Here is a 278,641-nt window from a genome sequence, read left to right as displayed (position 1 = left end):
TTCTAGCATAACAAAATGTCCCAGGTTCATTTTGCATTGATTCTACCCCAGCCCTGGAATCAACTGGTTGTCTCAGGAGCCCTGGCTCCTTTTAGGGGGGAATGGTATTAGAGACCAATATCTGGGCACTGGTGTGCTCAATGTAATTGAGGTATTATTGCTTCTTAGCCCTTTCAGAAAAGTTAGGTAATATATACATTATATACATTTATACTTACAAATATACACTCACAGGATACCTAGGTGGCTCAGTTGGTTAAGTGTCTGACTCTTGATTTTCGCTCAGGTCATGATCTCAGTGTTGTGGGACTGGGCCCCGCATCCAGCTTCATATTCAGCCCAGAGTCTGAATATGGCCCTCTCCCTTTCCTCCTCCCCTTCACTTGTGACCTCTCTCTCTCTCTCAAATAAGTAAATAAAATCTTTAAAAATGAAACAAATATATATATACACATACATATACATATACACACACACAGATACATATACATGTTCATACATACATATACATAAACACATACGTATACATGTTCATACATACATATGCATACATAAACACATACATATATATGTTTTAGAAATATGGATCACACTAATAGATTTAATTTCAATCCATTGCAATATGGCTCTTTTTCCTTCCCCTTTTCCATAGTGTGTCCCTTCTTTCCTAGTAAGAGCCCTGGCTCTCAACAACAATACATTTACTCATCGGCTCAATCCCATTACACATATATAACTGTTTCAGAATTGCTTTTCCCTACTACAAAAAAAAAAAAAAGCCTACGAAAAAGAATTCAGGATTTGTGTGCAATCTCCCTACCTCCTTCTACCTAAGACAAGGTATATAGTGAAATATTGTATTTATAAGTAATTCAGATTAGTCATTTCTTTTTTCTCTCTCTCTCTTCAATATGATTACAGTATTCATCTGAAATACAATTGGGTGATTTGTTTCAGTTTGCTTTCAGTTTTAGGGATTTTTCCCCTGCCTGTCCTTATTAGTTTTATTTTTGAATAGAGAACATTAACATATTTCTGAAGGTCGAAACTATACAAAAAGATAACACTCAGAGAAGTATTACTCCCTCCATCTCTCTTCTGCACTATTCCCCTTACCTCCTGCAGGTAAACAACTTTAATATTTTCTGATTTACCTTTCCTGGGTTTCTTTTGTAAAGATGAGCAAATGTATATGTCTTCTGATTTTCCTTCTTTTTTTTAATTTTTTAATTTTTTTATAAACATATTATTAGCCCCAGGGGTACAGGTCTGTGAATCGCCAGGTTTACACACTTCACAGCACTCTCATAGCACATACCCTCCCCAATGTCCATAACCCCACCACCCTCTCCTGACCCCCCGCCCCCTTCCTTCTTTTTTACGCAGAAGGTAGCATACCATATATATTATGTGTATATGTTATGTTATATGTATACACACTGTGTATGTGTTCCTTTGTACATTGCTCTTTTAAATGAATAAAATCTCCTAGAAATCACTCCACATCAGTTCATAAAGATTTTTTTCATTCTTGCTTATTGCTACATGACACTCCTCTGTGGGTGAGTACCAAAGATTTTTCAATTTTCTATGTTTGGACATTGAGGGGGGTCCAATGTCTTTGTGATTACAAATACTATTTATCAATATTTGTATTTTGTATAGTATTTGTAAAACAGAAATATAATAATATTACAAATATAATTATGTGTATTTATAAGTGAATAAACTTATATATTTGTATTTTCATATTGATGGAAGTATATTAGGATAAATTACTAGAAGTTGGATTGCTGGAGCAAAGGATAAATGCACATAAAGTTTTGATACATATCACTAAATTACAGCCCCCATAGGAATTGTACCATCTTTCATTCCTACCAATAATATATGAAAATACCTATTTCCTCATAGCCTTGCCAACAAGTGTATTTTTAAGCTCTCGGGTTTTTGCAAATCTGATGGGGCAAGGTTGGATTTTAAAGAAATGAACACAGTTATACACATTAAAGATTTATAATGAAATAATAGAAAGAGCATACACAAAGATCATTGGAGTGAATGGGGCAGCAGGGATGACCTAATGTGTTCTGCATTATAAATACATAAATGAGGGATTAAGAAGTACAATGAGATGAAAGAAGGAAGAGACTGAACTAATAAAAATCCAATTACTTCTCAATCTCTGAAATTAAAAAGATTGTTAAATTAACATTATATGCAGGCAAGGAGAGTCAGTTTTACTGAGTGATGAATGAGTTCTGGGGTTGTGTATTTAGATGGGGATAATGCCAAAATGCATTTTCTTCCTATTAAAATGCCAAGATGCATTTGCTTCTTCCTGATGAAATGCTACCTCTGTACACCATATATATGTATTTAATGGCATTTGTCTCACCATATTACAATTATTTATTTTCAAGTGTGTATCCCTCCTAGGTGGTGAGCTTACTGAGGATGAAACTACATCTTATTCCTCTGTATTTTTAGAATAGAATAATTACAGATGAGTGTGACCCCTTGCAATTAGATCTTAGTTGCAGGCAAAGAAGGAAATGTGGACTAGAAGATGGAAGTATTCAGTAACAACCTAAAATGGAGGCAACATATATCAAAACTTCGAGGGTCATTCCAGTGTGAAATTTTGTTGAAAGAAACATTTTTTCCACAGCCGACCTACTGCAGCTTTTCCACAAGATATTTTCTAAACATATATTTAAATACAAATTCCCATCAGAATAAGAGAAGGAAGTCACATCCCAGGGATGATGGCAAATGCCCAATGAACAGGAAAAAAATTGGAAACTTCATGAATTCTGTCAAGATTAATCTTTTGGTACCTAAGTAAATCTCCAGGCTTTGATTACAGGTGTCAGTGCCGAACAACACTTCGGTGAGAAATGGAAGTCAGTGGGATTCAATGAAGCATGAAATTTAAGCACAGAATCATTTACTAGCAGGCATTAATGACTAATAAGGCATCGTTATCACTAACGTAATAAATAAACTTGAGATCTTGCCAACATTTTCACGTATTAATTCTGTGGATCCTGATAGTCTCAGGGAATAAGTGACTTGTGATAATATTTTTGCAGAAGGGGAAACCAGGTCTTACTTACTTATTTTATCCAAGATCAGTGGGCCCTGATTTTCTGAACTCTATGACTGCACGCTACAGGCCAAAGGAGTCAAATTAAAGTCTAGGAAGTGATTAGAGTTGACAGGAGAAATAGAAACCCAACTCTAATTAAGGAATTTGCTAATTGCCCTTCTCTCTACAGACATTACTCCATTCTTGGTCTATGGCCCCGGCACAGACTTGACCTCAATCATGCTTTCTGCAAAGCAGCAATGGGAGACAGAGAATATCATATCCAAGTTATATTTGGCCACAAAACAAATCCCTTCTGTCCTTTCTAGAGCTATATCCCCCAATCCCTTGGGACACAGAGTTCTCCACTGCCCCCCAGACACCATTCTAAAGGCTTCCTGTTTTGAATCTGTTCAAAGCCCACCTTCCTGAATTGGCATCCAGGTTTTCCCAGGCATGAGCTACCCAAGGCTCTGGGCCACACCAGCTTCCTGCTTGGCTTTCCCTTTCCCTTTTGGCCCATTTCAACCTGGTAACATAGGCTCTGGGCAGTCTACTTCCTGATAGACTGGGAAATCTACGAGGATGCGGCCCCCAGAACCACCCCCAGGCCCCACAAGACATGACCAGTGCTCAGTGCCCACCCCTGGCCAAGGCTTGAAATTATCTGTGACCAAAACAAGGCTTGAAATTGTCAATGACTAGAACAAGGGACAGGCTGTCAGCATTTCTAGTGCTCTTCCAAGGCTACAGGTGAAATTAATTCAACACATTTTCTTTACCATCTACCACTGAACACCACAGAAGTTAAATATACTTAAGGGAAAAGGGAAACAATGTGGGGAAAAGACATGCTATAAGCATATGAATCTAGGCATTCCTGTGTCTCCTCTCTCTATTCTTAACCACCACAAGCATAGTGGTTAAGGGCACAAGTTCTGCAAACAGCTGCCTGGGTTCCAATCCTGGTTCTGCTACAAACGGTATCACTTTGGGCAAGCAACTTTACCTTCCCTGGGCCCCATTTTCTTCATCTGCCAAATAGAGATAATACTAGGACCTATCTCATCGGGTTGTTATGAGGAATCAATGTAAAATCCATGTGAAAGCACTTAGAACAGTGCCTGGCAGGTTTTAACTCTCATTTCCATCACTTCTCTTTACTTAGGCTCCAAATGTCTTTTATTTTCCTGCCATTTCTAATCAGTTGTCAAGTCCAATCATTATGTCACCAAGTGTCTCACACATTCTCCAGTTCCTCTCCATTCCCTCTGTCACTACTTAAATCCAGGCTCTGATGTAAGTCTACCAGTGGCCTTCCCCACCCTCCTTCCCCCCTTTCTCCTTCATAACAGAACCTTCAGTGTTAGCCAGACTTACGGCCACCTAGCTAGAGATTCTGCTTCCCAGACTCCTCTCTGATTAGGCGTGGCCATGTGACAAGTTCTAACCAATGAAAAATGAGCAAAAGTGTTATGTGGAACTTCTGGGAAGTTTCCATTAAAAGGCATGTTTTTGTATACCCTTCCTCTGTTTTGCTGCTAGATTGGTGTTGGTGACAATAGCAGCTCTCTGGGGATGACAAACAGCTACAGAACACTGGATCCCTGATAACTAGGGAGCCTACACATCAGTTCTTGACTTTTTACCACCACTTCTTTATATGAGAGAGAAATAAGCTTTTAACTTGTGAAAGCTACTAAAATAAGCAGAGGAAATCAACCCTGACTGATACAGACCCCATTATCTCAGTTTCTCCTAGATCACAGCAACAGCTTCCTGATTTCTCTCCCCATCAGCCTCTCTTTTCATAAGGTGGCCAGATCAATCTCCCTAAAACACAGTTCTACACCCTCCCAGAGCCTTCAGTGACCCTCCTCTATTGCCCAATCTCTTTAGCTACTGATATCTGGCCCCTACCTATCTTTCCATCCTTATTTCCACTCCTTTCCTTCTTGCCCAACCAAACCCAATGATTTCCTATTTCACATCCTCCACACATTCTTCCCTGCCCTTTGTCTTTTACTCATTCTCTTCCTTAAAATTTCTGTGCCTGACTTAGATTTTCTTTTGGGGCTCAAGTGACATTCAACTTTCTCCATGAGGCCAACCTGCCTTGATCCCTTAAACCAGGAGTAATTCTCTGACCCCACAACCTCCCTATCACTCACTCCTGCTTGTGTTGGGGACCCCAGAAACCTGCCTATGCTAAGACTGGGTCACATTCCTGTCCACCTGGTGCCAGGCCTGGCCTGCTCACCTTCTTTCTTGGTCCTCTTTCTACCCACCAGACTCCCACACTTCTCCCTTTCCTGGTCAAGCTTCCTCAGGCTTTCTTTCCTCCCCACTCCTAGAGACAAGGACACTAGTGAGCCCACTCACTAAAGGGCTTTACCATCAATCCCTAAATCCCAAGAAGGAAACCTTGGTGGGGAGGAGATAACAAACATAATAAATGTGAGATGAGTCATAGGCTTATGGATGCTCACCAGCCTCTCTGATTGGCCCTCCCCACTCACTGGTTCTTCCATCTTCTTGAGCTTGATGCCATAAGCACCACTGGACTCCTGCCTTTCCATTTCACTTCTATGGGTAAGGTTCACAAAAATCCCCCACCCCACTTTAAACATGTTGCCAACATATGCTTTAAAGGCCCTCTTCCCATCAACTGGGAAATAGAAATCCAAATAGAAATCCAAATAGAAGTCCAAAGCAGACTTCTCCTGGCTCAAATGAACATAATGTATCTCAAGGAACCCTCAGATAGGAGAGAATGCTTTCAGGAGAGAGGGAGTCCTTTGGGGGAATTTCCCATAACCTCCTTCCTTGCACTGTATCACTTTCTACTTTAGTGCACCATATAAATCTGCCTATTTATTTGTGTCCCTGCTCATCCCCTGCTAAACTGACTTCTCTCTTGGTAGACTATAAACTCTTCAGGAAAGAATCGAAATTTGATTCATCTTTGCAGCCCCACAGAACATATCAAGACCAATATTTTGCATGAATAGCTACTCATTCCAATACTAAATTAAAATGTATGACATTAACTAATTAACAGAATCAATGAAGACTGGGTTTGGCAGAAAGAATCTATGGAGAAGATATGGCTCCAAACCATCATATAAAGAATGGATAGAATTTGGACTTGCTGAGAACAGAGAGAAATTCTATGAGCAGGGGTTGCTAGAACCTTAGGTTAAAGTTCTAAAAGAATCCCTTGTCTGCCTCTCTCACGAGCACGTATCGTGCCCTATGCCTCATGCAGAGGGGCCTTCAGCTCTAAGCAGCCTTACTCAGAAACTCAGAAATTTCTGAAGTAAGCTATTTTAGGACCTTTAACATTCTAGATCCATTTGGAATAACTGGACTTCTGGAAAACCAGTGACAGTTTCAAGAGAAACCTCAGACCCAGGTCCAGGTCCTATACCTTGCACAGTTTTCCCACCCCCAAATGGCCCCCATCCAGTTTTGGAATTTAGTAATAATAATAATAAACTCTGTGTGTGTGTGTGTGTGTGTGTGTGTGTGTGTGTGTGTGTGTGTGTGTCAAGGAGATGGAGGGGAAGGTTGATATGACACTTATTGAATACATGTGGTGTTCCATATTCTCTAATTTGAAAAATTCATCTTAAATGAGAAGAGCAGTTAGAATCATATCAGGTTCATCTCTGTCAGAGCCTTTTAAGTGAAATTATATGGACTTGCAACCAAGGCAAGAAATTCTACCTCTGGAAGGCAAACATTTATTTTATAAGATAGGCTGTCAATCCCAAAATGATTACTGATGGTTAAGGAAGGATTCAAACCAATTAGATTCTGTGTTCAAGTTGATTCCATCCCATTTTTCAATGCCGCTGTGAAGTCTTTATATAACACAGGGCCAGTCCCTCCTAACCACAAGAGGTCACAGATGAGAGGGACAGTCTGACCCAGGCTTCATGCAGAGCAGATGTCCTTGCTTCATGCCAATTAGGAGGCAGAAACTGTGCTCTCCGGCTCTTGCCTCTGATTATCTGTTTATGTGAAGTTATATGTAACTAGAACCGCTCTTTGAAAGCTGAGCAGTGTGGAAGCCATTTAAAATTATTTCACTTCTAATTATAAGCCAGATAAAGCTCTTTTCATGCAAGGGGAGGACACCAGAGAGACTGTCAAGGTTCAGAATATTCCGTGGGTGACAGGTGGTCTGAATATTTGAAGAACTTTCTGTGTCCAAGATAACCTTCACTGGAGAGTGAGCAGGGGAATTTTAAAGGAAATATGAACTTTGCATACAAAGTTGGAGCACATGAAACACTTACCCAGATCTCATTTTAGAAAATGCATTGGCCAAATGGGACCGTTGGGTTTCTTTGGGAGGTCATATGGTAACAAGGATGGACTATGGGCTTTGGTGCCAGACAGAGCTAGGCTAAGTAAACTAGCTCAAGTTAGTAAATCTCTCAGAGCCTTGGGCTATTTATCTATAAGAGGTGAGAAATAATTCCTACTCACAGGGTTGTTGTTCTAAAAATTAGATGAAATAATGTATGTGAAACCATTAGCCCTGGGGTTGGCACACAGCCACTGCTCTGGTATGACAGCTTTTATCCTCCTTATTATTATGAACCAAAGTCATAATTACAAGTTTGGAATAGTAGGTCAGGACAGGTCGACAACATATGACTGACTTCACTTAAGCAAGAAGAATTTACACTGGCCCGAGAAAATTGGACCAGAGAAGTGCAATCTCCACCTTCACCACTGTTACATGAATCCCAAAGCTTTTTACCCTTCCCCATCTTCTTCCCTATTCTTGGCCCTTCGGGACAGAGTCATATGTCTCAGAAATTCAGCACAGGGTGCAACGTTCAGAACTAAGAACGCCAGGCAAATCGAGAGATCAACTTTCGTGGTCTTACATGAAGGCACGTGCCCAGCTCCACAAGAGCTGACCCATTACAGCGTCATGGAGGAGCAGGAGGGTCTAGTTGGACCAGCTAAGCATGGGTACAACACTGGACCTCAGGGAGAAACAGTCACATGTCAGGGATGATATTGACCCATGATCCCAGGTATTACCAAGCCCAGTTTGGAAAGTTTGCCCGTTAGAAATTTAATGGACTGTAAAGAAAACAATTATTTCAACAGTATTCAGTTGCCTCATCAGACGAAGCCAGGAGGTAGCTTCTTATAAATCCATTGCACTCCATCAGTTGCCCATAAATTTTAGACATGTCATCTGATACTTAATTTCAAGGCTGGACAAAATATCTTGGCTCACATCTTGGTAATCCAAACTGTATGCAAAAAAAAAAAAAAAAGGTAAGGATATAAGTCAGAGGCAATATTTGAAATATTTTATCAGCCGGTATAACATGACTACAAACCAATCAGGCATTTTAACCATTTTAACCATTCCTTTCTGAAACAGAAAGGACACCGTCCTTTTCCACAACCCTAGTCTAACACCACCAGTGCATGCTGGCTGAGTACCCTGAATGGAATTAATTTTTCTTCACACTGGTGGGCAGAATGCGCATTAACCAGCAAGCACCAGCTTTATACAAAAACTTGAATGCCAAGTTTAATCCTGTGTGATTGAAAAAAGCTGAGCTCCACATCCCCCCAAACTGGGCTTAAATGCAGAACTCAACAGGCTTGTAATTACATGCAACACCACAATCGAGCATGACCATAATACCATTTTACTACACAAAGGAGAATTATTGAGTTCTATTCACAAGAGAAAGTACTACAAAGATTCCTCTCTCAGTAGGATAAAAAGAGCACATCACAGCATATATTTTTCCATAATTAATTTTTATGAAACCAAGCATAAAGGATAAGGCACCTGATTTCCGTATTTTTTAATGTGCCCTGGGGGAGTTCTAGCAAACCACAAGAAGTAGGAACAATGATGGGACCCATCCAGATTCCAGTAAATAAGTAAGCAGTAATCCCAGTGAGAGGTAAATTTATTTTGGTATCCTTAACTGCTTCTCCTCCCTCATCTCCTGTCCCCTATACCCCACCCAAAATGGGACCACCCAAAATCCGCCCCCAAATAGATGAGTCTTTCCTATGTCGAAGGCCCCTAGGGAAGTCTACTGGTCTTTATCTTAATGGCTAACACCAAGCATTGTCAGAAAACCCTGTGCCACAAGGAAGCATTACATTAAAGAGATGGCCACCCTTTCTGACTCAGCCACATTTCCAAGTGTCACTCTCATGCGTCATCTTCCCTTCAAAGTATGGTGGTCACTTCAGCTCCCCTCTCCAACCGAGTTAGTGGGTATCACTGCCTGCAAGGACTCCTGAGAGCTCAGGGAGCAGGGCCCTAACCTGTGGGAGGGACAAGCCAAGAACACGGTTCCAGATGGCAGGCTGCCCATCATCACAGCTCTCCCTCTCCTCTTCCACCCTCCCCCACTTCCTGGTCTGAAAACCAGCCCTAGAATTCAAACCAGACGGTCTCAGCTTTCACTGCCTCATAGACCCAGAGCCCCAGGCACCTTCTCTTCTTCAAGCCTCCTCCCAGACCCTGGCCTCAAAATGTCTGGTCAAACTTCTTTCCTGGAAAATGGAACTACCCATCACCTTTCTCAACGTCTACAGTTGTCCCAGATCTCATAGGGGTAGGGTGGGGGGAGGTTACTTTTAGTGAGTCTCCTTGAGACAAGACTTATTCTCCTTGAGACAGCTAAGGTATCTTTCTGACCCTGTCTTGCTGGAACAGAGAGAAAATACAGATTTAATCTCCAGTACGCATACTGCTATAGTATTTTTTTTTAATTCTGTGTATAGTGGAGGTAGAGCAAAAGTGATGAGTCTTCTCCATGTAATCCTTGAAAATTATTGTAGAAAACCTCCCCATTATTCCTTTTTCTCAACTTAGAACTTAGTTCCTTTCCTTCACATGCCAGATAATTCAAATAAAACCCCATTAGAGCAAGTACAATTAAGTAAACATTCTGCATAAAGCAATTTGTTTTTCATTATAAAATGCCAACTTGAAAACAGTAAATTTTTATTTCAGCAACTTTATATTCATGCCAGCTATGGATGCATGTCTCATTTAGAATTGGTAGCAATGTACTAATTAATTAATCGCATTAAAGAGTTTACAAGGTTGTTCACTGTTACTCCTGATCATTGTTGGTCTTTTATGCGGGGTATTTAGAAGCACAGATATACTGGTACTTAAAGAATATGGGTTTGCACCAAGTAGATTTACTCTAATCCAAGAAGAGGGGTTCTTTTTAGTGCAGAGAATTATCAAATTTAGTGCAAAACCCTATAATCTAGACATCACTTTTTTCTCCCCAAATCGCACTATCTCCCTTTTCATCCCAAGTGAAAACTTTTTCACAGGCTGTCGACTTTAAGATTGAGATTCCAAATGGGAAATATAATACCCAAATGGTAGCAGTAAACACAAGATCTGCCTGCAGTTCCCCAGATCTAGATGCAAACACTGCACTCTTACTTCCAATTTGCAATTGTTCTTCACCCCTGACCTTGGCCCCTACATTTCTCCTTGGAGGCTGAATCCTGTGCACAGTTGAACCCTTCCTGCTAAACAGCAGCACAGAGCCAGACACACCTGCTTAGAGAAACCAAATTGTGGGTTTAAGCTGCATTAGGCTCATCACTGGAGCATATCAGACCTACTGAATCAGAATTTCTGGAGCCAACACCCAGCAATCCACGTTTAACAGGCAGCGCAGGCTGAAGTTTGAGTACCATGAGGGACAGGACAGGAGATCGGGATGCTGTGGCTAAAGGGCCTCCTGCAAATGTCTCTGCAGGAGGGCCCTGGGTGATCCTATTCTGATTAGATTCCCTTGTCAGACCACAGTGTGAGGCCATGCTGCTGGGGCCTTTAAAGGACAAGCCCTTCACAAGGGCACTGGTCCTAGAACAGGACCGTCAGTAAACAGGCTTGAAATAAGAGGCAGGGGCTTCCTTCCTATGTGGCTCACTTAGGCTAGATTCTAAAGCGTGCAGAGATTCTGAAGGCTCCTGGTTACGAGATGAGGAAGTTGTCTTTGACAAGAGCTACCAGCTTGGTACTACAAAAAGAAGCACCAGAGACAGAGCTGCTCCAGCTGCAGCCATAGCTGGCCACCCACAATAGCAGCTCTCAGTGTGCAACCCAACAATGCAGGAGAGTGCCCAAGCCACATACCAATCTGGTCTCCGCTGTGCTTTTCTTGGTAATCAGGGGACAGAGCCCAGAGGCTAGTGGGTGATGACACAGTGACTGCCCTCCAAGAGGGAGACAGACCTCCAGAGACAAGAGTTGGAATTGGGAAGTCCAGCAGACATTCAGAGGGAGTGTCCTTTTCTGATAAGCTTGGCATGTGAATGTATTAAGAGACAAGCTAGAAAAAGAAAAGAAAGAAAGACAAGAAAGGACAGCAGGGGCTAGGGTCTTGAAATAGAACATTTGTGTGGCCATGGGAAATACTTTCTCCTCAAGAAGGGATCATCTAAAAGCACTGAGAATAAGCGAGATCTCAGCTTCCACAAAGAACTTCCAGAAGGAAAGGAAGGAGAAAGATTGAGAGTTAGCGAAGTACATGGAAGAGAACTACAGTGAGAACGAAGATCAGAGCAAGGCATGAAACACCAGCTTCCCACCAGGGAGGAACCACGAAAGAGCATGTGCTTTAACTGGGCCTGCTCCCACAGCATGAGCTACAGGCATGATTTTCTTCCCCCCAACACTGGGGGTATAATTAACAGCAGCTGAATAGTTGATCTTAAAATGATCACACCAACTAGTTTAGCTGGTGCCAGGGGAAGAGAAGGGAGAACAGAGTTATCAGGGTCCTGACCAGTCCTAGGAGGGGCTGTCCAGAAAGGTGCTCCTAGGTGTGGTGTCCTGGGCCGAAAGGAAAGGGAGGAGGCCCTAGGGGGTAGCTGAAGTTACAGATGGAGAAGGTGACACAGGTGCTGCTTTTCACCCATCACCTTAACCATATGACTGCAGTATCTTCCTAACTGATCGCTCTGCTTCCCTCTCTTCCCTGCAACCTTCCTCCCCAGGCAATTCATCCCGCCTGCTAGCGCTGTTTTCCTCCTTCATAAATCCACCATATTTCTCTCCATGCTGAAAACTATTCAGTGGCTCCCTACTGCCTTCAGGATAATGTCTGACCTCCTCAGCACAGCTCTCAAGGCCCTCTCCAATCCTGTTCCAACACCACAGCCCTCTCCCAGTCCCTGGCTCTCACAGGCAGAATGACTCGGGTCCTTCTCAGAGAACTAACATGGCACCTTCAATGACAGGAAGGTACGGAGGACCCAGGGCAACAGCAACAGCAGGCCCGATGCAACAAATGGCCTTGCGGGCAATAAGGTCTAGCAGTGAACTACAGATGAACCACGAAGAGTATCCCCGAGACAGGAAGCATCCACAGCCCAACAGAAGGCAGACCCAGAGAAAGATATCGGTCAGTGGCATTTGACTTAGTTCTGCCCATTGGCTCTGTGGCAGCCATGGGAAGGACCCTCACAGACCTCCAGCCCAAGCTGTGTAATTCGTCAAGGGCTCCAGCTGCTGTGCTCAGAAATATAGTGCCACACTTCCCACAGGCTGCTCCCTGCCAATGCCTGAATGCAACCAGGATGCCACGGAGGTCCTTCCTAGCATGGTAGCTGACTTGGCTCTAAGACTCCCCAGCATCCTTGGGGAAACTTCTTTGTCTGCTCAGCAGTCTCAGATGTTACCACCCACCTCTCTCCCTCCCACTCCCTTTACTCAGGAGAGACTTGCATCACTGCCTTCCCAGACAGCCCAGCTCTCTCTCCATTTCTTCCCACCCAGGCGTTTCCCTTCATGAAATCCTCACATGTTTAATCCTGTCTCAGCGCCTGCTTCCTGCAGGACCCAGAGGAGCACACCTCTCAAGACAGGAGAGACAACTGTGGTGTATTTGGAACCTGGGACGCTCAGCCCCTCATTCTTTCATGCTTACTATGCACCCGGCATTGTTTGGGTTTGGGGACACAATGGCAGAGCTCCCAGCAGCGGGGAGTTGGTAAACCATTCTCCAATCAGGTCTGAATCTACCGGCCTGACCAGAAAATCCTGACTACTGCAAAGAACTCAGTAAGGCACTACCACAGACCCTGACAGAAGGGAAGACAGAAAATCATTCTTTTTTTTTTTTTTAAAGATTTTATTTATTTATTTGACAGACAGAGAGATCACAAGTAGGCAGAGAGGCAGGCAGAGAGAGAGGAGGAAGCAGGCTCCCTGCTGAGCAGAGAGCCCGCAAGGAGATGGAGGGGAAGGTTGATATGACACTTATTGAATACATGTGGTGTTCCATATTCTCTAATTTGAAAAATTCATCTTAAATGAGAAGAGCAGTTAGAATCATATCAGGTTCATCTCTGTCAGAGCCTTTTAAGTGAAATTATATGGACTTGCAACCAAGGCAAGAAATTCTACCTCTGGAAGGCAAACATTTATTTTATAAGATAGGCTGTCAATCCCAAAATGATTACTGATGGTTAAGGAAGGATTCAAACCAATTAGATTCTGTGTTCAAGTTGATTCCATCCCATTTTTCAATGCCGCTGTGAAGTCTTTATATAACACAGGGCCAGTCCCTCCTAACCACAAGAGGTCACAGATGAGAGGGACAGTCTGACCCAGGCTTCATGCAGAGCAGATGTCCTTGCTTCATGCCAATTAGGAGGCAGAAACTGTGCTCTCCGGCTCTTGCCTCTGATTATCTGTTTATGTGAAGTTATATGTAACTAGAACCGCTCTTTGAAAGCTGAGCAGTGTGGAAGCCATTTAAAATTATTTCACTTCTAATTATAAGCCAGATAAAGCTCTTTTCATGCAAGGGGAGGACACCAGAGAGACTGTCAAGGTTCAGAATATTCCGTGGGTGACAGGTGGTCTGAATATTTGAAGAACTTTCTGTGTCCAAGATAACCTTCACTGGAGAGTGAGCAGGGGAATTTTAAAGGAAATATGAACTTTGCATACAAAGTTGGAGCACATGAAACACTTACCCAGATCTCATTTTAGAAAATGCATTGGCCAAATGGGACCGTTGGGTTTCTTTGGGAGGTCATATGGTAACAAGGATGGACTATGGGCTTTGGTGCCAGACAGAGCTAGGCTAAGTAAACTAGCTCAAGTTAGTAAATCTCTCAGAGCCTTGGGCTATTTATCTATAAGAGGTGAGAAATAATTCCTACTCACAGGGTTGTTGTTCTAAAAATTAGATGAAATAATGTATGTGAAACCATTAGCCCTGGGGTTGGCACACAGCCACTGCTCTGGTATGACAGCTTTTATCCTCCTTATTATTATGAACCAAAGTCATAATTACAAGTTTGGAATAGTAGGTCAGGACAGGTCGACAACATATGACTGACTTCACTTAAGCAAGAAGAATTTACACTGGCCCGAGAAAATTGGACCAGAGAAGTGCAATCTCCACCTTCACCACTGTTACATGAATCCCAAAGCTTTTTACCCTTCCCCATCTTCTTCCCTATTCTTGGCCCTTCGGGACAGAGTCATATGTCTCAGAAATTCAGCACAGGGTGCAACGTTCAGAACTAAGAACGCCAGGCAAATCGAGAGATCAACTTTCGTGGTCTTACATGAAGGCACGTGCCCAGCTCCACAAGAGCTGACCCATTACAGCGTCATGGAGGAGCAGGAGGGTCTAGTTGGACCAGCTAAGCATGGGTACAACACTGGACCTCAGGGAGAAACAGTCACATGTCAGGGATGATATTGACCCATGATCCCAGGTATTACCAAGCCCAGTTTGGAAAGTTTGCCCGTTAGAAATTTAATGGACTGTAAAGAAAACAATTATTTCAACAGTATTCAGTTGCCTCATCAGACGAAGCCAGGAGGTAGCTTCTTATAAATCCATTGCACTCCATCAGTTGCCCATAAATTTTAGACATGTCATCTGATACTTAATTTCAAGGCTGGACAAAATATCTTGGCTCACATCTTGGTAATCCAAACTGTATGCAAAAAAAAAAAAAAAAGGTAAGGATATAAGTCAGAGGCAATATTTGAAATATTTTATCAGCCGGTATAACATGACTACAAACCAATCAGGCATTTTAACCATTTTAACCATTCCTTTCTGAAACAGAAAGGACACCGTCCTTTTCCACAACCCTAGTCTAACACCACCAGTGCATGCTGGCTGAGTACCCTGAATGGAATTAATTTTTCTTCACACTGGTGGGCAGAATGCGCATTAACCAGCAAGCACCAGCTTTATACAAAAACTTGAATGCCAAGTTTAATCCTGTGTGATTGAAAAAAGCTGAGCTCCACATCCCCCCAAACTGGGCTTAAATGCAGAACTCAACAGGCTTGTAATTACATGCAACACCACAATCGAGCATGACCATAATACCATTTTACTACACAAAGGAGAATTATTGAGTTCTATTCACAAGAGAAAGTACTACAAAGATTCCTCTCTCAGTAGGATAAAAAGAGCACATCACAGCATATATTTTTCCATAATTAATTTTTATGAAACCAAGCATAAAGGATAAGGCACCTGATTTCCGTATTTTTTAATGTGCCCTGGGGGAGTTCTAGCAAACCACAAGAAGTAGGAACAATGATGGGACCCATCCAGATTCCAGTAAATAAGTAAGCAGTAATCCCAGTGAGAGGTAAATTTATTTTGGTATCCTTAACTGCTTCTCCTCCCTCATCTCCTGTCCCCTATACCCCACCCAAAATGGGACCACCCAAAATCCGCCCCCAAATAGATGAGTCTTTCCTATGTCGAAGGCCCCTAGGGAAGTCTACTGGTCTTTATCTTAATGGCTAACACCAAGCATTGTCAGAAAACCCTGTGCCACAAGGAAGCATTACATTAAAGAGATGGCCACCCTTTCTGACTCAGCCACATTTCCAAGTGTCACTCTCATGCGTCATCTTCCCTTCAAAGTATGGTGGTCACTTCAGCTCCCCTCTCCAACCGAGTTAGTGGGTATCACTGCCTGCAAGGACTCCTGAGAGCTCAGGGAGCAGGGCCCTAACCTGTGGGAGGGACAAGCCAAGAACACGGTTCCAGATGGCAGGCTGCCCATCATCACAGCTCTCCCTCTCCTCTTCCACCCTCCCCCACTTCCTGGTCTGAAAACCAGCCCTAGAATTCAAACCAGACGGTCTCAGCTTTCACTGCCTCATAGACCCAGAGCCCCAGGCACCTTCTCTTCTTCAAGCCTCCTCCCAGACCCTGGCCTCAAAATGTCTGGTCAAACTTCTTTCCTGGAAAATGGAACTACCCATCACCTTTCTCAACGTCTACAGTTGTCCCAGATCTCATAGGGGTAGGGTGGGGGGAGGTTACTTTTAGTGAGTCTCCTTGAGACAAGACTTATTCTCCTTGAGACAGCTAAGGTATCTTTCTGACCCTGTCTTGCTGGAACAGAGAGAAAATACAGATTTAATCTCCAGTACGCATACTGCTATAGTATTTTTTTTTAATTCTGTGTATAGTGGAGGTAGAGCAAAAGTGATGAGTCTTCTCCATGTAATCCTTGAAAATTATTGTAGAAAACCTCCCCATTATTCCTTTTTCTCAACTTAGAACTTAGTTCCTTTCCTTCACATGCCAGATAATTCAAATAAAACCCCATTAGAGCAAGTACAATTAAGTAAACATTCTGCATAAAGCAATTTGTTTTTCATTATAAAATGCCAACTTGAAAACAGTAAATTTTTATTTCAGCAACTTTATATTCATGCCAGCTATGGATGCATGTCTCATTTAGAATTGGTAGCAATGTACTAATTAATTAATCGCATTAAAGAGTTTACAAGGTTGTTCACTGTTACTCCTGATCATTGTTGGTCTTTTATGCGGGGTATTTAGAAGCACAGATATACTGGTACTTAAAGAATATGGGTTTGCACCAAGTAGATTTACTCTAATCCAAGAAGAGGGGTTCTTTTTAGTGCAGAGAATTATCAAATTTAGTGCAAAACCCTATAATCTAGACATCACTTTTTTCTCCCCAAATCGCACTATCTCCCTTTTCATCCCAAGTGAAAACTTTTTCACAGGCTGTCGACTTTAAGATTGAGATTCCAAATGGGAAATATAATACCCAAATGGTAGCAGTAAACACAAGATCTGCCTGCAGTTCCCCAGATCTAGATGCAAACACTGCACTCTTACTTCCAATTTGCAATTGTTCTTCACCCCTGACCTTGGCCCCTACATTTCTCCTTGGAGGCTGAATCCTGTGCACAGTTGAACCCTTCCTGCTAAACAGCAGCACAGAGCCAGACACACCTGCTTAGAGAAACCAAATTGTGGGTTTAAGCTGCATTAGGCTCATCACTGGAGCATATCAGACCTACTGAATCAGAATTTCTGGAGCCAACACCCAGCAATCCACGTTTAACAGGCAGCGCAGGCTGAAGTTTGAGTACCATGAGGGACAGGACAGGAGATCGGGATGCTGTGGCTAAAGGGCCTCCTGCAAATGTCTCTGCAGGAGGGCCCTGGGTGATCCTATTCTGATTAGATTCCCTTGTCAGACCACAGTGTGAGGCCATGCTGCTGGGGCCTTTAAAGGACAAGCCCTTCACAAGGGCACTGGTCCTAGAACAGGACCGTCAGTAAACAGGCTTGAAATAAGAGGCAGGGGCTTCCTTCCTATGTGGCTCACTTAGGCTAGATTCTAAAGCGTGCAGAGATTCTGAAGGCTCCTGGTTACGAGATGAGGAAGTTGTCTTTGACAAGAGCTACCAGCTTGGTACTACAAAAAGAAGCACCAGAGACAGAGCTGCTCCAGCTGCAGCCATAGCTGGCCACCCACAATAGCAGCTCTCAGTGTGCAACCCAACAATGCAGGAGAGTGCCCAAGCCACATACCAATCTGGTCTCCGCTGTGCTTTTCTTGGTAATCAGGGGACAGAGCCCAGAGGCTAGTGGGTGATGACACAGTGACTGCCCTCCAAGAGGGAGACAGACCTCCAGAGACAAGAGTTGGAATTGGGAAGTCCAGCAGACATTCAGAGGGAGTGTCCTTTTCTGATAAGCTTGGCATGTGAATGTATTAAGAGACAAGCTAGAAAAAGAAAAGAAAGAAAGACAAGAAAGGACAGCAGGGGCTAGGGTCTTGAAATAGAACATTTGTGTGGCCATGGGAAATACTTTCTCCTCAAGAAGGGATCATCTAAAAGCACTGAGAATAAGCGAGATCTCAGCTTCCACAAAGAACTTCCAGAAGGAAAGGAAGGAGAAAGATTGAGAGTTAGCGAAGTACATGGAAGAGAACTACAGTGAGAACGAAGATCAGAGCAAGGCATGAAACACCAGCTTCCCACCAGGGAGGAACCACGAAAGAGCATGTGCTTTAACTGGGCCTGCTCCCACAGCATGAGCTACAGGCATGATTTTCTTCCCCCCAACACTGGGGGTATAATTAACAGCAGCTGAATAGTTGATCTTAAAATGATCACACCAACTAGTTTAGCTGGTGCCAGGGGAAGAGAAGGGAGAACAGAGTTATCAGGGTCCTGACCAGTCCTAGGAGGGGCTGTCCAGAAAGGTGCTCCTAGGTGTGGTGTCCTGGGCCGAAAGGAAAGGGAGGAGGCCCTAGGGGGTAGCTGAAGTTACAGATGGAGAAGGTGACACAGGTGCTGCTTTTCACCCATCACCTTAACCATATGACTGCAGTATCTTCCTAACTGATCGCTCTGCTTCCCTCTCTTCCCTGCAACCTTCCTCCCCAGGCAATTCATCCCGCCTGCTAGCGCTGTTTTCCTCCTTCATAAATCCACCATATTTCTCTCCATGCTGAAAACTATTCAGTGGCTCCCTACTGCCTTCAGGATAATGTCTGACCTCCTCAGCACAGCTCTCAAGGCCCTCTCCAATCCTGTTCCAACACCACAGCCCTCTCCCAGTCCCTGGCTCTCACAGGCAGAATGACTCGGGTCCTTCTCAGAGAACTAACATGGCACCTTCAATGACAGGAAGGTACGGAGGACCCAGGGCAACAGCAACAGCAGGCCCGATGCAACAAATGGCCTTGCGGGCAATAAGGTCTAGCAGTGAACTACAGATGAACCACGAAGAGTATCCCCGAGACAGGAAGCATCCACAGCCCAACAGAAGGCAGACCCAGAGAAAGATATCGGTCAGTGGCATTTGACTTAGTTCTGCCCATTGGCTCTGTGGCAGCCATGGGAAGGACCCTCACAGACCTCCAGCCCAAGCTGTGTAATTCGTCAAGGGCTCCAGCTGCTGTGCTCAGAAATATAGTGCCACACTTCCCACAGGCTGCTCCCTGCCAATGCCTGAATGCAACCAGGATGCCACGGAGGTCCTTCCTAGCATGGTAGCTGACTTGGCTCTAAGACTCCCCAGCATCCTTGGGGAAACTTCTTTGTCTGCTCAGCAGTCTCAGATGTTACCACCCACCTCTCTCCCTCCCACTCCCTTTACTCAGGAGAGACTTGCATCACTGCCTTCCCAGACAGCCCAGCTCTCTCTCCATTTCTTCCCACCCAGGCGTTTCCCTTCATGAAATCCTCACATGTTTAATCCTGTCTCAGCGCCTGCTTCCTGCAGGACCCAGAGGAGCACACCTCTCAAGACAGGAGAGACAACTGTGGTGTATTTGGAACCTGGGACGCTCAGCCCCTCATTCTTTCATGCTTACTATGCACCCGGCATTGTTTGGGTTTGGGGACACAATGGCAGAGCTCCCAGCAGCGGGGAGTTGGTAAACCATTCTCCAATCAGGTCTGAATCTACCGGCCTGACCAGAAAATCCTGACTACTGCAAAGAACTCAGTAAGGCACTACCACAGACCCTGACAGAAGGGAAGACAGAAAATCATTCTTTTTTTTTTTTTTAAAGATTTTATTTATTTATTTGACAGACAGAGAGATCACAAGTAGGCAGAGAGGCAGGCAGAGAGAGAGGAGGAAGCAGGCTCCCTGCTGAGCAGAGAGCCCGATGCGGGGCTCGATCCCAGGACCCTGAGATCATGACCTGAGCCGAAGGCAGAGGCTTAACCCACTGAGCCACCCAGGCGCCCCAGAAAATCATTCTTGATACCACCCCTTTTGGGGAATATTCTCCACCATTAGTAGAATGGCACACATGCGGAGAACACCTAGCCAAGTTTAATGGACAGGACCCAAGCACAAGTATGGCAGAAGAAGAAGCAGAAAGGTTGGAAACCATACAGGAAAGAGATCCCAGCATAAACCCAAAAGTAGAATCAAGGCAGAACAATGGAAACAGTGCTTATAACAGGTCTTCATTATGGAAACCCATAAAGCCACCATCCATCGGGTGCTCTTGCCGGAATCTTTTTTTTTTTTTAAATCAATTTCGACTTTTAATGAAAATGAATCCTGTGGAATGAGAAAATGTTGTTAACCATCAATGTCGTCTAATCATGGCTAACGAGGATTCTCATGCTTATACTTGACTGAGGATTAAGATGCTGACGGAAGTTTATTAAATGAAATCATTGTAATAACACACTCAGCTAACCCTGCAAAGCTCTGTTTTGTGGTTCGTGGAGGGTATCGTTTAACTAAGAGCCTGGAGCCAATGGGCATTGATAATCAGGCTAATCGGCCTCTGCATTATGATCTGGGGTGGGGGGGGTGACAAAAAGGAATTTCTATATGATCTGAAGACACGCTAGATCAGACGAGCGACAGCAGAAGAGGCTCTTTACGCCATTAAGGAAACCACAGGGACTCGAAGTTGCTACATCTCCACATCTGTCACTAGGTGGTTCAACACCCCAAAGAGCTTTCACAAACACAAACTGGGAAGAGAACAAGCAGGGGGAAATGGGGGGCTCAGGCCAAGCTCATCAAGCAGACTTCGTGCTGCAGTGCAGTTGGCTTAACCAGATGTTGGAAGCCAAAGGAATTTTTAAAGGTCTTCTTCTAGTTGGGGGATTATTGCTAACAGAGCCAGCTCCAGGCAAACCATGAATAAGGCAATCTGCTCTCTGCCGCTCCCTCCCTTCCCTTTTCATGTCCTGAAATGCCCTCCTCGTCTCTGTTCTAACTTCCCAGGACCTCACAAGGGGAAGCGGAAGAAAGGGTAGCTGTTCCGCGGAGCCGTCCTCCTCCCCATTACCACATACCCACCACAGGGTGTAAATGTATTAGTGATAAATTTCTAAGAACAGTGATGTCTAAACTGAACTTGTCCCCTGACCTGCACCATAATCACCCCTGATACCTGCATCGTGCTCCTCTGGCCTCTCTCGCCAATGCATTGACGGGATGAAGGAAGAGGACGGTTTTCAGCAGAGGGTGCAGCCAGTACATGAGAGGTGGTGGTCGAGGAGCTAGCATGAAGGTGAAGAGAGAGCAAGGGAGATAAAAGGAGGTGTCAAGGTAGGCAACCTCTATTTTATATCTAAGATACTTCTACTACATGCAGAAGAAGAAGGAAGACACTTGTGTAACACGTATACACTTGATTTTGTATCTTTTTTTTTTTTAGTTTAATGCTATAGCATACATAATTGAAATGAGGGCTGGTATTTTTCTTACATTTTGGTTTATGCACTCCAAAAATGTCTGTCCTTCCCAGATATCCCCAATATCTAAATTCCATAGTGTTTTCTAAAAATCCAAAACTTAAATTCAGATAACCTGATGGTAGAGCAAAGTTTTCAAAAGGAACTTCTTAATCTGAAAAAAATAGAAAGCTTGGGGCATCTGGGTGGCTCTGTTGGTTAAGCATCTGCCTTCAGCTCAGGTCATGATCCCAGAGGCCTGGAATCAAGTCCCACATTAGACTCCCTGCTCAGCGGGAATCTGCCTCTCCCTCTGCCTCTGCTCCTCCCCTTCTCATGCTCTCTCTCTCTCCAGCTCTCGAATAAATAAAATCTTTAAAAAAAAAAAAAAAAAAAAAAAAGAAGAAGGTAGAAAGCTTTACCATGGGGGGAAAAAGGTAGGGTTGAAAAAAAATCCTCAATAAAGGGACCAAGGCTCAGAGAGGTTAAGAGTCTTGTCGAAGTCCACACAGTGGAGAAGAGAGGTTCTAGGATCCAGGTCTCCACCCATCAAGTGCTGGATTCTCTCCACTATAATCTGGCCTGACGGTGTGTCCTTGCTTGTCCTCTGGGAAAAAAAAAAAAGAAAGAAAGAAAAGAAAAAAGAAGTTCTCAATATTTAGACAGAAGTTCTATAGGACAGTAAAGCCTTATTGGATGTTGTTTTTTTTTTAACAAAATTGTTTTCCCTCAGGAGTCAGTTCTAGTCTTCTCCCTTGCCCCTCTCACCTCCATACTTGATGCAAGCCTCTGGATTTATTTAGTCGTGGTCGAGGTGGAGAGAGAGGGGAGGAGACCGTGTAAGAGCGTCGCTAATAAGCTTAAGCTGGCTGGCTGCCGGATCCTCTTCAAGAATTGGAGCTTTTGCTGTCTCGCTGCTTTTCAGTCAAATTACAGGGAATAATGTTTGGGATGATTAGGTCTGTGATGAAACTGGTTATAGAAGCTGTTTCAGAACCCACAGCGGTTCCCACTTAAATCAGAACACGGAGACCTGCCAAAGATATTCTATCTAAAACTATTTCAACTCGTTACGGTTTTCTGCACATGTCAATACTCTCTCCTCCACAAAGGTGATCAATAGCTAAGGAGAAAAAAGCAAACCTGGTGAAGAACTATATTTGGCAATCTTCAGCTGTATAACATACTCACCTTCGTTCTACGACCTTCCATTGCATTTGTTGGCCCTAATTAGCTGGGCTTTGTTCTATGGATAAGCTGTCCTCCGGACTATTTTTGCTCTCTAACTGTGTTTACTTTTGAAATTGAACTTTTTTTTCCTTCCCAAGCGTGCCAAGGAGGTTACCATAGACCAGCCAAGCTCACGCAGTATAGAGCGGAATTAAGATCTGATAACCATCTTATTTACTTTGATCATCAGAGAACATTACATCAGTTCTTTTAGTCCCCAATGCCCATTTTCAGGTCTGAGAGGTCCCACGTAGCCCTGAAAGTCAGTCATGCTCACTGGATAGTAGCCACACTCCCAGTGCTCCACAGCCCTCACCTCATTGTCACTAGCAGGCATGAACTATTACAAATGAGTCGCCCTGTGCTTTTGGATTCATTCTTATCTTACTCTATGCAGAATTTTCCAGAGCAAACCCTACAAGCTGTGATGTTGATTGCATCAACAAAAGAAAATAATTGGGTCGGATGGTGTTTACCTCCATCGTAAGGAAAGCGACAACAGGTACAGTATTAGCACATGGTCGGGGAACTCTCTCCATGCTCCTTGAGGCAGCTGCTTGTTGCCTCTGTACTCCCCTCCTATTCCCGATGCGGTTCTCCACCCTCCACCCTCCACCCTCCACCCCAGGGACAGAAACAGATTCAAAGATAATCACATCATACTTCGGCAAGTGGGATTGCTCTTTCCACTCAAACCGTGAATAACCCCTTAAGGGGTTTTGTTTCCTGCCCTGAATTCAGTGCAGATTGAGCGTAATAAAGAGCATAGGAAGCAGCAAGTAAACACCTTTAATGCCGTGTCTGAGAGGCAGCAACATCCAGGAGAGGAATGAACTCATTAGCATCTGAAGCTGTGGTAGCCATTCCCCCTCTCCGGGCCCGCACAAGAATTGCTCGAAACAGAATTGTTCAGAAGGAGGAAATAAGCTAATAAATGCGGAAGTACTTTGTAAATGAGAAAGCATGTGTATGCTTGTTGTTATGGTTACTTTGATAAATGTACAGATAAAAACTTTAAAATCCTCCTATGTGAGAGACGAGACATTCCACGTGCAGGAGACCCAAGAACGCTAACTCTGTTCTCTTGCCATTTAGAGTTCTTCCTAGCAAAGGCCTCAGATTTTAGGAAAGTTGGTTTGGTTTGGTTTGGTTTGGTTTAGTTTGGTTTGTTTGTTTTTTTGCCTTTCGCACTTCCTCTGCTGGCTGAATTTGATGATTTCCAGGGCTTCCTGTGAGTGAGCACGCCAAAGATAAGAGGAAAGTTGGGATTCTCAAGCGTTCAGGCTGAAGAGGAAAATCCCCCAGCTTCTTATCTATAACAGGTAAGAGAGTGGTGAGACTATGCCTATGGCATGCTGTAAGTATTCAACTACTTCTCTCATAGTGCGTGCCTACATAATTATACCACATATACGAGTTTAATATAAGTTCTATGGATACACAGGATATATAGCACTCAGTGATAAATAATAAAAATTATACAATAGTCTTTTTTTTTTTAGATTTTATTTATTTATTTGACAGAGAGAGAGAGGTCACAGGTAGGCAGAGAGGGAGGCAGAGAGAGAGGGGGAAGCAGGCTCCCTGAGCAGAGAGCCCTATGTGGCGCTCGATTCCAGGACCCTGAGATCATGACCTGAGCCGAAGGCAGAAGCTTAACCCACTGAGGCACCCAGGCACCCCTACAATAGTCTTTATTATAAATTCTGTATAGCCAATGGACTCACACAATGTTTTTTTTCTTTTTCTTTTTCTTTTTTTTTTTTATTTTTAGAGCGAGAGAGAGAGAGAGAGTATGGGAGAGGATCAGAGGGAAAGGGAGAGAGAGAACCCCAAGCAGGCTCCACACCCAGTGCAGAGCCCAACGCAGGGCTCAATCTCATGATTCTGAGATCATGACCCAAGCCCAAGTCAAGAGTTGGACGCTTAACCGACAAAGCCTCCCAGACTTGTGTACCAAATTCTTGTATCCATAATCAATGTATCATCACAGAATACTACCCAGACCCTTATTTAGGGTTTCACAGAATCTACCTACCACCACTTCACTTTCATGGTTTAGGAGAAACATGAATATCAGAATTAATATAAGTCAGAAGCAGTCTTATTTGTCGGGCTTGGGAGATGACATGACTCTTTTGTAAGACCCAAGTCACCCTGGGGTAAGGAGGTTCAGTCTTACACACAGTATAGGAAATCCTCCTAGGCATGTGTCCTATAATTTCAAAGAACTATCAATGTCTAAACTCTCAACAAAAGGCAAGTAATAATTATCATTAAATTTTGCTAAGCTTAAGGCCCTAGAGCCAGAGAGATGAGGGTTAAAATCTCTGCTCTCTCACCTACTAGCTGCGTGACCTTGAGTGAGTGGCTTGATATCTCTGAGCCTCTGTTTCCTCATCAGTAACAAGGGAAATAATAATTTTACCCACCTTTTAGGGTTGTCTGAAGATTAAATGTTTTAATCTAAAACAATTAGCACATAGTAAGTATCCAATATATTAGCTTTTTTTTTTTTTTTTTAATGTAATAAGGGGCAGTTGGGTGGCTCAGTTAGTAGAACGTCTGCCTTCTGCTCTGGTCATGATCTCAGAGTCGTGGGATCAAGCCCTGCATTGGGTTCCTTGCTCAGCGGAAAGTCTGCTTGTCCCTCTACTTCTGCCCTTCACTCCTAGATTCCTGCTCTTTCTTTCAAATAAATAAATAAAAACTTTTTAAAAAACGTAACAAGAGGGGTACCTGGGTGGCTTAGTCAGTTGGGTGGCTGCCTTTGGCTCAGGTCATGATCCCAGGGTCCTGGGATCAAGTCCCACATCAGGCTCCCTCCTCGGTAGGGGACCTACTTCTCCTTCTCCCTCGCTCTCTCTCTCAATCTCCCCCAGTCAAATAAATAAATAATCTTTTTTTTTTAATGTAACAGAGGAAGCATCTATAGTTAAGGGGAAAACACATAAAATACAATTGTATTTATATTTCTGCAATATATTGAAAAAATGACCACAATATTTTGTAGCTCCTCTCATCAAAGTATAGAGATCATTTCTTCACCTCTCAATACAGACTCAGCATGTAACTGGCTTTGGTCAAGTCACCATTAGCAAATGGTACACAACAAAGGCTGATAAGAATTACCTCCCCTCCGGCTGACGGGAATTCTACTGCTATCGTGTGAATTGCCTACTGGATAATGAGAGACAGGAGACCATCATCCCAGGGTCATATCAACTGCCAGACATGTGAGTGAAGCCATCCTAGATGGGCCAGTCCCAGCTAAAAACGGAATACTCACCTATCTGACCCCAGAATCAAGAGCAGATAAAATGTTGGGGTTTTTAAGCTATAACATTCCAAGGTTATTTGTTATAAACAAAAGCTAACTGATAAAGTTCTAATTAAAGCTATCTTAAAACATTCATGCATTTATTTTTTTAATTTAAAATCAATTAATTAACATATAGTGTATGATTAGTTTCAGAAGTACAGTTTAGGGATTCATCAGTTACATATAATACCCAGTGCTCATTTTATCAATGTTCTTCTAATGCCCATACATTCATGCATTTAAACAAGATGTAGGAATACTAAGATTAAAAGACTCTTGCCCTCAATGGCTCATCATTTTCTTTGAAGATTTTACTTATTTATTTGAGAGAGAGAGCATGAGCTGGACAGAGAGGGAGAGAGAATCAGAAGAAGACTCCATGCAGAGTACGGAGCCTGACAAGGGACTCGATCCCACAACCACAAGATTGTGACCTGAGCAGAAACCAAGAGTCAGCTGCTCAACCAACTGAGCCACCCAGGCGCCCCTGCTCGTTTTTCAAGTGAGAGAGACAAGTCACAGAAATAGACACTACGATGCAGTATGATAATAGTCAATATGTTCATGTGGTGTTAACGACGAGTAATTTTTTTAGATGTCCTCTTATATTATGATCAGTTTGTTACTATAATTTTTTAATTAAACTTAAAAGGAGTGACTTAAAATTGTTGATTCATCATCTGCCCAGACTAGAAGCTCAAGGAGACAGGAACAGGTAAAGTCTTCCCTCTTAGACCCCTGAATCTGAAGGAGAAAGCCAGCCTCGCCAAACTGTTTTCATTACCTGAACAACCCCATATCAAAGTCAGGATTTGTGGATTTACCCCCGGTTATCTGCATTATCATTTCAATTAAACATATGGCTCACGAATCTAACGAAGAAGGCCTGAGTGATGGCGATGGAATCAATAAAGTCTTTCTGGACTTATCGATTTAGAGTTCTTCGTGCAGTAGAATTGATTTATGTCCTCACATTTATTTTGATAACTCAATGATAACTCCACTATTCCTAAATTCATGTCCTATTTTCTTCAGGCCAGAATTTTTTCTAGGCAAGGAAAATATCTTACATCAAGCCCAGCTGATTTTGCTAAGTAATTCCACGGTTAACACGATGCCATGAATCAAAGAGAACCATGTATTACTATAATTGCAAATCGCATGGAAAAGGACAAAGAGAACCATATATTACTATAATTGCAAATCGCATGGAAAAGGACAATGGCATTTATTTGTCAGAACTGTGATTGTATCAAGCAGGGTCTCTCCCCTGTCAAAAATTAATATCTTCCAATATAAACCCTATTGTCTAATGTACCATTTCCTAAGTGCAATAGATTGCTTTAAAACTACATTAAATTCTGTCTCCCACATCTTAAGTTTCCAGAATGTGCGAGACAGGTAAGTCCCAATTCCTAATTAGCCTGATCTTATTGAATGAGATAAACCATCATCTTTGTGCAAAGGATATTCATCTCAGGCATACAAAAGCAAGACAATTAGTCAATGCCACATAAGGGGGAATATCTGCAAATGCTTTTTGAAAAGAAAAAAAGAAACAGCACTTCCCAACTGATCTATAAACCAAAAGGAAAAACAGAGAAATTTTTCAACAAAGGGATATCCAAATGAGACAGTCCAATCGACCTCCACGTCCTGCTAAGTTCCCCTCCCACACATATCCAATATCCACCCAGTTGTCTCCACCGGGTCCAGGAAGACATCGCTGCTCACCAGACGACTGCAAAGCCTCCTAGCTTCCCACCCCACTGTCGCCTCTGCTTTTTCCAACTCATTTTTACACTGCAGTTAGTAGGATTTTTTGTTTTATAAAAATGCAAAGCTCATCATGGCATCATTGCCTACTCCCTTCCTGCAACTCTCAGAAAAAAGGAAAATAAGTTATCAAAGTGGTCTACAAGACCCTGCCTGCCTCTCCCACCTCCTCTGCCCCTGCCCCTGCCCCTGCCCCTGCTCCATCCAGGCTGGGCTTCTCTCAACACCTGCGACACACCTCTCCAGGCCCCCAGACATGTGCTGGCCCCTCTGTCACCCTCTCTTTGCCAAGCTAATCCCCACCATCCTATAGCTATGGGCTCAAATACCACTTCCCCAGGAAGGCTTCCCTGAGCCTCTGAATGGGTTAGACCCTATGTCACGCATCCTTCGGCAACCTACACATCCCTGTGACGGCTTGTTGTGATTCTCTGTTTGGTTTCTGTCTTCCCTGTTAGACTGTAGCTTTTTAAGGATGGGGACACGTCTGCTTACTCTCCACTCCCCTGTCCCGGCCAGCACCTGGCACATACTGGAGCTCAGCCCATGTCTGATGATTCTTAGCTGAGATGAGGTAGACCAGAGGGACAGTGAGCAGAAGAGCAGGAGCAGGCACAGGGCCAAGGTGAACACCCCAAGGAGCACTGGTGGGAAGGCAGGGCCAGGCCGGCAGTCTACAGATGTCTCAGGTGCTCGGATTATCATTTATCCATCATCTTAATTAATTCAACAATTCACAAAGAACTTCAGACCAACGTAAAAGTTGCGATAATATTACAAATGAACTCCCATATGCTCTTTACCTAGGTTCCCCCTTCATCATTTTCCATTTACCTAACTCATCATTAACATTTCTGCTTAAAGCCATTTCTGCTTTATCTTCCTACATGTAAGTGTGTCCTTATGCAGACTCTATTATTTATAGATAGATAGATATGCCCAAATGTAAGATATATATACATATTTTCTGAACCATTTGAAATAAGGTGCCAACATCATGACCCTTCACCCCGAGATCCCCCCAGCATGCAACTTCCAAGTACAAGGACATCCCCTTCCATAATCACAGTGGCAATTATCAAATTCAGGAAATGTATCCTGATGGAATATTATTATCTAATTACCACATTATCAAATTAATCCATATTCAAATTTTACCAATTTCATTTGCGTAGGTAAGCATCTGGAACAATGACCAAATGAGAGCAGCTAAATCATTTGTCTAGTCCATGGAGCAGAACCTCATCTCCGAAGTTCTGCATAGCAGCAAATTAGGAAAACCCAAGAAGACCCCAAAGCTTGGAAAGTTTTAGGTAAAGTAACATCCCTGGGTTTTCTCTGAACGGAAGCAAACCGACTCTGAGCACAATGCCGGGATCAGTGTCACCTCTCAAAAATCCTCGAGATGACTTCCTCGGGCTTGAAATCCTGACAATCCTATCAAATCCGTCATTAGTGCATTGCTAGGAAAGTGAGTGGCAGAGCACCAGCTCATTCCCAAATATAAGCTCTGCCTGTCCTAACTGGACCAAGGTAAGATGTGGAGAGTAAGTTGAAAAGGACAGGAACGGTGTCTGGTCATGGGACAAGCACAGCCAGGGGACACCTGATAAATTAAGTGGCCCATGGGAGGCAGTTCACACTCGAGAAAGAGCGATTTAAACTATTTATGATCGCTGATGGGTCCTGAATTAGTTATCACTTCCTAAGGAAAAGATCTTGAAATTATCACAAAGAGCGTCCTGAAGACGGCTGCTCGGTGTTCACTAGAGGTCAGGAAGGAGAATGAGCTATTAGTCTGTATTAAGGAGGAGCGAACACCATGGTAATGATGTGCTAGTATGTGATACAAATGTGGGCAGCTTGACCTTGACTGCCATTCAGTTCTGGGCACTTCATCTCGAAAGGAAATAGAAGAGGCCACGGGATGGCCACACAATGATTAGATATCAGTGAGGGCTCCCAACCTCTAAATGAGGAAACATTTAATTAGATAGTCAGTTAATTAGGAAGAAGAAAGAAGGAGATGAAGGGAAGCGCGGACGTGGAAAGAGAAGGATCCGGAGGTAACAGAGTGAGAGACCCCAAGGTCTTAAATTAGACTTTTATAAAACATCCGTGAGGTTGCTTTTCAAACAGAACTTTTGGGGGACCAACCTGTTCTTTGAAGGAAATCAAAAGCCGACATGTTCAAGCAGTTCAAAACACCTACATAAATATGTGCCTATTCGGAATTGACCAAAAACTTGGAACCACTTTAACTATGAATTGGATTTTATGCAGACAACCAGAGAGAACAGAGTCCTGAATGCAGTCGTTTATGGTTGTCAGAAAAATTGCCATCAGCCCCCAAAGGGGTGGATTACTCACCCTAAAGCATGGGTCAGAAAACTATGGCCCACGGGCCAATTCCAACTTGTTTCCTGTTTTCATGCCATCCGCTAAGAATGATTTTCACATTCTAAAATGGTTGGGGAAAAATCAAAACAGAAATAATGTTTCATGACACATGGAAATCATATGAAATTCAATTTTTGTGTGCAGGAAGTTTCACGAGCACACGGCCACACCTACCCCTTTCTGTATCGCCGGAGGCCCCTCTCACCATTGCAGCAGAACTGAGGGGTCCTGACAGAGGCCATCTGGCCCACGAGTCTAAAATATTTACTTTGTGGCTGTTTTCAGAAAAAATCTGCCACCCCCGCTCTCGTGCATTGTGCTACGTATTTTCAGTGTGGTCAAGGCTCTGGACAGTCGTCAGGGAGCAGCAATGTCTGGCCTGCAGCCGGAGAATCATTGTGTCTATGGCCAGGGGCCAGGGCCTGCACCCCTGGGGTTGGGGAAGTGGTGGCGGGGTGGGGGGGGACAGGGCAGGGGCGGGGACGGAGGCATCAGGTGGAGACGACTGAAGCAATGAAGGTAAAGGGGCAGAAGGAAGCTCAAGCGGCAGCCAAGACAACCGCACACCGCAGCCGACCCCAATCGGGGCTGCCCAACCACCTGCCGGACTCCTGTAGACGTCCCCTAACAATCTGGAACCGGATGCTCGGAATCCTTGACTTCAGGGCAGCGTTTGGCGAGAGCTGTCTGTGCACTGCAGCCAGTGAAATACCTTATTGGTCAACATTGGGAGAAGCCCCAGCGTGTAAGACACATCTCGATTTTACACAAAGTTTTTTGAAAAAAAAATACAGAAATTGTAGGGGCTTAATATTTCCTTCGTGTATCCGTAACATACGGTATTGTGACTCCAAAAACCAAATAGTTGACAGTCTATTAGCCCTTAAAAGAAGACAAAAATCACAGAGCTCAAGAGAAATATCTTGGTATCTGTGGATACAAGTTGCAGTGAAAATACACGTGACTCTATAATATCAGGGAAATAACCCCAATTCTCGTTTTTTTGTTTTTGGTTGAAGGATCAAACTTTCCTGTGCTGAGATGTGTTGCCACGCTCTGCCACCAGGGGGTAGCACGACCCACTATTTTTCCTCTTTTTTTTTTTTTTTTTTTTTCAGCGTTCCAAGCATCCTTAAAACCAATGTGTTAGATTCACAGGAAAGCTTGTACATACAACATCCTGTATTCTATATATTATATATAATACATGATATAACATTATACATTGCGTAAAATATAATCAGCGATATATTGCACATATAATATGCAATTTGGGAGAAAGTGAGGGATGTATCCTATACGCAGGTAAAGAAGTCTCCTTGGAGCAGAGAATTCAGCTGGAATTCACAGGTTTAAATTAAAAGAAGGAGAGCGGTCCTGCTTAATGTTAAGGGAAGAATAGCTCTATGAGAGACTTCCCACCAGGAAGTTCCAGAAAGGGCTTGGACCGTCTAAAAGGCAGAGCAGCCACAGACAGGCTTGTGAAAGGACACACAGGACAAGACTCGGGGGATGTATAAACAGTAGCCAAGGAATCTGAGAAATGTCAAATCCAAATCAGAAACCAAGAAACCACAGGGGGTGGGGGGCTGGGGGGCTGGGGGATGGACATTGGGGAGGGTATGTGTTGCAATGAACACTGGTTATAAGGTTGGTGAATCACAGACCTGTGCCCCTTAAAAAAGAAAAAGAAAGAAAGAAAGAAAAAGTTATATATTCATTTAAAAAAAAAAAAAAAGAGGAATGAAAGAAAGAAACCAAGAAACCATGACATACAAAACCAGAGGCCAGAAAACCCAGAGACCTAAGAGAGCCTTAGGTCTTCCAATGAGTTCCAAGCGGCAGGGGAAGCCAAGTCCAGAGCGCAGGGTTACAAACAGCACCAGATGGATGCTCCAAATAGCTCGGGTGGGGGTGGGGGGAGGTGTCACACATTCAGAATTTCAAAAATGTGACTTTAAATCCATTTCCAAAATGAGGCTGGGAGCGGCAGGAGAGAGATTGAAGTTCCAGCCTGTTTAGACACTTGGCAACACAAAACGCTGAATGTTTGGGGCAATTAATTCAGAAAACATCCCAGGCAGCTTCTAACATCTGCCTCTGGGGCAAGAGCGGGAAGCGCTGGAAATGAAGGGCCTTCCCAGTTCTTGAGATCTGGGCTTGAAGGACAGATCCCCAGGGGCTGGTGAACATCCTTCTGCCGCAGTCAGCACAAAAGCGGCCTTCTGCAGAGCACAAGAACGAGAAACACCTGCATCATGCTTTTTAAAGTCATTTCATTTAATTCCCATGAAAGACTTATGAGAGAGGTGTTAATATCATACCCATTGTACCGATGAAAAAACAGGCTCAGAGAACTTAAGGAACTTGCCCACGGTCATGACAGTGAGTGATGGCTCCAGGACTTGGATCTGAACCTCTTCTCACTCCAGAATTGCCTATTCTTTCTGCTACCAAATACAAGTATTCCTCCATGAGCCAAGAGCAACCTACACCGAGAGTAAAAGATCTATATATATTAAAGAGAAAAAGAAACAAACATAAGCGATAAAATTTTTTCCAAAGGCTAATGGGGAGCCAGAGGTCCTGGAGAGGAAAAGAACAGGAAGAAGGGAGAAGGAACAGATTGGATTCAGAGGCAGGAGGAAGGGACAAGATGGGCAGTAAACTCAAAAGTGTCACTCCAAAGCAGGGAAAATGGGTGCACTTGGTGGCCAAAAGTTCTGGGGGGGTCTCTGCTTGGCCAAGGAATGGAATCAGGAAAAGTGGCTGCTACACAATGAGAGCTTGGTAAATAGTTGTAGAACGAATGTGTTTGTTATGTGAGAACAAATAGCTCCCTGTTTATGGAAACTGCTGTAAGTCAGGTTTTCTGCTCCCCGAAGCCGAATGTCATCCTGATGGACACAGAAAAGTTCGGATGACAGGTCAGGAGGCTGTCAAGGTGGAAGAGGTGGGTCGGCAAAGACGGGGGACAGAAAAGGCTTCACAGAGGAGGTGGTGATAGCCTTTGAGTTGGGACCTAGAAACCTCTAGGTTTCAATAGGTAGAGATGGGGGCAAGGGGTGGCGAGCAGAAGCGGGAAAAAATAGCTGGGAAGAATAGTGCTTTCTGTTGTTCTCACAAGTTGCAGAAACCTCACCCAGACCAGATTAAACAACAGAGGATGAGATTTTTTTACATCCGTGATTGGGAAGCCCAAGAGTAGACACCCTCCAGGTGTGTCTGGCTCCAGGAACAGAAATTACGTCATTAGATATTTGTCTCTTGTCTTTTATGCTCCTTTTCTGCCTTTGTTCTTGGAGAGGTGTCTTTGAGTAGTAGACAAGATGACCAGCAGCAAGGTCAGACTCACCTTCTCCCAGCTTAGAAAGCTCTGGAGAAAGGGAGGGAGTGGTGGACCTTACCACGTGTACATCAGGTCTGGGTAAGCACACCATGGGCCTCTCTTGGGTTGTTCCTGATCAAAGCAGCACAGACCAGGGAATCTGAAAGGCAGGATCTCTCTGAAAGGTCGGCCTGAGCAGGACCCCACCTACGCTGTCCCACCATGTACAAGAAGAAGGCAGATTTTTCGACCAGTTTAAAGGCAAAGGACTGCAATGGGAGTAGGGGGTTCCAGGAACTGAGCAGAGACAAAGAAATCTAAAGTATCCAAATCAAGTTTCTGTCACAAAGTTCCATCCTCTGCCTAATGACCTTGGCCGAGGAGTCTGTCCTGCAAGATTTCCAGCTGCTCACAGAGGATGCAGTTTGGTTCTGCTGGTGATGCCTTAGTCCAGGGAGGGGCTACAGGCAATTCTAGAGGCCAGGTCCCCCGAGAGGGGCTCCTCAAGGCCCCTAGGGAGACAAGGAATGACAGGGGCCTCCGCCCTGCACACTGGGCTGCGCAGAATGCTGGATGCCACACTTCCCGAGCCACGTTTGGTTTCAGCTCAACCCAGAGATAATGACACCAGCCTGGGATTTGCTGCTTTGTCGAGCTCTCCTGCTGCTTTCTTTGCCTCAATGAGGCAGAGAGAGAGAGAGAGAGAGAGAGAGAGAAACCTGTGTTGGAAAATGGTCATGCATCCAACTGGAAGGCAGATGAAGGAAGGAAAAAAGATAAATGTGAGAGAACATTCTGGTACAGGCTGGCCTCTGAGGTGTCCCCTAAAGGGGCTGCTGGCCGCACAACATGGCAAGCTGAGCCTTAGTCCATGTTCTTCACAATTTCAGTCGAGCAAAGAAGGTGCCTCAGATCAGATGGCCCTGAGACACATGTTCAGCTCAAAGAGATCTGTGCCCTGCTGCTCCCAAGTCTACTTATACCCGAACAACCCGCTTATTGAGGCTATGGTCACTGTGCCTTTTGTCTATCCGCCATCTTCTGGTTCCTTGGGAACTCGTCCCTCACGCCCTGTGGTCCCTTGGGGCTGTCACACATGGTCCAACATTCCAGCTGGGGCCCTGCTCAGCTGCTGCTCACTCAGAGATCCCTCCTTTTAGATTCTCTTCTGGGATGCAACAATCAGGAAAGGCCCAAGCAAAGGGCAATAGTGTTCTTGCTGAGGCTGGACATATGCATGTGGAGAGTCTCAAGGAAGGCAACTCCAGACTTAGATCTGCAGGCCTCACAACATCAGGGATAGCATCTCTACAGGGCCTTTGTCTTGGGCTTGTTGCTTCATGTTTACAAGATGGCTGCTGAACCTCCAGACATCACATTTGCTTCCAGGGAAATCATTAATTGCTTTCCAGGTGTTTCACCTCTTTTCTAAAGCCAACAAAAGTTTCCCTGAAACCCACCAGCAGACTTCTGTGGACAATTCATGTCCCCAGACTGTATCACCAACTTCTTCTAGCTGCAGTAGAGGATAGGAAATCAGAATAGAACTCCCCCAGTCTCTAGAGTAGAGGAGGGAATGGAGAAGGGTGTTAATTCTGCTCTGCTGCATTGGAGGGCCCTACTCACAGTAGTATCTTGTATTATACTTTGTCACATGCTAAACCCTGAATTCCTCTGAGAAGAGGATGAGTTCTCAGTCTCTGTACCACTCATGGGCCCCAGCACACAACGAGTTGGCAAATACATGCTCAGTGGATGCTTCCTGCTCTCGGGGCCTCCTGGCAGGTGGAGCAGATGTGTAGCTGCCTTGGGATAATTAGCCTTGCGTCCTTCTTTGATCTCTGAGCAATCCTGTTTGAGATTCAGAATGGAAAGATACCAGGTATATGTGTCCCTGTGCCTTGCCTAATCATCAGAATGGGCAAAATCATTTCTATTTCAGGTTCCCCATGATCAAGAAAGGTTCCCTGGCAGGACTGTCTAGGTGGTGCCTTCAAGGCAAGCCATCGTGGGAATTAAGAATTAGTGCTCTCTCTGACTCTCCCCTTGATACAGTTAGAATAAAACAGCACTGACATTGTCAATGACCCAGATGTTGAAGAGTCCTTGGATTAAGCCAGAGAGACCCTCGCCTCCAAATCTTATAATATTGCATTAACACGGGCTCACCCTGAAGAATTGAATTTAAATCCAGCCCTTGAATGCTCACCCTGCCTCTCCCCTGCCCCACACCTAATCTCATTCTGTCCTCAGAGGGTTGAAAATAATGGTAACACAGCTGCCGCGGAAAGTGACTGTGTGAGCATTTTTTACATTAGAGAGACTCTTAATAAAATAAAAGTGCTTTAAGTACAGCATTCTCCTCCCTCCCATTCCTCCTGCCTGGATAATAAATGACACATTGCAGTTCCCAACTTCAGTGTCCCCTCTGTGATAGAGGGGCTGGGATCACCAATCTGCCCTTCCCCGAGCACGGCATGGCACAAGAGTATCTGTGTGGGCATGCCGGGTGGTTGGAGCCAAGTCTACACAGAAATACAGCCAGGAGGGAGTCAAGATGGGGATGTTTTTATGGCCCAAACCCTCTCCTCCACCTTCACTCATACATGTCATTAAAATAATTAATAATAATAATAATGGCAGTTACCCTTGACTTAAGATACACTAAGAGCATCATATACATGGTCTCATTCAATCTTCTTGAACTCCCTAGAAGCTAGGGACTAGCATTCCCCACATTTTATGGAGGAAGGAATGGAGGCTCAAAAAGGTGAAGCCACTGGGTGGGAGAGCCTGCACCCAGCCACATGAATGCCCCTATGCTGCTGGGCTCCCTCCATGTTAGCGTTGGACCATAGTTCTCAGCCAGGGCTGGTGAATTTTAGGGACCCCAGCCCAGGCTAATTAGATCTGAATGTCTGGGTTTGAGGCTAATGCATCAGGTCCATTGCATTTTAGCTCCCAGCTGCACCACAGGTCAAGTGGGAAAGGAACCTTCTTTATGGTCAGACCTCCAGAGTCAGGCGTTCTGGTACAGCACCTGACGAGCTATTTAACTTTAGGATGGGATCAACCCGCCTGCCAACCTCATGGGCAGAGGAGCTCTGTGTAATACACAGCACACGCAGACCTGGGCTTCGGGCAGCAAGGTCCAAGGCTGAGAAGTGCACCAAAAGCTGTGATCCCATGGCTGGTCGCTCCACCCACTCATTCGCCAAACATTCAGTAAGTACGTGCATATTATGTGCAATGCTGTCATCCGGAGAGGGAGGAAGATAAACGTTTCCTTCCATCCGGAGGAATTCTCTCGCAGTTCCCTGCCCTTAATCACTTATGATCTAACTGAGGAGAGCAGCCAGCATGAGAAAAATGACAGCAGCATATATATCCATTGCCAGATAAGTGGCCCGGACCAGGAAGGCTTTAAAAGTTCTAACAAGGGAGTGATCCCCAAGGTCAAGAGCTTCGTGTAAGAGGAAGGACCCGAGTGGAGCTTCACTGGGCTGCAGAAGCTATGTGTGCCAGCTGGCAGAGGAGAATCCACCCCATCCCATACCGCTTCCAGCCCGAACAGGGCTGGTAGCTCATCCCAGAGTCCATGACCTAGGACCTACCATGGGCAGGAGAGTGCTGATAGTGGGGAAGGACAACCCAATCAGAAAGGCTGGCAGTCCTGGGCAAATGGGTGATCACAAGGCAGCAGACATCTCCTGCCCCATCAGAACCCCATCAGCAGAAGTAAAGACCTGATTTTTTGCCTGATAAACCAGGGTAACAGCACCTTTCTCTCAGGGCCATTAGGAAAATCAACCATTACAATGACCACCAACTCCACTCCCACGGACGGAGCTCCCTCCACAAACCAGGCACTCCATTCACCACTTCACCCACTTCCTGATTTCAGTGAATCCACCCAGCGATGTTTGGAAAGGGCCTGTTATCATACCCCATTCTCCAGAGAAGGACGCTGATATTCAGAAAGTCTAAGCAGAGGCCCCTGGATGGCTCAGTCAGTTGAACACCCTACTCTTGGCTTCAGGGTCCTGAGATTGAGCCCTGCGTTGGGCTCCCCGCTCAGCAGGGAGTTGGCTTCCCCTCTCTGCCCCTACCCCAGCTTGTACCCTCTCTCTATAGCTCAAAAATAAACAAATAAATCTTTAAAAAAAGAGAGAGAGAGTCTAAGCAATTCTATCAAGGTCACATAGCTAATCAGCAGCACAGCGGACTCAAGCCAAGCCCCATCGGATTCCAAAACCCATACCCTGAACGAGGACACATCACACAGCAGGAGTAACATGGAGTCAGAGACTGCCAAGGGATCCGTAGATAGCATTCAGAACTCTGTGAACCTGGCTGAGGGAAAAATTATACCTTTATTCAGTGGCATGCTGGAGTTGAAGGACAGTGGGAATCTTTGGCCCCTGGAGTGATGTACTTTATCACGGATACTGTTTAAAATGGATGATTCATGGTGATAGTAAAGACAAGACCAACTTCAATTTTGTTATTGTTTTTAAATTTGTTTCAGACCATATACCTTTTTTTTGCCTGCAACTAAGTTCTAACTAAAATTTAGTAATTCCCTCAACAACAAATGTAGGTACCCCCCCACCCCGGAAACGTTAACAGTACCTGGGAATTCTGTCACCAACAGAAATCACAGATGTTTTATACTATATTACAGTTGTGTATCTCCTGGGCCCCAGGAGATAGTTTTACTTATTACTTCTTCAAAATTATGGTGGTTATAAGACTAACATCAGATCTTGTCACTTACCGGGTTAATGTCGAAGATTAGCTGTAACTACATTCACACATTGGTTTTGGCTTTTAGTGTTTGCATGGCCATTTCAGTGTGTTTGGTTTGCTTTGTAATCCTATGTACTATGAAAGGGGACCCTGGGGGCCCCTGGGTGGCTCAGTCAGTTAAGTATCTGACTCTAGATTTCCACTCAGGTCATGATCTCAGAGACATGGGATCAAGCCTTACATCAGACTCTGCACTCAGCGTGGAGTCTGTTTGTCCCTTTCCCCTCTGTTCCTCTCCCTACCCTGATCATGCTCTCTCTCTCTCTCTCTCTCTCTCTCTTTCTAAAATAAACAAACTGAATGGGGCATCATCAGAGAGGGAGAAAAACCATGACAGACTCTTAGATATAGGAAACAAACAGGGCTGCTGGAGGGAGGGTGGATGGGGGATGGGATAATTGGGTGATGACCATTAAGGAGGACACTTGAAGCAATGAGCACTGAGTAATGAGTTACATGCAACTGATGAATCACTGAACACTACATCTGAAACTGTATGTTGGCTAATTGAATTTAAATGAATAATAAAATAAATAAAATCTTTTTTAAAAGCAGTGGGGGGTAACTTGGGCACCACAGACACAAAGAAGAGTGCCTGCTACCCCCTCTCACAGGTGAACATGCTACTTAAATGCTGGAGATTAATATCTGGGCTATTTTACTTTCCATGTTTGTCTTATCTCCTCAAATACATTACTAGCTCTTGAGAGTCATAATGGTCTTAATTTTTTCCACGGGCCCCTATGAAGAGTGATTATTCTACCAGCTTGTTCATTGACTGGCTGATAGAATTCCTTCAAGCTCAAAACCTGGTGCCATATGCGCTGATTAGAAGATGAACAACGTGACAGGAGGAGGAAAGGTATTGAGATCAAATCTTCGACATAATTGGCAAACCCTGGGGATAGGGTGCCAGCGCTTGCTTCTTAGGAACTAAATATAACTGTAGGAGGAAAAGGTCCACTGGAATTTTCCATCAAGGCCGAAAGAGGAAGGCAGAGTGCCCAAATGTCATGGGAACCAAAGCAGACTCCAAGTTGGGAAAATACTCCTGGGTGCAAGATGACATCCTCTTGGTACCTACTGGAGAGCTTATAAAATAATGTCGGACAGCCCAGGATCCTAGTTTTTGCAAAGAACTCTGTTCTGCCCATAACAACACACAGCCACTAACTCTCTGCTACTCAGGAGCTGAAGAGGGGCCTCGGTTGTGGTTGATACAAAGAGTCTCTGGCTGTTCCAGTTAGCTTTGTTTTGTAATAAACACCCAAGACGACTTGGCATAAACCAACCACCATTTTCTTTTGCTCAACGATTCTATGGGTCAGGGATTCAGGCACTGTGGGGGTGGCTCTTCACTTCTTCATGATGTCTGGGGCTTCCAAGTTGGTTTCTGCACACGCATCTGGTGCCTGAGCCGGGATGGCTGAAGGACAGGCCATAGTTCCTACATGTGGTCTCTCTCTGTGGGTTGAGTTTCTCACAATGTGGTGGCGTCCCCAGAGGGAGTTTCTGGAAGGTTGGAAGGTGAGCAGCGTAGAGAGGACCAAGTGGAAGCCATATGATTCCATGGGTCAAGGCTGTCACAGCCTGTCCAGAATCAACAGAAAGGGACACGGACCCCACGCCTTGATAGGATGAGTGCCAAAGGACTTTGGAGTCACATTTTACACGCACCACACTGAACAAGCTAACATTACTGCTCTTGAGCTTAGAGAAAATACCTAGAGCCACAAGTGGACCAGACACAGGGTGGTCACTCATCCGGGTGGGAGAAGAGGGGAGAGTGGGTGGCCCCAGCAAAACCCCTAGGGTTGTCTCCCTTAAGAGTGAGTCCACCCTGCCCCAAGATGGGCACCCCAGAGGAGTGTCAGCTGCCAGCAACACTTGACAAATGAAAAGAATCCTCTCATCTCTGTAACCCACCACCCCACCTTGATTGCCATTCGTCCTACTCAGCCTTAAACCTCCAAATCACCCTCTGGCAAGAAATCTGCTCCCACAAAGGCAGTTCTGCATACCGGTGTGTCTCATTGTTCTTCTATTAAGACACATCATTCACAAATACTACATTTCTTAAAAGATACCATCAGCTGTCACTTACGTAACAGAACTTGGCAAAACAGATGGAGCGCTCCAATGGTGTCTTTGCCTGGGGCAGTATATGCTAATATCTTGGCACAGACACCTTGAACTACTTTGCTTCCCAGCAAAGTTAAATCAGCTGGAAAGTTCGAAGGGGTGAACAAGATCATAGAAGACTGAGTGGAAGAAGCTTTTCCGTTCCCCTGATAAGAACAGCTTTCTCATCAGTCAAATGATTGGAGAAGTGTGTAGAGCTACTGCCCAAAATCAGCAGGAAGGGAGGAAGTTGATGCCATCTAAAGAAAGGTACTACACAGAGAAGGGGCCTGTTGGGGCTCCTGGGTGACTCAGTCGGTCTGCATTCGTTTCAGGTCGTCATCCCAGGGTCCTGGGACGCCTGGAGGGGCCCCCACAATGATCTCGCTGCTCAGCGGGGAGTCTCCTTCTCCTTCTCCTTCTGCCCCTCCCCCTGCTCGCGCTAGATCTCTTGCGTGCTGTCAAATAAAATCCTTTGAAAAATAAAAAAGAAGGGGCCTTCTACTCAAAACTTAGGAGAAAAGGACATTTCAGAGTGAGAGAATGGCATGCAGAGATGGGAGGCAGCAATGTGCCGTACTTGTTCCCAGAGCACCAAGACTGCTGGCTTTACCTGGAGTGGAGGGCTTGTGTTTGGGAGCTGTAGGGGACGCTTACCATCTCTTCTGCCCAAAACACCCCCCACCCCCCGCCACCTTCGTGGGAAAACCCCACCTTCCTCCCCCGTTAGGTTCTCTATAGCCCCGGAATAGGCCTGTGACCAAGCCTGGGCTAATCCTGGTCACGGGGCCCTTTGACATCAGTGACTGGTCCAGGGTTAGGGAAAAGACCAAGGCCAGGCCAATGAGAGCCCGCGCTCAGGAATATTCCTCCCCTGGACTTCCCAGGACCACTCAGAGCTCCATAAGAGCTCGAGTACTTCAATCAGAATAACTCTGAATCCCAGTCCCGCCTCTTAGTGGCTTTGTGAGCTTGGGCCGGTTCTCCAAGAGGGGCCTGTGCCTCAAGACCACACCCGCCTCATAGGGTCGCGGGGAGGGTTACATGAGAAGGCATGCTTGTCGCTTATAGTAGTGCCTGACACTCACTGAGAGCTCAGTAGGCCAGTAGGCTCAGCACCTCCAGAGCTGTCTCCACCAGGGTACCTGTTTCCGTGGTAACTCAGCCCTCAAAGGAGGCAGGCATGAGCAACCCAGCCTTCCTGCAGTGCAGTTCTAGGAATCAAGAAATCCTTCTGTATTTCAGAGTCCATAGTCTCTCATGGTTCACCTCCCCTTCCAATTTCCCTCAACTCCCTTCTCCTCTCCATCTCCCCATGTCCTCCATGTTATTTGTTATGCTCCACAAATAAGTGAAACCATATGTTCATTGCCTCTCTCTGTTTGTGGGGGGGGGGGGGGGGGGGGAGGTTGAGGGACAAGGTGGTGGGTATTAGGGAGGACACATACTTCATGGAGCCCTGCGTGTGGTACAAAAACAATGAATACTGTTAAGCTGAAAAGAAATTTTAAAAATTAATTAATTAATTAATTAAAAAAAAAGAAATCCTTCTGTAATGTAAGCTGGTTAGATTTTGATTTCTGTCCCTGGAAACTGAAAAGTGCTACAAGGATCAGAAAAAAATTTAAAAAGTACAAAATATACTTAGAAATACATCCGTAGGGACACCTGCGGGACTCAGTCAGTTAAGCATCTGCCTTCGGCTCAGGTCATGATCCCAGGGTCCTGAGATCAGTCCCACATTGGGCTCCTTGCTCAGCGGGGAATCTGCTTCTCTCTCTCTGCCTGCCACTCCCTCTGCTTGTTTGATCTCTCTCTCTCTCTCTCTCTCTCTCTCTCTGACGAATACATAAAATATTAAAAAAGAAAGAAAGAAATACATCCATAATATGGTTGCCTAATGACACAATCAGTCCACTGAAATAATGTTAGTTTATTATGACTATTTTTTTTTTTTTTGGTCATTCTTTTCCCCTATAATTACTTGCTGAGCCCCAGAGAACACAAGTCAAGCTGGATGAGTTTCCAAGAAGAAGCTGGGATGTGAGCAGGGATCTGCATTGTAGAAGGTTAAGTGTTCCATCCACCTTGTGAGTTCCAAGCCCTGAGAAGCCCCTGACCCCTAACACCTCTGATTCCCACTCCCCAAAGCAATGAGAGTCCAGGGTGCTAGGTCAGAACTCGGGTTCAGTATCTGGGACCCTAAGCAGACTCTGAAAGGCAGAATCCTCGTGAGAAACCAAACCAAAAAGCTGAGCAAACAGAAAAATGCCCACTCTCACGTTGCTATAAGAGAATAAAGTCATAAACATATGTGAGAAAAAACTAGTGTCATCGCTGTGCCTGGAAACCAAAGAGAATCAAGTGGGAGAAAACAAGAGAGAGAGAACTGTTCAAATCGATAGGAGAATTCAATAAGATGACTAGCTATAAAAATTTATATATGAAAATCAATAGCCTGCTACATACTCACAACTAATTTGAAAATATAATGAAAGAGAAAAATCCCATTTAAAAGGCAGCAACTAAAAAGAAGTCAGAAAGTCATAACAAAACAAACAAAAAGCAAAGGTGAAACCTAATAAGGAAGGAACAGAACCTGTATGAAGACAAACTTTAAAATTCTAATGAGGGCCTTCCATGAATGTTTACAAGCTGGGCAGATGATCAGGCAGATTGAGAGAATACACAAGTGGAGCTGGGGAATAGAGACCAGATGAAAGAGAAGATGGAAGACAGGTAGAAAAGGTAGAGCCTGGAATTCTTCACGGGCCAGTGGGGGTGTGGAGGCAGGTGTCTTCCTGGGGAAAATGTGGCTCTGGGCATAGCCAGGGAGGAGCTGACCGGCGTGCCCACCACTCATCTCTCAGTTACCACTCCTTCCCTGGGGACAGGTTGCCCTCGAGGCCTCCAAGATTTAGGGGCAGACCTGGGGATGGAGTAGGTCAGCGAAGGTGGACACTGGACGGCAGAGACATTGCTGTGTGCAGAGGGGGCATCCTGTCCCAGCTAAATGAAAATCAGACCCCCTCTTTCCAAATACGGATTTTATTATTATTCAGATGGGGGGAGGCCAACAGATCAGGAGGTGCTACTGTTGAAAAGAGAGTTTGTGTCTTTTCAAAAAAAAAAAAAAAAAGTGTAGGAACAATTAGACATCCACACACAAAAGAATGAATCTGAATGCAGATGTTATGCTCTTCACAAAAATTAACTCAAATTGTATCACAGACCTAAGTGTAAAAGACAAAACTTGAAAACTTCCAGAAGAGAACACAGGAGAAAACTTAGATGACCTTGGGTAGGCCTGCAACTTTTTAGATATGACAGTAAAAGCACGATCCATGAAAGAAATAATTGATAAGCTGGACTTCATTAAAATTAAAGACTTCTGCCCTGGGAAAGACAATATCAAACAAATGAGGAGACAAGCCACAGACTGGGAGAAATTATTTGCAAAGGGCACATTGGACTGTTACCCAAAATGTGCAAAGAGCTCTTAAAACTCAACAGTAAGAAAAGAAGCAACCTGATTTTAAAATGGGCCAAAACCCTTGACAGCCCCCTAAAGAAAATATACAGATGGCAAATAAGCCATCAGGGAAGTGCAGATTAAAACTACAATGAGATACCACTCCACACCTATGAGAATGGCCAAAATCCAGAACCCTGACGGCACCAAATGCTGGCGAGGGTGTGGATAGAGCAACAGAAACACTCCTTCGTTGCTGGTGGGAATGCAAAATAGAACAGCCGCTTTGGAAGACAGTTCGGAATTTTCTTACAAAATGAAGCATCCTCCTACCATTCGATCCAGCAATCGATCCCCTCGGTACTCCCAACAAGGCTGAAAATTTACAGCCATGCAAACACCTGCACACACATTTTTATAGCAGCTTTATTCATAACTGCCAAAACTTGAAACCAACAGGCTATCTTTCCATAGGTGAATGGATAATACACTGTGATCCACCCAGAGCATGGAATATTACTCAATGCTAAAAAAGAAATGAGCTCTCAAACCATGAAAAGACGTGGAGAAATAGGGGCGCCTGGGTGGCTCAGTGGGTTAAAGCCTCTGCCTTCGGCTCTGGTCATGATCTCAGGGTCCTGGGATCAAGCCCCGCATCGGGCTCTCTGCTCAGCAGGGAACCTGCTTCCTCCTCTCTCTCTCTCTGTCTCTGCCTGCCTCTCTGCCTACTTGTGATCTCTGTCTGTCAAATAAATAAATAAAATATTTAAAAATTAAAAAAAGACGTGGAGGAAATTTACGTTCACGTCACTAAGTGAAAGAAACCCGTCTGAGAAGGCTCCATGCTGCCCAATTTCAGCCACGTGACACTCTGGAAACAGCAAGACTACAGAGACAATGAAAAGGTCCGCAGTTACCAGGGCTTGGGGTGGGTGAATGGATGGAGGGCAAAGGAGTTTTAGGGCAGTGAAAATACTCTTTACGATGCTGTAATAGTGGATACGTGTCATTATACACTTGTCCAGAAACACAGAACGTACAGCACTCCAAGAGTGAACCTAGTACAAACTGCGGACTTGGGTGATTATGACGGTTCATTGGTTGGAAAAATGTACCACTGTGGCTGGGGTTAGCGGGGAGGCTATGAATGTGTGGAGCGTGGCGCCTGTGTACCTTCCCTTCTATTTTGCTCTGGATTCTGAGCTGTTCTAAAAAAATAAAATCTTAATTTAAAAAATAATTAATTTTTGAAAGACGGCTTGTGATATTCACAGATTCCAAGAGAAGAGGGCGTGCCTTGCCATGGAATGCCACACAGCAAAGGCCTGGGACCCACAGGGAGGCAGAGGGACGGAGGAGGAAACAGGGGCAGAGCCCTTCTTGTGGTCCGTGCGCGAATAAACAGGTGAGATAGGGTGAGCGGTTGGTTTGAATAATTTCAGAGTTCTCTAAGACAAGGGCTGTCCCTGGTTGTCTGGTACCAGGCCCTGGCGCGATGAGGACAGGAGAACAGTGGCCCAGGGCTAAGAGGTTGCTAAAGGGGTTGGGATAGGGGGGATGGGCTCTGTTGGTTAGTTTGCGGGTGAGTTGTTGGCTATCTCTAGGAATTCGCTAACCCTGGCAGGGGTAGGGTCTCGTGTCAGTAAGGCCTGAAGATAACAAAGCACTAAAAATATAGAATGTGGGGCGCCTGGGTGGCTCAGTGGGTTAAGGCTCTGCCTTCGGCTCAGGTCATGATCTCGGGGTCCTGGGATCAAGTCCTGCATTGGCTCTCTGCTTGACAGGGAGCCTGCTTCCTCCTCTCTCTCTGCCTGCCTCTCTGCCTACTTGTGATCTCTCTCTGTCAAATAAATTAAAAATTAGAAAAAAAAATACAGAATGAAAAGACATGATTTAGACACCCATCTAACACGTCCTCCCAGTTCACAGAGCACTTTCACTTTCATGAGCCTGTATCTTCGTCACCACTTCACTGAGAGCAAAGAAGCCCAGGCGAAATGCCGATGCGGGCAGTTTCCTAAGCTCAGCCTGCATAAGCCAGGGACCCTGGGTTATACGTGCTTCTGTGACGGCAGATGTAGGATGAGAATCTGTATCTTCCAAATACCGGACCGAGGCAGTTAGTTTTTCCTCTCCAACACTCAATAGACAACTTCATAAATATCTGTCTACTTGTTTGATACAAAGGATGGGGCGGGGCCGAGTGTGAGGGATCCCCTGACCCAATCCAGTTGCCTGAAAATCACTGCGAGCCAAGGGTTAAACGTATCAAAGGTCTCCTTGAAAAGGCAAATATCATCCAGGTAAATTGACACATAAATCACCGTCTTTCATTAGTCCCACAGGCCAGAATAGCTTATCTATCCCTGACTGTTCTTCATGCCACTGGGAGAGTGCTAAGTTGGGACAAGTCTGGACCCAGACTTGTGTCTGGGTCTCGGGTGTAGGTTCCCAGTAGGGCGGGGACTGGGTCTGGCAGGACCCCTGGGTTCTGGCCTCAGTGTTTTCATCTGTAAATCAGGGAGGGCTGGATTCGATTATCTGTAAAATCCTGTGGTCAATGCCCCCTCCCATCCCAGGGTAGACTCTAAACTCCATGTCTTGGGAACCCCGGAATAGAGTCCTGCCCAGCCCCATCTCTACCTGGCATTTTATTCCAAATCCCTTTGTTCTGGTAGGCAGATGTTTGGGGCTTTTTACTCATTTAACAAGTGGATCTTTTTGAAGTTCTCATTTAAAATAATTTGATAGTCAAGCAGTATGTGTGTGGTTCAAAGTGATAAAATTATTCATTTGAAAGACTTCTTTTTCCTCAGATACCAATTGAAGTGTATAACAGTTCCCCGGAGCAAAACTCGCGGCCTGGAAAGTCCTTTTTCAGCAATGCTTTGCCACCATCACTAAATTGAGTTATTCCAATAGCCTTTGATGCTCTGGGTTTGTTTTTTTTTTTTTTTCCTAAGTGTGCATATGAACGCTGAGCAGCAACATAATTTAATTCTTCAAGATTTACTTTTTAATCACCAAGGTGGCTCTTCTGGAGTCCAGAGAATTGACCCCATTTTCTCAAGTTGAAATTGATTTAGGTCAAATAATTCTTAGAATTTGAATTAGGTATTTTTCTCCTTATCAGGTTGAACTTCCAGCTTCATTTCCCAGCAGCTGGGAACATCTGTGCTATGTGTGAGTCACAGATGATTTGAGGAAAACCAAATGTGGGCAAAGAAGGTATTCACAACTCACTGAATTCTATCAGTAAAATTCTTCATGACAACGTGAATTGGCGTCAAGGTGCGATCGTGTTAGGCGTCTGAATTCCTTTTACAAAGGGAAAATGAGACAATTACCAGAGACTAAGAATGTAATCAAAATAGCACAACCATGTTGCTGCTGAATAAGAAATCTTTCTGTAAACACTATGGCATATTATTCTGGAATAAAAAACATTTGCCACAAGGGAATTCTATTGAAATAATGTGTAATGGAAAGTTAAGGGCTGTCTTTCTCTTAACTCCGGTATGCCTCCCCTGCCTTAAAGTCTGATTATTTATTCACTGAGCAAGAGACAAATCTATCTATAATAAAACATCCTGCGTACATCAACAAGATGTTTTTCCACAAGGGGACTGAGTTGGAGTACATAAATATTTCCATATGGTTTGTCGGTTACTTTTAGTAATAAAAATGCTAACTTGGGCTTCCCCCCACTCCTTCCCTCGCCCCTTCCAGAAAAGTATTCTCTGATTAAGAAGTGAAAGCAAGAGTTGGGTTAATATAAAGATCAAGGACCTAAGGCAGAGCATCTCTGGTGACAGTCACCTGCAGCTCCACCCCCAGTAGATTTCATGTTCATACCTTCATTTATATGACCATCTGAGCAACCCAGGGAATTAAAATCTCCTGGCTGTTCAGCTGTCCTTTCATACTCCCAGGTTGGGATTTTTTAGGAGGACAGAGAAGGGCTGAACTAGATTCCCCAGACCTGACCCACCTTCCTCAGGAGGATGTCAGTTTCAGGAAAGTTCCATGGATTCAAATGGAACCAAGGTCTCAGGAGAGATTTGTTTCCCCACCAGGCCACAAAAACTTCTCCAGCAGGAGAGAGAAGATCGAGACACCTTTACATCAATTCAATAAATAACTTCTGAGCACCAGTCATGGACGGGACACTGCGATCAAGGACTCAGGCAGAAGAGACATAGACCCTGTTCCAGCACACATTAAGCACTTGGTGTTTACTGCATGAAGAATTGGCTGAACAGACAACGGTGGACACAAAGACATACAGCTTGTAGTGATCACACAGAAAACATTTGAGGAGTTGATGATTGGTTGGGTGAAGAAATGAAAGAGAAGGGAAATGAAACTGTGGCTCCTGGGGCCTATAGAACAGGAATATCACGGTTCCAAATAGGGGATTTGGAGGGAAGAAGTTAAGGATAATTTCCTTTACCATAATAGGAGGATGTTCTAGTGGAAGTAAATAGCACGGAACTAGTCCAGGGCGGGCACAAACTGCCCTAGCATGGATCCCCAAGGCAGCCCCAAGGTGGGATTCTGGAAGTTCAGGGTATGGGGTTCTAGAAACAGAAATTGGGTTCTAGAAACTAGAAACAGTTGTGTTTCATTAAAAAAAAAAAAAAAAGTGTGTTTCATAAAAGCCCTTTATTTTAACCACACCTCTGATCCGTTCATGTATGGCTTATGTTACCCACATTTTCCTTAGCTGGCCCCCAAAGCTGTCTCCCTCCAATAACTCAGTTAAATCATGTCATTTTCAGAATGGCACAGTTCCAGCTTCTTAAATCTACGTGTCCACGGTATCTAAAAACATGTGTTCTTCAGATCTTTCTGCCTCCATCCAATGGTGCCTGGTTTTCTCCCTCTCTGGACTTCACCATGTTCATTCGCTTTGTTCTCCTAAGACTTGGCAGATCTGCTTTCTCTGATTTAGGAGGAGTGAGGAATCCGGTGTCAGGAAATCCAGAGTCGGAAGCCATGAATTCAGGCTTCATCAAACCATATCAGTTATTCTCAATTAATCAAAATGATCAGTTTTTCACAATTCCATTGTCCAGTGCACTGTGACCTCCCCCCTGTCCCTGGTGGCCTACATGGATGGTCACAGTCTGCCTGCTTTCCCTGGAAGCCTCCATCCCAGCAGTCAGAAGGGCAGGGTCATGGAGAGGGGGCAGACATAGGATGGAGCAGTGCCTCTCCCAACCCAGTGACTCACTTCTGTGGCCACTCACAAATGGAAAGGCAGAAGGAAGCCATGAGGAAGGAGCTGAAGCTGAAGCTCCTTCACCTCAATTTAAAATGCCCACAGAGTGTCACCAGTCTCAGGATTTTTGTGCTAGAAAACTCTTTTAGACCAAGAATGCCTGCCCTCCTGCTCTGTCAGTCATGCCCCACATTTATAATTTTGCCTTGATCATTTTCCTCTTATATCTGCCATTTTCTTGATATTTTCTGTTTAAGCACCTCACATTTTATTTAAATAAAGCTACCTTTAAAAATTTTTATGTCACTGTTGGGGCACCTGGGTGGCTCAGTCAGTTAAGCGTCTGACTCTTGATTTTAGCTCAGGTCCTGATCTCAGGGCCGTGGGATCGAGCCCCGCATCCAACTCTGAGCTCAGTGTGAAGTCCAGTTGAGAGTCTCTCTCCATCTCCCTCTGTCCCTCCCCCCGCATTCACTCTCTCTCTTTCTTTCTCACTCTCTCTCTTTCTCTCTCAGCACAAGCAGGGAGAGTAGCGGGCAGAGGGAGAGGGAGAGGGGGAAGAAAGCTCCCCACTGAGCAGGGAACCCGACATGGGGCTCAATCCCAGGACCCTGGGATCATGACCTGAGCCGAAGGCAGATGCCTAACCAACTGAGCCACCCAGGGGCCCCAGTAAATAAGTCTTCTAAAAAAAACTTTTTTATGTGACTATTACAAAGAGAAAACCAGTTTCACTTGCCATGTAAATGTGAGATAACCATAAAAGCAAATATCCTGAAAAACAGTATGACTACATTCTAGCTAAATTTGAAACTGAGGCCCATTCTCTCTTAAAAGATTAGCAAGATCAGCTCAAAGCTGAGACCTTCTCTTTAACTAGTCATAATTATTGAAAACGAATCTATCATCATAACAATAAACATTTATGTAGCACTACCTGCCAGGAATGGTTCTCACAGAAATCCCACAAAGCAGGCATCTATTCTATGCCCTAAGAAATGGGGAAACGGGCATGGAGAGATTGTGGAGCTTGCCCAAGGTCGTTTACCTTCTAAGTGGTGAAGCCAGGATTCCAGCCCAGCCAGTGTGACTCCGAACAGAACCCTGTTCTCATGATGTTACTTAATGTTAATGCATTCATCAGCGAAAATCCCCACCCCTTAGCAACCACTGATCAAAAGCAGCCTGAGTCAGAAGGGAGACATGCCAGCCCCCGTTCACGCATTAAGAGTCAGGGTGAGTATTCACTGCACGGCGGTGACCTTGATAAAAACAAATCCTGCTCTCAAGGTCGGTCTGCCTTATTAACTTGTTGCCTTCAACAAGTGTTTCTTTTACAACTCGCTGGTCATTTCGGCTTCTGGGTGAACTCTGCCTGTGCTTCCGCTTCCTGCTGAAGGACATAATCCTTCTTAAAAGGAATGGGCACGTTTCCAGACATTTGAACATTTTGCACTTAATTTTAGCTTTCCTATCTTCAGGCTTTGAAACTTATCACATGAATCCTGAAGGGATGAGAGAGGGGGGACAAAAAAAAAGAAAGAAAGAAAAAGAAAATGACCTCCCTCTCCATTCTTTCAGGGAAAACATGAGGGAGGCAGAAAAAAGGAGACTCTGGCCTCCCCAAGCTTGAGACCTGATTAAAGAGGCAACAGCAGTTCCAACCATTTTAGAATGACTGACGAAGGCGAGGTGTCTTGGTAATTGCTGGAGGCCAGGGTTGGTGACTTAATATACTAGTGTTTGGATTAGTTAATAGTTCAATTCCAAGAGGTTATGATTGTAAATCCCAGGACTGCTGGGTTGGCTTTAACATGCAGCTCCGTGCTGTCTATGAACCTGCCGTTTCCAGTCAATTTCCTCAGAGAGAGGGGAAAGAGAGGGAAGTAAATGAAAAGAGGGAATATTTGAATATCAAGTGAACGCTTTCGATGGCCTCCATTAGTCCCGGGAGAACCACAGCGAAGTTGACAGCGGGCTCTGAGAGCACACGTCAGGTGGAGCATCGGCTCATTAGAATTAATGGATTGTGATGGTGGGAAATGTATGAACTTGACCTCCATCCCCACGCGACTCCCAGCTTCAGCACTCACCCCTCAGGTCCCTCCCCCACCCCTGGCTCCTCTCTGCCTCTCTGGCCAGAATCCTGCCCAGACCTCTCAGTCATGCCTCCAAAGCCAGCTTGATCATGTTGTCCCTGTTTTAAGGACAGACCAGAACCAGTTTCCGGCATAGCCGTCAGCCCAAATGGGCCCTGGGAAAAGACTCATCTACAGAAACTACCTCCCCTGCTTGGCTACCTGCTACCTCACTTTTTTTATTTTTTTTTTTTTTGCATTTTTATTTATTTTTTATTTTTTATTTTTTCAGTGTAACAGTATTCATTATTTTTGCACCACACCCAGTGCTCCATGCAATCCGTGCCCTCTCCAATACCCACCACCTGGATCCCCCAACCTCCCACCCCCCGCCCCTTCAAAACCCTCAGATTGTTTTTCAGAGTCCATAGTCTCTCATGGTTCACCTCCCCTTCCAATTTCCCTCAACTCCCTTCTCCTCTCCATCTCCCCTTGTCCTCCCTGCTATTAGGTATGCTCCACAAATAAGTGAAACCATATGATAATTGACTTTCTCTGCTTGACTTATTTCACTCAGCATAATCTCTTCCAGTCCCGTCCATGTTGCTACAAAAGTTGGGTATTCATCCTTTCTGATGGAGGCATAATACTCCATAGTGTATATGGACCACATCTTCCTTATCCATCCGTCCGTTGAAGGGCATCTTGGTTCTTTCCACAGTTTGGCGACCGTGGCCATTGCTGCTATAAACATTGGGGTACAGATGGCCCTTCTTTTCACTACATCTGTATCTTTGGGGTAAATACCCAGGAGTGCAATGGCAGGGTCATAGGGAAGCTCTGTTTTTAATTTCTTGAGGAATCTCCACAGTGTTCTCCAAAGTGGCTGCACCAACTTGCATTCCCACCAACAGTGTAAGAGGGCTCCCCTTTCTCCACATCCTCTCCAACACATGTTGTTTCCTGTCTTGCTAATTTTGGCCATTCTAACTGGTGTAAGGTGGTATCTCAATGTGGTTTTAATTTGAATCTCCCTGATGGCTAGTGATGATGAACGTTTTTTCATGTGTCTGATAGCCATTTGTATGTCTTCATTGGAGAAGTGTCTGTTCATATCTTCTGCCCATCTTTTGATATGATTGTCTGTTTTGTGTGTGTTGAGTTTGAGGAGTTCTTTCTAGATCCTGGATATCAACCTTTTGTCTGTACTGTCGTTTGCAAATATCTTCTCCCATTCCATGGGTTGCCTCTTTGTTTTTTTGACTGTTTCCTTTGCTGTGCAGAAGCTTTTGATCTTGATGAAGTCCCAAAAGTTCATCTTTGCTTTTGTTTCCTTTGCCTTTGGAGACATATCTTGAAAGAAGTTGCTGTAGCTGATATCGAAGAGGTTATTGCCTATGTTCTCCTCTAGGATTCTGATGGATTCCTGTTTCACATTGAGATCTTTTATCCATTTTGAGTTTATCCTTGTGTAGGTATCCAAATTGGCAATGGAGAAGTCAAACTCTCTCTCTTCGCAGATGACATGATTCTTTATATGGAAAACCCAAAAGACTCCACCCCCAAACTACTAGAACTCATACAGCAATTCAGTAACGTGGCAGGATACAAAGTCAACGTACAGAAATCAGTGGTTTTCTTATACACTAACAATGAAAATACAGAAAGGGAAATAGAGAATCGATTCCATTTACTATAGCACCAAGAACCATAAGATACCTGGGAATAAACCTAACCAAAGAGGTAAAGGAACTGCACTCAAGGAACTACAGAACACTCATGAAAGAAATTAAAGAAGACACAAAAAGATGGAAGACCATGCCATGCTCTTGGATCGGAAGAATAAACATTGTTAAAATGTCTATACTGCCTAGAGCCATCTATACTTTTAATGCCATTCTGATCAAAATTCCACCAGTATTTTTCAAAGAGCTGGAGCAAATAATCCTAAAATTTGTATGGAATCAGAAGAGACCCCAAATCGCTAAGGAAATGTTGAAAAACAAAAATAAAACTGGGGGCATCACGTTACCTGATTTCAAGCTTTACTACAAAGCCGTGATCACCAAGACAGTATGGTACTGGCATAAAAACAGACTCATAGACCCGTGGAACAGAGTAGAGAGCCCAGATATGGACCCTCAACTCTATGGTCAATTAATCTTCGACAAAAGAGGAAAAAATACCCAGTGGAAAAAAGACAGTCTCTTCAATAAATGGTGCTGGGAAAACTGGACAGCTATATGCAGAAGAATGAAACTCGACCATTCTCTTACCTGCTACCTCGCTTACAGATAAACCGGGTCCTTGCTGAGGCTAGAGCCAGGCCACACCCTGACCGGACCCTGTATTCAGGAGATATGCAGAAACGGCTGAAGCAGGCGGGAAGCCAGCGAAGGGGAAGGACTGGGGTCATTTACTGCAGCCTATGGCAGCCTGTGCCTGAGACTCCAGCCTAGAGAAAGCCGGCTCCTTTCTGCGAGGCCAGCCAACTATGTGTCCCAGCGGACATCAGTGGGGTCCCCCACCTACTGCCTTACCCTTTAGTAGGCCACCGTTCTCCGAAATGAGTCAGGATAGCATTTTCTTGCTCTCTCCCAAGCTAGAAGGATAAAAAGGCCACCCCAAGCCTTGCTGAGATGAGAAGAAGAAATTCCAGAAGCATAATGTGTTTGACTTTTACTCTAATAGGAGATGGATATTAGCAAGAGGAAGATGTTCGTCTTGTAGACCCATCACTCTGCTGTGGCCAAAGAAAGCCGGCCCAGACCCAGAGGCGGGTTTTCTGAGAAGCTGATGAGGCCCCTTCCAAGCCCCAGGTGTGGGGAGGGGCCTTATCTGAACTCACGATGTCAGTGGTTTTATAAAGTTTGCAAAAACAAGGCATTTGTGTCTTCTTTTTCTTAAAGAAACCTCCCAAGATAGTGTAAACTTGGCACCCCATAAAGTCCCATTCTCCCTTACGCAGACCTGGGGCGAGGTCCACAGCCCCTCCTTCTACTTGCACCATCCCTCCCACCCGCCCATGCACACTGGCCAACACACTGAACAAAAGACAGAGGATAGAGAACAGAGTCGGAAGGATCAAGAAAAGAGGGACATTCTAAAACACTGACCATCACCTCACCCAAGAGGGCCTCCAAAGGGACTGTTGGGCAGAAGACAGTGAACTATTTCCCAAGGTTCTTTGCGCTCAGAGTGAAGTAGAGACAGACAGACTGTGGGCTCAAAACAGGCTCAAACACTTAGTAGCTGGGTGATCTTAGGCAACTTACTTGACCTCTCTGTGCCACAGTCCCTCATCGGTTAAATAAGAGAGTAGCTACCTCATTGGATTGTAAGGATTAAATGACCACATGCGTATAAAATGCTTAGGACAGTGTGTGGCATATAGAAAATGCTAGATGGTGATGGTACCATACTGCTCTTTTTTTTTTCACCCTGCTCCTTTATAAACACTAAATGCGTAGCTAAAGTGTTCTATAAGTAATGCCAAAACCACTCTACATAGTCACTCTAATCACATCGCAAATGCAACACCTCCTTCCTAAAACCGCCTGGAGACCAGCTCCCCATACCTACTGTGCAATTTCTTTTTTTTTAAAGACTTTATTTATTTATTTGATGGGGCACCTGGGTGGCTCAGTGAGTTAAGCCTCTGCCTTTGGCTCAGGTCATGATCCCAGGGTCCTGGGATCAAGCCCCACATTGGGCTCTCTGCTTAGCAGGGAGCCTGCTTCCCCCCCTTCCCTGCCTGCTTCTCTGCCTCCCTGTGATCTCTCTCTCTCTCTCTCTGTCAAATAAATAACTAAAGTCTTTTTTTTTAAAGATTTAATTTATTTATTTGACAGAGAAAGAGCACAAACAGGGGGCGCTGCAGGCAGAGGAAGAAGCAGGCTTCTTGCTTCCTGAGAGCCCAATATGGGACTCGATCCCAGGACCCCGGGATCGTGACCTGAGCCGAAGGCAGACACTTCACCAACTGAGCCACCCAGGCGCCCTACTGCATAATTTCGACAGCAACGATAGAGACCTGTCCATTCCCCAGCACCATCCTCTCCTCCCATACACACTGCCCTTTCCAGCCCGTGGCCTCCTACTCTCCCCCAGGACCACGCCCTGCTCCCCTCAGGCTCAAGCCTATGCTTTCCCCACAGGAATGTCTTCCACCATCCTCTCTAAATCCACCTCCCTGAATTCCTGTGACAACTGGGTCTTCCCTTCTCTTTTATTCTCCCTCTTAATGATTGCCAGTCTGGCTCAAGAAAGAAAGAAAGAAAGCATCACTTTGTATTCTGAGCTACCTATCACCAGAGCTTTTGCCAAGGACCAGGCACCGCTCACACAAGCACTACACGGATCCCCCCACTTACTCATTTGTTCATTCAAGCATTGGTCATTGGGTGCCCACCAGTGCCAGATTCTCGTGAGGGAGCCGTGTTACAGAATATCAGGAATCACCTGGCAGTCTATCACAACACAGACTCCCAAGGCTGGGGGTGGTCCCGGGAATTTGCATTTCTAACACGATTCCAGATGATTCGGATGTTGCTGGGGCAAGACCACACATGGAGACATGGAGTAGCTCTGCCCAGGAAGGCTGCCCCGCTCCACACCCGAGCTGCGATGACTGATAATTTGGGCATCTCCCCTGCACTGTTGAGTCGTCCTTCCGTGCATCAGGGCCTCTGCTCTGCCATTTTCCTCAGGGACACTCTTCAGTGCCTCCCTGCAACTGCCTGCCTCCACCCTTCTTTACAAAGCTGGCTTGTCCTCACCAAAAAGTCTCCCCATCCTGATACACACACACACAATATTCTCTATTTCTGCTATTTCTCTCTTTCATAGAACTCCTCAGGATTTGTGTTAGGGGGACATCTAGATGGCTCAGTAGGTGAAGCATCTGTCTTCAGCTCAGGTCATGATCCTGGGGTCCTGGGATTGAGCCCCACATCGGGCTCAGCAGGGAGCTTTCTTCTCCCTCTCCCTCTGCCCCTGCTTGGGTGTTCTCTCTCTCTCTCTCTTTCTCTCTAATAAGTAAGTAAAATCTTGTTTAAAAAAAGAATTCGTGGGGTGCCTGGGTGGCTCAGTGGGTTAAAGCCTCTGTCTTCGGCTCAGGTCATGGTCTCAGGGTCCTGGGATCAAGCCCCGCATTGAGCTCTCTGCTCAGCGGGGAACCTGCTTCCTCCTCTCTCACTCTCCCTGCCTCTCTGCCTACTTGTCTGTCAAATAAATAAATAAAATCTTTTAAAAAAAAGAATTAATATTAGGTATTTGCTTATTTACTTGTCTCTATGATAGCAAGAATAATGTCTATTTTATTCTTCTGCGTATCCCCAGGGGCTACCACAGAGCCTGGAACATGGCAGGTGCTCAGTAAATGTGTTGATCCATTAACTAATTCCTTCAACCACTATACAATGAGTATCTACTCTGTGCTGTGCTAGGTCCTGTACTAGATGCCAAGGACACAGCAGCAGCAAAAACCCTATTCATTTTCACGGGGGATACCGCCAATAATCAATGAGTATAAAAAATAACTGAATTCTTCAAAATGCAAGAAGGAGTTAGGTGCTATAGAAAAAACAGAGTGAGGGGAGCAGGAATGATTGATTGGTGGGGAACAGGTTGTGGGTTGAGATTTTAAGCGGGGTGGCCAGAGTGGGCCTCTTGGAGAAGGTGACATGTGAGCAAAGGCTCAGGAGTTGAGGCTGTTTGCCACGCAGACATCTTTGGAAATAGCTTTCCAGCCAGTGTAAAGTCCCTAAGGCAGCACGGTCCCAGCAGAACCTTCTGTGATGCTGGAAATGTTCTATCTGTGCACGTCCAATACTATCGCCACTGATCACATGTGGCTAGTGGGAAAGGCACTATGCAGTGCACCCTGAAAGTGTGAAGATATGAGGGACGTTGTGTGTAGGTGCAGGAGAGGGACTGGGGGAAAGGAGGAGCAGATGAGCTCAGGAAGGTAAGACTCAATCCAGTACACGACTGGTCATCTCAAGGACTCTGATTTCATTGATTTCTTCCGAGTAAGATGGGAGCCATTAGAGAGTTTGGAGAAGGGCAGTGATGTGATATGATTTACGTTTTAAAAGATTCCTCTGGCTGCTTTGTTGAGAATTAACGGTAGGGGCTGAGGGTAGACACAGGGGGGACCAGTGGGGAGACTGGGCAAGGGGGGCAGGTCAGACATGATGGGAGATCAGAGCAGGATGGTAACTGTTAAGGATGTGCTAAGTGGGGCAGGGTCTAGATATATTTTGAAGATTGAGCCCAAAGGATTTCCTGACAGGTGCTGATTAAAACATATATTAAGCTTTGAATATACGCCAGGCGCTAGCTCTGAACTCCTTCTAAGCCAGATTTGCCAAAGAAATGTCACCCGCGTTTTGACGGGTACCAGCTTTTCCTAAGACAGATTGCGCTTGGGGGCATTTCTCACTTTCAGTGTCCTACAATTCAGTCTTCAAACATTGTCTCTGCAGATCAGAACCAATGGAGCCTGCTGGCACCATGAAATTTGTTGTTATTATTCCACTCAGCTCACTCCATGGTATGAACATTAAGGAAACAGATGACTCGAGTCCTACATAAATCCTTCATTCTCCTGTTTTATTCCCTTGTCCATCACCTCCTCATTTATTCTTAATATTCGGGTTTTGCATTCAAGGCCGGGTCAGTTCTCCAGAGGACTTCCATCTTCTTCCTCTCGCATCTGCCGGGTCCTCTCTGGGGACTCGCGCAGCCCGAGGATGGGAAATTGAGTCATCTGTCTTCTGTAACCATATGGAAAAGATGTAGTCATTACCGTTGTCGGCATTGTTGTGCTTTGAAAGCTAATTAAGACAATTAGCTATTAAATACCAAAAACAATTAAGCTAATTGAAATAAACCATATGCAGTTTACGCCCTTGCGTAGACAAAACCCTACCATGTGGCTAGATGGTGGCACTACAGATGATCCGGGAACAAAATAAATCAGGGAATATGGGAGCCGAAGACGGAGGTATCTCAGCACCCAATCAGTTTACCGCCACAAAATGCTTCTCAAAAACATTTGGCTTGATTTGGGGAGGCTTCTTCTATATTGGGGTAGGGGAAGGAAAGCGTGTATTCCTGCCCAAATGTTTCTTTCAGTCTATAAAACAGCAGAATTGTGCTGTTATCCTGTCTCTGACTCAACATGCCGGCTGCGGCATCCAGACGTTGAAGGGATCTCTGGAGATCGCAAGTTAACCAGATGTTTAGGTGGAAAGGGGTTTCCCAGGGTTTTAGGTTGTGGCCGGCAGCCTTGGACAACGTACCTATTTTCCAAATAGAGGGGAGAGGGATCGAGAGCCAGAGGAAGAAAGAGAAGCCATGGAGAGCAGGGGAAGCTCTAGAAGGAGTGTGTGTTTATCTGAGTTTTTTTTTTGGCTGCACGTGCCAAAAAACTCAACTAGATTTTGCTTCAGCCAAAAAAGGAAATTCAGCTAGGAAGAAGAACAAACTTCAGGGAACAGGACCTCAGGAGCTCCCAGGAACTCAGGAGCTCCCAGGAACTCAGCCAGAATCAGACTCCATCAGTTTGACTTGTCTGTCTGTCTCTCATCTCTGCCTAGCTCTGTCTTGGCCACACTCTGGCTTCAGAGAAGCCGTCTCTGGGTGGCAAGGAGCACGGAGGCTGCCAGGGCCAATTTAGCAAGCCCAAGGATGAAGAGAACTCCTTATACCCAAAGTCCACGTATCCCCTTGACTGGGCATGTCCCCTTTCGGACCGGTCGCCACAGCCTTCCCACCACATGGGATAGAATGGTTCATCAGATCTCTATCACAGGCCCATCACCACCCCCAATCCCATGCTACCCATGACCCAATGGAGAAACATGAAAAGGAAACATTTGCTGAAGAACAAAACCAATAGCTAAGGGGTCCCTAGACCACGGTGTTAAAGAAAGGATCAGAATCTGGTGGAGAGAGAAACCATAGAGAAATATTGCCTGGAGAAAACTGTTAAGATAGCTGAGCATTCATAATGCTCCATTTTTTTCTTGTTCTACCCTCCTGCCAATTCTCTGCTGAATATTCAAAAAACAAGATTATCGACAGCAAGGATTCCATTCCCCTCTAGCATCTGTGTCATCCACAGTCCACAACTGCCTCATGGAAAATGAGCAATGAAACGGAGAGGGAATAGCCTTAACAAGAGCCCAGTTTCAGGGCACCTGGCGGCTCAGTTGGTGGAGTATTTGACTCTTGATCTCGGGATTGTGAGTGAATGTGAACCCCACACTGGGTGTGCAAATTACTTAAAAATAAAATCTTAAAAAAAAAAGAGTGCCCAGCTTATTCCTCTCATAACTGATCCAAATCATTATCCATTTTTTTCTGATGGACATATGTTATTACAGAGGTGGTGTTTCCTGATTATCAACATCCACTTCCTATGTTTTGGAAATCCCTTACCCTATAAGCAGTGGTGCCCTGACAAAAGTTTAACAATATGGTTTTAAGGAAAGAGAGACCTAGTCTGCAGTGTCTGCTCATTTCTGCAGTGTAGACACTCCCACTAAGGCTGATCAAGCTATTATAGTGAATCCACTGAATGCAGAATTGGGGAGAAAGGCATAGCAGCCCATCGTTACATAATATTTCCACCACATGGGTACAACAGGCATAAATAACTTCAAGGACACAGACAATAGTGAAAGTAATAAAATAATTAGGGAGTAACAAATTTCAAGTATTTAATACCTTTGCTTTTTTAATGTATTCCATTGGGTTTACATAATTTATTTTTTCAAATTCAGCTTTTTATTCTGAGATCAATATCACAACTCAGATATTGACATTGATGCAGCCAAGATATAGGACACAGCATCGCAATAATGACCACTCAGGCTGTCCTTTCCTAGCCACCTCCTTCCCTCCTACCCGTATCCCCTCCTCAACCCCAGAAAGCACTAATCTGTTATCTGTTCTCTAGTTCTATGATTTTGCCACTTTAAGAACATTACATAAATAGATTCGTACAGGGTATAACCTTTGGAGATTGTCTTTTTTCACTCAACATTATTCTCTAGAGATACAGACCTGTTGTTGTGTGTACCAAAAGATCATTCTTTTCATGGCTGACTAATATTCCCATTTGTTTAACCATTCAGTCATTGAAAGACATTTGGGTTGGCTATTGCAAATAAAGCTGCTGTACATATTTGTGTACAAGTTTTTGTATGAACATAAGTCTTCATTTCTCCAAGGCAAATGCCCAGGAGTGCAATTCCTAGGTCATGAAGTACTTGCATGTTTAGGTTTTTAAGAAACCGCCAAACTGTTTTCCAGAGTGGCTATCCCATTTTACCCTCCCACCAGCAATGTAATAAAATTTCTTTTATTGAGGCAGTTTCTCTACATCTTCACTGGATTTAGGGATTATCACTCTTTTTATATTTTAGCCATTCTGATAGGTGTGTAGTGATATCTCACTGCAGCTTTAATTTGCATTTCCCTGGTAAGGCTAACAAATAAGCACATCTTTCTTGTGTCTATTTGCCATCTATATATCCTCTTCAGTGAAGTGGTTCTTCATGTGCTTTGCCTATTTTTCAAACTGGATTATTTGTTTTTTGCTATTGTTTTTAGAAATTCTTCATATATTTTAGATATTAGTCCTTCATCAGATATATGGTTTGCAAATATTCTCTCCTACTCTGCAATTAATGTTTTCATCTTCTTGAGGTCTTTTGAAGAGGAAAACTTATAGTTTTTGATAAAGTCCAATTTATCAATTTTTCCTATTATGGATCATGCTTTCATCGCCAAGTCTTAGAATTTCTTAAGTATTAATGTAAAGTTTTTCTCCTAGCAGAGTGATGCAGCGGAAGCATGCTGCGCCCATAAAGATTTTCTCCTATCTTGGGTGCCTGGGTGGCTCAGTGGGTTAAGCCGCTGTCTTCGGCTCAGGTCATGATCCCAGGGTCCTGGAATTGAGTCCCGCATCGGGCTCTCTGCTCAGCAGGGAGCCTGCTTCCCTTCCTCTCTCTCTGCCTGCCTCTCTGCCTACTTGTGATCTCTGTCTGTCAAATAAATAAATAAAATCTTTAAAAAAAAAAAAAAAGATTTTCTCCTATCTTTTTTTCTTAAAATTTTTAGTTTTAAGTTTTACATATAAGACTGTGATTTATTTTGAGTTAATTTTTACACAAGGTCTGAGACTTAGGCCAGGGCTCATATTTTCTTCTATAAATGTCCAATTATTCCATCACCATTTGATGAAAAGGCTATCTTTCCTCCATTGACTTGCTCTTGACTTTTGGTCAAAAACCAGTTGCACATATTTGTGTGGGTCTATATCTGAGGTCTCCATTCTGTCTATGTATCTATGTAATCTATGTATCTATGTAATCTATGTATCTATCCCTCCATCAGTATCACAGTCTTGATTACTGTAGCAATGTATTAAGTCTTGAAATCAGGTAGACCATATTATCCCATTTTATTCTCCTTTTTCAAACTTGTTTTAGCTATTGGTTTTTACACCTTTCCATATAAATTTTAGATAATCTTGTACATACCTACCAAAAAATCTTGCTTAGATTTTAATAAAAATTGCATTAAAACTGTATAGCAATTTAGGGACAGTTGACATCTTTGTAATGCTGAGTCTTCCAATCCATGAACATAGTATGTCCCCCCATTTATTTGGGTCATCTTTGCCTTCTTTCTTAAGCATGTTGTTTGGATTCCAGGTGTTTGTTAATTTTCCTGTTATTTTTCTTTTATTGATTCTCTAGTTTGATTCCACCACGGTCAGAGAACAAACTCTGATGATTTCAATTTTTTTAAACATGCTGAAATTTGTTTTAGCCCAGGATATGGCCTATCTTGGTACCTGCTCCATGAGCACTTGAAAAGAGTAAATAGTCTAATATCATTGGGTCACTGTTCTACGAATGTCAATCTGATCCTGTTGGTCGATGATGTCATTGAGCTCTTCTATCTCCTTGCTGATTTTCTATTAACTGTCCTATTGATCATTGAGAGGACTGTTGATGTCTCCAGCTATAATTATGATTTGTCTGTGTCTCCTTTCAGTTGAATCGACTTTTACTTTGCATATTTCATAATTCTGTTGTTGAAGTTTTCTTAGAGGGTTGTTTTAATCATTATATAATATTCTAATCTGTCTCCTTCTGCTGGGCAATGGTTCTGACTCTCCACCAGGCCTCCTCTGACACCACCCCCTGGGGTGTGGGAGAATGTGCCTCCTTACTAGTAAATGGAGGTAGAAGTGTAGGCCCCCTACTTGGCCTTCTGTGACACTATCCCAGCAGGATGTGAGGGTCTCTCAAGGTTGGAAGTCTAGGCTCCCCACTTAGCCCTTGTTGGCATGAGTGCAGATGGGGCCACAGTTTTCTCTGGTGTTTGCCAGTTACTGTTGAGAAGATTTCTACTTGTTACCTTGCTCCTTTCCTGGCCATTGGCTAGAGAGAGCAGACCTTTGTAGGAGCTTTTTTTGTCTGTACTCATTGGCAATTTCTGGGTTGCCAGATTCTTTATAGCTCCTTATTTGGGAAATATGAGGGGGGAAAAAAATCCCAAGGAAATCACTGATGTGTTCAGGTCTCAAGGTCCCTAGCTGATCTGCCTACTTATCTCCTTTCAGAATCTTCTTGTGTTTCTTTTATATATAATGACCAGGGGTTCTAGTCATAGTCTGCAGGAAAAATAGGGGAAAGTACAGCTACCATAATTTATATATTAGTAATGACTATGTTTAACAACCAGCTCACAAGTCCCTGAAATTTGAACAACTAACTGCTATAAACTGGCTTCAGCACACCAGTGTCATGAGTGTTGGAGGAAATCAGAGCACATCGCTGACCACAGAAGCTAGAAATGACATCCATTCTCATTCCCAGCCTTCCCTGCAGTGTGGACATAGGCACGTGAGGTCAGGTTGTAGAGTCAGATGTGCCCCCCCAAGACTGTGGGCCAGGCACTGGCCATGCAGAGAAGTGGGATAGTGAGGGATCCTTCTGGTGGGCATTCCAGGCCAGCTGGGGCATCCATACAAGGTAAGGCATCCACCACAAGGTCACACTCAGTTGTGGCAGCAGCATTCTCACCCCACCTTTTTTTTTTAAGTTTGTTTGTTTGTTTGTTTGTTTTTAAATAATCTCTACACCCCAGTGTGGGGCTTGAACTCAAACCTAGGGGAGTCACAAGCTCTTCCAACCAAGCCAGCTAGGTGCCCCTCACCCAACTTTTCCTAGGATGTGTCTTTGACAGTGACTCTGGCCAATAACGTGTTCAAGTTGGATTCTCCTATCTTCCCTATGGCTTTATGAGTGACGTTTCAACAGCTCTGTTTCTGCTTAAATTGGCTGGAACTGGCTTCTGTGAGGTGCAAATAAGCATTTTGATTGATGTACATTCATGGGCCCTGGGCTGCAAACCCTTCTGGAAGACAAAAACCTGGGCCTCTCCCATGAACATCTCCTGCCCAAGAGAAATGACTTGAGGAATAGCTTACAGCTAAGAGAGCAGTGGGCTTGCACCTAGAAGGTCTTGCTGAGAGGGGCGGTGAAGCTCCCAGAGCTGCCTTGACCTCCCCCGTTAGTTGCTACACACCCTGGTCAGCAATTCTGACCTCGCACACCATCCTTACTCAGTGTCTTACTGAGTATCTCCCTGCAGCCTGAGCAATTTGGCATTGGGTGGAATAAACCAGCTAGCTTGACCCTGGGAAAGAAACAATCCTGAAATCTTATTTCCTTTCCTCCACTTCCACTCACCCTGTTCCCGCCAGCACCACTGAAGGCTCACTCGCTGCTTAGAGGAGTCTTTTATTCCTGGTGTGGTTCTGGCGCACAGAAAAGACCAAGTGTAGCTCTACTTGGGGCCTGAAAATTAGTATTTGATTTATTAAAAATAGAGATTCCGAAATGCATTGCCCTTCCTTCAGCTTTTAAAATCAGCTTAGGAAGCTTCTTATCCTATTTATAAGTCTAGCAAATATTAACAATCACTCTGAGAGGGCTTTTGATTAATGTTTGGTCCCATTTATACACTTAGTTAATTAAAGCTCTTTAACATTTTAAGCAGTGTTTATAAATTTAATATATTCCATTCCTCTTTAAGTACTTCATCTGACTGACAAAGCTTCCCAAGTACTAAAGTGAGTCTCATAAGATTTAATAAATTAAACATGCAAAAAATAGTCGAGCTTATATTCTCCTAAATTTTCAAACTATACATAAATTTAGAAAGATTTCGACTTAAGAGTGCCTGGGTGGCTCAGTCCGTGGGGCATCTGATTCTGGATTTTGGCTCAGGTCCTGATCTCGGGGTCCTGGGATAGGGCCTGCCTTGAGCTCCCTGCTCAGCAGAGAGTCAGTCTGCTTAAGATTCTCTCTTTACAGGGCACCTGGGTGGCTCAGTGGGTTAAAGCCTCTGCCTTCGGCTTGGGTCATGATCCCAGGGTCCTGGGATGGAGCCCTGAATTGGACTTCCTTCCTGGGGAGCCTTCTTCCTCCTCTCTCTCTCTACCTGCCTACTTGTGATCTCTGTCTGTCAAATAAATGAATAAAAATCTTTTAAAAAAAAATTCTCTCTTTCTCTCTCCCTAAAATAAATAAATAAATCTTTATAAAATAAAATCACCCATACATGAAGTATCCTTGCCACAGGCTGAATATTAGTGTCCCCCAAAATTTGTATATTGAAATCCTAGCCCCCAGTGGGAAGGTATTTAGGAGATGGAGTCTTTGGAACATGATCAGGTCATGAGGGTGGACTCCCTAGAAATGGTATTAGTGCCCTTCTAAGGGACCCCAGAGAGCTTGCCCACCCCCTCTGCTCTATGAGGACACAGTGCGAGGACAGACAGCCATCTAGGAACCAGGACGTGGGCTCTCACAGATGCCAAATCTGTAGCAACTTGATCTTGGACTTCCCAGCCTCCAGAACCATGAGTAATCCATTTCTGTTGTTCATAAGACAACCGATCTATGGTATTCTGTTATACCCACCAGAACAGGCCAGGACAATAATATATACACAAATTCCTTTAACTTGAAGATACTAAAACTACAATTGTCATTCCCTTATTTGTGTGCTGAATATTCCCTACATTTGTGCACTGAATTTTGTGTTTTCACTGGACTACTAAAATGTCTATCCATAACAGAGATAATTTCCTTCTTTTAACTAAGGTTGTTCATCAGTAAGAACTTTTGAGTAGATGCTGACTGGATCCTCACTGGTGACCCTATGGACCAGTCAAGCCCTATTTCCAGCCTCTATGTTCCTAACTTAGAGATGGGGACAGCCAAGGAGACCACCTCCTTAGAGATTAGTGATCGATTACTAGTTTTCAACCCAGAGTCCTGTCCATAATCCCTATCCAGGGCCTACACTGATTTTGCATTTATTTGACCCTTAAGGGATGTCACTATAAATTTTCCCATCAGACTCTAAAGAACTTGCATTCTAGGAGTGCCTGGCTGCTTCAGTCAGTGGAGCCTGCGACTCTTGATCTCAGGGTTGTAAGTTCAAGCCCCATGTTGGGTGTAGAGACTACTTAAAAAATAAAATGAAAGAAGAAGAAGAAAGAAAGAAAGAAAGAAAGAAAGAAAGAAAGAAAGAAAGAAAGAAAGAAAGAAAGAAAGAAAGGAAGGAAGGAAGGAAGGAAGGAAGGAAGAAAGGGTGGGAAGGAGGAAGAGGGAGGGCGGGTGGGATGGAGGAAGGAAGGAAGGAAGGAAGGAAGGAAGGAAGGAAGGAAAGGATGAGCGCCTGGGTGGCTCAGTGGGTTAAGCCTCTGCCTTCAGTTCAGGTCATGATCCCAGGACTCTGGGATGGAGCCCTGCATCTGGCCCTCTGCTCAGCGGGGAGCCTGCTTCCTCCTCTCTCTCTCTGTCTCTCTCTCTCTGCCTGCCTCTCTGCCTACTAGTGATCTCTGTCTGTTAAATAAATAAATACATAAATAAAATCTTTTAAAAAAGAAGAAAGGGGAAAAGAAGGAAAGAAAGAACCCTGCATTATTTTCATATGCTTTTTATGCCTTGGGAACCACACAATCCTCATGGATATTAAACTTCCATCTAACTGAATTCTGCTTATCTCTCAGAGCTTTGTCTGATTATTCAGTCGTGACTCCCGAAGTCATGCTCCAAGATCATGGCTCATCCCCACTCCTCACCCTACCTCACACCCTGTGCTCCTTGAGTTTCTAATTCTCCTGGGAGTGGAAAAGCAGACTCCCCCAGGATCTACTTTCCTGGCAAGGCTAAGGAAAGGTTCTTAAGCTTAGTAACTTTGCCCAGAGGTGGTTGTGGGGACGGCAGGGGGGGATGGTTACCATGGCCCTAGAGCCTCCTGCTTCCCACCCTTCCTGAGGCAGCCCCTACAGTAGTCTAGGTTGGTTAGAAGAACAGCAGGTGCATGCAAGCAGCATTGGAGCCACATCGCGAATCTGCCAGGAGGATGAGGAGACATAACTGAAGTCATCACCTAATGCCTGAGCCGAGCTAGAACCCAGGACTCCCATCTCCCAGCCTCATGCTCTGGCCATGGAAACCCAATGTCCCCCAACAACAGCAAGGCCAACAGAGCCAGGAAGGGCCTCACAGATCATAGATCCCAACCGATCACCCCAAACATTGGAATATGCTACATACTGACTTCCAGGTTGCTTGGTAAACAGAAGAGAAATAGACATGGTCCTGCCCTTTCTAAAATAAATAAACACACCACGTATTTGTCTTTCCACACTAAGGAGAAGCAAGAATGAGAAGAGACTTTCAGCTATAGTGGGAATTGGGTGAGTGCTGGGCACCTACTTACTTTGGGGTGAGCTCTCACAAAGAAGCCCTGTATAAATGGGCCCTCCACAACCAGCATGAAGAAGTGCTCTGGTCCCTCTGTCATTAGCATTTTGAAGAACCACTGGGGGAGCAGGATGCTAAGCAGGACCACAATGCTTCCTGCTGACTTGAGCCCCAGGGCCATCTCTCCGGCTCCCTGTCCAACCCCCATTTGGCTCCTACAGCTCCTGGGGCCTCTAATGGCACCCCACCCACCATGGTCAGCTCATCAGCCTGGTATGCAGGATCCCCAACATCTTTCCCTCCACCTGGCTCAGAAAGAAACCCATGATGCCTCTTTGGACTTTGAGGAGATTATGACGACTGGACACCAAGAAAGTGACAGCTATACGTGAAACTAACAAACATGAAAACCAAAATATTTTCAGAATCTCTTTTAAGGTTCTCCTGGTGTCATTCTTGGTCTTCACTGGATCCTCAATGGGGCAGCATCCTTGACCTCTTGGCCCTTCCTTCTCTGCCACCTGCTTGCCCCAAAGCCCTCCATGCACCCCTGGGACCGGGCACTGTCTGCTGTTTTTGGGAGGGCCGTAAAAAAGACTCAAGCTGGGTCTCTGCCCATCTTAGGGCCCAAAGGGAAGACAGACAAACATGAGCCCCAGAGGTGCGGCAGGAAAGGGGCCATGGCCAGTGCGTCAAGGGAGCCTCAAATTGGATGCGTTCCTCATTGCCTTCTCCTCCTCAACACTATCGTCCAGCAGCTTCCAGGCCCCCTTCTCTCTCTGGCTGGACCACCTCCTCTCTGTCCTGCACCTCCCATGGTCCAGGGAGCCCTGTCCCAAGGGCTCCCTGCTGCTCCTCCAGGCCCCCCCCCAGATCCAGGCAGGACGCCCCACCCTCAAAAAATTTCCCAAAGGCTGTCTCCTTGGTCAGCACCTGACAAAGGATTGTTCAACAAAAAGCAACTTTTCCAACTAGATTAAAATAAATCCCAGCAGAGGTCTCAAATACAAAATCTTCCTCCGAAACATACAAATATTGGAGTTTGTTTCTTGCACAAGGGGGGAGGCACAGGACCAATCAAGTCCTCGCTCTCAGACACTTATGTAATTTATTTTTCTGGAAACCAAATGCCTCACTTTGGGTTTCCCGTTTGCCAGGCGGGATTCAATCCACCCGTTCAGGGCTTTACTGTTGTTCTCAGCAATGGCCTCGTCACCCGCTGTATAGGCAGCACTTGGCACGAGTGTCCTTGAGTTCTGCTTTGCCTTTCCACTGCTACTCAGAATTCCCTTTAGAAGCTCTAAGTGTCAACAGGCATGATCGTTATTTGAGTCACCTGATAGAAGAAGAGATGTCACACAGACTGCCAAATGGGACCCATTATTGCCAGGTTCTGTGCCCTGAAGGAGGGGCTCGGGGCAGTCCAAGCAGATGGTCTATGAGCTCTCACAGCCAGAAGCTTTCACGAGAGCATAGACATCCTGAGTGAGCTGAATCCTCAGCACGGAAATAGGACGTGCCAGGCACCCTCTCTGCTCAAAGTAAAAGAATGAGTTAGCACTTCTCTGGTCCCTGACATGGGCTTGAGCTTGTCCGAGAATGAAAGCTTTGGGCAGCTACCCAGGATGGGACCATAATCCCACGCAGAAAGCCGCAAGGGAAGGGTCACATGGCGATGAGTCCACAGTTCTCCTTATTAGAAGGGTCCTGCCCCACCTTGCTCGTGCCCACTCGCCACACTGCTTCCCATCCAAAGCAGGTAACAGTGGGGCCTGTCATTCAGAATACCTCTAACCCCATCCAAGTCCCCCAGAGCTGTGCCACTAAATGGGTCCAGAGAGGGGTCCTGTCTGTTGGTTCCCTCTCCTTCCCCTGTCCTCAGTCAAGCTGCCCAGTGCCCCAGAAGGATTAGGTTAGAGGGTAAGTAAAGAGAAAGTCAGAGGAAACACAGAGGCTGTGAAGGATTCAGGACCAACTCCAATTGTCCCTCATTCTCTGGTTTCTCATTTTCCACTGGAGGAACAACCCCCAAATCTCAGCTACTTGCCCAACAGAGATGACAGACACATCCTTTGTCCAGTGAGGAGCTGAGCTGTCCTGGCTCAGTTCCCCACGTCCCCACCCCCTCCCAGGCTCAGAAGGAGCTGGTTCTGTCTTGTGGGCTCCCAGCATCCCCCAGACCAAACAGGGAGACCCGCCCACACCAAGGCCCAATATGGAGCCAAGATACCTGATCAGGGCTCAGGAAAGGAACAGAGTCCTGCATACAAAGCCTCTCTCCCACAGGCATCGGAGCGCAGGGCCCCTGCCGTCTCCTTTATCATCTGCTCTGCACTGGTCTATGTTCTAGGTCTTTGCTCTTTCACCTTGACTCTCTGCTCCTGGCACAGTTCCTCTGAAATTCCACCTGGACTTGGCCAATGTAAAGGAAAAGGGATTTTGCCTTCACACAGCCCCAGGGGGCCAAAGTCCCAATGAAGTTAGAGGCTGTCGTGTTGCCAGAGACCAAAGGGGCCAACGGGAATGAAATGCTCACACATAAATGACAATCCAGGACATCTCAAAGGGTGCATCTCTTCCCTATAAACACAACAAACAGCCTCACGGTGGTCTGTCCCCTCTCTGCTGACCAGCTTCAGAGCTCTAGCCGTTGGCCTGAACACTGGGAGGAAACTGGGAAAAGGGTAAGAAGCAGGGCCCCCTAAGGTGGAACTGGGGATCCTGGCTCTGGATGCTCAGAGCCGCCCAGGGCTGTGCCACTCCGCGGAACCTCTCTGGAACCACGCCCCACCCCGTGTCTCCCAGGGAAGTATGGAATTTTTCCTATCGGGGTCTCTGACCTAGAGATCCAGAGGATCCACCAGATGGCAGTGCGACTCCTGCCCGGAGGGCACAGAGCCGGCAGTGTGCGAGAGTGGCCACCAGGGGGCCACACAGGGACAACCGGCTTCACATCCCTACTGGTTGCCTAGCAACTGTGATGCAATGGGCTCCCAGTTTGCACCCTCTTCAAGGCCTCCCAGGTTATTTCTGGCAGAACAGACTGTTGCACAAGGAGTGGCCTCAGGAATCCCCAAACTGCTACTCTTAAACCGTGAGAATCTAAAATGGTCCAGAGACCCCAAATCCAGCGCCACCCTGGCGTCTAGGGGATTGGACTACTGTCCCTGCTCGGAATGCCAGGGATCAAGGAAAGAAAACATTTTCCATTTCCTTCTATAGCCCCACAGCCACTGGGGACACTCTGATTTCTCTAATGGCTAGAGCAAAGTGACCTCCTCCCTCACACCTCCCCCACGCTCTCCCTTCCAAGCAGGGGCTAAATTAGCAGTATGTGACCTTGAACCAGACCCTGAGCCTCCCGCTCCCCAGCTGTACTTGCGACGACTCAAGGGGGTCATGATAACATCCAGCTCTGACCTTCTGTGGTCTTGATTCTCTCCCTTTCCCCCAAGAATACTGTCCTTGCCTCAAACCTCTCCCTGGTTTTGATGACCCTGAAAACAGAATTCTTCCAATTCCAGTTGGATAAGCATGACCGGGCAGACCACGGTGGAACCAAGAAAGTGAGGCAGACACAAGACAAGGAGTGTGGTTATAATGAGCTCAAAGTCTGTGCCGGTCTGGTCTCTGAACGGGCCTGGGTGAGCCAAGGTCAGTGCCCGGGGCAGAGTCAGCGGGCCACCCTGGCCTTGGTGTAAGGGGCTCCAGGCACATCTCTAGGTTGGGAGGAGCCCGCTGGCCCTGGGGCTGGGCTTTGCCTGGGGCCCAGGTATGGATCACTAAGGTGTCACAGTCTCTGAGGGGCCCGACGGCGAAGGGTCACACAGGCATGTGCAGCTCGTTGTACTCATCCTGGCCGTCCTCGTCAAAGTTAGGCTCGGCATCTTCCGAGTCCAGCTGCAGAAAGGAGAAGGTCGGCAGGGGCAGGGAGGCGGCACTCACCCTCCTGTTACCCCAGCAACTCTTCCGGGGGGCAGCCTAGACCTTCTCAGGCCTCGCTGTCTGCAGGCTGTCTGCAGGGACTGGGAGGGACTGCCCCCCAAAACACTCCCCTCCAGCAAAAACCTTCAGGTCACTGCCCCAGGGACACTCCTGATGATGATAAGAATGACAACAAGTACCTCTTCCCAGCCATCGGGAGCAGTCCTACGCTATACTATACCCCAAGCCCTCCCGCTCTGTGCCTTACCCAGACAGGTCTCAATCCTCACCACATGTCTCTAAGGTAGAATCCATGACCCGCCCATTTACACAGCTGGAATGGAAACTTCAGGAGGTCGGACAACTTGCCTCCCGTCTCACAACCAGCAGAGGGCACAGGGGGGATTGGAACCCAGGCCTCCCTGAGTCCAGGGTCCTGAGCAGCATCCCTTACCGCCTGAAGCTCCCTGTCCTGGAAGAGCCGGGGCAGAAGACAACGCCTCAGAGGCACTGTGAGCAGCAGCAGGAAGGGGAAGGCGAGGGAGGCGGCCGTGGACTTGACCACCCACAGCAGGGCGATGCAGCTCAGCTGGATGCAGGTGAACAGGTGCATTCGCCACGTCTTCACCTGGGGAGCAGGCCTCTGGTCTCACGGAAGAGCGCCCAGCCGGCTCCCACCCACAGTTCCCCGGGTCCCCAAACCTCCATTGTCACGCTGTCCCTCTCCAGCCCCGGCATCCTTGCACCCCCTCCCCAACGCCCCAGCTCCCCACCTCCATGCTGCCCGGCCCTACCTTGGTCACATAGGGCTGCTCGGGATGGTGTTTCGCCGGCATGAGGATGAGCAAAAGACGCTGGGACAGCTGGATACCCGACAGCGACGTGACCCCCATGTACAGGAAAATCCCAAAGAGCACGGCCAGCGGGATCCGGCGCAGCACAGCCCCCATGACGATGGACAGGCCTGGAGGAGGTGACACAGACTTCCTGACCCCTCGGACAGCCCCCATGAGGATTGACGGGCCTGGTGGAGGGGGACCGGCTGGGCCTCGTCGCTACGCCCGAGAGAAGACAGAGCCGGATGGAGAACCTGGAAAGTGCTCAGGGTAAAATGGCTCAGAATGCTACAAGGCAGGTTGGGGTGAGAGCGGGTACAGCTGGAGACCCAGAAGGGACCTGAGGCCAGCCAGGGAGAGAGAGCCGACTGACGGGCACCGGGTCCAAGGCAGCAGGTCTGCGGAGCGGGGACTGGGGCCTTGCGAGGTGGGTGCTCTCACCCACGAGGCTGGCGATGAGCACTCCGGTGACCCGCTGCTCCCGCACCTCCTGGATCTGGGGCTTGTCCCCGGGCGCGATGGCAGTGCGCATCACCGTCAGGGCATTCACGTGAGTGACCGAGCGGACAGTGGCGGCCGTGAGCCAGGGCAGCCCGAACAGCCCGCAGAGCCCACCCAGGGAGCCGATCAGCAGCAAGTCCAGGTGGAAGCCGGAGCCCTTAAGCAGCCTCCGGGCCTTCTGGCTGACGATGAGCCTGCAGGACAGGAAGCGGGGCTGGGTGGTGGGGAGGGCAGGCCGGCCGCAGGGCCAGGCATGCGCAGCAGGTCCCGCGTTGTAGCGGTGGGGGGGGGGGGGAGACCGGCATGGCCTGAAGGGCCCTCCCCAGGATCTGCCAGCTTCCTCTTCCAAGTTCCCAAAGTGGTGTTCTCATATCGAAGCAAATTGGAGCTAAAACCTCATACTGTGGATATTTAAAATGCCACAAAAGCCAGACGCCAGATCTCACCACACTGTGGTTTAACCCAAATGAGACACATGTGAGCATCACTGGGTGAGAGAGAACAGTGCCAGACTGTTTTGAGGACTGCCAGCGGCCACCCTGCACATGGTAGTGGGGACAGATGGCTCTCCTGTCACAACCCCAGAGGGAAACTGTGCCCGAGGCCATGTGCCCCACCCTTGCCACCAATCCTATTGCCTTCCACTCCTCCCCGGCCTCCCCCACAGAGTCACCCAGCCCTCTCACGCAGTGATCTGTGTCTCCATGAAGATCAGGATGAGGACAAGCAGGGCAGGGACAGCAGCTGCCACCATCATCCAGGGTGGGAAAGGACGGGCACTGCCCAAGGGTGGGATGAACCACGTGCGCTTATGGGGGGACGTCACTGAGAGCCCAGTGGGCACCGTCAGCTTCTGCACAGTGGGAAGGAAGATGGGGTTCAGGGACACGGCCTCCCCATGTTAAGAACCCCATGTAGCAGCTGCTCCCACCAAGCTCTGTGTTCACAGTACCAAGCCTCCAGGAAACCTGGATGTGAACAGGTTTGGGGGAAATTAGTTTTCCATCTCCCAGAGTCCCTCCAAGGATTTGGTAGCAGACAGAGAATGACATCCTTTCTCCCTGAGCCCCAAGTACAACTGTCCTTTGGCCCCCCAGCCCCATACCCGTGCCAGGAATCTAGGCTAAGGCTCACACATAGCCTCAGACTCCGACTGACCTCATCCGCTGAACCACTCAGCTGTCCCCAGCCCACCCACCCCAGCATGATCCCAGCAGGTCAGCCCTCCACTAAAAAGGCTGAATTCTGCCTGTGATCGTGACCACTATGGCAATGGGGACGTGTTGTGTCCTCCCTCCCAAGACTCTGGGGTGAGAAGCCCCCATTGGAGGGAGGCAGGCCCTGCTCACCTGTGTGTAGGTGTCTGTAATCGAGTAATCCACTAGGACCATCACCAGAATGGAAATGGGGATGCCAAAATCCCCAATGATGCGGCGAGCCTTGGGAGTGGCCAGTGGGGGAAAGGAGCAAAAGGCGGAAGTAAGGGTCAGGAGACAAACATGGGGACTTATTACTCCCCATTCTCTCATGTCTGGAATCAGAAATCCCCTGACCTGTCCTTCTAAATCCCACAGGTGCCACCCAGATCAAGACGGCATTCCTGGCCTGATTAAACTTCGCTGAAGCTTCTGACCGGGAAGGGACCGCACAGATGTGGTTTAGGTTCATGGGTTGACCGGGAGAAGGGGAAAGCGCCCCTCTGGAGCACGAAGACTGGCTGTGATGACAGGAACTCCCAGGGGAACCCATGGAGACCCCCCCCCGCCTCTTCTCAGCCACGCACCTTGCCTCCCAGGAAGCGGCTGTTCCTGAACTTTCGAAGGAAGAAGGCAATGAGAAAGGTTCCAAGCATGAGGATGAGCGACAGCAGAGCCGTGTTGGGCTGGTTCCTAGGGCCAGGCAGCCCCTCGGTGGGGGGCACAGCACTCCCATTCAGCTCTAGCCCAGCTTCCAATGCCCCCTCAGGGGGGTAGAATGGCAGCAGTGGGTGCTCCGTGAACACCTGCGTGGGTTACAAGGTTGCCCTAGCACTCCCCTGAGCAGGTGACCACAATTTTATCAACTTAATTTCATACCACTGTGAGGGGGAGCGCTGACCCCTCCCACACCTGACCAGGCAACAGGGTCACAGGACATCGAGCTGCATCACACACACACACACACACACGTACACATACTCCTCTACAAAAGGAGCCCCACAGCACTGAGAGTGCCCCCCACAAGCACATACTGGCTGAATCCTGCTGGGGTTCTAATCTGTACCTTCTGGCTCCAACTCCTTGCCTGGCAGCTCTGACCTAGCTCAGGGTGTCCAGCCCCCCCGCAATGCCCACACCCAAAAGGAGCCCTCCTCCCTGTCCCCTCTGCTCCCAGTGCTCCATGCCTCCCCACTCCCGTGCACCACTCCCCAGGGTGCTACCCAGCCCCCACCCATGTCCACCCCGAAGACCTCTCTGGACCTCCACCTTATAGAGCTTGTGGAAGGTCTCATAGATGAAAATAAGCGAGATGAGGAAGGCGAAGATCTCCTGGGTGAAAGGTGAGATATAGCGGACCAGGAAGCTGCCTTCAGCGGCCACCAGGGCAAGGACAAAGACCACCAGCCAGAGGCCAACCCACACCCGGCCGGTGAGGTACTCCAGGTCCTGAGCTCGGCAGAACTGGAGGCCAGGAGGGAGGTGCGGTTAACCACCGTGGTCTGCCCTGGACATCAGGCCCCATGGGATGGGCTGGAGTGGGGGCGGGCAGGGTGAACTCTAAAGGGGGAGGAGGAGAGAGACTGCAGGGACCCCATCATCTGGGCCGAGAGATGGGATATGAGATCCCTGGGGAGGGGCGGGGAGGGCTGTCACCTTGAAGAAAGCTTCTTCGAAGACCAGCAACGGCCCTGAGAAGCCAACTACAAGCAGCGGCTGGGCCCCCAGCAGAGAGAAGAGGACGCCGAGCACCGCGGTGGACACAATCAGCTCCGACACACCCATCAGCCCCTCGGTCTTCTCCCCTGGTGCAGGCAAGGGTCAGTGGGAGGGCCCTGGCCTGGCTCCTTCTACCAAGCCCCTCCTCTTCATCTAGCCTACCCTGACCTGGGGACCCAACTACGATAGAGTAGCCCCGTAGGGCAATAGGTCCCACTCCCCAGCCCCACCCTCCCACCTTCTCCCCCCCACCCCCACCTCCAGTCACAGGCTCCCCAACCCCTTGCACCCTTCCTGCCCCCTCTCACTGTATAGTCCCCCCTGCAAAAGTGATGCCTGAGACCCCCTGACCACAGACCTTGCAGGTGACACTGGGTCCCCTGACCTGGCCTCCCCTGCCCCTCACCTAGCAGCCCCCCAAAGGTGATGGCAGGGCTAAGGGCGGCGAAGTAGATGAAGAGCACAGCTGCCACGCACTGGGAGTGCAGGGCGTCTCGCAGGTCACTGGGGTAGTGTGGGTACCGACGTTTCACATCTCGCACAAGCCCCCCAAACACCGAGCCAGTCCGCAGCAAGGGGTCATCTTCAGGGGTTGCCTCGGAGCCCCCCAGCTCCACTGACAGCTCTGGGGGGTGCAAGGAGCTGTTGGAGCACAGACCACCCCCTCCTGCTGGGGGGCTCTGGGCTCAATCCTTCCCATTAGGGACTGGAAGCTGGCATACAGGAGTTAGGGCTCATGACCTTAGGAGCTACAGTGGGCGGGAGGGCAGGGTACGGGCCCCAAAGGGTCTGACCTTTCCCAGGGGCCACATAGCTTCCCTGGGTGGTCATCTCCACTTTGGTCTGTTCACGCTCCCGCCGCTTCCTCAGCAGCTCCCGCTGGAAGGCAGCCACGGAGCGCAGCAGGTCACGGCCCTCCACCTCGGATGGAGGGATCACGATGCTGCCATCCAGGAACTCACTGATGGCGCTCAGGAGGTCCTGCCGGTCGTCCGCCTGGTAGGCAGCCTCGTGAAACAGCTGGGGCAGGAGAGGCAAGGACTAAGCGGCCAGAGAGCCCCTGGGAGGGCTTCAAGGAGGAGGTGTTGGGCCATCACTGACCCAGAGGCAAGGTGGGTGTCTGGCCACATATACAGGCTCAGTCCAACTGTCAAAATATTGACTCACGTGGTGCCTGGGTGGCTCAGTGGGTTAAAGCCTCTGCCTTTGGCTCAGGTCATGATCTCAGGGTCCTGGGATTGAGCCCTACATTGGGCTCTCTGCTCAGCGCGGAGCCTGCTTCCCCCTCTCTCTGCCTGTCTCTCTACCTACTTGTGATCTCTCTGTCAAATAAATAAATCTTTTTAAAAAAATAAAAAATAAAATAAAATATTGATTCATGTCCTCACTTGCCCGCAATTGGCCACAGCCCTGAAACTCTGAGTGCCTTCTATTCCCCTAGGAGCTTCCAGACTTTTCCACAATGCAACAACTAAATGGGCAACACCAGGCATAGTAGGGGCCCCCAGAATCATTTTGTCCAGAGAGCTCCCACCCGCTCCGGGTTGGTCAGTTAGCGTTTCCAACATCGCCCCTGGCTAAAGGACCTTCCTGTCCCAGCTGAGAGAAGCCACAGCAAAAATCAACATATCCAGCCCTCCCTTTCCAGTCTTAGGTCACATCCAAAATTTGGGGATCTGGGCTTTTTTCTCCCCCTTCAACCACCTCCCCTTCTCACAGCCCCAACCCAGGCTCCCTTTTCTGCCTTTGGCCAACAGCTCCCTCCCTCACCACTCCGGAGTGCTGCCTCTACCCAGAAAGGCCTCCAGGGCCAGGAATGTAGGCAGTGAGCGAAGGGGAAGAGGAGGACCCCGGGGGAACAGGCCTAGAGCACCCAGCCCAGAGTCTGCAGGACCCACCTTGTCAGACATGAGGGTGGCAATGGAGCGCCCAAGCTCGTGATAGTCAGTGCTGGTGTGGCTGGGACCCAGCATCACAAAGAGGAAGCGAACAGGCACAGGGACCTCGAGCACAGACTCCAAGAGCACGGCCTCATTCAGGCGCACAAAAGCTGCTGCCGGCTGCTCCAGGAAAGGCACACACCCTGGGGGGAAAGTAAGGCACAGGGCACTGAGCAAAGAGGAGCCGTCCAGGCTGGACCCAGAGAAAAACATCTGGGGCCACCCTGTACAGTTGAGCAGGTGGTGTGCTGCACAAATAAAGCCCAATCTAAAGAAACCCTATTCGTGTATACATTTGTAAATTGATTATAATTTACGAGTAGAGGAAAAGTTAACAACCTCCGAGAAGGAGTCCTTCTCTTTAATTCTCACAAAAGTGCTCTGTGGACTACCGGCAGTCTAAGATAGCAGAAAACCGAACAGGAAGCAGAGAACTGAGAAAGAGCGAGCTAGGGGCGAGACAGGCTATGAGGAAAGGCAGGGATGCACTGAGGGCCTGAACAGGGTTGGAAGGAGCCTGCTGGCCGGAGCTGAGGACAAGCAGAGCGCAGGGGAAGCCCACACACCCAGGACCCCCTTCCTCCTCACCCACAAGCACAACAGTAGCCTCAGCATCTTCGGGGATCTTCTCCAGCAGCTTCAGGCTTTTTCCCCGGTGACCTTCTCCCCCAGGCATGTGGAGAGGCTTCTGAGGACGCAGAACTGGAATAGGGCTGGGACCCTGACCGGAGGCCGTGGCAGGCCTTCCCATCCCTTGCTCCAGCCCTGGACTCTGCCCTCCGACCCCCAGAGGGGGGCCTCTTTTCTCCCTCCCCAGCCAGGAAAGGGATTGTCTGTGATGCACCCCACACCGGGAGGAGACTGCTCAGGCTGTCGACTCCCACCCCAAGCTGCCCGCCCCCACCTCTACCTTGTCTTGTTGAAATGGGTCCCCTGGGTCTGCCATATCACCCCATTTAACCTCCTGGTTCTTTAGGGCAGGGGCCCTCATGCTTGTCTCCTACAGATCCCCCCACATTCCCCACAGGGTACCAGGCATCCAACCTCCCCGACCCACTCACGGAAGCCAGCGGCGGCCTCCAGAGAAACCAGAAGCCCCCACAGTCCCCCAGCCCAGGTCCGAGCAAGGCGACTGACCTCCTTGGCATCAGGGTCATGAGGCCAGAGTGGGGCTGGCTCCCCCACATCATCGGCCATGGTGGGCACTGCACCATCAGGGCCGTGGCTGGGGGTGGGGTGATGATTCCCTAGGACTGAGTTCACGCTGGAGCTGGATGGGTTTCGGGGAAAGAAGCCAGTGTCCTTGTCATCATTGGGATGGCTGTGAAGAGGGCAGAGGGGCAAGGCCGGTTAGGAAGAGAGGCAGAGAAATGGGAGGGTCAGGGCCTCCACCCCTTCTGCCTCCATGGAAGGAAGAACTTTCTAATGGCTTGTCCTGTCCCAGAGTGAATGAGTAATAAGCTCCCCATCACTGGGGTTATTCAAGCAGAGGCTAGAAAACCGCACAGGAGAGTCCATGATCCTGGAAGAGCACAGGCACAAGAATGTGCCCACCGAGGCCCCCCACACTGGCACCTGTGTTTCAGTAGGAGGGTACGCAGGACGCTGGCCCTGTCCTCCGGACGGATCTGGTCAGACACGATCATGGTCTCCACCACGAGATGGGCAATCCCCGGCAGAGTGGTCTGTTCCAGGTCCAGGAGGGCAGCTCCTGGGGGCACAGTTTGGGGAGGGTCCCATCAGAGAGAAAAAGCCATCCCTGTCGCCTTGCTCCCCAAGGCCAGGCAGACATGCCGGGTGACCCAGCCCTCAGTGCACACGGCAGGTACTCAGTGACACCTGGCACCAAAGAGCCAGACACAGGGATGTGCAGAGGGAACCTGGAGCGAACCAGGGAGAGGAGTCGCTGGTTAGCGTTGGGCGCAGAGACGGGAGCCTACAGCGGCACAGCCTGGCCCCTCCAGCTCACAGCTACGCAGGTGGTCGCACTCCACATCTCCAAGGTGGCAGCCAGACCTCGCCTGGACACAGGCCCCTGGGGAGCAGCATCCCCAAGCTGGACAGCCTGCTGCTAGCCGAACTCCACGGCCAGCGAAGAGGGCACACAGCCCAGGGCCAGGCCTGCAGGGTCCCTACCATGGGCGATGGTCCTCCGGAGTTCCAGAAGGCTGCGGAAGGAGAGCGAGGCCACGTGGGGCTTCCCCCAGCGCTCTGTCTCTTCTTCCACATCCTCCTCAAACTTGATCCAACGCGCCGTCTCCCGCCAGTGGGGCTCCTGGCTGCGGTCCAGCGTCAGTTCGTTCAGCTCCACGAACACCTGAGGCAGGAGCCCAGGGTGAGGGTCTGCGGCCCACGGTGGGGGGGGGGGGGGGGGGAAGGGGGGGAAGGAGGGAAAGGGAGGCCCAGCCCTCGGGCCCCTGTACCTCATGAGGCCTCCGATCCAGCTTCTTCTTCTTCTTCTTCCTGCGCAGGATTGGGGCCAAGCCCCCCGGGCTGCCCCTCCCGGTCTGCGTCCGAGAGGGCTTCTTCACCAGGTGCCGCCGCACACCAGGGTTGTCCTCCAGCCGGTGACCTACAGGCCAGGCAGGCTTGGTGGTCCTGGGGGTCCAGCTCAGGGCCTCACGGTCAGAGCCAGCCCTCCAGCCCCCTCCCCTGGCCAGCCAGGGGCCATGGCCACACAACCGCATAAGCCAGCACAGACATGTCACAGACAAAGACATGCAGGCCCAGAGAAGGGGAAGGACTATTTCATAGGAACACAGGGGACCACCGGCTAAGCCACTGTCAGAAGGCAAATCCCAACTCGGTCCAAGCCCCGGCTGCCCAACCTCCCCCATGGCCACTGCCTCTCATTCCAGAGCACCATGACCCACATGAAGTCACCAGGCCCCCAGACCTTTCCCTATGCCCTCTCTTGGCACCCAGATCTCCCCCACAGGTACACATCTGGCTGACTCAAGCTGAGCCCTTGCCCTTCCTCCGTGCTTGCCCCTTCCAGGCCAGCAGCCACAGAGAGCCCAGTGGCCCGCTTACTCACAGGCTGGTTCCCCGGCCATGGGGCTCAGCTGGCCCTGGGGGGATTCACACAGATCACCATCCTCAAGGTCCAGCACCAACATTTCTAAGTCCTCTGAGGCCAGCGAGTCTCGCGGGCTGGGGGCCGGGGCCATCCAAGGGCCCTGGCCCTCCGTGTCCCCAGGCCCAGGGCTCAGTGCCCTCTTGGGCTCTGTGGCCTCCTCCAGCAGGCTCATCGTTCTCCCGGTGGCTGAGCCCTTGGCCACTGCTCCCCCCCCTAAGCCCTGGCTCTCCTAAAAGATGGGAGCCTGGATCAGTGGTCTTTGTTCAACCCAAGCCTCCAGACTCCCCACGGCCCTGGGCTGGCTCCCTGCTGCTTCCAGCCCCTACCCTGAGTCTGTAAACACGCCCTCCCCTGCCTCCCCCCCCCCCCCTGCTGCCATCGGATTGTTCCTGTCCCTGTCCTCAGGCCCTGGCAACTTTCCATGACGTACTGAGCTCAGAGCCCTCCCCAGCAACCCCCGCCCACACACTGTGCTTCCAAGAGGGAGGGAGGTGGGGTCAGTGATGCCCCCGGCCTGGGCACAGAGCCCCGTGAGTGATGACAGGTGGCACAGAAACCAGGGCACTGATAAGATGGAAGGAATGTGCCACAATCACGGCCAGGCCCCGCCGAGGGTGGTGCGACAAGTCAGGGGACCCCGCTGTAGGAAGAAGCGGGACCTAGAAGAGTGGCTCACCCTCAAGGGGCCTGGCGTGAAGACGACAAAAAGAGTTTGCCCTGAGAAGAGGAGCCCTGCGGGGAGGGGGACATAATGTCTCCAAATGTCACGTGGAAGGGGGGGTTGCCTTATTCAGGGGGTGACTCAGAGGACAAAATCAGGACAGAAGGGCAGAGGTGTCACGAAGGGAAATCTCAGCTCTGGCAACCAGAGAGGTGGCTTGGTGAGGTAGTGAGCTCCCCGTCCCTAGCCACATTCCAGCAGACAGGGATACTGCAGAGGGGACTCAGCACCGGGTTGGGGAGAACACAGAGCTTCTCCTAGGTTCCCCACCTGTGGAGCGCCCATGGGGGTGGGCCAGGGGGGCTGCCACAGTGTGTCACTCACTCTTCATGTCATCCAGGTCCGCGGAGCCCAGCATCTGGGCCTCTGCCTCGTCAGTGGGCACCTGCTGCTCCGGGCCACCTGGGGTGCCCAGGGCACTGCCTGGGCACAGCCGCTCCCGCAGGTCATAGCTGGCCGACGGGCTCCATGGCCGGCTCTTCTCCCCAGCGACTCGAGAGACCCGGGCCCGGGGGCTTGAGGAGCTGAGGAGGCACCATGGCAGCCTTGGACTTGACAGGGAACCACGGTGGAGATGGGCCAGGTTAGGAGGTTCCTTTGTCCTCCCCCAGCTTGGGGTGGGGCCTGGAATAGCCCCCTGGGCGCTAGACACAGACTCCTTCTGGACAGAGAAGGAAGCTGACCTCTACCTCCCTGTCCCCATCTCACCGCCCCCCCCCCACCTCCTGTCTGTCTTCCACTTTTTATTCCTGTCCTCCTCTCTAATGACACCTTGTCTCTTCTCCTTGTCAATCCTATGGACAGAGACAGGATGCATCCCTCCCCCCTTCTCTGTTCCCTCTCCTCTCCTCCCCTCTTCTTCTCCAGGGTCAGAGCTGCGGACAGTTGCCAGAGTCAGAAGGGAGCCTGGGACATGCTCTGGGCTGGGCTGGAGGCCAGTACCTGACTGACTGCTGGGGGCTCTTGTCAGAGCAAGGGCCCACCGAGGGCAGGGGCTTGGTGAAGGCAGCCCTCCCAGAGAGCCCAGGACTGTCATCCTCATCACTTCCAATGGAGAACTGTGGACAAAGCAGCGTGCCCTGGGTTCCTGCACCGGAGCTCAGCCCCCAACCGCCCCCCCCCCCCTCTGCCTCCCCAGGCAGCTCCGGCCCCCTCTGCGGCATCCTCTTCTCCCCCCCTGCACCCCTCCCTGAGGACTCAGCCCTCCTTCAGGAACAGACCCCTACCTTCGCTTTCTGTGGGGACCCTGAGGGCGGGGGTTCCACAGGTTCTGCCTCAGATTCCCCTTCCTCTTCCTCTTCCTCTTCCTCTTCCTCCTCCTCCGCTCCAGCCCCCCCCTCCTCCTGGATGGGAGGGGTCCCCTCCGAGGGGGGAGCCGAAGTTTTCTCCTTCTTCCTCTTCCTCCTGCTCTGCCGGGCAGAGGTGGGGGGCAGTCGCCGCAGCTTGTGGGGTGGAGGCAGGCGCGCCGAGAGCGGGTGGTGGGTGTGGTGGGATGTGTGCCGGTGAACTGGGGGTGCAGGAGAGCCGGTTGGGGGTCCCCACGGCAGAAGCGGGCCCCCTCACCACCCTAGGGGCACACACCTTATTCTAGCTCAGGGCCTCAAACAAGGGCACCCTAGAACTTCCTCGAGAGCCAGCTCCCCCCAACACCTGTGTCCTTGTCCTGCCATTGGTAAGGCCTGGTAGAGTGGGGGAACGGGAGTCAAGGAGAGGGCAGGCTGTGAAAGTGGGGCTGGGGGACATGGTTAGACACGATAGAGCAAGGGGGGTAGGCAGAGTCAGAAGAGCGGAGGGAGGTGAGGAGGCAGAGAGAAGAGAGCAGGGCTGGAGGTACAGCAGAGCCTTGGTGAAGATGAAGGTCACCGAGGGAGGCCTTGGGCCCATCTCCCTACGTCTCCCTCTGCGTCTGGGGCCCGGCTCCCCTGGAGGGTGGACAGGCGATGGGTGAGTGAGGCAGGATGACTTAACATGGCATGGTGGCCCAGCACAGCGTCCCGCACAGCGTCCAGCACAAGATGGCACTGGGTGACCAAGCCAGTGGTGAACACGGTGATGGTGGCAATGAAGGTGATGGTGGTGAGGGCGGCCACACTAGGGGGCCCCGGGCTACCCACACTCAAAGTCCCGCTCGCTGTAGCTGCGGCTGGGCTTCTCAGGGTCCCAGGCCGGGGGCTTGCTGATGAGGTCCCCAAACCTGCTCACAGCCAAGGTCTTGCCCAAGTCATCGTCCTCCTCCTCCAGGTCTGGACTCAGAGGGGGCTCCTCCAAGGGCACACGGACCTGCAGGCTCAGACAGCCTCTTCTAAGAAGGACCCTTGACCCAAGAACGCCCCACATCCACCCCAACTCCAAACCCTGGCTGGGGGTGGAGAAGACCAGCGGCCTCCATCTTCAAAAATCCCCTCTCCCTGCGCCCCAGCCTTGGGTCAGCCTCCCAGGACCCTAGGGCTTGGGGGAAGAGGGAGCAAGAGAACTGAAAAAATACCAAAAGGCCCTCCCTTTCCCCATCCCCTCTAGCCCAGCTCCATCCCCGGATGTGGGGGTCCCAAGGTCGGCCAGAGGACTCCCCTCTCCTCCCTGGGGTCCCTCCTTCCTCTTCTCCCACCTCCGCGCGCGCGGCAGTCACCTGGGGTAGGGGGGAGGCGCCCCCGGGCGGCGGGATCACTCCGTTGGCCATGGCCGGGGAGGCAGCTCGGGAGCCTCTCGCTCACTGAGGGACCCGCGACCGGGTAGAGAAGAAGGGGGCGCTGCGGGGGCCTAGTGGGGAGCCCTGGGGGAGGAGGGCGGGGTCAGGAGCCTCGCGCCGCCGCCCTCTCCCCCTCGCCAAGCCCGATCATCCGACCGCCCAGGCGAGGCCCCGCCACGCCCGCGACACCCGGGGGCCCCGGCCCTGGCCCGCCGCGCCCCGCCGCGCCCCGCCCTGCGGTACCTCGGGGCTCCGGAGCGTGCGGGGCCTGCGCCGGCCGCCGCGCCCCATCTCCCTCGCGCGCGCGCTCGGGGGCCTGGCGCCGCGCAGGGCCGCACGGCCGGGGGGTCGCCCAGGGCGGCGGCAAGCCGGGCCAGCCCGGCGGACGCAGGCGCCGGAGCCCGCAGCCCGGGGCTCCACCTCCTCGCGCTCGGCTCCGCAGCTCCGCCGCCGCCGCCGCCGCCAGGCCGCACAATGGGAGCGGGCGGGCCGTGACTCACCCCGCCCCGGCCGGCCCGGCCCCCACGAGCGGGCCCCCGCAGGACCCCCACCCCTGCCCACCAGCCCCTTCCCCGGGGCGCCCCACGCAGGGCCGGGGTCGGGTGCACGGCCCCACATTCCCACAATCCCCAGGTCGCTCTCCCACTTTGCTTTTAGTCTCCCCTCCCAACCCTCAGGAGTCCTGGAGGCGACCCCTACCCCACACAAGCCCCTCCAACCTTGGGAACGGAGCTAACAGACACCGGAAAGCACCCACCACCTGCCCCTTTGGTCCCAATATGGGCTCAGATGCCTGGTTTCTGCCACCGGCCACCACCCAACATTTGACCTTGGCACATTACCTCCCCTCCGGGTTTCCCCTCCGTGGCCCAAGGAACCTGGAGTAGGAGTGTTCCAGGGTTCCATCCGGCTCTAAGATTCTGTAGCTCAGTTTCCACGTCTCCTCTCCCCTCCTCCACTCCCTGGGATCACATCTCCTTTTCCAAGGGCAAAGGTCTCTGGAAGGACTTGCTGGATCCCAATTTGATCTTCTGGTGTCTGGCTGAAAATTGGGCACCTAGCACAAGGCTACATCCATTGCAGCCCCCAATCTGTGTGCTGAAGCCAGGTCCCTGAATCCTTGGGAAGACGGGAGAGGATGTGGGGGTAGAACTGTGGAGGGAGCTAATGGGCAGAAGAAGGTAAGCCAGCCAGCTCCAGAGAGGGAAACCCACACCTGCAGAGAGGGGTGTGGGGGACAGACAGGGTGCTGGACATGATGGACCCCTCTGCGTGGGAAGGAGGTTTAGCCCTGTGACCTTTGACGTGTAATAGACCCTCTCCCACCCCTGCCCTCATCTGAGTCTCAGCTCAGCCCAAAAGATTTCTACATTCAAAGCCACATACGAGGAGAGGGGAGAGCAGGCGGCGGGTCTGTGAACACTCACTGCCTTGGCTGGACCCTCCCCACATTCATCTCAGCCTTCCCCCAACAGACACGCAGAGAGACTTACCACCCCACCACAGTCACAGCTGGGAAGCAGGCTGTGTGTGTATGTACAGGTGACTGTCAGAGCCACAGCCATCTAACTGCCCCCCCAGCCTCTTCCATCAGAAGAAATGTGCTTGGCCTCCTCCCCACCAGGCGTTGAGAGAACGAGATGAGAGAAGATGCTGGTGAGAGTCAGCTGTGTAAGTGGAGGTGTGAACTGTGCTCCAGAACTCAGGGGGGCGAGACCCACCTGGGATGGCTGGAATTGGGTCCCCACCAAATGTATATGCTGAAGTTCTGATCCCATGACCTTATATGGAAATAGCACCATTCAGGGGGGCCGTTCAGGGGAGGTCGTCCTGGGGTAGGATGGGCTCCTTTTCCAATATGGCTGGTGCAGTCATAAAAAGGGGAAACGTGGACACAGACGCCTACTCAGGGAGGACTCCATGGGAAGATGGAGTCAGCACGCCACAAACCAAGGAACTACCAGAAGCTGGGAGAGAGACCTGGAACAGATCCTTCTCTGGCATTTTCAGAGGGAACACAGCCCCGCGGACACCTTGATCTCAGCCTTCCAGCCTCCAGATCCCTGAGATAATGAATCTCTGTTGTTTAAGCCCCTTAGTTTGTGGTATTTTGACAGCAGCCCTAACATGCCAATACACAAGCCCAAACCCTTACACTCCAAGTCAGGCGGCTGGGTGCCGAGTCTCTAGAGGATTGTTTACAGAGGGCCCTCACCTACCAACAAAAACTCAAGAGCCTTGGAGCCTTCCCCAGTCAGGAACATTGCAGAGGACTCTCCCCGGTCTACCTCTGACACCTCGGTCCTCCTCATGGCCCCTCAAGCCAGTCCCTGGCTTCTAGGCGAGGAACTTGGACAGCAGCTACTTGAATACCAAAACAGCCTGAGGAAGGTCCTGCCAACCTGGGACCCCAAGTGTACTGGGCCTTGGACACCGTTGCCTTAAAGAGACTCATGCCTCTGAGGCCCCTGCCTTTCCCAGGGAGCCCGCTGAGCACAGTCTTCCTGGACCATCTCAGGCTCCCACCCTCTTCCCAGGTGGGGACTCCTGACCCCGCCTGGGAGTCTGCAGCTTTGGTCTCTAGCCTGGAAGTCCCTCCCCTTCTCCCCGAGTTGCTGGGATGATGGGGTGACAGCCCCCTCAAAGAACCCTTGAGATGCTCATGTTCATCTCTCCCTCCAGGGTTGGACTAGAGGAGAAGCTGACCGCCACTCCCGACTCGTGCCAGCTCATGCAGTTGGTCATCCTCGAATGCTTGCGTTATTCCCACTCAGGTGTCCCGCCCTCCTGCTTTTCCAGTTGTGTTCTCCGGCACCTGTCATGTCAGTCCCCAGGACAGCGTTCCCAGACAGTCTTTATTCCTGTGACAAGAGTGTCCCTGCATACACAAAGAATGGTCACTGTGTGTGAGAGACAAAGCGGACGGCAAAGGGGACCACAAAGGTAGAAGCTCCTACTGCAAAGGTAGAAGCCTCCTCCTCCGCCCAGGCTGACCTGAACGTCCCCACCCTGCATGCTGAGGCCCGGAACACTCATGGGACACAGGCAGCACCACTGAGGTCTGTCCCCAGTGTCCGAGAGCCCAGGAGCCATCCCACCACACCACCCAGATACCAATACCAGGGAGCTGGGAGCAAGCACATGAGAGAAGGGCGTCTTTTTTTTTTTTTTTTTTTCATTTGATGGGCACCTGGGTGGCTCAGTGGGTTAAGCCTCTGCCTTCAGCTCAGGTCATGGTCTCGGGGTCCTGGGATTGAGCATGTCGGGCTTTCTGCTCAGCAGGGAGCTTGCTTCCCCCTCTCTGCCTGCCTCTCTGCCTACTTGTGATCTCTCTCTCTGTCAAATAAATAAATAAAATATTTTTTAAAAAGATTTTATTTATTTGAGAGAGAGAGCAAGCAAGAGAAGACAAGCAGGGGGAGGGGCAGAGGGTGAGTGAGAAGCAGACTCCCCACTGAGCAGGGAACCAGCCATGGGCTCGATCCCAGAACCCTGGCATCATGACCTGAGCTGAAGGCAGACACTTAACCCACTGAGTCACACAGGCACCGGGAGAATGGCCATCTTATTAGCAGGCCTGGGTACTCCTTGCGTCTCTTGTTACTGTGGCACTCCTTACCAACTCCATCCCTTAATCTTTTCAAGTTTATTTATTTGGGGTACCTGGCTGGTTCCATCAGAAGAGCATATGACTGGGGGTCCTGAGTTCAAGCCCCACCCATGCTGAGTGCAGAGATTACTTAAATAAACTTTAAAAAAAAAAAAAAAGTCCCTTGGGGCACCTGGGTGGCTCGGTGGGTTGAAGCCTCTGCCTTCGGCTTGGGTCATAATCCTGGGGTCCTGGGATCGAGTCCCACATTGGGCTCTCTGCTCAGCTGGGAGCCTGCTTCTCCGTCTCTCTCTGCCTGCCTCTCTGCCTACTTGTGATCTCTGTCAAATAAATAAATAAAAATCTTTAAAAAAAAAAAAAAAAAGTCCCTCTATTCCTGAATCTTAATTCTAACACAATGATAACCTCATTACCTTAAATGTAGGTAGTGCTGTCCGGGTATAAACCACGTTGATATCCATAATCTCATTAGTTCGCAACAACCCTCTGAGGTAGAGTGTCTTAATCGCATTTGACATGCTAGAGAGAAATAAAGGCTCAGAAAGTTGAAGTGATTTGCCCATGGTTCAAGGCTCTGTAGGGAGCCTGGCCAAGAACTGAACCCAGGGGCGCCTGGCTGGCTCAGTTAGTGGAGCATACTTCTCTTGATCTTGGGTTTGTAAGTTTGAGCCCCATACTGGGTGTAGAAATTACTTAAAATTTTTTTTAATTGTTTTTAAATTAAACCCAGTGGCTTCTGGTTTCATGTGCAATATGTACCCCCATACATTACAGGGCTCCTGGCCCCCACCACCCTGTCCTGACGCCTTTTCCCGCAACTGTTCAACCTCCCAGACCATCAGCACAAACTGAAATATACTAACTTTCCAGATGAATTTTTTAAGATTGCATCTTTGCTACTAGAAGCTGTACAGGGGAGTAGTTAGGCATGAGGTGTCAGAGCTAAGGGTTCTGAGTTCCTAGCCCAGCCCCCGCCGCCGCACAGTCACATGACCTTGAGCAAATTATTTACCTCTCTGGGCTTCAGAGTCCCCATCTGTAAAATGGTAATAATAAAGGGGTTGTTGAGACAATGAAATGAGTTCGTCCATGTGAAGTACTTAAAACAGTGCCTGGTACAGGGTAAGGGCTTGATAAATGTTCGCTAGCTTCACTACTGTTACAAATCTGAGAGACACAAGCGTGCCTGGGTGGCTCAGTCGGTTAAGCATCTGCCTTCAGCTCAGGTCATGATCCCAGGGTTTGGGATCCAGCCCCTCATCAGGCTCTCTGCTCAGCAGGGAGCCTGCTTCTCCCTCTCCCTCTGCCTGCTGCTCCCCTTGCTTGTACTCTCTCTCTCTGTGTCAAATAAATAATAAAAACTTAAAAAAAAAATCTAAGAGAGACAGCACTGAAAAGACCTCGGGTAACTTAGAATGTGAAAAATGATAAAATGTACGCACATGAAATACGTGGAAATTGCCTTACATTTACAAGGACAGCTTAGTCTTTCTGCCAAACTGAAGATGCTAGTCATGCAAATTCCAAGAAGACAGAGAGATCCAGAACAGCCTTTACCTCCACCGGGGTAGATCCTGACCCTCCTTGGCCAGTGGACCCGTCTTTGCATTTATAATCCTCACTCAGAAGACTAAGGAGTTTCTGGAAGGTGGGAGGGCGTGGGCTTAGCCCCCAGCTGCCATTCCGACTGGCTGGGAATCCCCTCTGGCCAAGAGTATCCCCTCACTGCTCCTCAGAGCTGAGCACCCAGTGCCATTTGCTGTTGACTGGCCTCATGGTGAGTAAGACCTTATTTTTACAAGAGACAAAACAGGGCTGGAGAAAAAGCCCCAACTCTGGAGTTAGAAAGACTAAAATAAAAATAAAATGAAATACCAGTTCAATGCTTGGCGCAGAACACTCAACAAAGGTCATTCTTATTTACTCTTGCTGTTGGCCTGCGGTGGCTATCCCATCCTCACCAATGTCCCTCAGTAAACCTGGACTCACATCTGAAACAAATCCAATCTCGGGAGGGCACTGCGTATCCCAGGAGATTCTCTCACTCCTGCAGAGCCCACCTTTCAGCGCGGATGCACGGATTCTTTGTGGCTGGACTGACATTTTGACATACAAATCTGTGTCATTTCTCTCTGCTCCCCAACCACCCGATCGGGAAGCCTGCTTTGAATTGTGTTGTTTTTTGAGAATGGATAGAACAGAAACCCTTAAGTCTTTTTGTCTTTTGTTCACCCAGAGCCAAAGCCTCAGGAAAACTAGGGAGGTTTGCAGAGGAGGAAAAAGATAGTTAGCAAGACATGCAGTGTCTTGGCCAGAAGTGGGGGAGAGGCCAGAAGCTGTCCCAGACCCCTTGTCTTGCCTCATCAGCAAAGCAGGAGATGCCCCTAAGATGTGGGGGATGGGGAGAGTGAGGTCAGGGTGTCCTGCCAACCTCAGGGGATGGGGGCTTGAAATAAAAGGTTTCGAGAATGTCCTAACTCAGTATTTCATGCATACCCAAGGGTGTAAACTGAAACCAACACACTCGGTACTCTACACCAGCTCTGGGGTGTTTGTCAGTGAAGAAACCTGACATGGTTCCTGCCCTTGGGCACGTTACAGTCAACAAACGAGCAACATGTCAACTTGTAATTACAAACTACAGCAAGTGCTAGTTATAGAGAGCATCCCAGTGCACAGTTAAGGATGGGCTCTGTAAAGAGAGGACAACGGAGCAAAGACCTGAAGGATACAAAAGAATCAGCCATGGGATGAAGGGTGTGGGGACACACAGGGCAAGGGAGGGCCTTCCAGGCAAAAGGAAGAGCTTGGGACCGGCCGGGTGGCAGGAAAGAACCAGAATGGAGATTTGGGCACTGAGGATCTGGATGGTGTTCTTCTGGTAGCTTGTGGTATCCCTAGAACCTGGGGCCACAAGGGACAGATTGAGGGTCTGAGGGTGAGGGTGCCTGGCTGCCTCAGACGGTAGAGTGTACAACTCGATCTCAGGGTTGTGGGTTCAAACCTCACGTTGGGTGCTGAGACTACTTTAAAAAAAATAAAATGTTTAGGGGCGCCTGGGTGGCTCGGTTGGTTGAGCGTCTGCCTTTGCCTCCGGTCATGATCCCAGGGTCCTGAGATCGAGCCCCACATTGGGCTCCCCGTTTGGCACGGAGCCTGCTTCTCCCTCTCCTCCTTCCCACTGCTCATGCTCTTTCTCAAAGAAAGAAATAAAATCTTTTTTTTTCTTAGTGAGACAAAGTAAAGTGACTGAAGGTAAACCAGAGTGGCCAGTCTAGAAGGTCTAAGAGGCAATAAATACCATTTAGGAAAGAGAGAGAGGTCCTGAATGTGAGATCCTGTACCCCCCTTGGTGAAACTCTTAACCTGAGCCTCAGCTCCCTCCCCTATAAAAGAGAGATCAGGCTTTTCCCTCAGGGTTGTACTGAGCACAAGAGTGTCCATAAAACGATCAGTACAGAGAGCTGCACAAAGAAGGGGCTCCAAAATTGCAGCTGTGACCATGTTCTTCTCCCAGAGTCTCACCCATCCTGCACTAGCCAACCCCAAGGCACCGCGGTCCGCTCCCTCCCTGGACGATAAGCTCCTTGAAAACAGGAGCAGGTCTGATTCCCCCTTCTAGTCCACCCTTCCACCTGCTCACAGCAGAGCCTGGCCCATGCAGGGAGCTCAGTAAACGTCGTAGAATTGAAGACAAGTGCGTGAGTAATTATAGTAACTAATAAACTGAGGGATGTTTTTGCAGAGGACAGAGAAGTCACCGAGTCCAAAATGATCAAATGACAAGGGACGGGCCAAGAGAAAGCACGCCGCGGCTTGCTCAGCTCCCCGGCCATGTCCGGAGTTCCCTCTGAGCCACACCGGGGAAATAGCCACTCATAAGGGGATGGGCAGTAAGAGGCAGGCTTCTTTCCTCTGCTTACAAAGGGCATTTTGAGGCAACCAAGTGGGCTGCAGTAACTCACGGGCAGTTTCTGAAACCAGCTTGGATTTGAGGCTTGATGGCTCACAGACCACCCCGTGCATTGCTACGCAGCATAGTTTAGTTATGGATTGGTCCCATCTGTGCTGGAGACAACGGGGCCACCGATTGGCAAGGGCGACTTGCCCGTGGTTAAATAGCAAGCCTCAAAACTAAGGCATAAACATGGACCTTCTGCGCTCAAAACCACTGTCCTCTTCCCATACGACTGCCACACCACGCTGACTGGTGAGCACACAGGTGCACAGTTCTGCGGGCACCAAGAGACGGGCAACACGTAACACAGCCCTGGGGCAGGATTGCCAACCACGGCTAACCAGTCTGGGGAGGGTCTGCTCAGAAGCCACCAGGCATCCTGGCAAAGGAGGAAGGATGTCACCCCTCATTCCATGTGAAAGGACTCACTGACTATCTCTCCCATTGAGAAAAAAAGAGCCTTCAAGCTGACCTACACCCCACCTTCCAAAGTCTCGGGAGTCAAGATTTATATCACTCAGTTTAGGGGGCGCCTGGCTGGTTCAGTGGTTGGAGTGCAGGACTCTTGATCTCGGGGTCATGAGTTCAAGCCCCACGTTGGGGGTAAAGTTTACTTTAAAAAATAAAATTTAAGAAAGAATAAGAACAAAAAGTAAAAATAGATCATTCAGTTTTGGCCACCGAACACCCTAGGGCCTCATCTGAATTTTTAAATGTTACTTTTTTTTAAAGATTTTATTTATTTATTTATTTGACAGACCACAAGAGAGGGAACACAAGCAGGGGGAGTGACAGAGGGAGAAGCAGGCTTCCTGCTGAGCAGGTAGCGGGATGTGGGGCTTGATCCCAGAACCCTGGGATCATGACCTGAGCCGAAGGTAGACACTTAACCAACTGAGCCACCCTGGTGCCCCTTAAATATTACTTTTGAACCAAAATACATTCTGGGAGTTTAAAAATATTTTTAAAATAAAAAGTAACAGAACCTCGATACCATCCCTGACCCCTTCTGCCCGTTCTCATCTTTATTCCCACCACCAATTTGTTTGTCTCTCTGAAATTCATTTATATGAATAGAAGCTAACAAGAATATATCCCAACCTACCTTATTTCTACAGAAAAAGTGGCAGAGTGCCATTATGGACAGTTTTAGGGAGTGAATCTTTCTCTCCACTGCCTCAGGCCACCACTGCCAGCAAGCCCAAGGCTGGAGAGCCAATCAATAAGCACTTGTTAGGGGAGGGAAAAGCCAGACTGAATGGACAAGCTGCTCTCTGGGGCCAGTCCAGGGTGCGAGAAGCAAGTGCTTGCGGACAGACATCTGTGCACAGGCATCAGTAGCGAGGCGGTCCCATCCACCCGGTGTGGCAGGTGTCGGAAACAGGTGCATCCTGGCGCCTGAGGAGACGCCAGACACTTCCAGGGGCGGCAATGGCCTCACCCTTGGCAGCTTCCTTGGTGGCCAATACCAGCACCTGTCTCCTGGGTCACCAAAGACACAGCACCCCCAGGATGAAGGGGGCAGAGGACTTTGCTGCTCTGTTAAAACAAAGTCACGTGCAGAGAATTTAAGAACAAAAAAACGGGAGGATACTCCTCTTCGGCTGCTCCGGCCTCACACCACTTGGCGGATCATTCTAGAAACTCTGCAGGTGACTCTGCCCCATCCAGCCCATGACCTGCCAGGACTTCTGGGGAAGCGCTTATAAATGGGCCGGACCCGTCTGAAAGGGAGCTCTGGGCCAGGGGCTGGAGAAGAGCTCTCTCAGGGCTCTGGCTAGCCTCCAGACAGCGCAAACATGCTGTTGGGGAAGGGGGTGTGTGCACTGCCAAGAAAGTGAACTCATATTCTTGGGAAGTATTAATTTGCTTCAATTAGAAATTCAGGCCAGCTCTGAGCAAACAGAAGTAGGTGAACTTGTTTTCCGAACCTCTGCACTGTCCTTTCTGGGCCCCTCCACCTTTGTGCAGGCCTGTCACTGAGGGCCGTCTACCCTAGCCAGCATTCCCCAACTGGCCGGTTCCAAGACGCGCACTGCTTCAACCAGACCAGGGTCCTGCTGTGGGAGGGGAAGAGAGAAGGAGAGACCATCTGGTTCCACGACGTGGGAGAAGCTTTGTCTCTGGGGCCTCAGCACCAGCCTTCTCGGTCCGGGTCATTTCCATACACAGGGCTCTTTCCTTAAACTCTTTCCTTAAGCTCTAGGTCTTGTGACCAAAACACTGTAAGAAACACCTGGGAAGGGACGCCTGGGTGGCTCAGTTGGTTAAGCGGCTGCCTTCGGCTCGGGTCATGATCCCAGCATCCTGGGATCGAGTCCCGCATCGGGCTCCTTGCTCAGCAGGGAACCTGCTTCTCCCTCTGCCTCTGCCTGCCTCTTGGCCTACTTGTGATCTCTCTCTCTCTGACAAATAAATAAATAAAATCTTAAAAAAAAAATTTTAAAAAAATTTAAAAAAAAAAGAAACACCTGGGAAAATGAGATGCTTTAAACAATGCATGGGCCCTAAGAAGGGCTCACTGAGCCATAACTATTGCGTCATTACTGTCCTCGTTACCTAGAGGTGTGCCTCTATAAATATTCCAGGGAGCTTTCAGGGCTGCCCTCACCGTCCCCTCTCATCAGTCCTGGCCCAGAGAAGGTAGTTGCTCTCCTGGGAGTAGTTTATGAGCCTCCTGCCCTGACATATGCTCTAATGGGCTCTGCAGTAGGACCTGTGTCCTATTAATCTCTGTCAACTGAGGGAATAAATAAACTCACCCATTCAGTGTACTTATGAATATGTAACGAACATGTTTCAAGACAGGAACAATGCTGACCCACACAAGGGTCAGAGAAGGCAGCACTGGGGGCTCCTAGACGGTCCAGTCGGTTAAGCGTCTGACTTCTTGCTCAGGTCATGTTCAGGGTCCTGGGATTGAGCCCCACAGCGGGCTCCCCACTTAGCATGGAGTCTGCATGTCCCTCTCCTTCTGCCCCTCCCCCAAGTCATGCACTCATTCTTTCTCTCAAATAAAATCAAAAGGAAGGACTGAAAGGAGGGAGGGAGGGAGGGAAGTAGAAAGGGAGGAAGGGGAGGCAGAACTAAGGAGTGAGCTCTAACCAATATCGAAGGCTTCTACCTCCTAGGGTCCCACATTTCCTTCCCCTTCTCAGGACCCAGGGGCTTCTCCACTGTACTTTTGCTCTTGCAGGGAAGGAGGCTGAATGACTGTCCTGGGGTGCACTGATTAGTTCCCCAACAATTTCGTCTTCTGGGGCCCCAGGGTTTGCAGAGGGCTGGCTGGGTCAAGGGTGGAATTGGGCCCCAGGAGCCCAACCCAGTCTTCTCTAGCCTACAAAACACCCCAACCCCAGGCTCTACCTTGGACTTCTCCAAAACAGCTTTCAGTGAGGCCTGACCAAGTTTTCAGAGCACATCCCTCCCCATGAACCCTAAGTCAAAGGCCTTCTAGTGGGGGAGAAAGGAGCAACCCCCAGTCCACCATAAAGAAACCATACCCTCTCCTGCTCTCTAGGTCCACACCTTCCAGACCCTCCTATGTTGACCTTGCAATGGTAATAGACAGAAATCTCAGAGAGAGGGCAGTCCTCTAAACTCAGGTATGCAAAAATGACCTTTTTCTTGGTAACTTTATCTTTGTAACGAGCCCTCATTTCCAAGCAACAGAGAAGTTGATCCAATATCATTCAAGTCAACTCAGCCTCATCGGTGATTTCAATTCCATCCATTCCAGTCTAACTTGCTCACATCCCCATTTGGGGGCTGGGCTTACACCATCCTCCTGCTGCGTTCCTGCAACAACTGGCTGCCTGCTCTCCCCTGACGTCCTTGCTCCCCAGTCACCCACAGGATCCTCTGGACCCCCTCCCTTCTCCATTCAAGACAAATCTGGGCAATTAACCTGCCAAGTGCTTCCAAAACGCCGCCTCCATGTGCTCTGGTGGCGTAGGGAGCACCTGACAGGTCACTGTCCTCTGTAATTCTAAACACGGAGCTAGGCCCAGGGCCCCTCCACCCTGAGAGCCCCAGTGTAAAGGGGAATTGTTCCTACACTGCTCCTAATGCCCTTCTCTAAAAACTCTCCCCTCTCTCCCATTGCAGAGCTCTTGATATCCTTCTATGGTCCCTTTCAAACCTCTTCCTACTGCTTAGCTCTCCGACTTAACGCCTGAAGATTAGCATCTTTTTCTCTACAGTTCAGCAGGAAGGGGTGAAAATCACCCATGAATGAATACGTCACCTAACATCTCACTGCTTCAGATACATACAGTCTATCCGGCTTGCCCATCCTGGACAAGTGGAGGATTGTGCAGGGCTGAGTGGGCTGGGCTCCCTCTCTGTGAGTGGGGCTGGGCGCAGAGGCCCAACAGAGGGGAGGCAGGGAGGCTCCGTGGTTTGTAGACTGCCCTGGCTGTGAAGTCACATGAGCCTGGACACAGCAGGGCTCCTCCCTTCACTGATGTGACCTTGAACGCATTGTTTAACTCCTCTAAGCCTATTTCCTGTAACAAGATGTCATCCCTTTCCCAGGAACCCCCATGAGTAGCAGAGATCATCACTAGGCACCCAGCTCAGTGGCCTCCGTATTAAGTGCTCAGTAGAGAAGAGCCACTCCAAAACCACCCAGCAGACTCGAACAGAGCCCACCCTCCGCATACAAGGGCGGCCTGACGAGGCTCCAAGGCTCCTTGCCCAAGCCTTCCTCCCAGGGCCTCTCTACACAAACATGTAGGCACCACTCCTGCCACATTCATTTTCAGGAGCAAAAATCAAACCCCAAGTCAGGCCAGCTCACGTCAGAGTGGGGATTTAGGCAGTTAGGACCCTTTCTGTGGCGCATTATTTGATTCAATTAGCCTAGGCCAACAAAAGAGAGAGGGAGAAGGAAAAGAAACAGGAGGGGGTCTCCTTTAGTTCACATGACCTGAAGTCCCAGGGGCGCCTGCCTGCAGGCACAGCTGGATCCAAGATCTCCAAAGACACCTCCAGGACCTGGCCTGTGTGCCCCTGATCTCTCGGCTCTGCCTCTCTCTGCACAGCTCCGCTCTCAGGAAAAGCTCTCCCCGCCCCAACCCCTCCCAAGGCCGGCAGCTCAGGGCTCACCCTCTCAGCACCCCTCACAGGGAAAGTATACCTCTCTCAGGTGCTCCAGCAACCAAACTGAGTCATGTGAGCACCCCTGAATGGATCACTGTGGCAGCAGGGACAGAGGTGACAGCATGCGGTCCACCCGACCAGGCCTCTGGGATGCAAGAGGCAGGGCTAAGAGGAGGCGACTACTCCCTCCACGGCCCAAAGTCCACACACCTACTCCCCAGACACCCCCCCATACTGAGCGCCCACTGCCAGTGGCGGAGATCCTCATTAGGGCCCCGCTGGAATGAGAAAGCGAGAACCCAGCTGGCCCAGCCATTTATTCCACAGTGATTCCCACGTCAGGTCCCCTTAACAGGCATGGCTGGCTGAGGCCTGGCGCCCATGGTTCAGGGATCCCACTTGCTCCCATCGCCTGGGGTAGAGGGGGTCTGGAGATGCGGGCTCACGGGACTGACAAGGCTTGGCCTATCCACTGAGGGAGAGCTGTGGGCGGGGCGGTTTCTGTGAGAAGCTGAGAAGAGCAGACCGCCTGAGTGACACACAGAAACACCCCCGTGGCATCTGGAAGGGAAACCATTTTATTGATACCTGAGAAAAAGTGCAGGAGAAACATTCCTACTGCCCATGTAGCCTGTCCCCTTGGGCTAGACCAGGCCAGGCGACTTCTCTCACCGCGTCTTGCGCCGTGGGCCGTCTGGGATCTCGCTGATAAACGCCCACGGCTGCAGAAGTTGGCAGCCAGACTCGGGACAGAGAGCTTCGGCAGCCATGGCTCCAAGGCCGAGGCAGGCTCAGCAGGGAAGCCTCACCGATCGAGATCCAGAGTCTCTTGGGTCACTGTCCGGAGTCCGATGGAAAACAGCTCCTCCCAGGGCTCCCGGATCCAGGCCAGCAGGGCTGTCAGCTGCTCTGGACACACAACACGAAGGGCCCAAAAACTCTCCAGCCGGGACACCTGGAGAGCAAGTGGTAGTGAGGGGAGACTCGTGGAGGATCTGCCACCCCTCCCTGCCTCAAGGCCTGCTTCCTGCCCCAGGCCTGTGTCTTCCACAGAAGACCCAGACTTCGAGCTTTTAAAGCAAAACACTTACTGAAGACCCCCACACAGAGGCTTCCATGTGTACTGTCTTGTTTCTTTAATTCACCCTGTTTTCCAGAACGTAAGGTCTAGACTCAACTCCAAGAAACTGGTTGGAGTTTGATTCCTGCATCGACCACTTGTGACCCAGGCAAACTGGTTAATGCCCCCAAGCCTCAGTTTCCCCATCTGTAACAGGCCTAACGACAGAACCTCGTCCCATGGAGTCTGGGAAGAGTAAAGGGCTGGCACCTGGGGCTCCTTCACAAGCGAACGCCAAGCAGCAGCTGGTGTGTTACTGAAGGCCTCCCGCTGACACAAGCTGGGCTCCAGGTCCTCGGGCTTCCACTGCCCACAGCAGCTGCCCTCTCTGCCTGCTGCTCCTCCAAACCCAGCGAGCCCCCCAGCTCCTCACCCCACTTCTTCGTGTGCCCTCCACCACAACTGCCCATTGCAATTCCACCCCAGCCCCCACCTCTCCCTCTCCCTCTCTCATGTGCACGCACACACCTCATCGTAGAAGACCAGCCGCAGGTCCCCTGGGGCGCTGCGATAGAGCAGCACGGAGCTCAAGCTGCTGAGGGGCCACTGCTCCCTGACATGCACAGAGGGGCCCGGCCCTGAGGGCAGGGACGTCTCAGAGGCTTCACCAGATGCTGCTGGAAGAGCGGGCTCTGCCGAAGAGCCTGCAAGGTCTTCCTCTAACAGGTACAGGGTGGACAGAGTCATCAACAGGGACACAGGGCAGGTGGCAGGGCCTGGAGGGAAAGAGACAGGGTGAGACCCAGAGTGGAAAGCCACAGAGGAGCCCAGATCCCCGGGGCGGCCTCCTGGTTCCACTCAAGAGGGATGAACCACATCATGCCAAGGTGGTCACAGAGCAGCCCCTGGAGGCCAGCTCTCCTTTTTTTCCAACTCCTGGCATCTCTAGACTCCAAAACCCCTGAGGCCAAAGGCAGAAGGAACCTGCCCCACACCCAGCCCGCTGAGAAAATCCGTGCTCTCCTCTGACAGGATGAGCAGATCCAGCCCATCTGCTCCACCTCACAGAAAGCCTAACCTCAAAGCAAAGGTCTCTGAGGGCTCAGGAAACCTGTCACCCCACTCAGAGAGGCCAGAAGACCGAGGCTGTCATTCGGATGTGCCTGTGAAAGAAGTCCCGATTCCAGAAACTGAAAATGCTACAAGGGCACAGAGGCACAATGCGGGCGCCTATCCAGGGGCCTGAGGCAAGACAGAAGACAGAAGCCTCACCTTCCACCAGGAACACCCGAAGGTAGAAGAACAGGGGAGGCTCCGAGGAAGGGTCTCTCTCCAGCAACGGCCTGAGGGGAAGGAGTGGTCAGCCCAGGGGTAGGAAATACTGAGAGAAGCAGGGAGGACGAACCCAGGCGGGGTCAGGAGGCGTGAGCATGACCACAGGCTGGCCCAGAGGCTCAGGGCCCAACCCCAGTGGGTACTTGTGGAGGGGGCCCCGGCTCCTGGAGCGGCTGTCTGGGCACCAACCGCGGCCTCAATCTCCTATCCACTCACCAGAGGCGGTGCTTTGGGGTCACCTCCTCCTCCGTGGCACGGACACTGCTCCTCCAGCTAGGGGGCAGAGCCTGTAAGACATCTGGACGGAGCCAGCCAGGGACAGGGAACCTCAGAGACTCCAGCTCTTCCATCCCAACCTCTCCACCTCTCAAGACCTTCCTGATTTCAAATTCTAGATTCCAGATACCTCTATAGGGGATGAGTCCCGCTACCTGTCCATCTCCACCGTGGCCTTGAAACGTGGGCAGCTGTGACCCCTCGGCCCCCACTCGCCCTCCCCACCACTCCCTTCCCTCTCTCCTCCCTCTCTCACCGGTGAGTTCATCTAGAAAGGCCCGGCAACGCTTGGCATCTCGGGGCAGCAGGACACAGCTGCCCGCCCCAGCAGCCCACTCCAGCCGCAGACTCTGTCCTGCCAGCCCCAGCTCGATGCCACTCAGGTCGTGCAGGGGAACGGCCAGGGCTAGCTGTAGCCAGTGAGCTGGAGGCCCGCTGTAGGGAGGGAGGGCAAGAGCAGTGGCAAAGAGTGAGTGGCGGGAAACCCAGCGAGAGCCCTGCCCCGTCTCTGGCGGCCCCACTTGCTCACCATATCTCCCCAGTCACCTTCAACACATAAAGCCTGAGGTCAGACACCACCACAAGACACACAGACTCCCCAGCATGGCCTGCCAACACCAGTGGCACCTAAGGGGAAGAGGAAGGCAATGAGAAAGAACGGATAGGGGAGGCAGCTGCCAGGCTTAGCACAGAGTCACTATGGCCAACGCTCCCCACTACTCACACATCTAGCCTCCCCCCCACCCCGTGCCCTGGCCTGCAGGCGGGCTCAAGGGGTTTCCCTGCCTGGCATTGCACCCCCTCTGACCTGCCCTCCACACTCAGCCAGACTCCTGGCAGGACTCCAGTAGAACAAAACCAACGGCAGCTCCCCTGCCTCCGGGGCTCCTGCGGCCCTTGGGATCAAGTCCAAGCTCCCTGGCAGACACTTGAGGCTACCGGGGAACAGACCCCTGCCTGCCCCTCAGGGTCCCTGCCCCCTCCCGACCCCATCCCCTGCCGCCCCAAAGGCAACAATTTTTCCCCACTAGCTGCCCCTCCTTTAGGACCCTGACACAGGTGCTGCTTCCTTTCCCCACATCACCCCCCATCCCCTGAGAACTCATCCTTCAAGACCTGGATTAGATCTTAGATTGGCTCCCCGAGAAGCGGAGGCCCCATCACTCCAGCTGAATCCAATGCCTCAGCCTGATTCTAGCACTTTCCTAGCTTATGATCATCGGGTTTCTCACACCAAAATATAAGACAGATGGCAAGACTACTTTACTCTAAACCGTAGTGTCTTGCCAATGCCAGGTGCTCGCAAAGGGACTGATAACACCGTGTACTTGTAGTAGCGACAGAAGGCCCCACGTGAGTCAGGTGGCGGGCTGGGCAGCTTCCAGACCCCGGCACTCACGGATGCTAGCACACTCTATGAGGTAGGCATCGCCATCCCCGAAACAGAGTGCCAACGACAGGTCACTGTCCAGGACCGTGTCCACAGCCACACTGCGAGTGACCGCGGGAGCTGAAACTGGGCGCCTGACCCGGGGCTTTCAGAGCCCCTGTGCAGACACCATCGGCTGCGGGGGACACAGCAGGCACTCTGGCCAGTGAGAAGCACAGGGCAGCGCTGGGTTGGCACAGACCTTGAGGCAGCACTGGAACTCCTCCTGGGCATCGGCGAACACCTCAACATCCAGGAAGAGCCGGAGTCGGTGGTCCACAGAGCGGAGGCCACGGCGCTCAGGGGCTGGGGGCGAGCAGGGGGCCATCAGCCTGCCCAGGCTACCGCCGTGCTCTCCCACCTCCCTAAACCACCTTGGTCCTGTTTCCCCACTACTCACGGGGACTGAGGCTCCAACTGTGGCGCTCTCGGGAGACCGGCGCCTGCGACGGGGTCCCGTCAACCCTGCTGCTGTGGTCACTGTGGTCAGGAGGGTCACAGACAGGGCTGGCCATCTGCAAGGTAGCTGGCGATCGTTCGTCCTGTCTGTGCTCCCTGTCAGTGGTTCCCAGGGACCGAGCCAGGAGAACCACATGATCACTACCACAGTTTGGACACACAGCAGGAGATTCTGGAAGGATGAGCACAGTCCCTGTGAAGCCCCACACACAGCACCACAATCCCCCACTCTGTCATGCTTCCCACCCCCTCTTGGATTCACATTGGCCGACATCCCCAGTTTCCTAGGCTCCCCACCATTCCCAACACGCCCCCTCCACTTCCTGGGCAGGCCAGTTCACCAATCGCTCTCCATCCCAGTAAGGGAGGAGCAAACCCAGACCCAGGGCCCATAGTCACCTCAAACTATACCCCACCTTCTTATTTTAGGCTTTCCCAGAGAGGACCAAACTCAGCCAGACCCTGCTCTGGCCCCCTTCCACAGCCTCAGGCTATCATGTGCTCTGAAGCTCCACCAGCCTCATCTAAAAGCCCCAAATCAACAGATCAGGAAGGCAGGGTGCCAGGTATGGGTCCAATTCCAGGCTCCGTCACCTAACGGCTGTCATCTGAGCAATCCCAAGTCACCTAAGCTGAGCCTGGTTCCTCCTCTATAATAGGGAGCGCAGACAGTGCCTGTCCTATAGGGTCGTCAGGATGGGTGATGGGATCAGGTAAAGAATCCAGGTCAGGGGGGCGCCTAGATGGCTCAGTGGGTTAAGCCTCTGCCGTTGGCTCAGGTCATGATCCCAGGGTCCTGGGATCGAGCCCCGCATCAGGCTCTCTGCTCAACGGGGAGCCTGCTTCCTCTTCTCTCTCGGCCTGCCTCTCTGCCTGCTTGTGATCTCTGTCTGTCAAATAAATAAATAAAATTAAGGAAGAAAAAAAAAAAGAATCCAGGTCAGAGATCGGCAGTGAGAGAGGAAACATTCTCTGAGCAGCTGTCATGGGCATATGCTGGACCCTTTGACAGCGGAATCAAAACTCCCTTGAGGTGCGTAGGAGGCTCAGTGTTTACGCCTCTGCCTTCAGCTCAGGTCATGAACCCAGGGTCCTGGGATGAGGCCCTTGCCGGGCTCCACGCTCAGCAGGGAGTCTAACTGTCCCTCTCCCTCTGCTCCTTTCCCCACTCATGAGCCCGCTGCACTCTCTCAAATAAGTAAACTCTTAAAAAAAAAAAAAAAAAAAAAATTGGGTTCCTGAGCAGCTAACCATCTGCCTGCAGCTCAGGTCACGATTCCACCGTCCTGGGACTGAGTCAGCAGGGTCGTAGCTTCTCCCTCTGCCTGCCGCTCCCCCTGCTTGTGTTCTCTTTCTCTCTTAAGATAAAACAACAAGAATCCTGACACGCCCTGTCCAAGACCTTGCGGCTGAGGCTGGAGCAGCAGCAGCTGCCATTTACACAGAACCTCTGGTTTGTGCCAGACACTGTGCCTGGTGTCTTCCTGTGACATTTAAATCTAACAGCACAGAGGGTGAGTTCATGCTCTTCTTGCTCCAGATAAGGTAACCAAGGCTCAAATAAAAGGAGAACATAGCATACAGCAATGTCCAATAATAATGACCCACTGAAGGGACCCCAGGGGCCATACAACCCTGCGTAGTACAAAAAGGTCTCAAAGAGGATGGGGCTGTTTCCACTGCACACATTGTGTTTCTGGACCTCTGGGGAGGTTCGGGGTGGGGGACAGTGAAGGGTCCATTTTCTTAATAAATTTTAAACTCCTGTTCCAGCTGCTGCGAGGAAGACAAAGTGGCTAATAAAAGTCATGCATTTCGGGGCACCTGGGTGGCTCAGTCGGTTAAACATCTGCCTTCGGCTCAGGTCATGATCCCAGGGTCCTGGGATTGGGTCCCGCATCGGGCTCCCTGCTTGGCAGAGAGCCTGCTTCTCCCTCTCCCTCTGCCTGCCGCTCCCCCTGCTTATGCTCTCTCTCCCCCTCTCGGTATCTATCTATGGATCGATTGATTGATAGATACATATTTTTTAAAAAATCATGCATTTCAATAAAAATGCTATCAAGGATATCTCTTTTCCTTTTAAAGTCCTTAAAGAAAAAAAAATTTTAAGATTTTTTAAAATCTGTAAAAAAAATTCTGACTGATCTGCAGTGGAAAAAATACAGAACAGGGTGTGAAGAGATCCCATGAGGCACCACTTGATCTCAAGTAGCTCACAAGGTCAGTCAAGGCAGGACAACCTCAGCCAACTCACAAAGCACCTTACTCAACAGCCAAACATGCTCAGAGGACAGCACTACACCCAGTACTGCAGTGAGGGTTAAGCAGCTTTTATGGAGTTTCCAAGTATTAACCAAAAAAGCAGAAAAAGCCCGCAAGTTATGAAAAAATAATGAGTATGTTTCAAGAATTACAGAGATTGTATTTCCTGACTTCTAAAGAGAATAAAAAGAGGATCTAATTTCTTCTTTTGCTCCTTGTCATTTTTTTTTTTTTGTAAATGTACCAGACAGTTTTATTTTCCTTCCAGACAGAAGAGTTGGTCCCCACTTCTTCCTTCCCTGGGTTCCCACTTTATATTCCCTCCCTCAAAGCCAACATCTCTGAAATGGTGGGAGTCCCATGGGCAGGAAGGTCAAGGGCAAGACGTGTACCTGTCTTTTGGAACAGAGGCCTCCAGCCTTCCTCACTGTCTAACAACCTGGGCTCCTCTGGCTTGAACTCATGGCCACAGCGTAGACACTGGAGTCTGCCCCCCAGCAGGTCTCTCACTTCCCCAAGCTCACGCTGAGCCGCGGTGGCTGCTGGGGTCAGCACAGCAAGCAGCTCCTGAAACAGGGCGGGCCAGAAGCAGCTGTGAGCAGTGGACCCTAGCCCTCTGCCTTTCAGGCCACCCCCAGTCTCCTGAGCCTCACTCCAGGCCCCGTTACCTGGAGAGCTGCATGGGCATCGGGCTCTAGCACCACATAGCGGCGCAGCTGCCGGTCACGGCAAATGTAGGAGAAACGCAGAACAAGGACAGGGGCCCTGGGGAGCGGATCTGAGCCCTGTGCACAAAGTGGGGAACCGGGTAGAAAAAAGGAGGAAGGGAAAAAATGTTCATCACTAGCCATCAGGGAAATTGAAATCAAAACCACGTTGAGATACCACCTTACACCAGTTAGAATGGCAAAAATTAACAAGGCAGGAAAAAACAAATGTTGGAGAGGATGTGGAGAAAGGAAAACTCTTACACTGTCGGTGGGAATGCAAGTTGGTGCAGCCACTTTGGAAAACAGTGTGGAGATTCCTCAAAAAATTAAAAATAGAGTTACCCTATGACCCAGCAATTGCACTACTGGGTATTTACCCCAAAAATACAGATGTAGTGAAAAGAAGGGCCATATGCACCCCAGCGTTCACAGCAGAAATGTTGACAATGGCCAAACTGTGGAAAGAGCTGAGATGCCATTCAACAGATGAATGGATAAAGAAGATATGGTCCATATATACAATGGAGTATTACGCAGCCCTCAGAAAGGATGAATACCCAACTTTTATATCAACATGGACGGGACTGGAAAAGATTATGCTGAGTGAAATAAGTCAAGCAGAGAGAGTCAATTATCATATGGTTTCGCTTACTTGTGGAGCATAAGGAATAACATGGAGGACACTGGAAGAAGGAAAGGAAAAGTGAATTGGGGGAAATCAGAGGGGGAGATGAACCAAGAGAGACTGTGGACTCCGAGAAACAAACCGAGGGTTTTGGGGGCGGGGGCACTGGGTGAGCCTGGTGGCAGGTATGAAGGAGGCCACCGATTACATGGAGCCCTGGGTGTGGTGCATAAACAATGAACCCTGGAACACTGCGTCAAAAACTAACGAGGTACTGCATGGTGACTAACATAACACAATAAAAACTAAAAAAAAAAAAAAAAAGAAGAGCAGAAATAAAAGAGTTTTAAAAAAAGGAGGGAGGAGATGAAGAGATCTGGAAACCGCAGCTCTGGATGTCACGGAAACACTCTTGCTCACACCCACACTAGCTCAGCAGCCCCGCTCCTCAGCCCAGCCTTCCAAACTGTCTGGGACCTCGCCTTCGCCCCCCGCAGCTCCCCTGCTCTGCTCCAGGTGCCAGCCAGAGACTGTGGGAAACTCACAACCCAGTGCCCGGCACCCAACAGCCATCTGTCAAGGGGGCTCCAGCGACAGCGACAACTCCAGCCCCGCTTCCAGGACCCCCAGCGCTGGCACTCACCTCGAGTGCTGCCTCACTCTCGGGCTCCACCTCGGCTGCCTCTAGGCTCTGGAGCTCAAGCCGAGCCAGGGTCCGAGCGGCTTGGAGCTCCACCTCAAACAGGTGGCTGGAAGTGACCCGGAGAAAGCACTCCCTACCGCGCACGCCCTGGGGCCCCTCCAGGGGACACACCAACATGGGGCGACACAGTTCGGCTGAGGAGAGACCAGGAGAACAACCCTGTAAGAAGGGAGAGGTATCCCTGACTCCGCCCTCCTGTGGGGTGGCCCTCCATCCAGAAGGGATCAGCCGCCCCAAGTCCGAGTTTGCCCAGCTCTCCCAGACACACCCACCAGCACCTGCAGGGGTGCTGAATGAGCGCTCACTGCTCACCTTCCACTTCGCCCTCCTCCTGCTCCTCCTCTTCCTCCTCTCCTTCTTCCTCTTTTCCCTGCTCCTCCACCTCCTCTTCCTCCTGGGGCTCCGGCAGGAGCCCGACCTCTGCCATTCCCTGCGGTGACTCCTTCTCTGGGGCCGGAGGGCCAGGCACAGACCCTGGGCTCAGGGGCAGTGTGCTGAGGGCAGGGGTGCTGGGGGTAGCCAGAACGGGGGTACTGGAGGTCTCCAGGTGATTCCTATACTGCAGCCAGTCACAGCCAAACCGTTCCCGGAAGCTATTCATGAGTTCGAGTTCCCGATGCTGCTGCACAAACCGCCCTGGGCCAGTGGGGGGGGTGCACCGCTTAGCAAGCCTGCACCCTCACCACGACCCCCCAACGACCCCAGCCTCTTCTGCAACTGCTCCTTGGGGTGAAGTCAGAGGGCATGTGATGTGATGGGTGCTGGGGATCAGAGGGAGGCTCAAGGCTTCCCTTCAGCAGCACGTCCCAAAGCGTGTCCTCTGGAGCCCTGTGCTCATGAGCAAGTCAGAAGCACGCAGCATATGCTGCTGGGAAGCCTTGAGACACACGGGAGTGTGCTGGAGGTCCTGAGATATCCTGCAGGGAGGACACCTACTAACTCTGGTCAGCCCAGCCTTTCCCATGCAATCTTTTCAGCAAGTGACCTTTCAACATCCCATACAATTCAAATTCTTGGAAAAACACTTTGGAAAATACTGCCCGGGGTCTCTTTCTTCCTTAAACTAGAAAGGAGGAGGAAAGCCTAAGAGACCCTCTGCAATGCTCTGCTCCAGCTCCAACAGAATCCCTCCTACCAACAGACTGGGGCGGGAGCCTTAAGACAAGACTAGGGCAGGGCGCCTGGGTGGCTCAGTCCTTAAGTGTCTGCCTTCCACTCAGAACATGATCCTGGGGTCCTAGGATCGAGCCCCCCACATTAAGCTCCCCGCTCACCAGGAAGCCTGCTTCTCCCTCTCCCACTCCCCCTGCTTGTGTTCCCTCTTTTGCTGTATCTCTCTCTGTCAAATACATAAAATCTAAAAAAAAAAAAAAAAAAAAAGACGTGATTAGGGCAAGGGCAGCTGGGGCCGCCACTGACTTACCAGCCGGGGAGGGGTCCAGAGTCCGGGGCTCTGGGTCGGTATCACTGGGTTCCGAGATGCTTGCTCGCCTCACACGGACTCGGCTCTGAAGGCGGACGCAGGACGGATGCTCCAGAACTGGGCCACCCGCCCCACTGTCTATGGCCACATACCCAACTTTACTCAGAAAGCCCCACCCACAAGCAAGGATGAGGCCTTTCTATTCCCAGCCCATCCACAACCCAGAGCCCCCAAAAACGGACCTGAGCCCAGGCACAAGGGGGTCCAGGACACTCTTTACCTTAACCTTCCGGGGCAGATGCTGGGCTACCACACCCCCTGAGGAGATGCTGTCACTCAAGTCAGGGCCACCTGAGGTTTCAACAGTACTCCCTGCTGACCAGGGCACAGGTGGGGCAGAGGAGCCAAGCCCCGAGGAGGTAGAGGTCTGGCAAGTGACAACAGGAAGGAGAGCAGGGCTGGAGCCAGAGCTGCACCTCTGCCCACCGGGCTAGCTGAGGGAGGGGCCCTACTCTGTAGCTGCCCAGAGAGACCCCCACCCTCACACCCCGTCATGTCCTCCCAAATCAGTCCTGGATGGCCTACTCCCAGTGCTCCCAGCACACTAACCTGCAAGTCGGTCAGTGACAAGACTTTCCCATCAAGAAGGAACTGGGCAAAGATAAAAGGGAAGGGGCCGAGTCGGTGGCTGAGTACCTGCCCGCCCACCCAGGGGGCCCCTCTCTGCCCCACAGGCACCAGCGGGAGGGAGCCGCCGAACAAGCATGGGGTCCCGGGCTATGGCCCCTCCCCCAGGGCTGGGGTTGGGGGGGTGGAGGAGGGGGCAGGGGGCAGGACAGGCAGGACAAGGAAGGACAGGCAGGACAAGGAAGGCAGAGCGGACAGGAGAAGACAGCTCACGCCGGCCGCAGCGTCCCTGGCACGGGGTGACAAGTACTGGGCAGTGGCCGCTCGATGCGCGGGGTGGAACCACAGAGGGTTCCCCTCCAGGTAGAGCTGAAGGGCAGAAGAGGAGACTGAGATGGGCCATGAGGAAGGGCACTCACCAAATCAGCCTGGGAGGCAGGGAGAGGTCCCAAGCTGGCTCCCGGGTCCCGGAAGGTCCTGGAAGCGATCGGGACTCACCTTGCGGAGCTCAGCCAGCAGCCACAGAGGCATCAGCTCCCTGTGGCCTTCCAGCAGGTTGTACGCCACATCCAGGTGCCGCAAGCTCCTCAGCTGCTCCAGGCCTAGGGTGGAGGTGAGCAGTAAGGGCATGGGAGGGGGGCGGTGATGACGGAGGGTGGAGCAGAAAGACCAGCCGGGGCACCTCTGACCTACCCGCAGGCCCACCTGAGGCTCTGGAGGCATGAGGGTCCCAGGCTGAGTCTCACACTGCCCCTCTATCCCTTCACACTCGCCCCACCCTCTCCTACTCCCTGGCCCCCCGCCTCCTTCCCCAAACTACCCACTCACCCTGCAGGCTCCGGAGCTCATTGCCTCGCAGTATCAGGGTCCCCAGAGCAGCACCCGAGGGTCCCATTCTTGGCACCAAATGCAGGTGGTTATAGGAGATGTCCAGGTGGTAGAGCTCCGACAAGTCCTGAGAGGGGGTGGTGACAAAGATTTTCTCCTTGACCAGACTCGAGCCGGGCTTCTCTAAGCCTTCTTTTCAAGTAGGCCTCAACTTTGGCCTAAAAAGACTACATACTCTCTGCACAAATGAGTTCATCCCATCTTCCAGCCCCCCAAAGTCAACAGAGTTAAACAAATCCTAGAATAGTTCCTAATAGCTCAGGGTCATATCCTTGGGAGGACAACTCCAGCCCCTTACCTTCCCTCCTAGAATAACCCAGGCTGCCAGGAGAATTTAGTTTGTTCCAGCCAACAGCTGAAGACAGAGCCCCTGTCTCCCAGCCTCTGTGGGAAGGTAGGAGGCTAACTCTGGAAAGCGCCAGTTAGCAAACCCAGATGGATTTCATATGGACCAACACCCCCTTCCTGCTTTTTATAAATTTCCACTTCCTTGACTCCATAGGAAACGGAGTAGTTCTGTGAAGGAGAGAACCTGCTTAAGCCCCTGCCTTCTCACACCCACTCCCTCACTCTGCCTTTAAAACATCCAGCAATCTCTGCACAAATCAAATCTGAGATTCATTCATCCTAGTTTATTACAAATTAAAATGGCTTTACTACTGATTACATACCATGATGCCTTATTACTACTGCACTAGCGTGTGACTAAAATCTGTTCTCACCACAGTAACTGTTGTCCAGCCTTGTCTCTGAGAGAGAGATCTGGGAGAAGGTTCCTCACCATCATCCCCAAGCTACCTTCCCTGAGCTAGACGCCGGGCTAAGTAATGTGACACAATCTCCATGACCACTCTAATACTATAAGAGCAGCTACTCCTAGCTAGGATTCCTGCTTGACAAGTGAAGACGGCCCTAGTTTAGTTTGCCCCAAGTCACACAAGGATTAGGAGTTGAGATTTGAATGTTGGCTTCTCTTATGCTCCTGCCTGAGTCCCCAAGGAGTATGGCTTCCAGGATGTAGCCCCACCTGGGAGAGGGTGAGGGACAGGAGTAAGGTGGGAGCAAAACCAGGTCCAGGAGAGAGGTTCAGAGTGGAATGATCAGAGCCCCAGGTGGGGCCAGCCCCAAGCAGCCTGCTCACACTCACCATCAGGAAGCCCTCGCAGTCGTGGACTTGATTGTGGCTCAGATTCAGGAAGCGCAGAGCTGACAAGAGACGCTGGGGCGGGTGGGGGGAGGGTGGGCAGCAGACAATCAGATACCTCCAATTAGCCAGCTGGCCCTCCCCGCTAAGGGCCTCCTCTGTCTTTCCCCAAACCCCCTTCCCTCTGAGGCACTCACCAGGGAGCTGTCTAAGGAAGTCAGTGCATTGTAGCTGAAGTTGGCAGACAGCAGAGCCAGCCAGGGCAGGGCAGAGCACAGGTCACCACCGCAGGCGGAGAGGAGCTCCTGAGATAGGGTGCTCCATTACCTCCACTATCCCCTCCTCCCCATTCCAAGCCATTGTCCTCCAGCCATTCATTCATTCTTTACATACAAAACTTGGCCTGCAGAGACAGACGGAAAGCAAGCCCAGGGCCCTGCCCCCAGGAGTCTGTTGTGGGGCAAACTGGGAGATGGACTCGAGAATACTGAATATAAGATGGTAAGTGTGACCATAAATATACAGACAGGTACACACCACTCCGGCAGCGCCAAAGAGGGGGCAAGAACACTGTCCAAAGGGACGCAGGAAGCAGGGAAGGCTGCAGAGAAGAGGGAACGGCAGAGTGTGGTCCTCTATGTCCCTAAGAATGGGAATCTGGGCCCAGCCCTCATTCTCCTTACCTCCAGGGCCTGGATGCTCCTGCTGCAAATCAGGGTCTCTAGCTGGGAGTAGATGCCACAGAGGCCACGGAGGCAATGAAGAGGGACACCTCGGAGCTGAGGGAGAGGGAGAAAGAGAGGAGAGAGGGAGGGAGACAGACAGAATTTCACAAAAGACAGAGGTTTCACCTCACTTCCTCCTTTTACGGGGAGGGAAAAGATGACAAAGCCAACCATGGTTGAAGGCAGCGTTAAATGAAAGAGAAGATGCGGTGTTACTGCAGAGCAGTGGACACACTCAGGCCTGGCCCACCCACCAAAGGGGGACCCTTCTTCCCATTCCCAAAACGTTGTCTCAAACAGGGCTTTGCATGCCGGCATCCCCCAATACTCCATACCTCCAGCTGCCGAAGGGACTTGAAGGGAAAAATCTTGATGGGCCCAGGGAGGGAAGAACCAGGGATGTGGACCAGCTAAAAGAAAAAACCTCATGTCACCGAGGCCACACACCTCCCTTTCCTTGGCCTCTCTACCCTCACACAGCCACACACAGCTCTCACGCCTTCCTGATCTGGGCCCTGCAGACTTCTCGTGCCCCTGCCCCTCCCCACCCCCAGCTCCTGGGCTCTTCCCACACCCTACACTGTTCCCACCGCAGGACCTTAAGGGAAAGCGTTTTCTGCAGCACATCAAAGAGGAACTGAAGCTGGAGGATGACAGGGGAGTCGGCAGGGTGAGAGGGCAGAGCCACAAAGCCTGTCTGGCCAGGGCCCCATGGCCCCAGATGCAGCTCGAATACATGGTTCAGCTGTTGCAGGGTGGTAGTCAACAAGCTCAGGGTGGAACAGCCGGACAGGACCATGTCGCCTGCAGGGAAAGGCGCAGACAATAAGGAGAACATGACAAAGGGATTTTTTTTTTTTAAGATTTTATTTATTTATTTGACAGAGAGAGATCACAAGTAGGCAGAGAGGCAGGCAGAGAGACAGGAGGAAGCAGAACCCCGCCGAGCAGAGAGCCCAATGCGGGGCTCGATCCCAGGACCCTGGGACCATGACCTGAGCCGAAGGCAGAGGCTTTAACCCACTGAGCCACCCAGGCACCCCAACAAAGGGGTCTTTCCCTTTATTCTGAGACTCTGTGACCCTGGGATACACCCACTCCAATCCATATTGTAGAGCTCCTACTGCTGGAGTCATTCTCTCTCCTCCCTGCTCATCAGTCTTCCACAGCTCCCCTCCAGCTTCACAAAAATCCTAACTCTTCAGTCTGATGATAGGAGTTTGTGTTTGCTACAGCCAACCAACTTTTTCAAATTTTCTTTCACCATCTGCTCAAGAGAGTCTGGTCTATTCAAGGTGCTGGGAATACAGTCAGCTTGGTTTACAGATTCCTCATTTTCTGACACATTCCCTTCCACTCTGCCCAGGTTGAAACCTTCCTCCTCTAGACAGGCTTCTCAGCGTGTGACACAGCTGTCCTTTTATACTATAATCACTCACTTTTACATAAAAGCTGGTTGGGCGTTTCACCTTTTTTTTTTTTTTTTTAGTAAATTCTGCACCCAACGTGGGACTCGAACCCACAACCCCAAGATCAAGACTTGCGTGTTTCACCACTGAACCAGCCAAGTGTCCCACATGTTTCATCTTTACTTCTCTGATTGCAAAAGTAATATGCACACTTACAGAAATTTTCTAACCATCCCAAAATGCATGTCGTAGAGAAAAGAACCACTTGTTATAGCACTGAAGCATTATTCACCATCCCCATGTTAAAACTGCTCTCTCTAATAAGACTGTCATCTTTGAGGACATCTTTTGATCACCTTGGTACCAATCACTGCACCTAAGAAGTATAGCTATGAGGTAGACACGGAGAAATATTTTTTTAACTTTTTTTTTTTTTAAACAAGGATAGAGTTAAAACGTGTTACAAAAATATTACAGAGAGGTACCCTACATTCTCCACCCAGTTTCCCCCAATGTTTACATTTTATGTAAATATGACACAATATCAAAGTCAGGAAACTGAAACAGTCTGTACCTGTAGTTCTCTGCTACTTGTCTAGCATTGGCGTGGATTCCTATAACCAACATCACAATCAAGATACAAAACTATGCCAGCACCATTAAAATCTCTTGCTACTTCTTATAGTCACACACAAACACACACACACACAAACACCATCATCCCTAACCCTGGAACACCCGGTCAGATTTGTGCTGAACAAACTGATAAATCCTGCAACCTTACATGAAAGATGTTCAGGTATTAGACACTAAGGCTAGATGCAGACAGGGTTCAAAGACTCTTCTCACCCTCAAAGAGCCTCCTAGTATAGAAGAGATAAAACATGTACTCAGTTAATAAAACAAGTCAGAGGGTAAAACTGCTCTAAAGAGAGATTTCACAGGCACCACCAATGCGAGTACAGACAGCAGGCAAGTGGCTCACATTAATCAGGTGGTATGTGGCAGACAACTTTTTAACCTCATTTAAACTTCATCGGAATCTCCTAAAGAGAGGCACTACTGACCACCCCTTAAAGAGATGGAAACTGGGGCTTGGAGAAGAACACTAAGTGAGCTTATATAAATGGCAGTAAGTTGTTACTTCTGTCTGATCTCAAATCAAGGCTTGCTCTACCACAACGAATGTCAACCACACATTGAACAACCAGCGTGGCTCCACCGAGCCCAGGAACTGAAAGAAGAAACTGTAGTAACAATAGCTACCAGTTTTCAGCCCTTACATAGTATGCAAACATTGTCCCAAGCCCTTCACACGGGTTAAGATTAATCCCCACAACAACAGTTTGAGTTAAGTACAATCGTTAAGCCATATTCCAAGTGAAGCTCAGAAAACTCAAACAACTTTGCCGCGTTTGAAAGAGTTGGGATTCCAATCCAAGTGCATCTGACTCCAAATCTCGTGCTTTTAACTCTACTAAGGGCTTTGCCACTAGAGCAATGATTATGCCAGTCCCAGGTCTCCAGAGATTTACAGCCAAGTAAAGATCACTTTCCTCTTAGAGCATCAGAGAACGCGTTGAGGAAGTGGTACTGGAGTTGGGTCTCGAAGGATGGCTAAGGTTTGAAATGACAAAAACAAAGGACCCTGTAAGCAAGGGCACCAAAGAATAAACTTCAGAGGAGTTAAAAAAAAAAAAAAAAAAAAAAAAAAAAAAGAATTGACGCCAAAACCCTCGTAACTTTAAACAGCTGTAACTCTATGACTTCTAAGGGGAGGAGTGTCTCTGGAAGGCAGGGCGCACCCCCACCTTGCCGCAGCCCCAGATTAACCGTGTATCCACTCACCGGAATCACGCAGCAGCCCCGCGAGCCTCCACACGAGGGAGTCCCGCTGGGCGGTCGTCATGGCCACGAGACGCTGGGGGCGGAGCCTGGGAAAAGAGGAAGCGGAAGAGCCTCAGGTGGGTTGTGGTACCAAAAGCCCAGGACGTCCGCGCAAACCGAGGACTCGCGGGGAGAAAGAAGTAAGAAACAAGGCGAGGAAGAGCGTCCTCTCGGGTACCCTTTCGAGAAGCGTAAGGCCTGGCCACCTACACTGACCTTCTGTGTGCTCCTCCCACCAGCTCTGCAGTCCGGCATCTATCAATAATGACCAGGAAGTCCCGCCCCGGAAGGAAGTGGGGTAGGCGGGACAACCGGAAAGCACGCCGGAGATGCCGAAAGCCACGCACTCAGTCGTGCTTACGTGTCCGACGGAAGCGGGGACCGATTGGAGCGGACGGGGCGGTCCCTCGGCAGTCGGGCCCGGTGGGGCCCGGACTCCAGCCCGCCATCCCTACCCCCATCACCCCCGCCCCATTTGTGGGCCTGGCTCAGCGTGGGTCTCCTGCTCGGTTCTCCAGGGCCCCTCCAGGCCTGGGAGGGAAACTTGACTTCTTGTTTGCAGACTGGGCGTGGAAGCACAGTTTGGGGAAATGGAGTTTTCTCTGTGAGGAAAGGACTCGGCCAAAGCGAACGAAGGAGAACGTGTTCGCCATGTGAAGTTTTTTGGTGTCTGCTGGAAGAGCTGGGGCTTGCCAAGATACACCTCTGGAGTTACCCTGACACTGTTACCTAATGTCCCTCCAAACTCATTGTTCTTTTTTCCTTCGCTAGTGTCAGACTCACACTGTGATTGGTAATATGTCACGTGTATCCAGGCCTTTGCTTTTTGTGTTTCCTTCCATAACCCCTGAATCTAAGAATTGTTAATGCCGGTTTGAAAATGAGAAAGCAGTTTCACAGAGGCTAGGTTACCTGCGAAGGTCGTTCAATTAGTAACCAGTTTCGTCAAGACTGCCAGTTTCCTGGCTCCCAAGTTCCCATTGTACCTTTCACCTGGCTCCCAGTCAAAAAAAAGGATGTCAACTACTGAACTAGATTAGGTAAAGAAAAAGGTCGTTTCTCCTTCCCAGCAGGCCTGGTGGTAGCCCTTTCCCAACCCATCCCTGTCCCAAGGGTCAACCCCCACCCCCATCCTGCCTGCTGCCGTGTGTCCAGGTTCTCCCTCCCACTCCTCCAGTGAAATAAAGCCCTCTACCAGGCAAAAAAAAAAAAAGTCTTTTAGCAGAATTTGATTTTCAAGGAGAGTTTTCGTTTTTGTTTTTTAATAAGTGCCTTTTCTACAGAGAGAAATCAAAATGAATCATGTGCCAGTTTAGAGTGGCAATACAGTTATCTTTATCTCAAATTGCAAAATTGGAAGGATCTTATTTTCTACAGCCAAAATATTTGAAATGGCAATTTATGTCCCTAAACCACACAGTTCAGTGTTTATGGGATACTATGTGATCTGAGCCAAAATGAAGTAAGCGGAAGCACATGGTGACCAGCAAAGCAGTAGGGGCTCAATATATTTTTGTTGAATTATTAATCCCAGAGCAGTGATGATTGTCAGTCCCTGTTTATCAGTCATCTGGAACTAGGAAGGGAGGGTTCTCCCATACAATTTCTGCCAACTCTAACCCTCAGGCAAGAAGAGACAGATTGTTTTCAAATTCCTGACATTACAGAGCTTTGAAATCCGTGTCAGGAGTCGATCCAGCCTGCAGATGCTGAGAAATGCTCCATTCACATGGATAGACCCTGTAGCCAGATTTGCTCTATATCGTCTTGCTTCCCAGAAATGTGAAGCGGGACAAAGAGAGCAGCAAAGAAAGCTATAAACTACAGAGGGAGAGGAAAATATCTACTGAAAAGCAACACAGAGAAACTAAGCAGTTCTTGTTTCCAGGCCCCCTCCTGAGGCCCACTCCCCCTTCTGCCCTCAGGCTGCAGAGGAGGCCTTGGCCAGCTTCCAAAGAATTCCTACCACCCCCCCCCCTTTTTTTTTGCCTTAGAGTATATCTCTGTAAATTGCTACCATAGGAACCTTGACTAAGCCAAAACCTTGTTTAAAAAAATTAAAGTCTGAAATGGAAAAACAAAAAACAACAACAACAAAAAATCCCATTGGCTGAAACAGAAAAAAAAAAAAAAAGAGTATATACCTGGAACATTTGGAGAAATATATGAAGAAAACCAGAGAACTTTAAAGACATAAACAATGACCTAAATAAATGAAAAGTCAACATGTTCCTGATGAGAAGATTTGATATTCTAATGATGTCAATTTAATGCAATTTCCATCAAAATCCCGATGTGGAGATTTTGGAACTTAACAAGTTGATTCTGAAATTCCTCTGGAAGACTCACATGAGCACAGCCAAAACATTTTGAGGGTAAAAAAAGAGTAGGAGGCACTAATAGGGTCCTCGCCCTAGCAGTAGCAAAATGTCCTGTAAAGAAAGCAGCAGTAACCGCGCGGCAGCATGAAACTGACAAAGAGGTAGTCAAAAATGGTTAGATCAGTAGAGCACAATACCGAAATAAGCATGATTATACGTTTTTGGTGTTTTTTTTTGCTATACGTGATAAATTGACTTAATGATAAAAATAATGAGTTGTTCAGTCGTTTGAGGACAATGAGCTGTCCTAAAATCGGAAATACTCAGCTGCACTTTCCAGGCATACAACTAAAACCTCCCAAAGTTAATTGTGTGAGGAGAGCAGCGAATTGAAAGCAGCTGCCACTGGTAGCCCCCATGACACCTTTAATTTCCCTGGGGTAGCCTCTACAAAATGCTTGTGATCAAAGGCGTTAAGGAAAGGCAAGCTGGTTACCAGCTTAGGCGGCAAGGGTGCAGCTCTGGAAGGGAAGAAAGAGTCCTCATACGAGGATGACAGAGTTAGAGGCGCCCGGGTGGCTCAGTCGGTTGAGTGTCCGACTCTTGATTTCACCTCAGGTTGTGATCTCGGGGTTGAGATCCAGCCCCTCCTCGGGCTCCGCGCTAGGCTTGGAGGGAGTCTGCTTGAAATTGTCTCTCTCCTTCTGCTCCCTCCTCCCCTACTGGTGCTCTTTCTCTCCTTCTCCCTTTCTGCTTCTCCCTCTCCCTCTGCCTGCTGCTCCCCCTGCTTGTGCTCTCTTTCTCTCTGCCAAATAAATAAACAAAAAATCTTCAAAAAAAGAGACAAAGTCAGCCACCAAGAGAATACAGACCTCAGAGTCCTGTCCCGCTTGTTTCTGATGACTTCAGAGCATGCAGACCCCTAGAGCGTTGTCCACAGGGGAACAGAAATAACAACTCATTGTTAGGACAGGAGCCATCATCTTAGATCTGGACCTCACTTCTGTGGTGCCCCAGCCTCCTGCAGCGGATCCGATGATGGAGACCTAAGGATTCCTCCAAAATGAAAAGTTCACACCTGAAATTGAGTTGTAGGGAGAGTGAAATTGGATGATCTACTTGTTTCATTAACTAGGTATCTTCATGGAGTGGGGGGGTGGGGGGATGGGGCAAGTGGAAAAGAACGAAGAGGTGTGACTATCACCTGCAAAAACAGAGTTGTGTTAAGGAGTCTGCCCTTGAGCGGCATCCCCATGCCTGGTACAGACAGCACCAGGACCCAGTGGTCAAAGGCAGCAATCTCACTATGTAAGTTTCCACACACTGATTCTCTTGGCTCTGCTACCAGACCTAGCCGCAAAAGACTGCCCAGGAATTGGCCCGGTTACCAGAATCAAACATATGGAACAAATCAGCAGCATTACAGGAGGTCTGGCATGAGAACGCTGCATTAGACCGTGACCAAGCGAGCCCATCGGAGCCTGGTTCCAGGAGAGACTGAACACAAGGCACACGAAGGGAAAGCCAGAAGGCGGAAGCCAAACTCAGCTCAGGATGAGAGAAGCCAGGGCCTGAGAATGGCTGCCTGAGAAGGCAGCAACAAAATAACAGTATCGCAGTGACCCAGCAACAGCTCAGAAAGCCCAGCCTGGGGAATTTTGCAGTTCTGCAGAAAATGAACTGAGGGAGTCCCTGAGCGGCATTGTAGTAAACCCAGGGTAGCCTGAGAGTGCCTTTAAGTCTTTTCATTGTCTCTCCTGGAAGCCGCTGGGATCATATGAGAAGGTTTCAGAAGTGTTGCAAGGAAGATGGGAACCTTGCGGTTAAAGGAAGAGATGAACCAAAAGCTATGTCCCTCATTCAAGCCGCTTGGCAAAGTGCAGAAGCTGGCTGGGGAAAGAGGAAGGGAGGCAGCTGAGAGAAAAGAAGAAAGCAGGCAGGATCCCAGAGAGGAAGAAAACATTCGTTTCAGGCATAACCCCCCAGAAGCCCTGTGGGCAAAATTGGGTACATATGTGACACGTGTCCTCCATCCCAATTCTTGCTGCACACAGGGTTGGAGAAGGGAGGGCCACGGTCCCCAGCAGGGGAGGCAGCTGCAAGTGCATTAGCCTAAGACCTGCAGTGGGGGACAAGGAAAACCAAGAAAAGTGAGATCAAAGGGCTTCGGGTGTCCAGGACCTGGGGAAGGGGAAAGGCAGTGACTGCTTTGCAATCTCAGAGCCTGGGTGGAACGTCAAAGAGTGAGAGCAGCCTTTCCTTCTCTCATTTGTTCCACAAATATTGACTAAGCCCTGACTGTGTCCCAGATCCTGTGCTGGATTCCCAGTAAATAAAGGAGACAACAGTATGACTCTTGTTCTCCAGAAGCTGGCAGTGAGGTGGAAGGACAGACACCAACAATCACATTTCAACATTGTGTTCACTTCCTATTGTTGTTGTAACAAATTACACCCAACTTAGTTGCTTAAAACAGCCCACATTTGTTATCTTACAGTTCTCAAGGTCAGCAGTCCAAAATGGATCTCACTGGGCTAGAATAAAGGTGTGGGCAGGACTGCATTCATTTTTGGAGATTCTAGGCCAGAAATCTGTTTCTTGTCTTTTCCAGCTTAAAGGGGCTGCCCACTTCCTTGGCCCCCTTCTATCTTCACCCCTAGCGGTGGCCAGTTGGGTTTTTCATCACATCAGTCCCTCTGACACTAACTCTTCTTCCTCCCTCTTCCACATTTAAAGACCCTTGTGATTATGTTGGGCCCACCCAGATAATCCAGGACAATCTCCATATTGTAAGGTCGAGCTGTTCGGCAACTGTAACCGCATCTGGATTCTTAATTCTCCCTTGGTATCTAGCATAACATTCACACAGCTTCCAAGGATTAGGACACTGACCTCCTGGAGGAAGGGACGAGGCCATTATTCTGCCTACCATCGACATTGGTGTTATGGTGGAGAGAGGCCTATGGGAGATGGTTCCAGTCCCAGATTACAGACGGAATACAAGCTGCAGCCTTTCCTTCCCATCCCAGCTGGTTAGAAATGAAAACATACAAAAGATAGAAAAATAAGTAATATAGGAGCACCTGGCTGGCTCAGTCAGTAGAGCATAGGACTCTTGATCTCAAGGTGGTAAATTCGAGCCCTACATTGGGTGTGGAGATTACTTAAAAATAAAATCTTTTAAAAAAAGTAATATAAATTCATAATCACCCTGGACAACAAGGAGAGCCCTTGGTGGAGCATAAACCATGAGAATTCCGAGAGCTAGTTGGCAGGTAGAAACTGGTCAGAGAAGAAAACCACAGCCCAAAATGTGCAGAGCTACAGACTGACCACCACAGGAGTTGAAAACAGCACCGAAATCACTCCAGGCTCAAAGAGGGTGGATCCTGGGGGCTTTGGGGCTCAGAAGTTACCAACAAGGCACTGATGACTCAGGATGTCACGACAGGCACCACCAAGCATGTTAACCACGCCACACACTCCCCCTTCTAGTCTCCTGGGGCTGAGAAACTCCAGCAAGATTACCTGCCTCCGGGTGAGAGCAGTGTTTAGGAGATCATTCGGTGAAAGGAAGGACAGCAGTGGTCTTGATGGCTGATAACACCGAGGAGGAAAGGGAAGCACCGTTTGCAGAAGAGGAGCAGCCAAAATACCCCCCATCGTGATATGCCCCCTGCCAGCTATTGACAACATAGCACCATCGCACCAGGACGCGGTCCCATCCCCCTTTTGTTAAGGAGCATAGACATGGAGAGCACAAACGTTCGGAAATCTCAGATAAAAGCTGAGCTTCTAAGGAGCAATTACCAAACATAAGAAGAAAATCAACATCTTGAAAGAGCTATCAAATCCAGCGTTGAGAAGAACTTTTGCCCAGTGAAATAGCTCATAGAGCAAGAACAAGACTTCAGAATAATTATAAACATTCTTGGAGGCAAAGGATAACACATGCATTAAAAAAAAAAAACTGAAAAACTGAACATGCTTACAAAATAACAAAAACCCCTCAATAGAACAACCCAAATGGACACTGTTTTTATATCACACAGTACAAGGCAAAATGCGAACATGATTATTCATGTACTCATTTCGTATTCAAAATATGAAAAATTGAGCGTGATTATGAAATAACAAAAACCCTCCAATGGAACAACCAAAATGAGCAATATGGTTTTTTTTTTAAAGATTTTATTTATTTATTTGACAGACAGAGATCACAAGTAGGCAGAGAGGCAGGCAGGGAGAGCGGGGTAAGCAGGCTCTCGGCTGAGCAGAGAGCCCCTTGTGGGGCTCTATCCCAGGACCCTGGGATCATGACCTGAGCTGAAGGCAGAGGCTTTAACCCACTGAGCCACCCAGGCGCCCCGAGCAATATGTTTTTGTATCACACAGCACAGGACAAAATACAAACATGATTGTTCATTATGTATTTCGTGTTGAAAATAGGAAAACGTGAGCATGATTATGAGACAACAAAAACCCCTCAACAGAGCAACCAAAATGGGCAATATGTTTTTGTATCACAAAGTACAAGACAAAATAAGGAAAATATTTATTGAAAGGAAAATCTAATATATATGGACAACCAATTTAAAACTTTGAATATCAGCTAATAAGAGTTCTGAAGTAGGGGCACCTGGGTGGCTCAATGGGTTAAGCCTCTGCCTGAAGGCTCAGGTCATGATCTCAGGGTCCTGGAATTGAGCCCCTTATCGGGCTCTCTGCTCAGCAGAGAGCCTGCTTCCCCTTCTCTCTCTCCGCCTTCCTCTCTGCCTACTTGTGATCTCTCTCTGTCAAATAAATAAATAAAATCTTAAAAAGAAAAAAGGGGCTCTGAAGTAGATGGGTGGCTGGGTGGCTTAGTTGGTTAAGTGTCTGCCTTTAGCTCAGGTCATGATCCTAGGGTCCTGGGATCTAGCCCCATGTTGCGAGCCCCATGTTGGCCTCCATGCTCAGTGGGGACTCTGCTTCTCCCTCTCCCTCTGCTCCTTCCCCTCACTCTCTCTTCCTCTCAAATACATAAATAAAATCTTTTTTTTTAAGAGCTCTGAAGTAGAAAATACAATATGAGAGGAAGTTTTTATTTTTTTTAATTTAATTTTTTTTAAATCAATTAACTCAAGTATAGTGTAGTACTAGTTTCAGAGGTAGAGTTCAGTGATTCCTCAGTTTTATATAACACCCGGTACTCATTACATCACATGCCCTCCTTAATGCCCATCACCCAATTACCCCAATCCCTCATTCCACTCCTCTCCATCAACCCTTAGTTTGTTTCCCTTGTTTTTTTTTTGTTTAGATTTTATTTATTTGTTTGACAGAGTGCGCAAGAAGGGGGAGTGGCAGGCAGAGGGAGAGGGAGAAGCAAACTCCAGCTCAGCAGAGTCCAACTTGGGGCTCATTCCAGGACCCTGGGATCACAAAATGAGCTGAAGGCAGATGCTTAAATGACTGTGCCACCCGGGAGCCGCTCTCAGTTTGTTTCCTATACTTGAGAGTCTCTTACTGTTTCTCTCCCTCTCTGATGTATTCTTGTTTTATTTTTCCCTCCCTTCCCCTACGATCCTCTATTTCTCAAATTCCACATATGAGTGAAATCATATGATAATTGTCTTTCTCTGACTGACTTACTTTGCTTAGCACAAACCCTCTAGTTCCACCCACGTCATTGCAAATGGCAAGATTTCATTTTTGATGGCTGAGTAGTATTCCATTGTATATACACACAACATCTTCTTTATCCATTCATCTGTCGATGGACATCTGGGCTCTTTCCACAGTTTGGCTATTGTGGACATTGATGCTATAAACATTGGGGTACAGGTGCCCCTTCAGATCACTACATTTGTATCTTTGGGGTAAATACCCAGTAGTGCAATTGTTGGGTCGTAGGGTAGCTCTGTTTCCAACTTTTTGAGGAACCTCCATACTGTTTTCCAGAGTAGCTGCACCAACTTGCATTCCTACCAACAATGTAAGAGGATTCCCCTTTCTTCCAATCCTCTCTAACATTTGTTGTTTCCTGACTTGTTAATTTTAGCCATTCTGACTGGTGTGAGGTGGTATCTCATGTGGTTTTGATTTGTATTTCCCTGATGCCAAGTGACATTGAGTATTTTTTTCATGCATCTGTTGACCATTTGTACGTCTTCTTTGGAGAAATGTCTTCTGCCCATTTCTTTATTAGATTATTTGTTCTTTGGGTGTTGAGTTTGACAAATTCTTTACAGATTTTTGGATACTAGCCATTTATCTGATAAGAGATTTGCAAATATTTTCTCCCATTCTGTTGGTTGCCTTTTGGTTTTGTCGACTGTTTCCTTTGTTGTGCAAAGCTTTTTATCCTGATGAAGTCCTAATAGTTCATTTTTGCCTTCGTGTCCCTTGCCTTTGGAGACATGTCTAACAAGAAGTTGCTGCGGCCAAGATCACAGAGGTTGCTGCCTATGCTCTCCTCTAGGATTTTGATGGATTCCTGTCTCACATTTAGGTCTTCCATCCATTTTAAGTCTATTTTTGTGTGTGGTGTAAGAAAATGGTCCAGTTTCATTCTTCTGCATGTGGCGGTCCAATCATCTCAACACCGTTTGTTGAAGAGACTGTTTTTTTCCCATTGGATATTCCTTCCTGCTTTGTCAAAGATAAATTGACCATAGATTTGAGGATTCATTTCTGGCTTCTCTGTTCTGTTACACTGATCTATGTGTCTGTTTTTGTGCCAGTACCATACTGTCTTGATGATCACAGCTTTGTAATAGAGCTTGAAGTCCGGAATTGTGATGCCACCAGCTTTGGATTTCTTTTTCAACCTTCTTTTGCCTATTTGGGGTCTTTATTGTTCCATACAAATTTTAGGATTATTTGTTCCAGCTCTGTAAAAATGTCGATGGTATGTTGCTAGGGATTGCATTGAATGTATAGATTGCTCTGGGCAGCATAGACATTTTAACAATGTTTGTTCTTCCAATCCAGGAGCATGGAATGTTTTTCCATTTCTTTGTGTCTTCTCCAATTTCTTTCATAAGTGTTCTGTAGTTTTCAGAGTACAGATCCTTTACATGTTTGGTTAGGTTTATTCCCAGGTACCTTACAGTTTTGGGTGCAATTGGAAATAGGATCGATTCCTTAATTGCTCTTTTTTCTGTCTCATTGTTAGTGTACAGAAATGCAACTGATTCTATATCCTGCTATTTTTCTGAATTCTTATGAGTTTTAGCAATGCTGGGGTGGAGTCTCTTGGGTTTTCCACATAGAGTATCGTGTCATCTTCAAAGAGTGAGAGTTCGACTTTTTCTTTGCTGATTTGGATGCCTTTTATTTCTTTTCGTTGTCTGATTTCTGAGGCTAGGACTTCTAATGCTATGTTGAGCAGCAGTGGTGATAGTGGACATCCCTGTCCTGTTCCTGAACTTAGGGGAGAAGCTCTCAGTTTTTCCCCATTGAGAATGATATTTGCTGTGAGCTTTTTATATATGGCCTTTTATGATATTGAGGTATGTTCCCTCTATCTCTACACTGTGGAGAGTTGTAATCAAGAAAGGATGCTGTACTATGTCAACTGCTTTTTCTGCTTCTATTGAGAAAATCATACAGTTCTTGTCTGTTCTTTATTAATGTAGTGTATCACATTGATTGAGTTGTAGATGTTGAACCACTCTTGCAGCCCAGGAATAAATCCCACCTGGTCGTGGTAAATAATCTTCTTCAAGTACTGTTGGATCCTACTGGCTAGCATCTTGATGAGAGTTTTTGCATCTGTGTTCATCAGGGATATGGGTCTGTAATTGTGAGAGGAAGTTTTACTCAAATAAATAAAAGAGGGAAATGTCCCAGGAAGAAAAAACCATGAACCCATCAAATGCCAATCAGGATCCTTTTATAAAACCAACATGCAGATCTATTGTGACACAGTGGTAGATGCCAGGAATGAAGGAAACCCTGGGAATTTCCAGTGGGGGTGGGGGGAGATGAACTACAAATTTATGACCATTGTATCGACAGGAAGTCTCTCATTGAAAAGCAGAGGCAAGAAAAAAAAGGGAGAGAATTTTTAAAGTTCAGAGGAAAAAATCTCTCTCTTTTTTTTTTTAAATGAAAAGTGGCCTTTATTTTTTATTTTTTAATATTTTTTTAAGGAGGCTCTATGCCCAATGTGGGGCTCGAACTCACAACCCCAAGATCAAGAGTTGCATGCTCTACCAACTAAACTCACCAGATGCCCCAAGAGGAAAAATCTCTTTGAATCTAGAATTACGTACACAGCCCAAACATGATTCAAGCATGAAAATAAAAAGACTTGGGGCACCTGGGTGGCTCAATGGGTTAAAGCCTCTGCCTTCGGCTCGGGTCATGATCCCAGGGTCCTGGGATCGAGCCCCGCATCGGGTTGTCTGCTCCACAGGGAGCCTGCTTCCTCTTCTCTCTCTCTCTGCCTGCCTCTCTGCCTACTTGTGATCTCTGTCTGTCAAATAAATAAATAAAATCTTTAAAAAAAAAAAAAAGAAGAAGAGAAAAGAAAAGAAAAAAGAAAAGAAAAAGACTTTTTCAGTTGGGAGTGGACTCCAGAAGTTTAACATTTATAGACTCACTGTGAAGTAAATATAAAGGAGGGTAGATATGCACTAAGAGAAAAATGAATCTAAGAGGAAGAAGTGAGGAAGCTAACAGCAATGGTAAGCAAAGATCTTAGCAAATTCATTCAAACTAAAAAGTAGGAAAAAATAGGCAGGCAGACCCACACAGGAGGAAGGGAGTTAAAAAAAGAAATAAACGATAAGATTGGAGGAGTTGGCTAGAGAGGGCTGGAGGGTAAGAGAGGAAGTCTACAGGGCCAAGCCCCTCCGCCAACACGCAAGATTTGCAGAATTTTTTTTTCTTAAGTAGGCTTCACACCCAAAGTGGAGCTTGAAAACAAGACCCTGAAATCAAGAGTCGCATGTTCTACTGACTGAGCCAGCCAGGAGCCCCAGAATTTATAGAATTTATAGAGTGTAAAGACCTGGGGCACCTGGGTGGCTTAGTTGGTCAAGCGTCAGACTCTTGATCTCAGCTCAAGTCTTGATCTCAGTGTTGTGAGTTCGAGCCCCACACTGGGCTCCACACTGGGCATGGAGTCTACTTAAAAAAAAAAAAAAAAGTGAAGACTAAAAACAAGAAACCTGAAAACAACCAAAGTGATGATGTATCAAGAAATAAATTGGCCTTGGCAGAACTAGTTAAAAATGAAATAAAAGGCAAATCTTCCAAATGCGACAGGCCTACAGTTACAGTCTTTAAAAGCGCACGCACACCACCGCGAAGGTTTCCTGCTCTTAGAGATATATTCCCTTGGTTGAGGTGCTGACCACCACATCACTGACTGTAAGAGTCTACGCAAGCGAACACGAGTGCAGAGGATCACATGTAATTCAACCTTCAACTGGAAAAATTGTGAGTGACCTTTTCAAAGAGGCAAGGGAACATGGGACTGTCCCTCTGAATGAAGCCACAAGAGCTTTGAGTGATGACAAATTAAAGTCATTTGCATGTAGAGGGGACAGAGTGGGGCATTCCTTTCGTAGGCAGTCTCAATACATCTATGGAGAAAATCAGCCACAGGATGTTCAGATTTTGCTTACAACAGTTTCAGCAACAGCTTGCGTTTAGATGATGAGGAGTCGAAACCATACAATGACCCAACAAATGCTGAATTTCTGGAATCTGTTAAGAGAAGGGTGACTCTGCATGTATGCCTGAAATCCAGCAACTTATATTAGAAATCTTTTAACGTGACATTACTGGTGGCAGAATATTTCAAAAAAGAGACTCCCCTCAAACTTCAGTGACTGACTTGTGGTGGCCAAGTGAATTTGGATATGGAGGATCGTCAAGGTCAAGCATACCGAAAACCTAGAATAAGGTTCAGGGCTTTTAATGGAGAAAGGCAAAAACTTGGAAGCCTTACCCCTGAAAGAGCACACCTTCCTCCCCAGAAGTCGAGGAGAAGTCACTACTTAATGTAGCTGTGCTTATTCATGATTCAGGGGCAACAATAAAAATTCAAACCAGGGAAGCCTAGCTGTCTCCATCAGTAGACAATGTGACTCTCGATTTCAGGATCATGAGTTTGAGCCCTACGTTGGGCATAGAGATCACTTAAAAAAAGTTTTCAAACCCTTTAGCCAAAGACAGTCATTTGATACAAAGATTCAATAGGGTTGAATCCCCAGGTTCCTGGATGTTGGGGACTTTTTTGTACAGTCTTGTCCCGAATTTGCGACTTAAAAGACTTTATTCTTGTGACTTCATTTCCAGAGAGCTGATGAAAAGCCTACCACAAGAAGCAGATATTCTTAATACAGACGATCCTGGAACATCGTGAGGGTTAGGGGTGCTGACCCTTCCCCCCACAGTTGAAAATCTATGTATAACTTTGACTTTCCCCAAACTTAACTACTAATAACGTATTGTTGACCAGAGCCTTAATGATAATATAAAGTTGATGATCATGTATTTTGTATGCTATATGTAGTATATACTGTATTCTTTTTCATAAATCTGAAGAAAAAAATTGTTGATAAGAAAATCATAAGGAGGAGTGCCTGGGTGGCTCAGTTATTAAGCGTCTGCCTTTGGCTCAGGTCATGATCCCAGGGTCCTAGTATCGAGTCCCACATCGGAGTGGTGGGGGTGGGGGGTTCCCTGCTCAGCGGGAATCCTGCTTCTCTTTCTCCCACTCCCCCTGTTTGTGTTCCCTCTCTCATTCTGTCTCTCTGTGTCGAATAAATAAATAAAATCTTTTTTTAAAAAAAGAAAATCATAAGGAAAAGAAAATAGATTTACAATACTTCACTGTGTTTATCAGGAAAAATCTATGTATGAATGGACTCTCATAGTTCAAACCCATGTTGTTCTGGGATCAACTATACTATGATGTTTGAGCAACTAAAATAATATTGCTCTTATCCATGAAGCAGAGGGTAGGAAGGATTATGTGCCATTTTAATATAATAAAATACTTCCAGCATTAAAACAATCGAATTATTTTTATTACTTAAGCACATTTTAATATTTAAATACATTTTATACATAAATACAGTTTGGTCCTATTCTGTCTTCCAGCCTGAGTATAGATAATATTGGACTAGAGATGGATCTTGAGATTACTGTGTTTGAGTTTTTAGTTGCAGGGCGGGCTTATGGTGATAGACTTTTTTTTTTTTTTTTTTTCAGTAAACTCTACACCCAACATAGGGCTCAAATTTATGACCCCACGACCAAGAGTGTCACGCTGTACTGACTGAACTAGCCAGGTGTCCCATGGTGATTGATAGCTTTTAAATATCGAGTCAACCCAATGTGTTACATTCTCAATATTAATGTAATAACACCTATTTGCAGAAAAAGGGAACAAAACCCCCGTTTTGATGAATGCATTTGGTAGAATTTGCACTAAACTTCTTTGATGCTTCATTGATCAACAGCCATTAAGAAATCACTTTATGAAATTAAGTTGAAAGTGTTTCTGTGCTATATACCAGAGAGTACCTGTATTCTGATTTTGAAATAGTTTGATCATATAATAATTATTTCTCTCGTTTAGAGTCTTTAAAAAGATTTTACTTATTATTTAATTGAGAGAGAGAGAGAGAGCATGAGCAGTGGGAGTAGCAGGCAGAGGGAGAATCAGACCCCCTGCTGAGGAGGGAGTGAAACACAGGACTTGATCCCAGGACCCTGAGATCATGACCCAAGCAGAAGGCAGATGCTCAGCTGACAGCCACTCGGGAGCCCCTTCTATTTAGTTTTTATACATCCTTTTTACTTATCAACTTAGCTACATTACTAGGATCAAAAAATACAGTTTGGCATTGCATTTTATAGAGCTGGTATCATCATAAACCAGAAATAAAAGGACACAAATGTCAGCGGTCCTTGAGAAGATGTGATAAAGAACACTTGATTTTTATTTATTTATTTTTAAGGTTTTATTTTTACTTTTTTTTTTAAGATTTATTTATTTATTTTACAGATACAGAGACAGACCCTGCCCCTGTGCGCATGTGCACGTGTGAGCAGGGGGAGGGGCAGAGGGAGAGGGAGACAAGTGAACTCCCCGTGAAGTGGGGAGCCCAACAGGCATTCAATTCCAGGACCCTGAGATCACGATCTGATCTGAAATCAAGAGTCAGATGCCACCCAGGGGCTCCAAGCTTTTATTTTTAAACAATCCTTACACCTAACATGGGGCTTGAACTCACAACCCTGAGACCACATGTCCCACCCTCCACTGACTGGAGCCAGCCAGATGCCCCCAAGAGTACTTTAAAATGGAGTTATTACGGCGCCTGGCTGGCTCACTGGGTTAAAGCCTCTGCCTTCGGCTTAGGTCATGATCTCAGGGTCCTGGGATTGAGCCCCACATAGCACTCTCTGCTTGGCGGGGAGCCTGCTCCCCCCCACCGCCTCTCTGCGTACTTGTGATCTCTCTCTCTCTGTCAAATAAATAAATAAAATCTTTTAAATAAATAAATAAGTAAATAAAATGGAGTTATTAGGGTGCCTGAGGGTGGCTCACGGGTAAGCGACTGCCTTTGGCTCAGGTTGAGATCCCAGGATCCTGGGATCAAATCCCGAATTAGGCTCCCTGCTCAGTGGGGGGTCTGATTCTCCCTCTGCCCACTACCCCTACTGCTCATACTCTCTCTCTTCCTGTGTCAAATAAACAAAATCTTTAAAAAATAAAATGGAGTCATTACACTCTCTCCCAGAGCCTGTCCTTATCACATTCATTTATTCACTCAACACAGGGGGACCCACAATTTCTAGGGGACCCACTTTATACACTGAAAACTGTTGTAACTGCTCAGTATATTCTATTCCAGGACAAAACTAGTGTAGAATCTCATGAATGTTTTTTCTGTTAGACACACCGGATCTAAGGACTGACAGCATGTTTGCATTTCTGCTGAAGCCAAGCATTTCGTGGGTGAGGCCGGCTGCATCAGGAACAACAGAAATGCTTTTTCTTCTTTCCAGATATGACTTCATCTTCGGTCTCTACCCCTCATTAATAATAAAGTAATAGTTTCCTATCACTGCCATAACAGAGTACTACAAGTTTGGTGCCTTAAAATAACACAGATTTTCAATCTTACAGTTCTATACGTGAGAAGTCCACCATGGGTGTTGCTAGATTAAAATCAAGGTAGCAGGGATGCCTGAGTGGCTCAGCCAGGTCAGCGTCTGACTTCAGCTCAGGTCACATGATCCCCAGGTCCTGGGATCGAGTCTCGAGTCAGCCTCCTTGCTCAACAGGGAGTCTGCTTCCCCTCCCTGCCACGACCTGCCCCTCCCCCTGCTTGTGTTTTCTCTCTCTCTCTCTCTCTCTGACAAATCTTAAAAAATAAAATCAAGGTTGACAGTGGGGCTGCATTTTTCTCAGGAGGCTGCAGGGGAGAATCACTTCTTACCTTTCCAGCTTCCAGAGCCTGCCTGCATTTCTTGGCTTGTAGCCCCCTTTTTGCACAGTTCAGGCCCCCCTCCTGTAATCCCATCTCTCTGCAACAGCCAGGGAAATTTCTCTGTGTTTATGGGCTCATGTGATTAGATTGGCCCACTGGATAATCCAGGATTATGCCCCATCTTAAATCTGTAGGAACCTCAATCCCACCTGCAAAGTTGAGGGGCCTTTACCATGTTAATTAACACATCACAGCTTCCTTCTGGTTGCTCCAGGGGAAACCTGTCCTTCCCCTCTTCCAGTTTACAGAGGCAGCTGGCGTCCCTTGGCTCAAGGCCATATCATGGCCATCTCTGCTTCTGGCCTTTAATCTTTTACAGTTTTGATTCTCTTGCTTCCCTCTTACAAGGACCCTTGTGATCACACTTTTTAAAGATGTATTTATCTATTTCAGAGACAGGGAGAGGGGCAGAGGGAGAGAGAGAATCCCCTGCAGGCTCCTCGCTGAGCAGGGAGCCCAATATGGAGGTTATCTCTCTCCACCCCAAGATCATGACCTGGGCAGAAATCAACCAACTGAGGCAGCCAGGCTCCCCTCCTTGTGATTATGTTTAGCTCACCCAGATGATCCAGCATAATCTCCTCATCTCAAAATGTTGGATTTCATCATATCTGCAAAGTCCCCTTCATCGTATAAGGTAAACTATTCACAGATTTGAGAGTTAGGACATGAACATTTTTGGAGGGCCATTATTCTGCCTGCCATAGCTGACCTTTGCCCCCAAAGTCTGCATCCAACCCATATAAACACATCCCATCCAAAGGTGCTCAAAAGCCTCAACCCATGACAACATCAACTCAAAGTCCAAAATTTTATCAGAATCTCACCATTGGGGTGCCTGGGGGGCTCAGTCTGTTGGGTGGCTGCCTTCAGCTCAGTGATCCCAGGGTTCTGGGATCGAGCCCCACATGGGGCTCCCTGCTTCATTAGGGGTCTGCTTCTCCCTCTCCCTCTGTCCCTCCCCTACTCCCTGATCTTGTTCCCTCTCTCATTCAAATAAATAAATAAAATCTTTAAAAAAAAGACCTCACCATCTCGAAAGTCCCAAATCTCATTATTTAAATTACTTGACGTTTGGTGAGGACTTGGGTATGATTCCTGGGGCACAGTTGCTCTCCTTCTGTGTACCTGCAAACCTACAAAACAAGTTCTCAGCTCCCAGATATAAGAGTAAGACAGTTCTAGAATAATAGTTACAGATATGCCCATTTAAAAAGCAGAAAATGGAATGAACGAAGGAGCCACCAATGTCCTAAGCAATGTAGAAACCCAGCCAGGCAGGCAGTATTCATTAGGCTTTAAGGCCTGGGGATAATCTGTGGCTCCCGGCTCCATCCTATGGGCCTGAAAACTCCGCAGCAGAGCAGGCTTCCCTTTCCCACGAGAGGCACCACACATTTGCAGCTGACGCGTTTTATCAGCTGGTTTCCTGCCTGTAGATGAGCAGTTCTTTCGCACCTGCTGTGGAGTGTTCTGGTCTTAAATCATCTTCCTAAGTTCTTTTTAGTGAATTCCTGAAATCACTGTAACTTTTAAGAATGTGTAATCAGGGGCACCTGGGTGGCTCAGTGGGTTAAAGCCTCTGCGTTCAGCTCAGGTCATGATAGAGCTTGGGTCCTGGGATAGAGCCCCGCATTGGGCTCTCTGCTCAGCGGGGAGCCTGCTTCCTCCTCTCTCTCTGCCTGTCTCTCTACTTGTGATCTCTCTCTCTGTCAAATAAATAAATAAAAAATCTTTCAAAAAAAAAAAATGTGTAATCAGGGTGCCTGGGTGGCTCAGTTGGGTAAATGTCTGCCTTCAGTTTGGGTCGTGATCCTAAAGTCCTTGGTTCAAGTCCCATGTCGTCTCCCTGCTTAGCAGGGGAGTCTGCTTCTCCCTCTCCCTCTGCCTGCTGTTCCCCCTGCTTGTGCTCTCTCGCTCTCTCTGCAAATAAATAAATAAAATCTTTAAAAAAACTATAATCATCTCAAGAAAGATTATGTCACAATGAGCAGAAAGACAACCATGGGTGAGGTCAGTCATTTTGCGTCTGCTTATCAATAAAGAATGTTGTTGGGGGAACAAAAAAAGGACAAGACTTTCAGAGATTGGAAGTGACTGGGCAAAAAAAAAAAAAAAAAAAAGACGGCGGGGGAGGGTGGGGGACGCCTGGGTGGCTCAGTCGTTAAGCATCTGCCTTTGGCTCAGGGTCCTGGGATGGAGCCCCCTACCAATCAGGCTCTCTGCTCAATGGGGAGTCTGCCCCTCCCCACTGCTTGTGCTCTTTTGCTTACGTTTGCACTCTCTCTCTCTGAAATAAATAAAATCTTTTTTAAAAAATGACAGAAAGAAAGAAATTGCCATCTTCACAAGTGTCCTGGGGTTGGATTGTCTTCCTTCTTAATGGACACATTTTCATCTCCTCAGCTGGGCGAATTTGAAGAAGAGTGGCGAGGAGAGGCCACGCACCACGTATCCTAGAGGCGGAACCAGACTCCTGGAGTCCCAATCCTGGCTCTATCACTTATTAGGGATGTGACTCTGGGTAAATGTTTAATCTCTCTGTACCTCAGTTTTCTCATCTGTGCAATGGGTATGGCATTGGTGCATGCCTCATAGGATAGTTATGAGGATTGCATGCGCTTTTACCTGTAACCTATCCAGCACATAGTAGGTTCTGTATATGTGTTTGTTATCTAAGTACTTAAATTAAGAATAGAAGATTATTTGGCGTGGAGTGTGTGATTTCTAAGAAGAAAAAAAAAGGTAAAAGGTAATAAGGACTGGAAATAAAATCAAAGAAAGCCCCCAGAACATAAAGTAAACGAGTTTCAGTCCAATGCATAAGGCATGGTACCATTTGTGGGGGGGAAATCTACTTCTACAAGGTATGTGTCTGTACGTAAACTCACAGAAATGTGTCTGGCAGGATACTTAGCTCTCTAGAGGGGACAGACGGGCGAGGAGAACCTCTGTGTTATTTTCCACAGCTGAATTGTTACCATGAGAACATATCTATGTGTTCTTTGTTTTTTGGGTTTGTTTGTTTTTTTGTTTTTTTTTTTTGCAAATCAACGTTCAAGAACAAAGCCCCCAGGAAGCAATGAGGAAGAGTGGCCAGGTCCCCATCTGGGAGTGAAGGGAAGTCACAGAATAGATGACATCAGAATTGGATCTTCAAGGAGGCATCGCCTGAGGAAAAGAGACTGCTGAAGCCAGGGCAGCCAGAGAAGAAAATGATGTGTTTGAGGAAGGATCGGAATTTATCTGAGCAGAGTTCTGGCCTGTGTGGTTGGGCGGGAAGAGGAAGGGAGGGACAGGTCTGAGACTGGGCTGTGGGGATGGGTTTAGGGTCGGTGGGAAAGGGCTGCTAGACACACAGAGGGGGGTTGAACTTTGTGGAGATGACTTTTTAAGCCGCTATGGGGCATGATTACAAAAGAAGTATCCTTTGGCAGCCAGGTAGCAAGTGGACCAGACAGGTAGGGAATGGTTGCTTGGGGACTGGTTAAGGAGACTGCTGCACTGCCCCTGGAGAATTGCCCCGCAAATGACAGAACAGGGTCTGCAAGTGACAGAACAGGGTCTGCGTAGGGATGGAAGAAGGGCTGGGTTTTAGAGAGAATTAGGAGGAGGCATCCACAGTACCTGCCCTCAGCATCAACTCCCCATTTGTGTGGTAACTGTATCCTGCTTTGGGGGACCACCTTTTGTCACCTTTGGCCTCTGTGCTTTTGGCTCTGGGCTCCAAGGGTGGGACACAGGATGTACGTCATTAAGGCATTCTGCCTGCTTAGCCACCTTTCCTGGAGCGCATGATCCCAAGCAGGACAATCAGGGACACCAAGACCTATTCTGGGACATCCTGCAAGGCAACTCCCTCCTGAGACCAGGTGTGAGACAATGGGAACCTGAAAACGCTCAAGCCACCGTGTGCCCGAGGGAAGGGGAGCCTATGGCTGGATCTTGGCAGCATCCTTGGAGCCCCAAATGAAGCTAAACCTTAGCCAGCTGTGGCCACAGACTTCTCACAAGCCAGTGATTTTTTTTTTAAAGATTTTATTTATTTATTGACAGAGAGAGATCACAAGTAGACAGAGAGGCAGGTAGAGAGACAGAGAGAGAGAGGGAAGCAGGCTCCCCGCTGAGCAGAGAGCCCGATGCGGGACTCGATCCCAGGACCCTGAGATCATGACCTGAGCCGAAGGCAGCGGCTTAACCCACTGAGCCACCCAGGCGCCCCGCCAGTGATTTTTAAATTCAGTTCAATTTAATTTAGTTTGTCTAGCAGGCCTTCCCAACCGACCCTAAACCCATCCCCACAGCCCAATCTCTTGCCTGGGTGGCTCAGTTGGTTAAGTGTCCACCCTCAGCTTGGGTCATGATCCTGGGGTCCTTGCTCAATGCGGAACTTGCTTCTCCCTCTCCCTCTGCCTGCTGATTCCCCTGTTGTGTGTGCTCGCTCTCTCTCTCTCTCTCTCTCTCTCTCTGACAAATAAATAAGCAAAATCTTTTTAAAAAATTAATTTAGTTTGGCTTAAGTCAGTTTGAGTAGCATTTTCCGTTCAAACTGAACTGAATTAAGAGTATTCAGCGTTTCTAATGATTAGCCCTGGGAACAAAGAGCATCTCTGAAATCTATTGCTCTTGGTCTTCTGGTAGTAAATAAGGACAAAAAGATGTCCTTAGCCACTGTCAGGCCCTCTTAGGGAGAGGAGGATGTGTTGCTCTGATTTGCTAAGTTAACAGAATTTAATAAGGCTTTCGAGATTCTGGAAGGGGTGGCCCAGGCCTGTGTTACTACCAGACTTTGGGATTTCACAGAATTCAGCAGCAAAGTTACAAAGACAAATCTTAGGGTCCAAATTAGAATCCCAAGTGGTTTGTTGTTTTCGTTTTCTTTTTTTATTTTTTTTTATTTTTTTTTAAGATTTTATTTATTTATTTGACAGAGAGAGAGATCACAAGTAGATGGAGAGGCAGGCAGAGAGAGAGAGAGAGAGAGGGAAGCAGGCTCCCTGCTGAGCAGAGAGCCCGATGCGGGACTCGATCCCAGGACCCTGAGATCATGACCTGAGCTGAAGGCAGCGGCTCAACCCACTGAGCCACCCAGGCGCCCCTCGTTTTCTTTTTTTAAAGATTTTTTTAAAAGAGAGAGCAGGGGAAGGGAGAGGTATGGGGAGGGACAAAGGGAAAGGGAGAACAAGAGACTCTCAGGCAGATTCCCCACTGAAAGCAGAGCCTGTCCCAGAGATCATGACCTGAGCTAAAACCAAGAGTCAGATGCCCAACCGACTGAGCCACCCGGGCACCCCCAAAATTGCCAACTTTTAATTTTGGTAAGTAATCATAAAAGAATATATCATGAAATACCATAAAAGAAATAATATTTTTGCTCTCTGTCTCTCACGCACACATATCGACACATACACACACAGAGAAAGGATAACTTTCAAATAAAGCATATCCCTTTCCTTTTTTTTTTTTTTTAAGATTTTATTTATTTATTTGACAGACAGAGATCACAAGTAGGCAGAGAGGCAGGCAGAGAGAGAGAGAGGAGGAAGCAGGCTCCCCGCCGAGCAGAGAGCCCGATGTGGGGCTCGATCCCAGGACCCTGAGATCATGACCTGAGCCAAAGACAGAGGCTTAACCCACTGAGCCACCCAGGTGCCCCAGCATATCCCTTTCCAATGAAAACGTCCGGCGGGTTTGTAAAGGACACTACCTTTTTCTCACGGTTCTCTCTCTGTCTCAGGTACGAGAAAACTTCTTACCAGCAGTGCCTAGTGGAGAACGCTGTGCCCCTCGGTAGAGCCCACACCCGTCAGATGTCATCCACATCCCTGGGATAGGGTAAGTCTGAGCTACACAGGCCCAGGCCTAGGAGGAGGATTGCAGATCCCAGGGAAAGGCCTCTCTCAAGGTAGGGAGGCTCTGGCAAGGGAAGCCAGACAGCGAGAGCATGAAGCTCGGAGAGACTGGAGGAAATCTCGTTCCCACCACTGGAGGAAATCTCGTTCCCACCACTGCCCGAGTCCAGCCAGCCCTCTCGCCAGTCCACCACCTGAGTGGGGACCCCAGGAGCCCTGAGTACAGACTAGTTGCAGTGCTGGGTCTAGAGGAGGGTGCTGGGAGAGACTGGGGACTGTGAACAGTCAGGGTCCCACCTCTGGAGCAGCAGAGGCCTCGCTGGGGTTTCAGCATCAACAGAGACTGGGGCCAAGCTCCAGAGTGTGGCGTGGGCTGCTCTTTTGTGCCCTGAGGAAGAGTAGCTCCTTCAGCTCAGCTCAGAGAGGGGGAAGACATTAGCCTAAGGGTGACGGGATGGAAGTCTCGCCCCTCCACAGCCCCTTCCTAGGGCAGGCACTTACCCACCCAGTGAAGCAGGGTTCGTAGGAAGGAGACGCTGACGAGTCACCGTTAGCAGGCATGTGCACTGCAGTCATGCGGTAACTATCAGAAAGTGCTCCAACTTTCAGTCGGAGGGACCTGAACACCCCCGTTTTATAAGGGAGACTGGATGGAAGCTACTGGGAGAGAGCCAAGACCCTGGGGCAGGGCAGGAGGACAACCAGATGGAGGGGCCGGGGGAGAGTGAACAAAGCATGGAGGAAGGCCAGGGAAGCAGGCCCAGACAAGGCAGGCAGGAATGGACTGATGGGAAACACAGTGGAAAAAGTACTCTCTGCACCCCGCTCTGGACACGGAGTGTGTGTACGTGCATACACGGACCCGAGAGCTTGTTTCTCTAGTAGTAGGCTCTGCTCTTCCAGAGCATTCTCCCCGCTCTCTGCCCTTGTCAACTTCCAGGCCCTACCAACTCATCTGTCTTTGCCTTATCTCCCACCCAAGTTCCTGAGAAACCCAAAATCTAAGCTGCTCGGAATGTCTGTCTCCAGTGAGGCCCTGAAAACCATCATCTCCAGCCAGTCTACAACTCCCCTGACCTTGTACTAGGGGTCCATCAGCTCGGGCAGAGAAGAGCAGGGGTTCCAGCGGTCTCCGGAGCGGCCACCAACAGCTCAGAACACTTTGTGTCTTCTGCAAGAGTTGCAGCTTCCCACCGGGAGGCATACCCAATCCCAGCTCTGGAACTCCACGACTTCAAGGTCGAGTGAGGCTGTGTGACCTGAGATCCTATGATCCCATGCTCCTGGGGCCCAGACCTGCCCCCCACCATATCAGAGAAGCCAGAGGATGTGTGCCAAGTCATATGCACTGTGTTGTTTATTGTCCCATGTTACCCATGGGACAGGGGAGGGATGGGGAAGGGAGCCCTGGGGCAGAGAGAGACGGAAGGAGGGGGCAGTGGGAACCATCCATTTTCTGAACTCTGCCCTTTCTTCCAGCTGGTGATGGGTGCGGACTTGGCTACCAGCAGGACGCCGTCAGATACAAGCACAGTGTTGTGTGAGAAGGTTAGGCACCGTCTCATACTTGAAAGAGTAGCCGCCGTCTGTGGTGGTACGGACACGTAGGGACCTCATGGTCCCAGGGAGGGCAGCACAGCAGGGCTGTGCCCCTGGCAACAAGGAAAGAGGTTGGACAGGGGTGGGAGGAACCCCGGGCCCCGGCAGGGACAGGTCCAGTGGGGCAGACAGCCCACATCCCCCATGGCAATAATGGAAGATGAAACTGGGTGGGTATACAATCCACCGTTCCCAGCCCAGCTCCTGGAAGGAGATATTGAGCGCGGCTCTGTGACAGTCGGCATAGGAGGCAGGTTCCTCCGGAGGCCTCTGGAGCAGACGCAGAGCGGCGGGAGACCAGGGCCAGGGCAGCGGGGGAGTGGAGCGTCGGGCTCGCTCCCCCACACTGGGTGGCCTGGCCCGGGTGTGGGCCACCAGGAAGGGTGTGGTCTCGGGCCCGGCTGAGCAGGAACAGAGAGGGCAGCGGAGCAGCAGCACCAAGACCGGGTTGGTCAGCAGAGGGAGGGCAGAGGGGGCGAGGTGCAGCACCGCCCATCGAGGGGGTGCCTGGCCCAATGACATGGGCACGGCCATGGGGACCCCCGACGACAGCGCCAGCAGGCTTAGCAGGGGCCCAGAGCTATTGGAAGCCACTTTGCTCCGCCTGTCCAGTCCCGTGTGGAACCACAGGTGGGCTGAAGTCACTTGGCGGCTGCGCATGTGCTGGGATGGCCGGAACACGTATGTGAAGAGGCCGTCCTCCGCCTCCGGGGTCAGCTCTCTAGCCACTGGCTGGTCCGTGCACCTGGCACCTGCAGGAGACAGAGGGAAGGAAGAGGGCAGCCCCGACCGGGAGAGCCTGGGACCTCTCCTCTTCCCCAATGGCAGGGACGCGACTGCTGGCCACCAGCCAGCCACACTCTGAGCGCTCTGCCCACGCACAGAAGCTCTCCATTTGTTATTTCATCCCTAAAGGACTTAAAAAATACAAGATGTTGCCAACTTCTCTCCGAAATGGTTTTACCAATTAATATTCCCATCAGCCACGTATATAAGAGGCCCTGCCCGCCCTTCGCCAGCGCTTGGCATCGTTAGACCTAAATGTTTATTCACCGGTCATGTGAAACAGAATCTTGAATGAAGGTACCTTGAATACAGGGGCATTTGTTTTATTCCCCCAGATAGCTTTAAAAAAAAATTTTTTTTTAAGATTTTATTTTTAAGTGATCTCAACACCCAACATGGGGCTTAAACTCACAACCCCAAGATCAAGGGTCACACGCTCTCCTGACTGAGCCAGCCAGGCTCCCCACCCCATGTATCTTTTTATATTGTCAGAAATACTGCATGATACAGTCTTTAAAACAACTCCGGTTTAGGGGCACCTGGGTGGCACAGTCTGTTGAGCATCCTACTCTTGGTTTCAGCTCAGGTCATGATCTCAGGGTTGGGGGATCGAGCCCCCCACTGGGCTCCACACCAGCATGGAGTCTGCTTGATATCCTCTGCCCCTCCAGCTTGTGCTCTCTCTTTCTTAAAAAAAAAAATAAGTATTTTTTTTAACTCCACTTAAAAAAATAGGTTAACATTCAAAAGAAAAAGTGGCAGGGGTGGGGGGTTGGGAGGAGAAAGCATATCACTCAGGATAGAAGGCAGTGCTTTCTAAGAAAGGCAGTTGGCGTCCTTCCACGACAGGTACGAAGATAGGGGAAGGACTAGAGATTGGGACGACACTGTCCCACGCATTCTCTCATTTAAAATCTCACGATTGATCTATTCTGCGGATAAGGAAACAGGGTGACAAAGAGGAAGGGACATTTAACTACTAAGTGGCCAGGCTGGGATACCGCCCGATCCCAAAGCCGCCCTGAGTCACTGCGCTGCACAAAGCACAAGACCAAGGCACAAGGAGGAAGGAGCTCCTCTCTGAAGCAAAGGATAAGTGGGATTACGAGAAAGTCCACCTGGAAGAGGGCTTTACTGGTTCCGTCAGTGGAACTGCAAAACACACATATGGAGATAAAAGGCAATTTAAGAGAAAGTAGATTAATTTCCTGGAAAAGTTTCCCAACAAATCTTACCCCTGCATTTCTGGTATCTTTTCAAGTCTCAGCTAATTAGGACAAAAGAAACAAGGTTTGAAGTAGGGAGCAGAGGCAGAGGAAGAAGGAAGGGTGAAGGAAAGGGGCCCAGACCCAAATGTCTGTCTCTAGAGACTCTTGGTCTCCCAGATGAATGTCTCCCAAATGCCTCCCCTGAGCCTTGCACCTTTTCGCTTAATCCTGAGAGGTAGGCATTATTGCCCATTTTCGGGTGAGGAGACGGAAGATTCAACCGCAGACCTGTCTGGCCATGGAGCCCACGCTGTATGTACCACACTGCTTCTCCAAGTCGCCCTGCCGGTCCCCACCTTCATTACCTGTAGCTGGGAAAAGGATGGCCTGGGAGACATCCTCCTCCTCCCTGGGCTCAGAGCCCCTGCGCAGGAAGCCCCCCTGGGCATGTCTTCGGGGCAGACGCCTGCCTCCAGGATCCCCTCCTTCCCCGGCCAGTGTGGGGGGCCCCAGAGCATCCAAGAACAGGGCCCTCACCTTGGCCAGCACAAGTGCCCGGTCCAGCTCTGGCCCATGGCAGCCATGCCCACTCTTTGGGGACAGCAGCAAGAGGAGCAGGAGTGGCAGATGGGGCGACATAGCTCACCTAGCCCTGCCAACTGTGAACCCGCTCCCTGCCCTGTGCCCGTTCTGTCAGGGTCTGCTCCCTGCTTCCCCACTCTGCCCTCAGCATCCCACCTCGGGTCCTCTTCTACCCTTTTCATCCTGGTCTCCCCAGTCCTTCCCACGCCCTGCAATCCAGAGTGGCCCCTGCCCATGGCATTGAGACCTCCTATCTCTGACGCAGATGTCTGTGGCCCTGAGCCTTATCTTCCACTCCTGCCAAGTGTGTGGGGGAGGGGGCTGGTGAGGGTTTTCACCCCGAGTGACCTGACCCACACATACCACCCCTTCCCCTACTCTCTCTCTCTCTCTCTCTCTCTCTCTCACACACACACACACACACAGCCACATCCCTATACCCAGCACAGAGGTGACATCAGGTGGGACAGGAGCCTCAGAGCTGCGGTCTGCCAGCTCCTAAGAGTGTTATTCGTCGCAAAGACAGAATGCGACGGCCCCTCAGACCTTCTGGGGCCCCTTTCAACCAAGCAGCTGCTAGGCCATTCCTGGGGGGAAGGGCTGAGGCTGGGGCTAGAACTGGGGCTAGGGTGGGGGGCAGGTGGTCCCGCCTGCTCTAAACTTAGCCTGGAGGAGCCAGTCTGGGCTCTTGTCCCTCCAGCTGTGTCATCAGAGAATATTTTTGGGATTGGCAGCTGCAGGCGCCTCTGCCACTCAGGCCCTAGCCTGGCGGGCGGTTGGGGACCTGGCGGCTGGAGGTGGGAGGGAGGAGGGGAGAGAGGCCCGGGCTGTGGGAGGGGGCTGGGAAGAGAGGCTCTCCGGAGCAGGAAGCCAGGCCGCGGGCAGAGGAGGCTGCGGGGCCCCTCGCAGCAAAGGCAAACAGGAAGGACTGCCCCTGAGCGCTCGGCTGGGGGCCCGGGAATCGCCGCCGCCGCAGAGCCGCAGCTCCGGGCTAAGGGTAAGGAGACGAACCGGGAACCGGCGGCCGGGGGAGAGCTCCGCGGCCGGGCCCCAGCCGCTCACCCCCTCGAAGGCCCCGGCCGCCGCCCCCGGCCTCCGCGCGCCCGCCGCCCGCCCTTCCCCCGCGCCGCTGCGGGCTGGCCGCGACCGCCGCCACGATGAAGGCGGGCTCCGGGGATCAGGGGAGCCCCCCGTGCTTCCTGCGCTTCCCGCGGCCCGTGCGGGTGGTAAGTGGCGCCGAGGCCGAGCTCAAGTGCGTCGTCCTGGGGGAGCCGCCGCCCATTGTCGTGTGGGAGAAGGGCGGCCAGCAGCTGGCGGCCTCGGAGCGCCTGAGCTTCCCGGCCGACGGCGCCGAGCACGGCCTGCTGCTGAGCGGCGCGCTGCCCACAGACGCGGGGGTCTACGTGTGCCGCGCCCGCAACGCGGCCGGCGAGGCCTACGCGGCGGCCGCCGTCACCGTGCTGGAGCCACCGGCCCCCGAGTCCGAGCCCCAGCCCGCCGAGCGCCCGCTGCCGCCTCCCGGGGCCGGGGAGGGCGCCCCGGTGTTCCTAGCGGGGCCCCCGTCCCAGTGGGTGCTGCGGGGGGCGCAGGTGGTGCTGACGTGCCAGGTGGGGGGCCTCCCCGCGCCCGCGCTCTACTGGGAGAAGGACGGGATGGCCCTGGACGAAGTGTGGGACAGCGGCCACTTCACTCTCGAGCCTGGCCGCGCCGAAGGTGGCCAGGGCGTGAGCCTAGCGCTGCGCATCCTGGCTGCGCGGCTGCCGGACTCGGGCGTCTACGTGTGCCACGCCCGCAACGCGCACGGCCACGCGCAGGCCGGAGCGCTGCTGCAGGTGCACCAGCCCCCCGAGAACCCGCCCGAGGACCCCGACGAGGCCCCCAAGCCCGTGGTGGAGCCTCTCAAGTGCGCGCCCAAGACCTTCTGGGTGAACGAGGGCAAGCACGCCAAGTTCCGCTGCTACGTGATGGGCAAGCCGGAGCCCGAGATCGAATGGCACTGGGAGGGCCGCCCGCTGCTCTCCGACCGCCGCCGCCTCATGTACCGCGACCGCGACGGCGGCTTCGTGCTCAAGGTGCTCTACTGCCAGGCCAAGGACCGCGGGCTCTACGTGTGCGCAGCGCGCAACTCCGCGGGGCAGACGCTCAGTGCCGTGCAGCTGCACGTCAAAGGTACTGAGACGCGCCCCCCATCCCCGCCCGGGTTTCCCGGGCCCTGAGGAGGGGCCTCCGGCGCAGCCGCAGAGACGGTGGGGGGGAGAGAGGCGGAGTAGTCACATACCTTTTCCTGTCCACCTCCCACCCCCCAGAGATTCGGCTGTAGTAGGTCTCCAGGGTACCCAAGAACTACTTAGCAACACCCCTAAGTGATTCTGAGGCCTAGAGTGGAAAACGACCCTTTGATAAACGGCTTTAAGGAATGATTGATGGACCAGCCAAGAGGGAGCGCTTCTAGTCCAGTGGATTTCAGCCTTTTTGTTTTACTCCCCCTCCCTCAATTGAAATCCCATGTGGGGCCCCCACATAGGAGACTGATATAAGGAACATTTTAGGTCTAGGTCCAGATTTATACCATGTACTTATAAAACCTATCAGTGAGGACAATGGTGTTATTTTATTGAATATACACTGCATTCCTAACTGGGTCTCCTCGGTGAGTCCTGTGGGAAAGTCTCGGGCTGCAGGGAACACACTGAGAAACTCCTGATTCACACCAAAGGGAAGCTTGAGGGAGGAAACATGCCCTTTTACGAAACTGCTCTCCATGTTCGAAAGAAGAAGGTGAAGGAGAGGAAATTTCTATTTCACAGTTGAATCATCAACAATATTTCACAAATGCTTACAGTGCTCATAAACAGAAAACCCGAAGGGGGGGAACGCAGCCCCCCACTGGAAGGTAAACTCTCCATAATCGGAGCTCATCACAGCTGGAGGGATTATACCGTCACTAGTTATTACCCACCTTGTTCCCTCGGGGGAAGAAAAGTTGGCAAATCCTGCCAGCCCTGCCTGGTGCTCAGTCAGGCGTATGGTCCCTGTGTTGTCCTGCTAAGGTCTGATACACCCCAAACCCGCGGGGCCACACTAACTAACACCACCAGGAAGAGGAGAAGCCCAGTGGGAAGGCAGAGCTTGCCTACACCTTCGGGACAAAGTTGATGCCCCAATGGCCTCATAACCCACCGGTCATTTCTATCATCATTTCCTTTGGTAGAGTGCCGTTTTGAAAATGACGAAAGGACTTTTTATATATATTTTTCACTGCACTTTTAAAAAATCATTTTGTGTATTTATTTATTTATGTTCACCAGGATAATTGTACCCCTTGACCATCATCCTCTATTCTCCCTCCCGCCCTTCCCTCTGGTACCCCGCAGTTTGTTCTCTATACTTGAGAGTCTATTTCTTGGTTTGCCCCCCTCTTTTTTCCCCGTTTGCTCGTTTGTTTTGATTCTTAAATTCTACATACAAGTGAGATCATACGGTATTTGTCTTTCTCTGAGCGACTTATCTCGCTCAGCATTCTATTCTCTAGCTCCACCCAGGTGAAAGCAACTAAAGTACTTTTTTTTTTAATATATTTTTTAAGATTTTATTTATTTATTTGACAGAGAGAGACACAACAAGAGAGGGAACACAGCAGAGGAGTGGGAGCGGGAGAAGCAGGCTTCCCTCTGAGCAGGGAGCCCGATATGGGGCTCGATCCCAGGACCCTGGGATCATGACCTGAGCTGAAGGCAGACACTTAACGACTGAGCCACCCAGGCACCCCGATTAAAGTACTTTAAAAGAGAAATTCGTGGGACGCCTGGGTGGCTCGGTGTGTTAAGCCACTGCCTTCGGCTCAGGTCATGATCCCAGGGTCCTAGGATGGAGTCCCGCATCGGGCTCCTTGCTCAGCAGGGAGCCTGCCTCCCTCTCTGCCTCTACCTGCCTCTCTGCCTGATTGTGTGCTTTCTCTCTCTCTCTTTCTGACAAATAAATAAATAAAATCTTTTAAAAAAGAGAGAGAGAAATTCGACTCAGACCCTTGCAGAATTTGTGTAGAGCCCCAAGAGACCCCAGGGAACAGCTTGAAACTCACTGATGGGATCCAAGCCCTTCCATCCCTTTCCCAATTTAAAGTCAGGAAACTTGAGTGGCTGACTCTAGATTTTGGCTTTGGTCATAACCTTGGAGTCCTGGGATCAAGCCTCACATCCCGCATCAGGCTCTGCGCTCAGTGGGGAGTCTGCTTCAGGATTCTCTCTCTAAAATAAATATGTAATTTTTTAATGAATATGTATTTTTTTTAAATAATAAAGTCAGGAAACCAAGGCCCAGGATCACCAGAATGGCCTTGCTCAAGGTGATGTGGCTGACGAGTGTCAGGGTCAGACGAGAATTTAGGCCCTCTCACTCCCCTTCCGGTGGTTTTCCTGTGATTCCAGAACCCCTGCAGGCCCCGGGAGAAAAATGGCAGGAGCTCATGTGGGTTTAGGCACTTGATGATGCAAGGAGTCCTTCCCCTGGCCGGGCCCCCTCCACAACCTTTTCCTGCCTCTCCCCTCCACACAGAGCCCCGCCTCCGCTTCACCAGGCCCCTGCAGGACGTGGAAGGCCGGGAGCATGGGATCGCCGTGCTGGAGTGTAAAGTGCCCAACTCTCGCATTCCCACGGCCTGGTTCCGCGAGGACCAGAGGCTGCTGCCCTGCCGCAAGTACGAGCAGATCGAGGAGGGTACCGTCCGGCGCCTCATCATCCACAGGCTGAAGGCAGACGACGACGGTGTCTACCTGTGCGAGATGCGGGGCCGGGTGCGCACCGTGGCCAACGTGACCGTCAAAGGTGGGCTAGCCAGCGGGAGGATGCCGGGGCGGAGGCCAGCCCAGACCCCCGGCTGAGGGATTCACATGCCTATCTCAGGGCCCATCCTGAAGCGGCTGCCCCGGAAGCTGGACGTCCTCGAGGGAGAGAACGCTGTGCTGCTGGTGGAGACACAAGAAGCTGGGGTCGAGGGGCGCTGGAGCCGCGATGGGGAGGACCTGCCGGCTACCTGCCAGAGCAGCTCTGGCCACATGCACGCCCTGGTCCTTCCAGGGGTCACCCGAGAAGATGCTGGCGAGGTCACCTTTAGCCTGGGCAACTCCCGGACCACCACTCTACTCAGAGTCAAATGTGAGGGCATGAGCGCCTGTGGGCAGGAGGGCCACCAGATGCCTGAGCCTGGGCTGGCGAGGCAGATTTACAGTGGGAGGGCTGCGGGAGGCTGGAGCAGGGCCGGAATGCACACCCTGCCCTTGTCCTAGGTGTCAAGCACAGCCCACCGGGACCCCCCGTGTTGGCAGAGATGTTCAAGGGCCATAAGAACACAGTCCTGCTGACCTGGAAGCCCCCCGAGCCAGCCCCTGAGACCCCCTTCATCTATCGGCTGGAGCGGCAGGAGGTGGGCTCCGAAGACTGGATTCAGTGCTTCAGCATCGAGAAGGCCGGAGCTGTGGAGGTCCCGGGAGACTGTGTGCCCTCTGAGGGCGACTACCGCTTCCGCGTCTGCACGGTCAGCGAACACGGCCGCAGCCCCCACGTCGTGTTCCACGGGTCCGCTCACCTTGGTGAGTCAGTCCCGTTGGCCCCCACCTGATGGTAGCCGTGCCCCAGTCAGGCCCTCCCCATCTTCTCTCCTCCCTTCCCCAGCCTTTGGTCCCCAGCCTGTTCTCGGCCTTCACCTGTGCTGCGCACCATTGCCCTCTGCCGCCCCTCTGGTTCTGATGGCCGCGCTCCGTCCCCATCGCAGTGCCCACGGCTCGCCTGGTGGCCGGCCTGGAAGATGTCCAGGTATACGACGGGGAAGATGCTGTCTTCTCCCTGGATCTTTCCACCATCATCCAGGGCACCTGGTTCCTTAACGGGGAAGAACTCAAGAGTCACGAGCCGGAGGGCCAGGTGGAGCCCGGGGCCCTGCGCTACCGCATCGAGCAGAAAGGCCTACAGCACAGGCTCCTCCTGCGAGCCGTCCAGCACCAGCACAGTGGGGCCCTGGTGGGCTTCAGCTGCCCAGGCGTTCAGGACTCAGCCGCCCTCACCATCCAAGGTCGGTGCGTGTGGGGACCAGGGCAGACAGATAGGGTCAAGGTACAGAAGTCCTGAGTGGGCCCAAACAGAAGGCTCCGTGGTCCACAAGGCCCATGTCAACCTACATGCAATGTAGAGGGCGCTCCTTAGTGTCTTCACCTCACAGCTACCTGCTCTGGTGCGCTTTGTGGTTGAGGGGATTCGGTCACCTTTTTATCTCCAAGACACGGACCCTGGTCCTTAGTCCCTGACTGCTTCCTGTAACCCGTAACATTATCAAAGCAACCTCCTGTGTGCCAGGCACAACCATAATCGTCTCACCAAGCTATGAGTGTTAGTGCTGGGTGATGAGGCCAGGCATTCTGGCTCCAGAAGCATCCTGTGCCACCTGGGGACACAGGGAAGGAAGGAAATGAGGCCCCCCTGAGCAAGACAGCTCTCAGTGGGCATTAAAGGTGCAGGGACATGTGGCACTTGCCATCTCACCATTGCTGGCATGTGTAAGGCCAATTGAGGAATTCCTCGGTGCCCAAGCACAGGGCCCAGAGGTGGTCAGCTGCCGGCACCTGGGGGGAGGGCAGAGTAAGAACCAGCAACCAGAGTAGCATTTCCAGAATGCAAACTGGGATGTTGCCTGGAGGGCTGGTTGATAAGGCAGATTCTTCTGCCCTTAGACATGTGGGGGGTGCCTAAGAATCTGCATTTCAGCAGACTTCCTAGGAATTCTGTACACTGCACTTGAGAGTTGGTGTGTAAACCCCAGATGATTTTTTTTTTCAATTCCAACAAATGCACTGACAATGACCGCATCATGTGGCCTGACATAGGAACACCCCCACCCCGCAGCAGAGAGGGGTGCTGATCCCAGTCAGAGGGTGACGAGGGTGCTGCCTGTGCCCACGCCTCTCCCCACACAGAGAGCCCTGTGCACATCCTGAGCCCCGAGGACAAGGTGTCGTTGACCTTCACGACCTCAGAGCGGGTGGTGCTGACCTGTGAGCTCTCCCGGGTGGACTTCCCAGCATGCTGGTACAAGGATGGGCAGGAAATAGAGGAGAGCGAGTCGCTGGTGGTGAAGATGGATGGGCGCAAACACCGTCTGATCCTGCCGGCCGCGGAGGTTCGGGACAGCGGCGAGTTCGAGTGCAGGACGGAGGGGGTCTCTGCCTTCTTCAGTGTCACCGTCCAAGGTCAGCAACTGTGGTGGTCCGGGCTCCTGCCCCTGAGGCTGACTCAAGGGGGTCATGTAAGCCCCACCCCTCAGTCTGCCTGCTTGGGGGGGTCCCTTCCGGGGATAGCCTTGCGGGTCAGGGGACATGTTTTCAAATTATTCTGTATTTGCTTCTAAGTCCGCCCTTCACCAGCACCCTCCAGTGTTCTTGCCCTCCACATACCCTGCTCTGAGTAGGGAGTGGGGAAACAAAATTCAAGGGAAGGAGAGACGGGGGCCAACATTTATTGGGTACCTACCAGGAGGCGGACATTGTACTAAATACTTCATATATACGCCATTTCGTGTAATCTTCATAATTGGATGAGAAGGAATAGATCTCCAGTTCACAGAGAAAGAAACTGAGGCTCAGAGAGGTTGTGCAACTTACCCATTATCACACAGCCAGCAAACACCATAGCTGGGTTCACACCCAGGTCTGTGCTTACCCTACTGCCTCAGGCCCCCCGGGTCAAAGGGGAGCTTTGAGCATAGTGGACCAGTGGTTCTCAAGCCAGTTCATGTTCTGGGAGCTTCAGAACCACCCTGGAAGCTTATTAAAAATGCATATGCCCAGGCCCCCCCCAGACACCAGACTGTCCAGGGCAGAGCCCAGGGATCTGCTCTGGGAGGGCAGCTTAGGAACCCCCGATTCAGCTCATCATCTCGCTTTGAGTGGAAACCTGTTTCAGCCCCATTGCCAGGAGGTCTTCCAGCTGCTGCCCGCATGTCCCCAGTGATGGGGAACTTACTACCTGTAGAGAGCAGCTGTATTACTTAGCGGCACTGCTAAGTTGTTCCCACCTCCAGCCCGTCCTGGGGCCAGTGCTCCAGGGGCTCTCTTGAAAGCAGCAGCAAGCGTGGCACTCATGGGGCCCATGATAGTGACCTCCTCTCAATTGAAACAAAGGCTGGCTATGCCTCCCCCCCCGGCCCCTGTCCCCACGGAGCCACTTCTAACCCTCTTGGGACTCAGGGAGCTACCTCTGACCCTCAGGTGCCACGAGATCTCATTGCCTCGCCAGCCACACACTCAGTACCCCACGTCCTTGCTCAGACCCCCTGCACAGCATGGCCTCAACCCTCCAGCGTCTCCCCGGGAGGAAGTGGTCTCCTGTGTGGGGGAGGGGGTATCTGTGTGACCCTGTCTCTGCTCCCCACCAGACCCCCCGGTGCATATCCTGGACCCCCAGGAGCACGTGTTCGTGCACGCCATCACCTCGGAGTGTGTCATGCTGACCTGCGAGGTGGACCAAGAAGACGCACCCGTGCGCTGGTACAAGGATGGGCAGGAGGTGGAAGAAAGTGACTTCATGGTCCTGGAGAAGGAAGGGCCCCACCACCGCCTGGTGCTGCCTGCCGCCCAGCCTCCGGACGGGGGCGAATTTCAGTGTGTCGCTGGAGACGAGCGTGCCTACTTCACGGTCACCATCACAGGTGGGGGGCCAGGCAGGCCCGTGGGACACTGCCCGGGCAGCCACTGTCCCCAGGCCATGCTTCTCTCTCCCCTTGGCTGATCCCATGTCGTTCCTTGGCCTGCACCCTGAGGGTCAGTCACCCACAGGAAACACGTTGTCATTAACACTGGCCAGGGCTGCAGGACCCACAGGGAAGCTCTGCCCTCTCTGTTCCCCTGCGGAGGGGAGCTTTACAAATGGTAGCTGTACGGCGAGGCGGGGTCAGGGGCAGGCAGGCCCCTGCACTAGGGGGCTTAGGAGATCTGAGGAGCCTATGGGAGACTCTGGCTTCATCTGGGCACCCAACCCAACTCTCCCTGGTCCCACCTTTCATGCGGGCCCTGCCCCAACCCTGAGAATGTAGCACGTTTCTTTAGCAGAGGGTGCCTCCTTGTCTGTGATGCGCTTTGGTGACTGTGGTGGGGTCTCCCCCCCAGGCGTGGCTGTCTGAGCAGCCATGAGACCTAATCTCTCCTCCGACACATGGCCCACTTGCCAGGAGGAGGGAACGGCATGGATCAGGCAGGGCAGCGGGGCCCCTGGGTCCCAGCCATGACTGTCCCTGTCCTCCAGACGTCTCCTCGTGGATCGTGTACCCCAGCGGGAAGGTGTATGTGGCAGCTGTGCGCCTGGAGCGCGTGGTGCTGACCTGTGAGTTGTGCCGGCCTTGGGCCGAGGTGCGCTGGACCAAGGACGGCGAGGAGGTGGTGGAGAGTCCCGCACTGCTCCTGCAGAAGGAGGACACTGTCCGCCGCCTGGTGTTGCCCGCTGTCCAGCTTGAGGACTCCGGCGAGTACTTGTGTGAAATCGATGACGAGTCGGCCTCCTTCACCGTCACTGTCACAGGTGTGGGTTCCCCCCAGCTGCCCGGAGCACAGTCCTGAGCCCTTGGGGGAGCTGGCCCAGACCCCCTAGTTAGCTCGCTGGGGAGGAGGGAGGCAGGGCTGCGGGGCATGGACCAAGGATCCCTGCCCAGAAGACCCTGGAGCCCCGTTCCAGAGGGAGCAGTCTCCTCCCTGGCCCCGGGGCCACCGCGGGGAAGAGCTGTGTTCCAACGGCTCGTTTGCTGAGCACTTCCTGTGTGCCGGCCGCTAGGCCAGGGGCTGTGGATGCACGCGGGCTCCGTGCCCTGAGACCTGCCAGATTAGCTGGCAGCCGTTAACCAGGGGTCGCAAACGGGCAGTCCGTAGGGCCCCATGCAGCCCACAGATGTGTTTTGTTTGGCCTGCAGAGTCTTACCAAAGTCAGGACAGTTCAAATAACAATCCGGAGTTATGCGTCCTCTTGAAAAAGCCGAAGACCCGGCGGCTCTGGTCCCGCTTCCCCCCGTGGCGACGAACAGCTGGCGCTGAGTAGCAGCTGCCCCCATAACACGGGGCCCACGGTCCTCGGTCCTTGCCTCCTCGCCATGCCTCTCTGCCCCTCCCCAGACTGCTTCAGCCACTGACCTTCCCACCTGGCCCCTGTGGGCGTTTGAGTTTGCGACCCCTGTGTTAAACCAATAAACGCGCAAATAAACGTACAGTGGACACCTCGTGACAAGTGCTGCGAAGGATGAGAGCCGAGGGCTCGAGAGAGGAGAACAGGAGAGTCAGGGCGGGCATCGGAGGGAGGCCCCGTACCACCCGTAGGAGCCAGCCCTGGGCTGGGTCTGGACACCTGGCGGCAAGCAGACAGACATGCCCACTTCTCCCTGGGAGCACACAGCCCGGCAGGAAAGCCAGACACGCGAGACGGTCTTAGACGTGCATTGTCCAGTGTTGTGATAGGGTGCGGCAGGAGCTTGAGGCGGGGGGGGGCTGCTGGCCCTGTGCGCAGGCAGGAAGTGCGTTCAAACTGGATACTTGCGGCAGGAGCTGAGTTAGCTAAGCTAACTCAGTGGGGTCAGGCGTGGACTGAAGGTTGTGGGGAGAATGTTTAAAGCTGGAAAAGCACAGGACGACTGTGGAAGTGATGGTGGTTCATTCGGTGCTGGAAACTTGAGGGCTGCAGCCTACGGTGCCATTCCCAGTGTGTCAGGGGGAGGGGGAGCGTGATAGGGGAGTGTTGTTGCAGGGCCTAGGCAGCTCTGCGCGGCACAGAAGAACCCCGCTGGCTTCACTGGAGTGCCCACCCCGTACCCGGCACCGTCTCATTGCCCTGGCCCCTGCCCTGGCCCGGGAGTGATGACGCTTCAGTCCAGGCTGAGCTACTTAGCACGCCCCACCCACGAACACACACTCTCTCTGCATTCCAGATGCAGCCTGGCACACACAAGCCACAAAGCCAAAGAGGCCTTCCTGCACATCTTCTGTCCTATAGTGAGGCCCTTCAGGCTCTGGCCAGACATAACGGCATCCACACACATTTCCACCCACACTTGGCCTCCCCACAAAACACCAGATTCTTCACGGGGAAGTTGACACAAGCACCACCTTGGCTTTGGGCCAGGGAGAACCAAGTCTGATGCCAAGCTGAGGTCCCACAGCTGTGCCCACACCCCAGCCCCATCACCGTACCCCATCTTCACCCGAGTGCCCATTACCTCCCCCTCCACCACAGGCAGCCACTCCTCTGCAACTTGCCAGCCTTGCTGGTCCCCAGAGAACCAGCCGGCATCCTCTAGAGTCTAAGAACCAACCGTCAGGGAGGTGGGTGGCGGAGGCAAAGGACTTGAGTGTGTGCTGGTGAGCTCATCTGCCCATGCGTGCCTCTGCAAACAGTGGGACCGGGAAGCTAGCAGTTCCCGAGACTCACCACCAGGGGGCTGAAGGTTAGAGGCGCTCTAAAAGTGTTCTGGAAGCTAGAAGATTCTGAGACAGACATCCAGGGAGCTTGGGAGCAGGGGCAGGCTTGGGCTCAGGGCAGGGCACCAGTCACTTCTTGTGTTGACACAGCTCCTTTTCTGTGGAAGAGCGACCGGTTTGGAGCAGTTGGAAATGAACTCCCAGAATCAGTGTTGAGCATCCCTGGGGAACCCTCCGACAGGTGTTGGCAACTCATACACAGATGCAAATATCATTACTGAGTTCTGCCAGCCTTGGCTTGCAATCCCTACCACTGCTCACGGAGTCTGAGCCTCGCTTTCCCAGATGGCAGTTCTTCCTCTCCCCCTCCACCCCCCGCCGGCCCCCGCCACAGAGCAGGTCTAGCCAGGTGTGACCTTAAAGAGGTTGGGTAATCACTCTGTGCCTCAGTTTCTTTGTCTGGAAAACAGGGATAAGACAATACCTACCTCTTCGGATCGCTGTGAGGGTTCAATGTGTAAGGTGCTTAGGGCTGTTCTGGAACGTTAGGAAATAATACTTGTTATTAGAATCCCGGATCTCTCTCTCTCTTTTTTTTTTTAAGATTTTATTTATTTACTTGACAGAGATCACAAGTAGGCAGAGAGGCAGGCAGAGAGGAGGAAGCAGGCTCCCTGCTGAGCAGAGAGCCTGATGCAGGGCTCCATCCCAAGACCCTGGGATCATGGCCTGAGCCGAAGGCAGAGGCTTTAACCCACTGAGCCACCCAGGCACCCCAGAAATCCCGAATCTCTTATTCACAATTCTGCTCTAAAAGAACCTCTTAAGATCAGAAGTCTTTTTGTTAATTTGGTTATGCAAAGTCATTTCAGTAAAACCTGACATTAACTTCTGTGAAACGATTTCTACTCTTTAATTATCCTGCCCTAGAGTACTCGAGTGTACCTATAGGCTACCCGGGAGAAGCGTTAGTATGGTTGATGGGGGGCGGGGTGCCCCAGAGGGGGCAAGGAGAAGCAGGTGTGTGACCTATGATAAATGCACCGCTGCCGCTTTCTGGATTTCCAGCCTCGTGGATTTCAGAGAGCAGGTCCTAGACCTCTTACCCTCGTTATGAGTATCCTTATCACATTATTGTGAGTGACAGGGACTTCTTGTTGCCTGGGAGGCCAACAGCGAGTGTGTGACAGCCTGTGATCGCCCCCCTCTGCAGAGCCCCCAGTGCGCATCATATATCCCCGGGATGAGATGACCTTGATCGCAGTGAGCTTGGAATGCGTGGTGCTGAGGTGTGAGCTGTCCCGGCAGGACGCACCTGTGCGCTGGTACAAGGATGGGCTGGAGGTCGAGGAGAGCGAGGCCCTGGTGCTGGAGAGCGACGGGCCACACCACCGCCTGGTGCTGCCTGCCGCCCAGCCCGAGCAGGGGGGCGAGTTCGTATGTGATGCAGGAGATGACTCGGCCTTCTTCACTGTCACCGTCACAGGTGGGCGCTCTCTGTGCATCCTGGGGAGCTAGAGAGGCAGGAGGCTAAGGGACAGACACCCTACCTTCTCACTTCCTGCATCTTAGGGCCCCCTCCCACACACCTGCCCCCAGGAAGCCTACCCCTCCCCCAGCTTCCTCATTCTCAGCCAGCAGAGAGCTCTGGCTTGCCCAGATCAGGCCGTGACAGTGACTGGAGGCCTGGTGGAGGGAGCCTAGCAGTTAGGAGCCTTCAGTCATCAAATATTTATTGAGCAACTCCTGTGTGCTCAGCACCGTTCTTAATGCGGATAGAGAAGCAAGCCAGTAAGAGCAGCCCTCCAGTTCTCCACTCGAATTCGAGTTCGTGGAACTAGAATTCTAGTGACGATGGACAGACAACCAGTAGGTGTTAAGTACATCAGAGAAAAGAGGGGTACGGGGTCGGGGCCACATGGGGGGAGTGTGCACTAGGGCCAGCTAGGTCGGGGACTACCTCTCCCTGTCGGTGGGACTGTGGACAAATTCTTTTCCTCTAAAGAGTCCTCAAGTCCTCATCCACAAAGCGAAGCCGACATCGGTGCGGTAGTGTCAGGAGTACCTGTGCCAAGAGCCGTAGTGCGCTTAGCGTGGCTCCTGGGACACAGCAGGTGCCCATGGAGGTCGCCACCCGGGGCCCAAGAGCTGCTCTGGGAAGAGAGAGGGATGAGAAGCCAGCTGTGGGGGGTGGGGGAGGACTCAGGTAGAGGCCTGTGGCCGAGCCTGAGCCCCACTCCCTTCGTCTGTCCATCCGCCAGCCCCTCCAGAGAAGATTGTGCACCCGGCAGCCCGCTCACTGGACCTGCAGTTTGGGGCCCCGGGGCGCGTGGAGCTGCGCTGCGAGGTGGCCCCTGCCGGGTCCCAGGTGCGCTGGTACAAAGATGGGCTGGAGGTGGAGGCATCAGACACGTTGCTGCTGGGAGCCGAGGGGCCTGTGCGCACCCTGACTCTGCCCCACGCCCAGCCTGAGGACGCCGGGGAGTATGTGTGCGAGACTCGTGACGAAGCTGTCACCTTCAATGTCAGCGTGGCTGGTGGGTGCTTCCTGCCGGCCTGGGTGCGGGAGGGGGGAGTAAGGCCAAGCCGACATGCTCCTCTCTCTGTCCAGAGCCCCCAGTCCAGTTCCTCGCCCCAGAGGCATCCCCTGCCCCACTCTGTGTGGCCCCCGGTGAGCCGGTAGTGCTGAGCTGTGAAGTGTCCCGGGCTGGCGCCCTGGTCTTCTGGAGTCACAACGGGAGCCCCGTGCAGGAGGGCGAGGGCCTGGAGTTGCAGGCCGAGGGCCCTCGCCGCATCCTCCGCATCCGGGCTGCAGAGCTGACCCACGCAGGCCTCTACACCTGCCAGTCGGGGACAGCCCCGGGGGCCCCCAGCCTCAGCTTCACCGTGCAAGTGGCTGGTAAGTATGGCCTGGACTGAAGGCCTGAGAGAGCTATACCTCCAAACCCGTATGAATCTCCCCCAACTTCTCTAGCGTGCTTTGTCCATCCCTCACCCACCTCTCTCGGCATCTTGCTTCTTTCTCACTGCCCCCCTCTTAGCCCTCAGGCCTCTCCCTCCCAGTGACCCCCCGCTCTGACCCACAGAGCCCCCCGTGCGGGTGGTGGCCCCCGAGGCAGCCCAGACGAGGGTTCGCAGCACCCCAGGCGGGGACCTAGAGCTGGTGGTACACCTCTCCGGGCCAGGGGGCCCTGTGCGCTGGTACAAGGATGGGGAGCGACTGGCAAGCCAGGGGCGGGTGCAGTTGGAGCAGGCCTGGGCGAGGCAGGTGCTGCGGGTGCAGGGGGCACGGAGCGGGGACGCTGGGGAATACCTGTGCGACACGCCCCAGGACAGCCGCATCTTCCTCGTCAGCGTGGAAGGTAACAATGCACCCCTCACACCCTGTGGGCCCTGGCACCCCAAATTCCACACCTTTGCCCCATCCTGGGACCCCCTCCGCCCCTGACCCCCACCTTGCTATCTCTGCCTCTAACCGATGCATGCACAACTGGGATGAGGGTTCAAGCCTCCTTTTTTCAGGAACCCTCTCTGTAAGAGAAGACATAGCGCAGTGGTTAAAACTAGGGGCTCTGAGGTCAACTCACCCTGGTTCCGACCTGGGTTCTGCTTGCCAGTAGTGTATGACTCTGGCAAGTTGTTTCACCTCCCTGAGCTCTGGCTCTGAAGTGGAGGGATGGTGCTTGTCTTCTAAGGCTGTGGTGAGAGTTAAGAGAAATGGGGTCCATGGTAAATGATCTGTTATGGAGTCAGAGGCAGGCCAGGATTGAGAGAAGGTGGCTAGGAGGGGCAGGGAGCTGGCATCTTGTCCTTCGGGACACCCTCATGGTCCTCAGGAAAGATGTTTCCAATAACTGGGAGATGCACCCCCAGGAGAGGAGGAAAAGGAGGGAGAGGGAAAGACACAGCCCACCTCACTGCCTGACCCCATCCCCCAGAACCACCACAGGCAAAGCTGGTCTCAGAGCTGACACCTCTCACTGTCCACGAGGGAGATGATGCCACCTTCCGGTGTGAAGTCTCCCCACCGGACGCCGAGGTCACCTGGCTACGCAATGGGGCCGTTGTCACTCCAGGGCCCCAGCTAGAGATAGGCGAACACGGTTTGAGCCGCACACTGACGGTGCGAGGCTGCCAGCTCGACGACGCGGGGACGGTGACCGCCCGAGCAGGGGGCACAGCCACAAGCGCCCGGCTCCACGTTCGAGGTCTGGTCCTGATGGGGAGGGAGTGGTCTTGGCTTCTGTCCCTGTTTGCCCAACCCTGGCCCTAGCAGATATGTCCACGCGCCCCGGGATCATGGGCCAGGGAGCAGGGTGTCAGGCTCTGTGCCCCCTGCCCCTTCCATCTCAAGAAACAGAGCTACTGTTCCTGCGGCGCCTGCAGGACGTGCGGGCTGAGGAAGGCCAGGATGTGTGCCTTGAAGTGGAGACGGGTCGAGTGGGTGCAGCGGGGGCCGTGCGCTGGCTGCGAGCTGGGGAGCCCTTACCCCATGACTCGCGCATGTCCATGGCCCAGGATGGCCATGTCTACCGCCTCTTCATCCACGGTGTTGTGCTGGCTGACCAGGGCACGTACGGCTGTGAGAGCCACCACGATCGGACCCTGGCCAGACTCAGCGTGAGGCGTGAGTGTCCTGTCCTCTCCTAATGCACCACCCACCCCCTGACACAGCCTTTCCTGGCTGGCCCAGGGCCCCTCACACCCCCACCAAAGTGCCCCTCACCACTGAGGCAAGTTAGCCCTGCCTAGCCTCTAGAAGTGTGACCTGAAGCAGCCTGCCCAAAGCAAAACTTTCCCTTTTTAGTGTTTTCTATGTACCTTAGAAGTCCATGTGGATTTTGCATTCCATTTCACATGTCCAAGTTGGCTTTGCTGTAAACATAAATATTATACTCCAGAAAGACCTGCTGTGTTATCCCTCGGTCACACGCCCCAGGATACATGGGCCCATTTGGCAAAGAGCAATCCCACCCCACAAGCCGGAGCTTTCCATTAACTGTGAGACCTCATGCAAATGAGTTAACCTATCTAAGCCAAGTCTTCTTAAAAATGGGGGTGATCCCTACTCCAGGGATCTTTGGGAACATTCATGAAGATAACATAAAAGATGCCCACACAGACCTTGGTAAATGATTGCTGTTGCTTCTAATTTATCTTCTAATTTATTTCATTCATCTAATCACAATAAACCCATGTCTCAATGCTATTAACCTTGTACAACCGGGAAAACGAAGGCCCAGAGAGGTCAAGCAGTTTGCAAAAGGTCACACAGCACCCAAACTACGTGGCAGAGTTGGGGTCAAATCCCAGCGTGTCTGACTTCAATTTCTGTGCTCCTTCCAGTGTCAGAGCACCCCTCACCCAGATCTCTCAACCCTCCAACTGCAGCTCACCCCCTTCATGTGTGCCCTCCCCTAACAGCAACAAGCCCCTCCCCCCAAGTTGGTCTGCTGGGCTCCTTTCTCCCTGTACCTGGTTCTGAGCTTCTTTCCATACGGGCTCAGGTTGGGTGGTAGGGGTGGTACAGCAGGGCCAAGGGGGTGCGTGAGCCCTCAAAACCCCTGCTCAGAGCTGGAGCCCTCATTCTCCCTCTCTCTCCATCTCCCCCAATCAGCGAAGCAGCTGAGGGTGCTGCGGCCTCTGGAGGATACGACCATCATTGAGGGGGGCAGTGCCACCTTCCAGCTGGAGCTGTCCCAGGAGGGTGTGTCTGGGGAGTGGGCCCGGGGTGGAGTGCGGCTGCAGCAGGGGCCCAAGTGCCACGTGCATGCTGAGGGCCGCACTCACCGCCTGGTGCTCAGCAGCCTGGGCCCGGCCGACTCGGGCTGCGTCTCCTTCACCGTGGATTCCCTGCGCTGTGCAGCCAGACTCACTGTGAGAGGTGCGGATGCTGTGCCCACTGCCTGCCTACCGACTGTGTGACTCTACTGATCCCCCTACCTGTGTGGCCCCCACTGACCAAGCCTGTCAGAGTGTGACACCCCTGATACGTTGGCCCCGTGTGGCCCCAGAGACTGCCCTGCTTGAGTGTGACTCCTTTGACCCATCTGATCATCCAGCGTGACTCCACTGACCTCTGGTCCCTGCAAACCACTGACCGTGCCACTGTGAGCCAGCCTGTGCTGGTGTGGTCCCTATTGTCTGCCTGCCTGACCATGGCCCCACTGACCACTCTGAGTGTGACCCAACTGACCACACCTGCCTGCTGTGACCCCCCCCCACTGCTTGCCTCATTGGGCCTCTCTGGCCACTCCAGTCCTAGTGATCCTCTAACTGCCTGAGGATGACCCCTCTAGCAACTCTGCTTGAGTGTCCCCCATTTGTCCAGCCCACCGTGTTCCCTTCCAACTGCACCTGTTCTAGAGTTATCCCCATTGCCCTTCTGAACCCATCATGTTCCCCACTGGCCAGTGTCACCTGTCCATTCCAGCCAAGTGTAGTCCTCCTCACCGACCATGCTTGCCTATGGGTGACTCCACTGGCATTTCTGCTTTGGTCGCCACGCCATGCCCCTCTAGCCCCAGCATGTCCCCCACTGGCCACCTTAAAGTATGACACCCCCTGTTGGTCACTCCTGTCCCATTGACCCCCATGGCCCTGTCCTATCCTCCACTGACCAGCATCCCACTTGGATCCCCAGCACATTCTCTGCCTCACTAGTGGCCTCCACTGATCACCTTTCCTAAATGTGTCCACCACTGACCCCTGTGCCCAAGTATGTCTTCCATCTCCCACTCCCAGAGGCCCCAGTGACCATTGTGCGGGGGCTACAGGACCTAGAGGTGACCGAGGGAGATACAGCTACATTGGAGTGCGAGCTTTCTCAGGCCTTGGCTGATGTCACCTGGGAGAAGGTCAGAGCCCAGCCCACCTTGGCATCATAAGGAGGGAAACAACTAATATTCACTGTAGGGGTGTGCCTGGCACTGTGCTCAGATTTACATTTACTTTACACTTAAACCTCTAATCCTTACAACAGCCCTATGAGGAAGGTCTTGCGATCTCAGTGTTACCTGGAAGGAGCCTGAGGCTCAGTGGGGTTAAGTATTGCCCAGGGACAGACAAAAGGGGTAGAGCCCTAACGTCCCCAAAGGGGACACCTTCCCAACAAGGCTCGTCGCTCTCAGCGAGGCCCTGAAGGCTTGGGACAGCCAGATCCCAGCTTGAGAGCCAGAAAGGCAAAAACGCGCCTGGAAGCCGCCTGACAACAGAGGGCGCCGCCGCCGCCTCCCAGGACCGTGTCCAGCGGAGTTCACCCTGACCCTCTGCAACTCTCGCCCCTAGGACGGGTGCCTCCTCACCCCCAGCCCTCGGCTCAGGCTCCAGGCCCTCGGCACGCGTCGCCTTCTCCAGCTGCGGCGATGCAGCCCCTTGGACGCCGGGACCTACAGCTGTGCAGTGGGGGCGGCTCGCGCCGGGCCCGTCCGCCTGGCTGTGCGCGGTGGGTTCCGGGTGCTGCCGGGGCTGGGCAATGCTGTGTGCGCGGGGGCTGCGGACCCGACTGACTGCTGTGCTTCCAGAGAGAAGGGCGGAGCGTGGGCGTGGTCGGGTTCCGCCCCGCCCCACCTCACGCCTCCCGCTCCGCCCCAGAACGCAAAGTGTCTGTGCTCTCCGAGCTCCGGTCTGTTCGCGCCCGCGAAGGTGACGGCGCCACGTTCGAGTGCACCGTGTCGGAGGTCGAGACCACGGGGAGCTGGGAACTCGGAGGCCGTCAGCTGAGACCCGGAGGCCACGTCCGCATCCGACAGGAAGGTCTGGCAGACTTTCTTCCCACTCCGGTCCCTTGCTGCCCCGCCCCTGACTCAGACAGGCCCCGCCCTACTAGGGTAAGCCCCGCCCCAGCTCGAGTGGGCGCCGCCCCATAGCCCAACGAGCAGTCTCCCGGTCTTTCCCGGGTCTCCAGCTCTAAGCCCTCCTTCCTGGACCGCTCCTCTTTCCCTTCGACGACCCAATTCTGCCCAGCCCGGCGCACATTTGCCGCGTCCAAACCGACCCGGTGACCTACACCGGCCCACCCTCATCCCCGAACCTTCCCCAGTGGCGGCTCCTGCCTCGCTTAGCGCCTCCCTCACGTACCCAGGGAAGAAACATATTCTGGTGCTGAGCGAGCTGCGCCCGGAGGACGCCGGTGAGGTCCGCTTCCAGGCGGGTCCCGCGCAGTCCGTGGCTCAGCTGGAGGTGGAGGGTAAGCTACTGGGGAGGAACGGGAGGGAGTGGGTATCATCTTCCCTCCCCCTCGGGAGTCTCAGGCTGGCGGCTGGTCCTGGGAACGCTGCCTCCCCGCCTCCCAGCCTCCCTTCCTCGAGGGACTCTTCTGGGGGAGGGTCCCCTTCTTGGGGAGGAGGAGACTTTGGGGTACAGAGGAACGGGCTAGTGCCATGGAGATCTGAGACCAGGAGTGGAGGCTGCAGAGGGAGGGAAGATGCCTCTCTCCTCCTGGGGCCCCTGGGTGTTCCTATTAACTTAAGCTCTCCTCCTCACCCCCAGCACTGCCTCTCCAGATGTGCCGCCGCCCCCCTAGAGAGAAGACGGTTCTGGTCGGCCGCAGGGCCGTACTGGAGGTGACTGTGTCCCGCTCGGGGGGCCACGTGTGCTGGTTGCGGGAGGGGGTCGAGCTGTGCCCCGGAGACAAGTATGAGCTGCGCAGCGACGGCCCCACCCACAGCCTGGTCATCCATGACGTGCGACCTGAAGACCAGGGCACCTACAGCTGCCAGGCCGGTCAGGACAGCGCCCACACGCGGTTGCTGGTAGAGGGTGAGTGAAGCTGACTGGGCAGAGGTCAGAGGAGCAGGCTGGCTGGCTAGGAAGGAGGGGTGGCCTGGCAGCTGGTGGGCTGAGACACACCTACCAGAGGTTTTCCAGGACTTGGGATGACCAGTTGGTTCTGGGGTGTACTGGAGGTCTGGAGTGGGGGAGGGGGTGAGGAGAGGAGGGAGCCCTGTGTTCTCCACAGGAACCATTTGCTTCAGGTCAGCTGTTCCCGCCTTTCTGTGCCCTTTCCCGTTCAGGCTTCTCGCTCCCTCCTGACTCTGGACATCTGTCTCCCTTGAATGCCCCATTGGTACCCTAGTTCCTCTCCTTCCCACCTACTGGCCCCTTGGTCTATGCCCCCACCTGCTTCTCACCCCCCTCCTGCTCTCTGCCGTCCTGGCTTCTGCCCTTCCTGGCGAGCTCCATATCAGTCTGAGCAGAGGGCTCCTGAGCTAGTCCCATTTCCTTCCTCTTCCACGTGGAATGCCCCACCCTCCTGCATCTCCTCCAGACTCGTGTCTTGTCCCACTCCTAACCAGGGGCTGACCCGTCCCCCCCCCACCGCACCCCACAGACATCCCTGATAGAGGCCCAGGAAGGGTGAGGCAGGGGGTGAGGACCCAGCTCTTCCTATGTGGGTTCCTGGGCTCTGCCAGGGGAGAGGACGGTGGTGCCCACTCTCTCCCCAGCCCCACGCCGAGTCATTCCTCTGCAGGTAGCTAGGAGGACCGAACCAGGCCAGGCAGGTGCCCTCGGACAGCTTGGAAGGCGTGTGCCCATACCCTGGGCAGGGGTTGGGGGGGCAGGGGAACCAGAGGTGCTGAGAGACAATAAAGTGGTATAGTCCTTTTCCCTGGCTCTCTGTGTGATGTAGGAGGGCAGAAGTTGCCCGGGGGCCCTGTGTTGTAAGTGACACAGGACACCCAAGGCTGCAGCCCCTCCAGTTTGGCCCCTGAAAGTGCCAGCCACTGAAGACCACCACCACTCTTGGCAGAAGCCACACAGTTTGGCACATTTATAAAATATGTAAAACAGGGTGGGGTGAGGGGAGACAGAAGCATGAGGTGTCCAGGGTGGTGTGACAGACACCAGACATGCACCGTGCATTGAAGCCCCCTCCCCCAGCCCCTCTCCCTAACCCAGCCCAGAGCAGCACCCCCCGCCCCCCTCCCCTGCCCCTGCCCTCAGGCTGGTGGCTTTGCAGAGGACAGGGGACCAGGGTGAGGGGTGCTGCCGTTTGCCCCATAGACAAGGACAAGAAGCCTTAGATGAGTCTGGTTGAGAGGTGGAGCGATGGGAGAGGAAGGCAGACCTCCTCCATATTGACATGCAGGAGAGTGGCCTGTGGGACCCCAGCAGTGGGAGAGGAGGCAGGGCCAACCTTAGACAAGCCCTATCAATCAGAAATCTAAGGCAAGGGTCCCAGTGTCCCCTCCAAGCCCACCCCTCCATACACATACACACACACACACACAGGCGACACACTCACAACCCTGAGCACACCCCAATGGGGCTCACACCCCGCATCCCTCAGGAGCCCCTCTGGAGCTAGGGAGGAGGCTTGCCCCTTAGGCCAGGGCTAGCCTGAGACAGGTCCTCCCTTCTGGTAGCCAGGCCAGCCCTCTTCAGGGTGGGGAGAGGGACAGCCAAGGCCACAAGGCCAGGCGGGCTGGGTGGTGATCCAGCAGGCCTCCCCAAGCCGACAGAGCTGGTGACCGTAGAATCTAGGTGGGCGGGTGTGCAGGACCGCTATACCCGCACAGGGGGCCCTGAACAGGCTGTCAGCGGCCCCCGAGACCCATACTCATAGTCCGCATCTGTGGGCGAGGCCATGAAGGAGCTCAGTGAGCTCCCGGTCTGCCGGTCCCGGAAGCTCTGGATGTAGCTCTGTGGGAGAGTGAAGACAGGAGTGAGAGAGGCACTGCAGACCCTGCCCAGAAGGCCACCTTGGGCAGACAGCCTGTCCCTGCACCCCACAGCCTGAAACTCAGCCCACACTGCCTTAGGCCCGGGACCTCACCACACTGGGAGTCCACAGCCCTGAGACCCTACTACCCCTTACCATACCTCATTAATATTCATACTCAGGACACCTTTCCCCCAATCCTAGAGCTGGACCCCTCTGGCCCATTGGGCAGGGGTTACAATAGGTAGACAAATGCTAGGCCTGCTAGATAGTGATCAGCCCCTGGGGGAGGCCTAGCCCTGCTGGGACAGAGTCTGCCGCATTCTCTTCTTCCCCTTTGGGGCTGGAGAGGCTCAGGGTGCTCACCGGGGAGAGGACATCTCCGTTGAAGCGTTTGATGGGCACCGGCCTGCGCCGATAAGCCGGGTCAGGGGGCCCGGGCCTTGGAGGTGCCCGGGGACCTCTGGACGGTGCCCGAGGGGGTCTCTTCTTCCTCCGCTTCTCTTTGCGCTGCTCCTGCTGCCGAATCCGCACCAGCTGCACGCGTCGCCGCTGCCGGCTGATGACCACTGTGGGGGTGGGGCAGAGAAGGGTCTCACAGGCCACCTGCCTCGTCTCCCCCAGGCCTCCCCGATCCACCCTATCCGAGGGCTCCAGGCTTCCAGAATCCCCTTGTCTGCGACCCCCCATTTCCCCTTCCTTTCCTGGTCTCCCACCTCCCAAACGGGACTTCTTGCAGTTGTTTTTGTCTTCCGAGAGTCATGTGGAAGATTCCTAGACTTCTAAGTGCTCCTTCTCCAGCTGTTATCCCTTTTCCCACCCTGAGCCCCAGGTGACTCACCTAAACCAGCCCTCATTCTCCATCAATGGGGCAACTGCTATCTCCTTCTCACTGATCTGCCTTTCTACACTTGCCCTCCCCGATGTTTTCTACACTTAGCAGCCAGAGTGACCATCCCAAATCCTAAATGAGATTATAGCCCCCCTACTTTAAACCTACAATAGCATCCCATTGCCTTCCTGGTAAAATCTAGAGTCCCCGTCATGGCCCAAAGGGCCCACACTAATGGCGTGCCTCCACCCACCACACTCCCGCCCATGGCCTCAGCAAGCCAAGCTCTTGCTTCTGTGGACCTGCTCCTGCTGTTCCCTCTTCTCTAGCTCTTTGCATGTGGCCTCTTATCCTTCAGCACTCTACTTAAATGTCACCTCTCCCAAGTGGCCTTCCCTGCCTATCCTATCCATAATAGCCTCCATAAGTCCCTTGTTCATGTCACCCTGCATTTCTCTTTCATATAACTCCAGACCTGGAATTACGTAGTGCTTGCATTCTGTTGTCTGTCTCCCTCCACTTGAATGTAATCCCTTGAGGGCAGGGACCTTTTCTGTTGGATCCCCTGTGCCTGAAATGGGCTTGCCACAGACCCCACACAACCCTATACCTTGTTGCAGAACGAAGATTGGGGCTAAGGTCCTGTCTTCCCAGACGCTGAGCGGGTCAGCTCTCCAACTCTTCTGAGGTATACACAGCTCACCTGGCCACTGGTGTACACAGCCCTATTCCCCCACACCCCATTCCCTCCGTCCCCCCCACCCATCCCTGGCCACTCATTTCTCTCTCATCCACCCTGTCTTGTATCCTCTCACCTTCCGTGTGGGAGTCCCCCTCGGCTGTCACCCGCCACTGCACCAGAACGCCCATCAGGCTGAGCAGGGGCCAAAGTGCCAGCAGGGCCCAGCTCCGCCAGCAGAGGGGGGGTACGGGGGCGGCACGCAGGCGCTCCACCGCATAGCGCCCCAGCAGCAGCAGCTCGGCAAAGTAGTCGGCGGCAGTGGCAATGAGCGCAGCACCAGTCACGGCGGTGGCCAAGGTGGTGAGTGGTCGGGGCCAGCGCAGTGTGAGCAGGGCACAGAGTAGGCCGCCCCCCAGCAGCAGCCCCAGTGGGCCCCACACGGAGCCCGGCTGGTAGTAGGGCGCGGAGCCCAGCAGGGCGGCAGCAGCGAGCAGCAGACCGAGCAGCAGCCCAACCAGGAAGAGGCCCACGCTGCGCACCAGCATGGCCACCAGCCCGCAGAGCAGCCCAATGCCCAGTGCGATGCCTGCACTTGCCCCGGCACTCAGCTGCGTCTCCAGCACCCGCTCTCGGTAGCACAGCAGGAAGATGACCACCGAGCCAAACAGCAACCCAGTGAGGAAGAGCACTGCCTTGAAGCAGCGGTAACCTGGAGGGGAACAAGGGCTAGTAAGGGTCCAAAATGAAGTCACCGGGCTCCAGGCAGGAGATTGGAGGGTTCATGGACATGGAATCACAGGGGAAGCAGTAGCAGGACACTAAGATCAGAGACCCCCCCCCCAGGTCACTGGTGTCCTGAAGGCATCAGTGATGGGACCACTGAGGTCGAGGCAGATCAGAGAGCTAGGTCACTGGGAGTCACTGGGAAAATAGAGAGACAGAGTTATTGAGATGAGCGTTGGGTCTTTGAGGGTCACAGGAGTCAGATAAATCATTGGAGTCAAGAGTGAATCAGTGATAGGGACATTAGGATCTTTGGAATCATAGGGCTCAGAGAGATAGGTCACTGGAGACACAGGGGATCAGCAATCAGAATCATCATGGCCTTGGGAGGGACTGTTCAAAGAGATGAGGGATTCAGAAGTCAGAACTTGAGAGATGAGGGTCACACAGGTTCAGAAAGATGAGGTCTTTGAGGGGTCACAGGGCTTCAGAGATACGACATTATTAGAAAATGACAAAAAGAATGGAGAAGCAGAGTTATTGGAGAGGGGTTCCAGAAGATGAGGTCATTGCAAGTAGGGAAATCAACAGACATGGAAATGTTGAGAGTATTAAAGGGTTTCTGAGAGAGGCTAATATTGAGGCCAAAGAAATAGGAGATCATTGTTGGGGAAGGGTAGACAATGGCATCACAGGGGTCAACATGTTAGGAGTAATAGAGGGAGACAGAGGGATGGGAGGTAATGAGATAACGAGGTGGTTGGGGATCACTAGGGTCATAGGGTGTCAAAGAGGATTATAAGGGGAAACAGTGGTCATGGAGTTTCATCAAAATGGAAGTTACACCCATTAAAAGTACCTGAAAGGGTGAGGGATTTGTAAATACTGAACAGTTGGGAAGAGGAAAGTCAGAGATGGAGATTAAGGGGTCATGGAGCACTAAAGAGAATGTTCATAAAGAGGAGATTGAGTTTTAGGAATGAGGAGAGGCATCAAAGTCCAGGAGGTTCTGGGATTAGAAAGAGGAATAGGGCATACAGCAGGGCTCAGGGTCCAAGAGCCTGGGAGTGAGAGCATCCAAGGAGGGTAGGGTGGAGGAAAGCCCAGGAGAGGGCATGTCAGGGTGCACTGAGCAAATGCAGAGGTAGTAGATATGGGCAGTGGAGGGCATGGGATGACAGACTCCTTGGAGATTTAGAATGTGTCCTGAACCCTTAGAAGGGCATTTCCTTTTGCTCATTCTGCAGTTGTTCAGCCTAGAGTTTGGGGGTGGAAGGGGAGGAACCATCTGGCTCCCATCCGTGCCTACTACACAGCCATTCTAGGGAGAGGTATAAAGGCTACAGAGCACTAATCTCAAGGCACCTCTGCCCAGCCTGGAATCCAGACCTCTGTGCCTCCTTTGTACTTCTTCCGGTTGCCTATAATGCTCCCCTGGAGCCCCCCCCCCCAAGGAGCTTGTTCCCCATTCTGAAATCCTATAACTCCTGCTGTAGTCATCGGGCACTTACTTCACTAGCCCATCTCACACCTTTATGCGAATTAGAAAAAGTCGTGTCTTCCCCTAGGCAAAGCAGCCTGTGCCAAGACCTAGAGTTTGGCAAGTGGAGCAAGGGCTAGATTTCAGCCCCCAGTTACCTATTCAGCTGAACTCCCTTGTGCAGTGCCCCATCCTATACAACTCTTCACAGCAGCCCTGATTACTAGAGCCTGCCTTGTAGGCTATCTCCATGTATGTGACTACCATTTAGCCTACCCTAACATGTATTACAGGGATGAATGTTCCAGAAGTCTCTCCCCTATTGGACAATAAGTCCTGTGGTAAAGGACTATGTTCAATCACCCTACTAAATATTTTCGGTATCTACCTAGCAAACACATCTTTACCACAATAGCTATTATTTATTGAGTGCCTACTATGTTCACAACAACCCAATGTGAGACAAATATCATTGTCCCCACTGTTCAGATGAGAAAACTGAGGCTTAGACAGTCAGGAGCTAAGGTATCACAATTAGTAAGGTGCAAAGCCAGTTTCAAATTCAAGCATGCCTAATTCAAAAACCTATGTTTTCTAGGATCTAGAGTCTAGATCCATGAACATGTGTGGGATGAAAGAAAGAAAAGAAAGCTATGGTAGTGGTGGTGCTGGTGATGTTCTAGAGAAGATTTGGTGGGGTGAGGGGGTCTAGATAAATAATTGGGGAAGCAGTGGGGAGCCCAGATAAGGGATGAGGTAGGGGTCTCACCGAAGAAGCAGTAGACGACTCCAAACAAACAGCACATGATGCAGACGAGGGCCGGCAGTGCCTGGTACCTGCGCTCCAGGGGCTGCTCACAGGGTGCACCCCAGAAGGCATCATCTGGCTCGGGGGGCAGCAGCTGGAACCGCAGTGTCGCCACAGTGCCTGGCATAGTGCTGGGAATGGAAGGGAGTCACCCTCCCAGGTCAGCCTGACAGAGAGGAAGTTGGGGTCAAGGAGGAGTCCTGGGTCTCCACCAGGATGGGGGCAAGAATGGGAGTGGGAGAACCAGGCAAGGACACCAGTGGACAAGGGAGTGGTGCCCAGATCATGCAGCTCTGCAAGCATTTCTGAAGTGGACAAAAGACAAAGGGAAACAAAGTGCCCGGCTAAAGGAGGCTAGGATGAAGAAGTTAAAAGGGGCAGTGGGTTGAGAAAAGAGGAGGGCAATGTACTGCCGGTAAGAAGGAGGCAGCCAGGAGACTCCTCTGTGGGCGGCTAAATCTGGAATTGTCCAAGATCTACCTGGGCTGGAGGCGACCTGAGCTTCTGAGCGAAAGAGGCTGTACAGGGGTCGGAGGGTCCGGGGGTGCGGAGCGCTAGAGGCCCCAGCTGACTGGGGTCCGGGAAAAGTCCGCCGTGCAAGGAGGGGGGCTGCTGGGCCGGAGGGACTGGTCTCTGTGCGGCGGCGTCGCTGCTCCGCCTCCAACACAGGCTGGCACTCCAGTCCCGCGAAGTCTCCGGACCCAGGCTGGGCCTGGGGAAGGGAAAGGAGCAGGAGCAGGGGCTTGGGCTGCCCCAGAGCCGCGGCCCCATGCCCTGAGCCCGCCCGCGGCCTTTGGTGCTGATGGACAGCTCCGGCCTCTGCTCCTGACGTCACTCAGGGCGCACCATCCAGGCAGGGGCGGGCTGCTTCTGACGTCACCAGGGACGCACCAACCACGCCGGGGAGGCAGAGGACTCCGCCCCCGGCGTCTCCCTCACCCGCACTGAGGAGGGGGCACTTCCGGGGGTCCTTCCCCTTTAACCTCCCCCTTCTGCTCCGTCTCCGGTAGCTGGAGCCCGAGACCCCACCCCGGGGGCGGGGATCTCGCAGTGACACGTCGGACAGCGGCGGCGGTGGCCGAGGCTCCCGCGCTGAGCGCTGGAGCCCTGCGCCCTACGGAGGATCTGAGCGCTGCGCAGGGGATTCAACCAGGGCCGCGTCCGTGGGGAGGGAGCGGGCCCGCCCGCTTGGCCCGGGCCCTCCGGATCCGCCCCCTCCCCGGTCCCGCCCCCTCGGAGCTTCCTCCGGCTGCTGTGGGGCTGCTCCGCGGCCGGGGGCCCGCGGTCCCGGCGCCATGCGGGCATCGTTGCTGCTGTCGGTGCTGCGGCCCGCAGGGCCCGTAGCCGTGGGCATCTCCCTGGGCTTCACTCTGAGCCTGCTCAGCGTGACCTGGGTGGAGGAGCCGTGCGGCCCAGGGCCGCCCCAACCCGGAGATTCTGAGCTGCCGCCGCGCGGCAACACGAACGCGGCGCGCCGGCCCAACTCGGTGCAGCCCGGAGCGGAGCGCGAAAGGCCCGGAGCCGGCGCAGGCGCCGGGGAGAACTGGGAGCCGCGTGTCTTGCCCTACCATCCTGCACAGCCTGGCCAGGCCGCCAAAAAGGCCGTCAGGTAGGGATCAGCCCCGCCAGCCCCACCCCCTGGGCACTGGCGGGGACGGGCGCGCCGGGGAGGCCGCCGGAGGCTGGGTCAGGCTCCGGAAGGAAGGGGCCGGCCGGCCAGGAAGTCTTTAGCCCCGATGATTTCCGATGGCCCTGCTTCCCCAGGAGCTGTGTAACCCATCGGACGCCCTTTCTGTGCCCCGTCCAGGCCTGAGCTGAACTTGCCCTCCTCCGTCCTAAACTGGCTCCATCCTATGCCGTCGTCCTTCATAGATCCTATTAGCTCCCTAGTTGGGCTGTTGGATTTGGAGAAATGACTGGCATATAGGGTGGATGCATAGAGAGAGGGAAAGAGGAAAGAGAAAACTAGGATTTACCTGTTTCTCTTGTTCCGGGGTGGGACACTTCAGGATGAGATTTGTGGGGGAGGGGTGAGGTACTATCCCATTAATGCCTCTGCCCATGACTTGAAATTATTTTCTCCTAAGTAACCCCGAGTTCAGATTTCAGTTTTGCAACTTACCTTCTGCATTATGGAAGGTAAGTTGCTGGAACCCCTGAGCCCCAGTTTGCCCTTGTTCCAAACACACTCAGTGCATTCCTATGCCATGTATTCCCTTACATCCTTTGTGTGATGTATTTGAGGTATCATGGCATTATCATTATCATGGCATATTTATACGTGGTGTGTGGGGTGCCTGTGTGCTGAGCACTTGGCTAAGCGCTTTGATTAGATGCAATCAACCCCTTTTTGCAGAGTAGGCCACTGGGTGAGGTTGCAGTAGGTTAAATTAACTTGCTCAAGGACACAACTAAGTGGTGAGACAGAGAATCAGACCCACAGTGTATCTCTCATTTCTGCATGGATATTGCCATCTCCCCAAGGCACTGTGTAGGTAAGGCCAGTATTTCAGGTAAACCCTCATGACTCCTAAGAGAGAGTTGTTGTTCTTATCTATGTGGAGGGAAAGAAACAGACCCAGAGAGGATGGGACCTGCCAGAGCCTGTGTATGCTCTCTCCTGCCCGCCCTCTTGCCTTTTGGATAACCTTGTTCCCTCTTCTCCCCCAGGACCCGATACATCAGCACGGAGCTGGGCATCAGGCAGAGGCTGCTTGTGGCGGTGCTGACCTCACAAGCCACGTTGCCCACACTGGGTGTGGCCGTGAACCGCACGCTGGGGCACCGGCTAGAGCGAGTGGTGTTCCTGACCGGCTCTCGGGGCCGCCGGGCACCGCCGGGCATGGCCGTGGTGACTCTGGGCGAGGAGCGGCCCATCGGGCACCTGCACTTGGCGCTGCGCCACCTACTGGAACAACACGGTGACGACTTTGACTGGTTCTTCATAGTGCCGGATGCCACCTACACCGAAGCCCATGGACTGGCTCGCCTAGCCGGCCGTCTCAGCCTGGCAGCCGCCGCCCACCTCTATCTGGGCCGGCCGCAGGACTTCATCGGGGGGGAGCCCGCCCCAGGCCGCTACTGCCATGGCGGCTTTGGGGTGCTGCTGTCTCGCACACTGCTGCAGCAGTTGCGCCCCCACCTGGAAAGCTGCCGCAACGACATTGTCAGCGCGCGCCCGGATGAGTGGCTGGGGCGCTGCATACTGGATGCCACCGGGGTGGGCTGCACGGGTGACCACGAGGTGGGCAGATAAGCCGCCCCACCGGCACCTCCTGTCTGAGCTTGTACACTTGCCCCTCAGAGGCGAGGGGGTAGTTGGAAATAATAGCCCTGGGTTTTCCATGCCAGGGCTGTCAATTTCTATCCTTGTTACCTGGGGTAATTTTATTTACCCCTGTAACCTGGGTAAATCACTTTATCTCCTGAACTTCAGTATCCTCCTCCAGACCAATGAAAATAACTATTGCTTAGGGTTGTTATAAGGATTAGAAAAAATTAGGGAGCCTTGCACATAGTGGGTGTTCAGTGTTGACTATTATTATTTTCTTTGAGCCCCTGAACAGCTCTGAGGTAGGATACGTATGCCCATTTCATAGATGAGCTAGCAGAAGCTCGCCCAAAGTCACACAAGCTTACAACTGGTCAAAGTAGACTTAAACCCAGTAATCCTGTTGTGGACTCCCAGGTCCACAACATAAGGTCATAAGATGGGAAGATGAGGCACACAGTGGGGGTGGGATGGGTGGGGAGGCTATCTCATCCCTCTTTCCATTATGGACCCTACCCTTCCTCTCTCCAGGGAGTCCACTATAACTTCCTGGAGCTGAGCCCTGGGGAACATGTGCAGGAAGGAGACCCCCGTTTCCGCAGTGCCCTGACAGCCCACCCTGTGCATGACCCCATACATATGTATCAGCTGCACAAAGCTTTTGCCCGAGCTGAGCTGGAACGCACATACCAGGAGATCCAGGAGCTACAGGTATGGCCTGGGGCCCCAGGGATAGAGGGGACAGGTCCTGAGACGTCTCACAGATCCCAGGGAAGTAAAAACTAGCACTAGAGGGGTGCCTGGGTGGCTCAGTCAGTTGGGTGTGCTCCTTCGGCTCAGGTCATGTTCTTGGGGGTCCTGCGATCGAGCTCCACATTGGGCTCCTTGCCCAGTGGGGAGTCTGCTTCTCCCTCTCTCCCTCCCTCTCCCTCTGCTTATGCTTGTGCACTCGCACTCTGTCTTTCAAATAAATAAATAAAATCTTAAAACAAAAAAAAAAAAGCTAGCACTAGAGTCCAAGAACAAACCAGCTTCCCAGTCCCTGTTTGTTTCTGCCTCTGGAAACTTCCCTTTTCACTCTTAGGCTGCCCCAATCTGGGGAAATGTTAGGTGGGGCCCTGAGATAGCAGAGGTTGGCAGGGGAGTGGGAACCCATCCCAAGTAGTGTTGGCCAGCTGCTTAGTCCTCCAGCTGTGTGCTGGCCCTCCCCCGGTCTTTGCCTTACTCATGGTCTGTTTCTCCAACCTAGTGGGAGATCCAGAACACCAGCCATCTGGCGGCCGACGGGGAGCGCGCAGCCGCCTGGCCTGTGGGGATCCCTGCACCCTCCCGCCCGGCCTCCCGCTTTGAGGTGCTGCGCTGGGACTACTTCACAGAGCAGCACGCTTTCTCCTGTGCTGATGGTTCGCCCCGCTGCCCGCTGCGAGGGGTCGACCGGGCCGATGTGGCTGATGTTCTGGGGGCAGCCCTGGAAGAGCTCAATCGTCGCTACCATCCAGCCCTGCGGCTCCAGAAGCAACAGCTGGTTAACGGCTACCGACGCTTTGATCCCGCCCGGGGCATGGAGTACACGCTGGACTTGCAGCTGGAGGCGCTGACCCCCCAGGGCGGTCGCCGGCCCCTCACCCGCCGCGTGCAGCTGCTGCGGCCGCTGAGCCGTGTGGAGATCCTGCCTGTGCCCTATGTCACGGAGGCCTCACGTCTCACCGTGTTACTGCCTCTGGCTGCAGCCGAGCGTGACCTGGCCCCTGCATTCCTGGAGGCCTTCGCCGCTGCAGCACTGGAACCCGGCGATGCGGCGGCAGCCTTGACCCTGCTGCTCCTGTATGAGCCCCGACAGGCCCAGCGGGCAGCCCATGCCGATGTCTTTGCACCTGTCAAGGCCCATGTGGCCGAATTGGAGCGGCGGTTCCCCGGCGCCCGGGTGCCCTGGCTCAGCGTGCAGACAGCCGCACCCTCCCCGCTGCGCCTCATGGATCTGCTCTCCAAGAAGCACCCACTGGACACGCTGTTCCTGCTGGCCGGGCCAGACACAGTGCTCACGCCTGACTTCCTGAACCGCTGCCGCATGCATGCCATCTCAGGCTGGCAGGCCTTCTTCCCCATGCACTTCCAGGCCTTCCACCCGGCCGTGGCCCCCCCGCAGGGCCCTGGACCCCCGGAGCTGGGCCGAGACACGGGCCGCTTTGACCGCCAGGCAGCCAGTGAGGCCTGTTTCTACAACTCCGACTACGTGGCGGCCCGCGGGCGGCTGGCAGCAGCCTCGGAGCAGGAGGAGGAGCTGTTGGAGAGCCTGGACGTGTATGAGCTGTTCCTGCGCTTCTCCAGCCTGCACGTGCTGCGGGCCGTGGAACCCGCGCTGCTGCAGCGCTACCGGGCCCAGACGTGCAGCGCACGGCTCAGTGAGGACTTATACCACCGCTGCCGCCAGAGCGAGCTGGAGGGCCTGGGCTCCCGCACGCAGCTAGCCATGCTGCTCTTTGAGCAGGAGCAGGGCAACAGCACCTGAGCCCGCCCCGCACCCCAGAATCCTGGCATGACAGCATGCTCCCTCCTCCCCAACAACCCGAGCCACCTGCCAAGCCTCTCCAGACAGGGCTAGCTGCAGCCTCAGACCCCAGGGCCACCCACGGGCCCCCTCTCTCTAGCTCTGTGGGTCCTCAGGGTCAGGACAGGCCCCGGGGGGAGGTGCCTCCGGAGCCACCCCTCCCTGTCCCAGCCCTGGTCTCCCTGTCCGCCCCCCCCCCCCCTTGACGCTGCTGATTCGGGCTGTGGCCTCTTGAGTATTTATGCAGTGCAGTCTGCCTGACGCCGGTCTGGTCTCCTAGGGCCTCCTGGGGGCTGGGCTGTAGATGAGGGGTTGGGGAAGAGGGGAGCTGAGAGAAGAAGGGGGGTGTCCCCCAACTTCTCCCTTCTGGACCTGGATGAAGCTCCCTGCCTTTAATAAACTGGTTGAGTGTAGATTCGTGGTTTTGAGTTTTCAAAAGGTGGCCTGGGGACAGGGAGGGCTGGCCGTGAGGATGGAGGCTCCCTTGTCCTGGCTGGCGGGGGCCTGGGTTTCCTTTTTCCTGGGACCAAGCCATGCCTGTGCCCAGCCCTGCCCCAGCTTGGTCACACAGGCACACAGAGAATTCTTTATGCCTCTTTATTCTCAGTTTCGTCAGCGCTTTATAAAACCAGACCAGAGGCAGAGAGGCCCATCGAGAAGGCTCCCTTCCCCACCCCCAAGCTCAGCCAAGGTCTAATGGGTCGGCCTGCTCCCTGTGGAGGAGACTCTGAAGGTGGGGTTGGGGCAGGGGGAATTGGGAGCTGGGCCAGGCCTGCTGGGCCACCCAGTCCCCCTGCCAAAAGGGGAGCTGGGCCTGGAGAGGGGAAGGAAGTAGAACCAGTCCAGCACTCCTGAGTCCCCGGGGTTCTCCTTCTCCTACTGACATTCTAGGGCTGGGACTCTGGCTGTCCCTGAATCACCCACCCCCATAGCCCCACCCACCTTCTACATCTGTTCCCCCACCCCACCCTGTCCTCCCTAAATATATACAAATGTACAGGGGGTTCCACACCTGCTAGGGTGGGCCCCTTCCTCCACCTCCCTCACTCTCTTCCTTCCCTCCCCTCCAGCCCTCCCTGGGCACCAGCCTGAGGGTTGGGGGCGGGGGGACAAGAACCCTTGTGCAAAGCAGCTGGCGCCAGAGCTGGTGAGAGCCTGAACTGAATCCCCACCCTCCCAGTGAGGACCGCCCTCTGCCCTCTCCCCCTTCCCTCGGGCTGCCCCCAGGCCTTGTGTCCCAGGAGGGAGGAGACTGTTGGGGATACTGGGAGGGTTCCCAGACCCCTGGGTCTTTTTAGACAGCACCGTCCTAGCAAGCAAAGTCTTCAAAGAGGCCTCCTCGGGGGCCAGGAGGGTGGTGGTGGTTGGGGAGCAGGCCACTGGCTCCCCCACCTTCAGCGCGGCCCCGGCTCGGGCATGGACTCTGCAAAGTGAAGAGGGAGTGAGACATGGAGAATGCGAGCCAGACTCCTGGGCCCCACACAGCCAGCCTTTCCTTGTGCCCTGGGGCAGGGGATACAGCCGAGCTCTGACAGGCTAGGTCAGAAGTGGCCGAGGCCTTCAGTCCTAGGAGAGAGCCCTGGCTGCGCTCAGCAGAGCTCACCCTCACCTGCTCCTTCAGCTCCTGCAGCCCCAGGGTGGAGATGCCCCCGGTGGAGGTCCGCAGGGGGGTCTTGGGATGACGCCACACCCGCTTCAGTCGGTCCCAGGACACCTTGGGGTTCAGGGTGGGGGGACAGCAGTGGGCTCAGGAAACTTGGTAGAGGAGAAGGGCAGGCCTCACCGAGGCCCACTTTGTAGGACTTGCTGCCCCAGCAAACCCCCAGGAGGACTCCCTAATCCTCCCCGCCCATCCCTTTCTCCTAACTCCTCAGCACCCTCACGCCTGCCTTCCAGCTGGTCAGGAGACCCTAGCCCAAAACCCCAAGCTTGGCTTCATGGCCAGGCCAGCTGCACCAGGAAGCCTGTACTGCCCCCTTGCTTCTTCCATAGCCCCTCCTCCCACCCTCCATACCCCCTCTGGGGGTTCCCTACCAGGCCCCCCATCTCTTGCCTCATAGATGTAGTCCAGGATCTCCAGTAGTGTGAGGATGCTGGCCCCAATGAAGAGGCCCATCTGTCCCCCGAGATCTCCTGAGGAGCATGAGAGCAGGTCAGAAGCACTGGCCAGGCCGATCCCCCTTCCATCCCCCCGGAACTGGGTCAGGGCGGCATCTCACCCAGCAGGGCTGACAGGCCATAGGCTGCTCTCTGCTCCATGGCCTCGGAGGTCAGGGCTTCAAAAAAGACATCAAGGACCAGGAAGTTCTCCCTGTGGAGACAGGAGGCAGAGTGTCCCTGTGGGGCTGTCTTCCTGAGGAGGCGGCTAGCAGGGATATCCCAGGTCCAGCAGATCCTGATCCGAGGTCCCCTGCCCCAAGAAGCCAGCGAGAACCACCCTCAGACTCCCAAAGGCTGTGAGGGGAGATTGTCCTAGATCCTTGTCTGCTTCATATTCTGAGGGTTAGCCAGGAGCCTGGGAGAGCAAAATAAAACTCCTGGGCCTGAAGGAGTCCCTCCTGCCTTCTGCTGTAAAGCAGCAAATGCCATTCACTCCACATCATCGCAATACCTCTCTAGAACTTTCACAGGCTCCCTGTTGACCAGCAGTTCACCCCCAAATTCTTTTTCCAGACCTCCAAGACTGCCCATGATCTGTGCCTTCTTGGCCAGATTGCTTTCTTATCTGCTTGTCTCCACACAGCCTTCCTACCGCTCAGGCTCATCTCTATACGATCCCACACTTCTCTAGTCGGGAGGCCTCCCCAGTCTCCTCTTACACACCCAGTGTCCTCAGATGCCGGGCTCATGCCTCCCCCAGCTTCATCATCTGCCCTGCCTGGTAATCTCAGGGGAGGCCTGACGGTCGGTACTACACATGGGTACACTGTGGCGGTACACACACTGTTTCAGGAGCTTTGTGGTGTAATCATCTCTGTCCCCACAGGACCCACACGGTGGCACCCGGGCACCCACAGGATGCTCAGCATTTGTAGATTGGCTGCAGGGGACCAGACCCAAGGCTCAGTGAGTCCTCTCCTGCTGGCTGGCACCTGGTCCCTCTCCCTTAGGGCAGCATTCCCTCAGTGTGCATTTAATGGCACCCGGATTGCTGGGGGAGAAAGACAGCAGTGGGTGGGAAAGCAACAGGTGGGTACAATGAGAGAGAGAGAGAGAGAGAGGTACAGGCTGCTTCGGAGCTCAGAGGAAAGGCATTTGGATCAAGAAGGGCCTTCCTGGGTGGCTCAGTTGGTTAAGAGACTACCTTTAGCCCAGGTCATGATTCTGGAGTCCTGAGATGGAGTCCCACATCAGGCTCCCAGCTCCATGGGGAGTCTGCTTCTCCCTCTGACCTCCCCTCTCATGGTCTCTCACTCTCTCTCAAATAAATAAATAAAATCTTAAAAAAAAGGGGGGGGGGCTCCCTGGAGGTGCCTGGGTGGCTCAGTCAGTTAAGGGCTGTCTTCGGCTCAGGTCATGATCTCAGGGTCCAGCAATGGAGCCCCACGTCAGGCTCTGTGCTCAGCCTGGAGCCGGCTTCACCCTCTCCCTCTCCCCTTCCCTGTACTCATACACACTCTCTCTCAAATAAATAAATCTTTATTTTAAAAAGAAAGGGACCTCCTTGGCGGTACGGACACAGGATGTGACTTGGAGGATAGGTAGGGATTAATTAGAGGAAAAGGACTGTAAGAGGCATCCGCGCAGAAGCCTCGTTAGTAAGAAAGACGCAGCCCACTCCCAGTGTGCACCACGCTCCGGGCCTGTGCCTCCACCACGCACGCGCGCACACATGCACAACACGCACGCGCACACATACCGGATGTAGGTCTCATTGCGGTTGTACTTCCTCGCCAGGTACCGGGCTGAGCCCCTGTTGGGGATCCTGACCATTGAGATTTCTTTCCCGTAGCGAGTCAGGTTGCAGGGAGTAGGGCAGAAACACGGGCCCTCGGAGCCCCCTCCCAAGGAGTCTGCAACACAGAGGCACCAGCTGCAGTGGGGGAGGGTGCATGGCCCCGAGGCCCACTAGCTGCCCGGAGAAGGCACGTCCACAGGGAGGGCCTCTAGGGGCCACCCTGGCACTGCCTAGGGAAGACTCTCTGGGAGTTCCTTCCTGGACCAGCTTCAGACTACCTAAGAAAGCGGGTGAAGGCAGAAACCCCCAGCACCCTCCTACAGGCTTATCCTTCTGTGTCCCAGCCCCCTGGAACTGAGAGTCCTCATGACTCAGACGGAGGACACAGCCCATCCATCAGAGCTAATCAATCACACGAGGGCTCAGACACACATGGGGCTTGGAGAGGATGCTGGATGAATGGAATTATATGCCTGCTTTTACGTATGCTGACGGATGAGTGGATGGACAGATGGGCAGAAAGACAATGCTGTGTTTAATATGCTGGATTTTCTTGGGGGCATCTCGGTGGTTCAGTCAGTTAGGCATCTGACTCTTGGTTTCAGCTCAGGTCATGATCTCATGGGTCTGGGTCTGTGCTCTGCAGGGAGTCTGCTTGAAGATTCTTCCCCTGTGCCCCTCCCCCCACTTGTGTGCAGGAGCACTCACACTGTCTCTCGCGCTCTCTCTGTCCCTCAAATAAAAAATAATCTTTCTTTCTTTCTTTTTTTAATATGCTGGATTTTCTGTTCCCCTCTTCAGATTCACTCTTCACTCTCCTCCACTTTTCTCTGTGCCCAGGAGGCGGGGCTCTCTGCCTGATGCATCAGCTGGACTCCCTCATCTTCTGGCTTTGGGTTGGGTTGAACCAAGGGAAGAGACACCAGCAGGGGCAGAGGGGAACCGGGGGGAAAGATGCCAGGGCTTCCTCTTCACCAAGCGGTGGGTCAGCTGAGGCCACTCGCCCCTCTTGTGGTCCTAGCTCCTGTCCTCTGGGACAACCACAGATCTCTGGGCCCCAGCGGTGTTCCTCCCCTTTCCCCGCCTTAGGCCTGCACAAGTTGAGGCTGCCCGATGTTGCTAGTTCTGTGGAGTTTCACCATCACTGTGGTTCCCACGTCCCTATTTCCACATCTGCCCCTTCATTAACTGTCCTTCCGCTGCCCCTCTGGCTGTGATGTGGTTGGGATATGGGACAGAGACGGTCTCCATGTGGTTCCACTGCCCGTCCACTCCCCATGGCCCCACCATCCGGAGGACTGCAATGCCCTCCTGACCACTTGCCCTGCTTCTGCTCTTACTCCTGCCTTCCATTCTCTGCGGCTGATCAGCACCTTGCTAACTTCAGAGGGTGCTCTTGCCTTGCCTTGAGCCACTGTGGGCTTCCCAGAGCCCCCTCCCCTCTTGCTGCCTACTCCTGTGTTCTCTGCCCTCTAGCAGTGCTGATCTTTCCCTGCCTCCCCAAGCACATTCTCTCCAGCTCTCTTTCTGGCCACAGATGTCTAGCACAGAACTGTCCCCAGGGCCTAGATCATGCCCCCTGCTTTTCACCAGGCTGACTTTTTCCACACCCTTCAAGTCTCAGCTAATCAATCACTTCCTCCAAGGATCCTTCTGCCTTCCCAGGTGGAGCTACATGCCCCACCCGGGACCCTGTAGCACCCCTGAGTTTCCTGTCTGCAAGGACTAGCACCGGGCCATCGTGCTGGTCCACAGCCCCGCAGGCCGGGAAGCTCCATAAGGACAGCCTCTTGTTCCCACTCTCACCTCCAGCACCAGACCAGCCTTGCAACGTCTGCAGAAGAAGGAATGGATGGACGGGTGAGAGAATGAGAGAATCACAGCCCAAGTGAGACCTAGGGACCCATGCGGTTTGCCTTACCCACACTGATACTTAGCCGTGCATCTCTCCTCAGACACAGAGAGAAGTCCTTTCGCTTTCCCAGAGAAGGTGAGCTCATTGGCTGAGCCACAACAGAAAGCCCAGCCCTTCACTCCCAGTCCTGGTTTTCTGCACCCCCTCACCCTGCTACCTCCACTTACCCAAGTGTCCACACCTGCAAAGTCCTCAGAACCCCTAGAAGTACGGGATAAGGCTCAACCCTGGGAAGAACCATCCCGGGAGAGACTAGGAGGAGGGGGGCCAAGGCAGAGAGGAGAACAGTGGACAGAGATGAAGAGGAGGATGATGGAGAGGCAGGGGAAGGGAGAAGGCAGCACGGACCCAGTGTGTGGTCGGCACACTCGATGTAGATATTCGGCGGGCAGATGGTCTCATTGCCTGAAAGGAGAGAAGATTATTCCTGGAGTCTACGGTTCCACCCCCTCTCCCCCAGCACATTCCCAAATGTGGACACACACCTGTGTGCATGCACACATAAACACGTATGTCTGTACATCCCTGTACATGCATGAGCTTCTACGTGCTTGTGCATGTATGCCTAAAATGCAAACATATGCACACTTGCATGCACATGTATACACACACATCTGTATGCGTGTGTTCAAGCACACACACACAACCCTGTCCATAAACATATGTATGCATAGATACATATTAACACGGCCACAAGCACGCATGAGTGTATTCCCAGATACACATGTGAAAACACATAAAATCCCGGACAGGGGCACCTGGGGGGCGCAGTCTGTTACCAACAGACTCTTGATTTCAGCTCAGCTCCTCATCTCAGGGTCATTAGATCGAGCCCCCGTGCAGCTCCATGCTCAGCAGGAAGTCTGCTTCTCTCTCTCTCCCTCTGCCCCTCCTCCCCACACTTTCTCTCTCAAATAAATATATAGATCTTTTTTAAAAATCTCCAACATACATGCATGCGCTCACAGGAGTACAGGCAGGCATGCATGCCGCGGTGCACGTGCTCGTGCACAGGAGCAGCATTCCACCCAGGGAGGTTCTGGAGCCTGGCAGGGTGGCCTGGATGGCTGGCGGGAGGGGTGGGTGCCCACCTGGCATGTGCACCATCCGGCAGTGGCAGCGCTGAAGCACGGCCTCCTTTTCACAGCGCAGCCGGCAGGCAGACACACTGTAGGCTGAGTAGCCCTGAAGCTCGGGCTCCCGGAGCCCGTTCTCCGCCCGGCAGTTGCCCCAGGGCTGGGGCAGATAGGTCAGCTGCAGGGGGGGGGGTGCACATGGGGTCATGCCTCAGAGTCCCACCTGGCCCTCCATTGCCCACAGCTCCAACAAAGTCCTTGGGGTGGGGGGGTTGCTGGTGGGCAGTGAGCTTTTGGAGAGCAGGGCCGGTGGGCATCCCCACAGTGCCCAAAGACCCTGCCTGATGTCCAACTCAGGGCCCAACTGGAGATGCTCACCCGCTGTTCCTGGCAGGACACAAAGGTCTGGAAGCCTGGGGACACACCGAAGCCCAACTGGTGGATGTAGGGGGGCTCCTCTTGGCTATGGATCTGCACCCGGATGCCAGCCTCGAATGATGTCTCATCTGCACAGTGGAGATGGGGACCTTTGGAAACCCATCCCAGCCAGAGGGCATCTCTCTGGGTGCCCCCAAAGTGGCCCACGTCCCTTTCCCTGCATACTTGTCTCTCTCCAGATGGGCAGGTATTCCTCCTGCTGGATGTCCAACATGATCTCCAGGCCACTGCCCATGCCCCCTGCCCGACTGGGCAGCGAACTCTGTGGATCAGCGTTGAAGGTATAACACTTCCCGTAGCGAGTATAGACCTGTGGGTGAGAGAGAGGAGGAGGAGAGGAGATGAATGGAGGGGCTAAGACAATTCCTGAAGCTCAAGGTTCCCTGTGCTGTGAAAGGGCCACTACACCTGCCTGGACACCACTGTCCAACAGCAACCATTCTGCAGCCCAGCCTCTTCCCAAGTGCTATCTTTGCTAGTGACATCTTCTCTTAGATGATTAAGCGGCTTCTCCAATGTAACCTATCAATAACAACTCCTTGCTATCTTCCCAAACCCTGTGCCCTCCCCAATTAAAGGGCCCCACCGTCTATCCCGTTTCTCAAATCGGAATCCCTGACACTTCCCTCTCCCTCACCCCTGCATTCCATCCAGCATGTGCGCCAGGTGATTCTACTTCTGGAACCTATTTAGAATCCAACCACTTTCCTTCCATCTCGTGCCCCGCCCCCTTTCACCGCTGTCTCCCATCTGGCCCCGTGGTCAGCTTAGCTGTCTTAAAAGAGACTTAAAAGACTCTGCTTACGTGTCCCCTCTTCAGACCCATGCCCATATTACCACATACACTGGGTATTAAGTGACACCCTCCATCCATCAAGATGTTCCTCGGTTTGCTAAGTCCTTATCAAGACCTGAGATGATCTTGTGTATCTGTTTGTCTCCTTGTCCAGTGTCCATCTCTCCTTCCACTGAGGTTTATGCCGCACAGGAGCAATGAGCTTGTCTGGTGTCCCCAGCCCTGGCCCAGTGCCTAGCACAAGGGATGCTTAGAAGCAGTTACTGCCGCGCTCAACGAAGCTCCCTTTCCCCGTACGGAGAGTTCCCCAGCATGGACACCAGATGGCGCTGGCGCCCCGGAGATGGAAGCTGTGGCCCCGCCAGCCCAGACTACGATGGAGCGTTGGGGAGCAGCTGGGGAGGGGAGTGGGGGGGGCGTGGTCAAAGGAGAGGCGAGGCAAGATCCCCGCTGCCAGGCTCACCCCACAGAGACGAGCCCGTGGGTCAAACCCATCACAGGCAGCACCTTCCCTGGGGGCAAGGGGTCAGTGCACTCAATCACTCTCGCGCTCCCCCTCCCCTCTCCTTGGGAACACTTCGCACTGGTGAAAGCTGGGAGAAAAGGAAGGGCCGTGTTGGGGAAAAGATATCCTAAATGCCTAGCTTCAGAGAGACGGTGTAGAAGAGAGAGGGGCTGGGTTGGGGGCAGCGGGAGGGAGGATCTCTGAGAACTGGGGGCCTGGGGCATCCTTACTGGGGAGCAGTGTTAAGTGTCCCATGCCCCTTAGATTAATCAATTACCCGGTTGATGCTCTCCTCTCACACCCCTGTCACACTGTTCTTCTGCCACCCAAACACCCTGTCTCTTGGTCCTCAAACAAAAATGGGTGCATAACAAGCACCGTGCAATTTACAAAACATGGCAGCGTCAACCCCCACCCCCACCCCATTTCAGGAACTCAGCAGCTCTGGTGTGGATAGGTGTAATTTTTTTTTTAAGATTATTTATTTATTTATTGACAGACAGAGATCACAACCAGGCAGAGAGGCAGGCAGAGAGAGAGAGGAGGAAGCAGGCTCCCTGCTGAGCAGAGAGCCCGATGCGGGGCTCGATCCCAGGACCCTGGGATCATGACCTGAGCCAAAGGCAGAGGCTTTAACCCACTGAGCCACCCAGGCATCCTGGATAGGTGAAATTAACTTGTTGCTTATAGACCAGGAAAGGACTGCTCAGAGAGGTGATGTGACTTGCTCAAGGTCACACCAGCAGTCACCTAGTTGGTGGGAGAGGTGGAATTCATCCAGTCGCTGGACTTGAGCTGTTCCCAGAACCCATTGCTGGCAGCTGCCCTCCTGCCCAGCCAGGCCCCAGCTCCTTCTCAGCCCCGCCCAGCAGAAAAGAAGCAGGAGTGTGTCTCCACACCCATCTGTCCCCCTTTCCTCTCTTCCTCCTTTCCTTGCACTCCACTCCTGTACACCTTCCTCACTCTGTTCTACAGATCGGCTGCCTCTCAGTTCCTCTTCTGTTCCACCCCTCCTGCTCTGCCCCCTCACCCGATTCTGGGTTCCCTTCCTTGGCCCCGTCTGGATCAACCCTGTCCACTCTGTGCTGGGGCAGGAGGAGGCACCACTCAAAGCCCCAGAGCATTTGCTGTGCCCAGGCACTAAAGCTAGAAGGCTTCACATGCTCTTTCCCATGGGATCCTCACAACCACCCCAGATCCCACAGCTGAAGAAATGCAGGCTCAGAGAGGTGGGCTGATTTACCAAAGGTCTCCGAGATCACTGCTTCTCAAACTTTAATGTGTGCACAAAGCACCAGGGGACCTTGCTAAAATACAGATTCTGATTCAGTAATGTGTGGGATTCCACATTTCTAACCACCTGCGGGTCCCTGGACCACACTTCAAGTAGAAAGACCCTAAAGGAACGGGTGGGAGTCCAGGAAGACTGCTCTGCTTTAGAACTGCGCTCTGACCTGTCACTGGAGGGAGGGAAACCCAGAAACCCCATCTCAGGGTGCAAGATTCCTGGATCCTCAGTGGTGGAGAAAAGACATATGGGGCAAATACATAAGTAGAAGCCTCAAATCTCAAAGCACCACCCTCTTCCTACTTAAAGCCAAGAAGACGCTGGAATCTCTTGCCAATGCAGCAAGTTGTGAGTGTGTGCTCTACTTGAGAGGCTGACTACGGCCTGGGCTCTGTGGGGGACTGGCTTAGTGAGCAGCCGCCCACCTCCACCTACCCCGCCTGCGGAGCACTACCTCCGCTCTCCCTGACCGCCAGGAACCATCACGGTCTCTCCACAGCTTGGCCCAACCCATGGGACTGTGGCCTCCCTGTGGGCGTTTACTATCTTGGCTTGCAAAGAGCCCAGCACAACTTGTAGAAGGAGGCGTGTGGTGGAGGGAAGGCATGCCAGGTGAGCCCTTCCAAAGGCGCTATTGTGTTTTTTATTTATTTTCTCCTTTGAGCCTTCCAGAAACCACGCGATTGTTGCCTCCATTTAATGGTGAGGAAGCTCAGAAAAGGAAAATGACTTGGCTAAGAGCAGACAGCAAGTAAATGACAACAGAGATTCAAACACAGCTGAGCCCATCACCAAAGCACCCAAACAGAGTGAGCGCTTGTAAACACCAGGCAGGTATTCTGGGAATCCGTGTTTCCAGCAGGCTCCTGACCCTGGGTGGGGCTGGGCAGCCTCCCTTCCTAATATCCCCAACATGTTCGCACAGACGCATGCTGCGTGACCCGGAGCCCCGCCCCTGCAGGGCAGAGGTGACCAGGAAGGTTTGGACTACAATGACTTTGCGGGGGGGGGGGGGGGGGGGGGGGTCCCGCCCCCCCCCCCCCCCCCCCCACCCTGCCCTTGAGGTGGTGGTGCAGAGCAGCCTAGGGAGGAAGAGCTCTGGGTCAGACAGATATACACCGCAGGGAACAGACAGGCCGGATTGGCAGGGCCACCTGCACTGCCCAGGTCAGGCCTGACTGCTGGGCAGAGCAGAGCGTTGCCCCGGAGACGGTCCCCGGGCCAGGCAGGCAGCAGCGGGTGGAGTTGCCAGCCCCTAAGTGGCAGCACTCTGGCGGCGGCACAGCCCATGGCCTCTTCCATGGAGACGGCACGGCAGCTCTGCCTCGAGGTCCTCTAGGCTGGCCGCTGCTCTCTTCCCCATGGACTGGCCCAGGAGCAGGCTGTGTACGGGAGAGTCCAGGGTCCAGCCACAGAGAACAACAGGGGCTGGGCCACCATGTGCCTTTGTGTGCTGAGGGTCTGTCTCCAAAAGACCCACCCTCGGCCTCTGGGTCCCATCCCCATCTCAGATCCCCACCTCTTCCTTTGATCTATCCCCCCCACCCCCACCCCGCCCTCAGTCTCGCTCACTGCCTTAGCTTCCAGGTCCACCTTCTGGACCCAGGCTGAACGGCTTCTGGATGGGAATCTGTCTGTGCTCCGTGTGGGCTCTTGAACTCCTCCATGACCTTTTCCTGTCCCTCTCAGAGCACTTTACCCTTTCTTGGCCTGGGCTCTGGCCTGGGTTTGCCTCCCTAGTCTCTGTCCCCTGATCTTGGTGTGTATCTCAAGGCCTTTCTCTATTCTCCTGGACTGGCCGTCCTCAGCATCTGAGAAATGATGCATCTGGCCTCTGTCAGCTTGTCACCCTAGCCTGTCTTCCTCTCCCATTGGCCTGGCTGCCCCCACCCCATCCTCTCTGTCCCCTTGACCTCTGCATCTGCATCCTCTTTATCCTTAGCCTGAATCCAGTCTCTGTCTCTTGTCTTCCTACTAGACTTTTCCTGGGCCTGATACTGCCCCTATCAAGCCAGGAACCACTCCCCAGGTGTGCTTCCCTCCTTCTCTCTGCCCTCTCCTCCAGGTCTGCCCCAGACAACATCAGAGCTTGGGAGAAAGCCATCCAGAGCTCCCCACTCTGAGCAGTGGCTCCTCTCAGCCCCTCGGGTTCCATCTATCCGCAGCCCATTTCCCCAGAAAGCTCTCCTTGGTTGGCTGACTGGCTTGCATGTGCCCCCCGCCCTCCCCACTCCTCATCCTCCCTGCAGCCTCGGAGCCCACTGGAGCCCACGGGGTTAACAGGCAATTAGCAGGGCCAGGGCTCAGAGCTGTGGGGGAGATAAGAAGCAGCCCAGAGCAGCCTAGAGCAGCAGACAGAGCTAATCCTGGAGCTAATCTGCGGCCTGGACTTTTATCTCCACTGCCTTCTGGGTGCTCTGCCTCTGCTAAGGCCCTGGCACCTCGCCCCTGACTTTTCCACAGTAGCTTCATCCCCCCACATTCCATTAGCCCTCCCCTGATGTGGTCCAGCCCCAGGCTTTTCGCAGCCCCCTAGAATGAACTCCCCTTAACCCTACAGGACTCTCGAGTCCACAGGAGGCTGTGGAAGGCAGTGCCTCTTCTCTGGTCCTGGACGAAGGTGACTAGCACAGCAGGTTGAACAACTCTTGAACAAGCCCTGTGTTCAAGTTCAAAGCCTCTTGCTTCTCTATCCTCATGGGGTAGGAAGAAAACACCAGCTCAAGACACGTGGAGTGTCTATACTGGGCCTATAAAGGCCAAAACAGAAGCCTAGTCCAAGGGCACAGAGGAAGACAGGGCAAATTCAGGGCCAGAGTCCAGTCCCTCTCCCCCAACACTCCCCTCTGACCCCCCCGGGGAGTCAGTGGGCCCTGGTGCCAGCCTCAGCTCCCTGCCACGGACAGCCCATGTAACCTCAGCTAATAAAGTGATTGGCCTCTCTGGACCCATCTGTCAAGTGGGACTAGAAATTCTTTTTGGGGGGGGGCGACTAGAAATTCTTGCCTGACTTATTTCACAGTGAGTGTAAGGAGTGTAGGTAAAAGGCGTCTGCAAAGTTGAAATCCTACACCCGAGGCCTCAGCAACAGCAAGAAGGGTGTGGTCGAGACCAATAACCCGGGGCAGAGATAAACCACTAGAGGTGGTACTGGTGATGGACACACATAACATAGCTTCTTAGCTTGGGGAAAGGAGCTCAGATTTTCGAGTCCCACAGAACCGGGTTCAAATCCTGGCTCTGCCACCAGCCTCAGACAAACCCCCTTGGGTGCGGGTGCATGATTTAATCTCCCTGAGCCTAGGGTTGCTCATCTGTTAAAGGGAAGTGGTAATTTCTCCTCCTAAAGTTAGTCGTGAGGATGAGATAAGTTCAGAGTGATGCGTGGTGGGGTGTTCAAGGAAGGCAATGGGCGGTGGCATGGGGTGGAGATTTGTGAATGGAGCTTCTTGCCAAATGGTGCAGCTTTTCTCTCTCTCTCTTTCTTTCTAATATTGACGTATACTTGACATTGGTGCAGCATTTTGATCTTGGATTCCCAGTGGTCCCATTCTTAGGGCACCCTGCGCCTTGGTAAAGGCTCTCTCAGCAATCTGTCAGAGCGGACCCCCCCACCCCCACCCCAGTGCTGAGATATGGCTCCCCAAGAGCTGGGAAGCTGCACTCAGGCCAACGGGTCTGTTGTTCACCCTGGTTCACATCTGGGCCGCGCCTTCACTGTCTGTGGCCTTCAGGTTCAGTCATTTAACCTCTCTGATCCTCCATTTCTCACCTGTAAAATGGGAATAATAATAGGCACCCTTCAGAGGTGTCCCAAGGAAAGAGATAATCTACATAAATAATAGCAAGAGCTAACAATTATTTAGGGCTTACTCTATGCCAAGCATGGCCCTTATATAAATTAGCTCCTTACTCCCCACAGAAACCGTCTACAGAGGTCACTTATCCCCATTTTATAGACAAGATAATAGAGGCCCAAAGAGGGTAAGGGACCTGGCAGGGTCCCCTCCCACAGCTCAGCAGGTGCCAGCCCATCTGGAGCCCGAGGCTGCGCTCCTACCCATGTGTGATGATACACACCTAGGTGCTCAGGACATGGCAGGTGTTCACACAACATCCACGTGTCCAACACTATTGGCTGAGCCTGGGCACTGGGTCGCACCATGCGTGGGGCTGGGGATGGTTCAGAGAACCAAACAGACGGTCTCCGCCCTGAGGGCCCTTGCTGTCTGAATACAGAGGGATTCATTTATTCAAAACGTGTTTATTGAGCCGCCTACACTAAGAGGCAGGTGAACAGCGGTGGGGAACAAGACAGACCCGACAACCGCAGGTACAGGCAGATCATTACTAGCTGTGATTATTGCTGTGATGGGGCGAGGTGGGGGGCGTGGAGAAGACCATCACAAGTCCTCTGACAGTGGAACAAGAGCTGGAGTTGAGTTGGAGAGGCAATCTTCTCGGAGCAAGCCCACTCACCCCCACATGAAGGGCTTCAGATCGTGCCACACGGCGGACATGAGGAGAACGACACCCCCTCACACCTCCCCACCCCGCCAAGGAGGCCTAGCCGCCTCCCCTACCACACCCCCACAGCCACCCCGGGGCTTTGCCCAGCGACTTCCTCCCCAAGGTTGTTGCGCTCCCGCTCCCAGCCCGGGAGGAAATCCCGGCAGTGTTTGTTCAAATGTAAATGTGTGAGCCGCGGTGGAAGAGAAGTAGCGGACGGCCTAGGCCGCGTGACTCCCAGCTGAGGTCGGGGCAGGAGCGGGGAGAGCTTGGGGGCCCGCAGCAGAATGCGAGGATTCCAGGCGCGCGTCGCTTTTCCACGGGAGAGGAGAGCGCGCGGCCTCCAGCACGCAGGTAAATAGGCAAACCTGCTCCCAGGTAGCGACCACTTAGGCCTTAAACCCTAGAAAGTCATTTTTCCAGGCGGGAATGTTTTTAATTTGTAACGAAGCCCTTCCCTGGCATTGCCGCCCCTCGATGCAAAGTTATTCGTTAGAGTTGTGTTGACACAGTGGAGCGAGCACACACCCACTGCCGGGCGGGAGTTCCCGGGCCAGGACCCAGGGGGTGGCGGGGGCGGCGGTGGGGTGGTGGGGGTGCGCCCCCACCCCCCGCACACGCTCGCGGGCGGCCCGGCCCGGCCCACCCGCATCCGGGGGGCCGCACCCAGCGCCGCGCGCTCCCCGCTGCTCCCTCCTCCCTCCCGCGGGGCAGGCATCCATCACCGCGCCCGAGCGCCCTCCCTCCCGTCTCCTCCGGGCGCCTCGGCTCTCCTCCCTGGGTTTGCCTCATTTGCATTCCCCCGGCTCCCGGCTCCTCGGCAAAGTGACCTCCGCACACAGCAGCGCCAGAGGCTTCCACCGCGGAGGGAGACACTGCCTCCCGCCGCCCGCCGCGCCCGGGGAGGGCCGAGGGGGCGCGAGCCCGGACGTCGGGGCGGGGGCCCGAGGAGGCGGCTCTGCGGGGGCAGCTGGCGGGCTCGGGAGCAGCGGTAGAGGCCCTGGGCCCGAGGGGCGCCCACTGAAGCTGATGGGATATGAACCCGCGACCTCAGATCCTACGCGGGGCGGGAGTGGGACGTGGAGGTCAGCACCAGGCTCGCGGAGCTGTGCCCCAGAAGGGGAACCCCTGTTTGGAACCTGGGGCTCCCCAACACCCCGTGCCCCCCGCCCCCGCACCGCCCCTGGAGAGGGGCCAGCCCTAATGGGCAGTCGCCCAGGGGTCTCCAGTCCCCCTGGGGGCCTGACCAGCCCCAGCACCGGTCCCCTGGCCCGCCAAGCCGCCTCCCCTCCCCCCACTTGGTATTTACACCTTTCACACATTTGTAAGCTATTATCCTGTCCACGCTTAGTCACCGCTGAGCCAAGCGCCACGGATTTAGCTCCTTTAATCTTTCCTCCTAAATCAATCCTCCATTTCCCCTTAATCATCCCGTGGCTCCTCTCTGAACTCTCTCTCGCTGCTGCCTCGCCTGCCGCAGCCGATGCCTGACTCTGGAACTGTTCCCCCTCCAATCCCAAACGGGTGTCCCAAGGGCATGGTGAACATTTGGGGGGTAGGTTGGCTTTCCGGAGCTGCCGGCCCCCTGCTTGGGAGCCAGGAGAAGTGCAGACACTCCTCCTCCACCCCCCTACCCTCTTTCTGGAAACACAGCACTCTGAACCTTCTTGTCTCCACCCTCTGGGTCTCTGTTCTCCTCCCGCCTTCCCACCCCCATTCCTCTGGATGGCTCCAAGACCCTAACCCTCAGGTCTCCTGTCCACGGCTCTGGCCGTCCCTACCCCTCTGCCAGCTGCTATAGGGAGGAAGCATTGCCGAGAGAGCCTGGAAGGCCGGGGAAACACTAACTCACCAGCCCCAGGAAGCCTCATCCCCTCCTCCAGGGTGCCTGTCCATCTCTTCCGGGCCACCCTCTCTCCACCCCGCATTTTCTCCTGTCTAGGGGGACCCACTGACTCAGGGACCTCAGCCCGAGCAGTCTCAAAGCTCCCCATCCGTAGTGCTCCCTGGGATGCTCCTGCCTCCCCCACTCCCATCCCTGATCCTTTCTGCCCCCACAAGCCCGCCCTGCGGAGGCAGCCCTGCTGCCAGCCACAAGAGGGAGCAAGTCCGGGGAAGCAGAAGGGTAGGGGTGGGGGTCTAGGAAGGAGCACGGGTAGGGGAGAAAGAGAGAGGACAGGAGGGCGATACAGGGGCCATTTCTTCAAATGCTAATCAGCATCTTCCGGCAGTGCCACAAGAAGCTGAGCTGATAATGAGCCCAGCTCGGGGCTGATTCCTGATTAATGAAGAGGCCACGGGGCTGCTGAGTGGGGCTGGGTGGAGCACATCCTTCATGGCCCTCCCCGCTGCCCTTGCAGACCAGTCCTCTGTAGCAGTAACAGCCCCTGCCCTTGGATGCTCGGCCACACCACTCCGATCCCCCAGGTCACCCACTCCACTGGCCAACGGGAAGTGGCCGTGCTGAGAGCGCCCCCTCCAGGAGGGCCTGAGGGTGGCAGCCGGCGCCCCGCAGGAGGTGGGGAGAGCATACTGGGTTCTAAAATTCAGGAGTTGTAGGTAGCCCTTGGAGTATTTTTTAAATCAGGAACATTTTTATTAAAATGATCAAGACTTGGGCTTCCCTGGATGCCCCCCCCCAACACACACACACACACACACACACACACACACACACACACACAAAAACCCCTGGGCATCCATCCCTGACTGAGGGCTCTGGTTAGCTGGGGCTGAGGAGCAGCTGCTCCCCTCAGGGATAAGTGATCTTTAGTTTTGTTCAGGCCCCACTGTTCCCTGCTGTGTGCCCTCCACGACCTGACCTGCCTGGCTCCCCGAAGGCAGGACCAACCCTGAACTAGATGTTGAACTAAATGTTCTCAACATTCATGCCTCAGGAGGGTACGGGGCCTGAGGGGACAGAGGGCTGGACGGAGGGTGAGGATAAGAAGAGGTCAGCTTGCCTGCCCGGACCAACCCCGAGGGGAAGCCCATCCCTTCTTGAGTCAAGGGGATGAGGGGCAGCCCTCAGCCCCTCTGGAGCCAGGAACAAAGGTTTGGAGTTGGCATGTTCTTGGGGGTAGCCCTCCCACAACCAAAGAGGCAGGACAGAGATGATCAGTACTGGTCTGACCACGCCGGGACGGGGACAGGCTCAGGAGGCAGCTGGGATGGGCGGCAGGGGACTGCCGAGGATCTGGGGGCGGGCAGGGAGTGCTAGAGGGCCTCCGTGCTTGCTTCTCCCTCTGCCTCAGAGCTGTCCTGGCTGGCAGCTGGGTGGGGCTGGGAGCGAAGGGAGGAGGGCAGGGAGGGGGACTGCCCAGCTGGAAGAGGCCTTCTCTAATTGTGCCTGATTAGTAGAGAGGAAGAGAACAGGGCGAGTGATTAATAGTCACGGCAGTCACCAGCTAGTGGGGAGGGAGGGCTGGGAGGGGGAGGGAAGTCTGGGAGCCAAGAGGGGATGGAGGCCCACGGGTCCCTGGTCATCTGCCCACCTAGGGACTGCCTGGACCCCTGACGACCCTGCAGAGAGGGGCCGGATTCTACCTCTGCCTCCTCAAGGATTCTCCATGTCCCCCATGCTTCCATTTTCCAGACACTAGAATGGAAGAGAAAAGACCAAGGTCATGTCCCACACCTAGGAAGAAAGGTCTGTCTGCTCATGTGGTGTTTCCAGACACCCCGATGTCCCCAGACACAGACCCTAACCTCAGCCCAGATCGGAGATGGCTGCACTTCCAACCAGAGCCCACAGCCACCACCTCCCATCCTTGGACCCCAGCTGGAAGTCCTAGCCCTGCCCATTGAGGTAGTCTAAGCCTCATTCCTTGGACCATGGAGAACTACACTGTCCCATACGGTTGCCCCTAGCCACATGTGACTGTTTGAACTGACCATTCCTTTTCCCTGTCACACTGATCCCCTGTCAGATGCCCCGCAGCCAGTGTGGCCCGTGACTACCCTGCTGGACAGTGCAGATATGGACCCCTTCCACCATGCCCGAGATGTCCAGTGGGAGAGCACTGATCTGGAGAGTGTGTGTGCACACACGTATGCACATGCAGGAATATTTGGGAGGGCTGGGTCACAGGGCAATGCTGGCAAGGCTGCAAGAGTGTAGGGGGGGGTTCAAATTTTTTAGGTCTTACTATTGTATTTATTGAATATAGAAACTGTAGCTCATGGAGGCTTTTTGAGTTCTCCAAGGCCACACTGCTTTAAGGGGAAAGCCAAAGTTCAAATCTGGCCAGTCTGGCTTGGGAAACCACACACTTGACTGCCTCACCATACACTCCCCGGCTGAGAGGCGATGCTGAATTTTAGAGCCACCCTTGCATTTTTCAGCCAAAGAAATGAAGCCTAGGGAGAAAGAGTGATTTCTGCCTTCTAGTAAGCAAGCCGCAATGGGGAAAGTATGGATGGGGCTTGGAGCAGTGGGGTGGGGGGGGGGCAGATGGTGGTGGGAATTGGGAGGACGGGAGAGAACATATAGGTGGTGAGAGCAGGAGGCTAGGTGGGCGTGGGTGGGTGGGGATGAGACTGAGTAAGGAGGGGGAGGGGAGGAGGAGAAGGGACCGGGTGAACTAGGTGGAGGGGAGCATGGGTGAAGCCTAGAGCTTCTCCCCTCTCTCTCCCCTTCTCTCCAGACCTCCCAGACCTGCCTCATGCCTTGAACCTTTCTAGTCCTCTTCAGCCCAGAGTGCCCCACCCCCCTCCTCTCTGAACTCAAGCTCTAACTCTTCCTGTCCCTCTTTTGGCAATTAATCCTGGCACCTCATGACACCTGCATGGCTGGTTAACTCTTGCATGGTTGGTTAAGCTTCTGAGCATCCCTGTCTCTGCTCCATCTGGAGAGTATAGGCTGCTTGAGGACAGGGACTGGGGCCAGGGCTTCCCTTCTTTGCTCTCCCCCCACACACCACCTAGCAGGCACGGAGTGGGCACGCAGTGCTCCATGTTGACTGGGTGAGTGACTGGGAGTCAGTGAGGGGGTACCAGGGAGTGTGGGGGTGAAAGCAATTGCAGTGGTAAGAGAAGCCGGGAGCAGTAGCTTAGGGGACTGGGGGAGGGCACGTTACCCGGAGTAAAAATAGGCTGGAAAATGTGACATTTATTAACTTGGATTCTGGAGGAAAGGTCACAGCAGAGTGGGGAGTGGGAAGGAGGAAACAGGGAAAGCAACAGAAAACACGTGGCAGCCCCTTACCCAAAGCCTGTCACTGTCACTGACCGTCTCGCTACCCGTGCTCTGGGCAGGATCCTCGACACCTGGTCCCCATACCCATCTCCCTGCCATTGATCCCTAGCATGAGCTCCGTGTTCTCACCACAGGGTCCGTTGTGGATCTCCTGTCCTCTGTAGAGATCCTATGTCTTCCTCTCTTACCTCTTCTCCCATCTTGCCCCACAATACACCCCCATCTCGCCCGTGGCCATGAGTCATGGCTGGCCATCCCAGCCAATAATCCCAGACCCCATTGTATTTGCAGCAGACTCAACTCCAGAAGGCCAGGTCCAAGGGAGAGTTACATTCAGCAAATGGGGGATGGGGTGTGGGCAGAAGGGTATGGAGTCTAGACTGGGTGGGGGACACAGAAAGCAGGATCAAAAGGGGAATTCCTGTCCCCCAGTGCTTGCTTTGGCCCTCTGCTCCTCTAGGATATGCCACAACCCCAGAGCTGAGACCCACAAACTTCTCCCACCCTCCTCACCCTCCTTTCTGCAGCCCAGCATATGAAAAGGCCTGCAGGATGTCCATCCTTCTCATCCGCCCACCTCTGGATTCCCAGAGACTCCCTGTTCCCATAACCTCCAGGCACCTCTCCCTTTCCTAGAGCAGGACAGGAAGCCCCTGCTTCCCTCACCTCACTTCCCTCTTCCCCATCTCTCCCTCCTCTCTTCTCCCCTCCTTCCCACTAAGGTTTCGACACACTTCCCCTTTCCTTTCTATCCCCAACCGGGGCCTGAGATGCAACCTCCTGCTTAGGGACACAAAGCTCCCATTGATTTCTGCCCCCACAGCACCTGCTGAGACTGGGCTCTGCCTGCCCCCCCCAACTCTGAGGGGTGAGGATGTCAGACAGAAGGGTCCCAGGGACCCCAAAGGCCACATGCACACTCTCAACACCTCACCTCCTCCTTGGGGACTCCTGCAGTCCTGGGCTTAGGAGTAGTGATTTTTTTTTTCCCTAGAAGAGGGGTGTGTATCGGCACAAAAGCCCAGCACCCCCCCCGACCCAGCAGTGTCCCTCCTTCCTGTCCCTTCTTCCATTTCTACCCAACTCCCCCACATCCCATGGCAGGATCACCCAGAGGCTGAGGAATGGGTTGCGGTGCAAGGAGCCTTAGGAGGCCTATTAGGGGCATGTTTCCGGCTGATGCTGAGGTGGTGAGTGAATGGGAACCTGGGCAGGGGGCCGCTGGGCAGGAGGAAGGTGAGCCCCCCACTCTGGCTCCCATCTGTGGGGCGGGCCACTAGAGGCTGGCTGGAGTGGGTACCATGTTGCTGCCACGTATATGTACACAATGCTGGAAGCCGACTGGGGACTGGGGACAGGCAGCACAAGCGCCAGGGATGAGGGATACCCCGTGATCCTGGGCGAATGGAGCACTAGTGGACAGACACACAGACAGCACGCGAGACACACCCCCAATGCTCACAGCTGACTATGAGAGGGCAGCCTGAGCGGACACTTCAATGCCAGTGAGAGTGTGTGTCTGTGTTCACATCCATGTGAGATGGCACCAGCAGTCCCCACACGGGGAACAGGGATTGAGATAGATGAGGGGTGGGGGGAGCATCTGGAGGGGGGATGGCATCCACTGTGTGGCCCCGTCCTCAGCTAAGTGAGCACTGAGATGCGGGCAAAGAGATGAGCTCTTGGTGTGTGGGTGTGCAGGTGTGCACGTGAGTGTCGTGACAGGGACCCTGAGCACAAGACAGGCAGTGAAGGAAACTGTCCCCAGCAGCAGGGCTCTGTGTGTGTGTGTGTGTGTGTGTGTGCGCGCACGAGCGTGCGCGCGCGCGTGTGCTGGGTCGCAGCGAGGGTGAACCAGGCACACAAGAGTGAATGAGTGATTCTCAGTGTAAGAGCCAGAGCCGGGCAAGGGAACAGCAAGACCCAGGAAACGGAGGGAGGGAAAGCGGGAGAAGCTGGAGGGGCAGCATGAAAGAGGGATGTGTGAGAGAGTCTGTGAAAGGGGGTGTGTATGAGAGACACAGAGACCGAGAAGAGACACTGGTACCCAGTGTACGGGAAGATCAAGATCTTTGCTTCCAGCCTGCCGGTCGGGCCAGCTCCCCAGGAGGCAGTCCTGAGTCCCTCTCTTGCTGGAGCCCCCCAGACACCCTCTACCCATCACCCTTGTCCAGTGGGGAGAAGAATCCAGTAGCCACAGAAGCAAAAGGGAACAACAGACAAGTGGGGGTCAGTTGCTCCAGCCTCGGCACAGGGCATCCCTCACCCGCAAGCTGCCTGGCTTCCGGGCTCCTGGGCCCACTCCAGGCACCACCCCGCCCCCCCCCCCGGCCCCCAGACCTGGGCACTACAGCAGCAGCAGAGTGGAGGAGAGGAGTGGCAGCAGCACCCGGGTAAGCCCATAGGAGCGTCCCCCGCTTCGTGGCCCAGGAAGCCAGAGGGAAACACCAGGCTTGGGGAAGACACAAGGCCAGCCGCTGGTGGTGGAAGGAAGGGAAGCCCCAGTGAGGATACCCCAGGGCCCTCCCTGCCCCCCACCCCCGCTCCCTGCTAGCCTCTGGCCACCCCAGGCCAGGCGGCCCGCCAGCAGGACTTACCACGGAGAAGTTGCTGGCGGAACAGTGATGCCCACTGAAGTTACAGCTCTTGAGCATGTCTGCGAGCTGGTGGCCGGTGCGGTTGAGGATGTCTACCATGTCGGGCTCCGGGTAGCGCAGGCCGGCGGCACGGTGCCCATCCCGGTCCTTGGGGGGCAGCCCTGTTAGGTTGGCCAGGTGGAAGATGTCGGCGTCGCTGAGGGCCGAGTGCCGGAAGCGGTTGATGTTACAGAGGGTGACGGCCGGGAAGCCCGCTGTTGGGGCTGGCGCGGCAGGATCCATGGCCACCAGGTGAGGCCGGGTCAGGTAGCCCCGCGCCAGGCCGGCAGCCTGGTACAGGAAAGCGGCCAGTGAGGTGAGTAGGGCCAGTGCCCACAGGCTTCTGCGCAGTCCGTGGGGGCCTGGGCCACAGGCCCGGCCCAGCCCGTGCAGAGTGCTGGTGCTGGCAAAGGTGGCCAGGTCCCGGGGGGCTGCTGCCCCCTGTGCTGCCCCCAGGAGGCTTTGCTCATCCCCTGCCTCCTTCTCCTTGGGTTTCGCATCCTCCTCTGCGAATTTGATTTTGCACACAATCTCGATCGGCATCTGTCCCCGGCTGCTGGGACTGGCCGGAGCCTCCCTGCCCCTGTCCCTCCCTGGTTGGCAGCCCACGGTGCCCTCCGGAGTGGCGGTGGTGGCAGCGGCTGCTCTTCTAAACTCAGGGCAAGCGGGAGGAGGACGGGGACAGGGTGGGGGCCTGAGGTGGGGGAGTCACTCCCACTCCCAGCAGCTCCGCAGCCCTGGTGCTGCCTATGCTGCTGCTGCCTCTGCCGCTGCTTTTCTCTCTCCTCGATCGTCTCCTTGTGGCTTCCCTTATCAGCACCAGCACAGCTGTCAGCCCCTGCGTGTGTCCCTGCGAGCGAGCGAGCGAGCGAGCGAGCGAGGGAGTGAGCGCTGCTCCGCCACGCCGCGCAGCCCCAGCCGCTCCGCTCAGCATGTGCTCCGGAGCCCACCCCATGCTTAATAATTCAGGACATGTCAACAGCGTTTCACCGGCGCCACTGGCTGCAGGAGCCAGGCCAGGGGCGGGGGGGCAGCCCCCACCACTGGCCCAGGACAAGGATCGCCAGCCCCTGCCCTAGATCTCATTGGGCTGTCCCCCAAACTCTCGCTACAGCCTAGGCACTCGTGGGGTCTCCAGACGGCCCCACTGCCAGGCCACCCAGGGGAGACATCTGCACCCAGAGTCCTGGCTCATTCTGCCACTTTTCGGGACCACGCCCCCAGGAAGGGTCAGCCAACTCCATCCAGGAAACGGAGGATGACTCCTGACTCCCGCGCCCAGCCACCACCTGCCCCCACTACCCCACTCAGAGCAGCTTCCAGAAACTCCTTGGGAGAGCCACTTGTTTGAATGAGGGAGGGGAGGGCAGAGGAGGCAGGCAAGACAGAAAAGGGGGCAACAGACTCCACCAAGATTCTTGGCTTCCTTAGAGCCTTGCTCCCAACTTCAACACCCACCATAACCCTGCCTGCCCCGGGGCTCTGGCCGCCCCCTACCATCCCCCCAAACTCAGTCACTCGTGGGTCTGGGGCAGAGGAACGCCCTGGCTGACTTGCATATCTGTGGCCACTGGGCTAATCCAAACATCCCAAATCTCTTGCCAGGCTGGGCTGGGGGTGGGGGGAGAGGGGGTGAACAGGCCAGGGAGCAGAGAAGAGTTCTGATGGGTGGAGGAGAGGGTGGAATGGAGAGAGAGGAAGAGCCCAGACGGGGATTTGGGAGGGAGGAGAAATGTGTGGGCTTGACCAGGAGGGAGTCCTATCCCAGAAGCAGAAGCGGAGGGTGACGGGCACGGTAGGGTGGAGAGAGCCCTGGCGTGGCTGTGGGTTTGCGGAGGGGAAGCAGGCATGTGGGTTGTTATCACAGGCAGGGGTGGGGCCCCTGTTGGCAGCCCAGGAGGAAATGCCTTGGTGCTCCTGGGGTGGGGTGGTCACAGTGAGCCGCTGGTGTTCTGGGGGGCCCATGTGAGAACATGCGCCCTCACGGGGGGAGGAAGCCCTTGTCCCTAGACGAAAGGGGGGCGCTGATTAATCGGGGCGCTAATGAGCAGCAGGGAGAGGAAGCTCAGAGGGGCGGGGGAGGCGGCTCCATCGATCCGAGCCGCGGAACCAGCAGCTGAAAAAAAAGTGAGAAGGGAATCGATCTGAGGGAAACGGCAGCTGCTGGGGATTAGAGCCCCAGGTCCACCCGTTGCCCAGAGGCCACCCCTCCCCTGCGTCAGGCCTGCCCTGCCAGTCGCAGCCCCCGCCTGGACCCTGAGGAGGGGTGGCTACCCTGGGGAGCAGGGACTCAGTGCTCACTCTGGCTACGAGGCCAGGTCAGGCCTCATCAGTCACTGGTCACCCCAGCATGGAGCCCACCAACCCCGAGCCCCGGCCATGCTTGGCACCCTGCTGGGGTGGTCCCCAGCCTCTCCTCAAAGTAGCTTGCGGGGGTCGGGGGTGCTACGGCTAGGCTTCCCCCAAGTCGGCTCCCCCAGCCAGGAAGAGGAGACTCCTGGGGTCAGGGCTACTTCTGGCAGCATCCCAGAGGGGAAAGTGGGGAAGGCACAGGAAGCAGCTGCTGAGTTAGCAGTCAGAACCTCTGAGTGACCACAGACCGTGCCCCCTGCCATGCTCTGCCCTCTCCACTAGCCTCCCAGACCCTTCTAGTGCTTCCACCCCACCTCCTCCTCCCCCAGCCTCTCCCCCTTTCCCCTAGGTTTGATTTTTTTTTACCGGGGTTTTTTTTTTTTAAGGTGATTTAATTGCTTTTTTAAGGTTACTTCAGTCTGGGGCTCTGCCAAGAAAGCGGGGAGCTGTCCCCCAAGCTCTCCCCAGTCCTCACTACCCTGGACTCAATGCATGTTCCTAAATTACCCTGCGATCTATTAGGATCACAGGGTCATACTCCCCTAACATACTGGCCTCCATCATCAGCCCACATCACACCCTCTTTCCTCCAGAGGGCAAGGCAGGAAGCCTCTGAAGGAATGAAACTGGGGAGTGGGTGGAGAGGGGGAGTTCCAGGCCATGCGGAAGTGGAGCAGCGAGCAGTTCACTGCACTCACCCCTCACAGCCCTACCCCACAGCCATCTGTCTCCAATTGTCCCCAGGTCCCCATCACCCAGTCTTCCAGACCCCTAGGAATCTGTTTATGCTTGGTGGGAGCCCCCTCCCACATCCCCTCCGCTCATCCTGTGCCTCCCCTTTTGGTCTCTTCTGTCTCCTCTGCCCCCGCTTTCCCCCTACCCCCTTCCCCCCTGGCCCCCCCCCCCCGTCCTTCCCCCCTCCCCACTCCCCTGCTTGCCTCCCTCTGCCCGCTGCAGTTGGGTGATAATCTCCCTCATTTAGCCTCCCGGCTGCTTCCCCGGCTCATTGCCCAGCTGGTCCCTGGGGCCCGGCCCAGCTTCTTCCCCACCCCCATCCCCCGCCCTGTGCCCAAACTCCCCCATCCCCTCCTGGCTTCCCCCACCTACCCCCCTGGGACCAGCTGCACCCCTGCAGTGAGCATGGGGGTGCCCAAGTGTGGTTGGCCAGGACCTGTGCTGGGTGAGAGCAGAGGGGGAGGGTCCATCTGGGACTCGGCTGGGAGTGGGTGTGGGGCACAGGAGAGACACAGGGGTGAGGGGGCTGCAGGGGCAGGCTTCCTCTGCTCTTCAATTGTCCCCATTCCTGGTCCAATTCTCCACCCACTCCCACCCCCTAGAGGGTGAACGAGGCTTCCTGATGGCCGTGGAGGGACCGTTAGGCAGAGAGATTAGAGTGGCATCTGTACAGCTGGACAAGACAGAGAGCATGGGAATCGGGGGCAGAAGAGTGAGGGAAGTGACAGGGCAGGAAGGTTCTGCCAGAGCACCTGAGAAGGTACAGGTTTTATTTGGGCAAGAGGCCTCAAAGGCAGAACTAAAGACCTTCCGTGATCCAGCTTGGGGGTTCCAAAGGGAGCCTCCAAGGTCCTTACCGCACCGGGCTTTCGGGACTTCCCCTCCCCCCACCTCTGCAGCTCCCCCCCCCCCCCGCCCACTGTCTGTATTTGTCCCTTCGCACCTTGGGTGGGCCCCAGCCCCCTTTCCTGGGTGGCCCACTCATAAATGACACAATTCCCAAACTCTTAGCATTCTCCTAGAGAGAGTCCCCAGCCTCCTCCGCTCCCAGAGGATGGACGGCACCTCCTGGCCACCCTTCCCAGCCCAGACACCTGTCCCAACCCTGGCTCTGGTGCGGACCAAGGGATGAGCTAGTGTGGGACAGACGTGGGCGGGAAGGGACAAGGATGGGGGAGCGGAGGCCGGGACTGGGCCAGGCCTGGCTGGTGAGCGAGCAGCGGTGACAAACGGGCTGTGCGGGGGCCGAGGGGCGGGGGGCGGACGGCGGCTGATTTATCTGGGTTATTTATGCTGCGGACGAGGCAGGAGAAGCGGTTAATGAGAGTTCCAGCGAAGGGGGGTGGGGAGGCCAGGACGTGATCGGAGGCGACTGAAGAGGGTTAGCGTCCCACCGCCAGACCCTGCCCCCACCGCAGGCCAGCATTCTGCACCCCCTACCCCGTCCTACGTAGGGCCAGCCTGGCCTGATCCCATCCTCTTCTGGGGATGCCCAAGCTGAGGCCATGGATCACTGGGGGCTGAAGGGCACCGGGCCCAAGATCGGGGGGCCAGTGGCTGGAGGAACTGAGGAGGGGACCAGAAAAGGGAGAGCAGGGAAGAAAGAAAGAAGAAAAAATCTTGGCGAAGCAGAAGCTTCCCAAGTCTGTGGGGCCTGCAGGGTTGGGGGGGCAGGTTGGGAGGAGGAAGGGACCTGAGTGGGCGTGGGGTGGGCAACCTCAGAATGGAGCCTGGAGACAGGGCAAAGGGTACTGGAGTGCAAATTTGGTGTCAGCTAGAAGCCATCCTGGGAGCCTGAGAGGCAGAGAGAGGCTGGGAGTGGGGGTGCTGGTCAGAGAGAAGAGGGAGCCAGGAAAGGAGGGGGAAAAGATCCAGAGAAGGAGGGGGAGAGGGCTTTGCAGCAGTGAAAGCTGCTGGGAGCAGATAAGGCGGCACAGCAGCAGGAGGGATTAAAGCTCTGAGGGGCAGGGGCGGGGGCACGGCGCTGGACGGGGGACGGGGGTGCGGGGCAGGAAGGAGAGGGCTGAGGGCAGGACATCAGGACCAAGAAGAGCGGAGACCAGAGCGGGAGAAGCGAGGGCTGTGAAAGGGGCCAGATTAAATCAGAGGGCCAGAAGGTGGCTATCTCCTGGCAAAGACAGGAAAGAAGAGGTCCCTGCTCATCTCTCTGGGGATAGGGGCTTGACCACTACTGGCGAGCCCCCATGCCCTGCACACGCCAAGGGTAGCAGAGCTAAGCAGTGGAGTGCATGCCAGATTGGGGGGTGGCAGGGAATAGCCCCGGGAGCCTCTGAGCTCCAGGCTAAAGAACAGAGGGCACACAGCGCCTCCTTGAGGTGGCTGATGGAACACCGTCACAGGGAGCATCAGTCAAGGGTGCTCAGCCAGCTGGCCCTGGGATAGAGACCCCATCACACCCAAAGAGGCACGAACCAGGGTTCTACAGGGGATTTCTTTGTGGCGAGGAGTATGGGCATGGAGGGAGGACAGCGGCTTTGCCCAGGATCCCGGCTCAGACCTGCAGCCCCTCACTACCTCCTGCCCTCCTGTTCTCCAGGCCTCTCAGAAAGGGGTGCTCGGGAAAGGGGAGGCCCCTGCTCCCTCCAGAAGAACCCAGGTGGCCCAGGCAGCGGAGGGGAGCCTGGAGGGAAGGAAGGGGAGGAGGAAGAAGGGGCGGGAGGAGGGGAGCGGGGGTGGCGGGCGGGGCAGAGTAATTGCGTGTTTGTCAGTTCTCCTGTCTGCACAGGAGGGAGCGCGTGTGTGGTGGTGGTGGGTGTAGCTTCACCCTGAGGAGTGTGTCTGTTGGCAGAGGTGTCAGTGTGTCTGTCTCCGGGGTCTAGGCTCTCCTTGGCCCCCGCCCTCCCCTTTGTGTTTTGGGGAGCGCGGCTCTGGGCACACCCAGCTGTGCTCCGTGCTGATGCGGCAGATGTGGCGGGGCCCCAGCTGTGCCTGCTTCCCGGAGAGGGGGAGGGGGTGGCAATCTGCTCCCCCGATAATGGCTGCTAAGCGCCAGGGGGAGGGGATGGAGACTGGGGTGGGACTGGGGCCCAGGTCAGCCTCGCCAAAGGGAACAGGAGGGAGAGGAGAGCCCTGCCCCCCCCCCCCCCCCCCCCCGCCCCCCCCCCCCCCGCCCCAGGGCCCTTCCCCCCCCCCCCCAACAAGCCTGCTCCCCCTCACTGATTTTACAGAATAATCTTTTTATGGAAACCTAAAAAAGCACTAATGGCAGGAGCACACCCCTCCCCCGCATCCCTTCCCCCGCTCATCCCCCCACCTCCCACCCCAGTTCCCTTGGTTCTCTCTCCTCAAACCCTTTGGGGACCAGCACCCTTCTACCCATACAGGGCCAATGAAGACCTAGATGTGGAGGAGAAGGGGGCTCCCACATCGTGGGCCCTGAGCTGTGCCCTCAGAGATGGATGGGGCGCTGTCTTTCCCAGGGCAGACAAGAGCCAGAGAGGAGTGGAGGGCGTTACAATTCCTAAGACTTCCCCGACCTCCCCAGGAGCCCTCGATAGGGACTCTGCCAGCCTGGTGGGAGGGGCAGGTTTCAAAGATCCCAGCTACAGTAGCTATCCCCCCATCCCAAACGCTGACCCTTTCCCCTTCCAGTGCCTCTCCACCCCCACTGGGTCTAGGAGGGGGGTCCCGGGGGCCAGGGCCTGACACAGACTTATTGGATTTCACGGTGTTTTGCTGAGAAAATAATTAAATTATCATATTTATGATGGAGCTGCCATGGCCTCTGCCAACCACTTGGAACAGAAGGGTCAGGACTGGGGTGGGGGGCAGGGAAGAGACCCCGGCCCCAGACCCATAGCCCAGCCGTCTCCCGGCTTCTCCCTCAGGGAGCTGACCCCAGGCCCATAGGAGGCATCCGCGGCCTCCTCCCCACCCCATGCAAATGGAAGATCTGGGCTGGAGGAAGGGCCGGGAGATGGGGAAGAGTCTAAGCACAGGCAGGTTGTAGGTCTGGGCTGCTGAAGCCTGGCTCCTTTCACGCCTGCTCTCATGCAGCCTGCTGGGCCGGAGGGGGCCCGGGAGCGCACATCCAACCCAATCCCCACACTATCCTCAGCCCGGCTACTGGGGGAGCAGGTCTTCCCCATGGCCCAGCTAAGAAGCTATGAAATCCTGGGCTCTGTCCCAGACTACGGTGCTGATAACGAGGTCTCGGTGCCCCGCCGCCTGCCACCCCTGCCTGCTGCCAGGACCCCCTCCTCCCTCCCACCCACGCCCTGCCCCCCCATTCTCTTTGGGTAATTAGATTCCTCTCAATTAGCAGATTACGATCATTACCAGCTCATCTGGCAACTAAGCTCTGCACCCACAGCTGGGGAAAGGGGGGTACCAAGAGGCGGCACATGGGGGTCATGGGCAAACATGAGAGATGGCTGGGTTGCTCTGGGGCGTGGGGAATGTGGAGAGGACTGAGACCTCCCAAAGGGCGGAGTCAGGGTGGTGGGAGGTGGCCAGGGCCCCTGCCCTCCCAGCACGAGTACCCCCCACCCCCACTCCCGGACTTGGGGAGGACGAGGCACCAGTTTAGGTCTGCCCGACCTGCCAGGGGAGTAAGAGACAGCCCCCACGCAGGCCTCGGGTGGGGAGAACCCCGACTCTGCCAAAAGCCAGGCTAGGAGCAGATGGAGCTGGCAAAGCGGAAAACAGGCTGGGGCCGGGCTGGGCAGGAACTGGGAAGAGCAGCCACTGGTGACCCAGGATCAGGCCCGTGGCTCTCAGTCCCCGAGCCCATCGCCAGCGCCCCACAGCCCAGCCAGAATCCTGCACCCTTCCTTTTGGAATCCTTACACTCGGAGCTCGAGCCAGGCCCAATGAAGAGGAACAGGAAGGCGGGCGAGCCCTCAGTGCTGGAGCAGGGGTGAAGGCAGGGGCCAGACAGGCTGGGAGCCTTGGGGGCTTTCCTCCCAAGCAGAGCGGGCACAAGAGGCTAAAGGCAGTGGGAGGGGGAGATCTACCAGGGCTCCAGATTCATTATTCATGAGCCCGCAGCAACGACTCCAATTTAAATGCTAATGTGGGGGGGCCTGACTCAGCTACCCCCACTCTCCGCCCTCACCCCCAGCCCAGGCACAAGCGGGAGTCCGTGCTGGCTCCAAGGTCCACCCGGGTTTATTAGGGACTGAAGAGGGAGGCCAGGAGTCCCCCAGCCACCCACGTTGCGCCTGGCACGTGAAGATCCTGCCTGCCTTCCTCTGGTCCTTTTGGACAGAGGCCGGCCCTGCAGGAAGGAGCCTCAAGGGGAGCAGGTAGGAGTTGGGAGTTGGGGGGGGGGTGTGCCTTCTGGGAGTCCCCCTCAGAGGATGATCTGGTTGGTGAAGCTGCGGCTCAGCTCCTTGTGTGGCAGAACAATCGAGTTCAGGATGAGCACCTCAGCAGGGATCCGGACGCGGCAGCCTGCAACCAGAACGAGGGCACCCAGAGGAGGAAGCCCCCGGAAGCAGCCGTGGGGAGGGGAGGCCAGAGGCAAGGAGCTGGGGCCACGGCCATCCGGAAGGCATCCCTTCCTGCCCATCTGCGCCCTGGCCTCACACTCCCAGCGACTCACAACAACAGGGCCTGGCACACAGCAAGCACATTATAAATGTTTGCTAAAGGAATAAACACAAGCAGACGTACGCATGCACGCACGCACGCGCGCGCACACACACACGTGTCTGTGTCCCATCCCCACAGGGCAAGGCCATCACCCGTGGAGGTTTTCCCCAGTCCTAGTCCCCGAGGAAGCCATACCTAGGATGGTGATGGCAGGCAGCAGCTTCCCGTCCTTGAAGAGGCTCTCACTGTCCATGTGCGCTCGGGGGTCGTTGGGATTGGGGTCATTGGGAGTACCCTCCACACGGGCCCAGCGCCCCACAGTGCTCCCCCAGCCCACAATGGTGTGCAGGACACACGTGTGCTCCTGCCAAACACGACAGTGTGCGGTGAGGGAGGAGAAGGGCCCAGATGCCGAGCCCACGGGGGCCACCCCCTCCCAGCCAGCCACAGGGTGCCTACCTGCAGTGTGGCCCCATGGAGAACAATGCTCTCGCGGAGCCGCACACCCTCGCCCACGGTTACCCCCTCCCCGATGGAGACATTGGGGCCCAGCTGTGGAGAGGAACAGATACCATAAGCCCTGGGGGCCTTGGAGAAACCAGAATCCAGCCCCTTCTAGAACAGGTAAGGGGGAAGGGACCTGCTTGAGCTTGCACAATGGGTGGCCACAAAGCAGAACCCCACCTTCTGAGCTCAGAAGTTCTCTGCGTCATCCCACCCATCCTGCCAGCCTGGCCCCCCACTTACCACGGCTGATGGGGCCACCTTAGCTGTGGGGTGGATGTAAACGTTTCCTAGAAGCAGAAGAGAAGACCTGGGGGCAGCTACCCCACACCATACCTGGTTGTGGGGGGCGGGGCAGGGACTGGGGCTTCACCTCTGAATCTGAGGTCAGGAGTCCTGGCTCAGAGGGCACAGGGGGCTGGGGTTGGAGGCAAAGATGAGGAAGGGGGCAGGGGGACATACCTCGGATTCGTGGACCCCCAGGAGTGTGCTTGGCCAGGCGTTCTGGGTGAGTGAGCTGGTACTGACCCAGGTAGAGGCGGGAGGCATAGAGGGCTGAGCTGGGGGAGCCACAAAGGGGGACGGGGGATTCAGGGGCCAGCAGGTGCCTACCCCCCACAAATCTCAGCTCCCAGGTGCCCCAGCCACCTCATGAGGCATACCCTGCGGACTTGATCTGACTCCAGATACCATCAGTGAGGTGCACATAGATCTGGCCCTGCCCAGCCAGGGCGGAGAACACGTCCTGCTCTAGGCGGATGGTGCCTGCCCCTGGCCACAGGCCTGAGGAGTCCTCCCTGGCAGAGAGGAGACGCAGACATCAGCTCCCCAGCTGAGCCCGCCCAGGAGGCCAACGCAGTGTCTCAGGGATAGAGATCCCAGGGAATCCCACTCTCCAGGCCTGGCTAGATCTTCTCCAAAGGGACGCTCATGTCCCAGGAAGTGCTGCCAGTACCCTTACCCACATCACCCTCCCACCCCCACCTGGGGTGCGATCCCAGGGGACCCCCAGGCATGGACTGATCCCCCATCTCTGCCCTAGGCCCAGGGAGTTCACCCGGGTGCAGCTTCCCCCCATTTCCCTCTCCTCCCCATCCACTCCTCCAAACCCCACCTCAGGTCACCCTCCCTCTCACGGGATGGAATGAAACACAGACACTCACCCCAGAGGAAGACAGCTGGTGAGGGCAGAGACAGTCACAGAAAGAGAGGGAGAGAGAGAGATGGTAGAGATGCCAACTTAGCAGAAACAGACAGAGGCCAAAAGAGATGGAGAGAGAAGCAGAGATGGATGGAAGTGAGTGGAGCATGAGACAGGGAGCCAGGTCGGGAGGAGGGAGTGAAGGCCAGGACCCGCGGGGACAGGGACGGGGCGGGGGCCCCTATCAGATCCAGGGCCTTACAGGGATAACCTGGGGAGGGGATTGTGGCCAGCAGGGCTCTATGTGGTATGCTCCGAGGGGAGCCTCAGCCTGACAGTGTGTGAGTGTGTGTGTGTGTGTGTCTCTCTCTCTCTGCATGTCTCTGCACCCAAGCGTGTGTGCGCCCAAGTGTGCGTGTTGCCGTCTGTTCCAAAAGACATCTCCGGGACACTCAGGGCTTGAGAGAAATGGACCAGAAGGGGAGTGGGCAGGCAGTGACAGAGGAGGAATTGGGATGGATAAGGAAGAGGGACAGAATGAGGTTAGAAGGGGAGGGGACTGGGAAGGCTTGGCTGGGGATGACAAGTGGAAGGAAAAGGGAGGAGGAAGGTGAGCAGGTGAAGAGCCTGCAGAGCCTGGGGGTGGGGGTGTGCTCTGTGACTGGGGGGACTTGGGGTTACAGGGCCATGGGGCCCGCCTCACAGTTGCCCATCCTGCTGGTTACGCTGGAAGACATCCCGAAGGGGCTTCAGGGCTTCCGGGGAGAAGAGGTAGATGCCACAGTTGATGATGTCACTAACAAAGGTGCTGGGTTTCTCCACATAGTGCAGGACCTGAGGACAGAGAAGGCTGGGTCCAGCAGAGGAGCCCCCTCCCCACCCATCCACCCTCCACTCCTGCCAACATCCCCTAAGACCTACTGACCACCAGCTACTCCCTGCTGCTAGGACGGTCTTCCTAAAATGCAGAGTTCCTGCCCTTCACCTTCACGACAAATCCCAAAGGCATGCCTTTTCCCTCCTCATTGTCCCCACCTCCCAGCACCCCCAGCACACAATTCACAACCCTTGCATGCCTGTGCCTGGAATGCCCTTTCTCAGCGATTCCTCTGGAAAACTGAGCTTTCAAAACCCGGTCGATCTTGCCACTTCCTCCGTGAACCTGTATTTGTCCCGCACTACGCAGACCTTCTCAGGTCTGGGCACCCCTGGCTTCTGGCCACACGTCACTGTGGCCCTTGTGTCATTTGCCATGGTTGATTTCTGACTGTCCTTCCCACTGTGTGTGTGTGTTGGGGGGTTGTTCCTGAATGGCAGGGATTCTATTTCTTTGGCTCTGTTTCTTTCATATCTAGCTGGTGCCCAGTAGAAAACTTAAAAAAAAAAAATTGCACATATCTATGTGTGTGTGCCTGTTTTTTCTTTTAAAATTTTATTTATTTATTTGTCAGAGAGAGAGAGAGATGGCACAAGCAGAGGGAGCGGCAGGCAGAGGGAGAAGCAGACTCCCTGCTGAGCAAGGAGCCTGGTGTGGGATTCGATCTCAGAACCCTGGGATCATGACCTGAGCTGCAGGCAGCCGCTTAACCGACTGAGCCCACCAGCGCCCCTGTGTGCCTGTTTTAAGTGTATTTTTGATACTAATGCTTGAACAAATAAGAGGGCTGTGTGAAAGTGGAGCTCAGGGCAGGGAGTTTCACAAACAAGGACTGAGACCCTCCACCTGGCCATCCCACTCCCACCTCTGGAATGCCAGAGGCCCCAAACTGTTTCCTGCCTCTGTGCCCTTGCATAGCCTATTCCCTCCACCAGCAACGCATTCCTGTCTCCTTCATCTCCATGAATTTAACCCAACTCAGACCCTGCCTCCTCCAGGGAGCTCTCCCTGCCCCCACCCAGGCAAGGCTGGGGTGGGCCTCCTTTCATGTTCCCACAGAACACCGTGCATACAGCCATCGGGGTGCTGCACGCATGGATATTAACTCTTAAGCCTCTGCTCTTTGTCAGTCTCCCTAGAATGGAAGATGAACCGCCAAGGGTATGGCCTACCTGGTTGACAGCACTGGAGCCCACCCAATAGCATTCTAGCATTCTCTAGAGGCAGAGGGGAGGGGGCACGATGATACAGAGTAAGAACCCAGCCAGCCCTGTCTCTGCTCTCACCTCATGTGTCTGTGGATTCTCTACAATACAGCCGTAGTTGAGGGACTGTGTCCTGTTAGCCTGTAAGACAGACACACCAAAACAATGACCCGCCTGCTCCAGGGCGGTGAGGTCTGTTTTTTCTTTTTTTCTTTCCTTCCCCTGTAGCACCTGGCACGTACTTCCGCCACTGACAGGCCTTCAGCAGGGGGAGAACTGACAGCGGCCCTCCCCCTCCTTCCTTCTGAGCAGCCAAAGGGCTCAGGGTCTCTACCGCCACCACTTCCTCTGCTACTTGCTGGGATTTCTGGCACATTCCCCGGTTGATGCCCGTTCCCCCTCTAGCTCTCTGAGCTGCCTCTGCCTCTTCGACACTCTGCATTCCAGGAACTTCTCTGGATCACCCCCCTTTATCCCCTCCAGCCCTCCCGGCCCCCTCACCGTGGTGCCAAGGAGCAAGAAAGGGTGAGGCTGGTGTCTATAGGAATCCAACATAGCAGTCAAGGGGAAGTCGGAGCAGACATCAGCGTTGAGCACAAAGAAGGCCTCGGGGCCCCCGGCCAGGATCTGGTCCCGGAAATGGTAGAGACCACCTCCTGTGCCCAGGGGCACAAATTCCTGCAGGTACCTGTCCCCAGGGACCCCAAAGCCGGCTCAGTGAGATGAGAGGAGGCAGATAGCATGAGCCTGGGCACCTGACTCCTCCTGCTCCTAGAAATACACCTGTCTGAGGCCAATATCCTCAAGGATTCAGAGATTCCCAAATAAGACCCTCCTAATACATAAGGGCAAAGTCTGCCACATGCTGAATTAACCCACTCACAAGAACTCCGAGGCCTTGGGCACTGCTCCCACGCCCCATACCCCCCATACGGCACAGACACCTGATGGGGAGGTTAAACTCCTGCTGGGCAGCCTCTAGAAATCGGGTAAGGGCCTCGTCAGGCTGGTAGAAGCCAATGAGCAGAATCTCCTGCATCCCAGGGACCTGAGAACAAGGTAAGAGGTTGGAGGAAAAAAGAACATATCTGATAGGACAGAATACTGGGGGAACCCCTGGCCCAGGAGTCCAGAGGCCAGAGCTTTGGTCTCAGCTGTGGGGCCCCTACGCACTCACTTTACCACTCTGGTCTGTGTTCTCCTCCAGACAAAAAGGAACCTAGAGGAAGTCTGTCACTGATCTTTCAATCTTATATGATTCTCTTGTTCGCCCAACCCATCCCTGCATCTGAGGATCACCCTAGCTTTGAAAGATCCTGCCTACCAAGCTGCATGGGAAGATCATCCATTCATTTTCTCCCATATTTATTATCTGTCAGTCTGAGCTTGAGATCAGTGTGAGATAAGGGTACCATTTATCAAGTGCCTACATTGCACTAGGCACTTCACCAACATCATCTCTTAAATCTTGCCATCCCCCCAAAGTAGGCTTAATCACCCCATTCGACCAGTAAGAAAACTAAGGCTCAGAAAGGGTGAGGAATTTACTCAAGTCCTTAGAGCAGGCAGAGACTGGATTCAGATAAAACCTTGCCTGTCCTGATGCCAAAAGCAATAAAGAAATTAGCTCCACAGTGAGCAAGGGTTTGAGTTCCATGCTTTGCTATCATTCAGGTTCCTCGGGCTATAGCTTTAAATGGTCTCGAAGATTCCTGCCTGATCTTGCATTCCATGCTTTAAAAATAGGAGTGAAGTCTGAACAAGAAGAGGCCAGATGAGAAACCAGATTAGCGAAGAGAGCAGGGCAGCTGCACTGCACAGCTCCGAGGGACACCATTCACACTGTCATTTATAAATGGTAGTCCCTGGACTAATGCCTGGTCCGAACACAACGAGGCAGGAGGGGGAATAGAGCATGAAGGAGATGAACAGGAAGCTAGGTAGGAGGGGGAACCTCTGGGGTTACCTGGGCACAGGCCTCAATGTGATGCTGGATCATAGGGACCCCCGCTACTGGAAACAGGGGTTTGGGCACCTCAAAAGACAAAGGCCTAAAGCGGGTCCCTGAGAGAGGAGAAAGAAGCACATTTTAGCTTCCTGCTTCCCTCTGCCTCCATTCCCCAGTCAGTCCAGCCCAACCTCCCTAACCCTTTCCCTGGGTTCCTCACCCTTTTGAGGGCCTCCAATCAGGATCACAGCTTTGAGCATGATGGCAACTGCTACCTAAACTTCAAATCCCAACAGAGAAATCCGGCTTAGATCTCACACCCCAGCCCAAGAACCCCACTCATATCCCAAGCAAACCCCAAACCCCGAATAGCAACACTTAGCCCTCTCACAGGATGTAAATCCGAAATTCAATAGAGTCCCTCCTTGGACACATCTCACAAATCCCATACATCTGAAACCCCAACCCAGATTCCAACCAGCCTTAAAATCCCACAGTGATTTCTGATAAGTCCTGAAATCCACACCCCATAATTTGATCCATCAGACTTCCTTCTGGCCATAAACACATTCAGCAAACTCAGAAACTCAGCAGTAGACCTTAGACCCCAAACCCGCTGATTCCCAACTGTTCCATTCTTATGCTACAGATGTTAAGCCCCAGCTCCCAACAGTGAACCCTGAATACTGAATCTCAAATCCTGAGTGAGCCCCACATACTTAACTGCAATCCTAAGAAGGAATCCTAAATATAACGTATCTGGTGAATCCCAAGTCCAAGCAAAAACCCCCTATATGCTGAATTTGAATCCTAAAACTAACCTTTAAGTGATGAACCCTGAATCAAAAGACAGATTCCCTTGGCATCTCAAACACGGAATCTACCTCCCCCTGGGTCCCAATACTGGAGGCAAGTCTGAAACTCGAACCGAAGCAATGATTGCTGACCCTCTGAACACCACAACTCTGTCTAATAAACCCTAGTCACGCGTAGCCAGGGAATTGTGGGACCAACACAAGAGCAGACCTCCGAAGGGCCAGCCGGGACCTCCGAGCAGCCTTCAGTGTAGGGGCCGCCCCCTGCCCTCTACCCCTTTCGCCACCCCTCCATCAGCAACCTTTACCACTAGCTCCCTTTATTCCAGCTCTGTCGCCCGCTACTGCTTGCTCCTTCCGCGCACGTGTCTTCTCGCGACTCGCGAGAACTCTTTCGCGGAGTATGCCGGGAATAGTAGTTCTTAAGATCCCGTCGTTTCCCATAGCCCTCTCCTCTATCCGCCCCTCCCACCCCACCCCCCAACGCCCGCTTATTTCTAACTACAGGAGAGGAGGGAGGTGGGACTTATGGGAGAACAAGGGGCAAGGCCAAGGGATCTAGGAGGCGGGGCTAAGGAGAAGAAGGGTGGGGCCTAAGAGGCAGAGGAGCGAAGCTGAGATTAGGACTTTGAACTGTCTGGGAATGGGCCCCAGAGTAGCCGCCAAGGTAGGAACAGGGTCCCAGGAAGACGCGGGCCTAGAGACGAGAGGAGGTGCGGCCAGCCGTGAAATGGGCGTGGCGAGGGCGCCGACAGCGGCGAGTGGGTGGGGCCTGAAGTAGACGGAAAAAGAGGAGGCGGAGTCACGAGCTCCTGGCGTGGTCCCGCGGGGAAATGAAGGAGCTCCATAGGGTGAGAGAAAGCCTATCTCAGATTTACAGTCTGTACCGTAAAGCACTAAACCAGGCACTCTCCAAACATTCCCACCCCCACATACTGTGACCTTAGTGTGTGGGTCTGGAGTAAGCGTGGGTGCGAGTGCAGGGGAGAAGAAACGGCGTCCCCAAAAACCAGAACACGCGAAGGGTCAGAGAGAGCAGTTTTATTAAGCAAGATGGTGGGGGGGGGGTTCGTCGGTCCCACGCACCCCAGGGCTTTGAGCCAGGGCGTTAAGATCCGAGCGTTCCTTTCAGGCCACGTCCACGCGAGCAAAGCTCTGGTCCATGCCCAGGCTGTTCTCCACGTACACCTCGTACTTGCCGCTGTCCTGGGGCGTGGCCCGGCGAATGGTCAGCGTCGTGGTGGTACTGCCGATCTCGAAGAACACCCTGGCAGGGAGAGAGGGAGCGGGGAGGGCGGGCCGCGGTCAGGTTACAGGCGCCCGGGGCCAGGCTGGTTAGCCAGCTGTGGTCCTCGCTTCGCGTTCCCCGCCCCCGGCCCACTCCCGCCGGGGTTCTGGGCCCTCTTCCGCCCCAACGGCAGGTCCCCGCCCTCGCCTGTCATCCTCCTCGATGTCCTCCCCGTCCTTGGTCCAGCCGACGTCAGGCGCAGGCTCTCCCATGATCTCCGCGGTCAGAGTCACGGTGGTGCCTTTGCGTGCCTTAGTGTTATCCGGTCCCTTTTGAATCTTCGCAGGGACTAGAAGAAGGGAAAAGCATGCGACCCGGGGAAGGTCCTTAGGGGTGAGGCGGAGCAGGGGCATCACGTCCCCAGATAATACCCGGCCCTAAATATGAGATATATTTAAGCCCGTAGTGGGACGTTGAGCAAGTCTACCCTCTTTGGGGCTTCATTTCCTCCGCTGTTAAACCGGACTAACAGCTGGCCCTGCTCCTTCCCACGGTGGGATGGGGGATCAAAAGAAATACGCTGAGTGAAAGACCGGGAGCGTTTACACATCTCAGTGCCATGGATGGACACAGTTCCGAGCAGTGAACACTGCCCTGGGGCGGAGCCAGAAGACCTGGGCCCTAACCCTGGCTCAGCCTCTGGCTCGCTGTGACCTTGGGGCACTGGAGTGGAGTGTTTAGAGCCCAAAGCGGACTTCTCGGTCTGGGGCGGGGGCGCGTGAGGGCGGGATCTTGAGGCAGGAAGGGCTAGCCAGCCCGCGCTCCGCTGCGCCCCAGGCTGCGTCCTCAACCCCATCGGGTCTCGGCCAGGCCCAGGGGTGGGCGCTCGCTGGAGGGCCCCGGCTGCGGCGCCGGGAGGCGGTGCTGCTCTTCGCGGTGGCGCCGCACGGGGAACGCGCGTACCTTCCACGAGGATGCGCGCCGAGTCAGAGCACTGGCCGAAGGGGTTTGTTACGTTGATGCTGTACTGGCCCAGGTCTGCCAGCTCGCCGTCGCGTACCACCAGGGCGACCACGTCAGGGTCCTCAAAGACGTAGCGATACTTGGGCCCGTCGCGCAGCTCCTTGCCGTCTTTGCTCCAGCGGATGAAGGGGTCCGGGAAAGCCGAAATGCGGCAAGTCAGCTTGGCCGCGCTGCCCTCGATCAGCACCACGTCCTTCAGCGGCTCCAGCACTCGTGGCGGCCCCTTCTCGCGAAGCTCCTTCCGGGACCTATCCGAAAGCCGGGTCAGGGCCCAGAGCTCCCACGACGCGAATCTGGACCGCCAGCACCGAATCCCCTGCCCCCGCCCCCTCGGCCCGCTAGAACTTTAAATGTGCGGGTGGGTGGCGGGGGGGGGGCTGTTCTTGAACTGTTACCCTGATGAAATGATTTGATCTTGTCGGCCACCTTTCCACACCTCGTCAATCTCTCTCCCCTAAGTCCAGTGACCCCAGCGGTCCATAACACTGCTCTGCTCCCACCCACGCCCACGCTGCAGGGCGATTTCTGCAGCTCCGGCTCCCCTCCTCCTGAGGACTCCGGGCTCCCCCTCACCTATGGCCCCGGTAAGAGGCCTGGATGCGAATTGCCGCGCTCTGGACCTGGGGGTCGTTGATATCCAGGGTACATCCCGGAGGTGGGGCCGCAGCCGCTGTTTTTTTGGCGGAAGTTGCCTTGGACATCTGGGGAGTGCAAAACAAACATGAGGTCTAGGCTGACATAGAGACTTTGACTTTCAGCCTTTCTCCCCAGTCAGTTCAGAACATCCTGGGGATGGGAGTGTCTGGGGCTGGTCTGAGAATAGGGACTCACCGTGGGCGGGTCGACCTCGCGGCTTGAGTCCACTAGCTGGGTAGCAGGTGGGACAGAGCCCTTCCGGAAGGCACAGTAGGGGCAGGGGCAGGTGCTCAGCCCAGGGCCCTGGTTTTATACATTGCTCTGCTCCTTGCCTTGTTTGGCCTGATTGCCCCAAGCCCCCCCGGGGACCCCAGCCCCACCCCCTGACCTAAGCAGGCTCCTTATTTAGCCTGAGGATGTTTGGGATGCTGGCTCAGCCGCTGGGGCAGACCCGGGGGGAAACCCGAGCAGCTCTGGGGTGCACTTCATGTCAGCACCAGGACAGCTGGGCAGCTGGATGCGGCCCCATCCCCTCCCAGGGCAGGGGGTAACCCTCCCACTCCTGGTATCAGACAAGGGCCCAGGCTGACAAGAGATTCAGCTCCCCGCTGGGGCAGCTTTGCGCTCTGGTCAGTCCCCAGACAATTGGACAACATGCCATTCCCAGGACACTGTTGGTTAAAGGGTGCAAGTGTTTGTAGGGGTGTCCCCGAATGAAGCCAGAGTAGCACGGACAGGGGAGGGACTTCACTGTCCATCCAGCCAATTATGAGAGGGCAGTATGGCTGTTAGGACCAATTCGGAAGCACTTACTCCCCAGGCCCTGGGAGTCTAGGGTGCCATTTCTGCACTGTGCCCCCTGGCGGTAAACAGAGATCAACCTAGAGGGAACGGTAAAGATTTTTGAGAACAGCATCTCTCCTCTACTGCCGCAGTCCCGCTCACTTCCCTCCATGTGACATGATACAGTCTGACTGGGCTGGGTCTGACTGTTGCTGAAGACTGGCATTAATAATGACTCCCGAGTTCAAGGTCTGCCCAAGTCCCAAAAAGCGTGCACAGAGGCATCAGGCAGCCTAAGAGAAGGGGTTCAGTTCACCCATCTGGGACTTGCCTGGAGCCCAGGCTACCCAACCCAGGACACCAGATAGAGCATTGCTTCCATTCATTGTAACTGCCCGCCCAGGTGGGGAGTGCTGTCACCTTTTATTCAGAGGAATTTTGACACAGCTCTGCTGCCATAAATTACCTTTGCTCCTCCAGGTTTGGAACAAGCAGTTCACATGCCATTTTCAATGGAGATGGGAAGGGAGCTCAAGATCAGAATGGGGATGGGAGAGGAATTTTACCATTTATCAAGATATGAGTCCGGGCACCTCGTTTTTATATGAAAACACTTGTGGTGAGTAGGGGATTAAAGATTCTCACAGGTAAACTGTGTATCTTCATCGCTAAAATGATAGGTGGGCAAGACCCCTCTCTAGTCCCTTCCAGCTGACTTGAACATCCTGTTATTTTATGATGATGGGGCTTGCCTCTTCCCCGGGGTCCTGAGAGGCCAAAGAGGCCGGGCTGGGCGAGGATGGGCAAAAGGTTGTTCGGACCACAGTCAAGGGGCCCTCAAACTCCATCAGCAACACACCAGCGCTAGCCCTCTTGGCTCGTGGTGGGAGGAGAATTTATTCCTTCCACTTTGCCAAGAACAGAGTTTCCAAGCAGGGGAGATGTGGGAAAGAGCGTCCCCCTGGACACAAGGAGAACTGGCTCCACCCTCCCCTCCACCTCTACTCAGGGCATCTCAGTTGTAGGACCCTGTGAGCATGCTGTGGTTCTGCAGGGGAGCAGCTGGAGGCAAGGACACTCAGCACCCATCAGACTCCTAGCATGCCACAGGGACAGGAACGTCCAGGTTGATGTGTCCCGTGGCTCTAGGAAGATGCTTGTCTGTGGCCCCACCTCAGCAGACTCGCCGACCAGAGAGAGTGTCATGCAGCTGGTGGCCCGTGTGCCCTAACACAAAAGCATGGATGAGAGGCTGTCCTGGTTTCTTCTGTGGCCCTTCACACCATCATCACAATGTCGCCAATCATCATGATGAAACCCCTTCCGTGCTGGCCTGTCTCCTGGGCAGAGTGAAGGAGGCAGAGCCAGCCTTGGGGTGTGGGCTGGTGCATTGCTGAGCCCAGCATCCTCCAAGTTGCAATGACAGAATATGCAAAAGGGGGGAGGGACCACCAGAGTCTGGTTAGATGGTAGTGGTGGAGTCCTGCCGGAACTCCAGAAACTTCAGGAGAGTCAGAAGTCCCTCCTCCCTCTAAGAATAAGGGAGACGTGGGGCCCCGGAGGCTCAGGATCAGGAACCACAGTCTGAAGGTGTTAGCTGTTATAGATCAGCTTTCCCTGGTCCAAAGAAAGCCGAAATGCCCCTGTCCCAGTAACCCCAGCACCCCATTCCCCCAGCCATCCCTCCTCATAGACCACACGTAGGTCCTGCAGCTTGCCGTTTTTATTTTCCTTGTGACAGACAGACAGACAGCTGGATGGCTGGGGTGGGGGGGGTGGTCAGGACAACACGGGCAATAGGAATTGGATGGAAGGGAAATTTCATAAAAGTCAATAAATAAATAAATATGAACGGGAAGAAGGGCGAAGGCCACAGAGGGGTGGTGGGGACATCTTGGGGCCAGCACAGAGTGCTCAGAGCTGCCTCCACTGGGCTGGAGGAGGACAGGAGAGTGCTGGCTCCAGCAGTCACCACCTCCAGCCCCCAGCCCTCCAGGTTCTCCTTCTGGGGATGCTGGCAGCTAGCCCACCCACCCACCCCACCTGAGTCCTCTCCTCTCCTTCCCCCACCTTGCTGCCCTTCTTCACATGCTGGCTCCTGCTCCCTAGCCCTGTCTCTGTGTCCTGTCGCTGCTTCACCAACACTCACTTCCAGCCCATGGCCCCGACACCCTGGGCTCCTTCCTTTTCCTCCTCCCCAGCTACTCACACCTTTCCCAGTCAGTTCTCCCCCAGAACCTTCCTCAATCTCCTCTCCCTGTCCCTTGGCTTCTTTTCCTGATCTCTTCCCCATTCCCTTCCTGCCCCTCTTCCTGCTTCTCTGCTCCCGTGCCCCCATCCCCACCCAGCCTGGCCCACGGGTCTCCCCCTCTGGCTCTGGCCTGGGTGGCATCGGCAAAGCCTGGGGCCTCTGTCCCTGCGGGTCCGTGAGGTAATAGCCCGGCTGGATGTTGCTGCTGGTGGTGTCAGAAGCCCCTGGCCCGCGTGGCTCGGGATGGGCCCTGGAATGTCCCGCGGCCTCAGTGGAACCCCGAGTGGAAGCCCGAGGCCGGGCTGTGGTCCGAGCCGCTAGGGGCTGCCTGGGTAGGAGCGGAGCAGCACCTTGTGGCGGGTGGCGGCCTCGGCCCGGCGGCGCCGCTGCTCGCCCAGGAACTCCTTGAGCCGGTTGGTGGTGAAAGTGAGAGTCTGGCGGCGCAGCTTCATCAGGTAGGCGTCCTGCAGCCATGGGTGGGCCAAGCAGTCCTGCAGGGAGGGCCGGCTCCTGCCAGGCCCCACCAGGGATGGTGAGCCTGCGAGGATTTCGCCTCCCACAGACCCAGGTCCCGGTCCTGGAACCGCGGCCCTGGGCGAGGGATCCTGGCCAACCCTGGGGCTGTTTCCCCATCTCTGGAATGGGGAAGGCAATTCTGCCCAACCTCACAGGGCTTAGAAGCATCAATGGCACGTAGAACAACCATTTAGTGGTAGCAGTGGTGGAGCGGGGTGTTCATGGTGGCCCGGGAGGAACTGGGGGGGGCTCTTTGGCTCAGGCCTGGCCAGGGCAGTCTGGGGGTGCAGGGAGTGCCAGGGGCTTGGCAAGTATGGGGCCTACTCACCAGGGGTGTACTGAGAGGACCTTTCGCAAGAAGAGTGTGGCGCTTTGGGAGGTGTTGGGGTATAGCTGGAAGGCATCAAAGCGGCCCCCCACAATTCTAGCCTCTGTTTCCTGGGGGTCTGGCTCGTAGAACGGGGAGCGTCCACTGAGCCTGTGGTGGAGATAGCTCAGTTGACACGTGTGCACTGAAGGTCTGCTCACTGTCCCGGGGAATATTACTGTGGGGGCTCAGAGGGGCTCGGTGATCTGGGCGGGGCCATGCACCTATGGGGGGGGGGGGCGGGAGGAGGGGGGAGCAGGGAGAGGCGGCAGGTGCAGCCCGGGCGCACTCACATGATGTAGGTGAGCACCCCTGCTCCCCAGATGTCTGTGGCAGAGCCGATGGGTTCTCCCCTCACCATCTCAGGAGCTGACAGGAAACAGAGGTCAAGCTGAACCAGCTTCCCGATGGCAGGGGAGTGGGAGAGATGAGGGAGGCCCCTGGGGGCCTGAGGAGCAGGACGAGGCCCAGGTCACAAGACCACAGATCCAGCAGGCAGGAAGGGAGTGGGGGTGGCTCCCAGAGAAGGTGGGGGCCACCTGAGGAATCAGCCCAGGTATGGAAAGGTGAGGTCCCCAGAACTACACTGGCACCAGCTTCCCCCGATCACCTCTAAGGTAGGGCGCCCATTCACAAAGAACACGGCCAACAGCAGGGTGAGGCGCCGTGGAAATCAGCCTGGCTGGCTCTAATCCCAGGCCTGTCCCTTCTAGCTATGGGATACTGGCAAGTACTAAGCCCATCTGGCTCTCCCACTTCCTCATCTGTGAAGTGGGGCTTGTAGAGTAACTCCGAGGAGCAGAGCTGATAAACTTGCTAAGTGGTAGCTGGTTTTCCTCATGTATATATATTAACAATGGATTCTGTCCCATTTGATCAAACCCTGGCTCTAGCATTCATACCCGATGTTGGACAAATAGGGAACCTCACTATACCTCTTTCTTGTCTGCAAAATGGGGATAATGTTATGCCAATATCCAGGGCTACCATGAAGAGAAATTAAAAAAAAAAAAAAAAAAGGCATGGAAAGGACTGAGTTCACTGCTTGCATACAGCAAGCACTCACTAAAGGACACGTGAAGGAATGAAACAGAGTGAGCCCCGGCGGCTGCCCCTCCAGTGGGAGCCCCAGCCGCACCCCCACCCCGACCCAGGCCTGTGTGGCGCCCTCACCCATGAACTCCAGCGTGCCCGTGCGGTGGCCGAGGGGCCGCAGGGCCTGGGGGTTGTAGGGCTGGGCGCTGCCGAAGTCCACGATCTTGAGGGCGTTGTCGGGGGCCAGTAGCAGGTTGTCGGGCTTGATGTCCAGGTGCAGCACGTGGCGGCCATGAAGGTAGTCCAGCCCTTGTAGCAGCTGCACCACATAGGTGGCCACGTCGTCTTCCGAGTACCGGAACCTGGCGGGGGGGGGTAGCCAAGCGAAGCCCATGGCGTCCCAGCTCAGCTCCCCCACGCCCCCACCAGAGTGCCCAGGTCCCCCAGGTACCGATCGCTGAGCCCGCAGAGGAGCTCGCGGTTCCCGCAGCTCTCGGCGATGAGCACGAGGTAGCGCGGGGTGATGTAGGCCTCGTGCAAGGCCATGAGCCGCTCGTGCTGCAGTGTCCGCAGCACTTCGTACTCCTGCAGGACGCGCCGCTTGCCCTCAGCTGCATAGGGCACGATCTTAGCCACGAAAGTCCGCCCGGTGGCATTCTCCCGGCACGCTCGCACCACACCAAAGCGGCCCCTGTTGGGGGTGGGGGGGTGGGGGGGGACACGTCACACACTCAGAGGAAAGGAGCTGAGGGCAGCAGGGGAGAGCGGGGGCCCCAGGGAGCAAGGATGCAGTGGTTTTGAGGGCGTCCTCTGAAGCCAGATCCTAGGAACCCGGGCCTGTGGCTCAGCTGCCCCTCACTGGCTCTGTACCTCGGGCAAATCCCATAACCTTTCCAACCTCAGTTTTCCTGTCTGTGAAATGGGTGATGATAGTGCCATCTCTCTGTCTCTCAGAGTTGTGAAGAGTAAATGACATCATATGGTTAAAAAGCTCAGCATGGGGCCAGCCAAGGAAATTTGAACCCAGTAGTGCCAGGCACCCAGAAACCAGCCCCTCCCCAGCCCCTCCCCAGCCCAGTCCAGGGCAGTCTGGTCTTCTCTCTGCATCCCACTCACTCCCCCTTTGGTCCTTCTTCCCTTCCTGGACCCACTTGCCTGGCTTTCTCCTCCAGGAAGGTGTAGGGTTTCTGAGGGGGCCCCTGCCGAAGAGTGGTACCCTCCGGCCCAGGAGAGCTGTGGGGACCACCCACAGGGGAGCTGGCCACCTCCTGGGCTGGGCTAAGGCTTCGTACAGTCACCTTGGTGGGCTCAGGAGGAGGTTCGGGGGCTGGGGGCTCGGGGGCTGGGGGCGCAGACACAAAGGAGGTTACCATATACAGGGGAGTAGAGGAAGATGCTGGCTTCACCCCCTGAAGGGTAGAGGCTGGGGTTGGGGTCCCAGTGTCAGGGATGGAAGACTGGGGCTCACCAGGGGTGGCCTGGGCACTGGGTGGGGTGGGCTCTGCTGTCTGGGCAGGCTGCAGGCCCCTGTGCTTTCGTGGGGGAGTCTGGGGTGGTGGACCCACAGCCTTGAGTGAGGACAAGGCCTGGCTGGGGGGCGCTGGGGGAGGCGAGGGGCCGGGAGCAGGTGGTTGAGGTGCTGGGGGAGTGGGAGTGGGAGCTGGGCTGGGGGTCAGGGGTGGGGCCAGTGAGGTAGGAGAGTGAGGAGGCGGGGCCCTGGCCGGCCCTGAGGTAACAGGGGCATCTTGGTGAGCAGCAGATGGCAGAACTGAGGAATCTAAGTGAAGACAAAGAAAAGCATCACCCTGATGCCCCTGGGCTGAAACTGGGGCGCTCAGCGGCCCCTCTGTTCTCTGGCCACCCCCATACCTCGTCCCACTGACCTTGTGTGCCCCTGACGATGACCTTCTCAGAAGGGTTGCTGAAAGGCCCTTGCCCTGCCCGGTTGGCGCAGGCCACACGGAATCTCACGGTCACACCGACTGGCAGGTGGGTCACGTTGTAGTAACAGTCGGGGATGCCTGAGCTCACAGGGTGCCAGACAGACTCCCCTGTGGGCAGCGGAGGAGGGGCTGAGGCCACAGAAGGGGAGGCCCAAGCTCCCAGGGCTATCCGTGAGGAACCCAGGGAGGGTGATCATGTCCTGGGCCTGTGCCTCTTCCGCCCCCTCCTCCCCCACTCCCCCACCTGCCCTGTCCCTCACCATCCACCCGCCGCTCCAGCGTGTACGTGCAAGGTGCCCGGCTGTCTCCCGGCTTCCAGAGCACCAACGCCGTGTCCTGGTAGGTCTGGGGCACCTCAGGAGGAGCTAACTTTCCTGGGATGCCTGGCAAGTGGAGGGGAGCCCCAGTGAGCCCCTATACTCAGCTTAGAGCCCTTCAAGCCCTACCCACCATGTGTCATCCCTGCGCACCGCCCCCCCCCACCCCGAGGTCCCAGCCCAGGCTCACGGGCCACAGCCACGGTGCAGGAGCTGGTGATGCTGCCCAGGACGTTGGTGGCCGAGCACTCGTACAGCCCCGCGTGTCGCCTGCCCGCCCGGGGGATGCTCAGCAGCTGCCGCCCGTCTTTGCAGGACACGATGATCACCGACGGCTCGGACTGCAGGGACCGCTTGTCTAGGGCCGGGAGGGGCACAGGGGGCTGCTGAGTGAAAAAGCACCCGTGGTCCTCCAGGCTCCCTCTCCCCCCACAGATGCCACCTCCCTGGAGCATCCCCTGGCCTTGGGCCCACTCGCTGCCCCCTCTCTGGGGGAGAAGAGTTCTCACCTTTCATCCAGGAGATGTGGGGGGCAGGGCAGGCCGCCGGCAGGCAGAGCAGGGTGGCTGCCTCGCCCTCCAGCAGCACCTGGTCCTTGAGTTTGATGTGGAAGACTGGGGGGAAATCTGGGGGGAGGACAAAGACAGCCATGGATCTGCGGGAACCCCGGCTCGCTGGCCACGGAGGAAGGCAGGTGCCTGAGAGTGCTGGTGCTGCCAGCAGGGAGCAGAGGGAAAGGGGATCTCTTCCCAGTCAGATGTGGGAAGGAGAACCCCATGCCGTGCCTTCGAGAGTTTTCTCTGGGGTGAGTATCACTCTCCCAGGGTGTAGAATTATCTTTTCCTTTCATTAACCTTGGAGGATGCTTGGGAGCTCCGCTGTATGTGAACCGCCCAGAGCGGGGCCTGGCACCACGTGAGTGCTCTATAAGCATGGGTTAAGTAAAATAAAAACAAATATGGAAGCATTAGGCTGATTAAAATTCCATAATACCCACTCCCCCTGAGGCACCACAGGGCAAGTGGCAGAAGCCAGTGACCTGAGCTGAGACTCCTGGGATTGAACGTTACATTCAATCAAAATGTGTCATCTCCAAAGACCTAAAGTCAAGGCAAATTCAGGGCACACCTTGGAAGTGTGTCAGCCTCCCCAACCCCTCGTCCCACCTGGGGTCTGGGGACACAGCCTTGGACCACATACACACTCCTTCAGGTCAGCTAAGTAGTGAGAGCTTCTGCAGGGACAAGAGACAGCACCTGAACGACCTTGGACCATGTATTTTTCTGTAAACGGAGGGAAACCGTAACACGAAGCTCTAGGCTTGCTGTGAGGATTGAGAGGTATGGGAGGGGCTTCGCGTGTGTATAACGTATGGCCGGTGCTCCTAAGGGTTAGCTTCTATCGCTGATGTGCTTAGGAGAGGAGCTAGGGACAGCTAGGGGACACCCGCCAGAGAAAGAGGCTCTTCCAGCAAAGCAGGCCTCCTGCTGGTGAATGCGACCACGGCTGGGCTGTGGACAGGCCAAGGTCTTCCCTGCATTTCTGCAGGCCAGGTGGCTCTTTGGTGTTTCGAGGATTTGCCTTCCTGCTCCCTGGGAAGTCTCTTTAGAAAACTCTCAATCTGGTCCCAGCCACTGGGGGCGTGGGGTAAGGGGGGCAGAGAGAGCTGAGGGGTCCACACATTTGGGAGCCCCAGCTACTGCCTGTCTGAGGAACTGGGAGTGGAGGTGGGGATAAGCTGGGCAGGGGAGGAATGCTCTGCAGGAGTGAGTATCAGGAGAGCCAGCATGACCTCTCCCCCAGTTTCGTGCTCCACCCCAGTGTTCCCTGAGGAAGGGTCGCACACCAAGGGTCCAACGACGCAAAGTAAATATAGTTTCACCCACGGCTGCCTCCTGACCAAGCAAGGGTACTGGGTAGGGGGAGAGGGGGCGGGCCGGGAGGAGAGGTGAAAGGTGACCCCAGCTCAGCCCTGCCAGTCCCGGCCCTATTTCCCCAGAGGCCAGCCCTAGTTGGTAAAGTGGACAGGGACAGCCTTCTTCCTGCAGGGAGGAGAAGAGGATAAGGTAAGGGGACACTGCCTCGGCAGGAAATCAGCCGCACAAGCAAAATGGAGCGGGGAGAGGAGCCCCAGTGGGAAGGACTCAGCTGTCCCCAGGCCTCAGGGCTGGCTTCTCTCTTTCTTTTCTCGCCTTTTCCACACCTGCCCCCACGGGCTGGCTTCCTTCCTCCCTCCTTGTGTGCTACAGCTCCCCCTGCTTTGGGGAAGACACCCAAGCTCCCCTGACCAGAGCTGGACCTGGTCACCCCAAACTCAGCAGAGGCACGGTGGGAGCGGTGCTGGGGAGTTCTATTAGGAAACTGGGGATGGATAAAGATCCTGCACAGTCTGGCCTGGAGGGCCTACTCCTGTCGGCCCACTGCTCTGGGCTGCCTGGCCCCATGAAGCCTTTGCCTGTGCTCCCTGAGTAAGGATCCTTTCCCAAGTAGGGGGCTGGGGTGGCCCCAGGTGGAGAATATCTTTCTCCCTGCACACTTGTGCAGAGAAACAGAGCAGCGCCTACCCCAAGTCCCCCTCCCCTCAGCAAAGAGCCCTGAAGGCTGCTTGCCGCCCCCGCCCCCCCCCACCCCCTATAGGGGCAGGGAGGATGGGGAAGGACAGCAAGGGTGTTCAGATCTATTGAGGAATGGAGAGTTGGGGCCACCACCCAGACTGCGGGCCTCTGGGCTGGGAGAGAAAGAGTGTCTTTGGGTGCCCATTCCAGCATACACGCGTGTGGGGCGGGGCTTTGGGGGCAGGGGCACCCTGGCCTGTGCTCCTTTCAGAACTATGCCCTGTTACAGCCGCTGAGGGTCTCTCGGGAGGGAGGAGGCTAGCCAAAGGAAGGTGTAAATCTGACGTCCCAAAGCCACCTCTGGGGTCTGGCTGCAGGGGACCACACAGCCCAGGCCCCTGGCTGCTGCCGCATACCACAGCAGCTCTGTGACTTGGCCGAGCTCCTAACGAGGCTCAGGCTGCTTCCTCACCAGGAAAACAGTGACCGTGGTAAGGAGAAACGCGTGCTAGGACACTCAGCATCTCTAGTTCGTGGAATTAGTTAATTCTGTTATTACTGCTGTTTTCCTGATCTCTGGTCCCTTCTGCTACGGCCAGGGCTCTTCATGGGGGACTCCACCCAGCGGTGACTGCCCCTGGGGCAGGGAGGCAGCTACTCACCCAGCAGGCCTCTTACCCGACTCACTGCGCACATACTGGTGACCCAAATCTTCCTGAGCACTGGCAGAGAGGTTTGGCTGTGAATAGCCCTTTTCCTTTCGTAGCCTCGAGAGGCCCCAGCGCCGCCGGCTTCGGCCTTCCCCAGGAGCTGTGAAGACCCAGACCCAGAAGCACTGGCCCAGCCAGTCCCTGAAAGCTCCCGCCTCCCAGCGGCCCTGGGCCCAGAGAAGCCACGAACTTGTAGCCACACACCCAACGCACCACCTCCGCCTCTCGGGCCAAGTCCATCCTCAGGGCGTCCAGCTCTTTCTCCCAGAGCACCGCCCCAGCGCCCCACGCTCCTCCGCACTCCGCGCCTGCATCCCCGCTCCATACCCTCGGCCTAGCCACCCGTGTGTCGCAGTCACCCTCCACGCCCCTTGGCCCCGCCCCCTCACCTGAGGAGCCGGACGTGCCGCTGGCCTCGGAGCCCAGGGACTCGGCGGAAGGCGTGCTGGCGCCGGCCTGGGCCGCCAGCTGGTTGTGCGGGACGCCGAGGCGCCGCAGACTCTCGCCCTCCGACGTGGCCCTGCGCAGCCGGCCGAAGAGCGGGGTGCTGCGGCCCGACGCGCCCCCCGAGTCCTCGCTGCTGCCGCTGCGCTGCAGCCGGCTGGACAGTCGCTCCAGCGTGGAGCTCAGCCTCCTGCGCACCGTCAGCACCGGTGAGCCCCGCGCCGAGCTGCCGCCCTCCGAGCTCTCCCCGTCCCCGCCGCGGGCCTCCCAGACCGGGTGGCGCTGCGCCGGCGGGGTCCGCCGCAGACGCTGGGACAACGACAGCGAGAGGCGGCGGACGAGGCCCGGCTCCCCCACCGCCCTGAGGTCCTGCACGGAGTGGGAGCGCTCGGGCCGTCGGACCAGCTCTAGGGGCGTCCCCGCTGGGCTGGGCCTGTACATGCCGTCCTCCTCCTGAGCCCCGCGGAAGGGGCCGCGCTCCTCGGAGCGCGAGCGGCTGAGCAGTCGCAGCCCCCTTGATAGGGGCGACTCTCGGCTGCGCTTGAACTTGGCCTCAAACACGGCCTCTGACTCCAGGTTCTCGATGCTGCTGCTGAGACGGCTACCTGGCCCGCGGGGCACGGTGGGGACCCGAGCTTTCTCCGCCAGCACCGGGTGCGCCCCAGCTGTAGGCACGGGCTTCTCAGAGGCTCCTGGAGTTGGGGAGGCCACCCGGGCAAACACAGCCGGGTGGGGTCTGGGCTCGGAAGGAGGCGCCCCAGGGCCCTGCAGGGGACCTTGCGTGTGGCCTGAGAGCTGGAGCGACTGCATGATCTGGGCATAGGGTGTGAGAGGGGGCGCTGGGCTTTGCGGAGCCACTGGGGGCTGTGTACGCTTGGCGGCTGGGGCTGGCTCTAGCTTGGGCTTTGGGCTCTTTTCTTGGGCAGGCTGGGGCGCCAAGGGTTGTGGGGCATCACTGGGTGTGGTGGCAGGAGGCTTCAAAGACTTGGGGACACTGGATTTAGGAGCGCTGGGTTTGGAGGCACTGGGCCTCGCAGGGCTAGGTGGCTGGGCCTCGCTGAGGGCAGACAAGGAAGGAGACTCCTGGAGCCTTCGGGCCCCAAGCCTGGCCACGGGGATCTCGAGGGGCGCCCCAGCACGGCGGTGCCGGCCCCGGGGCTCTGCCTCCCCCTGTGAGAAGCTGCTGCTCTTCTGCAGGCCCCATGTCTCAGGCGGAGGCTGGTGGCGCGGTGCGGCCTCGCTAGACGCAGCCCGGGCCAGGCGGGGATCCCGGGTGCGGCCCCCCCAAGCTCTCTAACAGAGGGCCCCTGAGGCCGCTGACTTTACCATCCTCGGGGCTGCCCCGCAACAGCCGCTGGCGCAGGGCCTGCAGCCTCTGGGCGTACTCGCCCTCCCCCAGGCCACCCCGGGTCAGGCGGGTGGCCCCCGGGCTGGGGCTTCGGCGCTGCGGCAGCTCCACAGAGGCTGCCTTGTGCAGGCCCCGGCCCGGCTCCCTTGGCCCGGCCCGGGGCAGGGCGCTCTCAGCAGAGCTGCCCCGCCGGAGCTCCCTCCGCTGGGGGCTGGACCCAGCTTGGGGCTCCTGGCCTGGGGAGGGGAGGGCCTCAGGGCTGGGGGCCTCCTGGTCCTGAGAGGGGGCCCGTCCCTGCTCCTGCCAGTCCATAGGAGTGGCAGCCCCAGCCTCTGGGGTCCCCAGGGCCTCATCTTCCGTGGGAATGTCGGTGAGGGACACCCGGGAGCCCGAGAACTCAGGCTGCAGTGGTCGGGGCACCGAGGGCAGCTCCTCCAGCTCTTCCTCTTCAGAGTCAGAGGAGGAGGAGAGCCCCCCGCTGGGGGGTGGTCTTCTGGGTACAGCTACCCACACCCGCTCTGGGGTTGCCCGCAGCAGCTCCGGGATGGGGCACAGCACCAGGTGGCACTTGTAGCTGATCTGGGAGCGCTGGAGACAGGGTCCTGGGGTCAGACCCGAGAGGGGCCTCTGGCGCTAGCCTGGCCCACGTGAGCCCACCTCAGCCCCAGGGGCCAGGGAGAGAGGCAGAGGGTCAGGGAACAGGAGTGAAGTTGGGGACTGAGACAATAAAAACTGGATGAAGACAGCTGAGCAGAAAGTGAGGGCACATGATAGGAAAACGGCAGAGTTAGAGGGAACAAGTGCAGAGGGAGAAGGAGGGAGGCCCAGAGGCAGGACCCAGGGACACTCACCTGCCACCTCCGGCGGGAAAGGAACAGCTTCAGGTGATCCGTGCTCACCTCTGCGCCCTTGGCCTGTGTCTGCAAACCCAGGAAAGAGGGCCTGAGGCAAAGTCCCCCATCAACTAGACCCTCAGAGTTTGGCAGTGGAGAGACAAAGTCCACAGGAGGGGACAGTGGACTGAGCAGCCTTGAGTCTGGGCTCCTGGGGGTCCCCTCCCCCTCAGATATGTCACAACTCCCACAGTCAAGGGGCCTATATAGGGACAAAATCCCTGAGCTTAACTGGAGTGGCAGAACCTCAGTGGTTCTCGGGCTGGGCTTTGGGGCTTACATCAGGGCTCATGGCCCTGTCCTGTTCCACTGGCTGCCCTCAGGAGCTGGGGATCTGGCCCCTGGTCTGGGCTCTGCTCCCCAGCTCACCATCTGTCCCTGTGGAGATCCAGCGTCCCAGACATCTGGAGCGTTGGTGGGCCAGACCAACACAGATGCTTCCCTCAGCCACCCACCCAGGCTGTCCTTTTCAGAGCTCATTTATGATCTGAGAGTCCAGGCTCCTACTCCAAAGAACAGATACCAGAATGACCTCAACCTTCAGTTGACCCAGCAGAACACTCAATGGATGATTTATTCAGACACTCTTTCTGGGTCATTTGCTGAACCCCACCCCTCTGCCTGGCATTGTCCCCTGCACCGCTGGGGTTTGAAGATGAATGAGTGAGCATTCTGGCTGCACGGAGCTCAAAATCATCAGGCCGAGCCAGCCAGGCCACCCACCAACTGCGGGGCGGGACAGAGGTGGACGCGCAGGAGAAAGGAGGACCAGGGCTGGTCTCAAGAGGCAGGGAAGAGCCTGCTGATGAAGCCCCAAGATGAAGGGTGCCCAGACCTGTGCCTTGGAGGCCATGATACCCCAGCTTGAGCCTCAGTTTCCTTAGCAGCAAAAAAGAAGTAATAATGTCTTCCTTCACGGAGTTGTTGAGAGGCTAACAGACCATGTGTATATAAACTGCTTATAATGACTACTGCACACAGTAGGTGCTCAATAAATGGAGCTGTTAACAATGTTCTCCCTCCTCCCACCTCTTGTACCACTGCCTTGCAAGACTAGACTCACTTTGAACCAAGGATGTTCTAGGGTCTCCTCAGCGGTAGGTCTCCTGTAAAGGAATGCAGGTTAAGTGAGGCAGCCCATAAATGGGAACACAGGGCCTGTAAGAAGTTGGGAGACTGAACACTTAAGGTCAGAGGCTGGGGCAGGAGTGGGGGCTGGCACGAGGGGACTCTGCAGGCAGGGGGCTCCTCAGGGCCCTGCACTCACAGCCGGTCCTGCACCAGCACTTTGATGAGGAAGCCCCGGGCCTCCCTGCTCAGGCTCAGAAATGTGGTCTCCTCGAAGGCCACGTTGTAGTTCCGAATGTTCATCAATGTTGTCCGATCATTTTCCCCAACAAAGGGGGAGATTCCCGTCAGACTGCAGAGGAAAAGGGGACTCGTGTGAGAGGGGGGCAGGGCCCTGGAGCTGAGGCAGGGGCTCCTGAGGGATGCCAGTGTCTAGGGACAGGGTCAGGCCCCCAGGGGCTATGGAGAAGGTAGAGGCTGGGGGATCCGAGCAGAAGGTGGTCTTTCAGACTCTTGCCTGTCCTGCCCCACCCCGAGCCCCCGGTAGGTGAGTCCTGCCTTGAGAACTGGGCGCCCAGTTCCCTGTCCTGGGCCCATGCTTTGGAGGACCTGTTGTGTCCCTCCAGTCATAGCCTGTCCCTGAGGTGAGGAGTCTGTGCCGAGGGGATAAGCGACCCTGAACCTGAGCTTCCCCCTTCCAGGGCCTGTTCTGAACACTCAGGGCCTCACAGTTCGCTGCCTAGATGGCACGAAACCAGTACTGGCCTCTCTCTGTCCAGCCTCTGAAGGAGGCTGCCAGTGTGCCCACCCTGTACGGATGAGCACAGTGACAGAGCAAGCTTAGGCTTCTAGGCTAGGGCATCCCCCTCATTCATGCATGAGGCCCCCTGCAGGGCAGCAAGGGGCAGGGGTGTGGAGGAGAAGGGGTGGGCTGCAGGCCCAAATAGCTCTCCTGTCCCAGGCTCTGGAAATGTTAGGGGTCAGCCTGCTAGGCGCTCACTGAAAACCGGGATCCTGAGTGCAGAGGGGTCCTTACCAGAGGAAGGCGACAACGCCCACAGGCCTGTGAGGAAAGGAGAGTAATAGATGGGTAAGTGGACAGCTGACATCCCACAAGAAGGCTGTCGTTTTCCGCTACCACCAATCTAGTGAGGAGGGGCCTCACTAGGTCAGATGGGTACAAGGATGCCTCCTCCAGAGAGGACTCTCAACCAAGAGGTCCTGACTTCCCTGGAAGAGTCAGGATCATGGCAGGGCCAGCCCAGGAAGCCCAGAGGAGTCTGGGAACCAAGGGGCCGTGTGTGCCTCACTACAGGGAGGCCAGGTGGCTACAGAGAAGGTTCCACACCTAGGGGTGATCAGGAGCCGAGGCTGGACAGGGCTAAGGCCTCGAGTGACTGGGTCCATTCTGGTGAGGGGCAGGTAGTAACATGGGCAAGCGGTCCCCGTGAGCTATGCCACCAACCTACTTCAGAGAAGGAAGCTGGGCTTGGTGAAGGTCCTCTCTGCCAGCATGCAAGTCCCCACCCAGCATGACACTAAGGGAAGCGGGCCCTGGCCACCCCCACAGCTCTGTGGGCCAGCATTATTACCAGATGTCGGTGACTCCAGACACAGGGGTCTGATTGACGATTTCGGGGGCCACGAACTCAGGTGTGCCGTACTGGCAGTACTGGGCCTCTCCTGGAGTCAGCTCCTGGGCATTCCCAAAGTCACAGATCCTCACCTGCTCTTCGCCCTCTGCACCATCCCACACCATCAGGTTCTCCGGCTGCAGAACAGCAGGGAAATCATGGGAGCTGAGTGAAGCGGGGAGGACGCCCCACCGCCTGCCTCGCATAGGGGCTGCCTGCTCCCCACTTCCCACCTGCACCTCACCTTGACATCCAAGTGCAGCACATGGTTCTGGTGCAGGTAGCATATTCCCTCCAGCACTTGCTGCATGTACGCCCGGATCTGTGGAAACGGGAGGCCCAAAGTCCGTGGGGAAAGGGTAGGACATTATGTTTGATCACTGCCAGAGCTGTGGCAAGAAGTCAGGCTACGCCTGAGAAGTGGTCTTCAGATAGCTGATAAGTAGGTTGAAACATAGATTTGGGATTTCTGAGATCTAGGGCCTCCAAGTACAGCTGCACAGGTTGTGCACAGCACAATTATAGGAGGGAACCATCTATATTATAATAAATAGAACTGTGCAGTATACAATTTATACTGCCCTACAGGGCAGGACAGCAGTGAGACTGAATAGAGTCTAGGTGGGACTCTTTCGGAGAGAAATGTCTGGGGAATGCTTATTTGAGGAGACTGGGAACCAACAGAGGTAGGTGTCACCACCACCCCTGGCCTATTCATGGCACAGATGGCAGGCCCAGGACCCGCCCCTCAGTTCTCAGAGCTCAGGTGGGTAAACACCAGTGCCCAACCCAACCCCTACCACCCACTGCCCTCACCTCAGACTCACACACGGTGGGTTTCCTGGCCATTCGCTCCAACAGCTCCTCTGTGCATCTGCGTCCCCAATCAAGGAGAAGAGTGACAGTGCCAACTTCTGGGCCATCCCTGAACAGTGCCCTCTACCCCTAGAGCTCAAGGCAGATCCCAGCTCTGCATATTTCTCCTTCCCCTTAAAGCACAGCTAATACCAGCCCACCACTGTGTCTCCAGCACCACCCCCCACCGTCATCAGGGTGCCCAGATGGGACCACCCTGCTCGACTTCTCATTTGCTGCAGGATCTCAGGCCAGTCACCCAACCTCTCTGAGCCTAGGTTCCCTCAGGCGTAAAATGGGGATGACATCTCTCAATGACCCTGTTAGATATTTAAAAAGATCAAGTTAGAGCAGAATTTTGTTGACTGTGGATGGACCTTCCTGCCTCTATTTGAGAATGACCCAGAAGCCCATGACAGGTAAGAGGGGCATGTGGCTGAGATCTGGGTTCTAACAGTGCCGACTGGGAGGCGGGGATGAAGGATATGGTCACCCTGCTAATGGGAGGGACAAGGGGACCACCCAGCATGCTACGCACAGTGTGGCTCTTTTGAACCCAAGGTCTCATGAGAGTCTAAAATCCATTCTTCGTGCAAACAGCCTCCCCAGTTCAGCTGGTGCCAAGGCTCATCTGAAACGGAGTCACTCTGAATGTACGGATAGACTGTCCTGCATTTCGTGCACATGCCTTTTGTTGGCGGGATGACCTTGGATGAGTCACTTAACCTCTCTATACCTCAGTTTTATCATTTGTAAAATGGGGATAAAATGGGGGCGCCTGGGTGGCTCAGTCGGTTGAGCGTCCAACTCTTGGTTTCGGCTCTGATCATCATCTCAGGGTTGTGGGATTGAGCCCCGTGTCAGGTTCCACATTCAGCACAGAGTCTGTTTGGGAGTCTCTCCCTCTCCCTCTGCCCCTCGCCCCGTCTCCCTAAAATAAATTAAAAATCCTGGAAAAAAATGGGCATAAAAAGATTCCACAAGATCACACAGGAGGATTAAGTAGGTTAATAGCTATTGAACTCTTAGCGGCTGCCAGGCACACACTGAGTGCTATGTAAGTTTAAGCTAAGAAAAGGCAGTGGAGGGACAGGGGCTAAAAACAGCTGGTTTTTGCAGAAGTCTCCAGAATCTGCTCTGTAAAGTCCTCACAAGATGCCTTCAGAACTCCCAGCCGTCCATGGGAACATTTCCTAAAAGGAGGCCGGTGCAGCCTGTCAATGGGGCCTCTTTGTAAAGTGTAAAACGTGTTGCTGATTGGCCACACGTCCCCTCCCCACCCGGCCTATCTCAGGATACAGCTCGGTGACGATGACCAGTCCCCGACGCCTCTCAAAGGCCTCATGGAAGTAGAGGACGCAGTCATGCTGGAGCCGGGCCAGCAGCCGGGCCTCCCGCCACGCTGATGCCTTTGGCTTGGCCTGGCTGGGGATGAACTTGGCCGCAAACTCCAGGCCGGAGCTTCGCTCCACCACACGCCGCAGGTAGGAGAAGGCACCCCTGGGTGATGACACAGGGAGGGGAGGGGCTCGCGGCACACCCCCCCACCACAGCACTCCCTGGCCTGAGAGCCTCAGACCCAGGCCCCCTTTGGTTCCCAGGCACCGCGCCCCCTCCCAGCCCCACACCTGCCAATCTCTTGATGGATGTCGTAGAAGTCGCTGAGTCTCCTTCCTCGCTGTTCCTCCGCTTCCCTGGCCCCCTCTACCTCCATGGCTGTCTGAACTGGGGAAGAGATGCTTGGTGTTAGGTGGGGTGGGCAACAGAGGGATGAGGGCAGAGACAGGGCCAGGCGGGGCGGATGGAGGAGACAAAACAAGAGCAAGAATGTCAGCCTGGGATGGGGTGCCGGGGCTGGAAGATAGGGGTGGTGGAGGGGCGAAGGGCCTGGTGAGTGGCTCCTGGCCCGGGGCTCACATTGCCTCCCTGAGAGTAAGTGCTTTGCCCTCCTCCCCTTGCATGCGCACCTGAACGCACAGCCAGCTCGGCTTTGCAGGAAACCTCCCCGGCGGGGTTCCGGGCGGTGCAGGTGTATACCCCTCCATCCTGGGTCCCCGCGCTGAGCACCACCAGGGAGCACTCATTCTCTTCGTATACAAAGCTCACGTGGCTACTCTCGGTCAGCAGCCCCTCGTCCTGCAGAGGCGGCCGTCACCTCCAGCCCAGGCCTGGCTTTACTGCCCCCCCGGACCCACCTCCATGTCCATGCCTGACAGCCAGTCTCATCCCCACCGCGAGCCGAGGAACTCTTCGGCCCCAGGGCCCCAATACTATCTCTGTCCTAAGGGCTTTGCTCACAGCCCTGGGAGCCTTGCTCCCTTCAGCACCCCGAATCAGCTCCACTTTTATCTCCCACTGATAGCCCTGTACCTCCCAGTTAGTCCCCTGGTTCCTGAAACATGTACCAGCATCACATGGAACCCTGGGTCCCACTCTCTTCTCCTAGCCACACCTCTGACAACACCTCTGTTCTTCTCTGTCCAGGTTCCCCTCCTCCTAAGGTGGCCAAGACTCCTCCTGTGCAAAAATCGGTCCTCTCTGACCCGCAGACTCCCAGCCGGCCCCATGCTAGAACCCCCCCACCGAGGCCTTTGTCACCCTCTGACCTTGTACCACATGATGTCTGGCAATGGCTTCCCCTCCACCACCACAGCGAAGCGAGCGGTCTCCCCAGCGCCCACCTCCACGTCCTCCATGATGGACTCAAACCGAGGGGCCTCTGAAACACACAGTGCAGGGTAGGGGGTGGGGGGGAGAGGTGGCAACAAAACTGGGATCACGAGGTCCTGTCTTCTCAAGTCCCTCTCCAAGTTCTCCCTCAGCAACGGGCCCAGGCAGAACACCAGCCAGCCCCCCCCCCCCCCCGAGCCCCCAGAGCCCCCCCCCCCGCCCCTGTACATCCACACGTGATGTTCTCCAAATCTCAAAAGACCTAAGCCATGGGGTGCAGCCTTGCTTTGTTGGACCCTCCGTGTTCATCTGCCAGCTTTGAAACTAGATTTTCACACACAAAAGAAATCTGGATTTCCTGCCTCTCTGGAAAAATCAGGATTGGGCAATCCTGAGCCTCTTCCCTCACTGCATTAATGGGCTGGCGCGGAGCGGCTTGATGCTGCCCCCTGTGGGTGATCGCTCTTCTGCATGGCCCTGTCTCTGGCTTTACCTGCGTGGGCCCGCGCAGGCTGCCCAGGCTGTGTGCCTGAATTCAAATCACAAGTGGCACTGCCTCTACCTTGAGGTTTTATCTCTGAATCTTATTTAAATGTTTAAGCAGGCTTTTGCTATCCGGGAGATGGCAAGACCAACAAACAGGTACCGATTCTCAGTTTAGCTCTCCTGCACGTGACTGTGATTTCATTCTCTAAGCATATCATGCAGTGGTGTTATTTCCTGGCAAAGAGGCTTCTAATTCTCAGGATGGAATTAAATACATATTCCAACGTGCTTTGTGGAGGAAGCAGTGACTTCCCAGCGCCCTGCCTCCTGAGCGTGTTTGAGGATCTCAGCTTTAAGAGGCGTGGCAGAGTAGCCCAGAGGGATGAGCCAGGCGCTGGGCAGGGACGGCCACCCATCCCTGGCACGTAACCTAATTTTACACAGATAAGAGACACTACCGTGGGGACAGATATGGTGGGAAGAAGCCATTCCATGGGCCCTGCCTGGAGGCTGGGGTGGGGGGTAGCCACAGGGTCTGGAGTTTGTAAGATCCAATCCCAGGCCTGTTCTAGTTCTGGCCGGCTGGGACGCTGTCTGTCTGTCTCTCTTTCTCACTCTCTATCTCGGTCACTGACCCAGCCAGTCTGGGCTACAGGGCTCTTGGTGGCCAGGGCCTCCCCAAACCCGAGGGCTTTTCCTATATCTGGGAAGAGAAAGGAGTCCTGCTGATGGTATGCTCCAGGAGCAAAGTGGCAGGTTGAGTACGAGGTGCCAGGAGGTGTGTGTTGGGACAGGTGCTGGGACAGGGAGGAGACAGGGACCCAGCCAATTGGTGCCGCCCCCCTCCATCTCCATCAGGGCGAGCAGGGCTCCCCCATCTCTCCCTCACACACCCTGCTGCCACTTCTCTTCTACTTTAAAGATCCCTTCCCACCCCTCTAGGAATCTGGTTTCTAGTTTAGAGGTTGCGGGGGCCACTCTGTGAGGGTGAAAGTACTGGAAGGTTTCAAATGAACTTGAACAGTTTTTTAAAAGCACCAGCAAATGTGCACTTCTCCACCATAGGATTGCCTGTGCTCCCTAAAATGTCACTTTCTTTGCGTTTGGTCGGAATTGTATCTACTCAGCAGGTAACACTGTTTAGCTCATGCTGATCTGAAGTTCTGAGTGGCAGTTACATATGTCTAGAGTTAATTAACAAACTGGAAAACAAGACAATTACTACTTAATGCATGCCTCCGGTTGAGAGATGACATCTTTAAAGGAAAAATTATACAAAGGGTCCTCACCGCAAAGGTTGGGAGGCTCTGTCAAAAGGGCTTGTGCAAAAGGGTGTGCAGGGGCCCCAGATCTGGGGGACTGCCGATCAGCTGTGCCCGCTTGGGGCCTTTTCTTTTTGAAATTGACTTGGTCTCCCCATGCCTGTTATATTTGAGGTCCTATATCCTGTTGTGTTTAACACAGGATGTTAGGAGCACGGTCTGGCTCTGGAGTCCAACATGCACCCGGACTTGAATCCCAGTTCCTGTACTTAGGAGGCTGGGGGACCCTGGGCCTGTGACTTAGCGTACTCTCTGAGGCTCAGTTTCATGTTCTGTAAAATGAGGATAACCAACCACATCTCGCTGGGTTAATGTAAACATTCCTTGAGGTGATACGTGGAAGGTCCTTCATGCTAAGCCTGGCACGTATCAGGTGTCCTCAGTAAATATCTGATGAGTACTATCTCTGTTACTTCCACTAGCCCTGGTATAACAGCCGTTTGATGGACAGGCCTGACAGGTAGGCATGAGGAGCAGATTGTGGGCCTCAGAAGGAGGAGAAGGAAGAAGGCCCGCTGTTACCCACCTGCCAGCTCCAGGGTGACCGAGCAGGCCTGTGTGCCGTGGCGGTTACGGGCCGTGCAGGTGAGGGGCCCCATGTCTCGGCGGCTCACCCGGCAGATCCGAAGACAGTACTGGTCATCATCTGGCTGGCTCAGCTCATACACCCCTGCCCGCGCCTCTAGGAGGGCCCCTCGGCAGCTAAGGGACACATGACAAGGAGGTCACCCAGGATCCAGCCACAGGGGAGTCAGGCCAGGATGGCCGGAGCTGGATGGCCCCATGTGGGAAGTGAGGCACGCCAGGTGGGGCCCCACCTCCTCCAGACGACCTGGGCCTCCACATGGTTGAAGGTGACCGTGATGCTGGCAGGCTGTCCCTCCACCACATACACGACATCTGGCTTGTCCAACACGGCAGGTGCCTCCTCCAGGGGTGGGCCTGGCCGGATGAGAGCGCAGGCTGAAATTGGACTTAACACCAGGGACTTAGCACACTCTACGTTTTTACCCTCTTAACCACCACCGGAGCTCCATGTTTACAGACGAGGAAGTGACGTTCAAAGAGGGTTCAGCAAGTTGTCTAGGATACGCAGCCAGGAAGTGGCAAAGCTGGGACTGCACCCCGCCATCCCCCCGTCCGCTTGTCTGATCCCAGAGCCTCAGCCTCACCCACCATGTATGCTGCCATCAGGAGAAAGAAACGCTCGGACTGGCTGAGGTCACTCCCAGACACAGCAGGTCCAGACCAGCCCTTGAGTCTCCACCACCAAGAGCTGGTTCTCTGGCCCTGTAGCCTCCACCCCACCTCCGGAGGGGCACCCAGACTCACCACGCTCCAGGAGCTGTGCTGGCTCGGAGGGGGGTGAGGGCTTGCTGCTGCTCTTGATGGTGGTGCTGAGGACCCGGAAGATGTGCTGGACCCCCTTACGCAGCCCCATGGCTGCCCACCCAGGCTCCCGCAAGCCCGTGGCCAGCACTGTCCACTGGTCCGAGCCTAGAACCTGGTGCTGCACGGTGTAGGTCAGGGCATCTGGGTCTGTGGGGAAAGCAGCTGCTGGAGGTGGGCATTGCTGGGACACCCCCCCCAGCCCCCCATTCAACTGGCTCAGGACCTAGAAACTCCTCATTAGCCTGCTCTGAGGACCTGCCTCAATTTCTCCTGTTGCTTCTGCCCCCCCCCCGCCCCCGATCTGCTCTTTCCAACCACTGACCTGGCCAGCCATGCTCAGAGCCAACAACATGCCAGGCATGGGTCCAGCTACAGACACGGAAGGAGGGAACTTAGCTCATATCCCAATTCCTTGCTATTGCCTGAGGTGGGGAAACTGAGGCACAGAGCAGGAAGAAGTCATGCCCAGGGAAGGGGAGGGCATTCCCAGGATCATGAGCCAAGCACCCAGTCCCTCCGAGAAAGGGAATGGGCCTTTCTCGTGGCCTCTCCTGACACACAGCCATGGCTTTATCCACCTTGAAGAGGAGACTGGCCAAGCGGCTCCTGGCCACGTTCCCAGTGTTCCATGCTTACCCTCCACCAGTGCACTTCTCTGGGCCTTAACCCCCAGCCTGGCTCCTTCGGTGCCCCTGCCTGAGCCTGCCTGCATCCCATCCCCACCCAGGAGCCCCGTGGGGCCTGACGCACCGATGGCCATGTCCAGACCCCTGGGAGGGTTCCACGTGAGCGTGATCATCCTGCCAGTCACAGCCACCACCTGTGGGGCGCCATCTGGGGGGCCTGGAACCACATCTGAAAGCCACAGGTCGGGGGTCTGCCATGTTCCTCAGGGCCCCATGGGTCCGCAGGTTCACCAGGCCTCGGGATGGTGGGCCAGGGACTGGAGGCACAGCCACAGTGCCGGGGGCAAGGCCAGACAGCTCCCCGGGGCCCAAGGGTAAGGGAGCCGGGGTGGAGGCCCCGCTCTCACCTGGGCCCCTGGGGAGGTCCAGTGGTTAGGCTGCAGATGCAGCAGACCAGGAAGACGTGAGCCTCACCTGTGACATAGAGGTGAGCATAGCACGCAGCTTTGCCCAGCTTGTTGGCGATGACACTCTTGTAGACGCCGGCATGCTGAGGTCCCACAGCAGGGAACACCAGGCGATGGACATCCCTGTCTGGGGGGTGGGGGACACGATGATACCGGGCCTGAGCCAGGAGGATACTGGGTGGGCCCATGTCCCCAGAGGCCTGGCCCTTTACTCCTTACTGGCTGTAGGGGGCAGGCGAGGGGGCAAGAGTGGGGCAGATGGTAAGAAGCATGTCCACCTCATAGCAAAGCCAAAGTCCAGGCTGTCAAGGCTACACCTGCAGGCACGTCCCTTCTTGCCTGTCCCTCCAATGACTTCTCATGCTCCCCCCACACTGATTCCGCCTCCGAGCTCCTGTCCCGTTCACAGCCCCACATCTCTGCATCTCTGGTGGTCACACCTCGGCATCAAAGTACTGACCGGGTTTTGTCCCTAAGGCCCCTCCGTCAGTCCCCTCTCCATCCCCATGGCTGCTGTTGTCCCACCTGCAGCACAGCGCCCATGACCGCCCTCCACCAGCGTGGTCCACACTCTGCCAATGGCCCCACATGTAACCCCTCGACCTGGAAACCTTTCAGGTGCCCCCTGCATGCGGGCTAGCATCCAGAGCCTCAGCCCAAGAGCCCATCCAGCCACATCTCCTGCCCTTCCTCCTGCAATTCCTCCAACCCCGACAAGCCTTTAGGGTCCTGCACACACACAGAAGTTCCATCTCCAAGCTTTTGCTCACAAAATTCCTCCATTCTGGACTCTTCCTCTCCTACCTAAGGCCTTCTCCTTCAAGACACAGTTCAAGCAAGTGCCAGCCTGGGAAGACTTCTCTGTACCCCCATCCCTGACTGCCTCCCCAGGACCTCCAGTGTCAGGCCCACACTGCATGGGGTGGCCCTCCCTTTCTACTTGCATGTGCCATGGCTGCTTAAAGACAGAGCTGACATGTCCCGTCAGGCCCAGACCCTGATGCCTTACACGTAGTCAGTGCTAAGGATGTTATATTACAAATGGTAATAGGAGTTGTCTGTTCTGGGCCCAGCAAACGCCAGCTACTAAATGTATGGTTTTTTTCCATAATCCTTTCAACAACCCTGCAAAATTATCCTCATTTTACCAATGAGATCAGAGACATTAATGGACTTGTCCGAGGTGACACAGCTAATAAATGATGGAGCCATGCCTTGAACTTGCTTCCCTCTGCTTCTGAACTTCCCTCTCGATGCTGTGATCCCTGAATGATGATAAGGAGGCCATCTCAGGCGGGGATGTGAAGGGGAAGAGGCTGGCCTGTCCTCCTGCACGTCACAACCATCCCCAAACACCCCTCCCTTCTCTGACCGGTTATCTCCCCATGGAACAGTCACCCATTCATTTATCTCTGCTGACACTATTTATAAAGGAAGACAGACCAGAGGCTGCCACCGACCCCAGATACAGAGAGGAGTGGGGACGCCAGCTCAGCTCCCAAGAGAGACACCCGACCTGGGCCTCAAGGAGAATGAGACAGGAAGCGTGTGGGCTGAGCAGACAGCCCAAGGTGGCGGTGGTGGGGTGGTGGCGGTGGCCAGGGGACGGGTCAGAGCCACAGAGCTGACTCTGGAGAATGGGGTGGGGACATGGGGGGCAGGGGTCGGTAGCGTGCTTAGGAGGTAGCCTCAGAGTCAAAGGGGCTGTTCCCATCCCTGTGTAAGTCTCTGTTTCCCTGTTGGCAAACAGTGCTACCAGTCCCTGCCCTCCTGGCCCTTGATGAGGAAGCTGAGTGCTGGGCCTGGCACTCACATAGTGTTTGAGAGAGGTGAGTTCTGCCCCACTGCAGCTGTAAGAGGAACCTATCTCAAGACTCAGATTCCTTCGAGGATGGAACTGAGACGCTCCCAAGAGAAACAGCCCCAGGCGGAGAGCACAGGGTCCTGAATCTGGTCCTCTGTGTTCCTCCCCTGGCTCCTTTTCTTTACCCGTTGTTGTTAACAACCCTGGCTGAGCAGCCTCTCAAGGCCAGACACTGCCCAGGCTGGCCTTTTCACTGAAACTTCTCAAGGAGGGCGTGAAGAGCCCTGCTTTATGAACAAGCAGCCACAACAGCAGTAACAGTAAGATGATCCTTCGCTGACCACTCGGTATTCGCCAGGCCCCCCTTAGGTGCTTCGTGCATATTAACCGATTTCATCCTTATGGTGAGCCTATTGCAGATGGGGAAACCAAGGCACCGAGGGGTTCGGTAACCTTGTCATTGTCTTGCTGCTGGTCAGCAGCAAGTTGTACACCCATCCAGTACGTGCTAAGGGGGACACCCAGGCCTAGAGCGGCGACTCCACCGATGGGGCTGTGCAGCTCGAGGAAGGAGACCCTGACCGCACAGCCCCTCCGCGCCCCCTCCCACAGGCGCCTGCCCTTGCGCAGGCTAGAGAAGGAAGGCTCAAAGGCAGGGAGAGCGTGAAGGCACCACGAGCGAAGAGGGTGCTGGAGGGTCCCTCTCTGAACACATACACTGCGTCATGCGCCGGTCGTCGCTGCTCTGGATGCGGTGGCCATTGTGGAACCAGCTGATAGTGGGGTAGGGCAGGCCAGTCACCTGGCACTCCAGCATGGCTTCCTTGGCCAGGCCCACCTCCAGATCCTGTAGTGGCCGCAGGAAGTCGGGCATGGACAGCCGCTCCAGCTCACCCTGCTCTGGCTCCTCGGGGATAGATGGCATCTTCTCTAGCTTCGAGCTGGAAGAACGACACGGCTGCCCAGAGGCCTCCCACCACGGGGCCTGGGCACCGCGGAGGCCGCACTGGCCTCCCCAGGAGGCCCCCCTACCTGGGGCCAGTGGCGGCCGTCCGGGGTTCCTCCACATAGAGCTGGGCCGAGCACTGGGCCTGGCCGTGCGTGTTGGTCGCACTGACCGCGTACAGCCCCTCGTCCTCACTGCCCACGTGGGCGATGTGCAGGGAGTGCAGACCTCCATCCTGCCGCAGCCGCAAGTTCTCGCTCTCCTCCACCTGGCGGCCTGGGGGAGGATGGGGCAGGAGTGCCGAGCAGGCTCAGCCAGGGGACCAGGGCCTGTGAACCTGAGGGCTCCCCCCACATCTGCAGGGTGGAGGGCTGTACCAAAATGAGTCCAGGTGACCGACGGGGGCGGGCTGCCGCTGATCTTGCAGTCGAAGCGGGCCGCGCGGCCCTCCAGCACCTCCACGTCCTCCAGCAGCCGAGTGAACAGGGGCGCCAGCGAGGGCCGCACGGTCAGCCGGGCGCTGCAGGTCAGCTCGTCTAGTGGAGAGGGGTCGGTGCTGTGGCAGGGAAGGCCATGGAGCCCCAGGCACCCCAACCGAAGGGCCCACCCGTATACCGGGCAGGGAAGGGGACCTGCGCTCAGAGCTGGGACTGAACACAGCCCGGCGAGGTCCCCAGACACTGGAGCAGTGAGGCAGTGGGCAAGACCCTAAGATCTGGCTTTCTCAGGAGGGTAGAGGTCAGCAAGGGTGGGTGGCAGGGAAGCCATGGCTGCCGGGACCACAACAGGGGCCCCTCCTCATCGCCCCTTGCCCAGCCAGGATGGAGCTCAGCTGGGCTCTAAGAGAGAGGTCTGGAAGCCAAACCCAGTTCCTCCTCCACACCTTTCCCTTGCCCTTGGGGAAGCTTTCTTCTGTGCCTGGCTGGGGCCCACACTCCGTCCCTCTCATCCCAGACCCAGAGCAATGCTCCTTGGCCCTAAGACACCAGCCCACAAGAAGTCTTCTGGGGCAAATAAGAGCCCCTTCCACCGCCCTGATCCTCTCCTGCTTGCAAAGGCTCCAGAGTCACCTTAGGCGCTCATCACCACGAGCTGGTGAGGCATCATCTCTGCTCTTCAAAGGAGGACGGGGACCAGGTCAGAGATGTCGTTCATAATAGTAATGGCTGACATTTATAATGCCGCCCTTTGCCAGGCTTGTGCCGTACTTGGCCCATGACACACATTAGCTCATTAATCCCGCTGGTCCCCCTACACAGGAGCTTGTCTCACGATCCCTTTTTCCAGACGGGGAGTCTGAAGCTCAGAGAGATGAAGTGACGTGTTCAAAGTCACGTGGCTGTCTGCGGTAGGGCGGGAACTGGAACCCAAGTCCGGGTGGGCTGGCTAGACCACAACAGACTGGCTGCCTATGGGGTCACCAGCTCGCACGGACACGGGAGGAGGCGCTCTGTGCCAGAGACCACTCCCCACGCAGATTCTGCCCACGCAGGTGCACTGTCTTATCTTGTTTAGACCCCCGCTCCCACCCCTCCAGCCCCCAACCTGCGGCTCTCGGGGCCCCCTGGCAGCCCCAGGGCCCAAGAGGGCAGTTACCTTTGGCCGTGCTGAGCTTGCAGGTGTAGACGCCACTGTCATCCTCGTGCACAGACGTGAGCAGCAGCTTGCATTTCCGGCCATCGAAATGCATCTTGCACTTGAGAAGGGCCGGCTGTAGCAGACGGCCTCGGCAGAGCCAGTCGCCCTCCACGTCGGCAGGACCCGCCACCAGGCACTCAAACCGCGCCATCTCCCCGGCCCCCACGTCCACGTCCTGCAGGGGGGCCAGCACGGCCAAGGACCGGCTTTCAGGGTGTGCTGGGGGGGGGAGCGGCCACAGGGGGCACGCATGGAACAGAGACACAATGGGGCAAGGGAGACACACACACGCACACACAAAGAGACAGACAGATACAGAGAGAGAGATGCGTTTTTTTCCTTTGGAGACAGGGAAAGCCCGTCTGCCCGGCCAGCCCAGCAAAGAGCTCCAGAGCCTGGCTCCAGGAGGGCCACCCAAGCTGGGCCAGGGAGGGTGAACTCAGGGGAAACAGGAAGGACTCGAGGGCAGGGAATCTGAGAGGGCCACGTAGGGGCAGAGACGGCGGCGGAAAAAAAAAAAAAAAACACAGCACACCAGCTGGGTACAAACTGGACTTTATTTGAGCTAAGAAACAGCTTTGTTCAAATGTCTTCACACCCACGACAACAGGCCCTTACTCTTTGGCCAGCCCCGGCTAACACCCTCATTCCCAGACAGAGCATCTTGGGCCCTGACAGTGAACAGGGGAGTCCCAGATGAGCCCTGAACCTGCCCAGAGCGGGACTGGGTCAGGCCTCCTCATCAGCGTAGGGCCTGAGGGCCTCTGGCTTTTAGTGTCTTGTGAAACAGAAAGTGTTGTGCCATTTGAAACCCGTTTCTGGAATGGTGAGTGCCCGGTCCCCTGCGTCATGAGCCCCTTGTCAACAGCCTCCTGCCTCTCTAGGCCCCTCCAGGCTGCGGGTGCTCTGCCCTGTCCTCTCCCGCCCTGCCTCCGCCCACATCGGCTCCAACGCATCCTTCCCTGACTGTCACAGACACACAGACAGACAGATAGACAGACAGGGCCTGTAGCAGCGGTAGCACATGCGCTCGCTGGGTGCTCCCCTGCAGGGAGAGACTGGGGTGGGGGGCGTCTTCATACCCCTCATGGCAGCCCCTTGCTGGCACTCAGTCCATGTGGGGGCTCCCAGCCCGCCCAGCCCTATGTCCACTTGGGGGGGAAGGGTCCCTAGGGGCCCACAGGCTATCCCAGGATGCTGCACAAGGTGGGGAGGGGATGGAATGGGAGGCTGGGACAGGGTCCGGGCCGGCGGGCCGGCAGGGCCTGTGGGCAGGAGGCAGTGAAACACAGCGAGGTCCGAGAGGTGCCTGAGACAGGGGCGCAGCTCGGAGGGCAGCGGGGGGGAGCGCAGGCGGCCCCCTGAGCTCACTCGCCTGTGTACAGACAAAAACCTCAGTCAGCAAGCGGCAGGTTAGTGCAGCACGCGCACACGCACGCACACGCACGCCACGCAGACCTGGCTAGGGCCCCTCTGCATGGAGAGTGGTCTCTAAAATGGCCAGCGCGCCCTGCCACTCTCGGCTCCCCCCACATCAGCCTGGAGATGGGGAGCCGCAAGCCAGAGGCTGGGAGGGTCTCTGGGGTTCCTGGACAGGCAGAGGCCATGGGCAACCAGGGAAAAGGCATCCACAAGCATCGGGGCACCCAAAGCCTAGGGGATGTCAGGAGGAACCCCAAAGAAAGAGAAGCACCGAGACACGGGTTAACACAGAGAAGCGAGGCAGAGCCAGACCCTGGAGGGGAAGGAAGAGGCCAGGGAATGGGGGCCAGATACGGATGCAGGGAGAGCTGAAGGTTTCAGAAGCCAAGGAAGTGGCAGCCCCAAGAATGGGAGGCACTGGGCGGGTGACTGAGGCAGGCAGTACCCAGTGGAGGTGACCATGACTGTGAGAGTCGGAGCTCCAGCAGGGGCTGGGGGTATCTGCAAAGCTCTCCTAGCTGGCCTCTACCAGGAAGGGAGGGATGATGGCTGAGTGCAGAGCTAAGGAGGGGCCCCCAGCCCTGAGTTGCTCACAGGGAAGGTGGAAGTAGAAGGCAAGGTTGATGACCAGCCCTAGGGAGGAAAACCACCAGCCCCCCAAGGGCAGCCTGGTTGAGGCCTGCCTGCTATCCCCGTTGCCTGAAAGGTCCCCTGCCCTTCTGTCCCGACTCCGGGGGCCCAGCCCTCTCCACATTCCACGGTCCTGCTCACCCTGGCACCCCTAGGGTCCCTCCAGTGCTTCAAGCCCAAGTCACCCCAAGGGCCCCTCCGAACGGGTCCACCTATCAGACTCTCCCCACTGCCACCTCCAACCACAACAGCTTCTGCACAGCAATGGGACGGGTAGGAGGGCAAAGGGGCAATAGGGGAGAGGCAGGGTGGGTGTGAGGGAGGAGCCTGGAAAGGGCAAGGTGACAAAAGCTTGGAAGAGGGTGGGGAGGGGACAGCTGATGGCAGGAAGCAGGGTCTCTCTCTGGCTAGCATCAGAGACAGGTGTGACTGAGCAAAGGGAAGGCCATACTGCATAGTAGGCTCAACAATGAACTTGCTGTGTGGCCTTGAGCAAGTTCCTTCCCCTCTCTGTGCCTCAGTTTACTCAGCTACAGTATAAGCAACCAACTATGGGATCTCTACGGCCTGTTGTGACATCCTCCATCTGAGGTTGTGTCAAAGTTGGCATCTGAGCAGGGAAGTGGCCAGGGCTAGGGCGGGGGTTCGGGGGGTTCATGGAGAGTGTGAGGCACTCACCTCTGACCTCCAGGCGGGCCTCACACTGCCGGGCGCCATACTCGTTGACCGCTTTGCAAGTGTAGAAGCCAGCATCGGCCCGCTCGGCCGCCAGGATCCGCAGCCGGCACAGCCCACCCTCTGCCTCCTCGGCGAAACGCCGCTGGTCTGGGCGCACAGGCTGCCGGTTTCTCAGCCTATCGGAGGGACAGGAACTCACTCTGGGGGCCCAGGCCCTGACCTGCCCCTGCAGGCGCCTCACATCATCTACCCCCTTCCCAGATCTGTCCTCTGGGCTACAGGGCCAAGTTTTCACCCTCACTCTGCCATCCCAGCCCTCCACCAGCAATTTCCAGAACACCTCTGCCTACTAGGAACTTGCCCGTCTTGGAACCTAACCACAACTATTCAGCTCTTAATAGTTCTGAAACGTCTTTGTGTTTTATTTTTTATTTTTTATAATAAACAGTTTTCCCACTTCCTGAAAGGGATGAGAAATAACTTATAATGTTAAAAAAAAAAAATCACACATGGGACTGGCTAATCAATGACAAATGAAAACTAGGACCTAAACTACTAAGAACCTAAGCAAACAGGAATCAGGGTCCCAGGCACCCGGGAGAAAGCTCTGTAGTCTTCAGCCCCCGGCTTTGGCAGCGCAGAAACAAACTTATGCCCGGGGCCTAGCACAGGGCTGGGTGCAGAGCAGGCCTCAAAAATCACCCCGCTGGGCTCCTGGGTGGCTCAGTGGGTTAAGCCGCTGCCTTCGGCTCGGGTCGTGGTCTCAGGGTCCTGGGATCGAGTCCCGCATCGGGCTCTCTGCTCAGCAGGGAGCTTGCTTCCCTCTCTCTCTCTGCCTACCTCTCTGCCTACTTGTGATCTCTGTCTGTCAAATAAATAAATAAAATCTTTTAAAAAAATTAAAAAAAAAAAAAAAATCACCCCGCTGTCGCCTGATGGCGGTGCGCGAGGGCAGCCTCCTGTGAGAGATGACTCCGCCCATTCATCCCCAGCAGGACAGACAGGAGACCTTTTGTTACCCAACCCTCCTCCCCTCCCGCCCCCCCCACCCCTCCCCCCCCCAAGAAGGAGAAGCCCTGAATGAGCCTGAACGAAGGGGGGGGCATGTTCAGGGAGCGGCCCCACTGGACCTGGGATGAGACCCCTGGGCAGGTCACAGGCAAGTCCACAAATGGCCCCCTGCGCTCTACCCAGAGGCCAGGCCTCAGCAGAAGAAGCTTGCAGGGGTGCTGCTACTCACCAGGAAACCACTGGTTTCGGCTCCCCCAGTACACGGATGCTCATGGTGACATCTTGGCCTTCTCTTACTGACTGGTCCATAAGTGAGACCTGAAGGGGACCCCAAAGTGTCAAGGGAGACATTCAGGGCCCAGCTGTGGCTCCCGGGGGCCAGAGGATTCTGGGACAGAGGCCTCTTCCACACTGGGCTGACTGAGGCTGGCTCCAGATTAGAAGGGTTAATGGAGCCAACCTCTAGGTCTTGCTAGAACCTGGTGGGGCCCCAAGAACAAGGGCCCACATGAAGGAATGGGGGTGCCCAAGGACTGGGTGCTGGCCTCGGGAGTCTGACCTTGAAAGTGGGGGGGTGCCTTGGAGCCAGTGTCAGAGGAGCGGCGGTTCTGGCTGGGACTGAGCTTCATGGTGGGGGTGTGGGGCCAGGTCTCTCCAGGCTCCGGAAACTCCTCTGGGGGGCTCAGGTATTCCTCGTCAGAGGTGATGGGGCTGCTGAAAGGTGACGTGGACCCACCTGGAAAAGAGAGAGAGGAGAGACAGTGGCAAAGAGAGAGACTCCAGGGGAGGAAGGGGGGACAGAGAGAATGACAGAGCTGGAGAGATCAGCCCCAGATCAAGGACCTGATAAGGTCTGGAATATTCCACACAGCCTAGGTAGGAGGAAGACCAGTCCTGCCCTGACTTTACTTCTTGGGGCTCCTACTTGCTTGCTGTGTGACCTTGCTCAGATGTCTCCTGTCCCCAAGCCCCTAAATCCCGCTCTGCCCCAGACTCTCCTAACGCTGATACTGTTGAACCCCCTGAGTAGGGGAACCATAGCGAATAGCCTGGGACAAGGGGTTCAAGTGGCAGAGGGGCTGCCCTGGGCCTGATGGAAGACCTGAAATTCTACTGGAGCAGGGAACCCACATTCCTGGCGTGGAACTGCAAGCTTCTAATGCAGATGGTCCCCAGAGTGGTACAGCCCAGGCACCCGTCTCTTGGGTGAGCTGGGCCTGGTGCGGAGGAACACACACCTCAGACAAGCCCCATCCCTGCAGTGCCAGGGCCAGTGAGGCGGCACTGTCCAGCCCGCCCTTCCCCCTCTCCCTTCTCAGCTTCCTGCCCCAGACACCCCAGGGGCACCTGTTGGCCCCAGCCCTAGAACACGGACCCCCCAAACTCTCAGGGGATGGAAAAGCGGTTTGAGTCATCCACAGAGAAGGGCAACTCAGACTGGGGAAGGGGAGGGGGGCACCAGGGTTCGCTTTGGGGGAGGGGTGTCCCCAGGGCCCTGACGCCCTCCCCTGCAACTGGCCAGGGGCCCAGCCTCACTGAGCTGGCTCCTGTCCGACTACCAAATACAGACATGAATCTGCCACAGCCCCCAGGCCCCTCCTCCTGGTTCCCCCACCCCAAGCCCCTGTGGCCCGGCCCCCCCACAGGGCTGCACCCCAACTCACCCGAAACTCTGAGCACAGACCCCAGGCTGTGCCTGTCCTGAAGGCTCTGCCCTGGCACCAGGCCCTCCTGCTGCCTGCCCACTGCCCACCCCAGCCGGCTCCCCAGGGAGCAGAAGCCCAGCCCGCCCAGCCCCACTCGCCCGACTCCTGCCGCTGACCCTGCTGAGGCTCTGAACAGAGGGCCTGGGGGAGGGGAGGGGGGAGATGGGGGCCGGCCAGGCAGGGCCAGGCTGGGTGGCAGACAGGCAGCTGGCGGGGAAGGTGGTGCCTGCTGAGACCACAAGCAGTCCAAGGGAGGCCGAGGCCGAAGTGGAGGGGGAGGAGAGGGGAGGGGCAGAGCGCTTGGCCTGGCTGTATTTAGCCACCCTGCTCACTCCCCAGTAGCAGGATCTGCTTCTTCTCTCCTTACAGCTTCTGGACCCTGACAAGAGCAAAGCCCCTCACTGGTGCCTCCACTTGAAGTGCCGGGGCCTCAGCCCCGGGGGAGACAGGAGTGAGGTGCGCAGCAGCACATGGACGCCTGCCCCGAGCCGCTCCCTCCGACGCACCCACTGAGGGAGGCAATGATGGCAGACGGCCCTGAGGACGCCCCTGCTCGGACCAAACCACCAAGAGCCCCACGTGGGAATGTGCTGATCAGCCTCAAATACTGGGGCCAGGCCATACCCTCTTCTGTGGTGCTGAGAATCACAGAACTGTCAGGACTTCCGGCCTCCTTCCCGGAAATACCCCCTCCACCTGAGAGCGCCCTAAATCCCACCTCTGCCTCCCCACTACTGCCATGGTAGGTTTGGCCCAGCACCACCCAGGGGCACTGGTCCTGCACCCACCTCTCCTCCTACCAGCTTGGACGGGGGCACCTGTTGGCAATAGTGTCTCACCCTGTTGGCCACCCCCCCAGGGCCAAGGGTCATGAGGCAAGGGCTGCTTCTAGTAACGCCGCACAATGAGCAGCCATATGGACTGGGACTGCGGAAGGGGCTTGGAGATGAACAGCAGAACAGGGGCGCTGCTGAAGAGAGGTCACATAGCCTTCTCTCCCCACCTCCTTTAAAAGATCTATTCATCTATTATTTGAGAGAGAGACAAAACACGCAACAGCATGCATGATGGGGAGGGGCAGATGGAGAGAGAGAGAGAGAGAATCCCAAGCAGACTCCCCACCGGCAACCCGTCGTGGGGCTCGACCCCATGACCCTGAGACCACGGCCCGAACTAAAATCAAGAGCTGAACGCCCAACTGACTGAGCTACCCAGGCGCTCCCCCTCCTATCACCCCCCCACTCCCCGCGACCCAATGCCACATTCCCAAGCTATGACCTGTGTTTCCCAGCACTGCCAGAGAAGAAGGAGGCGGGGGCTGGGAGAGGACGGGGCCACCACTCAGGTTGGCTGTCCTGGGGTGGAGGTGGGGAGGCAAGTCAGAATGGCATTTGGTGAACATCTACCAGGAGCTGGGCCACCAGCTGATGCTGAGATGCCAGGCATGGCCTCTGGAGGTGGGGGCCCCCTCCCTGCCATGGAGCCTGTGACCTCCAGGGTCACTTCTAGGCTGGATGGCGCTGCAGGCACTCACAGGCCCAGGGAGGGACCTCAGAGATTTAAGCAGATTGGCAACGTTTGCAGGGAGCCTCGGAGACCCCTGGTGGTGGTTGGGGGAACTGCATGCTGCGAGAATCCACCTGAATCAGGGTCCTCAGGCCCCCTCAGAAATAGAGGATCTCTGTCTCCAGCTCCCAAAACCTCTGGGGTTCCACGCCAGGCTCTGGTGCCACCCCACTTTTTACCAGCCCCACCACCAAAACCTTCTTTGCAACCAGTCCCTGTACCTCAGTCCTGCTCCACCCACAAACCGGGCTCTCACTGGGGGAAATACTGTTAAACGGGCGGGGAAGTAGGGAGCAGGTGTCCCCAAACCTAACAGGCACACAGGCCCACCATATGAGTGCTGCCCCTACACACCCCATCACCCCCAAGACACGACTCTGTGCATGTGTGTGGCCTTTCAACAGTGCTCCCAGTTTGGTCTCACTTGATGAAAATACAGGTGTGAGGGAGCCCTCAGTGTGTGTGGGGGGGGTCTCTTCCCACCTAGACCAGCACATTTAGTTCAATACCGGTCCCAACATGCCTTGAGACATTCTAAGGGTAAATAGAGTCACAGCCACCTACAATGAAAGGCTTTCTACACCAGGGCTTCTCAGCCAACCATATCCGGACCGCCTGGGAGCCTGTTTAAACCATAAATTCCTGGGCTTTACTTACCCTGACCTGAGGAATGAGATTTCCTAAAACAGAGGTCAGGAGACTACATTTTTAGAAAGCACTCCAGGTGGGGCGCCTGGGTGGCTCAGTGGGTTAAGTGTCTGCCTTAGGCCCAGGTCATGATCCAGGGGTCCTGGAACTGAGTTCCACATCGGGCCCCAGGCTCAGTGGGAACCTGCTTCTCCCTGCCCCTCTGCATCTTTGCTCCTGTGCGCTCGCGCTCTCTCTCTCTCAAATAAATAAAATCTTTTTTAAAAGCACTCCAGGTGACTCTTATGTACATGAAAGCTTAGGGACCCCTGTGATCCTCATGGGAGGAAGATGACCCTAAGAGGCAAGTTCCATCTTATCTGGCCACTAAACTTGGGGGCAGGGTTCAGAACCTCAGAGGTCTGGCTCCACAGCCCAGCACTTCCCACAGCAACATCTGGCCTCCCATCTTGAGCAAGGTCCCTCACTCTCTAGCAGAGGTTCTCAAAGCTCACGGTGCCTCAGGATTGGGCTTAAATCCCGGACTGCTGTGCCCCGCCCCCAGAGTTTCTGATGCACCGAGTACATTACTGTGCATCCCTAACATATTCCCACAGTGATGTGGACGCTGCTGGTCTGGGGACCACATTCGGAAGACTGCCGCTCCAGGGACTTCTCAGCTAACCCAAGCTCCCCCACTCTTCAGCAGGTCTTCAGCAGTCCTCCACAGATGTCTGTCTGGCTCCGCCTCTCCATGTCACCCGGGTTGTTCCCAGGGCTGGGAAAGTCACCCATCTCCACCCCCCCCCCCCCACCCCACTATCTCACACACAGTCCTGCAGTCCACATGGCCCTGGACCATTCAGGAAGGCCCCCGGGTGTGGCTGCAGGGTGTAAGAATGCAGGTCCTGCATGGTCCTGATCTCAGGAACCTTGTGGCTGGCAGGACGACAATCCCCTCCATACACAAGCAGAACAGTGAGCGAGAATAATGAGGAGGCAAGAGAAGGGCAGATTAGGGCCACAGAGTGCAGACAGCAGATTCCTCTGGGCTCAGGGAAGACAGGGTAACTGAGGGAAAGGGTGGTATAGGAATTAAGAGTTTGGCTGAAGCAGGAGAAAAAGGGAAAAAGTCTTTCCGGAGGAGGAAGCTGTGGGAGCAAATATTCAGAGACAGCAAGAACATGCAGACGATTGTAGCTCAACCTGCTGGCCCCCAAACTGGGTAAAGCTGACAGAGTTAGAGCGGAGGCTCCCACAGCCCAGGTCCTCAGGTCCAGACGGGGACTAAAGTGGGGCCTTCACTCTGAAGGCCAAGGGGAACTCCTCGAGGCTTCGGAGGGACGCGGTGACACGCAGAGTCAGCAAGCCCTCATCCGGGGCCCAGCCATTCCCGACCCGCATTCCACGGGCACTGTCTCCAGAGCGGGTTCCTCTAAACGTCCGCTGTGCTCGTGCCACTGTGCAAGTCAGCGAGCCCGAGGGCAGAGGGAGACGAAAGCTGGCCTGCAGCGGGTATCGCCCCTTCCAGAGAAGAGGTTTCTGTTTTGGTTTCAATGGATGAAGAAGCCAAGAGAACTTGCCACAGCCGGCCTGACCTAGCCACAGCAACCGTTAACTCCCCACGCGTGATTACATGGAGATGCTCTGTGCTGGACAAAGCATTGGCGTCCACAGTGGACTAGGTGCCTATTCTTCTGCGGGGCTGAGCATGACAACACCCACCGTGAGGGAGCAGCCTTGGGAGACACCCCCCAGGGCCAACTTGCTTCTGGAAGCCAGGAGTAGGAAGGAAGGGTTGAGTCTGGTCAAGGGGCCCACGCTGTTTTTTCAGATGCTGACCAAACCCCTTCAAGGATAGGCAACGGGGTCATGTGACATTCCGAGGTCCCCTCCCTTGGCAGCTCCTGCCTTCACAGGGAGAGGCTGTGACTGTGGCAGCCACAGCCAGGAGAAGGGGCACGGGCAGATGCTGGTGCCTTTCCCTTTATACTCCTGAGCCCCTATAACCAAAGTCTGTCCTGTTACGATGGTGTCATTCCTATGGGAGGGCCGGAAGATCTGAAAAGCCATATCCTCTGGCCCAAATGTCCTTAGCTACCTCCTCATCCCCACAGGGCCTCATAAATCTCACCCAGTAAGTTAAGCCCAGGGGACCTACAGACCCTCACCTCATAGACGAGAAAACTATGACCAGCTAAGGAAAGAGGAAGAGGCCAAGGTCTCAGCCGGAAAATGCTAGAACCTTAGGTTCAAATATACAAGATCTGTGCTTGAGGGAGGACTGAAGGCAAAAGGATGGACCCCCCCATATCTGCCTTCCTCCTGACCAACACCCAAAGGGCCTCCTGTCAGACCCAAGGTGGAGATGTGCCGAACGTGATCCCACATGCATGCAGGGAGACAAAGCAGGATCACCGCCACAGTGGAGATGGGGAGCCCAGGGAGGAAGGAGAGAAAAGCCCCCATCAGACCCACCCAATGAGGGCATCTGCCTTCCTCCCCTCACCCCGCAGCCCAGCCAGTGGGAGCTCATGAGCACAATTCTTTCTTAACCCTGAACCTCTTCTGAGTAGCAGTGAAGGGGACAGTAAGGAGTGGAGGCTTGGGAGACCCAGGGACAGGGCTTCGAATCACGATCAGCCCCCAACTGGCCCTCTGCTCCTAGAGCTGAGCACCCCAACAGCGTAGGCACTAGGCCCCTGAGACTACTTACACGCATCTTCATTAAAACATAAAGAAAAGAAAAATCCAGTTCTGTGGTCGAACTAGCCACAATTCAGGAGCTCAACAGCCACACGTGGCTAGTGGCTACCATACTGGACTAGGTGCATCTGGAACATTTCCCTCACAGCAAAAAGTTCTACTGATCAGGATTTCTCTAACGCACTTTGCTGGGGCTTTCCAAGTCTCAGCTCGCTCGTATGAAATGTGGGCATAACAACAGAACCTACCACCCAGGGCAAGAGTAAATGTGGTAACGCAAGCGACACAGGGCTGGGTACGCAGGGAGTGCTCAGGAAATGCCCACCTATGTCCTCCTCTTCCGCCATCCACATGAGCGCATTTCCAGCACCGCCAATCACCTGCTGCTTACAACGTTCCTAGGTGGATTATAGCTGCTCAGTAAGGGTGGCGGGCCTTGGGCTAGGCTCTATGTCGCTTCATTCTCCATGTTTATGTCTTCCTATCTGTAAAATGGGTATATCAGCACCTATCATGTCCTTCTCCAAGGGACAGATATGGGGCGATGTGGCCAAATAAGAGAAGAGGTGTGGAAGGACACCGCCCAGAGTGCAATAGAAGTTGGCAGCCAGGCCATATCAGTAAATGTTGTGTGACAGACGTGGGCAGCTAAGAACGCTCAGCTTCACGTAAGCATACCTCTCACTCTCCCCAGCCACCCGCCCCAACACACATTCCCCCTTTGGGAGAACGACTGTGGCCGCAGCAGAAGTCCTCAGTGGGCTGGCTGGGGCAGGCTGGGGCAGGCTGGAAGGGCCCCGGGGCGGGGGGGATGAGAACCAGATGCTGCCCTCCAATGCCTGAGCGACTACGCTGTCTAGTTACCCGTGGTTCCCAACCAGGAATTGAGCTCTGGGAGCTCTCCAAAGCACACCCTTTGGGGGTGGGCACCCCAAGAGGGCACTGTGCAGCCAGTCCTGGTTGCCAGGGCCACAGGTGGGTGGAGGGTTAAGGAACAAGAAAGGGAGGTGGTTCCAGAAGACCTCTTCCTATCAGATGCTACACACTCCCTCCCTCGTCTGACTCCCCTGCCTTCCTACCTCCCCCCACCTCCCCCCACCTGCAGCCACAGGGCCACACTGCCTGACTCCCCTTCTTAGTCCCACCCCCTCACTCCGCACACAGTGCAGGCCTAAGACCCCCGCCTTGGCCAAATGTCTGTCCCACCCCCTGGTTCCGCCCACTCTGCTGCTCTTCAGGTCCACTGGCCCTTGTCCAACTGCGCCGGACCAAACAGTGCCTTGTAGGGGAAGAAAGTCTGCTTCCGCCAAGAGAGCCCCGGGGCGGAGGCAGCATGACTTATGGGGGCTGCTCTCTGGGGGCAAAGCCCAGTGCCACGGACTAATGCAATGAAGCCTGTCTGGCTCCCCAGGGTGGGCGGGGTTCGGGGGAGACACAGACATGCCACAATGGGCTGAGGACCCAGAGGCTGGGAAGTATGGAAAAGCTGGGGCCGCGGGCCTGGCAAAAGCAGGGGAGGAATCCCTAAGGCAGTCTGAAGAATGGGCAGAAAAGGAAAAGGCAGCTTTCTGGAGTCTCGTGGAAACCTGGGCGCAACAGCACCTGTTAATAACGCTAACAGCTAACATTTGCCTACTGCTTCACATAAAACCCGTTCACCCATTTGCTTTTGTTCGTGAGGACGGGAGAATCACACAAAGGAGGAAACTGAATGAAGGGCAGGGAGGTTGAGTACGACAAACGCAGAGCTCCCAGTCAAGTGCGGACAGCTGCCTTGCCCCAAGCCTGCCTCCCAACCTTAAAAGTCTCCCAAATGGCCACAGGCTGGTATCGGGACACCCCCCATCCTCCTTGCCAGATCTCAGCCCAAGCCAGCTATTGCCCAGAGTCCTGAAGCCAGCCCCAGGCCCCCTGAGGAGAGCTGGGAGCTGAGTCACAGGCCAGATCCCAGAGGTGATAGAAGGACGGAAGCACGCGTGTAGGGCCAGCATGAATCAGCGAGGTGGGAGGGGCGAGGAAAAGGAGAACATCTGAAACACTGGCTCCTGGGAGGGGTATGTGAGTTAAGGAAGTCCTGCTATTCTGTAGAGCCAGATGGGCGCAAACAAAAGAATCAAATGCAGGATGGGGGCTTAGGGCAGATAGCACCAAAATCACCCTTATGGTGAAGGTACAAAAGTCCTGGGCCCACAGCAAGACAGGCTCAGCAACCGGTCTCCTTTCGTGTCCAGTGAAAGGGATGGAGCAGCATGTGTTATTGGGCATGCTGTCCCACGCCCAGCGCCTCCTGCTGCCTCTCTACACCCTGATGGCCTTCAGGGCCCCCGTGCCTCTCAACCCAGCACCCCATAAATCTGACCCATGGCTTGATGCTCCTCTGCCCTGCACTGTCCTCCAACCCAGGTCCTCTGATCTAGCTTAATGACCCAGTGCTAATATCCTGGAGGGTTGAGTCTGTGTCTTTTCCTTCTGGACAGCCCCCCCCAACCCAGCCTCACCTCCCTTGCCCCCACTGCCCAGGGTCAGCACACTGTCAGACCCAGCAACCTGAATGGGCAGAACTAGCCATGCCCACTGACACCCGTCCAGCCCTACCCTGAACCTGAAAGAAACTGGGCTTATACCCAAAGGAAGCAGTCCAACACCAAGTGAGGGCTTTCGTAAAAATAGAAAGCAAGGCAGCCTCAGCCACAGCCATCTCCAGCGAGGTGCTCTCAGCTACCCTGTCTTGTAGCGCTTTGGTTCAACAGAAGGACCAAGGGCGTGGGGAAGGGTTGTGGCACTTTTAAAAGCATCCTTTTTACTTGGGGGGGAGGGGGTACTGTTCTAGAGGAAATGACCTCAGAAGGCTCCTGATGGCTTTTAAGCCCTCTGAACTGGGAAAGTCTTTTTCTCAGAGACTCAAGGATAATTTGCTTTCCCCACAGGACCATTTTTAGGGAAATGCCAAGGGAGGATGGCATTTAGAGGATATGTGAAGACAAATTTCAGCAACTTCATGAATTGGCCAGCCTTGTGTGTGCCTTTGGGAAACTGGCCTGGGCTCCAAGGCCGGGCCACTTAGAATGCTTCCAGCAGAGCAGCTGACGACACGCGAGAACAGACGGTACCCCCTGGCCCAGAGCTTGAGCTCTAGGTTTGGGAGAGGGAAGGGTTGAGGTTCATCCCACCCGGGGCCCCAAGCTCACAGGCTCCCTACCAGGTCTCACGGCCAGCACGGCAGCACAGCTGGCCTGCCCCAGCTCGTTGGTGGCGGTGGCTGTGTAACTCCCATCATCAGCCGCCCGGGCCTCCCGGAGCAGCAGGGTGTGCCGCTCGCCCTCTGCCCGGATGAGAAGGCGGCCATCACTGCGCAGCGCGGACCCATCCTTCTGCCAGGATACTGTGGGGAAGGAGCGGGATGACTGGTGGCCATGGCCCACAGTAGTCCACTGGGGGCAAATCTCCCCTCCCCCTCCACAGAGCCCAAACCACTCCGCTCCCCATCCTAGGGAATCCTGAGGGCACCCCCACCTCATTCACAGAAGCCCAGGTCTGCCCTCCCCTCTCCCAGGGGATTCTGGGAAAGCTCTCCTAACACACACACACACACACACACACACACACACACACACACACGAGTGAGGCCAGCCCCATGGAGCAAATGTCCCTCCTCCCCTACCCCCTCTCCCAAGGACTGAGCGGGGGACCTCCCACTCGCTGTCTCAACCTCAGCCTGGGCCCAGCCCCAGAGCTCACCTTGGGGCAGGGGATTGGCAGTGATGATACACTTGAGCAGCACGTCTGACCCTGGGGCCGCCACCACATTCTGCAGGGGGATCTCAAACACGGGGGCCTCAAGGGGCTCTTCCCCAGCAGACACATATGAGTCATCCGAAGACTCTGCCGGAGACATGGGTAACAGGGTAAGGGGACAAGGTCCCTATGGGGATGACTCAGGGAGAGAGGGGATAATGGTATCCTTGGATCTTAGAAAGCCAAACCCAGAGAGAAGGGCTTCTAGAAGGTGGGGGCTGGGGGATCAAGGGGTCTCTCTCCTGAATGTCCTGAGACAGGGAAGAAAAGACAGAAGCAGTGGGAGGGGGGTGGTTCTCAAACAGGCAGCCAGGACTCCATGTTAGTTTGGCTTCCCAACCTCAGCCATGGTCACTGCGGTTTGTGGTGGAAGGCCCAGACTGTGTCATGCCTGTCTTTATACAAATCAGTCACTGCGTAGATCAGGCCCTGTTTTATGGAAGTGCTCTTAGAACAGCATAAGATGTTACCAGATTCCAAACAGACAGTACAAGCTAACAATGACCGAAACCTTAAGCGGTTAACACCGCTGTCACAGGGCAAACATCGAGTAAGTTGTCGTATTAGTGATAACACTGGATTCAAAAGAGGGATCAGCAGGTGGGTCCGGGAGCCGTCTGAGCACCTCATGAATGGGCTTTGATTCCATCCGTGCACCAAGCAGTAACACCGTGCCCACGGCATGCTAAGCTTGTCTGAGTACCAGGGAGACAGCCAGACATAAGAAGCGTTTACAGGAAGCTCGTGCAAACAAAGGCATCCTAAAGCTCCACCGTAGTGGACCCCTCTGGGCGCTTTCCAACCCTGACGTTCTCTAAGCCAGATGAGGTGCAGTCTGGTAGATGGCCAGAAGAGCAGTGAGAATCCCAACTAAGCTGTTTTCCAGCTCCGTAACCTTGGACAAATTAGATAACCTCTCTGCGCCTCTCCTTCGTTATCTGGAAGATGGAGCTGATAAGTAACCCCCAACCTCTTGCAGAGCAAGCAAACAAATTAAAATAGCACCCCAAAGACTGGTTCATGCAATGCCTGTGTTGTGGGGTACAATAATGTGGCTACTAGGACGACGGACATGTACCTAATTATCTCTAAAAACGTTGAGATGATACTCCATGAAAAAGACAGAAATACAATAACTCCTTCCGTGAAAAATATAATGATGAAAAACCCAGGCTGGTAAGCGCAATGAGAGACCCTGACCAGGTGTCCTGGGTGCAGTGAGCAGAGGCCTCTGCCTTCATCCAGGAGCAGATCCTGAGCTGGAGTTCAGGGTGAGCAGTTAGGCACAGGGGACCATTCTGGCTGTTGGCCACCATCCCCAGGAAGACTAGGACACGACAACAGGCTGGCATGTGCCCACAGCGCAGCCATTCAAGGACTCAAGGATGGGGGAGAGGCTAGCTTGAAAGACTGGGTCCGACAGTCATGGCCATGGATGGGTCAGAGGACAGTATTGGGCTGAGTTGGCTGGACCAGAGCTCGCATCTCCCCGGGACCTGACCTCAATTACTTACTGAGATGGATTTCCATCTCTTCCCACAGAGAGGAGTGGGATTCCTTAGGTTTCCACCACCGCCTCCCACCTGGGTTAGATCCTTGCCCCTGCAGCCCCGTGGACCCAGGGCACCTATGCAAGCATATGGGCACCTTTCTTTGGTCAGGTCTCAGCTGCACTCAGCCTCCACCAAAACACACTTGCATACTGCCTCACCGGCCGGCAGATTCTAGCCAAGGACCTTCACAGTAAGTCACTCAAACTCAAACCCGGGTCTGTAGCTTCCCGGTAAAACCGCACCCTCACAACTGCCCAGCAGCTCTCCCGAAACGCCCGCCCACCCAGCTCTCCGCACCTTCTCGGCCCTCGCCGAGGCCTTACCCAGCTCAGGCGAGGTGGGCCGGGCCCGACGACCTCTGCCCTGGCCGCGGGGACCGCGGCGATCCCAGGCCCCCCAAGGACCATCCTCCTCCGGCCCTCTGCGCAGCCTCTTCTCAGCCTCAGGCCCCGCCCTGTTCTTCTCCAAGGTCTGAGGCACAGCAGCGCCCTCCTGGCCCGGCACAGCCCAGGGCAGGAAGCGCACCGCTTGCGCTGGGGGCTCACGCTTCCGACCAGGGGGAGCTCTCGTCCTGGCCTCAGGGGGATCGGTGGTGGCAGGGGGCGGCACGGGGCTCCGGCACTCTTGGATGGCTCTGCCCCGGGTCAGCGGGATCTGGTCCCGGCGCCTAACCTCCTGCTGCGGGCCTTCCCCCAGCTCCGTCCTGCCCGCCGGCCCACGGCTCCTGGGCCGCCCCTGCTCATCCCCGGGTTTCCCCGCGACGCTCGGAGGAGGCGGCTGGGGAGCGGCGGCGGCGGCGGGGCTCTCGGCCCGAGGGGTCTTGGGGGTGGAAGGCCGGGAGAAAAGCGGGAGCTCGCCAGGCTCTCGAGGGGACGGGGCGCGCTGCAGCGTGGCGCGCAGGGACTCGTGCGAGCGCACGAGCTCCTCCCGCGACGTGGAGCGACGGATGCGGCCCAGCTCCTGGGCGAAGCGCAGCTCAAGGTCGGAGGCCGGGCTGCGCTGCCGTGTGCGCTCGTCCAGCGAGGCCGCCTTCTGCTGGAACAGGCGGCGCCTCTCGGCCACGCTGCCCGTGGCCCGCAGCTCCTCCTGGGAGGCCCCGGGTGTGCCCCAGGGCGCTCCGCCCTCGGATTTGGGCTGCTCCAGCGAGCGGGCCTTGCGCAGGGGCACCCATGGCCGCAGCGGCGCCGGAGGCGAGTCGCTGCGCTCCAGGCTGCGTCGTCGCTCCTCGAAGAACTGCAGCTTGTCCAGGATGCGGGAGCCGGCGCGCACCAGCCTGGGCGAGCGGCCCAGTGCCGAGAGGCGGCCCGAGGCCTCACTCAGTGGCGTCTGGGGCCGGGACTCCGCGGTGCCCGCCAGCGAGGGCCCCGACGACTTGGACTTTTTCCCTCGCTTGTCTTCGGCGGTGGCGTCCTCGGGTGGCACCGGCTCCTGAGTGCGCCGGTGGGGCGATGTGGGGGTGGCTGTGGGCTGGGCGCTGGGTCCCGGCGGGGGCCGCTTACCCACCCGAGGGGACGGTGGGGGCAGCAGTGCGGATTTGGAGGGAGGCGGTAGGGCGGGGCGACGGGGGGCTTCACTGGCCGGCTGAGGCTGAAGATCAGGCTCCTCCCTGTGCAAGCCGCTCTGAGGGACACTGCTGCAGAACCAAGACGAAGAGGGGTAGAAGATTTAGGGCTCGCCCCTCCCAGACCTTCAGCTCGTGATAGGATTTGGACGGTGGGGCATGCTGGGAAGGCTTGGGGGTGACATGGGTCAGACCGGCTCCCCCTCCCCACCCACCAGAGTAAGGAACAGCCAGAGCAGGTGCTGGGGAGAGGCTGGCAGCCCTGGCACCAGAAGACTGGGCTGGAAGCTGTGCCCAACTACAGACTCAGCCCCCAGGGCTCTGGCCAGCCCCCTCCCCCCAGCCCCGGAAGCTGGGAAACAGCAGAAAGACAACAGCGCGGTGAGAGAGAAAAGAATGAGCTTAGGACCCAAACGTGAGGAAAGGCAGGAGGGGTAGATGGGGAGGGGCCCTCTCGGGAATGCAGCCTCCCCCTCATTCCTGCCCCCAGCTGGCCCCCACAGCCCTGCCCAGCCTCAGCAGGACACACCCCTAGAAGAGCAGGCAGTCTCTTCTGGGAGCCACACCCTATCTCAGGGACTACCTAGCCCCTCACCAGCGCTCCCTGAACACAGCAAGTGGCAGCTGAGGTCCCTGGGGTGGGAGAGTAGAAGAACGAGGTTCCCCTTCCCTTTGATCAATCGGCCCCCACTACAGGCCTTTGACTTGGTCCTGCTTCTGGGAAAATTAACTTGAGCCCTTTGAAACACCCTACCATCTCTGCCCGACTCGCCGCCCACCCCCCCAGCTCAGAAGCTCCCCAAAGGGGTATGCTCAGAAATAACTCAGCTCAGAAATAACTACTGCGTGGGCCTGAAGAAGGGGTGTGGGAGAAGAGGAAGAGGGAAGAAACTGGTCAGCTCAGAGTACGACTCTCCCCCACAGAGCTTTCCTGCCCAAGAGCTGGGCCTCAGTTTTCCCCTCTGGACTCTTGGGGGACACATCAAGCAGAAAGATGAGCCAGGAAAGGAATCTGAGATATTAACATCATACCTGACACATTAGGGAGAGCTTAATAAATCAGGAAATGGCTCACTGAATCCTTACTGGGGGCCAGGCGTGTATTAAAGGCTTAAAAAGCATTCCCTCCCATTATCCTCCCGACAGTCCTCCGAGCTAGGAGCGCTCTCCACTTACAGATGAAGAAACTGAGGCTCAAGATGTAAAGTGCCTCACCAAGGTGATCCAGCTAGGAAGTGGCTGGTGCCAGGATCAACACCCAGGCAGTCTGACTCCTGAGCCCTTTTTCCTTCCAAGTGTCTAGGATTCTGAGGTCACGGAAGGCACGAGAAATAGGGTACTGGCCACAGCAGAAGTTCTAGGGGTGCCTGAGTGGAAGGCCATTTCGGATTACGTGCGTACACCCGGCCCCTTCAGGCCCCACCGCTGACTGGGGGGAGAGGGGTGAGGGGTAGAGTGGCAATCCATGGTGCCCTGAGGGAACAGAACCTCAGCCAGCCACCTGAGGGGAGGCAGAGTCTACTCTGGTGGAAGGACAGCAGAGTCCCCGAGGAATGGCCTCTGGGAACTGGATGAGGCTCCTAGAGAAATCCAAGGGAAATTGGGGACAGCAGCGGAGGCCTCTTGCCAGCAGTTCCAAGCCCTGGGCCAGCCTCTGTACCACAGACATCACTAAGGAAATGGGTTCCTCAGAAGTTGCCATAGCAACTCCAGGCTCAGGCTGAGGCCTGGCAAAGGAAAGCAGGGAAGGAAAAGGCCAGTCCAGGGCACAGCAGCGCCTGGTTCCTGCGAACCAGATAAAGCCAGGGAGCCTCCCCTGCCCCAGACCTCTCCCTTGCCTAGCCCCCGCAACCACCTCCCAAACAGCCTCCCTGCCCTGCCCCCCAAGGCCCCTTCCTTCTCTTCCATGATGGTCCCCCCCCCACCCCCCACAAGTTAGGTCCCTCTCAGCTCCCCAAATGTCCCCCAATACCTCCATCATCAGCCACTCCCCTCTTCTACTATAGCACTCCCTCCTGTACCTGCCAGCCCCCAAATCTCCAAAACCTTACTCCAACACCTCCAGCTCCTGCTCCTTGCCACCCCCTACCAGGACAATCTTCACCCCCCCCAACCCCGCCCCTGCACAGGCATTTCCCACCAGGCCCTCATATGCTCCCTGCCTGCATCACTGGCAGCTCTCTGCCTCCACCCCAGCCCCCTGACTCCAGCCCTCCCTACCCGCCCCTGCCTCCCACACAGCCCACTCGCTCCTGCTTGCCCAGGCCCCTGGCCCCAGCTACTCCCTGACCACCTCACTCTCTTCTCTCTCCCGGCCGCGCTCTTGCTCCCTTGCTCTCCTGCTCTCTCGGGAGCTGCCTTGCGGAAAGGTTCCGTTCCTCCCAGAAAAAGGCCCACATGGGAACAGGAATGTGCAGAGAGAAGAAAAGGCAGCAGCTGCTGAGACAGCAGGCATGGAGGGGGCCCTAGTGGTGGTGGTGGGGGGGATCCTGGGGACAACTGGAGCCTGAATGGGCAAGGTGGGAGAGGGCCCCTGGGAAAGTGGAGATCTTGGAGAGGATGAGGAAGGGACAGAGGGGTCCACGAGACCATGGCGATGGCACAGGGAGCCAGGACAGGTGGGAGCAGGAGGCTGTGGGTGGTGACGGCACAGGAGGAGGGAGGCTGCGGTGTGGGAGGACAGAGTAGGTAGCCAGGGCCGGGGTGGCAGCAGGGGTGGTGAAGTGCACAGAGGGACAGAGGGACGGATGGTGCAGGGGAGAGAGGGGTGGAGGCCGAGGGAGCGGTGAGGTGCAGTGCGGGATGGCGCGGTGATGTGGAAGAGCTCGGGCCCGGGGAAGGCCGTTACTTACACGTGAACGGAGAGCGCCCGTCCTCTGTACAGACTGAATGCGCTGCCATACAGGTCACTGGCCACCGAAAGGCTATCCTCTGACCCCCAGCTTGCGCCCACCAGATTAGCTCGAGACGCCCGCACCAGCGGCTCCACCCCCAGGTGCCGTGGCCCGGCCCCGGTTGCCTGTGCTTGCCTTGGGCTGCCCGGGGGGCGGCGGGTGCCACCCCTGCTGCCCGCTTCCTGCTCCAAGACCGTCTGCCCGCTGCCCCACCAGCTCACTTGCTCCTCTGAGGTGCCTGTCACGGAGGTCGGGGGTGTGTCCAGGGAGGTGCCCACCAGGGTGTCGGAGCCCCCTAGAGAAAGGAGCAGGGTGAAGCCCAGGCACCTCCCGGGGGAAGCCCGCCTGCCTGCTTTTGGAGCAGCCCAGAGAGCTCACCTGTGGGGGTGCTGAAGTCCCCGTCATCCCGAAGCTCCAGGCGCTGGGTCCCCTGCACATCGCTGATGTCATCCTCGCCCGTCTCCGAGTCTGGAGAAGAAGGGGTCTGTGTGGGCAGGGCCCTCCTCCCTCCGACTCCAACTCTTCCCTGTGTCTCCTCCTGCCTCCCCCGCAGCAGGCTCCATCTTACCACCACTAGCGGGGGCTGCCACACCTCTCTTCCCCCCTCTTTTACCCCCCTCGTCCCCCGGCCCAGCTGGGGTTACTCAGGCCAGTCCCATGGCTTCACCTAGGGGTCCCTGGCGACTCACCCCTGCCTCCTTGGCCCTGAAAACCACCTGCCACTGCCCCTCCCAGCCACTTACTAGATTACCAGAGTCTCAGCCCTCCCCATCCTTGCCCGTCAGTGATAGTGTAGGTTCCTGTGCAGCCCCCAAATAACAAGATCCTAGGTTCCAAGGCTCTAAATTTTGGGTTCCGGTACCCCAGGAACAAAAGGGAGTCACCTCAGAGTCGTACTGTCAGGGCACTGGGCCAACTGCAGGGCCGGCCCGTCCTCCACCCCGAACCAGCAGGAATGCATCAGGGCACAGCTGAGGCAGGGTGAGGAGAGGCCGGGGTCGGGCAGGGAGGTGGGGGGAGTGGAGGGCTAGGGCCAGAGCCAGTTTCCTACCGTAACTTTGCTTTCTGCAGGAGCGGAAAACTTCGCTTCCATAGGAGCAGCAGGAGAGAGACATGGACAGACTGTTATCAGAGCGTTTGTGGGGCAGGGCATGGTGGGTAGACAGGACAAAGGGGGCATGAGGGTACCCAGTGCCCAGAAATGCCCTGTGGGGATGGGGCAGGGGAAGGGAGACACCTGGAATGGGCAGAGCATCTCCAGTCCTGACAGCCTGCAGGCTCCCACTGTGCCCAGCTGGGGAGTACACATGCTTTGGCTGGTAATTCCAACTACCCTAGCCATTCTATACCCTTGGCACTCTCACTGCTGCCCCTGGCCACGTGCCACACTTACACACACACACACACACACACACACACACACACATGCACATCTGCTTGTGGTCAGGCCACTTGCAGACCCAGGCCACCCATTAGGGGTCAGGCCCACCCTCTCTTAAAATATTTGCACTGTGCTTTGACCCTTCTTTGCAAACCAAACCCCCAAACTGTTCTGCCTCATGATGGGACAGGTACCCTCTTCCTAATCCTTTTCTTCTACTGCTGAATGGGCCTCAAAAGTGCCCAGTGATTAGGCTACGCAAAGTTTCCTTGGCCTCTTTCCTAGCAGGTTCTGTGCCTCAGTTTCTCTATGAGTGCCATGACAAGTAGGAGCCATGTGCTGGATTCCAAAGCATGGCAGTGAGCTCATCTCCACTTGGTCCCACAGATAGAGCACCCTGAGTCAAGGCCCATGGTGGGGTGTGCTAGTGACATCCCCCCCTCGACCCCCTCACCCCAAAGCTACAGGGTACAGGGCACCTCCTTGAGTGAGTATGGATGTGTACTGGGGGAGCCCACATCTCATAGTCTGTCTTTAGGGCCTGGGCATGAGGCATGAAGAGACATGGACCAAGAGAAGGAGTGGGCATGGGCTAGAGCAGGTAGCCTGTGGTCCACGCACCATGGGTGAGTCGGCCAAAGGCCCGGCGGGAGTGGCCGGTTTTCTGAAAGAGAAAAGCCAGAATGAGTTGTTGAGAGGAAGGCTCACTCCTGCTGTCCCTCACCTCCCATCCAAACTCGATATTAAACAGAAATTCATTCCAGGGGCTTGGAGAGGAGGAGGAAGGTAATGCACAGAGGTAATGCACAGCTTTCCCTGCAGGGAATGTCTCCACTCTTCCCTGCTTTTCAACCCTCCTAGCAGGAGCTCCAGGCTACCCAGCTTGGCTCTGGGGAGGAGCAGAGAAGGAAGAAGAGAGGACAGCAAAGCTTTGGGGCAAATGCTGGGAGTCTGACAGAGGCTCACAGGACTGGGGACCTGAGGGACACCCCAGAGATAGAAGCTAGGAGACAAGAAAGCAGGCTGACTGCCGTGAAGGAAGAGATGGGGGTGGGGGGGTGCTTGGATGACTGGGAGATGGAAGGATGAGGACACAGATTCCTGCTGGGGGAGGGGCAGATGGGGAGGACAGATACCTGAAATAGGTGTCAATCGGACAGGAAGGGTGATGGGGGACCAGAGGGCAAGGTCCAACAAGGGCCAGAGCCTCACGAATGCAGAAAGGAGGCCTGGGTACGCGGAGAACAAGGCAGGGCTCCGGGAATTTACTGAGCTCAATCCCTGTGCGTGGCTTCCAGGAGCTCGGGAAGATGGAAGGCTCCAGACTGGGGGGCTGGGGAAATCTGGGGCGGGGGGCCGGGGTTGGACGGAGGAGAGGGGAGACCAGGTGGCAAAGAAGCCAGTGGACACCCCACGCCGAAGCTGCGGCGGGGACCTCCCCGAGGGGTCGCGGGAGATTGCGGACGACGGGGCCTGGCTGCGGGGGGTGGTCTGCCCTTCGGTGCGGGGAGGGGCCGCCGCCCTCGGCACACTGGCCTGGGAGCCCCCCAGAGCGCGCCCGGCGGCTGCCCCTCCGCCGCTGGGTGGGGCGGGCGCGGCCCTGGCGCCCCCTCGCCCGGGGCCCGGCCGCGATGACCCGCCCTCCCTTGGGGCGCCCAGCCCTTCCCGCCCCCTCCCGGTGCCGCCCGCCCCCGGAGCCCTCACCTGGAAACGCTTCTTCACCCACAGCTTCTTCATGGCGGGGGAGGGGGCCGCGCTGGCGGCCGGGCGAGGAGGGGACGGGCGGGGGCGGGGCGGAGTCGGAGGCGGGGCCGGGGGCGAGCAGGGGAGCCGGCGGGAGCCGGCGCCGGTGGCGGAAGGAGCCGCGGGGCCGCGGCAGCCCGAGCGGGGGGAAGACGGCGGTGGCGGCGGCGGCGGCGGCGGCGGCGCCTAGAGCCCGCCCCTCCCCCGCCGGCCTGCACCCCACCTGGCGCCCCTTCCCTGGCCTGTTCCCCTGCGACCCCAAGGGCGGCGCTCACCTGCCTCCGGGTATCCCCACCCCGCACCTGCCTCCTGGGCCCTGGGCGCATGGGGAAACTGAGGCACAGAAGGGGGTGCAGCGGTCCCTATGAGAGTTCGGGCCACCCTCTCATTGGCAGCCTGACGCGGCCTCCACGCCACCCCCACTCGCTCCCCGCGGGGCCGCCCTGGAAGGTCAGCCGCATCTCGACTTGCTCACTCCACAAACATGCGCACACTACCCTGTGCCAGGCAGTACCGAACTCGTGGCGGCCGGAACACGCCGCAGGGCCACAGCGCCGGGTGGGGGCGCCTAGGTCACAAAGGGGACAAGGGCCCTGGTGGGAGGGAGCTCCGTGCTGAAAGCAACTGAGACTATGAAAACCCCCAGGCTCCTCAGGAGAGCCAGAGAGGGCCCTGGAGATAATCGATGGTAGGTCCTCTGTCCTTGCCCCCTGTCTCTTTCTCTCTCTCACACACACACACACACACCAGCTAAGGTGCCCAGAGATTCTCCTACTAGCCACAAATATGACCCACCTTCTCACCCATGGGTTTGTATACTCACCAAACTCTATTTGTCCTCCTCCCGTTCCGCACCGAACCACCGTGCACACTTTGCAACCCGAAACTCAATTCTCCCCTCCCCACAACAATCATTATAACTAAGTTTCTTAAGCATTTACCGAGTGCCAGGCACTTTAAAACTGTTCCCCCAGGGGCTCCTGGGTGGCTCAGTCGGTTGGGCGGCTGCCTTCAGCTCAGGTCATGATCTCAGGGTCCTGGGATTGAGCCCCACATCAGGCTCTCTGCGCAGAGGGGAGCCTGCTTCCCCTCCCCCTCTGACTGCCTCTCTGCCTGCCTGTGCTCTCTCTCTCTAATAAATAAAATTAAAAAAAAAATGTTCCCTCATTCACAACAACCTCTTATGAACAGTGAACTGCCTCCATTTAACTGACAAGTAACTAAGGCTCAGAGACAGCCTAGCACTTAGCCAAAGCCACACAGGTTCTGTGTCTCCAACTGTCCTCTCCATCCAAGTCCTCATCCCAGCATACATCTGCCACTCACTGTTAGCAGATTTTACTTGTCATCTGAAGTTATGTGAGTTTATGGACGTTTAAAGGCATATCTTATACATTCCGGGTGCATACAGGTGGTCCTGTTTCCCGGACCCCCAAAGGCAGATGTCACATGTACAGACACATGACTCGGGATGAGCACTGAGAGCGGACACGTGTGTGTGTCCATATCGGTTCCAGCCAGAGGACTCTGGACACCCTCAGGCGCTCTCCCTGCCCACCCCCCAATACACCCACTCACAGATGGGGGAGCTGAGTGAGGAGAGGGGGTAACTTGAGCCCCTGTTCCCCAGGAGAATCCGAGGGGCTGGCACATTCCATAGCAAAAATAACCAATGGGCAGCGGGCGTGAGTGACGGGACAGCTGGGCTGAGGACAGGCCTGTGGGATTCTGTGTTCCTGCTCTGGGTCTGCACCGCTCACCCCCACTGGGCTGGCCTGGGGCATGCTTGCAGGGTGGGCCACCCCCAGTTGGCCCTAGATTGCCATCTTTTCCCCTCCGTGGCTGGACAGCTGTGCCTCTCTGCTATTTCCCCAAACCCAGACTCCCAATTTCTGCACCGCCAGCCTTTACCCTTCCAGAAAAAAACCTATCTCATCATGCCAGGCCTGATCTCTCACACAGACCTTCCTCTGAGCCAGGTGAACCCACTCCCCTTCTCTTTGCATCCTCTCTTTCTTGCCTGAAAAGTCCAATTTCTCCCTTCCCCATTTTTGCTTATCTTGCTCTGCATTTCTGACACACAGTAACATTTTTGCTTACTTATTATGTTTATTCCATGTTGTTTATCTCCCCTCACTAGGATGTGATCTTTAGGAGGACAGGAACTTGAGGGAACCCCTGCCCCATGTAGTCCCAGCACCTAGAGCAGTGATAGGCCCACAGTAGGCACTAGATAAAGGAGGAGGGAGTGGCAGAGCTGTGGGTGGCAGGGATAGGGATAGTAAATCTTCCTGGAACAGCTCATTCATCCAGCCGTCCTCCCTCCTCCGTCCTGACCCAGAGCCTTTTCTAAGAAATAGCTGGAGAAGTAGCCATCTCGAGTGCCACTCAGGATCTTCCTGGGAGAGCCTGCCCTGGCTTCAGAAAAGTTCTCCTGCGTGGGCTTTGGCTACTTGGGGGCTTCTCTGCTCCTGTCCACTGCTCCCACTCTGGCTCCTCCTCCCCTCCCTGATGAGGACTGGGCCTGAACGGATGGCAACACTCTCCCTACCCACCCCAATTCCATACTAATTTTCCTCCTGGCTTTTCATCCAGACATACCAAGGTCTGGTGGAAAAAAGTAACTGCAGAATATCCCTCAGCACAGGCTCTGGTGCATAACCCCACCTTTTCCTTGCCTGAAGAAGCCCTCTCTCCCTGTCTTTAACCTTTCCTCTCCTCTTCATGGCCTCAAGTCCCCAGCATGGTTCATGCCTACCTGTTGACCTTTGGCCCTTCTGATTGAAACCAGAGTCTTCCAGAAGACTATGAAACATTCAGCTCACGGGGCAAGCACTGTCAGCTTGCCCGTTCTCTCGGCTGTGCCCTCTCCTCTTTACCGCCTGTCCTTTAAACCACCCCCCAGCCACACATGTCCCAAGTGTTGAGAGTGACACTTGTTCTGGTCACTTGATTTGTCTGCAGCTCCTCAGCCCGCACAGGTGGGAGTCTGATGTTCTGAAGGAGATGAATGCCCACCTACCTTGGAGACGGGGCCAGGAGATGGCTTTGGGGATATGGTTGGGAGAAGGATGGTTCATGATGAAAAATCCTTGCCTTAGTCTTCCCATGCTTCTCTTTCTGAGGACAGGCAACGTGGACCTGAACCCCTACAGTTCTGGCTCTGTCACCCCATTAGCCATGTGACCTCAGGTAAATTCCCTCTTGGGACTCCCATTTTCTCCTATGCATAACCACCACTACAGTAATCTGGGCTTAGAAGATTAAATAATGAAATGAGATGGGGTGCTGTACCCACATTAAGGATTCTCCAGGTAGCCTGCCCATCTGCTGTCTTCACTATTCCTATGCTTTCCTCATTTCTACACCCCAAATCCCACCCTCCTGTGTCGCATCCTCCAGATTCTCCAGCCGGCAGCCCACCTGTCTTCTCAAGGCCCCGCCCTCCTCAAGCCAGGTTGATATCCCTCCATCCTTGAGTGAACATCTCAGGCTTCAGGAGTGCCAGGAACCTTAGCATCACCGAGCCAGACAGCAATCCCAGCCAGGAAACTGCCTCCTTCTGCAGCCAGGGCCTGGCTGGGTTTCCTCGAGATCCCTGAAGTTCTCCTGCTGTGGATCCCAACTGAGAAAGTGTTCCATGAGTAAGTCTGAGCAATGCTGAGCTGCCTGTCCAGCTGCCCCTGACCAAGACCCGGAACTGGGCAGGTACTGGTTGAGGGGGAGGGGCAATAGGAGGAGGAGGAACCCAGGCTCACACAGTCAGTCCCCACTATCACCAAAGCAAAGCCCTGCCCTCCCCAAAATATGTGGGAGGGTCGTAGTAGTTAAGTGTCTAGTTTTTTGCAGTAGGACAGACCTATTCCATCCCCGCTCAGCCACCTTCTCTCTGTACCACAAGAATTGCCATTTAATCCTCTGTACCAGCTTCCCCAGGGGTGCTGTGGGACTTAAATGATATATCAGAAGATGTGATGGTGTGTCACTTGCTACACAGTAGCATGTAGTTATATTCATAAGCTAAGAATTATTACCAATTAGTAATAATTCTAAGACTGGTCTTGGGGCAAAGATTTCACCATTTGAGAAAAAGTTCTCAAATGTGACTTGCTGTAGCACAATCCTCTTGCTGTATTAACATGACTGTCAAAGGGCCCCAGATCCAGTCCTCATGACACGCAGGGTCCTTTCCTCAGCCCACGCCTCTCAAACATGCTATTCCTGCAAAGTAGCCTGGAGACTGCCTTTGTGGCCTCTGTCTGGATAGGCCCAGTGGCATTCAGCCCTGCTAACCATGCTACCCAGCTTACAGAGGGATGGAGAAAACACATCTTGCAGGGAAACACAACCCTGCTCGGGGGGAGGGGGTCCAGCCTCCTGTCACTCTCCTTACTTTTGGGGACCCTAGCAGGTTAGGGGGCTCTCCTCCCAGAAACAAGGCCTGGGCTATTGGCCATACAATGGACAGCTCCCCTCCTTTTCTTTTTCTCTCTCCTCCCTCCAGAATTCCTTGAGTAGGGTGGAAACCAGAAGGGATGGGTTCTTAATTCTGGGGTGGCCATAACCAGCAATATGTCTTCTGGCAGATCTTCCTCCGTTCTGGACCACAGTGTCCTCACCTATGAAAGGATGCGTTTGGAGCTGCGGTTCTCTGTGGTCATTTCAAGTCGAGACAAACATGGCACTCCTCAGGGCTTCCTTATCCTTCCCTAATATCTCTCTCCACGGGGCCCCTGGGTAGCTCAGTTGGGTCAGGGATCAGTGGGCTAAGCAGTTAAATGTCTGCCTTCAGCTCAGCTCGAGATCCTGGGATCAAGGCCTGCACTGAGCTTCCTGATCAGCGGGAGCCTACTTGTCCCTCTACCCCTCCCCCCACTGCTCGTACTCGCTCTCAAATAAATCAAATCTTAAAAAAATAAATAAATGAAATGGTTTTTTTTTTTTTATAAAATGAAATCTCTCTCCCCTAGACTGTATTCTCACCAATCTATCATATCCTTTGATTTGATTGATGTTCTGTTTTCATTTCCCTTTGGCCTGAGAGGACAAGAGCTAAGATCCCCAAGGAGTCTGATCCTTCCTCAGCTCACAGCCCTGCAAGGATGGGTCCCTTCCCTGACTCCAGGCTGGGATGGCCTGTACCTAGCCAAGTACAAAGCCGATCAAGAAAAGCCAACCTTGACTCTCTCTGCCCCAGGTTTGGCCACAGGGATTCTGAGGAAGCAGCGCTGAAGATGGTAGGAGGGTGGGCAGTGTGGGGTGAGGGAGAGAGCAGAGGTGCTGACACACAGAGGCTGAGACCCTGCTGCGTCTCCTGACATTCTGCTTCTCTGCCCCTCCTTTCCCCTCCAGCTACTGAGGTCTTTCCTCCTTGTGCCTTCTCCTCAGCCCCCAGGGATGTACCCCCACCAACACCACCCAGCTGGAGTGAGAACTCCCTCTTGAAAACGCCTGGGACACACTCAGTGATCCCCAAGCTCTTTGCCAGCCATAGCCTACTCCCCCAGAATTCTGCTTCTCAAGACTCAGTCAGCCCAAGGCTCTGTCTGAGGCCTACGGAACAACTGGCCGGCTTAGGGGCTAAGAAAATTAAAAAGGAAATGCAGATACTGACCCAAGGAGAATCTGCCCCTGGGGGAATCTGCCCAGGGGGCCTGAGTCCCATACCAGCCCCAGCAGGACCCTCAGTACCAGGCCCAGTCTTGGTCTCCTCTCTTCTGCCTCAGATCTTCACACATGAGCCTGGCACTGTACACTGACATGGGGAGGGTCCCAAGCACCAGCCTGAGCATCCCCCTTTCCTGCCCTCTGAAACTCAGGCAGACATGGCCCATTGGTTTTCATACCATACTCCGCAAACCCTCGTCCCTCAACTGTGTGTACCACCAGGCCTTTCCACAGCCTGCACAGGTGCACACACATACATGCGCACACATGCACACCCCCCACACACATGCACACACACAGGCTTCTTATGAATTCTCAAGCCCTCAAGCATGTGGATTCTCATACACACTGGGGAGCCCCCAGGCCTAGGTCCTCCTCCTGGGACTCTGTACCCTCTTCATACTCGTCTACCCACGGGCTTCTTCCAACCAGCCTGGCGCAGATCACACCCACACGCCCCAGCAGAGCTCAGACCCACCCCTCAACATCGCAGTGGGGCCCGGGGAGATCGCCCCTCTTTCAGACGTGTGCAGCCCCATGAGGTGTCTCAATTCTAGGTTACCGGAGCTGATAAAGACAATTTTCTCCAGAGGATTTTCACTCCCTACAGGGAAATGAGGAGGCCTTTCACTTCGGAATTCCAGAGACGCCTTAGTGGGGGCTCAGGTATTTGCTTACCAAATGCTGACCCTTGACCTCTGACCTTCCTGTGGGGAGCCTCTCTACTTTGACACCCCTCCCTGCCCCCCCAAACACACACTTTCCTCTTGATTGGCACTTCTGGGTCTGCGGGGCCAGAAGCCAGAGCTCCTGGGAAGAGCTGGATGAACCAGCGCCCTCCCCACGTGGATCCTGCAGCCCTGGTCCCGGCTCTGAGTACCCCAGCCCACCAGACTCGCCGCCCCCCCCTCCCCTCCCCTCCCCCACCTCCCCATTACCTCCAACCTCCAGCACCGTGAGAACAGCCTCACAGGAGGCCTGGCCCCGCTCGTTCTGGGCCCTGCAGCTGTACACTCCAGCGTCCCGCGCCCCGCAGCTCCGCAGCCACAGGCAGCTGGGCTCAGGGGTCGGCGGGGGCAAGGGCTGCCCGTCCCGGAACCAGCTGAGGCTGGGCTGGGGCGTCCCGCTCACCGCCACCCGCAGCCGTACGTCGCTGCCCGCCAACACCGCAGCGTCCTTCAGGGGCCGCAGGAAGGCGGGAGCCCCAGCCACCGCCCCTCCGCCGGCCCCCACCTTGGCTCGCTTGGGAGGCACCCCGGGGCTGGGGGGTGCCCTCGTGCCCGCGTCCCCGCCTCGCGTGCCCCGGGCTTTCTGCATGGCCTCTGTGAGCTGGGCTGGAGGGGGTGGGTCTCTGGAACCTGCCGGCCACGGGGGCACCCGCGGTGGGAATGGTGCCCTGGGAGATGAGTCTTGGGGGGCCGGCGCCCTGCCTTCCTGCTGCCCGCCCGCCTTCGGCCTGTGTTACCCAGAAGGTCACCAGGGCGGCGGTTGCGCCTCGGGGGCTATTTTTAGGCCCCCCGGCTCGGGTTGCGAGTGAGCAGTGGAGGGAGGGGGCAGCAGAGGAGGGGACTTGGACTCCTCGGCTTCTTCCCACTCTCCAGGAGCCCCTATCTCCAACCCCTTGCTCCAACGGGGTCCCTGAGCACTTAGTCCAGGTCCCATCCCCTAGGGTGACCTGGCCCCCAGCCCACTCAGGAGTCTGGAGTCGGGTTACCCTTGGGCTTTATCCCATTGCCCTGCCACCCAGTCCTCAGGCTTCTGATTCCCAGCTGGAGGAGAGGGAGAGGAGGTGCTGGATGACATGTCTGAGAGGCAGATGGGGAAGCAGGCCCAAGTGGAGGTGAGCAGATAGCCGGGAAGAAGGACCAGTGGCCTCCCCAGCCTCCATGACAGCCTGGTGAACTGTGAGCCTAGGAGCAGGGAGTTGGGTGGATTGAGGCTCCCAGATGGTCCTGCCCTTATGTGGTGGGTGACATCAAACGTCTCTCAATCTCCAAGTTCTCATCTGTAAAAATGGATAGTTGGATGAAGGTTGCAACAGACAGAGAAGGGTGGGAAGGGCATTCCAGGCGGAGGAACAGCATGATCTAAATCAGAGCATGATGAAAGTAGATGACAAGTTCTAGAGTCAGAGGAGTTTGGAGGGATTGACCTGCAGGAGGGGTGGGGTGAGTGGAGGTGGTCGTTTGGCTCGCTAAGGTCTGATGGCAGTGGGTGCTGCTGGAGGGTGTTAAGCTTCAGGCTAACGTAGTCAGAGCTGTGTTTTAGAAGGATCCCCCTTTGGAACCATGGTGCAGGGGGTGAACTGGAGATGATGGGGCAGTTGGAGGCCCGTTGCAGTGTGGTGCTTCAACGGGTTGCACCTCGACAAATATCAAGGTAGGACATTGCTGCTTTTAGAATTTCAAGTGAGGGACGCCTGGGTGGCTCATTGGGTTAAGCGTCTGACTCTTGACCTCAGCTCAGGTCCTGATCTCAGAGTCATGAGTTAAAGCCCCACTTTGGGCTCTGCAATGGGCCCAGAGCCTACTTAGAAACAACAACAACAACAAAAAAATAGAATAAAAGTTCAAGTGAGACTCGTTTGACAAACAGAGATCACAAGCAGGCAGAGAGGTAGGCAGAGAGTGAGGAGGAGAGACAGGCTCCCTGCTGAGCAGAGAGCCCAATGCGGGGCTCGATCCCAGGACCTTGAGATCATAACCTGAGCTGAAGGCAGAGGCTTTAACCCACTGAGCCACCCAGGCACGCCTGTCCAAGTGAGACTTGTGATGAAGCCATTCCACACCCGGACTGGTGGGGGTCACAAGAATCTGTGTATGTGGTAAAATGCACAGATAGAATTATACACACACACACACACACACACACACACACACACACACACACACGAGTGCATGTAAAAGTGGTAAAATCTCAGGAAGGTGGGTGGACTCATGGCAATTTCTTGGTTGTGATATGGTACTGTAGTTACACAAGAATGTGCCACGGACTGGGGAAAGCTGTCTGTATTATTTCTTATAACTCCACGTGAATCTATAGTTATTGCAAAATTTAAAAAGTTAGACAAAAGTTCAGGTGAGAGACCTACACCTGACCTTGAGCCCGAAGGGGTGAAGCCTGGGAAGGCAGAGAGGAGCCAAGGGAGGAGCCCTGAGTCATTCTGAGATGGAGAAAGGGCCTCACAATGTCACCTCATCCCCACCTTCTCTCGCGGAGACTGAAGTTCAAGTGTGCTTGTGTGTGTGAATGCGGAGGGTACCGAAGAGACCATTGAAGCACTGAATTACATCCATGGGGATTAAAAGCCTTGAGGAATGAAATTTCTGTGTTGTTTGAATACATTTAAACCTACTCTTTGTGCTGTTCAGGTCTTCGGGTTTTGACAAATGCAGAGAAATTGTGCATCTTCTACCTCAAGACCATACAGAACGTCACCCTAAATATTTCCCTGAACATCCCCTTTGTGGTCGACCACACCCTGGGCAACCACTGAGGATAAGCTGAAGTCTTACGCATGAATGTAATTCTAAAAGGTAAAAACGCGGGGGAAGGCTTCACAAGCAGATGGAACATCAAGAACAAAGGAAGAGAGTATTTTATTTTTAAAAACTTTTTTAAAGATTTATTTCTTTATTTACAGAGAGAGCGTGTGTGTGCATGAGTCAGGGAGAGCCAAAAAGTGAGAATCTTCAAGCAGACTCTCTGCTGAGCATAGAACCTGAGGCAGGGCTCCATCCCAGGACCCTGAGATCATAACCTGAGCCAAAACTAAGAGTCTGACACCCAACGGACTGAGCCACTCAGATGCTCCAAAACTATCTTAAAAAAAAAAAAAAAAAAAAACAACAATAACCCAGGGCACCTGGGTGGCTCTGTGGGTTAAAGCCTCTGCCTTCAGCTCAGGTCATGATCCCAGGGTGCTGGGATCGAGCCCCAGGATCGAGCCCCAGGATCGAGCCCCGCATCGAGCTCCGCATCGGGCTCTCTGCTCAGCAGGGAGCCTGCCTCCTCCTCACTCTCTGCCTGCTGCTCTGCCTACTTGAGATCTCTGTCAAATAAATAAATAAAATCTTTAAAAAAATAAAAACAATAACCCAAAGCCATCTAGCACTGGACCTCAACAAAATTGCTCAGAATGCATGCGGTGGGTGGTCAGTAAAGCTTGGTTGGTTGGTTGGTGGGCTGGTCGGTTGAATACACGCACTGTGTGGTCTTGAGCGAGTCACTGAGCATCCTTCAGCTTCAGTCTCTTCATCTATAAAATGAGGTAGCTCGACTCAGGGTGTTTTCATTCATTTCACAAACATTTTTGAGTTCCTCCTTTGTGCCCGGTACTGTTCTAGGCAGTAGGGATAGAGCAGTGAGCAAAACAGACAAGGATTCCTGTCCCTGTGGGAAAAACAGAGCAGGGGAAGGGAGATGGGAGAGTGACGGAGCTTGCACTTTCTAATAGGATGGCTGGAGCCTCGTTGGGAATGACTGAGCCCATCTTAAAGGACTGAGGAAACAAATGGTGCAGATGTCTGGACCGGACTGCTTCAGGCAGAGAGGGGAATGTGCCCGGCAGGCTCCGACAAGAACCAGGGTGCCAGTGGGGCTGGAGGGAGCGGTGGGGAGGGTAGAGACATGAGGTCAGGTGGGAAGCAGGGGTCAGAAAGCCTAGCATCTTGTAGGCCATGGCACTTTTGTTCCATGTGAAAACCGGAAGTCATCTGACAGGATTGTGAGCGGAGGAATTACATGATCTGACTTAGGTTGTTGTGATGGCTTTAAATTATTATATTAAATATTAAAATGAATATTAACTATTTAAAAGGGCCTGGCACAGGGCCAGGAACATGGCTTGTGTATCTCCTGGCTGAGTTTCTGGAATGGGGGCATCCACTGATGTGTGCTCTGGGGTGTGTGGGCCTGGGTAGGGAGGGCACCGGCCCTGTGAATCGCTGGTGCCCTCTCCTGGAGGAACCTGCACTAGCTTTGACCCTCAGACTCTGGCCAGGCCTGCCACCCAGGGCAGCTGGCTGCAAGGCGCTCATCTGTCCCTCAGAATGGGCCCCATAGTGCCCTGCGACCTGGCGCCGGGCTGGGTGTGTGCTGCCAGTCAGCCCTGCCTCGCGATCACAAGCCTATGGTGTCATGGAAAGAGATCTGGACTCCAGAGGCCAAGGAGCCTGGGGCCTGGTTCTCCTCGGCCACAAGTAATGCTGTGAGACCTTGGCAGTTCCCCTCACCTCTCTGGGCTGCGGGGAGTTTCCTGCCGGTCACAATGAGGCACTGTGCACCTGGCACATGGTGAAAGGTCAGTAAATGTTGCTTGGATCCATGAAATGAAGTGGGGGCCATCAGCCTTCCCAGTTAATATTTAATTTAGGGAAAAGTAAATAAAAGTGCTCAGTGGGTATTCATTCAACAAGTACTTAAATATTTAATGAGCACCTTCTATGGAGCAAGCCCTCTCCCGGGCACCAGGGAACCAGTGATGTGTAGAACGATGAAGACCTTCCCCTCGGTTAGGTGGCATTCTGGTGCTGAACCTGAAAGTCATTGACGTATTTGCCTAAGTGTCCTAGGCAAGCAGGTGAGGGGAAGAAGAGGGAGGGGTGAGTGGGTGGGAGGAGAGGGCTCAGGGGGGCAGGGGAAAGAGTGGACAGAGAGAGCAGGACAGTGTCCACTGAGCCCTCAGTTCTTGGTTTAGGGACACATTTTTGCCTCCCATGATCCTTCCTACCTCACCCCTTGCATGGGGACTGAGTTGGTCTAGAATGGATCCCCTGGGTCCAGTGAGAAGCTAGTCAGCCTCCATGAGCTCTCTTGTTTCTTCGTGATTTTTGGAATCTTACAGGAGAGGATATGAGAGTGTGTGTCCCAAGAACAGGCAGGGGTTTCGCCATGGAGGTGATGGGGTGCATATGTGTGACCATATGGAACCCAGATCTTTCTTGGCTTATTTTGTCCATTTTGGGGAGCACCATAACCATGTTCCCCTGCCCTAGAGTCCCTGCCTCACAGTCTAGCTCCCAAGAAGATAGCCAAAGCAGAGGACTTAGAACCAGAGGACTTCTACTTGGGTTTTTTTTTTAAATTTTTTTTTAAAGATTTTTATTTATTTGACAGACAGATCACAAGTAGGCAGAGAGGCAGGCAGAGAGAGAGGAGGAGGAGGCAGGCTCCCTGCTGAGCAGAGAGCCCTATATGAGGCTCCATCCCAGGACCCTGAGATCATGACCTGAGCTGAAGGCAGAGGCTTTAACCACTGAGACACCCAGGCGCCCCCTTTTTTTATGGTTTTGTTTTGTTTTTAAGATTTTTTTTTAAGATTTTATTTATTTATTTGTTAGAGTGAGAGAGAAAGAGAGCACAGGCACACAGAGTGGTAGGCAGAGGCAGAGGGAGAAGCAGGGTCCCCATGGAGCAAGGAGCCCGATGTGGGACTCGGTCCCAGGACACTGGGATCATGACCCGAGCCAAAGGTAGCCGCTTAACTGACTGAGCCACCCAGGCGTCCCAGAGAGGGAGAACATAAGCAGAGGGAGAGGCAGGCTCCCCACTAAGCCAGGAGCCCCATGTGGGACTGGATCCCAGAACCCTGGGGTCATGACCCAAGCTGAAAGCAAACACTTAACCAGCTGAGCCATTCAGGCATCCCCCCCCCCTTTTTTTTTTTTTTTTTTTTTTGAAGATTTTAAGTATTTTAAGTACCCAGCGTGAGGCCTGAACTCACAATCCCAAGATTAAGAGGCAGACACACTCTACCGCCTGAGCCAGCCAGGCACCGGGCATCAGAGGTCTTTTAGTCCCGGGAAGGCTCTGCTCAGAGAATGCTTCCCCACGGGGACACAGGCTGGGTCTGAGCCTCCTCTCTTCTCCGAACAAGTGGGCAGTAGTCACAGGAGACAGATGTGTGCCGAGGAGGAAGGCTTTCTGACTGACTGACAGAGCTACCCCCAGCTCCAAGGGCTCAGGAGGTAGTGTGTTCTCCGACCAGAGATGTTCAAGCAGAGCTCGGTGACTGCTCATTAAGATATTAGAGCGAGGCTGGGAGGCGACTTCCAGGTTATGTGCATCACTCCCTGGGGGACTTGCCATCTGACTCTGAGAGTCTAAGATTCCTAGATTCTTTCCACTTCAGTGACTAGTCTGCACCTCAGCTTTTTTGGGGTAGGGATGCCTCTAAGACCTTCCCTGACCTATGCACCCCTTTGTGCTCTATGGGCTAGATGAGAGAGTGTACTCATTTAAGGGAAAGAAGAAATTGCTGAGAGGCTCCTGAAATTACTCGCAGATACGTACACCACCTCTTAGCCACCCGAGCCCAGCCTCACCCAGACATCTCTCTCACAGAGAGACCAGCTCAGGGATGGGAAGCCCCCCCCACTGTCCCTCCTCCTATATCCCAGGGTAAAGACATGGCAAATGCTACTTGTAATTTCACTTGGAATTCCACTGTGGGTTGATGGGAGTAGTTCTAGGGTTTTCAGTGTTCATCCCACTAGGGCACTAGGGGGAAAGAAATGATCACGGGTCACCAGTGGCAGAGGGTGGAGACCCGGGATGTGTCCACAATGCTCCCCAGGCCAAGCTGAAGAATACCACTGAGAAGGGGGCCTTCTTATAGGGACGAGCTACTGAACCCAGAGGGAAGGGGTGATTTCTGAGCAAAGGGAGCATCCAAGGAGAGGGAGAAAAATAGAGACACCAGAAAGGCTTTGGAAGTTTCTGGAAAAGGCCAGTTAGGAAAGTCAGACTAGGGAACTTAAGACTAAAGCTCTATTAGGTTTTGGATTCGTTTTTTTTCCCTCCTACAGATTGTCTGAATTTACTATTTTTATGATCTCTACCCTCTTCCCCTCTCTTTTAAAGAATTATCTCCTTGATCTGTGAGGACTAACTTGAAGGTGGAAGCCTATATGGATCCATCAAGCTTCCTGAATCTTGGATCCATCTGAAATTTATTTTTTAGAAGGAGTGAAAAGAGACAGGCTTCACTCCTGTCCCCCCGTGGCTACCCAATGGCCCCCAAGTCTATATATTGAATCATTAAGCGTCTCCCACAGAAACCTTTAACATATCCGTGTTAATATTTTGTTCCAGGATTTCCTATTTTTTTTTTAATATGTCCTCCACTCCCCTCCCCTATGCTTACCAAATTCTCCCCAAATTTCCCTTTTGTATTTTCCTTGAGATTGCATTGCATTCAAAGTCTTGGTTAACATAGGCTGAAATGATATCTTCAGAGAATTTCAGTCTTCTCCAAAAATAAGATAGAACTTTCTATTTTTCTTAACCATGTTGTTTTTCCTGAATCAGTCCTTGTCCATAGAAGGTGCTCAGGCAGGTTTAATGGGAAGGGGCTGTGAGCTGTTTTGGGGAACAGGAGAGCCCTACTTCGGAGCCAGGCGATGCCCTTCAGAAAGAGCAGCAGGTGGTGTCCCTGGGGCCTGATGATCTGAAGGCCCAAAGGGGGCCCAAGGGAGCATTCCAGAAATTGGGGCCTAACAGGAGGTATTCAAGGCTCCCTAACAAAAGACCCCTACCCAACTCCCCTCCCACCCTATGCCACATACACACAGCAAGGCTGTTAGTTTCTGGGAACAGCAGAGGTGACAGGCCCTGGGGGACGGTCTGAGCTCTGAGGAGTTAGGAAGGCAGCATCCATCCCAGGGGGTGGGGCAGCAGGGCCCTGGGGGCCCCCAGAGGCGACCAGGCAGTCAACACAGCCAGGGACGTGCTAGGCTAGTACTTCTCTTTTTATTGTTTCTGTCCAGAGCCCCTGCTGCAGGGGAGGGGTGGGCACAGAGGGGGCACCCCTTCCCCTGCCTGAGACCGCTCTCTGCCTCTCTCCTCACTTCTCCTCTCCAGCATCTCACCCACCCTCTCTCCTTCTGAATCTCCTCCTCCCACAAATGGCACCTTCGGGGGTTCCCTCTTACAGCCCCTGCTTTCTAAGCCCACCCTCAGAAAGGGGCAACAGGGTCCGTGTCAAGCCCCCATTCCCACAGGGGCTAGTCTTCCAGTCACCTGCCAGGCTTGCTGGGGAGGCTGCCCTTTCTCTCTGACCCAGGCTAGGGAGTAGGGAGTGGGGAGGTCTCCAGGCTCCATCCTGGTCCTATGGGGTCCCAACACCCTGCTCTGGGGCCCTCTCAAAAGGTAGAGGCTAGGGCCTGACGTCCCAGAAGTGGGAGGGGACTGGTCTGCTCTGGTTCCACGCTGGTCCTGCCCAGCACACGCGGAGGGCAGCTAGGAGCCAGGCTCACTCATTTCCAACATCCAGGACTCACACGGCTGGGGCTGCCTGTGCCTGGGCAGGGGTGGGCCATGTCCCCTGCGGGGGCCATGCGTGGTGGTGGGTGAGCAAATGTCAGAGGCTGTGAGGGGAGCATTGTGGCTGGGTGTGGTGCTCTGGGATGGAAGGAGGCTGGCTTTAGGAGGCAGTGAGGACAGGGGCGAGGACGGTCTCTGGTGGCAGAGGGGTCTCTGGCTTTAAAGCACCTCATGTTGCTGCTGTGTGGCCTCGCTGACAACCTGGGGAGGGAGAGAAGCCCAGTCCAAACCAGCACCAACAGGAGAATGGGACCCCAGCCCTGGGTCCTCCCCCCACTCCGATGTGGCAGGACCCCCTCTCCCTCCA

The 278,641-nt window shown here is 53.7% G+C and overlaps 11 protein-coding genes and 1 pseudogene across 20 annotated transcripts in view; 3 read left to right on the top strand and 9 right to left on the bottom strand.

The window, feature by feature from the left end:
* Positions 1-70,737: 70,737 nt before the first annotated feature.
* LOC111141685 (solute carrier family 4 member 3) lies at positions 70,738-83,818 on the bottom strand. 6 transcript variants are annotated; one of them, XM_022494451.1, is made up of 22 exons: positions 83,729-83,818; positions 83,217-83,382; positions 82,329-82,609; positions 82,045-82,160; positions 81,427-81,653; positions 79,726-79,874; positions 79,439-79,619; positions 78,878-79,013; positions 78,440-78,623; positions 77,891-77,990; positions 77,261-77,445; positions 76,157-76,382; positions 75,769-75,987; positions 75,300-75,448; positions 74,913-75,107; positions 74,231-74,449; positions 73,797-73,886; positions 73,134-73,300; positions 72,388-72,641; positions 71,905-72,074; positions 71,565-71,738; positions 70,738-71,086 (listed from the first exon to the last, which is right to left on the bottom strand). In XM_022494451.1, the coding sequence occupies exons 1-22, from the start codon at positions 83,777-83,779 to the stop codon at positions 71,009-71,011; spliced, it is 3,717 nt and encodes a 1,238-aa protein (XP_022350159.1). In that variant the 5' UTR covers positions 83,780-83,818; the 3' UTR covers positions 70,738-71,008. The 6 variants fall into 6 exon arrangements, with proteins under 6 accessions (XP_022350159.1, XP_022350168.1, XP_022350193.1 ...); XM_022494460.1 differs by having other exon boundaries at positions 81,427-81,626; XM_022494442.1 differs by having other exon boundaries at positions 70,768-71,086; positions 81,427-81,746; positions 82,054-82,160.
* Positions 83,819-97,022: 13,204 nt separating this feature from the next.
* LOC111143818 (serine/threonine kinase 11 interacting protein) lies at positions 97,023-113,692 on the bottom strand. Of its 2 annotated transcripts, XM_022497746.1 has the most exons (25): positions 113,638-113,692; positions 113,383-113,468; positions 110,724-110,929; positions 110,461-110,535; positions 110,084-110,179; positions 109,598-109,705; positions 109,404-109,475; positions 108,197-108,323; positions 107,867-107,970; positions 107,642-107,737; positions 107,351-107,392; positions 107,022-107,168; positions 106,742-106,826; positions 105,631-105,954; positions 105,259-105,452; positions 103,949-104,065; positions 103,673-103,847; positions 100,960-101,190; positions 100,762-100,865; positions 99,660-99,757; positions 99,387-99,565; positions 99,071-99,152; positions 98,792-98,862; positions 98,048-98,295; positions 97,023-97,414 (listed from the first exon to the last, which is right to left on the bottom strand). In XM_022497746.1, exons 2-25 carry the CDS (start codon positions 113,441-113,443, stop codon positions 97,265-97,267), a joined length of 3,192 nt encoding a protein of 1,063 aa, XP_022353454.1. In that variant the 5' UTR covers positions 113,444-113,468; positions 113,638-113,692; the 3' UTR covers positions 97,023-97,264. The 2 variants fall into 2 exon arrangements, with proteins under 2 accessions (XP_022353454.1, XP_022353445.1); XM_022497737.1 differs by lacking the exons at positions 113,383-113,468; positions 113,638-113,692 and having other exon boundaries at positions 110,084-110,791.
* LOC111139122 lies at positions 113,442-125,511 on the top strand (annotated as a pseudogene).
* Positions 125,512-136,617: 11,106 nt separating this feature from the next.
* Positions 136,618-139,385, bottom strand: LOC111145680 (inhibin alpha subunit). The gene is made up of 2 exons (XM_022500779.1): positions 139,058-139,385; positions 136,618-137,450 (listed from the first exon to the last, which is right to left on the bottom strand). Exons 1-2 carry the CDS (start codon positions 139,329-139,331, stop codon positions 136,618-136,620), a joined length of 1,107 nt encoding a protein of 368 aa, XP_022356487.1. The 5' UTR covers positions 139,332-139,385.
* Positions 139,386-140,357: 972 nt separating this feature from the next.
* On the top strand, positions 140,358-166,993 carry LOC111153214 (obscurin like 1). The gene is made up of 21 exons (XM_022512142.1): positions 140,358-141,443; positions 143,829-144,098; positions 144,177-144,428; positions 144,560-144,862; positions 145,045-145,341; positions 146,240-146,512; positions 147,697-147,969; positions 148,563-148,835; positions 151,929-152,201; positions 152,977-153,252; positions 153,327-153,614; positions 153,802-154,077; positions 154,654-154,923; positions 155,070-155,342; positions 156,333-156,599; positions 157,460-157,572; positions 158,003-158,159; positions 158,309-158,470; positions 158,799-158,903; positions 159,206-159,475; positions 166,914-166,993. The coding sequence occupies exons 1-21, from the start codon at positions 140,432-140,434 to the stop codon at positions 166,955-166,957; spliced, it is 5,727 nt and encodes a 1,908-aa protein (XP_022367850.1). The 5' UTR covers positions 140,358-140,431; the 3' UTR covers positions 166,958-166,993.
* LOC111153467 (transmembrane protein 198) lies at positions 161,222-166,065 on the bottom strand. Its single transcript, XM_022512532.1, has 4 exons — positions 165,865-166,065; positions 163,026-163,601; positions 161,745-161,947; positions 161,222-161,359 (listed from the first exon to the last, which is right to left on the bottom strand). The coding sequence occupies exons 1-4, from the start codon at positions 166,028-166,030 to the stop codon at positions 161,222-161,224; spliced, it is 1,083 nt and encodes a 360-aa protein (XP_022368240.1). The 5' UTR covers positions 166,031-166,065.
* A 127-nt stretch (positions 166,994-167,120) lies between the features above and the next one.
* Positions 167,121-172,135, top strand: LOC111153290 (chondroitin polymerizing factor). Of its 3 annotated transcripts, none has more exons than XM_022512348.1 (5): positions 167,121-167,344; positions 167,417-167,512; positions 168,574-169,147; positions 169,706-169,885; positions 170,424-172,135. In XM_022512348.1, the coding sequence occupies exons 1-5, from the start codon at positions 167,199-167,201 to the stop codon at positions 171,681-171,683; spliced, it is 2,256 nt and encodes a 751-aa protein (XP_022368056.1). In that variant the 5' UTR covers positions 167,121-167,198; the 3' UTR covers positions 171,684-172,135. The 3 variants fall into 3 exon arrangements, with proteins under 3 accessions (XP_022368056.1, XP_022368133.1, XP_022367971.1); XM_022512425.1 differs by having other exon boundaries at positions 167,121-167,358; positions 167,434-167,512; XM_022512263.1 differs by having other exon boundaries at positions 167,121-167,512.
* Positions 172,136-173,031: 896 nt separating this feature from the next.
* On the bottom strand, positions 173,032-194,914 carry LOC111145127 (acid sensing ion channel subunit family member 4). The gene is given in 12 exon segments (XM_022499806.1): positions 173,032-173,145; positions 173,332-173,436; positions 173,776-173,855; positions 173,942-174,033; positions 175,582-175,735; positions 177,884-177,940; positions 178,627-178,789; positions 178,990-179,117; positions 179,215-179,359; positions 193,942-194,586; positions 194,589-194,858; positions 194,861-194,914. Coding segments are annotated over 12 exon segments (2,007 nt in total).
* Positions 194,915-202,174: 7,260 nt separating this feature from the next.
* LOC111143361 (GDP-mannose pyrophosphorylase A) lies at positions 202,175-209,480 on the bottom strand. 2 transcript variants are annotated; one of them, XM_022497065.1, is made up of 13 exons: positions 209,120-209,480; positions 208,519-208,578; positions 208,317-208,414; positions 207,295-207,398; positions 206,852-207,038; positions 206,432-206,491; positions 204,972-205,102; positions 203,790-203,924; positions 203,590-203,687; positions 203,371-203,417; positions 203,083-203,175; positions 202,819-202,987; positions 202,175-202,482 (listed from the first exon to the last, which is right to left on the bottom strand). In XM_022497065.1, the coding sequence occupies exons 2-13, from the start codon at positions 208,556-208,558 to the stop codon at positions 202,382-202,384; spliced, it is 1,263 nt and encodes a 420-aa protein (XP_022352773.1). In that variant the 5' UTR covers positions 208,559-208,578; positions 209,120-209,480; the 3' UTR covers positions 202,175-202,381. The 2 variants fall into 2 exon arrangements, with proteins under 2 accessions (XP_022352773.1, XP_022352764.1); XM_022497056.1 differs by having other exon boundaries at positions 208,519-209,468.
* A 761-nt stretch (positions 209,481-210,241) lies between these two features.
* LOC111143908 (CAVP-target protein) lies at positions 210,242-212,065 on the bottom strand. The gene is made up of 4 exons (XM_022497971.1): positions 211,938-212,065; positions 211,305-211,612; positions 210,549-210,690; positions 210,242-210,380 (listed from the first exon to the last, which is right to left on the bottom strand). Exons 1-4 carry the CDS (start codon positions 212,063-212,065, stop codon positions 210,242-210,244), a joined length of 717 nt encoding a protein of 238 aa, XP_022353679.1.
* Positions 212,066-214,985: 2,920 nt separating this feature from the next.
* LOC111142086 (SPEG complex locus) lies at positions 214,986-270,327 on the bottom strand. Its single transcript, XM_022495040.1, is given in 43 exon segments — positions 214,986-215,544; positions 215,879-216,028; positions 216,211-216,286; positions 217,091-217,314; positions 217,404-217,643; positions 218,108-218,729; positions 218,836-219,003; positions 219,156-219,278; positions 219,403-219,570; positions 219,722-219,838; positions 222,446-222,577; positions 222,867-224,205; positions 224,207-224,857; positions 225,121-225,189; positions 226,226-226,268; positions 226,430-226,582; positions 227,267-227,293; positions 227,823-228,001; positions 228,109-228,186; positions 228,681-228,738; positions 230,019-230,219; positions 230,348-230,444; positions 230,687-230,855; positions 231,326-231,438; positions 233,724-233,899; positions 234,016-234,139; positions 234,530-234,736; positions 235,340-235,444; positions 235,690-235,809; positions 238,204-238,427; positions 238,519-238,708; positions 238,810-238,968; positions 240,029-240,289; positions 242,801-242,976; positions 244,041-244,134; positions 244,377-244,547; positions 253,616-253,798; positions 254,155-254,298; positions 256,088-257,397; positions 260,178-260,514; positions 260,598-260,687; positions 261,271-261,300; positions 269,949-270,327. Coding segments are annotated over 43 exon segments (9,870 nt in total). The 3' UTR covers positions 214,986-215,351.
* Positions 270,328-277,746: 7,419 nt separating this feature from the next.
* The window catches only part of LOC111153536 (desmin), a 7,376-nt gene continuing 6,481 nt past the window's right edge, over positions 277,747-278,641 (bottom strand). The window contains exon 9 of the mRNA XM_022512645.1: positions 277,747-278,535. Coding sequence (XP_022368353.1) covers positions 278,494-278,535 — 42 coding nt within the window. The 3' untranslated portion in view covers positions 277,747-278,493. The remainder of the gene's footprint in view (positions 278,536-278,641) is intronic.

The sequence above is a fragment of the Enhydra lutris genome, unplaced genomic scaffold (genome assembly GCF_002288905.1).
Source record: "Enhydra lutris kenyoni isolate GAN:26980312 unplaced genomic scaffold, ASM228890v2 scaffoldscaffold1, whole genome shotgun sequence".
Classification (NCBI taxonomy): Eukaryota; Metazoa; Chordata; class Mammalia; order Carnivora; family Mustelidae; genus Enhydra; species Enhydra lutris.
This window is presented reverse-complemented; position numbering and strand designations above follow the sequence as displayed.

Coding starts and splice junctions, on each gene's coding strand:
- LOC111153214 (XM_022512142.1), top strand. CDS start 140,432: ATGAAGGCGGGCTCCGGGGATCAGGGGAGCCCCCCGTGCTTCCTGCGC. Junction 144,429..144,559: donor CACTCTACTCAGAGTCAAAT/GTGAGGGCATGA, acceptor CCCTTGTCCTAG/GTGTCAAGCACAGCCCACCG. Junction 156,600..157,459: donor AGCCAGACTCACTGTGAGAG/GTGCGGATGCTG, acceptor TCCCACTCCCAG/AGGCCCCAGTGACCATTGTG.
- LOC111153467 (XM_022512532.1), bottom strand. CDS start 166,030: ATGCCAGGCACTGTGGCGACACTGCGGTTCCAGCTGCTGCCCCCCGAG. Junction 161,948..163,025: donor GGGGGACTCCCACACGGAAG/GTGAGAGGATAC, acceptor CCACCCCCACAG/TGGTCATCAGCCGGCAGCGG. Junction 161,360..161,744: donor ACGGAGATGTCCTCTCCCCG/GTGAGCACCCTG, acceptor ACTCTCCCACAG/AGCTACATCCAGAGCTTCCG.
- LOC111141685 (XM_022494442.1), bottom strand. CDS start 83,779: ATGGCCAACGGAGTGATCCCGCCGCCCGGGGGCGCCTCCCCCCTACCC. Junction 79,620..79,725: donor TGGATCGGAGGCCTCATGAG/GTACAGGGGCCC, acceptor CTCCTGCCTCAG/GTGTTCGTGGAGCTGAACGA. Junction 77,991..78,439: donor ATGACCCTGATGCCAAGGAG/GTCAGTCGCCTT, acceptor CTGCGTCCTCAG/AAGCCTCTCCACATGCCTGG.
- LOC111145680 (XM_022500779.1), bottom strand. CDS start 139,331: ATGTCGCCCCATCTGCCACTCCTGCTCCTCTTGCTGCTGTCCCCAAAG. Junction 137,451..139,057: donor CATCCTTTTCCCAGCTACAG/GTAATGAAGGTG, acceptor TGTCTCCTGCAG/GTGCCAGGTGCACGGACCAG.
- LOC111153290 (XM_022512263.1), top strand. CDS start 167,199: ATGCGGGCATCGTTGCTGCTGTCGGTGCTGCGGCCCGCAGGGCCCGTA. Junction 169,148..169,705: donor GCTGCACGGGTGACCACGAG/GTGGGCAGATAA, acceptor TCCTCTCTCCAG/GGAGTCCACTATAACTTCCT. Junction 169,886..170,423: donor AGGAGATCCAGGAGCTACAG/GTATGGCCTGGG, acceptor TCTCCAACCTAG/TGGGAGATCCAGAACACCAG.
- LOC111143361 (XM_022497065.1), bottom strand. CDS start 208,558: ATGCTCAAAGCTGTGATCCTGATTGGAGGCCCTCAAAAGG. Junction 208,415..208,518: donor GATTGGAGGCCCTCAAAAGG/GTGAGGAACCCA, acceptor CTCCTCTCTCAG/GGACCCGCTTTAGGCCTTTG. Junction 203,418..203,589: donor TGGGGGTCCACGAATCCGAG/GTATGTCCCCCT, acceptor TTCTGCTTCTAG/GAAACGTTTACATCCACCCC.
- LOC111143818 (XM_022497737.1), bottom strand. CDS start 110,752: ATGTGCTGCAGAAAACGCTTTCCCTTAAGGTCCTGCGGTGGGAACAGT. Junction 103,848..103,948: donor ATGCCCATGCAGCTCTCCAG/GTAACGGGGCCT, acceptor GCCCTGTTTCAG/GAGCTGCTTGCTGTGCTGAC. Junction 99,153..99,386: donor CTTTCTAGATGAACTCACCG/GTGAGAGAGGGA, acceptor GGCTCCGTCCAG/ATGTCTTACAGGCTCTGCCC.
- LOC111143908 (XM_022497971.1), bottom strand. CDS start 212,065: ATGTCCAAGGCAACTTCCGCCAAAAAAACAGCGGCTGCGGCCCCACCT. Junction 210,691..211,304: donor GGCGCGCATCCTCGTGGAAG/GTACGCGCGTTC, acceptor CCCTTCTTCTAG/TCCCTGCGAAGATTCAAAAG. Junction 210,381..210,548: donor GACATCGAGGAGGATGACAG/GCGAGGGCGGGG, acceptor TCTCCCTGCCAG/GGTGTTCTTCGAGATCGGCA.